Source organism: Brachycentrus maculatus, unplaced genomic scaffold, assembly GCF_059751285.1.
Source record: "Brachycentrus maculatus isolate JH-2025_06_01 unplaced genomic scaffold, ASM5975128v1 h1tg000229l, whole genome shotgun sequence".
Taxonomy (NCBI): domain Eukaryota; kingdom Metazoa; phylum Arthropoda; class Insecta; order Trichoptera; family Brachycentridae; genus Brachycentrus; species Brachycentrus maculatus.
Genome location: NW_028280980.1, coordinates 396,001 through 607,034, shown reverse-complemented (window position 1 = coordinate 607,034; position 211,034 = coordinate 396,001). Strand labels below are relative to the sequence as shown.

At 31.8% G+C, this 211,034-nt stretch overlaps 9 protein-coding genes across 13 annotated transcripts; 4 read left to right on the top strand and 5 right to left on the bottom strand.

Moving 5' to 3' along the window:
• Positions 1 to 3,530: 3,530 nt before the first annotated feature.
• Positions 3,531 to 25,804, bottom strand: LOC148306721 (uncharacterized). Its single transcript, XM_088264519.1, has 7 exons — positions 24,994 to 25,804; positions 19,596 to 19,832; positions 16,407 to 16,539; positions 14,606 to 14,786; positions 12,167 to 12,260; positions 10,733 to 10,987; positions 3,531 to 10,162 (listed from the first exon to the last, which is right to left on the bottom strand). The coding sequence occupies exons 1-7, from the start codon at positions 25,447 to 25,449 to the stop codon at positions 9,212 to 9,214; spliced, it is 2,307 nt and encodes a 768-aa protein (XP_088120645.1). The 5' UTR covers positions 25,450 to 25,804; the 3' UTR covers positions 3,531 to 9,211.
• A 758-nt stretch (positions 25,805 to 26,562) lies between these two features.
• NANS (N-acetylneuraminic acid synthase) lies at positions 26,563 to 30,376 on the top strand. Its single transcript, XM_088264503.1, has 5 exons — positions 26,563 to 26,773; positions 27,473 to 27,688; positions 28,270 to 28,620; positions 29,476 to 29,626; positions 30,168 to 30,376. The coding sequence occupies exons 1-5, from the start codon at positions 26,633 to 26,635 to the stop codon at positions 30,374 to 30,376; spliced, it is 1,068 nt and encodes a 355-aa protein (XP_088120629.1). The 5' UTR covers positions 26,563 to 26,632.
• Positions 30,351 to 34,828, bottom strand: Taf3 (TBP-associated factor 3). Its single transcript, XM_088264502.1, has 2 exons — positions 34,599 to 34,828; positions 30,351 to 34,464 (listed from the first exon to the last, which is right to left on the bottom strand). The coding sequence occupies exon 2, from the start codon at positions 34,425 to 34,427 to the stop codon at positions 31,002 to 31,004; it is 3,426 nt and encodes a 1,141-aa protein (XP_088120628.1). The 5' UTR covers positions 34,428 to 34,464; positions 34,599 to 34,828; the 3' UTR covers positions 30,351 to 31,001.
• Positions 34,829 to 35,307: 479 nt separating this feature from the next.
• Positions 35,308 to 37,924, top strand: LOC148306718 (uncharacterized). The gene is made up of 2 exons (XM_088264501.1): positions 35,308 to 35,503; positions 36,928 to 37,924. The coding sequence occupies exon 2, from the start codon at positions 36,951 to 36,953 to the stop codon at positions 37,503 to 37,505; it is 555 nt and encodes a 184-aa protein (XP_088120627.1). The 5' UTR covers positions 35,308 to 35,503; positions 36,928 to 36,950; the 3' UTR covers positions 37,506 to 37,924.
• Positions 35,541 to 42,662, bottom strand: LOC148306717 (non-canonical pre-mRNAs endonuclease FASTKD5, mitochondrial-like). 2 transcript variants are annotated; one of them, XM_088264499.1, is made up of 4 exons: positions 40,821 to 42,662; positions 39,737 to 39,963; positions 38,147 to 38,225; positions 35,541 to 35,765 (listed from the first exon to the last, which is right to left on the bottom strand). In XM_088264499.1, exons 1-4 carry the CDS (start codon positions 42,427 to 42,429, stop codon positions 35,728 to 35,730), a joined length of 1,953 nt encoding a protein of 650 aa, XP_088120625.1. In that variant the 5' UTR covers positions 42,430 to 42,662; the 3' UTR covers positions 35,541 to 35,727. The 2 variants fall into 2 exon arrangements, with proteins under 2 accessions (XP_088120625.1, XP_088120626.1); XM_088264500.1 differs by lacking the exon at positions 35,541 to 35,765 and having other exon boundaries at positions 38,036 to 38,225.
• Positions 42,663 to 43,649: 987 nt separating this feature from the next.
• On the top strand, positions 43,650 to 62,755 carry Tfb1 (transcription factor B1). Its single transcript, XM_088264526.1, has 10 exons — positions 43,650 to 43,953; positions 44,296 to 44,491; positions 45,381 to 45,582; positions 48,467 to 48,603; positions 49,457 to 49,658; positions 52,661 to 52,886; positions 53,288 to 53,497; positions 55,153 to 55,393; positions 56,471 to 56,658; positions 57,950 to 62,755. The coding sequence occupies exons 2-10, from the start codon at positions 44,338 to 44,340 to the stop codon at positions 58,070 to 58,072; spliced, it is 1,683 nt and encodes a 560-aa protein (XP_088120652.1). The 5' UTR covers positions 43,650 to 43,953; positions 44,296 to 44,337; the 3' UTR covers positions 58,073 to 62,755.
• Positions 62,756 to 63,805: 1,050 nt separating this feature from the next.
• Syx13 (syntaxin 13) lies at positions 63,806 to 79,506 on the bottom strand. Of its 2 annotated transcripts, none has more exons than XM_088264498.1 (6): positions 79,254 to 79,506; positions 78,820 to 79,052; positions 74,510 to 74,675; positions 69,700 to 69,816; positions 67,229 to 67,367; positions 63,806 to 66,298 (listed from the first exon to the last, which is right to left on the bottom strand). In XM_088264498.1, exons 2-6 carry the CDS (start codon positions 79,041 to 79,043, stop codon positions 66,120 to 66,122), a joined length of 825 nt encoding a protein of 274 aa, XP_088120624.1. In that variant the 5' UTR covers positions 79,044 to 79,052; positions 79,254 to 79,506; the 3' UTR covers positions 63,806 to 66,119. The 2 variants fall into 2 exon arrangements, with proteins under 2 accessions (XP_088120624.1, XP_088120623.1); XM_088264497.1 differs by having other exon boundaries at positions 79,441 to 79,506.
• Positions 79,507 to 81,842: 2,336 nt separating this feature from the next.
• Positions 81,843 to 86,422, top strand: LOC148306714 (transcription factor E2F7-like). Its single transcript, XM_088264528.1, has 4 exons — positions 81,843 to 81,964; positions 82,037 to 82,211; positions 82,355 to 82,691; positions 84,154 to 86,422. The coding sequence occupies exons 2-4, from the start codon at positions 82,045 to 82,047 to the stop codon at positions 84,625 to 84,627; spliced, it is 978 nt and encodes a 325-aa protein (XP_088120654.1). The 5' UTR covers positions 81,843 to 81,964; positions 82,037 to 82,044; the 3' UTR covers positions 84,628 to 86,422.
• A 5,895-nt stretch (positions 86,423 to 92,317) lies between these two features.
• LOC148306713 (uncharacterized) lies at positions 92,318 to 145,242 on the bottom strand. 3 transcript variants are annotated; one of them, XM_088264516.1, is made up of 7 exons: positions 145,175 to 145,242; positions 106,542 to 106,702; positions 104,717 to 104,821; positions 100,735 to 101,274; positions 100,156 to 100,370; positions 98,272 to 98,362; positions 92,318 to 92,712 (listed from the first exon to the last, which is right to left on the bottom strand). In XM_088264516.1, the coding sequence occupies exons 2-7, from the start codon at positions 106,692 to 106,694 to the stop codon at positions 92,473 to 92,475; spliced, it is 1,344 nt and encodes a 447-aa protein (XP_088120642.1). In that variant the 5' UTR covers positions 106,695 to 106,702; positions 145,175 to 145,242; the 3' UTR covers positions 92,318 to 92,472. The 3 variants fall into 3 exon arrangements, with proteins under 3 accessions (XP_088120642.1, XP_088120643.1, XP_088120644.1); XM_088264517.1 differs by having other exon boundaries at positions 100,960 to 101,274; XM_088264518.1 differs by lacking the exon at positions 145,175 to 145,242 and adding an exon at positions 144,535 to 144,667 and having other exon boundaries at positions 100,960 to 101,274.
• Positions 145,243 to 211,034: the final 65,792 nt, after the last annotated feature.

Genomic DNA, 211,034 nt, shown 5'->3' with positions numbered 1-211,034 from the left:
TAAGTTGCGGTATAGACTATCCCGCCTTGAGCCATTCAGGAAATTTTCTTTTGTAAAATGATATCTCCCTTTATGAAAAGTACTGTAAAATGCAAGATATTTGCGATGGCATTATTTTTTATGTGAATTATTATAAAAGTAATGAATATGGAATAATCTCAGCATGTCACCTACGGTGACACGGATTTATGGCGGTAATTAATGCACCGATGTGCCATTAGGCGCATAAACGACTGCACGTAGCTTACTGCACATCTACCTGCATACAAAATGCATGCGTGTTGTTGAATCAATTATAGGATTACTCTCTGCGTCCAATTAACACGCGGGGCTATGTACCTTCATGCCTATATGTTGTTTTATATATGTATTTAAATTCGTCACAGTAATTGCCATACATAAAAATATAAGTATATAAGGTATATGGATTAAAATATTTTATGTTTATCCCATATAAAATATTCCAATACAAAAAATGTCGTGTAAACATTTTGTCCGCCTCCGCGGTGTAATGGTTAGCGTGTTTAGCAACCAAGCTGGAGAGGTCCCGGGTTCGATTACCAGGGGAGGGGGGTGAATATAAATATAAGTGATTTTACACTATGTTATTTATTTCATATAACCCTGAACTGGTCACTGACGCGCAGGAGTGATTACCTTGCCTGCTTGTAACTAACGATCGAGATAACACTGCGTCAATACGATGTAGTGCCCTTTGCACCATTGGGTTCGGATAAGGGTTAGAAGAAGAAGAATAAACATTTTTTAGTGTGTTTGTGTGTTTGTGCGAGTGTGCGAGTGTGCGAGTATGATTGTGTGCGTGAATGAATATATGTGAGTGAGTGTGAGTTTGAGTGATTGTGTGTGAGTGTGTGTAAGGGCGTGTGAGTATGAGTGAAGATTAATTAATACTCGTATAAAAATAACATAAAATATGAGTTTTAATACACAGTACAATCATTCATATTTTACTGCAAGTTGATAATTTGTATTTTTTTGTTGTGAAAACCCCTGACATTTTTACACGTTTAAAAAATGAGCATACATATCTTGGAAAAATATAACTTAGACTAACAAAACATTTCCCTTTTCATGAATTGATTGTGTTTGTTTGTATAACAATATATTATACTAGACCCAAAAGACTTTTTTAATCACTATAAGTATTACTATTTTTAAAATGGTGATAAAAAAACGAATAATTTACTTTGTATTCAATTGCACCACTAGTTTGCAAAAAAAAATGCTTCTTTTAGGCTTCGACTAGGCCAAAGTCGCCATGTTTTTGCAAAAACGGTTTAGATCATACAAAAATTTACATAAATAATGGAAAAGAAGTACGTTAAATTTTAGGCACTTCCACATACCAATTTGTCGACCAACATGTTTCTGTCACTTGTTTATAAATTATTTATAAAGGCGCTCTTTTGTCGGTAATTGAAATTAAAATATTTTTAGCCAAGACAAGAACCACCTAAACAATTTATCCTGCCATCTATGAAAATATTATCAGACTAACTATTAAACGTGGGTAGACTGTCCCAGTCAGCTGGGATTGTCCCATATGACCCCGCGTCCCAAAATCCCGGCTTGCTGCTCATTTTCCTAGGTTCATATGATTGTAAAAAAAGGACAAATAAATTACTCAAGACATGACTCATTTTACATACTGCGTTACCTCTTTTGTAAAGATGGTTTATTCCCTGTCAACTGTTGGTTTTCATTTCAAATGAGGTTTTATCACTGTGCATATTTTTCCTTAAAGATTTTACCCACAGATGCCACTAGAAGGATATTGTTAAGAATAAATTAACATGTCGCTCACTCCTTTCAAGAACGTCATAAATAAAAAAACTTGATTTTTCAGCAGAACCTTTTTAAAGTTTAAAAATATAATACAATGTATTAAAAATAAATTCAAGCCACTTATTGAATTTCTACTGTGCAACAGATCTTTTTAGATAAAACCTGAAGGTTTTTTCTTCATTTGAATAATATTTAGTATATTTTAAAAAATTATTAAACAACACCTTTTCTTCAAAATGCAAAAACAACACTTTTTGCCCTGTAGCGGGTAAATATTAAGTTAAAAATATGCCGCTTTTGCTGGGAATTCCGAATACATGCACAACTGAAAATTGACAATTTTTGATTTATGACGTTCTTGAAAGGAGTGAGCGATATGGCGCTGAATATCGGTAGTGTAAAGGCAAAGGGTAGTGTAATCTGTTTCAGACCAAATTTTCAGGAGAGCAAAAACAATCTTGTGAAATTAAATAACTCATTCGTTTTATATATTTTTATATGTACATATCTTAATAAAACTAAATAAGTATTGCAACTACAGCCATATCCTTTTGCCAGATTATGGAATACACTACTTTAAACATTTTGTGGAAAAACTTAGAAAATGAAAAATTTGACAGATATACCCCTTTGCCATTACACTACTGATATATGGAATATAGATTGAGAACCTCCAAAAAAATCTTATAACAAAACATTTCAGGTTATCAAGAAAAGTGTCGGGTTGTGGTCCCATAGTTAGTGTCGCGGACTCTTAAGTAAGAGTTTCTCGGTTCGAACCCCTCTACCACAATTTGATACCTATTTCTAATAATGAGCTGCTTAGGCTCACAGAAATAGTATGAAATTGAAATATTTCTGTAAATAATAAAAACACAAATATTTATCTTTAAAAAAAAAAAATCATCATTGACCGCCTGGCAATTTTCAGAATCTATAAAGCCAATTTCATTTAGTCATTATATTATTAAAAACTCTAATTGTAATGCTAATTATATTTTCTGTTAATTTATTAATAAATTTTCTGTTCATTTAAGGCAGTATTGATTTTTTGTTTTCTTCTCAGAAGCTATCTATCCATATTAGCACTGATATACTAGGAATCTTATCATAGCTGCACGAATATGGCAAGTAAACACAGTATGAGACTACTCGTAGTCGGCATCCTAGCAAAGAACGCAATCTAAGAGTTATCTCATAGTTGGTAGTCAACGTGTTAATAAAACTATTATTATCTATAGCTGTCACTTTAAAAAATAAAATAAAACAAGGGGTCACCACTGTGTTTGTATTACATACATCGCTCACTCCTTTCAACAAAGTCATATATCGAAAATTGTCAATTTTCAGTTGTGCATGTTTTCGGAATGCCCAGAAAATGTACTATATCCCAGCGAAAGCAGCATATTTTTAACTTAATGTTTACCTGCTACAGGGCAGAAAGTGTTGGTTTTGCATTCTGAAGAAAAGGTATTGTTTAATTATTTTTTAAATATTTTTCAAATGGAGAAAAAACATTCAGGTTTTAGTTAAAAAGATCTGTTGCACAGTAAAAAGTTCAGTAAGTGGCTTGATATTTATTTTTAATACATTTTATTATATTTTTAAACTTTAAAAAGGATATCCTGAAAAATCAAGTTTTTTGACATATGACGTTGTTGAAAGGAGTGAGTGACATACCTGCTCATAATAGAAGATTACGTATAAAAAGTAAAAACACAATATTTTTCGTATACTTCTTTTAATTCGTTTCATACATAATACATTTTGACAGAATACATGTTACATTATACAAATCCTGCAAACTTTGCCAGGAACTCACATTTAATGACACATAAGGATCAAATATATTATGCAAAAAAAATCTAGCACATATACATAACAAAATATTTTTATATTCATAATTTTGAGCAAATTCTGTATATTTGTAAGTAAGTATGCAAATTTATTTTTCTTATAAGTATCATTTCATTTCACATGTTAAATTGGTGTTGTTTTATTGTGAATTTATCCTAAATATTTATTTATTGATGAAATAAAATTTTAATTGTAAGTGTTTATTCTTTATAAAAAAAACAAGGTCAATATAATCAATTTGGGTAGCTTTAAACAAAATGGAAATATTTAGTTTATAAATTTATATCTCTGGGTAGGTACTAGATATAAACCTTTCGAGTTATAGATAAACACACTACCATACAACATTAAAACAATACATATTTTTAAAAAGGGGGAAATTTTCACTAATATTTAAATAAATAATTTTAAAAAAAACAGATGTTGAATGATTTTTTTGCGGAATTAAATATTTTTATATTTGTTTGCATTGTCAATATTTATAAAAATTAATAATCAATTACCAACTCTAAATCAATTAATTTTAGGGAGAATTTAAAAATAATTTAAGAAATCTAAGGATTAAAAATCATCCTTGCGTCTTACAGTTTTAAAAGATAATTTTAGTAGGATTCATAGTAATGTTAAATATTATTTTGATTTTTTAGGATGAAAGGCTGACGACAGCCCCTGCAATGGTAGCTGAGACGTCAGCAATTAGAAATATCAACAATGTTATATCCTTCAAAAAAAAAAACAGTAAAAAATTAAAAATGTGTCCCTGATTGAATGAACTTTTAAAATTTGTTTATAAAGGGGAGAATGATTATCAATGTCATGACAAAATAAATATCCCGAAACCAGTATGTAGGTAATAATAACCATCATCGGTTGACAAAATAAAAATAAATTGATGTAAATGACTTGAATATTTTTTTGAAACAATATGAATCCAGTTTTCATTTGAGACTGCTTGACAACGCAAATTAAAAATTATTGCACGTATGTATATATAAATACATGTTTTACATAATTAAATCGTAGACATTTGATGCATAAATTTAACGTTTTAACATCTCTTTTATCGGTGTTAATAATTTTTGGAATGTTCCCAATTAAGAGTTAATTATATTTTGAAACCAGTATTAAAATTAGGTTACTAAATTTTACATCTAATTCTTGCAATAATTTCCAGAAGGTAATTTAGTTTTAATGATAATGTAGTCAGATTCTTACGAATTAATTTGTTTGGGAATATCCTGTATAAAAATACACATATTAATTTAATTAAATTGCATGTAGCAACATTTTTGGAATTTTGGCACCTTTTTAATACTTTTCTTACATTTTAACATTTAGTAAAGCTTAACAAGAAGTATCTATCATCCCTGAAAAAAATCTAAAAAAACTGCATTTTTAATGTTGACAAACCATGGACATTGTTATTTGTGTTATGATAATGCTATAGCATTCATTAGTCACTTGTCCAGATGGTAAAGAAAAGGCTTTTTTATTAAAAATTTCAGCGCTTTTCTATGATTTCAAATCTGGACTCTCACCGAGCTACCACAAAGATTGAAGCATTTAAAAATGTATTGCTATACGAGAATGCTCTAAACATTATGAGTCATTAGTTTCAAATGAATATGTTTTATGACGTATGGGAAAAGGGAAGGAAGTAACAGAAAAGAAAAAAAAGCTAGAGTACTTTGGCCATTTTACAAAGGCAGAGAAATACAAAATAATATCTATTATAGTGTAAGGAAAAGTTAAAGATAAATGCAAGGCAGGAAGGAAACATTTATCCTGACCTAAAAATTTAATAAAAATATAATACTTCCACTGCATTACTAAGTTGCTGTTTAGAGCTGCTGCAGACAATGTAAAAATAAGAATGTTTGCCAACTTTCAGTATGGAGTGGTGCAATGATTTTTATAAGCGTTTAAATTTAAATAAATGACATCTCTACAGATTTTATAATTTTATGTTTAACAGAAAACTGCACACTGTTTCTGACAGAAAAGGAAAAAAATGTCATAAACATTTTGAACAGTAAAACAATTTAAACTATTAGACTTTTCCAAATACATAAAAACCTAACAGGTAAAAACTTCAAATACATATATATTGTCCTAAAACATTTCCAAATCCAAAACAAGTTCACAAATGCCATTATAAAAATGTAAAAAAAATACATATAAAAAGTACTTTTAAACAGAATTAGTTTAGGGAAAAATTATTCACATGTATATTAATTGAGAAATGTTGAAATAAAACTCGAATTTAAAATAATTATGGTTATTGAGTCAATTTTTAAGAAAAGTTTATTAGACACAATACCTACTTATTATATGGATAATACTTTTTTTCTAATGTCATTGATTCAAATCCGAATGATAAATCAAAGGTAAACAGGGTTGCTGTTGCACTATTAGTGTCAATAACTGGGATCTTTACCATATTTAACCTTTCCCTTATGGTGCTAAAAAAATTCGCATGCACCAGTGATATGTATTTTGTACACCATATGAAAATGTGGTTTAAAAACGGGATAAATGTGAATATTCCTAAATGTTGCTTTTATAGACCATAGTTGAAGTTGAAATATTACAATTTGGTAATGTTAGCTCTGGTAAGTGTCTGAAAACGAGAAAAAATATATCGCAAGTAGTCGCAATAACTAACGTAGTGACATGACCGCTGCGTATGACGGTCTGCGGACTACTAAACTTGCAACGGCATGCGCGTATATGCAAAACAATGGCATTTGTGTATTGGTGATTTTATTCCGAATATTTTCACAAATTATTTATTTCTGTTGCTGCAAATGAAACCATTATATTACAATACTTTCATGTGATACATAATTATATTACGGAGGAATACAAAAATTCGGAGCCCGTATTATTATATTTTATATTGATATTCTCATTTTTAAAGTCGAGCTGTAGTAAATACATATCACCGGTAGAGGAAGGTTAAAAAAAATACAATTTTTTATATTATTATTACAATCTCAACATTTATTCATTGTCGTTAACATGATTAAATGTAAGATTATAAATTTTATGCCAAAAAAAATAGAAACAATTTTTCAAATCTTAAATTACTTTTCTAAAAATTTGTAAATAACCCAACAATCTAATATAATATTTGCAGTACAAATTTAAAAAAGTGCAACTAAAATTTAAAATGAAAAAATTACAACTTTTAATCGACTCTATGTACATATAAAAAAACATAGAAAATAAGTCAGTTGAAATATTTTTATAGGATTTCATAAATTGTGTAAAAAAATATATGAAATACCTTTTCCAGTCTATAAAGATTTTTTTCAAAGGGTCAAAAAAGACAAGTCAAATGCATCAATTTATTATGCCATTTTTTTTTTTAATTATGTGATGACAACAAAATCAATAAGCTGAATTAAGGATAGAATTTTTTTTTAATATGGATATACATACATATATTTATAAAAAAAAACATAGTTTAAACAATTCAAAAAAACATTATTTATTAAAAAAAAAATTTAAATATTGTGCATTTTTATTATTATTTTAAGCAGTGATGTTTTCGTGTAATTGTGCAAATAATTTAAGTAACAAGGAGATCAGATTCCCATAAAATAGAATTAATATTAAAAGTCTACCTTTATTCACGTTTTTCTATAAATATAAACCATTAATTTTTGTTTTTTTTTTTCGATTAAATCAATCAAATAAGGGTATTGACAAACAGAATGATTCTAATGCCATATTTTTCTTGTGATATACCTAACCGATAAGTAACGTAATCTATGGATAAAATCCATTAAAAAAAATCCTCCTAAATAAGAAAGTACTCTAGATGCATTACCAGGTCATCGGTCCACTGGCATTTTCATAAATGAGAAAATTATATTACTCTTAGATAGTGCGCTAATTTTATCATTGATAAGACCATTCTCGTTTTCATTTAAAAAATAATATAGGGTCCGCCAAATAACTTTTTTTTTTTGAAAAAAGGGCGCAAAACATCGAGTGTAGCTTCGGCTGTGTGGCACGTAGCGCCGTCCTGTTGAAACCAAATGTTGCCAATATCCTCCTCTTCAATTTTTGTGAACAAAAATCCGTTCAACATGGCCCGATAACGATCGCCATTGACTGTAACGGCCACTCCTTGCTCATTTTCAAAGAAAAATGGCCCAATTATGCCTCTGGACCAAAATCCGCACCAAACAGTGACTCGTTTTGGGTGTACCGGCTTTTCAATGTATGCGTGCGGGTTTTCTGTGCCCCAAATACGACAATTTTGCTTGTTTACATACCCGCCAAGATCAAAATGAGCTTCATCCGAAAAGATGATTTTTTTGGCAAAATCGGCATCTTCTGTAAGTCGATCGCAGGCCCACTCAGCGAAGCGAAAACGCATTGGATGGTCAGTTGGCTTCAACTCCTGAACCAATTGGACTTTGTATGGCGTCATACCAAGGTCTTTATGCAAAATTCGTCTCAATGATGTCTCCGAAATGTTCAATTGTTGAGAACGACGGTGAATTGATGTTGATGGCGCTTCACGCACACTTTCTGCCACAACATCGATATTCTCGGGTGTACGCACTGTTTTTGGCTTTTCACGCTTTGGTTTATCGATGAGGATGCCAGTTTCTTTCACTTTTTTCACAAGATAACGAACATACGGAGCTGACGGTGCTTCTCTTCTTCCAAAAACCGTACGCAATTTTCGCACACATTCTGCAACATTACCATGATTTTCAAAGTAATGTCGCAATATTTCCCAGCGTTGTTCAAGCGTATACACAACCATATTCGCTCAGCGGAAGGATAAAACTAATTATCTGTCAAATCAGACATGAGCTAAGTGTTACCATTCACGAAATAAGCACTAGTTGAAAAAAAAAACTTTAGATGGCGGACCCTTTACCAGTGAACCTATATTCTAGTTCTTTAACGTGGGTAGTACTTACCTAGGAAGAGTGATAGGAATTGACAATATTTTCTTAATTTTTTAATTTAAGTTTTATTTGGTAAATACCACTATTTTAAAATCTATTGTGACACATATTTCGATGCATTCCGCATCATTTTCAAACACTATACGTAAAGTTAAGTCAAAATTTTTAGAGGTGTGTACTTGGGACGTTTAACGATGAAGAGAGGGTAGGAGCTGTCATTTTTTTTTTTTTAATTTTTACCAGTAGGAACACAGACAATGTAATATTGTTAGTTATGGGTTTATTATTATTTATATATTAATAAATTTTAATTTTTATATTATAGTTTAATAATTTCAAAATGATGCAGTTTATGACTTTTCCTATGAATAATTTTGAGTAAATAGTGGTATTTACCAAGTAAAACTTAAATTTAAAATGGATAGATATTAATTAGAAAGTGACTGCCGAATCAATTAATGAAATTTTAAATATTATTCGAGGCGAGTGCTACAAAATGTGACATTTAGATATTGCTATCGGTTACCAAAATAAAAATGAAAAAAAATCCGGGCAAAATATGTAATTTTCTGTAAAGAATTAAAACTTACTAATTAAGAGTTTTGACACTTTTGTCAGTTGTTGTCAGGATTGCTCCTAATTTTCCCTAATTCCTGTTGAATTCTTCTGCTCAGCGCCGCCCTTTCTCTCATGATGGTTCCCACCCTCTCCATCCTCTGGGAATGACTCGCATCGGCATCCGCTCCGGAATCGCTCGCGGCACTGTTACTAGCCATCGGAACCCCCTCCCTTCGATTGCTCCTGCCAATGTCGGAGGTTTCGGACATCGACCGAGACAACGGGTTCAAAACTCTGATGGTGTTAGCGCGGATGTAATTCAAATTGCTTATCGGAAGGACGGCGGAAGTATCGGAGAAACTCGAAGCCGATACCGAGTAATTGGAACTACTAGAAGACGAAGCCGCACTCCTGTTCAAAGAAATGTTGTCTCTGCGATCGGCTGCCTGGGTTCTCGAAGGACTGATCTGTAAAGTGGAGTAAGAAGTTCTCTGTAGCACTGTAGAAGCGACAGTCGCATCCGCACTTCTATTTCCTGCATTTTCAACATTCCCGAATCTTTCCTGTTGTAATACGACTGCGGATCCAGGGAGCATCAATCGGTTAGGATTTCTCACAGTCGCTTGAATTTGTATCCTTCTCGTGTTGCTATCTATATTTCTAACGTCGCTAATCGAACGCAAGTAGCTGGGAACAGGCGGTGATGCGTGCGTGTTGCTCCTTCTGGATGATTCGCTTCTAGGTGGAATGGAGATTGCCGGCATGTTGGAAGCGAACATGTGCTGGTACCGCGACAGCTCCCCAGGGGTCAGGAGGCGGGCGTCCCGGCCGATCCTCTGCACGGGGATCTGGTTGCCCACTCCGCCGGGCGGGGCGTGCACCTCGCTGGGAAGTTCTCCGATGGTGGAGGAAAACGGCATGATGTTGGAACTGCCGGGGGAAGACACATTCTGCAAGTTGAGCGACATCAAGTCGGTGATGGGGACACATAACAAGCCAAATTCCTCCTGTAATCAGAAGAAAATGAAAATACATTATATCAATGCTGTGTAGAATCAATCTTTTGCAATTACACTAATTTTAAAAAAAAATCTGTTTTTAATACTGTTGATGTCTTATATCTCTGTATCAATAAGATTTTATATTGACTAACAATAACACCCTCCACCTCCGTGGTGTAATGGTTAGCTTGTTTAGCTATCGTGCTGGAGGTCCCAGATTCCATTTGCAGGGGGTGGTAGAAAATAAATTTAAGTGATTTTACACTACAATATTTATTTGATATTACCCTAAACTGGTACTTGAAGCGCAGGAGTGATCACATTGCCTTCATGTAAGTAACGATCAAGATAATAATGTGTCAATACAATGCAGTGCCCTATGCACTATTGGGTGCGGATAAGGGTTAGAAGAAGAATTTGTAAGATACTATATACATATAACTCCTAAGTGGACAAAACCTAGATTTGTGAACAAAGATTTAGGCACACTCAAAATAGCGGTGCTAATATTAAACATGGAACCCTCCCGTCACCGGAATCTCATAGCATTCAAAACAAATTAAGGCAATGTCTTACATTAATACCAATCAGTCTGTTGTCTCTCATCAGCAGGCGCGCCTCCTCGGGGCGGGACCTCTGCAGGTCGCTGGTCAGACCGCCGCGTGCCGTGTCGGGTCTGCCGGCGCCGGACTTGGCTCTCTTGTCGTCAGTCTTGGCGGCGTCTTCGCCGGAATTATCCTCGAGAGGAATGTCCGGAACTACCTGCAGGTCTTCCTGGGGCCCGCTGGCGAGGCTGTAGCCGCTGATGATCGTTGAAAGAGCATCTAATACCTGAAAAAAAATGAAAAATGACTCATACATTTCATGAAGGTAAATAAAAAAAATCCTTTCTTAACTCAAACACCTTTGAGGTAGTATTTATTTAGACAAATAAATAAGTACATTGGCGGGCTTATTGCTAAAAAGCAATATCTTCCAACCAACCAAAAACAGACTAGTGATATTGATCAAAACATTTGATCCCATATATGTTTGCAATCAGAGGGTAGATAGTACTTGAACATAAGAAATAACATAAATTACAAATTAACATTTAAAAAAAAAAAAACATTAATTTTTTTTATGTAATGTACGGTACAGTATTTTAAGTAAATGGAAATTACCCAAATATATTATTATTATAATTATAACATATTGTTGTCGGATGGTTTATTCATCAATCCGATAGTTTGCCGCCTGACCCTCAGTATACTAATCACAAGTAACTGCAAATCCAATTCCCATCTGTACGATGTTTTTTGGTGTCTCTCGCGCTCTACCAAAAGTAATGAAATAGAACGCTTATAAGTATCTCCCGCTTTCTACAAACAGTATGTAAAATATGCTTTTAAGCGTTTCCCACAAACATTGTGTTAAAGCAGGCATGTCAAGCTTGCGGCCCGCAGGCCGCATGCACGCGAGTATTTTTTTGCAGCCCGCGGATACCCGCAGTTATATTTTTAATTTATTTTAATTCTTCATTGAAATATTTTTTTTGTACGGGAACATATGATATTCTTTTACGAAAATCATTAAGTTGGATCGACTGTACCTCATGTGACTGTCTTTGATAATAAATTATTTACTTAAAGTTAGATAAAAATGAAAATGAGATTTTTGAGTTTTTTGATGTGGCCTGCCGGCGTACCCAAAATACCTTATGCGGCCCTTGGTGTATTTTGAATTTGACACCTCTGTGTTAAAGGAAAAATACAGCTTCCTAAATTTAAATAGTGTGTTTTTTTTAAAAGTTAAATTGAAAAAAAAACAAAATCAATTTAGAAAATTATAAAACCAATATTTATTCGAGAAACGGTGGATAATATTAACGATAGTATTTGTAAAATAATATTATTAAGATCATCTTTTATTGAAATAAATATCATACGTGGGTTTTTATATTTCACAGGTGATATCGATGATATGAAGGTAGCTTATAATAAATACATATTTTGAAATATATGTCAATACCTGATCAGCGAGGAGCCTGTGTTTCGGATCTTTAGCTAGAAGGCGTTGGATTAGGAAAACAGTGGCTGCAGAAACCATCACAGTATTACCATCTCTGAAAAAATAATTTTATAAATAAAAAAGAATTTTATGAATACATTTCTAATGTTGTTGAACGATATTAAGGCTGAAGAAGAAGAAAGGGGAAAAGGCAAGATATGAAGAAGTGTGAGACAAGGGTGTTCCCTGTTATGCCTTATATTCAATATTTCCATAGAAGGTGTCCATACACAAATGTTTTATTTATCTCGTCTCGCTCCCAAAAACTACTAGCGGAAGATTCAATACCACCGAATCCACAACAGCAAAAGCATGCTAGATATTTTTTTTTCCTCCATCAGATTATTTTCAAAGCATAAAAAAGCAATACATACGGCATCAAAAATGATATTCAGGAATTTAGTATTTATTTAGTATTTTTAATAACATCCCAAGAATTTAACTCTAAAATTTAGAATTAGCTTTACATACGGTGTTCGAAAATGATGCGGAATACATTGAAACAAGTGTCACAATAGATTTAAAGAAATACATAGTGGTATTTACTCAGTAAAACTAAAATTAAAAATGGATATATTTTACCACAAAGTGACTCCGAATCAATTAATGAAACTTTTTAAAAAGCTTTAATAAGAAAAATGTGTTTAAAGAGGAATTAAGTCATGTTTTATGTAATGTATGGAAATATAATGATATTTATGTAATAAAAATAATAATAAAACCCTTATCCGCACCCCAGTGGTGCATAGGGCACTGCGTCATATAAACGCAGTGTTATCTTGATCGTTTACACATAAAGGAAAGGTGATCAGCCCTCCGCTTCAGGTACCAGTCCAGGGTAATATTGAATAAATATTACAGTGAAAAAATCACTTATATTTATTTTACCCCCCCTGGGAATCGAACCCGGATCCTCCAGAACGGTAGCCGAGCGTGCTGACCATTACACTACGGAGGATATTTATGAGTTATGTAAAATACTTAATGTTTTAATTTAAAAAATAAAGGAAATATTGAACAGTAAGTTGTAAAATTCATGTCCACGCTTGTTTCAAATATTCAATGACATCAGAACCTGACCGTCATAAAAACTGTGTAAATTTATGAATATTTTAATACAAATATCCTACAAGCAAGCTGATAAATACAGAGTTTTTAATATCCACTAAGACAAATCATTTTATAACATGGCCATTAAAATCAATAAAGATCGCTTTGTAAAATCCTGTTGTCGCCGATTGGAGCAAACAACAAATCACAAAATGTATTTTAAAGCTGGTCAACACGTATCATATAAAACGTTAACAGATACAAATTTCAACAAAGTTAATACATAATTCTCTCCTTATCATTCATCGTTCACTTAGTGTATTACCACATTAAAAAATATTACTTAATGACAACCGGTTTCGGGATAATCATTCCATTCTTAGGTGAAATGTAGACTAATGATGGAACGATTATTTCGAAACCGATAGTCATGAAGTAGTGTTTTTTTTAAATGTTATTACATAAGTGAATGTATATAAAAGGAGTGTTATATTATCATATCACAAAGTTAACAATGCTTTAATATGCAAAATAAGTTGATAATTCTGTATGTGTGATTTCTGTAACCCCCTTTTACTTTTTTTTATTGCTTCTATGTATTTCGTTTTTTTTTAAACTGGACGGCATTTAAATTACGTAAACTCTTCAAAGAAAAAATAAAATGACCTGATATTTTTAGTTCTACTTTTTGTTGACAAAATGAATTCATATCAATATTAGTCTACTACTACCATCACGCCGTTTCGCCGCATACTCTTCTGTCCTGACATACACTCCTCGCCTCCGTCACATCCATACATCTAGTCATGCATGCCCTCCGATTACGGAGACTTTTGACACCACCAGATTTTAGGTTCTGATTGATCTGATCGTTCCAAGTCTTTTTCGGTCGTCCTCGTTCTGTTTTCCCGCTCACATTCGCCACATATATTTTCTTAGTCATTCTCTCGCTATCCATTCGCTCCACATGCCCATACCACCGTAAAGAACTCTTCCTAATGTTTTCAATTATTCCTTGTTTAACCTTACATTCCTTTCTTATATCTTCGTTTTTAATTCTGTCATACAATGATTTTCCACACATTCGTCTGAGGGAGCGCATTTTAACAGCGTTCACTCTGCTTTCGTCCTTCCTTTGCCATCAACATTTGTCACATAGCTCAATTATTCGTCTTATTCGTCTTGTCATATTTTCTAAATAAGACACCACTATATCTGATAGATCTTTACGTCCTTTTGTCAACTGCATACATTATTTTACACATTCAGGACATCTTGTAACCCGAGCATTAAATTGTTAAAATAAAAATAAAATTCATGATCCTTGATTGAATTTTTTTTTGTACTCACGGTGGAATGTCATAGTTGGCAGCCTGTATCCTGCTAAACAGCTGGTTGAGGGTGGTATCTGAGAAGGGGAATTGGCCATACAGCATGGTGTAGAGCACCACGCCCAGGGCCCACATGTCCGAGGGCTTGCCCAGGTAGGGCTTCCCCATCAATACATCGGGAGAGATGTATGCCGGAGACCCTTTGAAAGTACAATTAAAAAAATCTAAATTTATTTAATAACTCAATGTGCTATTATTTGTATTCCTCTGAAATGTGATGGTAAGCCTGTTATTTTATTGTGTATGCAGACCTGGGTTAAAATACTTATCCACAATCTTTTGAGGATATCTTTGTTAATAAATTTGGATTTAATACTTTCAATATTTTTAATATTTATTGCATTTACTTTGTGGTTAGTCATTTTAATTTTTTTTACTTTTTTTTTAAAATCTAGATTTGGGCACACAAAAATAGTGTAAAATGAATGGTCAAATTATAAGTTTAATACAAAATTTAAATCACATTTTCAGAAGTATCATTGTATTTTAAATAATTCTAGAAGAATCTTACAGACATTTGATAAGGGTCTCTGCTAAATAAAAAGCTTTCTCAACTCAACTGTAGATGGTGCCGAGAAAACACAATTGAAAGAACATGTCAATTAAAGGATATATGCAAGTTCCTAAATTTGAGTACTGTAACTGTGAATCATGGGTAGAATGGTTACATGTATACAAAATGATCACAAACCAGTACATATATGACAGGTCATAAGTCCATCATCCTGGACCCTTGTAAATTGTACAAACACAAAAGTTTGTTTTGTTTAACAAGATTTTAAACGACAACAAGTACAAATTTGGAAAATTCTATGAATTTCCCACTTTCTCTATTTTCATTCAATAAATAACAGATTGGCAATGGCTTCCACTATAAGTCTAAATAAATGCATAATTTATTGATTTGGCATTAGCACTTAACACTTGCATCAGGACCACTTTTTTAGTTTGTATTTTCACCTGTTGATGAGATCACCGTAGTTCTGTGTTTTATTTTTATTTTATTTATTGTAACTGCAGACAGTCGGTAGAATTCCATATTGAATTGTTGGGTAATATCCAAAATAAAAGAAGGTTTGTTGAATTCTACATTTATTTATGTATATGTTAATACGTGACGCGTTTCGTCTTCTTAGGACATTATCAAACACTCAAAGCTTGATTGTTTAATAATGTCCTATGAAGACGAAACACGTCGCGTATTAATGTTAATACGCGACGTGTTTGTATATACATATGTATACATAAATAAATGTAGAATTCAATCCAACAAACCTTGTTTTATTTTGGATATATTACCCAACAATTTTTTTTTTATATTAAACTAAATATGTAATTGTTATTTATTTATTCATTTTGGATTCCTGGCAATATAAGATTATTTTATTTGTTTGTTTATATTTACAATCCTGTGACCTCAATGGCAAAGCAAACAAGAACAAAAAACAACTTAAAATTAAAATCACTAATAAAAAAATAAACACATGAAATTTTGAGAAACGTTCACCTTTCATATTGAATGTTTTCCGAATAAATTAGTAATTTAAGTAATATATGAGAAGGAGGAAAATAAATCCAAATAACTAACAATAAACCAGGAAAATACATACCAATATTCACTGCGTCCGTATTTGACAAATACCTATAAACAAATAAATTAATAACATACACGCTTAAAATCCAGAATGGCCTGTCTTTTAAGTTATGTTAATGAAGCTGTTGTTATGAAAATGAGATACCGTTGCGTAAATAATTTTTACCTCTCTGATCCTTTAATAGATGGCGTTCACTTCCTAGATGTGTTCCTAAGCAAAAGTTGGTAATTGTAATTCTTCTTGTTCGTTGATTTAAAACTATATTTCCTAATTTAAGATCTCGATGGACAATATTCCGCTGCAACAATAAACAAAATGTTTAATTAATAACACACACATAGAAATGCAATACAGTGAAACCTCTATCTATCGTTCCTCGAATAATCGTTTTCCCGGATGTGTCGTTTATTTCTTCTCCCCCGAATTCATTTCATACAAAAATAGATCGCATCGATCGTTTCTATCCACCATTTTACCGCATTTATCGTTTGAATTATGCTACATAAGTATTTGATATAATTTGTCTGTTTTTTTACTTTTTTTTTAATTTTCTCAATTTTGTTACATTCGACGACAATATTTCAACGTGTAGGATACAGACTATCAAAAGCTTGTGTGATGGATACAGCAGAAGAGGTCTGAAGATCTTTGGGTCCTGTTCAACTTTGTATTTTTTTTTTAATAAATACATTTATTAAAACTTGTATTCTTGAAATTTCCACCTACTAATGGTTATGCAGATTGGGAGGACGGTATCTTTACTCGATCATATCTCCTTGTATATTGACTTCTTTATCCCGCATTCATAGTTTATTTCAACAGGTCCCTTTAAAAACGATAAATAGAGGTTTCACTGTACATGGTTAGCGTGTCCCTTATTTTTAAATCTGATTATTTTCTAATGCAAAGGGCATAATTTTTTTTCATTAATTGATTCGGCAGTGACTTTGTGGTAAAATCTATCCATTTTTAATTAATGTATTACTTAGTAAATACCACTTTTTCTTCAAATCTACTGTGACACGTGTTTCGATGCATTCCGCATCATTTTCAAACACCGTATGGGACCCACCTCTAAAATTTAGAATTAGATTCACATACGGTGTTTGAAAATTATGCGGAATGCAACGAAACACGTGTCACAGTAGATTTTAAGAAAAAGTGGTATTTACTAAGTAATATATTAATTAAAAATGCATATTTTTTTTTCTTCATATTGCTATAAAACACCTGCACAGCAAATTTCAGTTAATTTTAAATACAGTAACCCGTGCAAACATAAAACATTTTGAACTACCATTATATCTAGACGAGGAGAATTACTCTTATTTTAAAGAGCTTTTCTTCTTTGGGGTCTTTTTTGTCGGCAAGGGTTGAAATAATCGTATAGGGATGAAATTTCGTATCTAAATAAGCCATAGTAGCTTTAAAAAATTCAAGGGATATGCGTTTTAGAATTCACCAAAAAAAAATTACCCATAACTTATATACAAATTTTATTTTTTTCTTGGCCATATAAGGGACTTTTATGTTTGCATGTTTACTTTTTTGGCAAATCACCAGTACTCCGTTGAAACATAACATGATGTTGATTACGCGTTGCATTTTACATTCAATTAGCCGTGCGATAACAGATTTTGTCAAGCTTGTATGCCTATGACTGTTGATAATTCATTGACCATGCATTTGAACCCTCATGCAGTTTTCAGTAATACATAGTTGACAGATGCATTTGGAGTTTAGAGCGGGATTATTTTGAAAACGCGAGACTGAATGAACGCTAAAAACTATACAATTCTCTATTTTCAAAATCTAGGTTTGACATTTTTGACAGAATGACTTTTTAATGAAAAATGATATAAAAAAATTTTCAATTTTTATTTTTATTATTATAGTACTATGATAAATGTCCGCCTCCGTAGTGTAATGGTCAGCACGCTCGGCTACCGTACTGAAGGTCCCGGTTTCGATTCCCAGGGGGGGTCAAATAAATAAAAGTTATTTTTTCACTCTTATATTCAATATTACCTTGGACTGGTACCGGAAGCGGAGGGCTGATCACCTTTCATTTGTGTGTTAACGATCAAGATAACACTGCATTTATATGATGCAGTGTGCACCATTGGGGTGCGGATAAGGGTTTAAATGAATGAAAAAAATTAACTATGATAAAACAATTTTTAGTAAGTACTTTGAGACAATATAGTATTGAATATGCCACACATTTCTATGTCAATTAGCATGCAATATCTCGGAGAAACAATTTATTCACCGCAAATATATTTTTTATGTAAATTTTCCTCCATCAATAATAAATACAACTTAATTGAAACGGTTGTTGTAGCCATACTTGGCAAATACAATAAACAAAAAATACAAACTTTTATATATTTACTTTTTTAAATACAATGCATACAACACCTTCTAAAGAAAATTAATGACGTTATGTCAGTGAATTACGGACATAATGAATTATATATTATATACTTATAAATATAAAAGTAGACAATCTTTGGGATAAAAATCCTAATATAAAAGATTGTAATAATAATAAAATAAATATGAAAATAAAAACGTATATTCTTAAAAATCTATACATGTATACAAAATAAAATAAAAAATATATGCAACTAAAAACACGTGTCATTAAAATACAATATATAAATAGCTGCATAGACCACTATGGCTAGTAAATTATTTTAACCTGTTAGGACTGAGTAATGATTAATTTTTTTAAAATACAGTTTATTTATATAAATTCATAACAATTACTTTTTTTTAAATAAAGTTGCATGTTATCATCGGTGTCTTTTTTATGCTCAACACAACTGTACGAAATTATTTCTTCTTCTTCTTCAAACCTTTATCCGCATCCGATGCTGCATAGGGCACTGATAGATCACCTTGCCTTCATGTAAGTAACGATCAAAATAACACTGGGTCAATACTATGCAGTGCCCTATGCAACATCTTTAAACCCTTATCCGCACCGCAATGGTGCATAGGGCACTGCATCATATAAACGCAGTGTTATATTGATCATGACCACATGAAGAAAAGGTGATCAGCCCTCCGCTTCAGGTACTAGTCCAGGGTAACATTGAATAAATATTAGAGTGAAAAAATTACTTATATTTATTCCACCCCCCCCCTGGGAATCAAACCCGGGACCTCCAGTACGGTGGCCGAGCATGCTGACCATTACACTACGGAGGCTGACACTATGCACCATTGGGTGCAGATAAAGGTTAGAAGAAATAGAATTGATATTTTGCATACGAAAACAATAAATTATACAAAGTAGTCAGTAAGTGACAATAATAAATTATACTAATTGGTGGAAAGTGTGGTTACCTTATGTAAATTAGCCACCACCCGGACGACGTCGTAGAATATCATAATAGCCTCTTTTTCAGGCACTTTTTTGACTTTAGTAACGTAATGCTGCAGGTTCACGAGGTCGCTGGTCTTCTCGCTGAAGTGGTGGGCGGTGACGCAGTCCAGAACCAAGCACAGTCTTTTTTTTAATTTCCCCGTGTAAATGTTTCCCGTTGGCGAATTTGGATCCTCTACCTCTTCCAGCGCTTGGTCCTAAACATAAAAAAAAACACAATCAGTTAAGGTCTTAAATTTATAAATTATTTAAATTTAAAAATTTATTTACTAATGTTTGTAAAAAGTCAAGTCGATTCATACATTCAAGTCTCATTTACTTAAAATTATGGTAACTAATTTTTCATGGCTATTTTAAATTCCAAACATTTTTAATTTGTTGCCGACGGATGTTAGGGGTCAAAACAAAATATGGAACAAAGGCAAAATAAAGGAATGGGTAAATGATCAAGAGTTAATTTTATGAAAATTGTAAAATGTATATATTCTTATGTTATGGTTAAAATGGTTAAAAACAATAAAAAATGTATAAAAAAAAAAAATCCACTGACAAGACACACAAGGTGGGCTTGGTGGGTCTTTGCAAAATATTTTTTTTTAAATATGTTTAAAATTATGATTTAAATAGATGTATACAATTTATGTTAATATAAAAAATTTAAAAATAATAAAAATTTAATTTAATTTTACTTCGCAAATACCACTATTTCTTAAAATATATTGTGACACCTGTTTCGATGCATTCCGCACCATTTTCAAACACGGTATGTGAAGCAGATTTCAAGAAAACGATAAAAGCATGTTTTATCACGTGTGGGAAGTTGCAGTTCAGTCGACACATGACAAGTATGTCCCAAGAACACAACTTTAAAATTTAGACTTATCTTCGCATACGGTGCTTGAAAATGATGCCGAATCCATCTAAACATGTGGCACAATAGATTTTAAGAAATAGTGGTATGAACTAAGTAAAACTTAAATTCAAAGTTGATAAATTTTTACCACAAAGTAAATTCCCAATAAATAGCTTTGAAATTATTCATACCTATGTTTTTTACCATAAATTCTTTACTTATAAATAATACATTTATAAAATTAATATACTACTTAATCCAGGGGTTCCCAATCTTTTTCAGCCCGCGGCGCACTTACAAGCTTAGTAAGCTATTTAGAATAGATATAGTGACTATATATAGGGTCTTTCAATAAAGACTTTCAAACTTTCAGTTAATATAGAAAATAAACACTTAATGAAAGATCCTGTACATATTATAGTCGAAAGAAATATGTACCTACAATAATAGTATTTGGGTAGATAGAAACAAAAATTGAAACATCCACAATATGAAATGGAGTTTTATTATATTTATAAGAATTCAGAATTGAAACAGAGAACAAAAAAGAAAATATTTGTGGTTTCGGATAATGATAGAGGATCGACTCACGGCGCCCCTCTTTACTTTCTACCAGGGCGCCGCGGCGCACACTTTGGGAACCCCTGAATTAACCGATAAATAAATTTAAAAAAAACAGCAGTTCAAGAGGTTAACAGGTAAAAATGTATTTATTTTTGACACTGTCAAAAGTGTCTTTTTTTAAACACCTACGAGTACATGTAATGAAATGCCTTTTCAGAATTTTTTAGAGTTTTTCCTGTTTCATACAAGTGCCAAATTCAGCCAATTTCAGCGAATTCTAAACAGACAAAAATGGAAACGTTAACATCTAAAGTGATGCGTATGGATTTTTTCTGGGTTATGAAAGCATTGTTTGTTGAAACTCTTATTTGCTGACATTTAGTAACCCAGAAAAAAGTTAAAATAACATGAATGGCCGTGAATATCTAGGAAATGTTATATGAAGTGACGTCAAACAATTTTAAAAATTGAAGAGACAACAAACACTTCACGTTTGAGGAAATGTTCACCCGAAAATTAATGATAAAAAAAGTGACAACATAATACATAAGAATAAAGTCAATTCTTTTAATTTTTCACCTCTATAGTGCGGCGGTTAGCACGTTTAGCAATTTTAAAAAAACTCGGTTGTATGAGAGGAAAGTAATTGGAAATAATACACATTATGCTATAAGGCAAAACGCAGCATAAGACGTATATCACGATTCCACATTTCACTGAGTCGCTGCTTAGAGCGGCTGCAGACAAAGCGTAAATTGTCATGTTGGGGATGATGATAATCGCCAACATTCGACATGGAGCATGACAGTAAAAAGAAGAGAAATACTGCAATTTGTCAAAGTAGGGCTGATATCTCATTAACCCAAGATTAACCAAGGACATTCATGAAATTTACATCCAATCTATGACTCCTTTCAAGAATGTCATAATTCAAAAATCGTCAATTTTCAGTTGTGCAAATTTTCAGTTCAGCAAAAGAGGCATATTTTTAACTTAATATTTACCCGCTACAGGGCAGAAAGTGTTGTTTTTGCATTTTGAAGAAAAGGTATTGTTCAATTATTTTTTAAATATACTAAATATTTTTCAAATAGAGAAAAAACATTCAGGTTTTACCTCAAAAGATCTGTAGCACAGTAAAATGTTCAATAAGTGGCTTCAAATTCATTTTTAATACATTTCATTATATTTTTTAACTTTAAAAACGATCTCCTGAAAAATAAAATTTTTTGATTTATGACGTTGGGGAAAGGAATGAGCGATATGTATCTTAGTTTTTACCAATATTTTATGTTTGTATTTTATATAAAGTTCTCAAAAATTATGTTGTACTCATTTTTAAACGTTTTTACTAAACTTTTTTGGTAAATGAGTTTTTCTTATCGTCATACATTTTACATTAGTCCCATATTAAGGTACGTTGAATCCAATGGTCTAGGGTTAATTGATTTGGCAGTCACTTTGTTGTAATATCTATAATTTTTTATTTTAATTTCACTTGGTAAATACCACTATTTTTTAAAACATATTATGAAATGTGTTTCGATACTTTCCACATATCTTTCATTAAGGAAAATTATGCAGAATGCATCGAAACACATGTTACAATAGATTTTAAGAAATAGTCATATTTACCAAGTAAAACTTCAATTAAAAATCCAAGATATCTCAATAATTAATTACTAAATACCTATGGTAATTAAAACTGTTATGTGTAATTGTGAATCATTCAATAATTCTAGGTAGGAAATATTACACTCATGTTGTGCAATATCATTTATTTATTGAAATTATGTTTACATGTACAACCATAAACACTAAATATAAACATCAGCATAATTTTGAGAATTTAATGAATGTCTGTAGAAAGTTTTTTTTTAAATATCAATCAATAAGCTGTTTTTTCTACTGCATAACCCAGTTGAAAAACTCTGTGCACCTCAGTGATAATTCATTAATAGGGTATTTGTGTTCCGGAAGTATACTGGATTTAACATTCTTCCCTCTTCATAATAACGGATTTTTTTTAGTAACTTTAAAGATATTAAAAATCTACAATTAACGTTGGTGGAATGTGGCATCATCACTTGCACGTAACTCTATATTAACATATCGCTCACTCCTTTCAAAGTCATATATCAAAAAACTTGATTTTTCAGGAGATCGTTTTTAAGTTTAAAAATGTAATAAAATGTTTCAAAAATAAATATCAAACCATTTATTGAACTTTTTACTGTGCAACAGATCTTTTTAGGTAAAACCTGAATGTTTTTTCTCCATTTGAATTTTTTTATATTTAAAAAATAATTAAACAATACCTTTTCTTCAAAATGCAAAAACAACACTTTCTGCACTGTAGCGGGTAAATTTTAAGTTAAAAATATGCCGCTTTTGCTGGGATATAGTACATTTTCTGGGCGTTCCGAAAACATGCACTACTGAAAATTGCCAATTTTTTATATATGACGTTGTTGAAAGGAGTGAGCGATATGTGTAACGTTGTTTGCGTTAGTAATACAAATTGCAAAGTTCGCATGAGGGTACTGTGGAAATTATTATTTTCTGAACATGTAATGATGTCACGATTTGTTTGTATTTGCGCTATTCGAAATATCTTTTATATCACCACTATATCTTAACCGACTTCAATAAGAATAATACCAATTATCTTGTGATATTTTTGTATATTAATTTATTTTCTTATACTGACATAAAATAAAACAATGGTTTTTTTTTTCACCAATGTTCGTTGATTCCACCAATTGAAGCGAATACTATTTAAGACTTCTCATTGACGCCTGATGAGGATTTTAACCCTTTCCGGACCCCCAAAATTAAACAAAAAAAATCTAGGTAGACACATTCCAATTGGGGAAAAAAAATTGTCATCTGCTCCACATACTGTTGTAATATATACGAGTGACAAAAATGTAAGCTTGGAATTTAGATAAATAATACTAATGATGAAAAAAATGTTGAATAACATCCGACATGGGACCTAAGAGGAAAAAATCGATGTCGAATGACATTCGACATTGGACCAGTAAGGGTTAAAGCACATAACGATTACCAATTTTGCTGACCGTCTTCAGGTATATATAACCAATATGTCCCTTAAATTTCGGTTGTACTATTTTCAAACGTAGCCACATAAAAAAAAAAAGGCTAAGAACACTTTTATATGAAAAAATATTTCTATTCAACAATTTTTGGATTTTGCTCCACTTTGTAGTTATTTATATCAAGTTTTTTTATCGATATCTTAAGATAGATGTAGAAGAATATGTAAGTCCGGTTATTTACAGGGCTTACGGTCTGTCATTGGCTGGTTTAGATGATAACGAAACCGGTTTCGACGACCACCTTGTCATCTTCAGGGATGGATATGGACTAAACATAAAACTGGGAAATATTCATAGTTAGGTGAGTTGGCAGGATAAAGGAAATAATAGCAATAAAAACTTTACACGTCGATCGTTTCTCACTTCTAACTCCACTTAACTATCCGCTCCCTTATCCCGCCTACGCACTAACAAAGTTTGAGCTTTATTTTATAATATTATTTTTTGACATCTCATCAAAGATGAAGAAGAATATGGAAGTCTGGGCATTTACGGGGCTGACGACCGTCATAGGCTGGTTTAAGTAATCACTTTACACGTGTGTAACATTCACCAATTCTACCCATTATTGACAACCACACTACTCAAATTCTTGGAAGTTCTATACATATGAACCAATTTAGAAACCTTGTTCTTGAATCACTAGAACTTTACTAGAGACATCTATTGGTGAGATGTAAAGAAGCTTTATACTAAGCAGAAACTCTATGTGTATGTGAGGTCCGAATTCTGGATTATTTATCCATCATAGTACAGTTATAGTGATATAACAATTCATGTGAGATATTATTTTCAGGTTATAAGTGTTAAAATACAAACCTTGTAGAGCCCATGATGGTGAATGACGCCTTCTTGGTCTTGAAGCAACGACAGTAAAGAGTATTCCGTATGAAGCAACATCTTGCCTTGTCTGTCATCTTGCGTTTCAGTCTGGCCCTCATCTTTTAGGGTCAAAATTTTAATAAGGAAAAAGTCGTCGGTCCCTTCTTTCCTCGCCAAACATTGTACGATACTGTTCACAGGACTAATCCCTAATCTAGGACCTAGTAAGTAAGGCCCAGCACGTTTAATTATTTTCTCGGGTACTGGGGTTCCTTCTTTTGGAATAACGACAAAACGAGACGCGTTGGACGTGGAATTAGCGGAAGAATTAATCTTCGGCTTAGGAACTTCGTGAGAAGGGTCTACCTTCAATTTTTTCGAACTGGAACAACTTTGCAATGCAGGAGACCTAACCTTTTTGCCATATCCGTCAGGCACGGAATTCGATTCCATCTTTCAACAGAACACTGATTAACTATTTTAAAAGGTTAGACTTCTGCCGTCAACTCCACGTTATCATGTTTTTAGTTAAATAAAACTATGCTGTCGCAGTCACCCTGACCTTGTAGAAATTTCCAATCTGACAGATGTTATGAAGTTTTCATTGTACGAAACTCGTTTTTTTACACGTTATTGAGAATTTAACGCGCGACTATTTACATTTACGAACTCGACGACGTTCGAGCTCGGGCGGAGAGTTAAAACTAATTAACGAATCTTTGAGGAAAAACAAAATTAAATTGCTTAACCAGCACTGACCCACGAAACCACTCAATTCCATTCAATCCATTTCCACCTCCACCTGACTGTTTTACCGACTGTTATCACTGCCTCCTATACTTACTAAGGCAGCTAGTACACGCCTGTTTTCTGCCAACGTTTTTCACGTCAGCAAGCATTTTTCTTTTTCGGAATTCCGAATATATAAAAACCCCATTCAAAAATTATGTTTTGAAATATTTCACCGTCGAATAAATAAAGCGACTGTTTGGGATTCATGTATTCAAAATTTTGAAAAAGGATCCGAGAAAGCTGGTGAAAAACATGCATTTAAAGAGAAATTGACAATTCTCTAACTAACTAACCATCACGCCGCTTCTCCGCAGGGGTAGGCAGAGAGAATATAACGCCACACCACTCTGTCTTTGCAAACATTACTCTTCCACGTTCATGCTTCTCATACATTGACCACTTTCAAGTATTAAATTAAATTTCTTTATCCAACCTACTGAATGCTGCACGGTTTACTGCGTTGAATGAAACCAATGTTATATTAATTTTTAATAACATAAAAAATGATGATCAGTCCTGAAATTCAGGTACCTGTGATACTAAATAAGTATTAATGAAAAAAAATCCTCCCGGAATCGAACATAGAACATGCTAACCACTAGTCTACGGAACCGTAAGGAATATAAATGCAGCCAAATGAAAAATAAATGAACGCTAAGTGTATGAAAATAATCGGTTTTCTAATACTCCCCTAACAGCTGATGTGTTGCTGCCAAAACTAAGGTACATAATAGTTTTTATTTGTATAGAAGGCGTTGCATACCGACTGAGCTCAGTTTGAAAGGCGCGATTTGTATAATGTTCGTGTCAAAATTCATGGGAAGTAGTTAATTTAAATAACGTAATGGCCTTTGCATTGAAAGATTCGCATCTTAGAAGTGAAACCCCTATTGGCATTGGACAAAAATGTTTTGTAATAGCTGAAATCGGGCAAAACCACCAAGGAAATATCGACATTGCCAAGAATTTAATAAAAGAAGCTAAGGTATTTTTGTTCATTGTAAACAGGGCTGACCCTAAACATTGTGGCGCCCAATGGTGCCCTCGGGCAGATAAGAAACATCCCCTTATCAAAATACTTTATTAATTACAATTAATTTATGAGGCAGAAAAAACTTAAGGATTAATCAAATGATGCCCCAACAAAAACTTACACCAGTATTTTCAAAAAGAAACATCTCACCTTCGGCACAAATAAAGCAAACAGCTGGCACAACGTAAACAGTATTTGTTTGAGTACATCAATAACAGTTACCAGAAAGGTTTTTAGATATTCAGGTTGATTTATTTCGAGCCTTTTGAACAATCAGTTTAGTATACTGGTGGGTAAAAAAAGCAGGATTATTCTTCAACCAAAAAAAAAAATCTAGTGAAAATGGTCAAGTATTGTAGGTACATTTTCCAAGGGGTTTGAAGAGGTGAGCAAATGTAAATAACACAAATAATCATAATAAAGATAAGTTTAGGTCTTATTATTAATTTTTATATTGGCTTACATACTAAATCATAATTTTAAAAACTGTTTTTTGCTTAACTTTTCTACCCTTTGAAAGTGTCACACTAAATCTTTCCCTTGATAATTTTCTGCTTACAATGGAGGACTTATATAAAATAGGGTAAAAACTGTTATTTATAGTATTATACGTTGCTATTTTATTCGGTACTTAATCTAATAATTTTTCAGATCGCTGGGGCAGATTGTGTGAAATTCCAAAAAACTTGTATCCAAGAAAAATTTAATGAATCGGCTCTCAAGCGAATTTATGACGGCCCTAACTCCTGGGGCAATTCATATGGAGAGCATAAACGCTATCTGGAATTTAGTAATGAACAGTTTAAAGAATTGCAAAGCTATGCAACAGAAATTGGAATCTATTTTTCATCATCAGCAATGGATATGGTTTGCATTTTTCAAAATGTAACATTAACTCTTTTAGACATTAACTGAACAGATAATTTCAATAATTTATATTCATAAAACTTCTTGAGGCATTGAAATGTGGAAATTAAAAAGAATGCTTTGAGTTTCATGGATTCAATGATTTTGACCCCTGGGAATCAAACCCAGGACTTCTAGTACGGTAGCCAAACAAATTAACTACTAAACTGCAGTGGCGGATTCGTGACATCCAAACACCATAGTTGTAGTAAATACAGCTATTTTAAAAACATCAATCCTATAGTTAACAAAGTTAACAATTTTGCATGATATTCTGGGTTCCACATAAAAATTGTACATATTCTCTGTAATATTATTTCATAAGAATAAAAATGTAAGAAAAAAATCTACAAAAACATTTTTTTTTCAAATTAGCTTTATTTTTATTAACTTCTTCTATTTGTGCCCTGTCGAGTCCTCCAAATCTTGGCTATCACGCAAGCAAAAGGTTCGCGGTCCTGCGCCATCCGGAACAACTCTTCCACTCCTCTTTTATTAACTATTATTATCATTGTAAATTTATTTAATTTTCCTTTATTTAGATTTCCATCGACTTCTTGGTTGATATTGGAGTTCCCTTCATAAAAATTGGCTCCGGAGATTCAAACAATCTGCCCATGATTGAATACGCAGCTTCAAAACACATTCCGTTAATTATATCTACTGGTATGATTGACAAAACTGATGTTGTGAAAATTTACAATACGGTCAAGAAATATCATTCAAATTTATGTCTAATGCACTGTGTCTCTGCATACCCGACACCCTACGAAGACTGCAATCTGAACGTTATCAAGGATTACCAAACGTCATTCCCCGACATTGCAGTTGGATACTCTGGTCATGAATTAGGATTATCTGTTACCGTGGCAGCTGTGGCTTTGGGAGCAAAGGTAAATTTGATGTTAAAAATCAAGCGAAGGATTATATTAAATCGTTATCATGATACGGACATATTAAGCCTTCTTAGTAAACCATCATAAACACAATTTTTTTTTTTAAAATGATGAACACCTTTGAAGTAGCATATAATTGAATTTTCAAAATATTTTCTCATGCATGCTAAAAAAATTAACATTTCATTATATTTTGCAAAACAACAAAGAAAACATTAAGGGCGATTGTCCACTACCCGGAATTTGACCGTCCGGCAGTCCGGTTTTGAAAAATGAAAGCGACTACGACAGTTTAGCGTGATCGAATATACGCGCAACGTGTTCACGAACCGATCAAGAGCTCCAATCCGAAGAAAGATGGACAAAAGCACAAGCCAATCCAAGCCAATCGTCGTTTTAAAACGCTAACTGACGTGCCAGACGGTAACATTCCGTGTAGTGGACAAACGCCCTAAAAATGTACAAATTATTACTGAAAGCCGTACTACGTCACATGTCCTATTTTCGTCATGTGGATATATCTACTTACAAGACACCACAGCTCATCTGCGGATCATGTAAACTAGTCTTCCAAGACAGGGTTCCCTTTTGACTGACTTGTGTGTTATTTTTTGTCCTTTCATATTTCAATTTTGAAAAATCACAGCGGCATTACTAACTCTCACAACTTGTGTTGACTCTCTGTGGGTATCTCCTGATTTATTGGTGTTAAATTCACAACAATTTAACAGATCTGCCGGGAATAGATATTTATATATTTAATAACAATCTTGATTATTTACTATTGTATTTAATATTGATTACTTCTGTGTCCATTTTTGATTATTATAATAATTTAATGTTTATTTTTAGGTCATTGAGAGACATTTCACTTTAGACAAGTCTCAAAAAGGTTCTGACCATAGTTCGTCGCTTACACCAAGCGAACTGACTGAACTAATCAGGCAAATACGAATAATAGAAATGGCTTTGGGAAATCTTGTGAAAATTATTGCACCGTCTGGTAATTATACATTTTTTCTCATCCTTTTATATTCAACATTCCGCTCAGCATTTCAAAGCTGGAAACAAAAACATTTGAAAATCTACATGGTTTCTTTAACCAGTGATTTTTTTCTCTCAATAAATTTGATTTCTTCTCAATAAAATGTTGAAAATTCAATTATAGTTAATACCATGAATCTGTAAAATGATCCAGAGATCAGGCAACCAAAAGTGATTGACTAAATGTCACGAAAAGAAAGAGCCAGATTTTAGTAAGACAAACACGATAACGAACCGTGAATTACTCAATTTTGTACACAATTTTAAACAAGATCTGCTCAAACGACACTTAATGCCACTTATGGTCAAATTGTTTTGTATGTTATATTATTTTTAAATATTTCAATTTGTTATTTTCACTCATTAAATATTTTATAGAAGGATGACCCATCGGCAGGGATTAGTCGCAATATATTCAAACATTTGGAACGGAACCCCTTTCAATGCCGAGGGATTACTTTATTGCAATAAGGGTACAACTTTTTTCTTTCTCGTTTTAGAAAAAAACTGCATGGACAAATTACAAAAAAGTCTCACAACTGCTCGTACCCTGAAGAAAGGCCACACAATCAAAGAAGGAGATATCAAAATTAAAGTCGCCGAACCTAAAGGAATGAATGCAAAATATTACAAAGACATTTTAGGTAGAATATTGAAGAAGGAGAAATTATCGGACGAATCAATTTTTGAAACAGATTTTATTTTATGATAAATTAATTTTAATTTACAATTTATACATCAGTCACAAATGACTGCCAATCGAAGCTTGTGTTGCCCTTGTGATTTTTAAAACAAATTAACAAATTCAGTATTTACAGACATATCGAGACATTTTGGGCAAATTGTGGAATGTCTAAAAGGCATGCTCAAAATATTTATATAATGTGAAGAAGCAACATCTTACAATATAAACATAATTTTTAAAGAAGGGGTATATTTGTAAATAAACAAGTTTTTATCCTTAGTAAAGTAGAGCTAAATAATATTTAGCTATAAAAAAATATACACCACAGAGCAACAACAGCTCATCTCAGCGAACATTTGCAATATTTGTATTTCATTTATATGTATATAAATATAATTCTCAAAATAAGAAAATTAACATTGTGTTATATTGTTTGACCATTTAAAAGCATTCAACAAGTAAACAATAAGGTGCGGATTCATTCATCTCGATTCGTTTTAATCCAAATGATATATTTCACATGTCCTGCAATTCCACCGCATTTAACGGGAAAAAGTGCTATTTTCAATAAACTAAAAATAATTCATCTGTATAGTTCAAATTGTCTCCATCATATAAACTTATGTACACTATGCACTATGTAAAAAAGTTAGCCTAATTGGATTTCTTTTAATTTTTCTCCCTTGGGTTTTCGACCCCTTTTTTTCCCTGTCTGTCCGCCGGCCATCGCGCTCACCATGGCCGTTCTCTTAGCTATACAAGATGTGCAGTACCAGTCCTCCGAGTCATCGGGGGCCGTGTGGATGCCCACACATATCCAGTGGTACCAACCGTCGCACCCCCCGTCGCATCCTATCATGGGAGATCCGTTGTCCGGCATCCCGCAAGCGGGACATATCCACACTTTGTTTCCTTGAGGGTCCATGTAGAACGGCATGCCCAAGGGAACGTTGGGAAATTTGTCAGGAATCGGCACCTCTTTATGCGGTAACAATTCCTCTTGTTCCAGATCTATTATAGACTCATCCGTGTCCGTTCTTTTGGGTATGGGTTTGAAATAAATCCTTTTATATTTGGAGAATGTTGACGGAGGCCGGTTTTTCCTCGTCGGTGATGAATTGCTTGGCTGCGGTGGAGGTGATAAGGATTGGTTGAGATCAGCGTTGGGTTCTAGTTTGACCGCCGAAGTCCCGTGTTTGTGCGGTTTGGATTTGGGTGGCCTCGTTACCAGAGCCGATATCCGCGCCAGCTCCGGAGATTGACTTCTGTCGGCTGATAATCGATCGTCGTTCAAGGGTGGCGATTCGAGAGGGGATGAAATTTCGTCCTTCCTCACCACCGGCTTTATATTAAGTTTGCGGGTAGTGTCCGGAGAAGGCGGGAGAAGCGGAGAAGCCGGACCCAGCTTTAGAGTAAGTTTCGGTACTAAACCTTCCGCTATACTGGCTATTTTTTCCTTTTCACTCTTTTCTTTTTCTTTGCGTTTTTCTTTCTTTTCTTTTTTGGACTTCTCTTTTAAGTCGTGTTTTTCTTCTTTTTCTTTTTTCTTCTCGATTTTTATTTTTAATTTATCTTTCTTATCCTTTTTCTTTTTAATTTTAAGCTCTTTATATTTCTTTTCTTTTCTGTGAAGTTTATCCTTTTTCCGCTCGACCTTATCCTTCTCCTTTTCCTTAATGGGTAAACAGGGCGGCTCCTCGCAAGGAACTACATCGGGCTTGGGAGGCTCTATCACTTTCTGCTTTTCCGGAGGGTTCAGTTTAATTGTAATATCCGGTTTCACAGGGGGCATCTTGATAATAGGATTAGGTTTGGGCGGACTTTGCTTTATGGGGCTAGGTAACGCGGTATTTATACTATTTATAATCATACTACTGGGAGAAGATCTATTCCTTTCTTGTTTCTGTTTTACTAAAGGCGGGGAAATGTAGGACTGTTTACCTTTCTTTAACGATTGGTTATCTTCCTCTATGGGGATGACTTCTAAACTCGGTCTCCGCATAAAAGGAGGCAAACTAGGATGTTGAGGCATCTGCGGCGGCTTTCCAAAACTATGACTAAGGTGCGGTATCAAAGGATTAAGGGTCCGAGGAATGAGTCCCGGCACGCTCTGGAGGAAGTCGGGCCGGAAATGTCCCGATCCTCCGGCGCCTAACGAATACGGATTCGGCAACATACTGGGCGCATTAGACGGCATGAGCTCTCGGATGGCTTCGGAAATGCCCGTGAACCCGCCGCCGGGAATGAGCCCTGGTCTGGACATGATCCCAGACCCTGAGATAAGGCCTCGCTCCGGATATAACGCCGACAGTAAGTAGTCGGGATGCAGAATTGATCCCATTTTTTTACCTAAACACATTTGTTGCTTCTTCAGCATTTTTGTATATTCTTTCAACGCCTTGTCAGACTTGGGCTTCCTTTCTCTTCTTTTTCTTTCCTTCTTTTCTTTAACTATCGGACTAGAAGGTAAATTATGCAACGCGTTTAGTTTTGGTTTAGACAAATCCTTGGGCAAGTCGTAGTTTATTTCTTGTTTTACACGTTTTCTATTATCACTCGAGTCTTCGTCTATATTTATAACCTCACTGACTGCGACGGGCTTCTTCGACGAAAGGTCCACAGCCGAATTGGAAACCACAGGGTCTATAGTTTCTTTCACGCGAACCGTTTTCTGGATCGACGTTTGGGGTTCGTCTATAACTAGCGTAGGAGAACTACAACGAGACGTGGACTTTTCGAGTTTCACCGCCCCGTTGTCGTGGATGAACCGGTCGTGCGCATCACTCATCCTGTCCTCTTTGCTCTTTGTGGATATTTTCTTAAATATGTTCAACTTTGATCTGTCAGGTTGCGACGTTAACTTTTCGTTTTCTATCCTTTCTTCTTTGATGACGACGTCACGCGGCAGAGGAAACGGTTCGCGAGGCGGAGGATGAGACTTCTGTATTTGTACGAGGGGAGGAGGTTGCAGCGCGGGATCGAACGGCACCGCCGGAACTTTTGGCGGCCTTTCTATCACTTCCTGCTTTATAGGTTTCACGGAGTTCTCCAGCAGCGGGGGTATCTGTTTCAAAGGCGGCATTTCGCCCGGGTGATGTTTTACCGCACCCGAAGGTCTTACTTTTCCTCTGGCCAGGTGCATAGCGAGCTTGTTATTTCTATTTTCCGCATTTTTCTGTCTTCCCGCCGAAAGGTTCTTATGCGACTTATCCTTCTTTTTAATTTTTTCAATTTTCCCGTTGGGAGCTTTGTTCTTTTTAGATTTCTTATCGGGGCGATGAAGGTGAGGCGGCAACTGCGGGTTCGGGACGGAGGGGTTGTGGTGGATGGTGCTCTTGGGCTTGTCGTGCGAGGGATGTGCGTCGTGCGGCACGGCTGGCGTGCGCGCTTCGGGCAGCTTGCCCTCGCGCGCGGGCGAAAGGAAGCCAGACATGGTCATCATGACGCTGCTGATTTCGCGCGTGTGGCAGTCCTCGTCCTCCAGTTTAAGACGCGGGCGCTTGAGGCCGGGTGGCGTGGCCACGGGGTCCACGGGTCGCTTGAACACGTCCCTGCGCGCATCGGACGCCTCCGTGGCAGCCGCATCGGGGCTCCGCGCCGTGGCGGAGTGCTCCAGCCCATTTTGCGTGATCTCCACCGTGCCGGCCACGGGCGGCGTGGCTTCCTTCTCTCTCTCGGGGTGCATGGCCGGCAGGTACTCGTGCACGTGCACGGGCCGCGTCAGCACCTCCTGACTGCCCGGCTTTAAGAAGTTGAGGTGGTTCTCCTTGGGGAGGGGAAACTGCGGGACGGTCAACTGGCACGGAACGGGAGGCACGCATCTCGTGTATTCTCTCAATTCCTGCAGCGGAATATGAATGTCTCTAAACACTAGTCCCAGGTCGTGCAAATTGGCCTCCGTGCGGTTGAACTGCTCGGCATACCGATGAGTCTGGGTGCAGAGGGTCAGTATGTACTTCTCCAAGATGTCAACCAGAATGTCCAGAGGAGTGGAGTTGATGCCTTGCCACCCTATGATCTGGCAGACTTGCGCGACGACCCGCCGCAATACCTCTCTGGGGTAATCGTTCGACATGCTGACATTTAGTTGTCCTTCCGCGACTGGACTGCTGCTGCAAATAACAAAATAATTTTACAACACTGCGAAAGATGGAAGCGCCGTATTTTTTATAGCCAGGTATCTTATAAATCGCGACGCTCTTTCCACTTTTACGATCGTACAGTAGGCAAATAAATGAAATAATACCTATTTTGGCTTAAAAATACACTTGCTTAAACGGTCGTCGATAAGACGAGCGGGCCGTCAACGCTACGTCCACATTTCCACTTTTTTATGTTGTAGTACTTGCGAAGCCATCGAATAATTTTATTTACAATATATAATAGACGAAATAACTTTATGTTTACGTAAAAATATTAGGGCGATCCAACGGGAACCGTTCTCAAACCGCCATGATTGCATTGTGGATTGTCAACGACATAGTGCTGCCATTATAATAACTATGGCAACTATTATTTTTTTCGATAACTAATTAGCAATGAAATGCAAAAACGAAATAAGACGTAACTCTATTAAAAAAATAGTTTAAGATTTTTTCATTGCTCAGAAAAATATGAATATGCTCGAAACTGTACAAAACAAATTATTTGTCATTGTTGCCAGATGTTCGGCAGGCATTGGTACTTTCTTATCCGTTTGAAGGCTGACGCATAGATTTATACATATCTGATTTCCGAATACACAAAAACTCACATAAAAACAAATCCTGCGCAGATTCATTTTTACCGAATTCGAGATATTTCGGCTAGCATTTTCGGATTTCCGAATGCATAAATCCTTACATACAAGCGCACAGTCGTTTGTTTTAAAAAAGTAAAATATTTCGAAGCGAATGTTTTTGCATGGGCTTCGTGCATTTGAAAATCCGAAAGAGGAAAACGTTCGTATGCAAGCAGCCTTATGTTGAATGCTGACAAAAATTGAAATTGACGTCCGCGGAGAATTCCTAATGGAAATGGCGTAAAGCTGGTATATACAAAGTCTGGCGTGAAGGTTGAAGACTGAAAACAAAGTCAATAAACGGAAATAAAATAACTTATTTACATCCAGTGAACTAATTATAAAGAGACAAAATAAACTACATTTGTTTAGTGAGTATTTTTACAGTATATACGTAAAGGTTTATCATACACTTGACAGTTTCCATAAATGATGCACATACATAGTTTATTATAAATAGTTTATTTATTTATTTGTTATTATACTATCATTATGTTTATTGTTCAAATTGATCACTACCGTTCCCCTCCGATTTGTTGTACAAAATGCCAAAATATTTCAATTCCCGCAATTCGGCGTTTTGAGAGATATCTTGTCAAAAAATAAATCTCATCCGCTTTATCAAAGTTGAATCTGAAATAAATACGTGTAAAATAAGCACTTATTGCCGAATAAAAATTAAAACTTATCAGGAAAGTCAATAATGTATTATTTAGTCACTACAAAACGTTAAATTAAACAAATGCCGAGAACTTAGAATTACCAGTGTAGTTAATAAGACTGATAAACGAAACAGAAAACGTTTTTTCTCACCCTTCACGCATTTTTTCTATGAAAGGTTGATCATCATTTTAAGTGTTATTTATAAAATGTGTACAGTAGCTGTCTATTTTTTTTTAAATGATTTAACTTCTAACTGCTCTTCTTATTACATGAGTAAGCTCTTTATTGCAGGTAAGTTCCGCTATCACAGCATAATTCCCCAAATCGTTAGGATAACAAAATGTTAGATTTGGCGAAATATAGGCAGACATGCAATTAGAAGTTATGTGAATTTTAAACTCGGTTTTAGTTATTGTTATGCTAAAACATGTCGTCCAATACAAAATATCAACATTCTTAGGCCACTAAGAGCCCAAAGAGCTAGAAAAGTTGAGTTACACCAAGTTTTTATTTTGCCCAATTACCATCTAGAATTTTGTCACACAGAATTTTTTTTTTGCTCTCAAATTTGTCAAAGTGGACTTAATGGGGTTTGATACTAACCATAGCAAACCTCATACAGAATATCTGAAAACAACATTTCAGAAATGAAGTGTTTCCAAAAATATTTACTATTTTTGTAAAATCCTATTTATTGCGTTAGGTTAACAAGTTAGTAGAATTGCTCAAAATTATTTCCCTGGATAAAAAAAAAAACAAGTATTTGTGTTATTCATCATTTGGCCATATCGTATTGGATTGCACGTCATAAGCAATTTTCTTTCATATAGTTTTATAAATAAGTATTGTAAAATGTGCCCTCGTCATGGGAAAACTCAGTGTAGCCGCATTATTGTAATTTTGTGTATGATGAAATATAAATAAATATACACAAATATTCCAATTTCATACTATAATATTTTTGTAAGTCTAAGACCGTTATTAAAAATCTAAATTAAGTCATGTTAGAGTAGGCACGAACCCAGAAACTCTGACCGAGTGGCAACACTAATCATAGGACAACTGCCCTGTTAACTCTATTTTTTCTCGACACTTTCTTATTTAATTACGCTCCTCTGTTTTTATGTTTTAGATCAAAATTAACCCGGCTTCCAGATGAAGATGGACAATAATATTGATGCCAATGGTGGCGAGTCTCCGCCTCCTCACAATGGGACGGAAAACACGGCGAGGCAGAGTGTGGCCGATGCATTAAGCGATATACTCGACCAATTCACCAGTCGTCTCTCTAACGGGGCATCGAATGGACACTCGGAAAGTGAGCCACGAGTACCAGCGCCCGCGAGTTCCTCTCACCTAGCAGATATACTGCAGCAAGTCACCAGATCTATCGATGGCTCCGTGGAAGGCATCGACATAGCGTCCCCTCTCGGGCAAAGCCTTCAGAGAAAGTTCACAGAACTCGAAGAGATATCCCAGCGTTTAAAAAGTAGACTCAATCAAGTCGTCTGCGATACTGACATTTTGTTGAGCCCAGACAGTGAGCTAGATCAAAACATGACAGACTTAGACCTTGAAAGAGATTTGAACACTGATTCCCAAGCTGAGGACTTGACCCCGCAAGAGTTCTTCCAACTGGTGCAGTCGCATATACCCTCCTCTTCACAATGCAGCAGTGACAATTCTGAAAAATCTGATGTCTCTAAATAGTTTATAGGATATTTTAGCTAAAAAGAATCTTAGCTTTGTACTTAAGTCGACATGTCCAATGAATAATGTCAGATATGCAAAAAAAATAATAATGATACTGCTTTATTATCAATAGAACAAAAAAGATAAATAACCAATCTTTTTCCTGATAAAAATTTAAATTTTGCAGATATGACTTTATTCTTTAGATGTGTTCAAGTGGTCAATACTTTATTATTTATACTTTTTAATGAAATATTTAATAAGAATAGTACTTTACACAACTAATTTTGTATGTTAAGTATATAAAATAAATTAATTTAAGTAATTTCTTTTATGAAATGAGATATTTCAAGATCTGTAAATATTAGAGATTTGAATGTACGTAGGAATTAAATTTTTCCATAGTTCGTATCTTTAATAAAAATTATTAAAACATGGAGTTGTTTATTAATAAACACCAGTTAAGAGTTTTTTGACAACCAATATATGAAATTAAAAGAATAACAATAAAAATTGTATGTCATAGGTAAAAATCGTAACATAAAAAATATAATATAAATAGTTTATTCACACTTGTGTAAGTCGATCGATTTTCAACATATTACTACAAAATTATGACTATGATGAAGATAATTTATTTCTCAACTAAAAGACAACACCTGCTGATTTCACTTGATCTTCAATATATTTAATTTTTTCTTCTTCTGTATTTAACAGCAACCATTCTTCACATAGTATCTGGGGAAAAAAAATATTTTCATTAACTGATTCGGCAGTCATTTTGTGGTAAATTCTATCCATTTTTATTTAAAGTTTTACTAAGTAAATACCATTATTTCTTAAAATCTACTGCGACACGTGTTTCGATGCATTCTGCATCATTTTGCATAAGGTGTTTGAAGTAGTAGATTTTAAGAAATAGTGGTATTTACACGTAAAATTTTAATTCAAAAAAAAATTTACAGAAATGGTTTGTGCTTACTCTGGTAATATGATATATAAATAATTTTGTTTTAGCTTTTTTATTATATGCTAACTGTACCTGACCACGTATTTCTGTGGCTCAATCTGGTCAAAAAGAAAGAAAACAATGCAAAAACACGCTTATTCCAATGCAACGTTGTGACGAAATTTCAAAACAATTGGTGAATATAAGATTTTGAACAAACTATATTTAATTTTTTATTTAAATAGATAACTCAATATTTATTTAAATGAAAACGAAATTCTTAGATTATTCAGTGGCTTCTTACTCAAAAATGTACGGCAGAGCTCATATATTCAGTAAAGATGTAAGGGGAAAAACTAAATACGTAATTTAAACCCAGTTTAAAATAAAACAGTTTAAAATTTTATAAAAAAAAAAAAAGTCAGTTATAGCAAATATAAACCTATCAGCGGAAGCTAAACTGGCAGTGCACAACGGAGTCCTGGTTCCAACTCTAATGTATGGAAGTGAAACATGGAGTTGGCAAAAGAAGGATGAAAGTAGACTGAATGCAGTCGAAATGCGATCTCAGAAGAATGTGCGACAAAACGATGTATGATAGATGTGCGAATAGTGAAATAAGGAAGGAATGCAAAGCTGAGATAAGCATTATTGACAAAATTAAGAAAGGTGTGTTGAGATGGTTTGGACATGTAGAACGAATGAGTGAGGAAAGGAAACGGTAAAACAAATTTATGAGGCGAATGTTAGTGGGAAAAGAAGAAGAGGAAGACCGAGAAAAACATGGCACAATCAGGTATGCCAAATACTTGAAAGTGGTCAGGTTAGGAGTCATAACAATCGGCGGGTATGTATGAGGAGATGCATGAACGTGGAAGAGGCGAAGAATGTTTGCAAAGTCAGAGTGGTGTGGCATTCTATTCTCTCTGCCTACCCCTGCGGAGAAGTGGCGTGATGGTTAGTTAGTTAGTTAAAATTTTAGATGCTTGAAACACCACAAGCCATCAGAATCACACAAAATCAGGTGCTTTTGAAGCAGAATAATAATCCAAATTAAAACTTTACAAATAGTACGGCTGTCCAAACTTGAAATACAGTTAGGGACATTTTTTTTGTAGTATGTTTTTTTGCATTTTTGGACTAAGTAGAATCTCCTTAGTCCAAAAAAGCAAAAAAATGTACATACTACAAAATAAATGTTCCTTACTGTGTTTTGAGTTTGGACAGCCGAGTAGCATGTACTCAATATAAATCTGAATTTAATTCATCAAGGTGTTAAATATATTTAATTTTTACATACCAATACAGGAGTGTAACCAATTTTTCTCAATTGCCTTAAATTCATCTTAACAAATCCAACAAGCTCTCTGGTATTTGAAGTAAAACATTTTCGCCCCACAATACTCAGAGCTACCCAATTAGCACTATTATTCGGTGCTCTTAAAAGCCTACCAAACTTGTGTTTGGAAGGATATTCGTTTTGTATGTTGACCGGCACTCCATCAAAGGTATTACAGATGACGATATCTAAAAAATACATGTTCATTTTAATCGCAATTAATAGAGTGTTGAAAGTAAACAGTAACCAACCATATTATTTTTTGACATCTCATCAAAGATTAGGAAGAATATGGAAGTCTGGGCATTTACGGGGCTGACGACCGTCATAGGCTGGTTTAAGTGATCACTTTATACACGTGTAACATTCACCAATTCTACCCATTATTAACAACCACACTACTCAAATTTTTGAAAGTTCTATATATATGAACCAATTTTTGAAATGTTATTCTTGAATCACTAGAACTTCACTAGAGACATCTATTGATGAGATGAAAAGAAGCAGAAACTCTTTTATTAGTATGCGAGGTCTGAATCCTGGTTTATAATCACATACATGAGAAACGCCAGAAAATATCATTTTCATTCTTATTATTTTAGCTTATAATTTGACCAGTTAATTTATTTACAACATTTTGAGTGTGTCCAAATACTTGTTCACAAATCTGGATTATCTCCAATTATAGGAACTATTTTATATTTTATTTAAAAATGAGAAAAAAAATTGTGTGTAAAGTGATCACTTAAACCAGCCTATGACGGTCGTCAGCCCCGTAAATGCCCAGACTTTCATATTATTCTTCATCTTTGATGAGATGTCAAAAAATAATATGAAAAATAACTCCTATAATTGGAGATAATCCAGATTTGTCAACAAGTATTTGGACACACTACTCAAATGTTGTAAGTAACCTACAATTTTGTTTTTATCTACTTTGTGTGAAGATATTGGATGGTTACAGAATTATGTTAGTAAGTATGGACAGTCCCCAAACATGACGGCCATCAAATAAGGAGCTAAAATATCTCATTTTCATTATTACCTCCTCTCTTATAGCCTGGAAGCAAGAATCCAGTATAGACGTATTCTTTGCCTCTTATTTTCTCAAGAAGTAAAATTACATCTAACATAATTTTGTCAGCAATATTCAATTTGTATTTGCTATTGTCTTCAGGAATATACTCTGAAAGTGTAACACATAAACGGTGTCGCCGCTGACGTTCCATCCGGTTCCCGTTGTAATCTGGACAGTCAACTTCTACAGTACACTCCAAAGCAAGAGCTTCAAATCCGACGGTGAAATTATTTTTATAACATTTCATTAAGAATTCATGGTCCAGAGCCTTATGTATTAAATCATAAGGATATTTTTCTAACACTGTTAGAAAAGATAAGCAATCTATAAAGGTACTTTTAAATAAGTCAATAGATTCATTCATTCGGGGTGTTCTTAATTCATTTATAATCAAATCTGTTAACACATCAGTATATTCTTGACTAAAATTAAATGTGGAAAATGTTTGTAAAATCCTATGAAAATCTGTTATGGTGGCAGTAGATAGGTTATCAATGAATTTTTTTGTAATAATGGGGCCGAGTTCAGGTTTATGAATCTGATTCTTTATTCCTGCAGATGCAATGTGAGAAGCCGAATGAATGTTTAATCTTGGAATTTCTTTAATTAAAGTATCTATCAATACATTAACTAATTCTTTATATGGAAAATTCGCAGAACTTTTTATGAGAGGTAATATAAAATTGATGTCTAGATTATCCGCAGTACTTGCTTCTCTAATAAGTTTTTCAATAAAACTATTAATCAATTCCGGGTCTCTTAAGAGTTTTCTGCATTTTGTGAAACCATATGAAATTGTAGAAATTTCCTTTAAACTTAAAAGTTCTATAGAATCTTTCAATCTCACTTGAAGTGCATGAAAATTATCGGGAGGATTTTTACCAACTCCGAGGTAAAAAAGAGTTTCGACCAATTGTTCATCTGTTAAATTTTTTGCTTTTTTGGTCAAAATGTTGGTAGCTTTCCACGTGTAATCTGCATTCATTATAAGATTCAATTTATTCAAGTTCCTTAAGAATAACAGTAATGTGTTGATATCAAAATAAGCGGCCCTGCTTATCAAGACATCGTCCAATGCGCTCCACACTTCAATAAAATTTCTGCTAAATTTGTGGGCTCTTGGCCATCTTCCAAGATACATTAAAACGGTTTCTAACTGACTATCAGTCAGCTCTTTCATGTTATCAGCGAAAACATCAATAAACTCGTCGAATATATTGGATGACAAGTCTATGCTTTCGATTGTGGCATAATTTGTTAGCCATTTAAAAATGTCTAAAATTTTGTCACTAGTTTTGTTGCTCCACTTTGTATCCAATTTCTTAACAAATTCACTTGTAGTATAATCATGATCGGTTAAATGTATGTCTTCTGCACCTGTAGAGCGGAACTTCAGCAAAGTATCCGAGAAATCATTTTGCAAATGTCTTGTAAAATGTACACTTTTGTAGATGACATTACTGAAATGAAAACCCCTGACATACTTTGGAGTTGAACAGGTTTTTGTTATTATTTTTAAATACGCGAATGAATGTTTAAACATCGAGCGTTTTACGAAACAAGATCGTATAAACATTTTCCCTCGGTGGATACAATCGAAACAGCAGCAATACGCACAATACGATATTTTTATCACATGTATATTTATTTGTATAATATACAATAGATATTATAATGGAGATATAACCTATAAACATAAATCAATTATGTTTACAATTTGACTTGACAGTTAGGTATTTGACAGCTAGCATGTGGACTGCGGATATAAAATGAAAAATATACATAAATCTAGGAGGCACTGCAACATACAACAAAAAGTTCCAATGGCAACACAAAATAAATACACCTACGTCGTTTTGTGCCGTAGGCATTGGAATCGTAAGGAGTTGGCTTTGTGATAGTGATTATCGAGGAATAAAATTTCAATTCCTGATAAACATTTTAGTGCTCCCATAAAATTTACACAAGGGCCTTTTACAATTATATTCGACTCTTTTTTTACTGTACTGTAATTGGTTAATTTAATTTAATCTTTAAATTTAAATTAAAAATTGGAATGATAGTTTTCTATTGATAAAATTGTCTCTGTTTGCTGATAAATAATCCATTATTTTACAGTAACTTTGAGAAGTTTAAAAATACACTATTTAAATATCATTTTTAGATTGGCCATTAGCTAGTTCAATACATGTATATAGTTATTTGTAAATAATAAATACATTTAAGTTTATCATAAGGTTTAACGACACAATAACATACTTATTCGCTACACTACATTCGCCTCATAAATTTGTTTTTTCTTCACTCGTTAGATTCACATGCCGAGATCATCTCAGTATTAAAAGCAATTAATGAATTACCTTGATGGAAGTTCATTGTCATATTTTATCATTCTCATCGCTTTCGCGTCAACGCATAAATTTATTTGGTTGAATATTATATCATCTCATTGAATGTACATTAAAAAAAGTTATTATTAATTTTTCAGCTTATTCCTTCACCGTTTTAATTTATTTTATTGAAAAAGTAAACCTAGTCTTTAAAAAAAACAATGCAATTATATATTCATCAGAGTCATTGCTGTAAAACACGACAATATTATATTTTCACATTAATACTTCTTTTCATTTCCCCTGTAGTTATATATTTTTAAAATAATACAATGTTGATCATGACTTCCGTTTTCTTTAATGCGCAAGTCGAATTTGTAGTGGACCAACATACAGATATGAAAATATTGATGGCCATGTTGCCAAGTCGACTTTTGACATTTCTAAAGCAAATCGTTTTTTCCGTCTAAAATATTTTTGATACAATAAATTATAATTATTATTGCGATTCGCGTACTTTTAAATTGTGAAAATGATTGTTTGATTATTTAATGTCGATGTTTCTCTTTTGATTCTTGAACAAAATGTTGGCTGCAGTGGTGTAATAGAGATAGGAATGACGCGCGTCACGCCGCCTTGTAGTTGCTAGAGTCGCTATTTCAGTACGGACTTTTGGTCGATGGGGTCCTCCACGAATATGTGTGCCTCACATGGCAGATTCGAATGGCGGCTGCCATTTGGACTCGGCGTTAATCTCGCTCATATCAGTGGTAATTGCTCTTTTTTATGTCAATTTTAGTTTGTAATCATCGCGGAAAGTGCACCTTGTTCATTTAAGATATTATTTCTACGAAATAACCGGGTTATGTGGTTAAAATGTTAAAATAAATATTTTGCTTCAATTGCCATTTTTTATTTTACAATGTACGTACGTATATGTACTTCTGATGAATATGCGCCGTTGATAACATCGAGTTAGTACGAGCGAACAGAAGCATCGGCATTCTGTAGCCGTGCATTTCGTATTTTTTTTTGTGTTATCGTTAAATGTTTGATAATGCGTTTTTATCCTTTAATTTGTAAGGTCATTCACGTTTGCGTTATTTTCGCAGCTCTAAATGATCGTCCGCCCTGAATAGCTTTACGTCACGAAAATGACGACTTCCTCGGAGGATGTTTTGCTCAGCGTGAACCACGTCAGGTACAAGAAGGGAGATGGGACACTCTACGTGATGAACCAGAGGCTGGCTTGGATGGTGGAGCACCGGGACACGGTCGCGGTTTCTCATAAATATGCGGACATCAAGAGTAAGTCGTCACAAACCTTTTATTTTATTGCCTAGTGATAAAGTCCGAGCTCCATGCTTAATTTGTTGCTGTTTAGAAAACAATGTTTAGATTAATCAATAAAATATTATTGGAACCGATAAACACAAATATGTTTGGAGTAAAAGTATTTACAATATATTGCTTATACTTATGGCTTTTGGGAAGATAACAATAAATCAATGCTGGCTTATATAAACAGAAAATTTATCAATAAATGAACAGAAAATGTAATTATAAAAAATATTATAAATCAAGAACTAAAAGAATATTTTTACTGAATATGATTAAAATAAATTGATTTATTATTAGATTAAAACCAATATTTTTAGCTTTTCCACTTTTTTATTTGACCAGCGACCGGGTTTCGTCGTTACCGACATCATCAGACTGGTGATGACTGGTGATGTCATCAGACTGGTGATGGTGACATCACCAGTCTGATGATGTCGGTAACGACGAAACCCGGTCGCTGGTCAAATAAAAAAGTGGAAAAGCTAAAAATATTGGTTTTAAGTTTAAGTTTTAATGATGTCGGTAACGACGAAACCCGGTCGCTGGTCAAATAAAAAAGTGGAAAAGCTAAAAATATTGGTTTTAATCTAATAATAAATTAAAAATGCAATTCCATCACGAAGTGTCAGTGGATAATATAAATCTATTAAAATAAATGGCCTTTAAGACCGGAATTCTGAAAATTGCCATGGCAGTCAACGTGTTAAATTAACAATTTTCGGATGGGTATTTTTTCAACTGCGTATACATAAATACCCTTCCCGCTCTCAACCAACAGTATGTAGAAGTTTCCTACAAACAACGTGTTAAGACATAATAAATACATGTGGGTAATTTTGGTGTTTGGTGTTGGCAGCCCAGAAGATCTCCCCGCTGGGCAAGGCCAAGGTGCAGCTGCAGGTGGTGCTGCACGACGGGGGGTGTTCCACGTTTCACTTCGTGAACCCTGCGGGGGCCGACGCGCAGGCGGCCGACCGGGACCGCGTCAAGCTGCAGCTGCAGAACCTGCTGCCGCAGTTCCGGCGCCAGGTCAACAGGGAGCTGGAGGAGAAGTCCAGGTAATTGTGCCGATTGTTTAATCCATCTGGTTGCCAAAATCCGATATATCGGCTTTCGGCACTCTAGCGAGAATAACTCTTTATAAACATACATATCAGATACATTTTGGGATTACATACCGACGGCCCCTACGTAAAGTACTCTATCTGCAAATCTGTTACTTTACAGGAGAGAGCTTAGAAGATTTTTTCAACGCATTCTTTTTTATTAATTAACGGTTTTATGGGAAATTCTAAACTAGTTTTATTCATTAAAAAACACGATAAAATAATGTTTTGAATCGTTTTAAAACTTTATGCTTTGTCAAAATTAAGTAGTTAGCGTTTTAGGAGTTCAGTTCATTTTGAAAATTCGATGTAGATAGCGTCTTATACGCCTGAAAACTAGGCGTAATTAATTTTATTTATATTTTTTTTGTTTATTTATATTTGTAGATAACGGTCAGTTGATAACATTTTTTATTTTTTTTTTTAAACCCTTATCCGCACCCCAATGGTGCATAGGGCACTGCGTCATATAAACGCAGAGTTATCTTGATCGTTTACACATGAAGGAAAGGTGATCAGCCCTCCGCTTCAGGTACCAGTCCAGGGTAATATTGAATAAATATTACACTGAAAAAATCATTTATATTTATTTGACCCCCCCTGGGAATCGAACCCGGGACCTCCAGAACGGTAGCCGAGCGTGCAGACCATTACACTAAGGAGGCGGACAAAACATTACTCCAAACATATTGAATAAATATTACACTGAAAAAATCATTTATATTTATTTGACCCCCCCTGGGAATCGAACCCGGGACCTCTAGAACGGTAGCCGAGCGTGCAGACCATTACACTAAGGAGGCGGACAAAACATTACTCCAAACATATTTGTGTTGATAACATACACAATAAATAAAGATCTCAAAATTGACAAAAATGTAGTTAGAGCACTTTACGTAGGGCACGTCGATACATTATGTTAGGGATTCTTTCAGGGTTGTGCAATTTTTTTTAATTCATTTTATGTTTTTTTTGTTCAATAAGTTATATATCTAAATTTAGAATTATTGATAATTTACATTAGTTGTAAAATTAATTAAATACTTGAAGAAAAATGCGAAAAACAAAGACATTTAACCAATTTTGTTTCCGCAAAAAGTAAGTTCTGTAAAGCTGTGATATTCTTCATATCGATACATTTTTACCTGTCTGGGTTAATCTACAATATGCAATAAATTGATACAAATATATAATATATTGGGTAACTAAAAAAAATATTTTGTTAATTAATCACACCCCTACTCTATTCCTTTTAACTTCGGATGTCGGCAATTATGTTGGCGTCGTTTGTTCTTCAGTGTTATGCGTACGGCGTAAAAAGGAGGTGGTCATAAAGCGAGCAGCATTTACTTGTTATTTAGTTTGTGATATGTATAATGTTGCATACATTCGATCAAATAAAATCCTAGAGATATTTTCATCACATTTATATTTGAATTATTTATGTTTGAATCGTGGCATAGTAGCCCCAAAAGTCCTGGTAACCAAAGAGTTATTATTCTGCGGGGGGTCGAGGTCACCTTCTATTTTGAGAGGATATTGATAATGACAACAATAGGGGTCTTGCAGTCATTTTAAATGGATAGGGAATGCACCCATTCAGTTGAGAGTCAGTATTATCTGTAGATTTAAAAATAATGGAACTAATAGCGGCTTATAATAATGTTGGTAGCGCAGATTATACAAACATTTATAGATATAACCGCAAGATCGAAAACAAAAACAAAAAAACCAAATAAAATCAAGGATACTTAAATCAAATACTACATTTGGCCAAAATTATACAATAAAACTGTATTATTTAATGAGGAAAGCTGTTTGTGCACCACACGGAATTTTACCGTCCGGCACGTCAGTTAGCATATAAAACGGATGATTGGCTTGGATTGTCTTGTGCTTTTGTCCATCTTTTTTCGGATCAGTACGTGAACACGTTGCGCGTGAACTCGATCACGCTAAACTGTCGTAGTTGCTTTCATTTTTCAAAACCGGACTGCAGGACGGTGTAATTCCGTATAGTGCACAAACACAGTGCTCATTTTGATTTGACTATTTTTCTAAAGAATCCCATTAAGGTTGAATTGTCTCGTTGAATTCTCAATAAATTTTCTGCATTTACTAATTTGAAGACAAATATAGTATTGTGAATATCGATAGTATCTATTTTTCCATAGAATTGAATTCTCATGCCTTTGTTTTGTAAAACTGCTATTTTTTTCTTCATATTACATATACACATATCGCTCACTCCTTTCAAGAACGTCATAAATCAAAAAACGTCAATTTCAAGTTGTGCATGTTTTCGGAATGCCCAGAAAATGTACTATATCCCAGCAAAAAAGGCATATTTTTAACTTAATATTTACCCGCTACAGGGCAGAAAATGTGTGTCTTGCATTTTCAAGAAAAGGTATTGTTTAATTATTTTTTAAATACACCAAATATTTTCAAATGGAGAAAAAACCTTCAGGTTTTACCTAAAAAGATCTGTTACACAGTAAAAAGTACAATAAGTGGCTTGATATTTATTTTTAATACAATGTGTTATATTTTTAAACTTTAAAAATGTTCTCCTGAAAAATCAAGTTTTTTTTTATTTATGACGTTCTTGAAAGGAGTGAGCGATATATTAAATAACTTGTATCATTTCAATGAAGAATGTCTAATTTAATGTTGTAATGAAAACAAAAACCAAATAATATACCAGAAATTTAGGGGTAGTGTTAGCCCCCTTCTGCATTCTTCATGTAAATTTGTTGGGCTGTATCATTCATAGGTTGGTTTGTAAGAAATACATTTTTATAAATATTTTAGACCTTCCAATTGTATTTTACAGGTTGCTGTCACTTCACCCGACATTGAAACATCTGTATGAAGATCTTGTTATAACCAAGGTGTTGAGCAGTGAAGAGTACTGGAACACACCGACTATCAAACAGTATACAGAGAGTCAATCTGAGAAACAAGAAATAGGTAATAAAACGCATCGAAATGAGCTCATTGTATGTAGTTCCCTATTCCTAAAAAATATCTTGAAAACTATAAAAAAATAACTTACTGATTTACACGAAAATATCAGAATTTCTTTTTATGCGGTTTGAAAAATGCTCTCGCATATAAGGCGAAACACCTGAAATAAAAATCATCTTTCGGATCATTAAATGTTACAGGAAAAGGTATTTTTTTATGTGACTTGTATTCATGGGTAAAGGGGCATTATTATGTACCATAATCATCCAATGTAATTAAACGATATGATAATGTGACCATGAGAAAATTAGTAGCATGAGTGTATTAATACATTGTTATTGTCGGGCGGTTTTTTTTTATCAACCCCAACCCTAATTAGTATACTAATTAGGGTCGTATACTAATCACAAGTAACCGCACAAGCAGCTTAATCACAAGTAACCGCAAACCCAATTCCGATATGTACAATGTTTTTTTGGCATCTCTCGCGCTTTACCAACAGCGATGTTACGACGTTACGTTACGACGAAATGCTCTGGTCAGTCACCACCCTAATAATCTGTTGGTAGAGAACGAGAGATGCTTTTAAACGTTCTATTTGCTTACTTTTGGTAAAGCGCGAGAGACGTAAAAAAACATGGCAGACTGAGTATAATTATAGTCTGGGTTGAAAAAAAAAACCGCCCGACTAAAGTATGTTTTTACTGTCACAGGTTATATAATTATATGCGTGTATTTGAATGCAATATTGCGCTAAAATTTCTATTCACTTTCAACACAACGCTGGGAGAACAACTCTGGAAGATTTTGAACAAAGGAACATTTACATAGATATTTATGCATTCTATTTCCTCAGGTGTTTCCGGCGCTTTCCTTGCTGACATCAAACCTCAAACAGACGGATGTAACGGCCTGAAATATAACCTGACTCAGGATATAATCGAAGCTGTGTTCAAAACATATCCAGCAGTCAGGAAAAAGCACGCTGACTATGTGCCCGCAAAGATGACCGAAGCTGAATTCTGGACAAAGTTCTTCCAGTCACATTATTTTCATAGGTATGCATAAGAAAACCTTTTGCACACATAAAAGATGTAATGGGTAGTAAATTTGACGCAATGCCAAAAAGAAAATATAAACATGTATCTCTTAGCCTTAGATGCTAGTAGGAAATCAGGTTATTATTTACTTCAGCCCTTTTCTTGTGTCCAGTATTGAACAAATATCTCCCTTTTGGACTTCCACAGTTGTCTGTTGGACGCGACTCTCTTCCAGTGCAGGCCCGCCAATATTTTAATGTTATCGAACCATCTTGTCTGGGGCCTACCCACTCTTCTAGGTCCTGTGAAGCACCTTTTTCGTCCATCTATCCTCAGACATATTGCCACATGACCTGCCCAATTCCACTTTTGTTCCGCGATTCTTTGAGCCACATGTGTTACCTTGGTCTTTTCCGTTATCCAAATATTTGTTTTTTGGTCGCCAAGGGATATGTTTAGCATCCCTCTCTCTATTGCTCTTTGTGTTACCCGGAGTTTTATATATGATTCGTTTTATTTGGGTAATTGTCTGGAATCCATCGGTGAGCACTGGGAGTACACAGGCATTAAATGTTTTTCTCTTCAGATGGATGTGAATGTTTTGAGAAAGGATTTGGGGGAAAGGGGACAGGGATCAGGTTATCGCTCATTTATTATCTTGGTGATGGATTGTAATGTCCTTCACTTACATCATCTGTATATATCCCATAAAATGTAGTGGGTATATGTACTGGCAAAAAACGTTAACTCTAAAATACCTTTTTTTAATTAATGTTTTACTTAGTAAATACCACTATTTTTTAAAATCTACTGTGTCACCATGTGTCACATAATTTAAGAAATAGTGGTATTTACTAAGTAAAACATTAATTAAAAATGTATAGATTTTACCACAAAGTGACTGCCGAATCAATTAATGAAATCTAAAATACCTGTTTGAATAATTCCTGTTGCTTAAAGTTTTTAGCCTGAGTAAAATACCCGCTATTAAACCTAAAGTTGAATTTAATTTTAAAGCCATATATAGGACATTTTAAACTACTTAATGTATTTTGCCAGTTTATAAAACAAAACTTTATTATATGCATCATTAAGTCAAAATTGCATATTTTGGAGTTAAGATTTTTTTGCCAGTACACCCACGATATATTCTACTCCCAAATCCAAGCATTTGGGATGCAGGATTGATCACCTCCTTGACTTCATATAATTAACGATCTAATTGACACCATGTACAGTATCTACTCAATGAATTAGGGCCACGCAGAATTTCGCGCAATTTCTCAATTCAAACAGGAATAACTCAGAGAAAACCTTGAATAAAACAACATTGAATTTTATTTACACATGAACACTTTATTACGCCTAAATTATGCAAATATTTTCATATAAATATAGTTAGTATTTAGTATTTCCACCTTTGGCAGAAATAACTGTCTCAATTCTTTTTGGCATACTTAAAATGCGCTGTTTTATCATATTTTTTATTTCTTCGTCTTCTGACCAAATTTTTTGAATATTTTTTTTAGACAGTCTACTGTCGGATTTGGAAATGAGTATACCTTATTTTTTAACATGCTCCATACGTTTTCTATAGGATTAAGGTCCGGAGAATTTCCAGGCCAGGGGAGCAAAGGCAGATTTTTGTTAGACAAAAATTTTATTATTGATTTAGCCCGGTGGCAAGGTGCCCCATCCTGCATGAAGGTGTATGGACCTTCTGTTGGGTCGAGTGTATGGTAGAAGGGCAATAAAATTCGTTCGAGGACCTGCTTATAGGAATTTTGGTTCATTGTTCCTTCCACGAAAAACAACGGCCCAGGTAAATTGTTAATAATACATGACCATATCATTGTTGCAGGGGGGTGTTTGATAACTTTTACCACACAGGCCTCATTATAACGTTCCATTGGTGTTCTCCTGACGAATCGACGGCTCTCTGTCACGGCTTCTAACCGGCACTCATCACTAAAGATGACCTGAAAAATAATGAAAATTTAAGTTTAATTCAAATATATAAGTTTATTTACTAAAATGATATGTTGAAAATTCAATTTAAATAAATACCTTTTTCCAATCATCTACCGAGTAATTTCGATGTAGCCTGGCCCATTTTAATCGATCCGCTTTCATTCGTGGTGTCAATTTTGGTACTTTTACAGGGCGCCTGCATTTCAGATTTACTTCGTAAAGACGTCGCCTCAGTGTTGATACCGATATATTTATACCCTCTTCTTCCAATTTTATTTTTAATGTTTTTGCTGATGCACTACGGTTTTCTAAGGCACTTTGAACGAATTTTCGATCAGTCCTCGGTGTTGTTTTTCTAATCCTACGACAGTTCTTTCGCCGATTGCTGGTGGCGGGTGACTGATTTTTTATTGATTTTGAAATTCTGTCCACTGTATGACGAGAAACATTTTCTTTTTTTGAAATTTCTCTATCAGATAGTATTCCTAATTTCAGTAGCACTATAACACTAGACTTTTTTTCCTCAGAAATGTCTTTACTTTTTCCCATTTTGTCCTTTTCAAAAAAAACACTTGTGTTTACAAAAAAAAATTATACTTTATGAACTAAAATTAAAAATTAAGTTTTTTTCACAAGACACGATAACTATATAACCTCTCTGAACAAAACAACAACCAGAACTCAAGAAACTTCACTAATAAATGAGATAGGACTATTTTTTGAACTTTCAACTATCTGTCTACCTGTGCTAATTAGGGACCTTTCTCAGAAAAAGGGTTTGAAATTTTGTAAAGGCTTAAATAATCCAGGTATATTTTACGTATTATTGAAGGTAATATACATGATATTAGATGTCAATAGAAAACTTAAAGTATTTATGTAAAATAAATATAATAATCCAAAAGATTTCAGAGTATTCAAAAAAATAATGGGTGGCCCTAATTCATTGAGTAGATACTGTAGATCCTACACTATCTATGCACCATTAGGCGTGGATGGTGTTAAAAGCAATAATAAAATTTTACGTTATTTGCTTGTGTTTCCTCCAGAGATCGGATAGCCTCCTCCAGCAAGGACCTGTTCACGGAGTGCGGGAAGCTGGACGACCAGCAACTCACGGCGGCGGCGGGCGCTGCTGCGGCGGGGGACAGCGAGCTCAACCTGAAGCGCTGGACGGAGTCGGATCCCCTGCAGGAGGAGCCGGAGACCAGCTCCAAGCATGGCACCTCCGTGCACCACAGCATGATCAAGCGCTTCAACCAGCACTCCATTATGGTGAGGGAAATTTGTACAATTTTCAACTAATGAAAACATAGAACACACCAAGTTGCACACATTCACACACACACACAATGTAGAAGTATGACTCACCGCTCTAGCCTCTTCTACATTCAAACATCTCGTTATTTTTTTTATTTTTAAAAAACGGAAATATTTGTGTTTTTATTATTTACACACATATTTCAATTTCATACTATTTCTGTGAACCTAAGCGGCTCATTATTAGAAATAGGTATCAAATTGTGTTAGAGTGGATTTGAACCGAGAAACTCTGAATCAAGAGTACGCGACTCTAACCACGGGACCACAACCCGACACGTTATTGACACACTGAAGATTATCATTAGAAAAAACAGTCTGCCAGTTGTTGTAATGAGTATTATTTACTATTCTAGGTGCTCAAGGCTGGCGAGAACAGTTTAGCAGCTACGGCTAGCGCGGAGAAGGCCCCAGAAATGAACGGAGAAGGAACATCGCCGGAGAAGGAGGTCCAGTCGCCTCCCGAACCGCCGAGCAAGCGGAAGAGAATACAGGACAAGATTAGATTTGAAGATCTCCAGAATGATGAGACGGCCAAGACGCTGCCGCAGCTGGAGCTGTCTAAAGTGAGTGCTCTTTTCTTGGTGATACACAATACGGTAAAAACTCATTAATCCTTTCCGGTCACAGAGAAAATCCAGGTAGACAGTTGAATTCATTTGTCCTCTGCTCCACATACTGTTGTAATAGATATGAGTAAAAAAATGTGAGCTTGCATTTTAACTTTCACATTTTAGACGGGTATTTTTTACTCCTGGATCGCTAGCGACAGGATTTGATAATTATGTACAAATACAGTAAACCCTTCTACTTTGAGTACCGCGTTAGATGGGTACCGCGTTATCGCAGAGAACATTAAAGGGGGTTAATGTTTTAAATTGTATTTTTTTATTTTAACCAACGGAAATGACTGAAATGAGTCATCATTAAATTAAAATACAATTTAAAAACATTCAGCCCCTATAATGTTCCCTCCGATAATGCCGTACTTATCTCAACACTATAGGGGGGGTTAACTGTAGTTTAGACCTTAACAAAGAGATCGGTATATAATATTCATATAAAAACATTGGATAATTCCTTTTTTCTGCCTTTGAAATAAGGCCGGCGCAGAAGGTAAGAAATACCTTTTCCGTTATTAAGCATCAATCGACTGAATGGGTAGAAATACCTTCCCGTCCGAAGTGTGTTTACACATTGACTGCCATGGCAATTTTCAGAATTCCGATCTAAAAAGCCAGTTTCATTTCATCATGTTGCATTAAAAACTGAAATTATAGTACATAGTTATATTTTCTGTTGATTGCATTGATTTTTTGATTTTTTGTTCTCTTGCCATGCTCCATCTATCCATATTAGCACTGATATATTACGAATCTTATCGTAGCTGCACGAATATGGCAAGTAAACACAGTACGAGATAACTCGTAGTCGGTGTCCTAGCAAAGAACGCAATCTACAAGTTATTATAGTTAATAATAATAATAATCTTGGATGATTTATTTAGCGCCATTTTTGTAAAATACTACCTTAAGAGCGCTTATACAGATATGGATTATGATATGAAAATAATAATGAAAAATACTAAAAAATACTAAAAAAGAGTCTGAAGGGGGGAAGTGAAGACGCCGTATTATTGCGCCTTCGTCTCGGTATCAGATTTAACTTTATTTCCACTACATTCCATGTTTAGAGAAGACTGACTTGTTAACTTAGAATTGTGTCGACATTGGCCGTTTTGTTACTCCGACCGAGTTTCTCCAGGGTATGCTTGGCTACAATAGTTTAGAGACTAGAAGGAATGTGTATTTGATTACGCATTTTTTTCGATTGTTGCGCGGTATGATCGATAATCCTGAAATTATCCGGAGCATTGGTCTGTATGTTCCCGATGGTTACCTAAGACAGCGTCGGCATAGATTGTTTCACATTCCTATACACAGGACCAACCTGCCGATGGTTATGCCTGTAGGAAGAGCTACCGCTATGTTGAACAATATCACATTGGATATTGATCTGTTCCATGTGTCCGAAGGAGTTGTCCGAAGGAGTTTTCCGAAGCGGGATTCTTCTACACATTTAACAAGAGTCTTCTTGCTTACTTTTTTAATTTGTTTTTTTAATGTATACGCCTTAAATGTTAGTTTGTAATGTATATATTAATTATTGAATGAATTGAATTGAATTGAATTGAATACTCACGTGGTTGTCTCTTCTTTAGGTGGAGCGCTACCTGCACGGGCCGGCGGGCGCGGCGGAGGCGCCGGCGGCAGGCGGCGCGACGCGGCGGCAGCGGGCGCGCGGGGCCCGCTCGCTGCTGCTGGGCTGGGCCGCCTCGGGCGCCACGGGGCAGGGGGGCGCGCGCCCGTTGCACCCCGCGCCGCCCGCCGCCGTGGCCGCTCTAGGCGAGCTGTCCCCGGGCGGCGCGCTCATGCGCCACCACCACACCCACTCCCTGGCCCGTGAGTGACTTTTCAACTTTCATAATCATCAAAAGGCTGCTCGAGAGATGAAAATAATAACCAAATTTTGACAGCATCAAGGGATTAATTGAAACTATCGTGATTATCTTCTTCTTCATGAGCTGTCTGTCCTCCACTGCTGGTTATAGGTCTCTTCTCCTTCTTTCCATTTCCTCCGGTCGGTTGCTTCTTGCAGCCAGTTTCTACCCCCCACAGCGACTATGTCGTCGGACCATCTCTTTTGGGGTCTTCAGACACCTCTTTTGTTCTCCCAAGGTCTCCATCATAAAAATTTTAGGGTCTATCTTTTGGGGTCCTGTCTTGCAATATGTCCTGCCCATTGCCATTTGAGTGTTGCCTCACGATCCATGATATCCTCTACTGTGGTTCTTTTCCTGGTATCTTCATTTTTTATTTTATCCATCAGACTAAAACCAAGAACTTTCCATGGATCGCTGTGTGCACTTGAGTTTCTCTGCATTTCTCTTTTTCAGTCATAGTCTAGTGCATATGTGAGCACTGGCAGTATGCAGGATTTGTACACTTTTCTTTTTAGACAGGTCGGAATCTCCTTATTTTGCAGAATTTTTTCGAGTTTTCCAAAAACCGCCGGCATTCCCGTTTGGAGGGGGCAAAAGTTCAGAAAGAAAAAATATACATATATTATGAGTTATTATTTTGTCCGCCTCCGTAGTGTAATGGTCAGCACGCTCGGCTACCATACTGGAGGTCCCGGGTTCGATTCCCAGGGGGGGGTCAAATATTAGTGATTTTTTCACTGTAATATTTATTCAATATAACCCTGGACTGGTACCTGAAGCTGAGGGCTGATCACCTTTCCATCATGTGTTAATGATCAAGATAACACTGCGTTTATATGATGCAGTGCCCTATGCACCATAGGGTGCGGATAAGGGTTTGAATGAATATTATGAGTATAACGTTGCAAAAATTATTGAGAGAAGCCGGACTGTTGACGAACAAAAAAACGAAGAGCAAATCTTCTGCTCCGCTTGAAGAGTGTTGTGCCGACTGCTATCTAGTTTTCGATTACCGCAACGTCGAATGTTTGTCCAGAGCTGGTGCCCGCGGACGTGGAGGGGGAGGCGCGGCGCCTGTACCTGGGGGGCGGGGAGCTGCTGCGCACCTTCTGGCGCTGCTTCCCGCCCGCGCACCTGTCCGGCTGCCCGCCCGCGCCGCAGAAGGTGGCCGCCGCGCACGAGGCCCTGCTGCGCTTCCGCCACGCCAAGGTCAAGCCGTTCGAGGTTAGTTGGTTTGATAATTTACCACTATTTTACTCAAATTAAATATGTTTGATTTATAGGTTTGATAATTTACCACTATTTTACTCAAATTAAAGACTTGAATATACCACTTTAATGAGTTTTATTTATATTTACGACTAGTTTCGAAAACGACAGATGTTTTCATCTTCTGGTACAAATTAAAACTTTAATTTGTACCAGAAGATGAAAACATCTGTCGTTTTCGAAACTAGTCGTAAACATAAATAAAAGTTGTTAAAGTGGTATATTCAAGTGTTTAATTTTAATAAAATAATCATGTCATTCCACAAAAAGTGGTATGAAAAAAGGTATAATAACTAAAATAGGAATAGTTACTAAAAACAAAATGGTCTTTACCTAAGTGATGTTTACAATAGTGAATCACAAAAGGGTCGATTGGTCATCAATGTTTTCTTTTTTACCACTTCATAATATGTATACAGTATGTCCTCTACTTACGCGATTTCGACTTACGTAAATTCATACTTACACGATTTTCGTCATTTATTTACATATACTATTGTGTTGATAGGAAAGTGAGAGGGAAAAAGAGAGAAATGACACTGGCTTATGCCTTGCACCCTTTCCCTCCACAGGATGTGATTAACGACTAAGTCATAATTTAGATTTCTTCCTTGTTAGTTGCATGTGTTGCGATCGGGATTCTTTCCACATTTTCATTTTCATATGCATGTAGATCTATTCTGTTTTCACATATCGCCCACTCCTTTTAAGAACGTCATAAATAAAAAAACTTGATTTTTCAGAAGAACGTTTTTGAAGTTTAAAAATAAAATACAATGTATTAAAAATAAACATCAAGCCACTTATTGAAGTTTTTACTGTGCAATACATCTTTTTAGGTAAAACCTGAAGGTTTTTTCTCCATTTGAAATATATTTAGTATATTTAAGAAAAAAAATTAACACTATCTTTTCTTCAAAATGCAAAAACAACACTTTCTGCCCTGTAGCGGGTAAATATTAAGTTAAAAATATGCCTCTTTTGCTGGGATATAGCACATTTTCTGGACATTCCGAAAACATGCACAACTGAAAATTGTCGATTTTTGATTTATGACGCCCTTGAAAGGAGTGAGCGATATGTTCTATATCCATTTAAACTAGTGCGTATTATACACACTATATACGTATTAAAAAAACACAAATACCCTTTTTCGACTTACACTAAAACCAAATTAATAACGTAAGTAGAGGACTTACTGCATACCTTTTCTGTTTTTTTTACGATGTTTCTCGTAAATTTCCAGGATCGCATAATGCGCGAGCTGTCTCCGCTGGCGCACTCGCTCACGAAGCACCTCTCCCAGCTGTTCCAGGCGGCCACCACCAAGTACACCCTCTGGCAGTCCCGGCAGGCCAAGATCAGGTAGTGGAGTCCCGGAATCCCGTATTGTGATAGAAACTACGTGTACATAGGAAAAATGTATATATGCGTATGGCGGCCCTTTGGTGCATCCTTCCTAAGCCTCCAGCCAAAGTGTAGTCCGTATTCAACAAGACGGCAAATATTTAAACCTTCGCCGTATCGCGGTAATTGTTAGAACTTATGTTACTTGCAATACCATAACTAAACTATAACAACTTGTTAGAACTTATGTTACTTGCAATACCATAACTAAACTATAACAACTTGTGTTACTTGCAATGCCATAACTAAACTCCTAAACACCAACTTCCCTCGGTAATTCTTGTTCTAAAAATTGAAGTTATGGTTTTGCTGTTTATACTGAATCGCGCTCAACTATCCACTTGCCTGATCTCAAAACTAAACTTAGGACAGTATTTTTTTGTGTTTTTCAATTATTTGTAATAAACAAAGAAAAATAATAAAGTACGTGTAAATATTTGGCACATTTTGATGTTTAAAAAATGTTTCGATATTTGTTAGTATTTTTGATATTCGTAACGTATGTAACCCCGTCAGCTAGTCAACTTAAAAAAAAATAGCACTGACTCTTGTTAAATCATCAGCGGAAGATGTGCCGGGTTTTTGTCAGGTCATAGTTTAAAATAAGGGTCGCAAAGTATCGTAATCAATATTCCCTTGTTATTTTTATACTTCCCGCACGAGATAAATTAATATATTTTTTTGCATGAGTTTAATTGGTTCTTAGCAAGGCGCAATATCAAAACGCCTGCAATCTTATGTCAAAAAAAGTGTTTAGATTAGTAATCGACAGGATCCTTTAGTTTGAAGGAAAGTAATTTTATAATATTTTATAGAAATTATGTTACATAGTTAATAATTTGTGAGGGGTATTGTTGTAAAACCACTTTTGTCTACCGGTATAGAGAAATAACAATTTTATTTCAAATTTTATTTCCCTGAAAGCAATGCTGGAAAAATTACAGTAGCAAGGGGGTTTTACATGTACCAATGTTTATGGCTTGTAATTATGTTTTTTTTGTTTGTTTATGGATGAATTTAAATTCTTATCAGATAAGAGTAATTTGATGAATGTTCGCTTGCCTTTATTATGATCAAGGCTGGGAAACAGTTTAATTGGTTTGTAAGTTGTATGAGTACCATTTCATTATTTTTACGTTCTGTAACAGATTCTCTTTAAAAAAATATCTCTTTTTTTAAATTTGTTTTTTTTTCACAAATGTTCAGACACCGATAGCATTTTTTTTCGCTTGTTACGATCAAATGATAGACGCTGCTGTGCGGCAAAAAGTGGTAACGATACAAGGCATTACACCCCAGAAAATGCTTAATTTAAAAAAATATATATATCTGCTTGAAATTTTATTTCAACTCTTGAAACAATGATTTTTTGTAAATGTGTAAAGTTGCATTAAAAAAAATACAGTGATGTCTTTTTTAAATGTCTTGTAAAATTCAGCAATAATATATATTTTTTTAAATACATCATTTATAATAGTCAAGTTTTGTTTTCTAATTTTCTATAAATCAAATATAATTTTAATAATAACAATGATTGATCAGTTATGCCTAATATCGAGTTGATCAAATTATTCTCTCCAATAATGTGTTCATCTGGTCCAAATTGTTTTCAACAAGAATGCAAATTAGAAAGGAATTGTCAGTCGAAAGGAGGATTTATTAAAGAGGGTGATGTTAGATGTTGCAGTGATGATACAATAATAAAAAAAGAAGGCAAAAGGTAGTACTGGCTCTTTCTGCCTAATTTTTAGGTTAAGGAGAAATAATATTGTCATATTCAGTGAAACTTCGATTTAACATAATTCAATACAAATTTTGCAATGTAATATTCATTTGCCATAAAATGTATCCAATATTGTTTTTATGAAATATTTTAAGAGTCGTTTTCTGAAATCCATACTCTGTCTAAAGTGCCTCGTCTCATTTTATCGCTAAAATTTATCCGATGCATCCTTATTCCGGGTTTAGTGCTACGCAAGGCTCTTGACCCCGTGTAGACTTGTATAGATCTGTGGTGCAAGGAACGCGTGTAATTTTCACTCTTCAAATAGTTTGAGAATCATTCTGTTAACCCTCGATTGGTGTGAACAAGTGTTAGGCTTCTATTGTTGAAAATGTGTTATTCATTTATATCATAAATTAAGAGTTGATTAGTGAAAAGTTTTAGGAATATTGGTATTTTTGTATTATGGTTACCATCCTGAACATATTATTTTAAGCCAAATATTTCTTTTAATTATATCGTGTGGGGTGGATCAGATCTCGCTTTATCAAAAAAATCAAGGGCCGACACAACCTGGTATTTTGGTAGATATTTCTCTTAACATACTTTGGACGGGAAAGGTATTTCTACCCGTTGGGTCGATTGATGCTTAAGGACAGGAAGGGTATTTTTACCTACTGCGCTGGCCTCATTTCTAAGTCAGAAAAGAAGGAATTACATATTTAATGTGTTTTTATATGAATATTATGTACCAATCTCTTTGATAAGGTGTTAACTATATGTGCATAATTATCTAACCCCGTCGCCAGCGGTCCGCAGGCTTAAAAAAACACCCATCCGAAATGTGTTAATTAAGAAATTATTTATTTATAAAATTACATTTAAAAAAGTCAGAAAACATTAGATTATATTCTTCATACTGTTAATATCAAATTCATACTTGAAATTTGATTAAAAGTATAATTTTTTTCATAAATATATTTTTTTAAATATAATTTTTTAAATACATTTGTAACTAAAGAGTTTATGGTAAAAAAAAAAAATATATATATATAAATATACTATATTGCTCATCCCCCTTACTAAGTTTTTGCTAAATATGAATTTGAATTTTCGGTCAGTTATTTTTTGTTTTTTTTTTTTGGGTTAGATGGTGTATTCATATTTCCTTCAAATTATTTTCATTTATACAAAGGTCAGAAAAAAGCATTAAAAAAATAAAATTATTGTGCTTTATCATAAATATTTTGATTTAAAAAACAAATAAAACTAAAAAATATGTATATGAATGGCGTTTAAAAAAAAGTAGTAAAACGAGATCTGGTTCACCCTATACATAGTTTTGTGAGGGGAAGACAATAAGTGTAAAAATAAACACATGTTTCTTTTGTAATATTTGCACTAAATAATTATAAATATATATTTTTGTAATTCAGGGTTGTCTTATATATATATATTGTGTAGTCTCTCACTGACTGTGTAGGTATTTGCAATCGGTATGATAGGTAATTATTATCAGGCTGTGTGCACAATTAGTTGTAAAATAAATAACTAAAAGATACATTAAATGTTTTATCAACTATGTTTAGAATTTACTAATGATAAATTTGCTTCCATAACAGATTGTTTTTCGGCCACCAATATATTGTAATAGCACATAAGTATTAGAAACACCATTACTAAAAATTCATGAAATTCTCTCATCCCCAAATTCTACAAATCTGTTAATAATAAATTTTGAGCCCAACAAAACTTTGAAATCTTTATCAGCTATCCTTAAAATATCAAGGAAAAAGAAATACTGTACGGTGATGTTTTTTCTAACTGGTATTTGTCAGGATTGTGAAAAAAAGTAAATAAATAGTAGATTATGAAAGATCATATTATTTTCAAAACAAAATTGGGGATAATTTATTTCTATCGATGAATGTGTTTTTAATTATTTTTTTTACTTATGTAATATGCTGATATTTCTTAAAATCTATTGTGATGCATGTTTTTTGATGCATTTGTGTTTCAGAGTTTGCCAACCATTTGATAAATAAAAATCATGCATATACTAATAACGTAGAAATCCTAAAAAAATATTAATACGAAAAGTCATAAATTTCAACATTTTTAAACAATAAAAATTCAAAAAAATACTAATAATAATAAGCCCATCATCAACAATATGACAATGACTAAAGCCTTCTCCCTATAGTTGATGTTCCCACTGAAACAGTTCCTACCTCCTCTTCATCCTTCAATATCCCAAGTATGTTTGATAATAATACAGAATGCATCGAAACACAATAAATTAAGAAATAGCGATATGTACACCACAAAGTGACTGCCGAATCAATTAATGAGATAAATATGTGTCTTAACCTTATATTTTAGGATATGCATTGATAGTTGTCACTGTTGTCATTTTAATACAAAAATTATGGATTTTGTTGGGACTGACCAAATTTTTGATAGATTTGTAGAACTACGGGCATTAGACTGTTAAATTAACTATCACCGTGTAATAAACACTTAATTTAATAAATACATAATATAAGATTTGTCAATCTGTAACTGATGTGAAATACCTTTTATGATGTTAGAGCTTGAAAATTTACATTTGGAGTGCCTTTAAATTAAAATAATTATATCCATGTACAGTAAAGGTCACCATGTTTGTGTGCAGGTCTAAATAAAAAAAATGCACAGCAAATATAAATACTGTATAAACTATTTACTGCCAAAAAAATGGAGCCATGTTAACTGCTTCAATATCATAAATTATTGTAAAGGGAGCGTATTGTGGTTATTTTTTATTTAAAGTTGTTTTAGTTTCATACCTAATTTTGTTATACCTATTGAGAATCTCAATATTTTCCTGATAAAGATGATTCAATCAACTCCTTCTTTTATTTTTCCCCGCCTCATTATTTTCTTGTGCAAAAAAGATTGTCTGGTCCATAAATCAATCAGTAAGAAACACCATTCCTTCTTGCTGATGGATTTAGAAATGGTATAAATAAGGCAAAAATAGAGTGGTGTAAGGACGTTTGTGCACTACACGGGATTTCACCGTCCGTCAGTTCGGTTTTGAAAAATCAAAATGACTACGACAGTTAAGCGTGATCCAATTTACTCGCAACGTGTTCACGCACCGATCAAAATCACCGATCCGAAGAAAGATGGACAAAAGCACAAGCCAATCATCGTTTTAAAACGCTAACTGACAAGCCGGACGGTAAAATTACACGGAATCCCGGGTAGTGGACAAGCGCCCTAGTCATTCTTTTCCATGTTGAATTCAGCTTTTGGATGGAATATGGTACAAGCTTTTCAAAACTGTCAAGTAAGTTGACGGTAATTACTAAAGATATAAAACTTTATATGTTTAAGCATTTCAGGACTTTGTGACAAGAAAATATAAGAGAAAGGTAAGAATATTATGTAAATAAATATAATCTTATTTAGTTCAATAATTATTGAGAGAATTGTTCAAATCTTTTTTTTTATTCTAACCCTTAATCATATCCAATGGTAGTTGCACCATATCCATAGTGTTATCTTGATCGTCAATTATATGAAAGCAAAGGTGATCAGTCCTGCGCTTCAAAGTCCAGGGTAATAACAAAAACATTTTTTTTTTTAAATTTCAACAAAGATAAAGTTTGGATATTTACAGGGCTTATGACCTGTCATAGGCTGGTTGAGTGATCCCTTTACAGACATGCAACATTCACCATTCTACCCATGGATTGACAACGATACTATTCAAATTTTTGGAACTCCTAGATATATGATCAATCTCATGTCGCAGTACATATGAGTTCACAACAGCCATCTATGTTGAAATGAGAAAGCTTTTATGTAGTAGAGACCCTTTTATTTGTATTTAAGAAAATCCAGATTTGTAAACAAAATTTTGTGAACAAAAATCCATATCTGTTTAGGGCAATCGGAAACTACGTTTGTAGCAATAAAACAATGTTTAAATATTATCATTGGATAATTTATTATAAAAATGCCACTGCACAGTTGTTAACATATAATGCGCAAATTATTTCATAATAAATACAAATAACAAAACATGCCAGTACCGTTTTGCGACTCTCTAACTTTAAAAACACAGTACATAGTACAAAGGCTTAATAATAACAATACAATATGAATAAATTTGAGATAAATATTTGAATTAAAACTAGATACACCGGAAATTTGATAAACAAATGAGAATTTGTACATAACAGGTAACATCAATTTAAACGGCATTAGATGAAGTGACTCTTGACTCGCGATAAGCATAGGTGATCTCTAGAGACGATACATGTATGAAAGATGAAACCACATCTCTGCGTTAAATATATTTATACTAATTGTTCAGTTGGCTAGTTGCTGCAGAAGTCTATGTCCATTCTCTCAATATCAAAACTATCCAAATACGAAGAATTCATGGATGGTGCAGAGAGGAAACATGATACAAAGGCGTGGCCTAGGTGATGTTGCCCGAGGCAGAAGGACTTATAGTCTGAAGACGAAGAGAGCTGACCCCAATAGTCTACAAATACAATATGTTGGGATGGAGCCAGGAAGAAGATCAAAAGCGTCCAAATCCATATGTAACGCAAGCTTTGTACCAGCGTAAATATGCATCACAATGTACCCGGGATGCCCGAGAGAATAAGTCAATCTCTATCTTTCATAGATCAAGTTATGCAAACACTTGATCCAATGTCAGACAATCCCTGTTTAGTTTCTATGCTGAAGCTAACGAGAAACTAGATAAAATAAAACAAACGTGGAAAATAAAATGCACAAAACTGAAAAAATTAAAAGGATGGCGCCAGGATACCGTGGAAAGTTTTTACCAAATTTTGTTGATATGTCGAAGCTTCAACAAAAGACACCTTAGTAAAAATCAAGGGGTCCTCAAGATGGCGACACCAACACCACAGAAAAACTCACCATTACGGGAGGAATCTGTATTTCGAATAGATACATCATGCAGACGACTAGATGTAATGAGTCGATTACATTTTTTTTTGCAAAACTCAGGTATAACCAATGAAGTGTACACAGCAATGAATCCTAGTGACGACAAATTGAACAAAAACCTCGCAAAACGGATGCTGATGTATGAGTATTATACAACTGCGCTTCTGAGGGGAAGACTAATAGACATTAAAGAGTCGTTTTGACGAATGTTGAGCTGATCTTATTAAAAGCATTGATACATAAAGTTCACTTAAGGCATAAAGTCTACTTAATGCCTAAAGCGATCGGTAATGCAAAAGATAAAACAGGGGAGATCACCAACTTTGAAAATCATACATTACGTGTGAGTCAAGCACGAGGCATGGGAAGATATCATGCAAATATAATTAATGCACAATTACATACATTACTTGAAGAGATGTGTTTAGGTGTCGTTGTAAACACACTGATACCTAATTCAGGCAATTATCCTCAACTTAACATAAGAGTAGTACGAACAGAGCGAATATGACTCGCATGTGGATTCTACAGAGTGGACAATGAAAAGCGAAAATTGGAATCACACTGAATTTTATCGGAATTATAATGGAGAATTTTGACGAATCAATTTCGTCTACCCGTTTGAATTTACAATTAATTAATTCAAAGATGAGTGACTATTTTTTAACTGCAAGGGAGGTTAAATAAGTGCGCTGACATCCAATGAAGAACCTAAACAGCTTGTAGCTCTGTTGCCAACAGAAGAGAAGAAAAATGGACAAATACAATTTTATGTCCACACTCGTCAAACGCCGAAGCACTATCTATGTGCGGAGCCTCATATCTGGTTGGCTTCCAACTATTTTAAGACACAAATAAATAACAGCTGCACTCGAAACAAATATTAATCGGTTTTGTGTGATGGAGATGGGAGCAGTCCAAGGCCAAATCCAAAATAATGGAAAAGACGGAAAAGAAGAGTTTTATCTCCAGAATTACAGGTAAGAAGATTTCGCGGAACGCCAGACTCGCTTGAAAATGGCGCCAACTCATTAATCGCAAGACTAATTAAAACTGATTGTTAAGATTAGAAATTAAGGAAGAGTCACGACTTGGGAGTATCATTGATCACATTCAATTGCAAGATACCTGAGTGAAATATAAATAAAACAATAAACCTAACAACAATAACTAGTAATAACTAAAATTACTGAATTAGAAATTTATTTGATTTTACAAGCAAATGTAAACGTCACGTTTGCCGGAGGCCGTCAGTGGCCCAGACTAAAACAGGTGGATTGGGAAAGTTCACAGTGGTTCAGTCAGGTTGTTACCTTTTTATAGAGCTGACAATGATGATTGTCAGAATGATACCGACGATAATGGCTATTAGAAGCAATATATACATTTTCCTCCTGAATTTGGCTTGATACCGAGCGGCCTTCACCAGTTCATCAGTACCCAGTTCTATATTAGATGCTCCGGCTTCAATCGTACTCTCGATAGAGTCTGAAAATAAAAAAATTAAAATTGTTTTTAATCATGATTAAATTAGTGATACCATGACAAGTTGTGATCCTGTGGTAGTGATAAACGAGATAAAAAAAAACTTGATTCCTGTTTTTCCTTGATTATGTTGTACATTAAACACGATAAATAAAACACAAAATTAAAAAAAAATGTTAATAACAGTATATATTTTTGTTTAATGCTAGAACAAATTTTTCTAATTTTAATGGATTTTTCCGATTGAAATTGTTTTTATTTTATTTTTTCATATACGTAACAGTGATGGGCGATCAAATTAATAAACCTAATTAAATAATGCCTCCTTAAGATACGTCGCTGTTTAACCGAGTGCTAAGTCACTGAGTGCTCGATTCTAGAGTTCTGATTCATCAATAACATTCACAAAAGTCTTCAGTAATTTTAGCATACATACAAGAAAAAATCTCGCACTAAAACAGTTGATAAATCAAGCTGATCGGTGCTCAAATTTGGTGGCGTATTGCGTATTTCTAGCTTTTGACAATTTAATATCAAAAACATAAGCTGGAAGAAGATATAAAATTAGAAAAAGAAAAAAATACCACCCCAAACAATCAACAGTTACCAATTAGTTTAACGTCATAAATATTGTTAAAGTCTCAATAAATACAATATGGCCAAATAATACCCGGAATTAGACTGTCTGGCAGGCCGGTTTTGAAAAATGAAAGCGACTACTGTCGTAGTACTGTACTACTGTCGTACTTTAGCGTGATCGACTTTACGCGCAACGTGTTTACGCAAAATATGGACAAAAGCACATGCCAATCCAAGCCAATCGTCGTTTTAAAACACTAACTGACGTGCCGGACGGTAACATTCCGTGTAGTGGACAAACGCCCTATGAATGTATGTTTTAGTAGGACCTTTCTGAGAATGCCGTAGACTTACCAATGGTTGCACCTTGCTCGTGCACTAAGGCGCCGAGTTCTCTCATGATCTGGTTGACGTCCAGAACATCGGCTTCAATTTGCCTCACGTACGCCTCTCTCTCTTCCAATATTCCACTCTCGAACTCCAATATCCGGGCCTGCAACAAGTCAAATAATGCAAATTACAATAACAACACGAAATTAAGAATTTACATATTCAACTAATGGATTACATTGTCCCCATTTAGACAAAACTCACTTACAGACTGATATTAAGATATTGTATGCGGAAAAAGCTTCACACTGGCTTTTAAATACTGTTGGTAGAGAATGGGAACGCTTATAAGCGTTCTTATTTGCTTATTTTGGTAGAGCGCGAGAGACACCAAAAAACATTGTACAGATTATAATTGAGATTGCGGTTTCAAATCACCTCAAGGGCGTTTTACAATTTATTTATTCTTCTTCTTTTACCATATCCGCTCCCCATGTGGAGTATGGAGTCCACAAACTATCCACGCCTAAAATTCTTTGCAGACACCTATTCTCAAAGCTCAGTACACGGCTGCTCTGGGCCCTTGTAAGGTGCCATGTTTCACAGCAGTATAAGAGAACAGGAGCAATGCAGGCATTGTATATAGGCCGCATTTGGTCTTCACTGAGTATAAATCCGATCTCAAGACTGCCTTCATACTATTTAAATGCGGACCCTGTTGTTTACAATTTACAGAAATTTAATTTAATTATAAAGACTCCTTTCTCATTTAAATCATATCCAACTTTCTTTAAAATATAGGGATATAATTAAATATCTCTCAAATAAAAGACGTATTATTAAACAAACCATTTTTTGTTTGTTTAATGAACATGTTCACTGGACCAGATGCATGAAGCCTTTACAGAGATCAATTAAGATACTATCTATACACACATATTATGCCCACAATTTACAGGTATAAAATAAACTCAAACATGCGAACAATTGACCTTCAAATCGACACGGATGACTGAACAATTTGAACGCTTCAAGGAACACAAAAATAAACATGCATAGAAGGTAAAATAATGTTACAAATTAGGTTAAAACATAATTAAGTTAAAAACAATGTACAACATTTTGAGTGTATCCCAAATACTTATTCACAAATCTCGATTATCTCCAATTAGGAGTTTTTTATGTTTTATTTTTTGACATCTCAACATAGATGAAGAATAATATGGAAATCTAGATATTTACAGGGCTATGTTCTATGTTGAGATGTCAACAATGTATAAAAGAACTATTAACAAATGGAAAATGGAGGTGGGTAGATCTGAAATAGATTCCATATTTTCTATTCCATATACATTTTATCTATCTATATTTTCTATCTTATCTACCATATACAAGCATTGCGGCTGTCCAAACTTAAAACACAGCAAGGGAAATTTATTTTGTAGTACGTTTTTTTTGCATTTTTGGACTAAGTAGATTCTACTTAGTCCAAAAATGCAAAAAAAAACCTACTACAAAAAAATTGTCCCTTACTGTGTTTTGAGTTTGGACAGCCGATGTATGTATGTGTATGGATATATATGGAATGACTTATACTATACATATGTTGTTTATGTATTGTATGATGAGAATTGTAATGTTTTTTTTTTTTTTTAAACCCTTATCCGCACCCAATGGTGCATAGGGCACTGCGTCATATAAACGCAGTGTTATCTTGATCGTTTACACATGAAGGAAAGGTGATCAGCCCTCCGCTTCAGGTACCAGTCCAGGGTAATATTGAATAAATATTACAGTGAAAAGATCACTTATATTTATTTTACCCCCCTTGGGAATCGAACCCGGAACCTCTAGAACGGTAGCCGAGCGTGCTGACCATTACACTACGGAGGCGGAATTGTAATGTACACAAAAGAAAATAAATATGTAAAGGAGAATGATTTTCCATTTAGATCATTCGGCCATGTCGTATTTGATTGCATGTCATAAATAATTTTCTTTCATATAATTTTATTAATGACTATTGTAAAATGTGCCCTCGGCACAAAACTCAGTGAGAGCATATTATTGTAATTTGTCAATATGCGTCTCTGATACAGGGTTACTGACTACAGTTTTTTTAAATGACTATTTTTCGTGCAACATTAATACTTATTTTAATTAAGTTCACATAAATAAATAAATGAATAAACACAGTTATATTCCGCTATAGTTATAAGTAAATATGTTTTCTGTATCAAGTTGTGACAACCCTAACATATTGTGAATTTTTAAACTGTTTTTATGAGTAAAGCTCAAACGCCACACGGTATATATATTAAGTTTTCATAATATCCTTTACATATGTATACAAAAAATATACCTTTTTTAGGTTTTTTTTTGCTGTTGAAAAAATCACGACCTGCTGGATATGGCCATATTAATACCTTCCGGCATTGAAAGGGTTAGGCGAAATGGCCACCATATTCGGTGACAATAGTTGACAGTTTTCATACCTGCGCTTGTTTTTGGGCCACAAGACGGGCTGTGTCATCATCCTGGTCGCCAGATTCGGATGGAAACTCTGTCATCGCCATTTTAGGCATGTGCTTCTGCATCTTCTCGGAGAGTTGCTGAAATTAATAATAATCGCATTAAAATAAAACCAATTTTTATTATTTGTTCTAAGAGACACTGCGGAAATTCAATTCAATTAACTTATTTATATTTTTAATTAATGTTTTACTAAGTAAATACCACTCTTTCTTAAAATCTTCTGTGTTTCGATGCATTCAGCATCATTTTCAAACACCGTATAAACATGTGTCACAGTAGATTTTAAGAAATAGTGGTATTTACTAGGTAAAACATGAATTAAAAATGGATAGATTTTACCACAAAATGACTGCCGAATCAATTAATGAAATTATTTATTTATAATTAACATACACATTACAAACTAAAATTTAAAACGTATTTAACAAAAAATAAAAAATAAGCAAGAATACTCTTGTTAAAGATGTAGAAGAATCTCGCTTCGGAATACTCTCTCAGACACATGGAACAGATCAACATCCAACGTGATATTGTTAAGCATAACGGTAGCTCGGCTGTCCCAACTTAAAACACAGTAAGGGACATTTTTTTTGAATATGTTAAATGTTTTTTTCAAAAAAAATCAGGCATTTCCATCGGCAGGTTGGTCCTGTATATAGGAATGTGAACAATCTATGCCGACGCTGTCTTAGGTAACTATCGGGAACATACAGACCAATGCTCCAAATAATTTCAGGATTATTGATCATACTGCGGAACAATTGAAATGTGGAAAGAAAGATGGGCCACTGAACACGTGGACAAAATATTTCGAATAGTGGGTTTTGATCTGCCCCGAAGGTCATGGGTACAGCAGAACAGAGTAAGAATAGAACAGGGTTGCTGCAACTTTTTGCCCAGGAGGTGGGGGAAAAGGAACAACCCTGACTGTGAGTGTGGAGCTGAGCAGACCATAATACACATGGTGCTGGACTGCCGGCTCAAAGGGTTTGGTGGTGTGACCTGAGGGATATCCACGAGGCGAAACCGGAGGTGGTGGACTCGCTAACAAAACTGGAGCCAAGACTATAATTTTTAAAATGTCCACCGCCATAGTGTAATGGTCAGCACGCTGGGTTACCATTCTGGAGGTCCCGGGTTCGATTCTCAGGGGGGTTCAAATATATATTAGTGATTTTTTTTCACTCCAATATTTATTCAATACTACCCTGGACTGCTACCTGAAGCGGAGGGCTGATCACTTTTCCTTCATGTGTTAACGAGCAAGATAACACTACATTTATATGATGCAGTGCTCTATGCACCATTGGGGTGCGAATAAGGGTTTGAAGAAGAATATTATTATATTATAGATGTCTCAATTTGAGAAGCATCTATTGTTTTTATACGAAAGAACATAGAATAAGGTATATGATTTACAAATTCTCGACTGAGAGCGCAACCGTCAGCCAAAAATTCCACATCCATTCAAATTACAACTATTATATGAAGGGAATCTAAAAACAGTGTATATACACATCTTTAAAAAATGAATGCAATGTGGATGTTCAACAAAAAAGTGATCACTTAAGTCACCCAAATGCTAAGTTAAAAGCCCTGGGATGCTCAGAGTTCCATCTTCTTTCGTATAAAAACGATAAATGCTTTGTTTCAAGTTGAGAAACCTGTAATATATATTGAAATTAAACTAATAATATAGTAACTAGTTGAATATAAAATATTTAAGTCTTAAAAAAAAAAAAATTATAAACAAAAGAGATAGTTTTTTTTTCTTGTAAAAAATTATTATTGGCATTGCAACCAAACAAAGCCATCTCCAAACTAATTGTGAGTCACATAGCATATATGTACTATAAAAATCTTATATTAATATGACAAACTTGAAAAATGGTGTATTGTAACCAATTATCATAGTCATCACAGGAGAATAAAAATACCTTGTGTTTTAAAATAAAATACAACTTAAAATATTTAAAAAACATTAATGACGAGAAAAGGACCAAAGTGTAAAAGAGTTGATATATCTATGATTTTTTATAAAGATATAAAATTTATTTTGGAAAAAGGCATTCGACTTCCAAATAAACATTTTTGATAATTCTTTAGATGTATATAAAAAAATTTCACTTACATATGTTACAAAATCTGAAAACGCATTACAAACCTGTTTTTTATATTGCAAAAACAAACTTTGTGTGCAAATCGGCCCAGTTAAATGACCATTAAAACGCCATCAATGCATATTTTCCGAGTATGTATTTAATACAGGTTTCATTAGATAAACATATTTTTAAGGTCGGAAATCTATAATAATAATTATCGTAATATTGGCTAATATATTTAAAGCAATTTTTACAAAAATCTTCTGAATGGTACTCGAAATTTTTCTTATTTACTGTACTTCTTGTATGATACTACATCAGCTAGAGATATCAGCAACAACCAGCATAGTATAAAAATGATAAGAAAATGTTGAAATGACATTTATTATTAATCTTTTAAAAGTTTTATAAATGATTATTAATTACAGTTAGGAGAGAAACAAAATACTGTCATATCACAGACAAAATGTGAAAAACAAACATCATATCTGGTCAGATAAACTAAAAAAATGAATTGTGATAAAAATAAATACAGCCGGAAGAAATACAGTTAAATATCTGTTGGAAAAATATTACTTTTTATTATTAGCCAAAGGCTTGACTTATTTACAAAAGTGATTCATGAAGTGCTATGAGTGTATGTGCAAAATCTTTGAATCTCCGAAACTAAATATTTTAAGTGATTCATGCTTATTATTTTAATATCGCGTGATACAATGAAACTCAGTATGACAAATTTAAAATTGTTATTAAGTGATAAAAAAGTTTAAAATGAGATAAGCATAAATTTCGTATCAAATAAAAGTAGGTTAACTTATCAATCAAATAATGCACAATTTTTCGAGATGAACATACATAACATCTCTGGATACTTTGATAATGGTTTCTCAAACAAATTTATATTCATAACACATATTTATGATACAAAAACACGTAGGACTTTTCAGGTTAAAAATAAATAATAGATTTTTTAATTAAAATTAAAAATATATTCCATGGCTCAGTAATCTTACACAATAACCAAACAGTTGGCACATTTCACAAATGTATTAAAAAATAAATCACCATTTTCATATTAATGCACTAAAATAAACAAAATATCCAATTTGATAAGTCAAATTGACCACAATAATCGTTCAGGTGATAATAATATTTAAAAATTGTTTATATTTTTAGAGCACACAATGTTTATCTGAGGCTACAAGGTTAGGAGATATTTTAATCAATGGGTCGTTTATGTAATATAGGCCTTATAATAAAATACTGATTTTCACAATCTACCTGTATAATGTACAAAATATGATAGTAAAGTGTCGCCTCTTTTAATTTATTAATAATTAATTACATTAATATAAAAAAATATATCACAATAAATCAGTACTATTCTTGTTAAAATCTGTAAAAAAAGAAGATTTTTAAAGGATAATACTATTTATAAAAATGAGTCTCACTCATCAGCTTGTGACCTATGGTCTCTGTATTGAACTAATACCATGGTTTGTAGTATCTGTTCTTAGTATTTTATACCGGGAATTGGTAATTAAATGAACGGGAGTGGAATTGTTCGTATATAGTTTATTTTAACAGCGTTGGTACAAACATTTCAAAACCATGCCTACATTATGCAATACGTCAACAATATATTACTTTTGTTCAATAATTGTTTTTTTTTTAAATATAAGATGAGAATATTAAATGCTATTATATAATATTATATTCTGAAAGAAGGTGATTCCAACAGAACTTCAAATATTTGGGAATCAAATATTTCAATAACCTTCTCACAGATATAAAAAAATTGAATATATTAAAATTCTTAAACATAAATTAAATGTATTCATTTTTAAATCAAACACAGATTTTTTGAGTCTACTAAATTGTATTTTATTAACAAAAAACACATAAAAATTAATATTGTGACAATTGTTTCGCGTAGTTATGGCTTAAATACAACTTAGTAGACTCAAAAAATCTGTATTTTTTAAAAATTAATTTAAAAATTAATACATAAATTAAAAAGGAGTTCTACAAATTGAACACCAAATCAATAAATAAATTAATTAAATGCCCTTTGTACATTAATACGTTAATTGCCTTTTATACGTTAATTGAAAAAAAAATACAAAGAAAAAAACTATTATATCATTCATAGGTATAAACGATAAACAATGAGTGAAAGCCCTCTCCGAGGAGACAAGAGCGTAGTCTCTTTTTGGAGAGGAACAACGAAACTAGTATTAACACATTTTGGATGGGTGTTTTTTATGCCCGCAGACCGCTGGCGACGGAATTTGATAATTATATGCTATAATTAAGACCTTAACAAAGAGATTGGTACATAATATTCATATAAAAACGTTAAATATTTTATTCCTTCTTTTCGGAGTTTGAAATGAGGCAGGCGCAGAAGGTAAAAATACCCTTCCTGTCCTTAAGTATTAATCAATCTAATGGGTAGAAATACCTTTCCAGTCCATAGTGTATTAAGATATGTTATAAAGTAGAAATATCAAGCAAATTAATTCAATGATTATTTTTTGTCAACATATTAAATAAATAAATATGAATATAAATAATTACCACTGGCAAGAGGTAACAATAAAGAAGAATGTAGTTTAAGCACATGCAATGTTTGTTCTAAAGTTCATTGTACGGATTGTCATCTTACCTTCTGCACTGCGGAATATTTTGTGAGAGCATCCGTGAAAGTTTGGGTGAGTCTCTCAATTTGAAGTTTCTGGCGTTTGTCACCTCTCCTCACCACCACATTCAGTCGCTTGAGATCTCGAGTTGTGGACGCGACCGAGGCGTTCACACTCTGCTGGGTGTCATGCCTGGGGGCGTAATAATGTGCATATTATAACGCATATATAACAAATGTAAAAGATGATTAAACAGAACTAAAGTGCAGAATAGAGACCACTCGTACAGTTTTTAATAAGATGAGAAATATATTCTGCGACGACAGCTTCAATCTGAAGCTTCAGCAGAGGATGGTTAAATGTTTTGTCTGGTCAGTACTTCTATACGGAACCTCAAAGTCATGCACTATGAACCGATTAGAGGAATACGAAATGTGGATGCATCGAATGCTACACATTCCACAGGAATCCACGGACCAATATGGTCAGCAACAAAAATGATCATGGATAATCGTAGACCCTCAAAGTCAGGCCTATGAACTGACTAGAGGCATTCGAAATGTGGATGCATCGAATGCTACACATTCCACAAACTGATATGGTCAGCAACGAAAATGTGCTCCAAAGAGCAAGAGCAGGGAGATAGTTTCCGACTGATATCAAGGTCCGAAAGGTGTCCTATTTGGGGCATGTGCTGAGAGGAGAGAAGTACGAGCTATTGCACAGAGGGTCGATGAGGTGAGGGCAGAAGACAGATCTCCTGGCTCCGGAATATACAAGATTGGACGGGGACGTCGAGGTGCTGTTTAGATCTGCCCAAAACAATGATAATTAGGACGTTAATGGGATATGACACGAACAGAAGAAGAAGAAAAGATGATTCCAATCAAAATATTATTCAACTTTATATAAAATATAGGGAAAAACTATATTTAAAAAAAATAAGCGGTGGAGCTTTTATAATATAAAATATAATCCAATAGTTGTTCATTATACAGTAGCAGAGAAATAACCATTTAGAGCAGTGTAGAAGTATTATTGTTCAAAATTCTACAAGATGGAGAAGTAAAAATTTCAACAGTCCCTCCATATTCATTAATTTTTTTTGTAATATAGAAAGCGTTTTATACCAATGCGTTTCCATTTCGCTAATACACGCTAAACCAATTTAAAATTTATGATGTATCAAAAATGTCAACTATTTAATGTTACGGCACTTACCATTAACTCAGATCCTATTTTATAAGTTCATAAAGGATCCAAGAAGATTTTAATGATGGTCACTCTACCAAAATAAAGATGATCAAAAGATTATTATTGTTGCAATGTTTCTTTAGTTGATATAATCTATTTACCTATAAAATTTTTAACAGTGCATATTCATGTAAATATTGTTTATATTACGTTATTTTATGTTAAATTATTTGTGATTCACAGATATATTAAAAAAAAAAATAAAAAAAAAATATATATATATATATATATATATATATATATATATATATATATATATATATATATATATATATATATATATATATATATATATATATATATATATATATATATATATATATATATATATATATATATATATAAATATACATCTGATCACAGGTTCTGCTTAATGAGGCATTCTCCAAAGATAATAATGCATTGTAAAAATAATAAATAATCATTGAAAACTTTAATGTAACGCTATTTGTCCAAAAATAGTAAATATGTATCATATGTCCCAAGAAGTGCAGGACTGGTCACCTTGTATTTATGTAATTAACAAACAAGTTAACACTGCATAGATCTAATGCAGTATAAAGAAAAGGAAAAAAACAGCTTATAATTTGATGACTCTTAAAATAATATTTCACTAAATGTAATGTTTGAATGTCTGAAAAGTGTGAAACCTTGAAAAAAGCACTAGCATTTATATGGTTTCCCATGATTGAATGTCACGAGGAAAGCGATTCTGAATAACATAATTAAGTACTTGTATGGATATTTTGACGCAAAACATGTTTAGGATTTTTTTTAAATAAAATAATGCATCGTTTTTAGTAATAAACACACTGCACAGTAAATAGGTATGCGCATGAATTCTTCAAATAGGATTTTGAGCAACTGCAAACAGCTCTCAAGATTTATAATGAATAAAAGTATACTTCAATTTTACTTGTGATTTATACTAAATAAAGGTATTAAAACATTGAAATCAGACTCCTATACATGTGTCAAAGGTTCTTTCACTGTTTAAATCATATTTTGAGCAAAACCACTGACAGCTTGTAGAAAATGATATTTGTGGCATGTGTCAAGGGTGCAAGGTGAATTTAGAAGGAAAACACAAATAAGTTAAACTCTACCATACATAATAAACGTTTATAATATACTACAAACACTAATTAACAGGTTTGTGTCATAAATACGAGCACTTGAAGCTGTGAAGTTCAATGCCGTTTATTGGTATAAATCAGTGGTCCTTAACCGGTGTTCCGCGGAGCACTGGTGCTTCACGAGCTTGTTGCAAGTGCTCCACGAAATTATGAAAACTAAAATTTGATGTTGGCTCATTACTGTGCGATTTGCAAATATATTGGTTAGATGGCAGCACCCTTGCAAAGTGAAGTTGTTCACCTCACAACAGCGGTCAAAAAATATTTGATTCTATATCATTGTACTTAGAACAATAGAAAATATCATGGGAGTCATGTGTAGGAATTCTTACATATGGTGCTCCATTAATGGTATTGTGACCCTTGATTTGTGAATTTTTGATAAAGAAATGAGAGTAGCTACATCAAATATTAGACCTGATATGGCTGGAATTTGTAAAAGCCGACAAGCTCAGGTGTCACATGAAATAATTTTGCTGCAAAATGTTTCATTGGAGAATTTATATTTTTATTATTTATATTTTTATTATTTTGTCCGCCTCCGTAGTGTAATGGTCAGCACGCTCGGCTACCGTTCTGGAGGTCCCGGGTTCGATTCCCAAGGAGGGTAAAATAAATATAAGTGATTTTTTCACTGTAATATTTATTCAATATTACCATGGACTGGTACCTGAAGCGGAGGGCTGATCACCTTTCCTTCATGTGTAAAAACGATCAAGTTAATACTGCGTTTATATGACACAGTGCCCTATGCACCATTCGGGTGCGGATAAGGGTTTTATTATTATTATTATTATTATTATTTAAAAAAAATTAATGTCATTTTTAACTTGTCTGTAATAAAATAATCAGTTTTATTTTTCATGAAAGTTATCTTTGTTTTTGGATCTTTAGTTTTGGTGTTAAGTGAATTTTCCTTATGATTAAAAGTGCTCCCTGACTTCAAAAAGGTTTAGCCACTGTTAAAAAGAATGCAAACGTCTGTCGAGAGTTCTATATAGGAAGTGCTCACAATGGTATACTTGCTAGAGCATGAGGGTACAATGATCAGCCATTAGAGCTGCCATTTTATTATATTTTCTTAATGATTTTACATAAATTTGTTCTTATTTCGATACCAGTTTAGGCAGAGTGACTGGGGCTATTAGCTCCATTTAGAGTTTAAAGATAATGTTAAAACACCATTTTGCAGGAAAAACAAAGAAAACTTTGTTGTAGGGTAAATGTCAAGTCAAAAACCTCGCACAAAATAATCTTGCAGTGTTGCCTATGTGCCAAGTTTTACCGTCAGACAACTAAGGCATCTAACATGACATATTCATCTACTCATTTCTTCAATTCATTCTTTTATTTTTTTTAAGTTAGAATTGTATAATTATTTTCTTTACTATAACATATAATACTCAAAGAACTCATATATATAGCAGTGTGCAACTCACACAAGCCAGTACGGGTATACAACCCCGAGAGCCCCTAGTCATTGCTGCTGTTCTCCTATTCCCTCCTATAGTACCCACTATTACAACTCCATTTTTTCCCCATATGGCAGAAATGTCATTCGCCCTGAGCTCCTTCACTCACGCCATCTGCATCCCATCAAACATATTCCATTCCTATATCCAATAATCGGAGGAGCAGGACCGATCACCCCGCGTTTATGATATAATTAATGATCAAATTGACACCCATTAATGCAATGCCCTATGCACCGGTCGGGCGTATATAGAGAAGAAGTTACTTAAATTATTTTTGTTTCAAGAAATATCTACTAAAAAATAGCACCATTATGTTTTGATTGAAAGTTTGGAGAGTTTTCGTTTATTGTTAGAGAATAGACAAGAAAATTGGTGACTATTTTTTCTGTATATACCTACCTACCTTGATATTTTTACGTGCAATAAAATAGATAATAAATATTTATAGAGCATTAAATACAATATACTTACGCTTTATCCCTCAGCGATTTGCTGTCCCTATTAGTTCCGATGAGTTTGAGGGCTTTGTCGAGCGATCTCCACCCAGTATTAATGGCGGTGATATTAGCGGCGATATTTTCACTGAGATTGTACAATTCCGTGGGACTGAAGTCCGCAAAGCCAACATCGGGCACAGGAGGACCGTTGGTGCCGTAATCCCTATTCCCATTGCCGTTTCCAACACCCTGAGACATCTTGGATGTCTACATACAACAAAGGAAAAACTTTAAATAACGCTTTAAACGAATAATCCAATCAACCACGAGATATTTCCAACACACGATGGTAAACTGCGATTAAATTGACACACAGATACAATCAGCAAGCAACTACGTCGCGTTTGTGCGAAATTATTAGACGGCAAAAGCTGACATTTTGAATAATGTCATTAGTGTACACCCTACCTATAAAATTTCAAGTTTCTCCTACTTCATAAACAATGATATTATTATTTACGCGAACGCGCTTCCGGCTAATATTACACTAAACTGAACTAATTGTGTTTTTTGCACATTTTCATAAACGTTACTCGATAGAAGAACAGTTTTAACAACGAGAACAATGTAAAAAAAACGACACAAAATTACTGACAGATGACACTGGAAAAGTAGCACCAGCTGTATCAGCTGTTCCTTGGTTTTGGTTTGGTTGTTTTATGCCTTGAGTTGCATACCAAACCATAGATCGTATAAAACGTAGATCGCAAGCTTATCATATATGACTTTTAACATTGAAGAAAAAGATAGCTAATATACAAAATACTTTTGTCTCCCTCCAACCTTATTGTTGCAAATAAAATATTTCCATTATTTCTCTCTATTTTTGGCTGTGTACATTTAAGGAACAAAGAAAGAGATATACTGTTTGGAAATAAGGAAATAACGCGCACAGCGTCAGTTTTCCAAATTTGTAGGGTATTTTCACACGAAAGGAATAATGATTTCCATATGCAAAACTCTCTTATCGGAAAATAGTATTTTATCATGTTTATATATGATACCCTATTCCGAATGAACAAAACGAACAAAACGAGCAAAATAAACAAAATTCTTAATTCGAAATATTTTCCATTTAATAAAAAAACTAACGTTTTGTGCATTTGGGATTATCTGTATGGCATCCTACATCAATGTTTTTTTTTTTTTTTTATCTTAAGCTAGGTTTTTTATATCTCGTACGTCACGACGCCTATCTTTTCACATAGCTCCAATTATTTAAATATTTTTTCCTAATTTCTTAATCAAGAAAAACTTTTTTTGATACTAAAGCAGGAACTATAGAAATGCATCGTCTTTATTATCAAAGCAACCATTCGTTTTCGAATACAAAAACGTATGAAAAGCCTATTTGTTATTAATTTGATTTCGTGAATTCAGAAATTCGACGTTAGATTTAATGATTTTTTTAAGAGAACAAAAAACCCATTTATTCTTCCATAATATATTATTACCTAAGCTTATTAAATTTCAATTATGGTCTAACAATATTACAGCTCAAATAAATAATTTAAAACTTATAAAGAATTGTATTAGGTGGACCAGGAAATAAACCATTATTTTGAAGTGTCGCATTAAAACTTTTACTTCTTGTTGTTAAAATTGTAGAATGTAATTGTAATTATTTTAAATAAATCTCTTCCTAACAATTTTTGGAAATATTCAATACTCTTTTTATAAAAAATCTAATGGTTTTGAATAAAAACATGTATTCGAAAAAGTAATTTTAAACATCGATCACGTTTTGGAATTATTGTGTTTCAAAGTGTGTTCCAATGATCGAAATGTATGATAATCAGAGGGAGCAAGGTCAGGTGAATATGAGTAGAGAGATATAACCTACCACTTAAGGTCTTCGATTTTTTCACGAGTCATTTTTACCGAAAGAGGGCGACATTGTCTTAATGCAGTATTACTCCACTTTGGTTAACTAAATTTAGGCATTTAAAGTCTCTCCAATTGCTGACAATAAACTTCTGATGGGATTGTTTCACCTGGTTTTAATAACCGGAGTAAATAATGGCCCAAATGTCCCATTAGACGCTCGAAATGATATTTTTTGGGTTTTTATTTTGGTTTTGCTATCGAAATGGGTGATAAATTTTTCGAAACCATTGTTTTTCTCCATAAATTATCATAAAATACTTACTTTTCGCCTTCTGTTATAAGTAGTGCCAAAAAACGTTTGTCATGGCAATGAAAACTGCATATATTCACGCACGCTTCTTTGTTAATAGCACCCATCTTATCCACTTTCCCCATTCGGTTTAAATAAAACTGCACTATAGACCAGGAAAATCTGAGTTTCTGGCTGAATTCTGTAAAGGTGGGAACTGATCGGAGCATTTCGTCGTAATGTAAAGGCGGAGACTGACCGGAGCATTTCGTCGTAACGTAACACGTTGCGATGCGAGCATTCAGGCAGTCAGTACACCGAATCGAGCGCTCCATCTTTAGTTTTGGATGCTCGGTAATGCTCGCCGCGAGCGATGTTACGACGTTATGTTACAACGAAATGTTCCGGTCAGTCTCACCTTAACATTCGCGGCGAGCATCCGAACATCGGATGGATTACTCGGAACGAGCTCGGCTCGCTGTACTGACTATACAAATGCTCGCATCATAACGTGTTACGTTACGACGAAATGACTCCGGTCAGTCCCCACCAAAATGGTTTGAAGTGGGTCGGACGCAAACTAGCTCAAACCTGACCATTTCAAAAAATGGCGTATTTCCTGATCCACTCAATAAATGAATCAAAGCGTTTCTGATTATTGACTCTCCAGGTTGGATTCTAAGGATAGGGAAGGTAAATGTGAAAAATTAATTACAAACACCCAGATCAATTGAAAATAAATCTTTCATGAATTAATTTGGCAACTATAAATATTACATTTCCTACTTACCCCGTATTTAGCATAATAGTTATTATAGAAAGAGTAAAAACGTTGTTTATGGGAGTTTACAAAGCTGTCAAATGTCTATGTCAAATTTGGCGGACCCAGGTTATGTGCCAGTCGGTCGCTAAAGTGCGCTAAAAAGGAAGCCGTATGGGCGAAATATTTTCTTTTATTTTTGTGATTATCCTAAACTTATTTATTTGTTTTCACAATAGAAAGGTAATTACAAGACTTCAAACTAACGGTGGTATAATTTATTTCGAAATAATACTAACTTTCATTGTGTTTTAGACCGTACTATGTTGAGGTTCGAAACCATCGTTGAAACCCCCAAAAGAAATATTTTGAAGGAAGTAACAAATGAGTTGTACGTTTCTCCGACGGCAAATCTCAAATTATTGACTAACGTTGCGTTAAAAAATGCTTCCCACCGAAAAGACAAGTCTTTACAGATATTATGCGACAGGTAAGTCATTTCATTCACATACTGAAGTTCATTGTTTTGATACGGTTTGTGTCCGATTTCTCAGTGAACTTTTCGTGCATTTCATAATTCCATATTGTAATTTGGGAAAATTAGTATTTTTGTACACGGATGATTTATTTTAGGTTTTTGGAATTATATCCTTTGACCGGAACGACCAGTGGTATTGAAATCCATCTAGATGCCACTGCGCAAAGACTCGGCGTCGAGAAACGGAGAATTTACGATATTATCAACATACTGGAGGCGTTGCAATGCGCCACCCACTGCCGTAAAAATACGTACACATGGCACGGAGCCTCAAAACTGGATAGATTTCTCACCACACTCCGGACGGAAGGCGAAGCTCTTGGGATCAGTCATGTTCTCCACGGAAAGAAGGGTCCATTAGCGTCTCCAAAGCACAGATCTTTAGGCATCCTGGCCCAAAGGTTTTTGATGATGTTTCTCGTTGAGCCACCGGTAAGTTATAAATTAATGGCAATTTTTCTAAATAGCACAATGCCTTTATTTGTCCTTTCTCTACACTCCGGAGAGCATTGACCTTTTTGCGGTGTGTGGATTCCAGTTTCTAGTTAAATGAAGATATGTAATTGTTTAATACCACAGTTTAAGTATTTGTGTTCAATGAAAACTAAGTTTATTTATCCTGAAAATCCTATATGAAAACAACTAGATTCTAAGTGGTCTCCAACTGATTTTTTATAAGATTGTTTTAAAATTCAATTAAAATCCAATATAAAGGTATACAATGCTATACAAAGTGTATGTTTTCAATGAAAACTTTTAATATTGTACAATAAACAATTAAAATTATATTAGTATTCATACTAATTTTTAATTACTGAACAATACGTTTATGGATATTTATATTTAAAAAAAAATTGCAATAAATTTGTTCATTAATTGATTAGGCAGTCACTTTGTAGTAATCAATCCTTTATTAATTTAAATTTTACTTTGTAAATACTACTATTTCTTAAAATCTATTGTGACGCGTGTTTCGATGCATTCAACATCATTTTCAAACACCGTTTTTTGTTTGAAAATGATGCGGATGCATGCGTCATAATGATTTAAAGAAATATTGGTATTTACCAAGTGAAATAAGAATTAAATACGCAATATTTTTGTAGGATATTTTGATGCAAATCACAGTATTTCTGAAGTTGATCAAAATTTTTGTTTATCAAAACTGTTTCCTTTGACTCTTGTATACCTGGCACACTTTGGACTCGAGCCCTGATGCTCATAGTTATTGAGAAAAAAGTCTCACTGTCTAATTTAAAGTGGTTTTTACATGTTTCAATTACAGTATAATTCTTGTTATTTATGGTGTGGAGTTGTCTCTCATTAATTTATTTGGCTTTATGAAGTCCCAAGGGTACAACTCTCAAATTTAGCCTAAGTTTCACATAAAGTGTTTGATAATGATGTTAAAAGCATGATTTATTTTATAAAAGTATTTACCTAGTAAAAGTTAAATAGGAAATGAAATATTCTCGATAAAATGCATTTAAAAAGCGACGACTGCAATCAACAGTCAATCAGTCATTCTAATTTTTTTCTTTAATTGATTTGGCAGTCGCTTTGTGGTAATATCAGTCATTTTTAATTTACGTTTGACTTGATAAATACCACTATTTCCTAAATTCTATTGTGACACATGTTTCGATGCATTCCACATTTTCAAACGCCGTTTTGGTCATCGAAAAACGTGTCACAATAGATTTTAAGAAATAGTGGTATTTACCAAGTAAAACATAAATTAAAAATTTGCAGTTTTGTTGTTAATAAATCATTTACCAAAATTTGCCAATTAAGTATTGCGAAGGAAGTAAATAACTTCCAAAAGTCATCTTCAAATATGTAAATATATATGCAAATTTTATTTTCCTTCTATAAGTTTGATTTTTTTTTACAGAATATGCTGATTAACTTGGAAATGGCCGTATCAGTTCTCATCAGTCCCCCCAGATGCACTTTGAATGATGGTTCCTCGAAGCCAGACCGACAGCACAAGTCCAAAGTGAGACGTCTCTACGATATATCCAACGTACTTTCATCAATCGGTCTAATCGAGAAGGTTACAGGGTCGACAATATTAAAAAAACCCGTTTTCCGTTACACGGGTCCCAACTTTATTTCAAAAAAATATTGTACGCCTCCGATATCGTCGTTACCTTTGACTCCCATCTCGTTAATCGTGACGGACAAGTATGTTTCCAACACTTGTCCATCTCGATCAAAGAGAAAATTGGTGTTTTCATCACCGAGTATATCTAACTACTCTTCGTCCTGTGGTTCCACTCCGCCTGCTACTCCTTCTCACAAATGGAATGAGATATTGCAGGTAGCCGACATGGAATACACTCGCCTCAATGGTGCTTCTGCCTAAGTCTTTCCATATTGTATACTAATTATCATATAAACTTGTTATAACCCCAATATTTATTATCGTAATAATTTTGGCGCCGCATGAACGCCAAAATATTTCCACTTTTTAAAGAGTTTTTTTTAAAAATCGGACTTACTATCAATCTGGGTTAGTTTGAGATCTCGGATAATATTGCATCGTATCAATATATTGTATCTCAACACATACTAGTAAGTTTTCAAGAAAGTCTGGGTCCACAGAGATTACGACCCATCATCGATTGGTATAAGAGATGATAAATGATGATTCAATTCGGTATTTGTGTATAAAAATGAACACATTCAAATTGTAACATACATTTATATTTGGTAATTATGTTTTCCTACTAACCGGGTCAAAAACTATACTAATATATGTAGAAATATGTTTAGTTACGTCTTTAAACACACTATTTCAGTAAATTAAAAAAATAACGCATTTAAAAAAAATTCTTTATGAAAAGAAAGATATGTATCGGTATCTTTTTTTTCCAACTCTGGATTGTTTTCCTTTCGGTAGAAAATGAGAAAGAATTTATGAAATTTATCGATTCAAAGTATTCTGATGTCTTACAATTGTAAAACTATACAATTTTACTAGTTTTTATGATTGTGTTCAATGTAACTATTTACCGGACAACTAATATTCATTCACTAATTTAAAAAAAAAACACGCTTGACTTAGAATTTATAAAATGTACGACAAAGCCCTAGCATGTCCAAATTTTTTATTACCATCTTCATAGCACAAGCAAATGCAATTACAAAATATAATACTTATGTTAAAAGTTGTGCATTATGTCTATCCGGTTAGGCATTTGGTCTACCCAGCTAGGTATTTGGTCTACCCAGTTAGGCATTTGGTCTACCCAGTTAAGCATTTGGTCTACCCAGTTATGCATTTTGCCTACCCAGTTAGGCATTTGGTCTACCCAGTTATGCATTTGGTCTACCCAGTTTGGCATTTAGTCTACCCAGGTTGACTGTATCTTGTACGATTTTGTTTAAAAAATAATGATGTCATCAACATTTGCTACTGAACTCTTATCTTTCCAAGATCTCTCTGGTGAAATGAAATTTTATTTCACTTATTATTCATTATTTTATTTATGTCTGATGGATGTACTGATTGAATGGTTTGAGTAAAAATATTTAATATTATGTAAAAATAAGTAATGATACTTATTTCGCTAAAATGTGTTGAGTGTGATGAAATTTTATAGAATATTTAAAATGCTTTATTTAAAAAAAAAGTCATCATGCATTTGATTAATGTTCTTCCAAAGTTATAACTTCCTTTAAAAGGATTTATTTATATAGAAATATATATTGCAATATTTTTTTAATACCGAAATGGAGAATTGCACTAAAACAGAGCAAATTGAAACTATTCAAATCCATTTTTATTATAAATTTTTCCAATTCGGGTAAAACAAACGATTTTCTATTTGAGTCATTTGAATTCTATTTGTCGAGTGAAATACTGTTATAGGTATTTATTATATATGTACATACATGTATAAATTTTATAATCTGAAAGCCATAGGCAACCAATCAAAATGAATTATGACATATTTAATTTCGCATTTATTTATTAATAGATACTTAAACAATACTTATTGGTACCAGTTAAGTTATTTAAAAAAATAAGTCTGAGCAAAATATTATTTGTGTAATACTGTGTTGGTGAAATTCCAAGTCTCCAGTTAAACAACATTATATGGCATTGGTTCTGAACCTTTTTGAAGTTAGGAAGCACTTTTGATCATAGAGAAAATCACAAAGATAATTTTTATCTTCTTCCTCTTCATCTTGTTGTAGGCCTTGTGGCCTGTTTTTAAGATGGATTAGCCTCCTGCGATGTCGATTCCCAGCTATCGACCCATCTCTTTGGTTGTCTGCCCGGGAGTCGTCTACCATGGGGTTGGCCGTACAGTGCGATGTGGGGGAGTCTAGATGGTTACATTCTTCTCACATGCGCATTCCATTGTCTCCTTCGTCGCCTTCCCCACCTAACGACATCTTCGATCTCGTATATTTCCTTGATCCTGGCATTTCTTATTCTATCTCGAAGACACTTCTTAGAGTCTTCATTTCTGACACTCTAAGCGCGTTTTTTGTGGAAACGGTGTCCGCTCTACTATCGATTACATACGTCATGATGGGTCGGACACAAGTTTTGTAGATCTTGATTTTGCTGGCGATCTTCATCTCAGGGTTTTTCCATATAGCAATTTTCAGACATCCTGAGATGGCTGCAGCCTTGTTCACTTGCCCCATCACTTCGCATCGCAGATCCGTTTGACGATAATTTTTATGAAACTTACTAATTTTTATTACAGATATGTTAAAAATTAAATTAATTGAAAAATACATAAACACACAAAAAATCCAATGAAACTTTATGCGGCGAAAATGATTTAACTAAGCTTATCGGCTATTACGAATTGCAGCAATATTAGGTCTAATATTTGATAAAGCTACTCTCATTTCTTCATCCGAATTGCTTAACCAAGGTTCACAAATCAAGGGTCACAAATCCTTTCAATGAACCTACCGTTGATGGAGCACCGTCTGTATAAATTCTTACACAAAACTCCCATGATTTTTTCAATTGTTTTAAGTATGATAATATAGAATCATAGATATCTTGCCCGCTGTTGTGAGGTGAGCGCACACAACTTCACTTTGCAAGGATGCTGACATCTAGCCATTATATTTGTAACTTAAATCGCACAGTAAATGTGCCACCGTTACATTTTGGTTTTCATAATTTCCCACTTGCAACAAGCTTGCGAAGCACCGGTTAAGAACCACGGCTATATGGTGACAAGCATTGTATAACTCCAAGTAATTATATGGTGGACAAAGTAAATGTGTCCTTATAAAAAATATGTCTAGATCAAAAATCTCCCAGTGAGTGAGTTTTCTAAATAAAAATATTTCAAAATATAAAACGTGTTCATATGGGAAACTCCTGTAGGTAAAAATTGGCGAGTGTGTTGAATAAAATTTGATAGATGTACAGTGGTGCCTCGCATAACATACTTTATTTGTTCCAGGAGCAATTTCTTTATGTGAAAGGCGTTTTCGCATAACTATACATATTAAAAATATATTTTCCTCTGTAGCATAAAATATGGTACTGTAATATAAAAAGATGGTCACATTATTTAAAACTTTTAGTCAGATTCAGATTTAGAAATGTCTACCGAAGCTTGCAAGGTAAAGTTCTCTTGTTCCATCCTTTGCTTTTTGGCTGCTGGAGTCTTGAAAATTTTCTTCCCATTTGACTGGGCTGTCCTTCATGGCAGTAGATTGATTGATTTGATTACTCTTCTTCGATGTCAGATGAAGCTTCCATTTGAGCTTCATCATTATGCTGGACTAGAAGTGCTGGAGATCTTTAGTTGTCAGCTCTTCTCGGTGTTCTTCAACTCCTTCACATCCTCCTCTATATCCAATTCTAAGTTTCGGGTCACCGTGATGATGTGCTTCAGCACTTGGAACGTTCAACCGGCAAATACAGTCCGTTGTGTAAAGCAAAGTTCGTTGTGTGAGTCGCGTAATGGATCAATACAAAGTTGGTTGTGCGTTCATTATACGAGGCATCCTTAACAAAGTCTTCCTTATATTCGAAAAACATTAATTAATAAATGTCAGTAACAAAAACAATATTGTGAAAAAAAATATTGCAGCAGGACCTCTTTAATCCGAACGCCGAAAATTTACCCTTTGTTCAGACCAGTGAAGCGTTCGGATTACAGTACAGAGAATCTGTAGGGTATTTTTATCAAATAAAACAAATGTGTATTGTGAAAGTTTAAATGTATTTACTAAACTTTTTTAATGAAATCAAATATTTTAGTTAGTCGAGATTTATTTAATGACAAGTAAAAAGCTTTGTCTCTCAACTTATGTAAAAGTATCTTTTCTGGCACAGGAATATCCACTTGGTCAACCCATTCTAGGCATGAGTGGGCGTTCGGATTACAGAGGTGTTCAAGTAATAGAGGTGCTGTATATCGTGGTTGTACTGGCAAAAAATGTCAACTCGAAAATATGCAATTTTGACTAACGATGCAGTATTATAACGTTTTCAACGTTCTATAAACTGGCAAAATATACTAAGTAGTTTGAAAAGTCATATTTATGTGGTTTTACAAGTAAATTTAACTTTAAGTTTAATAGCGGGTATTTTATTCAGGCTAAAAGCTTTAAATAACAGGGATTCTTTAAACACGGATTTTAGAGTTGATGTCTTTTGCCAGTATATCCACGATATGTAATTTATTTTTTTCATTATTTTTCCTCATGTAATGAACTGATTTGGTTGCATCCAACTAATCGTAAAGCAAATTAGTAGGTAAATAACTTAGTTGGGCGGCTTCTAGAGATATATTGCGTGGCATTACTGCTAACAATGATGTTGAATGTTGTAGGTGTACGAAGGCGTCTTATGTGTGAGTGATTGTTAAGACTGCCAGTCCTTATACTACAAATATTAATATTGAAACGTCATTTTGTATTACATTACATATATTGACTGAATTTTTTCATTAAATTTATATATATATATATATATATATATATATATATATATATATATATATATATATATATATATATATATATAAAACACCAGTTCAATCAAACGATCTGAGGAAACATATCGCTCACTCCTTTCAATAACGTCAAATATCAAATTACTTGATTTTTCTGGAGATCGTTTTTAAAGTTTAAGAATATAATAAAATGTATTAATAATAAGTAATAAGCCACTTATTGAACTTTTTACTGTGCAACAGATCCTTTTAGGTAGAACCTGAAGGTTTTTTTTCCATTTGAAAAATATTTAGTATATTTGAAAAAATAATTAAATAATACCTTTTCTTCACAATGCAAAAACAACACTTTCTGCCCTGTAGCGGGTAAATATTAAGTTTAAAATATGCCGCTTTTGTTTGGATATAGTACATTTTCTGGGCATTCCGAAAACATGCACCACTGAAAATTGTCAACTTTTCATATATGACGTTGTTGAAAGGAGTGAGTGAAATTTATTAGTATCGCTTATTGTAAATGCATGTCTTCCCGCTCATTTTAACTTAAAAAGTAAAACAAAACATGATTTTTTATTCTTACGCTTTTCATAATTTTGCTTAGCTTTTATACCCACAGTGATTTTTTTTATTCAGAATTTTTCATATTGAGTTGCCGCATAATATCTAAATGCATTTAAAAAATAATTACATATTGTGCAATAATAAAGAGTTTATAAATACATTTTTATTATATGAAAAACAATAATTTATGGTTCTGAATTAATAATGCGCAAAAATTGAATATTGCAATATTACTCAGGTACGATTTTTAAAAGTTTATCTGTTTTTTATTATTATTTGAGCATAATTTTTACTTTATGACAAAAAATTTATACTGTTAATCGTTTAAGGCAAAACCTGTAGAAATCGCAGGTTTATTTCTGCTGTATATATAAAAAAATAATTATTTAATTGTTTTTTTAAAAGGTCATAGGTTTTTATGTCAGTTGGTACATATGCATAATTTTTTGGGCTGGACCCGTATAGTTTTTATATCAACACATTTCATATTTTGATCCTGCCCAAAAAATTATAAATCAATTGATTATGTTTAAACTGTTTTTATAAATGACATTAACAATGTTTTTTGGTCTATAAATTGTAAGTAATCGAGAGGCCTTATTTACGTAATAAAAATTTGACTGGATTATTGTATAAAAAATATAAATATATTGTTGACAAAATTAGTTCGTTTCACGTAAGCCGTTATTTTGATTTTAAATCAGACAATTTCCTCTTTCATTATATATGGATTGTAAGTCGTTTACTTGATATTAATTAATTATATCAAAATAATCTTAACAATGTTAAAATAATCAAATATTTATAATATAAGAATAAATATATATATTTTTTGGAATATCAAGTGCATGGTTTAAAATGGCTGCTAACAATATGTAATGTGAAAAAGTTGAAAACAAATAGATTTAAGGATGGTTTTAATGTGTAATCTGTTAGTTTTTGTCTTTGTGAATGTATATGTATTTTAGTTTACAATACTCGACCAATTTAAAATGAAATATTTTCTCCTGTAAAACCAATAGTAATAATAATATCATTGACCACATTACTGTAATGTTTAGTTGGATATGATGTACACTAAAAATATTATTTAATCTGTGCAATTCTTCATATTTTTATATTTATTAATTGTTACGAAAGCTGATATATATATATTTATGGAAATGTTCTTGTTTTATTTTAAATTTTAAGCTTCGAGTTACAGTCACTTGATTAAGTTTTAACACATTATTGTCGGGCAGATCTGCTCTATTCTTCTTCATCTTTGTTGAAAAATCTTTGTATAAATAACTCCTCAATTAGTGGCGCTTAACACACTAAGGACGGGTGTTTTATACGCCTGCGGAGCGCTGGTAACATGATTCGATAATTGTGTACATACATGTATAGTTAAGACCTCAACAAAGAGATTGGTACATAATATTCATATAAAGACTTCAAATAACTCCTTCTTTTCTTATTTTGAAATAAGGCCAGGAGGTAAAGATACCCTTCCCGTCCTTATGCATCAATCGACCGAACGGGTAGAAATACCTTTCCTGTCCTTAGTGTCATCATCATCTTCTAAAGGCAGCGCCTTGTTGTGTCAGCCACTTGTCTCTGTCAGTCGCCATCCTCTTGAGCTGCGAATAGGAGGAGACGTCCATGAGCCGCTTCAAATCCTGGAAGTATGAAGTTCTTGGGCGGCCTCTTGTTCGTTTTCCCAAGATTCTTCCTTCGAAGATGTTGCTAAGAAAGGTGCTATGTCTAATTGAGTGCCCTATTAGCTTGGCCTTCCTCTTCAAAATATGATTTATAAGCTCTCTTCTTTCTTTTACGTCCTGCAACACCTTTTCGTTGGACTTCCTTACGACCCATGATGTTTTGGTCATCTTCCTCCAAAGTGTGTTAACCTAGAATTTGTGAACATAGATTTGGACACACTTCAAATATTATGAATTCAACCAAGGATGAAATAACTCAACGCAAATAATTTTAATATTTTTTTATTTAGAAAAAAATAATTACATATTTACATAATTTATCTATAACAATTTTTTTAGTTGGTAGAAAATTTCATACAATATCAAATGGAAAAAATAAATAAGAAGACTTGTAGGAATTTTTATGCCACATTAGAAAGAAAGCCTTTTACTACAAAGCGAAGGATTTATTTTAAGACCTAGGATGGTTATGCAAGTTGTCGAAACAGAAATCGGTAGTATGATTGTCAAGTTTATGCGTTAAAGTACATTGAACTATTAAAATAATAAGTCACAGAATTATTCAATACTTTGATGCAAGAGTGACGCCTCGTTTCCAAATAACATAATTATTTAAAGTCTAATAATATTCTAGACTAGTCCTAGAAATATTTGAGCAATTCTTGTGAGTTTTCAAGCGGAGAGCTCTAGTAATATTACATACATATATATTCCACTGTGGCAAGATAAATAAATAAGTATTCGACTGTGCTCTTTCAATCGCACAATCTCTGAAGATATGAAAAACTTGTCATTTTCTAAAAATATATAACGATTATGAATGTCAGGTAAGTAACATTTTAAATATTTGTAATGTGTTTATTTACAAAATGTACAAAATATGTAATCTTCGATTATCAAAAAAATTATACCAATTTATTTTCGGAAATGTTTTTTTAACAAGCACTCGTTGTCCACTGGAAAAATACCTGACTAATGATATTGGTGATTTTAAATTATCTAAATGATGGATGTGATGAGGCGCGCCTTGAAGTTGACTATCCTCTCTGAAGTCTGGGCCAGTCTGAGGATGAGGTCTTGGATGAGGTTGGATATCCCGCGGTTGGCGATGATGAACAGACGCGTGACGGGTCCGGGAATTCCTTCCGTGAAGCCGTCGGCCTTCCCGGCTGTATCTCCGTCGGCGGGAGCGTTGGCTTGCTCGTCACTCTGTTCTGTGCCTCCGGATCCGGCTACCAACTGCAATGTATCATTCATTCAAAATCAATATCTTTATCTAATCTCCAGGCTTTTTATTCGACTCCAATAATATGTATTTATTTGATATAAAGTGCTCACTCGCTAATCTGTCATCAGAAATACAAAAACATATTTTTTTTAGATGACTTTCATAATTTAGAAATTAATATTGTATCTAATGATTTTAAATTTGTTTTATTATTCCAATTCCATCACCAATATCAACAAAAGTTGATAATTTGGTGTTGCCGTAAAATGTTGTCGGGTTGTGGTCCCGTGGTTAATGTCGCAGACTTTTAAGAGTCAGAGTTTCTGGGTTTGAACCCACTCTACCACAATTTGATATAATAATAAATTGGTTATAGTTCCAATCTTTTCCAAGTTGTACCCTTTTTTTAGCAATGGCTTTTAGATCAATATCTTTTAATGACATTCCTTTTAAGATGTCAACTCTTACTATTATTTGAATGCGATGCTCGGTACACTTCACTTGTAAATTTGGCTAATTAGCTAGTATGTAAAAACTGCCAATTAATAAAAATAAACAAATAAAAGCACAGAAAGAAGTTCATTCCAATTTATGTAGCAGTACAAGTCAATATCGATCCTATCAATCTTCACATATTATTGCAGTTGATATAAATTATGGCTTGCTGTCGTTTGGGCTGTTCAGTGACTATACATGCTCTTTTTTCTTCGACACCTATCTGAACCCAGGTGGTGCAAAGGGTACTGCATCGAATCGACATGGTGTTCACTTGATCATTAATTATATGAAAGCAATGTGATCACTTCTTCAAGTCAGATTCTAGAAGAAGATTATATTTGATGAGGACATTATTGCTATGTGGGTTTGGAAATGGAGTAGGAATAATAGGTAGGAAGAGTAGAATAGCAGTAATGGCTATAACACTCAGGTTTGCATACTCATATTCGTATTAACTCAAATGATATGAATATATTAATTCATTTTTTGTGGTCGTTATCAAAACGCGGCGGTGCATAGTGCACTACATCAAATTGACACAGTATTAACTCAATTATACAGACTCAAGGCAATTTGATTTATTTATTAAACTGCTATTATAGAATATGACCATATATGACCATTAGCGGACTTATTGCTGAGAAGCAGTATCTTGAACCAACCAAAAACACTTGTAAAACCGGTTAATGTTTGAACCTAATACAGCCAGTTAAAATTAGAGAGCAGATAGTGCTTGTTCATAAGTATAAAAAATTAATTAACTTGTTACATCTGGACTAAAGATTCTTCAGAATTCAATTCACTGTTGATTCTTGAGAAGGACCTCAGGGTTTAGGATATTACTGCTATATGCTAAAGGAAATACAGGAGAAACAGTTGGTACTATAGGAGAGAAAAAAGACATTCTTAATAATATTATATACACAATTATTGATCAATTGCAAGACCACATTACATCATGTTATAGCAGCCCAAAAGACAGCAAGAATAAATAAAATTAATTTCAGTCATCCTAAATCATGTTATGAAGACCCAAAACTACATACACGTTATGTCTGTCATGTTCAAATATTACAAAATACAGCAAATGTCCAAGAGTTAGAAGTCGAGAATGAAAATGATTTTTCTAAGTACTGTTTAAAGGTAGTCAATGTACAATGTCTGGAAGAAGGATGTAGGAACAGTTGGGCTATAAAGGTATTCATCACTCCAAATGATTTGAGTGCAAAAGGATTTCTACTAGTGCATACAAAATACTGGAAGATTAATAAAAAAAAATGGTGTGCGAAATACAAATAATATTTCTTTGTTAGGAATATGATTGAGATAAATGTATATTACTTTTTAAATGATGTTTCAAAGACATATTTTTATATTTTTACTTTTGATAAACCTATATTTCAAGGCGCAATTACATTGTTAATAAATATAACTTTTTTTTACACTAGAATACAACTAACCGCACTAATGATTTCTAATAAGAATTTGGAGTGCATTACTCAAACTATAATACTGACTATTTGTGAATGTGCAATCCCTACGTTGAAAACAAAATATAACTGATTTTTCAGACCCCTGGTATTTTCTGAAATCAGATATACTTATTTGAATAGCCTCATGCATGCGTCACTTGGTGTATAGTATTGTAAGTAGAATAGATATTAATTAAATGAAATAAAAATATCGCTCACTCCTTTTAAGAACAAATAATAATAACAAATAATTTAAAAAAAACTTGATTTTTCAGGAGAATGCTCTTAAAGTTTAAAAATAAAATACAATGTGTTAAAAATAAATATCAGGCCACTTATTGAACTATTTAATGTGCACCAGATCTTTTTAGGTAAAACCTGAAGGTTTTTTCTCCATTTGAAAAATATTATGTTTAAAATATGCCTCTTTTGCTGTACATTTTATAGGCATTCCGAAAACATGCACAAATGGAAATTGACGATTTTTGATATATGACATTTTTGAAAGGAGTGAGCGATATGGATAAACAAGACATTAAATTATCATTTTAGAGAAAATCTTTTGACCGAGCTTGGAAAAACGTGAAAATTGATTTATGTATACGGGTGTCATATTTTGTATATTAAGTAATATGTTCCAACTTATGTTATATGAAAAGTTGATATTTAACGGATATACTGCGAAGAAGTAATTATAAGAGTAGAAAGTAATCGGTAGACTTAAAAGAAGAGCGTAGAAAAATATTCAGTTTATGTGGTTTGCTTGTTTTAATTAATGATATAACTTTTTCAGTAATATGAGTTGTTCAGTAAAGTGAGTGTGAATCTGTTTCCATAGTGTAGCGGTTAGAGTATTTGGCTACCATGCTTATGGCCGCGGGTTTTTGGTAGGGGTTCAAGATAAATAAAACTTATTTTTCACTGTAATATTTTTTTGAGATTAATTTGGATTCGTACCCGAGGCAGATTTGATCACCGTGCGTTTACACATGTATTGTGTGCGGATAGGGGTAAAAAAAAGAAGTAAATTGATGCATGCGTGTAAAAAGTTATTTAGTGAAGTGATACAAGTCTGTGTGTAATTAAATTATTCTTCTTCTTCTAACCTTTATCTGCACTCAATATTGCGTAGGTCACTGCATCAGATCAACGCAATATTGACTTTATCGTTAATTATACACGGGTCCAGTCTTAATCTTTAGATCAGTCCTGTGTTACAGGTATCAGTCAAGGGTGATATAAAATAAATATGAAAGTAAAAAAAATAGTTACGTATATTAATTTTGACCTCCCTGAGAATCAAACCCGGGACCTTCATTACGGTAACTTAACGCGCTATCTATAACTCTATGGAGGTAGACATAATTGGTAAATAAATTTATTTTGTATATTAAAAGCATTGTTAACTTTTATAGTAATATAACACTCTCCTTATCATTCATCGTTCACTTTGTGTAATACCACTTAAAAGCACTACTTCACGACTATTGGTTAAGGAATAATTATTTCATCATCAGATCAAATGCATTTGATCTGATGATGGATGATAATCCGATACCAGTAGCCATGAAGTAGAGTTTTAAGTGGTGTTACACAAAGTGAATGATGAATGATAAAGAGAGGTAAAGAAATGAGTGTCGGGTTGTGGTCCCGTGGTGAGTGTTGCGGACTCTTGAGTAAGAGTTTCTGGGTTCGAACCCACTCAACCACAATTTGATATTTTTTTTATATAATGAGCCGGTTAGACTCACAGAAACAGTATGAAATTTAAGTATTTTGTGAGTAATAAAAATACAAATAAAATACTTCTAGTCAAGTGATGTATGTAAAGAGTGTACAGTCAAGTGACGCATAGCAGTCTGCTTGCTGCTCGGGATTTGGTGACAGATGAGATAAGGAGTGTTGCGTCAAAGTGTGTAGTACCACCTTGGTGGTGTTTTGAGGGTTTGGGAGGTCACGTACGGCCGTATGGGACGCTGTGATGCCAAGTCCTATGGAGTCGGTCCCGGTCAGTATCCGGAACGCTTGTCCCGCGGCTCGCGCCATACTCTCTGCTGGCCGCTGCCAAACAACCCACACGTCACCACACATTGTCCGCCAATAATATCAACTACCTCTTATTGTGACTCGTCCAAAGAGTCCTGTCAAAATAGCCCATATTCAAAATATCCCCGGTTAAAACAGCCCCGTTGAAACGGATTAATCCGCTCTATAGAAATGTTAGCTTAGGTTAGGTTGGGTTTTGGTTTTAACTGTATAGAATTTAAATTGTTATAACGGCATCAATATATTAGCGGACTTTATGAAAATGTCATGTTGATGGGCTATTTTAACGGAAGTATTTTATTTTGGGCCATATATAGACAGGTACAAATAAACAATATTAACATCGCCAAGTTTTTCAGTACGACTAAGCTTTGAAGGGATTTGATATTTTTATCAGTGCTAATTGAACATTGAATACTAATAATTTTTAATTTTTTTTTATATTTTTAAATTTCATATTTAAAAAACACAATTCAAATACTAATAAATACAATACTGACATCTTTTGGTGGAACTGCGTTTTATAAATATAATAAAAAAACTACAGTGTATTCCACTTATATTTTATTTGACTAGTGACTGGGTTTTGTCATTAGCAACTTCATCAGACTGGATACTATATATTATAAAATTCAAAATAAATATGAAATGTGGTTTTGAAAGCAAACATAGTTATCCCGATACAAAAGGTATATAGGGCATTGGATAGTATCGATGCAGTATTACCTTCATCAAGGTATTATCGATGCAGTATTACCTTAATCAAGAGTAACAATCGTTTATTACACAAAGTCAAGAAGACCAGTCCTGTGCTTCAGGTAACAGTCAAGGATGATATTAAATAAATAATAGAGTTGATAATCACCAATATTTGTTTTTACTCTCCCGGAAATCGAACCCGGAATCTCCAGCATTGCCATACTACTACGGGAGGCGGGTAAATATTTTTTAGGATATAAATTTAAAGTTGAATAAAACAAAAATAAAAGTTTTGTGTAATGGCAAACCACAGTTCAAAAAATTGTGTATATACGGGTATATCTAATGAATATTTTTTAATAATTAAAACTAAAAATATTGAAAAAAAAACTGGGATGTAGAGAATAAAGAAGTAGTGTAAAAATATAAGATTATTTAAAATACAAATTACTATTGATATTAAACAATATTCCATTTAGTTTTCTAACCACTTAGAAGTAAAGGAGTTATTTAACAAAAAAGTGTATGTAAAACAGTGAGATTAGAACAAAAGTAATTAGTTTCTTAGAAAAAATAATGTAATTTTTATTATATTATCGAGGTATTTTATGATTAGTAAAATTCTATAAGTAAACCTGTTTATACGAGTAAATTGGGACAAAATATAAATGAAATAGTATTGAAAAGGCAAGATAAATGAAGTACAGGTCAGTAAAATTGGTACAGTTGTATGTAGATTGTCAATAGAAAGTATTATTTGGTCGAAAGGAATGTTTGGAAAATTGAGTAGATTTGTGATTTTTAAAAAATATAAATGTTATTGATAATGATAAAAGATGTAAAAAATATATTTACCCTGATGATGTCAAACAAGAAGTTTCCTGATCCCCCGCCGGAGCCTCCGCTAGCTGCTCCCGAGCTGTCTCCTGATCCGAAACTTAAAAATCTAGGAATAAAAAATCATAGTTTATTAATTAAATGGACCGACTAAGTTTTGTTCATCGCTCACTCCTTTCGACAACGTCATATATCAAAAATCATAAATTTTCAGTTGTGCATGTTTTCAGAATGTCCAGAAAATGTACTATATCCCAGCAAATGCGGCATATTTTTAACTTAATATTTACCCGCTACAGGACAGAAAGTTTTGTTTTTGCATTTTGAAGAAAAGGTATTTTTTTTTAAATATACTAAATATTTTTCAAATGGAAAAGTTTTACTTAAGGTTTTACTTAAAAAGATCTGTTGCATAGTAAAAAGTTCAATTTTTAATACATTTCATTATATTTTTAAACTTTAAAAATGATCTCCTGAAAATCAAGTTTTTTGATTTATGTCGTTGTTGAAAGGAGTGAGCGATATGTCATTTTCTTCTTATTATTTTAGGTGTTTTGACCCCCAATAGTATTTAATATATGAATTGATATTAACAACATTTTGAGCGTGTCCAAATACTACTTCAAAAATCTGGATTATCTCCAATTCAAGGAGTTATTTTTCATATTATTTTTTGATATCTCAGCATAGATGAAGAATGTCACAAGGTACTTCTTTATCTATTGTATATTGAGATGTCAAAAAATAATATGAATTGATATTTATGATTTTGTCACCGGTATGGAGAACTATCTCATTTGCATATAAGGACATTTTATTAGGGAATCAGATCAATCAGAATCTAAAATCTGGCGGTGTCAAAAGTCTACGGAATTGGAGGGCATGTATGACTAGATTTATCAATATGAAAGATGCTGGTAGTGTATGTCAGGACAGAAGAGTATGGCACTCCATTCTCTCGGCCTACTCCTGCAGAAACGGCGTGATGGTAGTACATAGTAGTACACTACTACCATGTATTTTAAAAGTTTAATTGACTCCCTTATAACTCTACTACAGCAGTATAAGGGAGTTTAAGGGAGTCGATTAAATTTTTGAAAGTGAGTTTTTTAATAATTTAATAGTATCTTTTGGATATTTAAATTCATAATGTTTGAATATCTATTTACGTTAGTTGAGAACTTTCTGTGCGACAAAATCTCCTGCATAAAGAACACAAAACATAATGAAAACGAAATTGAATTGTATGCAACTTTGAATAATTCTGCATTTAGGTGACGATTTCGGATCAGATTGGACGTCAGAAGGACCTAGGTACGAGTATTTGGGACTCATTCACGGTCATATATGTAGTTTATAACACCCCACGTGATGTTTGTGATTAACTCCCTGATGTAGGCAATTATTTTATTCCGTCGATTATGTACATTTTTGTATATGTATTGAAATAATGAATTTTATATGAATTAAAAATGATAGCAATAAAGCTTTTTGAGTAAACGAAAAATTGGAATAAGTGTGTTATGATGAAGAGACCTTTTTTTAAAATTATTTATTTAGCAGTCACCCAGTGAAAGGATGTTTCTGCCAGTGTCAAGTATTATTTTTATTTACAAATAAAATAATAATAGAAAATAATGATAACAATTAATACAAAATTTTATAGTTTAAATCCGTTTAGCTTTATCATTTTAACATTATAAAAGACCTTTAATTTCTTTATAAAATAAAATTAGAATTTTGTTTTTAACCGCTTTTATTTTTGATACTTTTCTCCGAACGGTTTCGACAAAAACTTTGTCATCTTTAGGGATGAACATGTCCATGTTGTAAAAAAACTTCTAATTTTAAGTTTTTTTATATGTGCCACAAAGTATCTGGAAAAAATAGTCAAGAAAAAACCTTTTATTTCTGTTTTCGTCTGAGACGTCGACGTCGTCCAAAGAGAGTTCATCGATGGCCCCATTGTCCGACGCGGCTCCCTCCTGGTCCGGGTTGCCCTCCTTGGCCTCCGACTTGGCCTCGCCCTCGGGCTCCGTGAACTGCACCCTCACCTCGGACTGCTGCGACTCCGCCTCCGACAGTTGGTTCTCGTCGGCGTTCACGGCCGACGTAGCCTGCAAATCACCAAGTGCTGAAAGACCACGCGAGAGCAAGGCGGCCACTAGAAACCGGGTTAAATGATTGTTAGTAACGCAGATGGAGACATGCCGGCGGTCCAGTTCGCTGGAGTTTCGCTTCACGTCTATGAATGCCGTCGCAGATCCTCGTACGTGTCATGATGTACTTTCGGTCTGCCCGTTAGGTGGTCGTGAAGATGTAATGGCCGAAAGGTGTCGTCAGTCAGTCTGTAAGAAAGTAAATTTTTGAGTTGTTTTGTCGCGGTCCTCCTCCGGCTGTCGCGTTTGCCGAAGTGCGAGATTAGCGGTCTGTCGCGGGTCGTCATGCGTCAGTGCGGCAGCGGAAGAGTTGTGCAATTACCGGAGTGGTGCTCGGGAGCAGTTCCGGGGCGCTAGTGGACTCGCTAGCGGATCGGGTGATATCGGATTCTGTCGTGGTCGGTGAAGGAAAAGATTCAGTGGAAGAAAGATCAGATTCGGTCGAAGGAGAAACGATCTCCGCCGAGACCGGCGATGCGGATGAGGTTTCTGGTGAATTAGAGGAGTTCGATGTATCGGATGATGCTTCAAGGTTACTCGGTTGCACCTCATTGTCTTGCGGAGATGCCGTGCTTGCGTCGTCTAGGCCACTGCGGCTTCCAACTGCAGCGGAACTAGAATCCACTTCGTCGCTGTCGTCACTGGCCGTGCCTGGCGCGAAGGTTGGCAAGTCGACTGACACTCTGGTGCCCGCGTCATCGTCATCATCATCATCATCATCGTCATCGTCTGACGAGGAAGTACCGCTGGCTCCCCCGACGCCGGATGTTCCCCGGTTGCCACCGAGTGCTCCGCTCAGCAATGATCTGCCTACAGTTCGGAACAGGAAGCTGACAATCTGCTGTATTTTTTGATCTATTATCTAGAACATAATTATACATTTTTGACCACCTATTTCCGGGATTGGAACATTCTCGGTTCTTGTATGCAAAAGAACATTATCTAAAGCTGATGTTATTTATGCTTCTACATACGGGCTAATGTTTTCACAAATGCATATGGCACAGGATCCGTTTTGTCTCTATCTTTTGGGGGGATTCTCCATTTCGCGGGGATCTGTTCATTGTCACACATCAAAGAAGCTGAAACCATTCTGTCTTTCTTATATGTAAATCCGTCGCTTGTTTTCGTTATTTTTGTTAACAACTAATCATAGCGGCTCAAGGTGAAGCGACATTGATGCAATTTTAATTTTAATTTTTAATTTTATAATTGAATTTTAATTGGAAATTTTACGGAATAGTAACGTGGCGCGACTGCGTAAAGCGTCTACCCGACTGCGCCACGGCGCCTATGAGGCGAGGTTAGCAATTCTCACTACACCCATGGTTGCCAGGTTGCAATTCTGAAAATATCGGATTGTCTGCCATATGCATACGTGAAGTCATTTATGTGTATCTACTAGCTATTAGGAATATTGATATAAAAAACATATACATATGTTAAAATTAAGACATACGATTGATTTAGCCTATAACAAGGCTTTTACAAGATAATATAATATAAAATATGCATATAAAATAAACATATACATAGTACTCGTGCATAGAAAAAACTATAAATGGGTACAAAATAGCAAAAAATATTTAAGAAATTCAATCAATTATGAGGTCCCTATGTTTTCTCTTAAATACATGTACTCTAATGGAATAAACTTACTACAGTAGATATATTGATTACTTGCGAGACGAAGTCTTAGAATGGGTGAGTTAAAATGCGTGATTCGTGACACAAATTATCGAATGGTTCCTGATTCATGGATAACTAATTTCTGGATACAAGACACTCGAGGGGATATATTTTCGAGAATTTTAGTAGAATTCATTTAATACAGCTAATCATCAGTTAGCGACTAAGTTCTGTGCGATCAACTGAGTTAAGTTGAACAAACTTCTGACATCATCAGTATGGCTGTTCAATTTGTGTAAGAGAGGTAGCTCTTATAATATAGTCTGTTATCTCATGGGACCCTGATACTTAACCCTTTCCGGTTCCCCAAATAAAAATAAAAAATCTAGGTAGACAGTTACATTCCAATGGGAAAAAGAAAGTCCTGTGCTCCACATACTGTTGTAATAGATACGAGTGACAAAATTGTAAGCTTGGAATTTATATATATGTAATACTAATGATGAAAAAAATGTCGAATAACATCCGACATGGGACCCAAGAGGAAAAAATCGATGTCGAATCTCAATTCGACATCGATTTTTATTTATCGATTGTTGCGCGGTATGATCGATAATCCTGAAATTATCCAGAGCATTGGTCTGTATGTTCCCGATAGTTACCTAAGATAGCGTCGGCATAAATTGTTTCACATTCCTATACACAGGACCAACCTGCCGATGGTTATGCCTGTAGGAAGAGCTACCGCTATGTTGAACAATATCACATTGGATATTGATCTGTTCCATGTGTCCGAAGGAGTTTTCCGAAGCGGGATTATTCTACACCTTTAAGTCTTATTGCTTACTTTTAATATATAAGCCTTGAATATTGTTTGTTATGTATATATATTTTTTTTTATTGAATAAATTGAATTGAATTAAATTGAATTCGTCATTGGACCAGTAAGGGTTAATAGTTCTCACATGGCGTAGTATAGTCGTAAGTGTGAAGGGTCGTTAAACGGGATGACCTCCAAGCGAGGAGTCGGTTTAACATACATATAGGCACATTGAAATCACTAGACATAAATTATTTCTTAATCATTAAAAAAATAAGGCAATATTTCAAAAGCTATGAATACTACATGATTTGTCGTCAGTACATCATGTATTTTCATCTAATAGCTACGTGTGTTAGAATTTTCTAAGCATTATTATAAATGTTAATTCATAAAGCAGTACATGTTATAAAACTTCAAACGTATTGAAAATAATACACATAAAATAATATTGCATTAAGATCACTGTAAGAAGAAGAAATAAATTTAAATTATGCATACATAAACAAAATGGGAACAGCATTTACAACAAAGAATATTTTTTCACATCGAGGCGTTTTTCACGAGGAGAAATATTCTATTGGCATAACCAGTTATAGAGGACAAAGTACCAGGCGATAATAACTTCGCACAGGTACGTTTTCTTCGGTGTACATTGAGTTTCTGAAGGAAAACTACTTTTCACACTCCAATCGACGATCGCCGTTTATTGGCAAACATTCATCAATCATACCAATAATTTATCCCCTTTGGCCAAAAAACATTAAAAATAAAAATGATAGGTTAAAAATCTACAGTTCATATTTTTTACGAATAGTTTTTACTTGGCGAAATTATTATTATCTTTTCATTTATATTCAACAAATTCAAAATAAATTTTGTCAAATTAAACAGATGAAGGCAAATGTGGAAATCTTATTCATTCACAGGCCTTATGAACTGGCATCACTTTAAACATGTCGCTCACTCCTTTCAACAACGTCATATATCAAAAAACTAGATTTTTCAGGAAATCTTTTTTAATGTTTAAGAATAAAATGAAATGTATAAAAAATCAAGCCACTTATTGAACTTTTCGCTGTGCAACAGATCTTTTGAGATAAAACCTGAAGGTTTTTTCTCCATTTGAAAAACATTTAGTTTATTTAAAAAAATAATTAATTCAAAATGCAAAAACAACACTTTCTGCCCTGTAGCAGGTAAATATTAAGTTAAAAATATGCCTCTTTTGCTGGGATATAGTTAATTTTCTGGGCATTCCGAAAAAATGCACAACTAAAAATTGAATATTTTTGATATATGACGTTGTTGAAAAGAGTGAGCGATGTGTCATTCACCATGATTGATAACCACAGTACTCAAGTTTTTGGAACTCATAGATATATGACCAATCTCATGACATAGTACATATAAGTTCACAGCAGCCATCTATGTTGGATTGAGAAAGCTTTTATTTAGCAACGACCCTTTTATTTGGATGTATACAAGATACGAACCAAAGATCCAAAATGCCTGAAAACACGATTTTTAATTCGATCGGATATTTTACTCCTGAAATTATTAATTCATTTCGGAATTTAAATATGATTTAATTTAGAAAGACTAACTGAATTTTTTTATTTTATTTTAAAAACAAACTACGTTATTAAATCACTTTATATCTTATCGTAACTTAATTATAATGTCCCGTATGAAATAATTAATGTTGAGAATAACTGACTTCCTTGAATCGGGTCGATGCTATTATATAATTAATGTCATAGTAAGATATGCACTGATTTTATAACAAAGCTAATTTTTTAAAGTTACAATGTATAATTATTTATATGTTGAATGTGTCCTACTGTTGGTATACCTGGGATAGATTAGGGAATAGTTGTCGGAGGATGCCAATGGTCCTTTTATTTCTCTCACTCTGTTCGGCATTTGGCTCGCCCAGATTCAGCGAGTCCAACGTTTCCTGAAACAAGGCAATATGGTTTTATTAATCAAAAACTCATTTGAAAATTAAAACTTATATGAGACATCGAATTGAGTTTTATTTCGCACGACTAGTTTCAAAAACTTCTGTAGGTGTCGAAATAAGCGTTTAATTTTTAATAATAAACATGTCATTCCACAAAAATAATGCCAAATCAATAAATTATACAACTATGTGTTTTGACAATCCTTAAATATCAATTTTAGAATAATTATCACAAATACAAGAAAGCATTTCCCAGCACAGCAAAGCACAAAAAACACACTTTATGGTAACGTACATACAACTACAAAATCCATAACACAGAAACACATCAAAGAATAAAAAACACTTTATTATTATGCAATAAACTTGTACAGCCTGCTTTTATTATCCATAAAGTCATTAAATAACAAAACTAAGCATAACATAAATATAAAAAAATGGATAATGGAGGTAAATAGATCTGAAATATATCGTATCATTCGGCCATATATGTAGTATTTGATTGCATATCATTAAAAAATTCTTTTACTGTAGTTTTATTAATAAGTATTGTAAAATGTACCCTCGGCACAGGAAAACTGCGAGGGCACATTATTGTAAATTGTAAGTTGTAATTATTTATGAAGATGATGAATTTTTTTTGAATAAATCGTAAATGATCATGTAAATTTATCAGTAAAAATACCTTAATATTTGGGTTTAAATAAATTCGATTAGAAATTGGAGAGATAAATCACTTCATTAATTGATTCGTCAGTCATTAATATAATATCTCTATCCATTTTTAATTTAAAATTTATTCGGTGAATATTACTTTTTGTTTAAATCTATCGTGACACGTGTTTTGATGCATTCAGCATCATTTTCAAACACCATATGTAAAGCTTAATATAATTTTTAAGGTTGTGCCTTAGAAACGTTGAAAAATGATCTGTAAATTGCAATAGCCTTCATAAAAACAAATTCTTCTGTAATAGTAAGATTACGTGTATTACTTAAATTTAATCTTTATTATTTGATTCGATTATTCTACCAAAATACAATTGTCTGAAGAGAAAGTCTACAAGACACACAGATATTATTTATCAGCTAAATATTTAGCTATTTCGAGTTAAAACTCGCAAATTGCCTTCCTGAATCATAAAATGAATGGTGATTGCCAACGAATAAGTTAAAACTTACGATTATTACAACATACAGAACATTGTGTTACAGCGGTTATAGAAATATTAAATCATTAAAAAAAACGTTTCAATATCATAATTTAAATATATATATATATATATATATATATATATATATATATATATATATATATATATATATATATATATATATATATATATATATATATATATATACATATATATATATATATATATATATATATATATATATATATATATGTATGTATATGTATATATACATATATATATATATATTTATATATATATATATATATATATATATATATATATATATATATATATATATATATATATATATATATATATATATATATATATATATAGATGTACTCTTACTACCTACCTCTACTGCCTACCCTAATTAATTATCTTTGAACGGCACAGTGTACATAAAAACCAAGGTAAATAATAAATCCAACTCCCATCAAGAAAAAGAAACCTACAATGTTAATAATCGGATTCCTAGTAATCCGAGAGTAAAATATAAGTATAATATTTATGTTTACCTGTGCAGATTGTGCTGGTGCGATGATTTCTATAATTTCAGGCCTATCGTCCAAACTGGGGGAGGGGTTTGGTTCAGGAACTGGAATGGCGGCGCAGTAAGCTGCCAAGCTGACCAGTACGGCAAGCCTCAGCGTCATACTAAGATTCGCCATATTTGGATCTAAAAGAAAATAATCATACTTATTAAACAAGTTATAAGAATATTGGAATTTGTGTTCGTTATATGGGGCATAGTATCATTCAGTAGTCAAGAAATCTTATACTGATTCACAGGGGTTTTATTCCCCATGTAACGAGGTGGAACGGCGTTCCGGCACCTTTTTTCAAGGACATTTTTTTTAATCTTCAAAATCAATCAGACGAAACAATGTTTGCGTTTATGTAATTACAATCTACATTTATACAATTCAAAATCAAAATGACAAAATATGTTATTTTAATGAATATTTCATTTATATTAAAAATATTTTTTTTAGTAAAAAGCTTGATATGAAGTGAGTTCCGGGACCTTATTTGTTTAAAAAAAGCCCTGCTAATTTTGAAAAGATAATACTGATTTTATTTTTGAAAATTCATACTGGAATAAAGCGATAATTTTGTAAATTAATTTTATTTCATCTAACACATCATTCATTTATTGTAACTGCAGACAGTTGGTAGAATTCCAAATTGAATTGTTGCGTAATATATTCAAAATTTTGGATATATTAACCAAAAATTCAATATGAAACACATAATTACAAATTACAATAATGTGCTCAGATTGAGTTATCCCGTGCCGTTTATGACATGCAATGAAATGCGACTTGGCCGTGTGATACGTCTATATTTCAGACCTATCCACTTCCATTATCCTTTTATGAAAAGCTCTTTTTCTTTTAGTTTCAATTTTAAAAACTTTTTACAATTGTTTTACGAATTTCAGGTTATTTTTTCAAAGTGTGAATCATTGTTTAAAAGTGATCTAGGAGTGATATATAAAGGGGAAAATTAATGATTACTAGGTTTTAAAAGTGTAATTTTGCCCTTTTTAAACGAGTTTTGTACAAGTCTGCTAACGCCAATAGTTCATTGGCTTCTGGGATAAATATTATATTGTTATAGACGCAAATTTAATTACAATGAGAATACAATTCTTTACATCTCACCAATAGATGTCTCTAGTGAAGTTCTAGTGATTCATGAACAAGGTTTCTAAATTGGTTCATATATATAGAACTTCCAAGAATTTGAGTAGTGTGGTTGTCAATAATGGGTAGAATTGGTGAATGTTACACGTGTGTAAAGTGATCACTTAAACCAGCCTATGACGGTCGTAAGCCCCGTAAATGCCCAGACTTCCATATTCTTCTTCATCTTTGATGAGATGTCAAAAAATAATACAGTGAGAATAATTAAGATAACATAATTATGTTATTAATTAATTTACAATTTCTCTTACAAGACGAAATACCTATTTCAAACTTGTATTCGTGGATACTAAACCTTTTAAGACACATGCGAATACATATTTCATACACTAGAAGTGGGTCTCGTGTATTAGTTTTCTGACATAACACAGCATTTTCTGGGAAACCATTTAACGTTTTATAAAAGGGTTATGTCTCCGTTCCTAGACAAAAGAATCTAGTGCTGGACTGATCACCTCGCCTGCAATCAACTATCAGATCAACGCCAAACACCGTGTTAATCAATGCGGAAATTTTACTTGCAAGGTAGGTAGGTACCAGGCAATTAAATGTTTATAAAAAAATGTTAATTATTCAAAGAAAATTAATTTGCGTACATGAATCACAAATATGAATAAATTATTTCAACCCGCAAAAAGTGTCTGAGGTTATTGTCACTTGGGTATAAAAAAAGAGAATATTCAAATTTATGTAACATACAACATTTTGAGTGTGTCGAAATACTTGTTCACAAATCTGGATTATCTCCAATCACAGGAGTTATTTTCATATAAAAACATTAATAATTTTTTGTAATATACACTATATAGTGGAACCCCGGAATTCCGAACTTGTTGGCCTGTGGCCTGTTCGGATTTGGAAAAGTTCGGATAAGCTGAGAAATTGGTAATACAGTTCATACATAGTATGGATTACTTTACACTACATTAGTTACGTCACATTATGTATACTATATATCATTGTATATTTTAAAATAAAGTGGAATTGAAAGATTTTGTATTTTTTTGGATACATAGCCCAAAAAATAAAATAAAAACTTATTTTTAAAAAGATTTTCCGTAAATAAACAAAAACTTGTAAATCGTCGATCTCAAATTATTAATGATAATTTTATGTAAACACATATATCATCTAAATTTTACATACGCACGTAAAATAATTAATCACTTCCGTGCGTAAACAGATGTTATTGTAACTTATTACGGCATTTAATCGGATATCGATCTAAATTATTCAAGAAAGGATGTAGGTTATTCAATTATGTAGTTATACTAAATCGGAAATCGGTTGCAATTAACTACGGAGATGCGTGTTTTAGTAAATAAATATTATCGTATGCACTATTTCTGCATATGTAATGTAGTAACACACAAGGCAATGTAGTCTATGTTATGTTAAATTGTTCGGATTCACGTACCTTGGACCATTAATTATTACTAGCGGAAATTCTTGGCCAACAATCAGAGAATGATTTAGGGAAGCCATTTTAGAAGCGAAACATGATAATGAATAACTTTCGGAAGTTTTCATTTTATTTGTATTTTTTAGACAATCAGACCGTGAACGCGTGTTATCATACATATTAGACACGCAATGATACATGTCTAAAGTAGGTAATAGAATATCGAAATAATTAGAACAATAAACTATCGATAATTAACTTTATTTCAACAAATCATATTCTAATGGAAGTGGAAAGTTTGGCTACCATACTGGACGTCCCGAGCTCAATTCCCAGAGGGCTCAAAATAAAATAGAATTGTTTTTTTACTGACAACTTTTGGGTGTGTCAAAATCCTTGTTCACAAATCTGGGTTTCTCCGGTTATGACGTATCATAGGCTGGTTCAAACCAGCGTGATAGGTCATAAGCTCTGTAAATACTTAGATCTGCATATTCTTCTTCACCTATGTTGAGATTTTAGCGTGTGTTTATTTATTTATTGTAATATTTATTTAATATCACCACGGAGTGGTACCTGAAGCGCTGGGCTGTTCATATTTTATTCAAATATTTAATGATCAGAATAACACCGATTATATACGATGCAGTACCCTATGCACCATTGGCCGCAGATAAGGGTAAGAAGGATGTATGAGGAAATAGATGAATATGAATGGGGCGAATAATGTATGTATAAATAACTAAGCGGTGTTGCGTTCTATCCTCTCTGCCTACCTCAGCGTAGAACCGGCGTAAACTTGACTAAGTAACCAGTTAGTTACTTAGTCAAGTTTGAAAAAGACTAAATATATAAACTTGTTATTAGTTTTTTCGTAATTATGTTGAAAAAAAAGCAAAACAGACGCATGGTTGCAACAAACATAAACTTCAACCGAAGGTCCCAATAGTCCATAAAATTTAGAAAACCAAGAAATTAGTATTGTGCAAAAATAATCAATACCAGTTTTACAACCGAGAAATACGATGCGATTTACGACTTGATTCTTAATAAATGTTTAATAACGTAACATAATTTAACTTATTAACGTTTACAATGCATAAATGTGCTGTTTTATGAATCATTAAAATGCAGTGATGCCTCGCTTAACGAAATTTCTGTTCGTCCATTACGCGACTCACACAACGAAACTCGCTTCACACAATGGACTATAATTTTGCACGGAAGAATCAGGATGTGGAGGAGCTTATTGAAGAATACTTAGAATATTTGACAACTGAAGTGCTCTAGTCCAGCAACATGATGAAGTTCAAAGGGAAGCTTCATCTAACAACGAGGAAGAGCAAACAAATCAATCTCAACTGCTGACATCAAAAACATCCTGGTCAAATGGGGAGAGGTTGAGGAGTTTACCAACAGTCACTATCCAAACTCAGCTGAGGCCAACAGGATCAAACATTTTTAATTAATGTTTTACTTAGTAAATACCACTTTTAAAAACCTTTTATTAAAAATGGATAGATTATCACTTGTAAAACATTAATTAAAAATGGATAGATTTTACCACAAAGTGACTGCCGAATCAATTAATGAAAAAAAAGGATCAAACATCTCTATAATGACACCCTTGCCCGTTATTTCCGGCAGATGTTGAAGAAGAGGGAAAAACAAACAACATTGGAAAGTTTTTTTTTAATAAAAAGCCAGCAGACAAGAAGCAAAAGACGGAACAATAGGATTTGACCGCTCAAGTCTCCAAAATTAGATTCTAACTAAAAAAAAACTTGAGTATCTTTATTTATATATACCGCATGTTATGCTATGGGATGTTTTTTTTTAAAAACATGTATAGTTGTATGAATAATTTGGCGCAGAGAACCAGACTGTCCGGCTTATAGTAGGGGAGTACCTGACTAGAAGACACTCTCCCGGCGTTAAATACCTTCAAGCGGTCAAGTTGATGGAGAGTCTGGACCTATGCCCGTGACGCACCCCTAGGGTCCAGAGAACTCTTTAATTCTTGCCAAATGCCATACGCAAAGAAAGAGCTATGGGAAAACGCATTTCATAGAACGAATTTGCTCTTGGAACGAATTAAGTACGTTATCCGAGGCATCAGTGTAAAAATTTGACTTGAAATGCAGTTATAAAATTGCATTCAATCTACAGGATTGATTGCTTGGGTGATAGTTTAAGTTTGGATAATAAGCAATGGTTTATACTGCATTTGTTGCAATTACGAAATTTATATTAAATGTGAAACTGCAATACGAGTAGGTCTTATGAAAATTTTACCGAATAAACTTGAATCGATTTCTTACATACAATAAACAGTCAGAAGGCGGATTTTGCGCCAATGCTTGCAATACTCGGTATTACTGCAATCACTGTAACAGGTCTTATCATATGCGATTGATACAAACAGGATTATCTACTTTATTGGGGAGTCTAGGCGGGTGTAATTATTGTGTTAATTAAACTTGTTGATTATTAATACTCAATAAATAACCGAGAATTGATTATCTTAATAAAGTTACTAATTTATTAAAGCACTCCTCTTGTCAAACGCCAACGTTATTCAAGATTTTTGTTGATATCTCGACATAGATAAGGAACTCTATTTATTTTATTAATCGATTCGGCATTCACATTGTGGTAATATCTTTCAATTTATAATTTAAGTTTTACTTGGTAAATACCACTATTTCTTAAAATCTATTGTGACACGTGTTTCGATGTATTTCGCATTATTTTATACTATGTTTGAAAATGATGCGAAAATGCATGGAAACGCGTTTCAAAATAGACTTTAAGAAAAAGTGGTAAATATACAAAGTGGTAAATTTAAAAAATCTATTGATATTTCAATATGGAAATTTGTTAAATTACAAAGATTACGACCTATAATTATGATAATGTGATACAATATTTTACCCATGATTGACAACCACATCAATAAAAGTTGTGTATATGCTTCAATTGAAAAAATTAAGTGCATTTTTCTAGTAAAGCTCCGTCAGGGATGATTTTGTTAGCATAAACTTTCGTGAAAAATATGTAAATTTATTTCCTAATTTCCCAATAAAATCTACTATACATGAGGAATTATTAAAAAAAAAAACTGATTCTCTTTCTGCTTTAAGTAATTTTATAAAGCAGTAACGTATATATATATATATATATATATATATATATATATATATATATATATATATATATATATATATATATATACACCGCAGGACAAAAAAATTTACGAGTTTACTTGCTACCGCACGCCTTGACTTTACTGAACTCTTTTTCTAAGAAATCCTTTATCGATACCTCTTTCTTTTGTTCAATAAATTAAAGACACTTTGTGTCACCTTTCTACAATATTTACATTTTATTTTGTCTCAACAATTTTGTTTTACCCTCGTTTTAGGGAACATAACACAACAATCATGGAAAGTGCAAAGCAAATGTCGATTGCGATAAAATCCAAAATAATCACATTGTCGCAACAAGACATATCCAATTGTAAAATATCTCGTCGAGTTGGGTATTCAGAAGGTGCAGTGAGGTTTTTATTTAAAAAATTTCAAGAAACTGGATCCATAGAACGGAAAAAAGGAAGCGGATGGGGGCGCGCGACATCTGCCCGAGATGATCGCTTAATAAAAAAAATTGTTATGCGCGATCGATTTTTAACGGCACTTAAAATACACGCAGAGGTGCAGTCTACTAGCTAATCAATATTTTCAGTAAAAACAGTGTCCAGGCGGCTGTTGGAGCATGGTTTCCAAGCACGAAGTCCCGCAAAGAAACCATTACTGACGAACAAAATGCAGAAGGCTAGACTGGATTGGGCGAAGGAGCACCAGAATTGGACCTTGGAGGATTGGCAAAATGTTATTTTCTCCGATGAATCAAAATTCAACCTTTTTGGTCCAGATGGCAGAAAGATAGTTCGATGATAACTTGGGGAAAGAAACCATCCGTCGTGCGTCACTCGAACCGTTAAACATTCACCCTACGTCATGATTTGAGGGTGCATGACAGCGTACGGTTTGGGACATCTAAATTTTATACAGGGTACGATGAATGCCATCCAGTACAAAAAAGTGTTGAAAAACCATCTTATTCCAACAATCGAGGACATTACGCAGTATACCGCGGACCCGATTTTTCAGGACGATTTGGCGCCGTGCCATAGAGCCCGCACTGTGAGTACAAATATTTATTTTTTAATGCACTTTGAAGACCACTTGATAAATAATTTATTGTTTTTCTTACAGATCATTGAATACAAGGATAAAATCGGCTTAAAATCGTTGACGTGGCCCGGGAATAGTCCTGATTTGAACCCGATAGAAAATTTATGGGCGATTATGAAAAAAAAAGTTGGGAAAAAAAAATAAAAAAACATTGAGGAATTGAAAAAAACTTGATTCAAGTTTAGGAAGAAGAAATAACATCAGAAATTTAAGATTCGCTTTACGCTTCGTTAAATAATAGAATTTTACATGTTATAAAAAATAAAGGTGATTTCACTAAGTATTAAATATTTTTAAATGTTATAAATATGTTTAAATGTAAAATACCTTAATTTAAAATAAAGCGATTAGAACCTTCTTCTTAAATATGAATTAAAAAATTACATGTCTTTTATTACTCCATCACAAACACTCGACCATAAATGAACCGTTATGGGTCTCTAAGGTTCGGATAATCTGATACCTGGTATATAATGGCAATTTCTGAGTACAATTCATGAGTAAGATCTTTCATTTTAACCTTGAAGTAACGAGTAGTCATCACATATGTTAAACAATACAAAAAAAACTAATTAAATATCAAGAATAATTCATTATGTGTCAATTTTGTTTTTTTGAGGACTAGTAAATTTTTTTGTCCAGGGGTGTATATATATATATATATATATATATATATATATATATATATATATATATATATATATATATATATATATATATATATATATATATATATATATATATATATATATATATATATATATATATATATATATATATATATATATATATATATATATATATATATATATATATATATATATATATATATATATATAATATATATATATAGTCTCAGCTTAATTCTTTATGATGACTATGATTCGATATTGCTGATAAAATCAATATCCAAATCAGGTGTCCCCAACAAGTGAAGTGTCGTCATATTGACTATATCGGCGGCAAAGAGAATTCGAATATATATATATATATATATATATATATATATATATATATATATATATATATATATATATATATATATATATATATATATATATATATATATATATATATATATATATATATATATATATATATATATATATATATATATATATATATATATATATATATATATATATATATATATATATATATATATATATATATATATATATATATATATATATATATATATATATATATATATAATATATATATATATAGTCTCAGCTTAATTCTTTATGATGACTATGATTCGATATTGCTGATAAAATCAATATCCAAATCAGGTGTCCCCAACAAGTGAAGTGTCGTCATATTGACTATATCGGCGGCAAAGAGAATTCGAAGAATCTCGCAATAATTGCTTCAGTGTTTCAATTACTCCGGTGCTTCGAGTAATTCCATTGAACCTTCGTAAAATTTCCCGCAATCTCGGTTGAACGACCAACAAGTTCATAATGCCGCGAAAGAAATACGTTAAAATACAGTGATGCCTCGCACAACGAACGCTGCGCACAACGAACTTTCTGTTCGTCCATTACGCGACTCGCACAACGAACCAAGCACCCTTGAGGTAGTATTTTACGGAAATGGCGCTATATAAATAATCAACGTTTATTTTTAGTATTTTTATTTTCCTTTTTTTAATTATTTTGAAATGGTACATGGACCGCAAGGATCTTTCCTTTGTGTAGTTAATCAAAATAACACTGTTTATATAGAATACAGTGCCTTATACACCATTTAAGTAATAATAAGGGTCAGAGCGCGAGAAACTCACTCAAAAAAATTAAAAATTAAACTAAAAATAAAAGTGAGTATCTTTTTTATGTTAAAGTACCATATTTTAAGATTTTTTTTGACTAGAACGATTTTTTAAACATGTATTGCCATGGGTAAACGCATTACAATAATCAGGATTGACTTAATTTTGTGATAGCTATTTTACCTTGGAAGAGTATTGCTATAAAATGATCTTTTAGATTTCCTCCTCCTAGGCCTTGTCCACACTCCGAACAAAATGTACATAGTAATATTTAAATAAAAATAATGTAATTATATATTTTAAAGTCCACCTCCGTAGTTTAATAGTTAGCCTACTTGACTGCCAAGCTAAAGGGTTCGATTCCCAGGAGGGCTTAAATAAACATGAGTGTTTTTTTACTCCTATATTAATTCAAAATTACCCTTGACTAATATTTTTAGCGTAGGACTGGTCACCTTTCTTTCATAGGAATAAGGATCAACTAACATTTCATTAATTTGATGCAGTGCCCTATACACCTTTGCGTGCAGATAAGGGTCAGAGGAAGAAGATAAAGAAGATTTTTTTGTTAAAATGAGGAGAAGAAAAAACACATATCTAATTAGATTTACGTTGTAAGATTAGCGTAAAATGTGCATACAAGTGTTCGCGATAAGTGAATCCTACGCTTTACCCATTAAACTATTGCATAATACAATCTGATACAATGTGCAAATGGAGATCACGGATACACCATGTTTTTTGCATTATACGTAATAAATTGTACGTACATTTGTGCATATGAACAATGAAATAGGAAATTGCAATTATTTTACTTGTCCGCTGGATGTCACGCTTTCATATTGTTACTGAAATGCATTATTAGAATTGATGCATCTGGACCAAGAATATTATCTTTATATTGTTTTCCTTATTTCCTCAATGTAATAATCGCTTGTATACAGGAGTGGAATGGAGGAGCCCCGCTCGTGCGAGCCGCATGTTTATATTAAGTGTGATTTGTTGGTCTGTTGTGATTTTTTTTTTTAAACCCTTATCCGCACCCCAATGGTGCATAGGGCACTGCTTCATGTGAACACAGTGTTATCTTGATCGTTTACACACGAAGGAAAGGTGATCAGCCCTCCGCTTCAGGTACCAGTCCAGGGTAATATTCAATAAATATTACAGTGAAAAAATCACTTATATTTATTCGACAGAATCACTCCAGAATTACTCCAGAACGGTAGCCGAGCGTGCTGACCATTACACTATGGAGGCAGACATTAGCAGTTGTGAAATTAGGAAAATAAAAATATCGATGTAACTTTTTTCAAATGAAATTTTTAACAACATTTTGAGTTTGTCCAAATACTTGTTCACAGATCTGGATTATCTCCAATTAGGAGTTTTTTTCACTAGAGACCATAGAAATGAAACATTTCAGTGAAATTCTAGTGTATTCAAGGACTATGTTTTGAATTTGAACAATATATATAGAAGTTCCAAGGATTTGAGTAGTGTGGTTGTCAATCATGGGTAGAATTGGTGAATGTTACACGCGTGCAAAGCGATAATTTAAACCAGCCTATGGCAGTATGGTATTATTCTTCAACTATGCTGAGATGTCAAAAAATAATATGGATATTTCAAATCCAGGTGTGTATTAAAAATCACTTTCAACTCCATGGAATCGATTAAATACGGAAGTACGAGGTTTAACTAAGAATATAGCACCATAGGTGGATAACACTTGAGACGAAAAATATATCTTTTGTTTATATGAAAGAAGATGAAATTTTGAGCATCCCAGGGCTTACAATTTGTCATTTGGCTGGCTTAAGCGATCACTTTATACATGTGTACGTTCGTCACTCTACCCATTGTTGAACCTAACCGAATCTAACCTAACTTAACAATACCGGTTGGTTTTAAAGTCGTTAGAAATAAATATCCTGAAATGAAGATACAGTTATCTATTGTATATCACTTGGTTTATGTATTTATCATATTTCCAGTCCTGATCTGTAGATCAAAGTCGATAAGATCAAGTGGCGAGTAGTTTTAGCAGTAGATTAAATCAATAAATTCTTTAGTTGTAATGGGAGCAAGAATCGCTTAAATATTACTTTGCTTTATTATTAATATGATGTAATTTGGATTATACAATCACTGCTTCGTTGCAAAACGCACAAAATTCTTCAACATGAAATCGCAATATAAAAAAATATGTTAGATTGATTCTTATTATGCATAAAAATAAACATATGCGTATATACTATGGATTATAGAGGGCGAGAAATTTCGATAAATGACTGTAAATACTAAAAAAAAACTACCTAGGTTCGTGGAGGTAAATATAAATAAATGAGCGATTTTCACTCTTGTATTTGTTTAATATCACTCTGGAAATATACAATAAGCGTAGGACTGATCACCTTGCCTTCATGCAATTAACAATTAAGATAATGCTGCATCGATACGATGCCGTCCTTATGAACCATTGTATTAAACTACATAAAATGCATACATTTTACCATTGCACTAATGCACTACATTTTGGACAACATTTTGCACTACAAAACGCATATTACAGTTAAGTACAGTATGATTTTGTACTGATATTTCTTGGTGAAACTGCATTATAAAACATCAACTACGTACATAGTTTTTTTCCACTATTATTTCATTTGACCAACGATCGGGTTTCATTATTTTTGTCTTTATATACAGGCTTTAAATATTATTTGATTAAAAATAAATATGAAATGTGGTTTTTGATCGGGTCGAGCTGGAAGATTTTGTCGCAGCGTGCGCATTAAAATTCCAGTTTGTCAATCATATTTTCAAATAAATAAATTGAACTATTTTAAATGAAAAATTAAAACTCATTTTATGCAAAACCCTATTTTTTTGCACTTATTATGTCTACCAAACTTGTTTTATCCCATATTTGCACTAGAACGATTAATATTCTCCTTTTTATCATATAAAGTTGGCACCTGTACACATAATAAGAAAGTTTCTAATTGACTCACTTATGGTGTATTATATAAGTAATATGCTAATTTATAAATGAATGCGTAGACACGTAACAGCGATATTATAGTGTGTTATAAGGAATATGATCAGGTTGCGCGCTACAGGCTGTGCGCGTTGAAGTCTATTATATGAGATATTTAGATTCAGTGCATCATCCACTTACATATAAAAGTAAAATCATTATTTTTTACTTAGATATACAGGTACAAGTATGACGGTACTATATCATTATGTTAAAACATTACAAATAATAATATGTTTATATGAACAAACACCTTGAGGCAAAAGCAACAGTTAAAATTGATTGAAAATATTTCTAATATGTAATAAAGAAAACAGAATTTAATAGATGACCTCCGTAAATTTATTCAGAAATGCATTAACTGAAGGGAATATTAATATTTTATTATTATTTGTAATTTGTTATTATGAATGAAATATTATTATTTATTGCTTTTTAGTTATTATCATTTTAATATATTAATTAAACACTTGTTTTTTTACCACTTGAGTATTACATTGTTAGGACTAGGTTCAAAAACTACAGATGCTTCCTTTTACGAGTTTAAATATAAAATCACAAATAGAGTTTGGCATATTTATATTTAAACCCATAAATGAAAGCATCTGTAGCTTTTGAAACTAGTCGTAACAATATAATACTCAAGTCGTAAAATAAAACATGTGTTTTATTTATAATTTAATAATGTCTTACCACAAAGTGTATACTGAAACAATAAATAATATTTGTTACTAATTTATTCTACCAATAAGGAAATGCGATCCCTTAGACCAACATGCGGCAAAGCAAAACGGTGTATGATAGATATTCAAATGATGAAATGAGAAAAGATTGCAAGGCTAAGGTAAGCATTATCGTAAAAATTATGAAAGGTGTGTTGAGTACAAATAAAAAAATTGTATTACTTTACATTAGCAACATTAAAATGCGAATGTTTAAGTAATATTTGTTTCGTTTATAAATCATTCATTTACATGGTCACAACTTAGCGATGTGTTAATTTGTTGGTAACAATTATTTAAAAAGATACTTTCAAAGGAAATTTGAAAATTATATTATTTATCATTTACTATTTTTTTTTGACATTTACACAGCAATTAGATTCTATTACTTCGTGTCACATATGGCGAAAAATAATTTCGTATTTAGAAACATGATGAAATAGTTATTTGCATAATATATCGCTCACTCCTTTCAAGAACGTCATAAATCAAAAAACTTGATTTTTCAGGAGAACGTTTTTAAAGTTGAAAAATATAATAGTGTATTAAAAATAAATATCAAGCAACTTATTAAACTTTTTACTGTGCAACAGATCTTTTTAAGTAAAACCTGAAGGTTTTTTCTCCATTTGAAAAATATTTAGTTTATTAAAAAAAATTAAACAATAACTTTTTCAAAATGCAAAAACAACACTTTCTGCCCTGTAGCGGGTAAACATTAAGTTAAAAATATGCCTCTTTTGATGGGATATAGTACATTTTCTGAGCATTCCGAAAACATGCACAACTGAAAATTTACGATTTTTGATTTATGACGTTCTTGAAAGGAGTGAGCGATATAAGTAAATCAGGTAAACCTTTTAACAATGTTTAAATATTTCGCGGTTATAAGTTAGATAAAGTTTGAGAAATTATGTTGTTAGAACATCTAAGAAATTTCTAGGCAAGACATGTTTGATATTATTACCTTTGAAACATACAGGGTGGCGCAAAATTAATCACTCTATCGGAAGATGTTATAATTTTTGCAAAAAACGTTGTACGTTACTCATATTAAACAATTGTGAACAAGACACCTGCAGTATACAAAAAATGATAAAACGGGCATATATGTGTATCAACACTGGCAGCAGGCCCTTGAGGGATTTCATCTTTTCCACTTGACACAAAAAAATGTAAAAATTCAAGTAAAGATTCTATCAATTAATTTTTTTTAAGTAAATAGTTATTCAAAAACAAAATTGGATGATCGATTTTGCGCCACCTTTAATTTGATTATTTACTGCAGCTGTTAGTTCACAAATGTCCTATATGATTAACGTACGACGCCATTTGAAAAAAATATAAAGCATCTTCCGATAGGGTGATTAATTTTGCCCCACCCTGTATTACCAGCTGTTTTCAAAAGTAATTCCATATCTTCAAATATATGTTTTTTGTTAAATTCTAATTGGTAAATATATCTACGAGTCTATTGAAAAATGGCCATCAAACACTATTGATTGATACGAGGGTCAGTCATCAAAGAGGTAGTTAGTTGTAGCCAAGTGTTTAAATTAAGTTACGAAATTTGATTACGCACAGTATATACATAGATACAATTGAAGGCCGGCACTCTCCGTTCCACTTACCGAAAATTTTCAATCTTAGCGGTAATGATAAAACGAAAATAAATCATTGTACTTGACACCGAAATTTCAATCCTGTATTGTCTTTAAATTTTCAAGTTTTCCACGGTATTCGTCTGCTTCTATTATCAATCACATTCGCCTCATTTATTTGTTTAATTATTCCTCCTTCAATCTGTTCACATACCCAAACCATCACGACACTCCTTTCTTAATTTTATCGATAACGCTTATCTCAACCTAACATTCTTTCCTTATATCATCGTTTGATCACCTATTGTACATTGTTTTGCCGTATATTTATGTGAAAGATCACATTTCATTTTATTTTAAACATTACATTCGTTTTTATGCATAAAATAAAAAAAAAACACGTGTAAACATATATAATAACATACAAACATAGAATATACACATAAAACGTAAAAAATTGTAACTCGTGCCACGTTTTATCAAAAATTTTTTGATTAATAAAGCTGTATAAACAACTATGTACATTATCCGTAAAGTAATTAAATAACAAAATTATGTTTAACAAAATATAAATAGAATATTGATATTAATATTCATAATTCATTAATAGAAATGGGTAAATTTGAAATAGATCAAATCACTCAACCATACATGATTATATGACTTACGATAGGCAAATTCCTGCATAGAGAATGCATTTCGACTGCGTTAAGTCTACTTTCATCCTTCTTTTGCCAACTCCATACTTAACCCTCACACATAAGGATTAGAACCAGTACTCCATGCATTGCCAGTTTAGCCATAAAAATATAGTAAAAAATTGATTCGGAAATAAAAAAATTGATTCGGAAACCTAATATTTTATGAGATTTTTTTCACAGTAATCATCTATTAAATATTGGAGTTAGTCAAGGCATCTCTAATTCTGTCACACTCGGCCATTAGTCATTACTCATTACTATTGTGTAACGAAGTCTGGAACAAATGTTGACACACAGTTGCCAAAGACTTCAAATCACTGTCAATATTAGTTGAGTTGCATTCACAACTTTTTTGCAGCAAAAATATTTCAACAAAAGAGATAATTGGAAGAGTTGGTTGCGTGCATGATTTTTTGTGAAAATAATCTGAGATTTTTAAAGGATGATTGAACTTTCCCATATCTGTAAAATATAAGAATTCCAGTACTTAAAACAAACAAAAAAAAAATTAAACGTTTCCTGTGACTTCTTCTACTGAATCTAGCAGAAAAAATGCAGTACTTACTTCATCAACAACAACATAAAACTATTCATAAGCATTTTTTTGTATTGTAATTAAATGCCAAAGAAATAGATTTTTTTCAAGTAAGCACTATCCGAACAATATCATTCTCTTATTGATTAATTGATTCGGCAGTCATTTTGTGGTAATATCTATCCACTTATAAAAATATGTATTGTAAATATCTCCATATATTTAAATCTATTGTGATTCGTGTTTCAGTGTATTCAATACCATTATCGGTATTTTGATAATGATGTTGATGGATTGATACACCGAAACATGTGTCACAATAAATTTTAATGAATATCAGTATTTAAAAAAAAAACGATTATATATGTGGTTATATTATCAATACTATTACGTACGAACGAATATTCTATTTAAGCAAATATAATGTTTGTAAAATATTTTCAATAAATTTGTAGGCGCAATTTGTAGGCACTTATAAAAAAATATCTTGAATATATTGTAGTTTTAAATGATTAGATAATTTGAAATTCGAGCACTAGCCCATTAAAAACCATAGTATTTTATTATTTAAAATAAACATTCGATTGAAATAGAAAGAAAAGAAAAATCAGTAATTTAAAATAAAATATTTGAAACCTTTATTTTGAGAAGCTTTACTTTAAATTGCTGACAAGTAAATGTTACTTTTAACAGGTAATCATTAACTAGTAGTGTGCTACTCAGCATCAGCTTTTCTTAAATATTGTTAAATGATTAATGACTTATTTAAAAAAAATCATTAACGATATATATACTCACAGCCATTGGAAGTTATCTGCCAGCAATAACAATATTTCAATGTTGGAAAGAAAGTTGAGAAAAACAATTTATATCTGTTAACTCACGAGCCTTTGATTTGTCAATTGTCCAGGACAATGACAATTGTCAGAAAATTTCCCTGATTTATGCTAAAGAGAAAAATAATATTTATTCATTCAATATTGGCCTAGTAAGCCAACTATCAAGCTTTCGTTTCAGCAAAAGAAAGCATAACAAAAATCCAGAAATTGTGAGAAATTTAGGTTTTTTGAATTTTTTTAACGAAACTCAAATCGTGACCGAGCTTTCAAGAAATGTATTATTATAGCATGTTGACAGACGACTGTGACGGATGCCTAAAGAGTAGTATAGGACCATTTTAGATGGAAAAAGACGGCCCACAGGCGATCTATGACTGTGTAAATTTCTCCGAAACCAATTGCTAAGAAAGTTGGTAGACATATAAGAAACCTGGATATGGAAATTTGGCATAGACGACAACTGATCAGCTGACAAGAGTCATCAGTGGCGGATATACCTATCGAGCAATATAGGATTGTTGGAGATGAACTCGTAAGAAGATCACCATTGCTGTGTTGATTTCTTCAAAGCCAATTGGCGATGCCTTATTTTCGATATCTCAAAATGAAAATCAGCTCTCCATTAACAATGCCGTGGATCCACAAAGCTATACGTTTGCGAAATCGAGGATAAGGGGATTGAACGAACGTTAGCTCTTTGGAAATGTAATTTACATACATGAGCATCGTTTGAACATGTAACCTTGTACTGATTGCATGGGGTAACATAATAAAACATTTACAAACTCGTTTTACTTATTATTGTGTCATGAAAAGATGGTAAATAAAACAGGCGATAAAAAATATATCAACCTTTTTATGTGATAGGTAATTTAAGATTGCGTCGAAAATATTTTCATAAATTAGAATTTTAGACTGTTCGAGATTATTATTGAATTCTCAGCATGGATGAAGAAATGGGAATATGGAGGTCTGAGCATTTACAGACCTCAATACCCGTCATTGGGTAGTAAATGAGATCACTTTATGCCCTGTGCAATATTCACCGTGCTACCTGAAACTGTCAAATTTCATGACAACAAAAATTGTACGTATTTAATATGACACAAACACATTTTTTTAAGTATAAACTTCAGGGTTGTCATTTATGGTTGAAAATTTCAAGTATATAAAGCAAAAATCATTAGTATAATCAGGCACTAGTGAACAAAAAAGTAGACATAATCAAAATATTGTTAGTCATACATTCAAATGATTAAAGTTATAGAACTTCAAAAAAAGAGATCGCGTCAAAATAAGTAAAATAATTATTTGAAGGAATTCTCGTTAAATAAATAAACAAAAAAACTGGGATTCATTTTACAAAATAACGTTTGGTTATTACGTAAATAAATAAATGCATATCATAAATAAATGCGTTAAGAGAAAAAATAATATATGATTTATTTACAATCAATAAATATGATTGGGTTACGTGCTTAAAAATTCGCGCGTTGAGGTCTTTTAAATTAATAGTACGCATTTTCGCTCTTTTTGTTGCTGTTTTTGTTGACCAACAATGTACTATAAATAAAATTATTGAACAAAGACTATATCTTTTATTTAATGTATTGATTAGGCATCAATTTTGAGAAATATCATGATGATTAAAATAAAAAAAAATCAAACACTTGACAAATTATATAAATTATATAAAAAAGAAATATTAATATAAACACGACTTGTTTCGAAAACTATGGTACAAATATAACTTGTTTGTATTTTCATCTGATAATGACAACATCTTTAGTTCTCGAAACTTGTGTAGTTCACATTAATAAATACAAAAGTGATATTACTTTTTTTTATATTTCAAGTCTGTTTTCCACAATTACGGCAAATGTTATATTAAAAAAAATATTTACATGGTTAAAAATTTTAATACGAGTCAGGGTAATGGATTATTCAATATTTTTTTCACGTTGTTGAATTCCATAAAATGTCGAAGATATATGATAGTCGTTAATTGGAAAAAATAAATATATAGTTTTATAATGTTTTCGTATGTAGTAGAAATGAAGGTTAGTCAACCGATTCGCGTCATAATAATTGTTGTTAAACACATGTGCGTAAACATATTGAAAATAATATTACGATTACTTCCGTAGTTTTTTATTGTTATTTTTGCATAAAAATGATAAGCATAGCTGAATATTTATGACATATGTTACAAATATATTTCAATTTAAATTCAAATTAATATAATCGTATTTTAAGCATGTCAGCAGGTAGGAGAGAAGAAAAAAGTTAGAAATTGGAAAACTAGCGTTAAAAATGTCAATTTCTAACGCTAGAATCATGGTTATCTTTCAAGTATGAAAATGTTGACGATTTAAAAACCATTTTTGGAATAAGGAGATCTTTTTTGCGTTGTGGCCCTTTGGCATTTAACCAGTGATATATCATTTAAGCAAAAGATTTTTTAATGCGTTAACATTATGCAGGATTACCTTCTTCATTTCATACATACCTAGTAACATATATTTACATTACATTACCAGTATATTTACATTTAAACAGGAAAACAATCGGTTTCTAATAGGAATATTTATGTCTAAATATATTTGTTACACGCATTCTCTGAAATACATTGCGTAAAACAAAATGAATTCTCCGAACACAAAAAAGCAAAGTTCTTTCGGCAAGTTTTATGTTGACTTTTTAACATAAAAATACGACAGCTTAAATTACGTAAGTAACCAGTACGTGAGAATGTCAAATATTTGAATTTGGAAACGAGAAGACATCTGCATAACCTCTATGGCGATTTGTAGGCCAGTGACGTAACGTTTGACAGTTTAGACCATAGACAACGTTAACAGTACCTTCGTAAGGAGGGCTATACCTGCCGGTATGTCAATTACACTTCAATGTGTAATGCTTGGCAATGATATGCAATTATGCATGATTCGGAAAGGAATTAGAATGACATTAAAGAACTATTAGATGGCGCCATTGAAGTATTGACTTTTAAATTTAAATTGTTTTATTTTAAATTGAATCAAGGCTTGCTTTGAGGGTCATCAAAGTGGAGATTTTTTTTCTTCATATTTTGTCATAAACGAAGGAAGGATATATAAATAAGATATTCAATATTTGTGGCGTATTTTTAAAATGTCTACCTCCATAGTGTAATAGTCAGCACGCTCGGCTACCGTACTTAAGGTCCCGGGTTCGATTCCCAGGGGGGGTCAAATAAATATAATTGATTTTTCACTCTTTTATTTATTCAATATTACCCTGAACTGGTGGGTACTTGAAGCAAAGGGCTGATCACATTTCTTTCATGTGTTAATGATCAAGATAACACTGCGTTATATGATGCAGTGCCCTATGCACCATCGGGTGTGAATAAGAGTTTAAAAACATCAAAATAAATTGTATCAATACAAATTTATCTCCGTAAAAAGGTAGTGAAATAAGTTAAAAACAAAACATTATTATCATTAGTGCTAATTGCTTTAAGGATGTATTATTTATCCTATGTCAAAAATAACGCAATATTCATTGTTATGGCTCGTCCATATTTGGCACAAAATCGCAAATAAATTGTAGGGAATCGAATAAAGTAAAAAATTACCAACCTGACAACGGTATTTTACAATGAACGAAACAAATCGTAATCGATATATAATTAATTACGCGGTGACATCGCGCTATCGCCTACCGACAAAAATAATAACTAAATTTGTAGCCATAGAAATCCAAACAGAACGGATTTCGGCTGTCACTGTAAATCAATAGACAATAATGAGAGACATATTGCTTCAGAAACAGTTGGCACTTCTTTAGCTTCAATACAGTACAACTATGTAGGTACATTGGTTAAGTTATTTATAATCACAAGCCTGAACTAAGGAAGAGCGCAGTACTTAAACAAGTAATCAACTTTGTTTTTTCTTGGCGTTGGTCGTGATCAGGAATTGGAGACCATTTACGATATATTTTAGTGCCATTATTTGACGTTTGGTCTAATTTTACTAATCTTATTAATCTCCAAGTCTTCTTTATATTAATCTGCTTTATGCTTCATTGGGTTGGAATCAGAACTCCATTATGTACTGCCAGTTTAGCTTTCGCCGGTAGGATTTTATTTGTTGTCTACTATACATTCTAAATTGTTATTATTACAACTTTCAATTAATTATTTATCAAACACCGTTTTTAATTTTTTGGTAAGGTATCCAAAATAAAAAAAATTGGATGGAATTGCATTTTAATTTTAATATACGAGTATACAATGATATATAATGTGACACGTTTCATATTAAAATTAAAGTGGAATTCAATGTAATAATTTTCATTTATTTTGGAAACATAACCATAAAACTAAATATGGGATTCTACCAACTAACTGAATTAAAAATTAATGCATAAATTTGTTTTACCGTTTTTTCCTCACTCATTCGTTCCACATGTCCAAACCATCTCAACACACCTTTCTTAATTTTATCGATAGTGCTTATCTCAGCCTTGGATTCTTTCCTTATTTCACCATTCGTACATCTACCATACATCGTTTTACCACACATTCGTCTGCGAGATCACATTTTGACAGCAATCACTCTATTTTCATCCTTCATTTGCCAACTGCATGCTTCACTTCCATACATTGGGGTTGGAACCACGACTCCGCTGTGTACTGCCAGTTAAGCTTTCGGGGAAAGGTACAATGTACAATGTACGACTACATATTGTAGGAGCAGAGAGTAGTGACATTTTCTATATTAATTGTTTAAAAAATAATAATAATGAAAGTAGACCGCGAGTGACTTTTACATTAGGTAATCAAATGATCGTAATTAGTCTTAAGGCGTAATCGAATGATCCGTAGAATGTTTCTCTTGGTGTAGTGGGATTTTCCCCGAGCAAAAGTAAAACGTTAGTTGTTTATTTTTGTTGCGTCAAGTGTTTCTGAGAAGTGAAGTGACCAACTGTTTCATATATAATATAATATAACGGTATGTGTACCGAGAGCAGTGCTCATAATCAAGTTTTTCTAGAATAACTGGTTTGTATTGCAATTGGAGTATTCAGATTAGGGTTGCCAACATGCAAATACTGTTTGAAAAACACGGAAACGTTTATCGATATCTGTGTCAACCTTTTTTCGTTCTTTGTATCATGTCGAACAATTTTTTCGCGTGTGCCCAAATCTCAATAAAATATATATTTTTAATATTAACTTAAAAAAATAAATATTTGTGTTTTTTTTATTTATTATTTACAAAAATACTTCGAATTCATTTATATTACTTCTACTATTTCTTTGAGCCTAAGCGGCTCATTATTAGAAATAGATATCAAATTGTGGTAGGGTGGGTTCGAACCAAGAAACTCTGACTCAAGAGTCCACGTCAATAACCACGGAACCACAACGCGATACATTAATAAAAATTTATGATTTTTTCTTCATAATATTTCAATATTATAATACTATACATTTTTTTGCCAAGAAAAGTGTGTCCAAAATGTGTCCTAAATATTTTGATGTGTTCAAATATTTGTCCACACATTAAGGTTTGTCCACTCCGGAGTCATATATTGACGTCTCTGTATTTACAGGGCTAACGTAATAATAAAAACAATAATAAAGTGATCACTTCTATTAGGCTATGATTGGTCGTCAACCATGTATACACCCAGACTTTTAAATTATTCTTCCTCTTTGTTAAGATGTTAATAATTTATGGAAATTTGGCCCCCCCAAACGGCCAATCTTTCATCATTTGCCAGCTAACATTTATTTTACCCTTTCATCATTTCCCTGTCAAATTATACCTTTGGACTTGTTGACATTCATTAACTAATCAAACTTTCCTTGCACACATCATACTCATTCGTTACAAATCTTACAGGTTTTGCTAGGCTTACATACCAAAAAAGTATTTCATGTAATACAAATAAATTGTTAAGTTTAATTTAACAGTTTATTCGCCTCTATAGTGTAGTGATTAGCGGGCTTGGAATCGCTTCCAAAGAGGGTCAAAATAAATATTACTGATTTTTCAGTCTAATATTTATTTGATACGACCCTGGACTGGTACCTAAAGCTGAAGGCTGAACACCTTTCTTTCGTGCATTTAACGATGAAGATAACACTTCTTCTCACGATGCAGTGCCCTATGCACCATTGGTTGCGGATAAAGGTTTATAAATTTTACGATACTATAAATCGGCTCAAAATCTTAATACGTCAAATAATTTATTTCATAAAAATAGCTACGCGTTTTTTTGTGCTGAGTTATCATCATAAGAGTATATTTATTTTAGGAGTCATCACTTTCCTTACACACATCATACTCATTCGTTACAAACCCTGCAGGTTTTGCTAGGTTTACACATCAAATAAGTATTTAATGCTATAATAATAAATTATTAAGTTTAATTAACTAGATTATAAATCGGGTCAAAACTTAATGAATCAAATAATTTATTTTATGAAAATAGCTACGCTTTTTTTGTGCTGAGTTAACATCATCTGTATGCGTAGGTTAATTCTAGATTATATTTATTTTAAGAGTCGATAAGGGAAGGTTGCCAACCTTGCGCTGTAAAAACAAGATCAACTTTGGTAGCGAGGTTATTTAACCACTGGCACTGTATAGTAGGCGGGCACTTTCCATTTCGATGCTTCCAGAGATCAATAACATTTTGAAGTGAGTTTCAAATAATAAAAAAAACATTAACTTTAATGAACTAACTAACCATCACGCTGCTTCCCCGTAGGGGTATGCATAAAGTGACCATACGTCCCGTTTTGTACCGGACCGTCCCGTTTTTAGATAGCCTAAACAACATAAATTTTCACATTTATATTTTTAATTCCATGCTTAAATATTAATTATTAATCAGTCTTATGTATTAATCAGTATTGATAAAGAAGCGGTTAGCGTCGAAACCGGTAGACATTATAATTAAGTAATAATAAAATATTTATAGTGATTTTAAAACAAAGTTACATTTTAAGTATAAAATAGAAAATCACAAAGATAGTGCTTCAAATATAAATTATATTATTTATTCCTCTTATTTTCTTTATCAAAATTCCTTTATTTTTATTAATACATAAAAACTATGAAAAAATACGTGTTTTCTTGAATAAACATACTATTACGTGAAAATTGGTGGATGGCCCGTTTTGAGGACAAAAATAAATGGTCACGTTAGGTGTGCAAAGATAATAGAACACCCTACCACTCTGTCTTTACAACCATTCTTTGTTTCCGACTTTTTGAGTGTCTCCAAATACTTGTCGACAAATATGTATTATCTCCAATTAGGAGCTATTTTCTTAACATTATTTTTGACATCTCAACATAAATGAAGAAGAATATGGATGTCCGGACATTTACAGGGCTTACGACCTCATTCTAACAAAGATGTCTCTAGGAACTCTCGCACACTGCTGAATTGGTGAATGTTACAAGTGGATCTAAAAAAAACTCTACTAAGTAACTCAATAGTCGAAAACATAAAAAGTCAATAATATTCGTACGATGTCATCAGTAGAGTAAGCAAAAAAAATACAAAAAAGGATAGATATTACAATAAATGTTTTTTTTAGTTTTGCTTGGTACATAGTGGTATCTACCAAGTAAAACTAAAATTAAAAATGATAATATATTACCACAAAGTGATGCCGAATCAATTAATGATAACGTAGTCCCCTAGGCAATATATTGATATAAATTATTGAGAAATTCAGAATATCAAATTCGTTGTCTGAGAAAACAATAATTCCGACCATTACGCAAATTGAATGACCAAGTTATAGAGGTGGCTCTGGGCGTTGCCAATGTTGCCAACCTCCAAGAATGACAGACCTATAAATAACGAGCGGTTTATACACGATATTTCAGAAATATCTGAATCCGCGCGCAATCAGCCAGCGATAGCTTGATAAAATTAATGATTTACCAGTAAAAATATCAAAGAGCTGATGTTTTACGTAAGAAATTAAAATATTTTGAATATAAATTTGCGGGTTTATGTCAAAAGCAACGAATCGATAAAGTGGCAGATTAAATTTATTCTCGCTTTGATTGGTAGACTTGAATTGTCTGAGTATGAACACCAATTATTTCGACACATTTGCGGTCACCTTATACACGTGTCATAAGAGTGACAGGTGTTTTAATTATGCTATTTTTAAATCATAAAAACCTTTCGTTATTCCATGCGTACGAAGCATAGGGCATTGGAAGCTGCCCCACCGCATTCCCAGATCTAGGTTTCCAGACAGACCTTCTCTTGCAAAGCATTTTTTTTAAAACTAAGTTGTGAAATTTATTGAATATGTAAAACAAAATTATATCCATATTTTATTGTGAATTTAAATTTAAAAGCTTTCAATTTCTCTGTCACTGCCAATCTAAATAAATACAAGTTTGTAAATCCGCCACCAAATTTTCTAGAAGTACCCCGGTGTAGGCAGTGGAAGGGATTAGTGTAGTTAGTTTACTTAGTCATAGAAGCATAGGGCACTCATTGAACTGAATGAATGGCATCTTGATTCCTTATTGCGAAAAAGATCCTAATTATAGGAAAAATCCTTATTATTTGACGGGTGCCGCGGCGTAGTTGGGTAGACGCCCGACTGCGAAACTGGCATCGCGGGTTAGATTCCCGCCAATTGCAAAATAAATTTAAGAAATATTTATTTTTAATTGCTCTAGGTATTTGTGGTGTATTTTTCACATTTACCTTCCCTATCCTTATTATCCTACCTGCAGACACGCTTCTAAAAGAGGCTTTGCTGGTAATAAACAAAAAAATGAAAGCAATATGAGTGTTACACTATTAACAAGTATTACGACGATATTTTATAATTAAAATATTACGACGGTTGTGAACACTTAATATTGATATTATCCAATCAAGAATCTAGTCTGAAACTTTATTTTTACGAAGATAAGAAAAAAAAATTTCGACGATTCCAAATACCACAATTTACAAATTATAAATCATTCTTATAAAGAATATTTGTTTAAAAAAATGTATTGTTTAGTACAAAAGTTCAATATCAACTAGTTTTTTTTCATACTATTTATTTCAAATCAATAATACTTAAATTGGGTCAAGTTACACACTCGAAGTCCAAAACGCATTGTTATATATTACAACGAATAGGATTTATGATACCATACTTCATTGAAATAATTAATTTTGTATATTAAAAGCATTGTTAACTTTGTAGTATAATATCATATTAAATATTTAAAGTGGCACTACACAAAGTGAACGATGAATGATAAGGAGAGTGATATTGAAATAATTACATAAGATTTTATATCTAGTCAAATGTGTTGTTTAGCTATTTATATATTTTATTATTAATTGTCCTTTGACTCTCGGTCACATGTACAGTGTCAATAACATTTTAATTTGCCAGTTATAAAATAACCTTCAAGATAAATTACTTTGATAAGTTAATAGCGACGCTCAAAGTACGATTATAATATACACAAATACAATTTGGTGCCATATGTATAAAATATGTCGGAATATATAGGTATTAAATAATTATTATGCAGCATTAAATCAATTATTTACAGGATTTGTATAAAAATTTTTTCAACCGTATTTATCTCTTTTTTTTTAAATAAAATTTTGAGAAAAGTTGAAAACTTTTTACATTGAATATATTTCTAACTAAACTTGGTAACAACATGCCGCTTCTTCGCTGTGGTAGGCAAAGAGGATATAACGCAACACCAATCTGGCTTTGAAAACATTATTCGCTTCTTCCATATCCATGGATCTCTTCATACATTCTTTTAACCCTTATTATCCGCATCATATGGTGCATAGGGCACTGCATCAAATTGACAAAATATTAATTTAATCGTTTGTAATATGAAGGCAAGGCGATCAGTCCTGCTCTTTAGGTACCAGTCTTAGGTTATTAAGTGTGTATTAGAGTCAAAAATCACTTTTATTTTTTTTCACCGCCTTGGGAATCAAACCCGCAGCATAACAGCCGAATTCGTTGACCACTATACAACGGAGGCAAACAATCAAATCAGGCCTGTTTTACCGCAAAACTAATGAATATCAAAAATGATTTTAATTTTCTCATACGTAAATGTAATTAAATATTATGGAACTACACGAGGATATTTTAAAACGTTTTCTAACGTTGTTGAGGTAAAAATTTCTATTAAATGTAAATATTGTCAGAACATAAACCTGTGTTACGAGAATTTTGTCAACTATACCTATTACAAAGGTCATTTATATTATTTATAAAAGAACTGATTTGCTGAAATTGTTAGCGTATTTTCCTTATAAAAAAATCAATAAACATTCTAATAGATCGTGATATAATGCTACAAAGATATTTTTACTGACAAAAATAAAATTGTTTAAAAATAAATTTATGTCTTTTGTATTTATAGCAATCAAAAGTTCTTGCTTTAAAATCATTGTCCAATACAGCGGTACTCAATTTTTTTCGGCGAATAATATTAATTATTAATAAAACGGGCACAAATGTATTATCAACACTGGCGGCTGACAATTGACAGTTATCATCTTGTCAACGTACGAAAAAAATAGTCCAAATAAAGATTTTCATCACTAGAAATATTTTTATTTTATTTAGTAAAAACGTTTTTCAAAAACAAAATTGATGGATTTTGCGCCACTCTTAATCGTTTTGTATACTGCAGCCGCCTAGTTCACAAAGTCAAATATGACTGATGTACGATGCCATGTGCAAAAATTATAATATCTTCTGAAAGGGTGGTTTATTTTGTGCCACCGTGCATTGATGGTATACGATTAGCGTAAAAATGTGCATATAATTGTTCGCAATGAGTGAATGCCTTTTCCATGCACATATATTGCATTATAAATCCTGACATGTGCTAATGTAGATCACGGTAACATCATCTTTTCATTGGTTAATTTTTAATATCATACACCATATATTATACATACATCGTATACACTACTGGCATATACAATAGTATGTACAACAATACAATTTACAAAACGAACTATTGATTTCACTGTGAATTGATGAAATAGTTTTATTTTTATTTTTTTCTACTTGTCTGAGAAGAACCCAAGCAGGTCTGCTGACCATACTTTGAGAATCGCCACGTTAGTGGTTTTAAATACAATAATCACAATGAAACCACAGCCGCGTTGCTTCAAACAAAGATTATTGACATGACATTAATGAGATGAAAAGGTCAGATAATTCCTAAACTTTGATAGCCATAGAATGTAATACTGTATACTAGGTACCTATATTTCCTATGCTGTACGTACTATGTTATATAACAATTGAGGAAACACATTTTTTAGAAGTTCAATCAGGCAGTAGTGTTTGAACTATGAACTGTTGACTGACTGGTATTTATCTTCGTGGTAAAGCAATAACGTTTAGCTACCAAGCCATTTGTTGTTTTTCTCCGATAACATGTTCTGTCATCATAGATTGGAATTTCAAACGGAAGATTTATCACCCTGTTATCGCGTAAATTTTGACCAAATAACTAATAAATTGAGATAATAGAAGACCACATCAATCTGTATTTGTTTTATGTTATCCTTGTACACACTCGTTGAATATTCCAACTCCTGACATGACTACTTTCAAGAATTTGACATACTTGGTCATAACAAGTTTTCCTCGATCATCCTCTGCTGCTATTTCTAATAATACAAATATGGGTCAAAACCCATAAATTTGTTTTACGGTCTCTCCTCACTCAATCGTTCCAGATGCCCAAACCATCTCAACAGATCTTTTCTATTGACCAATTGACACGATATATTTCGTGTCTACCCATCTCTATTATCCAAGCGTTAATAGCTCTTTTACACATGCTTTGAAGGTCGTTACTTAATTGTTTTATGGATATAGTGAGAGATTTATTGCGATATACTCAAAGTTCCTTTGATCAAACGCGGCATATGTCTGATTTTGTCTGACGTATTTTTGCGTTTTTAATCGTACGTTTCTATGCATGTATTAAATTTATTTGAAGTAATGTATTGAAGTAATGAAGTAATATCAACCTGTTAGGTACTGGTTAAACTGTCAAAATTTATTGAATGTTTTCTGCTGATGCTTTGTGGCACATTTTATAGCTTTTAAAATAAATATATTGTTTTTAACTACTTTTATTTTTGGTATTATTTTTTCAACCGGTTTAACAAGTATCTCGTATTTTTAAAATATTATTTAGTACGTATGGATAACTGAAGAAGAGATTCAATCCTGTTGTATTCAAGGATACAATGAAAGTGGTTAAAAACTAAATATTTTTTTTTTTTGTTTTTCGCACTCTAAAATTATGGTACGTTAAATAAATTGATAGTAAATTAAATAATTATAGGATGATTTGGTTCAGATTGGTTTTTTTGTTAATATTATGAAATGAAATAACAAATTAATTGAATTGATTCAAGAATCTGCTTTTTATATACTTCATGATCGTTAATAACAACTCAACCATAACTAATCACCTGAATTCCAATAACAGATTAAAAAGTGTCCCGGAGGTGTATTGTTTATTACATACAACAAATTCGTTTTGGGGTACAAAGAATGAGTCTGCATTTCCATTATTCACGGATTTCACAAAAGCCTGAAAAACCCAACTTTTTGTAGATCGTTTCCGGTCTAAATCTCTCCAAGAAGTAAGATTGGGATTCTATTTGAACTAACATATTTATCTAACTAACCATCGCGCCGCTTCCCGAAGGGGTAGGGAAAGATACAATGCTACATTGAGATTGGTGTGGTGTTCTACGTTTAAAAAAAACTATAAAAATATATTTATAAATTTTCAACTCCTTACCTTTCAATAACTCTTCTTTTTAAAACCATATATTTATTTCGAAGAAAAACGTATTTTTTCAATACAAAAACGGTGTTTAAACCAAAAAATTCAATAATGTTAAATGCTACCTGATATAACTCATATGAGATTTTCATTTTAAAACGCCGTTTTGTTTTTGAAATATATTAGGTTTTACTTAAAATAAATATATTGTTCTGAAAAGAAAAGAGTTGAAGAAAGGTAAGGATTTAAATATTTTTTCATTATACTTGTATATTATAAAAAATAAAAAAAATCAATACACATACACTTTAAAAAAAAGGGGTCTGCAGCGACGTCCGGTTCTCAGTGCAGCCGGACGCTTACTGAATTCGATTATATCGAGTAAGGCTTTAGTAATTGGTTAAGAAGATGGATGATCTGAATCAAGTGAACAAAAATTAAAATTTAAAAGTATAATGCTACCAAAATTTTCTCTCGTTCGTTTCAGAAATAAATAAAAATACATAATTACGAAACCAAAGATCATCTAAGACGTCTTGACACAATGCAAACACGACTTTAAGTGTAATAATTACTCGGTGGAAAGTTGTGTCACAATATAGGGAGAAAGTTGGCCGGCAGGAGGCATTGTGGTGCCGAATTCATCAGCATTCGTGTTGCGTGGAGTGGCGTCACAAGTGGGCAACGTTATCACCATGTCCGGATAATCGGTAGCTTCTAGGATAATTATTACGTCACTATGACGTCACAACATCCGTTGTTATGCAAATAATCGGTACGAATAGTATTAGCCATAAGAGAGCTTTTTTATTTTATATATATCAATAACTCCGCTACTTAATTCAGGAGACTGTTTTAATTTGAAGATATAAAAAGAGCGTCATTAAGAATATTAATAACATTTTCAGAAATACTTGTTCACAAATCTGGAATATCTCCAATTATAGGAGTAATTTTTGAAATTATTTTTGGACATCTCAACAAAGATTAAAAATAATGGGCATATACAGGGCTTGCGACCGTCATATGCTAGTTTAAGTGATCACTTTACACACGTGTGAAATTCACCAATTCTACCCATGATTGATAACCACTGTACTCAAATTCTTGGATCTTTTATATATAGTTCAAATTAGAAATAAGTGCTTGTATCACTAGAATTTCACTAGAGACTATCTTTGGTGAGATGAATGAAGCTTTTTTCATGATGCGAATTTGGTATACTAAATCGTTTTCTTTTAAAATGAAAATATTACATTTCTGCCAATTGAAATTTTTTTCCAATTAACACGATTTTGGCACTAATTTTACTCGAATCAAAATAAAACCTCTCTCCATTACATTGCATTAAATAATTGCCCGCATGTCTCATTGGCAATAAATCCAAGCCAAATGTATGCTTATTTTGTAATAACAAGAACTTGTTTTTTCATTCAGAGTTATAGGAATTATCATTTCTCAATATTTGAAATGATTTTTACGTGGAAAAATGTTTTGAACAGATTTTAAGGAAATGTTGTTGTAAACGTCTTCTTTTTCTTCTTCTTCTTGGTGTAGGCCTTGTGGCCTGTATTAAAGAGGGATTAGCCTCCTGCGATGTTGATTCCCAGCTATTGATCCATCTCTTTGGTGGTCTGCCCGGGAGTTGTATACCATGGGGTTGGCCGTACAGTATGTGGGGAGGTCTGGATGGTTTCATTCTCCTTATATGCGCATACCATTGTCTCCTTCGTTGCCTTACCCACCTAACGACATCTTCGATCTCGCATATTTCCCTGATCCTGGCGTTTCTTATTCTATCTCGAAGACTCTTGCCTGATACGCTTATGGAGTCTTTATTTCTGATACTTTAAGCGTGTTATAATGTATTATTATTAAATATTAATTTAAATTGATATTTTCAGTTCAGATGATATATAAGCACATACTAGAGTGAGTAGAGAAGAATCATTAGCCCGTTGCATTGCCTGCCAACATAATATACTATAAATATATATGTAAGTATATCGTCATTGTATTAACCACATTATTTATTACCACCGCTGCATATAGTATTTGAAAATGATGCGAAATGCATCAAAACACATGTCATATATTTATTTATGATATATACATAAACCCAGAATTCCATATTCTTTACCATCGATATTGGGATGTCGAAATGTAGATGCGAGTACACATATTTCTAATCGAATTAAATATAGATTTTTGATTTTTATATTAATAAATATAAAATGGTTTCTATAAAGTAAGTGCCACTATGATTAATAAGTTCAGTACATCCGACGTGTCATATTGTTTTTATAGCCATTTCGTAATACGGGGAAAGTCATTCCGGTAATAGCTATAACATCTGACTCGGCGGTATAGCCATTGAGTGCCAACAGCTAACCGAACACATAGGAAGGAGAGATGACCACGAGATGTTCATTTAAAAGCAGGTCGTGTGCATTATAATGCCGATAGACTACGAGCGACTGTTACACAATCGTCTTTACATAATCACGTACATAATTTGGAAGCCTCCAAATATAATCGCGTAATATGAATATTTATATTTCAATTGTTACAAACCATTTTTAAAAACTCATCTTCAGTAATATTTTTGACAATAATAATTGTTATTTACGTACCCAGCATATCCAAAGATGGTATGTTAATACATTTTCAACAATAGTTTATGATGATTCAAGGATTTTTAAATCCTTAGGCTTATTAAAATTAATTATTTTTTTAAAGAAACAATTTTCCGAGTGGGAAATTTGACAATTATTACAACACATTGTCTTATTTTATATAAGATATGCCTGGTCATATCAAGGTTGCGTTGCGGTTGTTCAATCGGATTAAATTGAAAAGAAATAAGTTTGAAAGCACACATTCCTATTATGTTCATTTTCACAAAGCTGTGACGCAATAAAAATATTTTCAAATCTATGAAACAAGAATCCAAACGTTAACATTAAAAAAAATTATAAAATAAGTTCACGCATTCGCGGAAGCCTGTGTGTAACAAACATCAATAGTAAGATAGAGAAAAGGCAGTTGAGATGGTATTGGCACATAGGACGCAGAGAACTTGATCATATTGTGAATCAGGCAATCATCAAGGATCTTCCTCGAAATACATCTAGAGGAAGACCATATAATTCATGGATGCTGCAGAAAGAAAACACGATTCGAAGGCAGGACTTAGGTGCCGTTGTCCATGGCTGAAAGACCTACAACCTGAGGACGAAGAGAGCTGATGCAAACAGTTCACAAAGGCGATAAGATGGGATGAAGCCAGACAGAATATGAAATAATGAAATCCATTAAAAACTAGTTAAACGGTTTTTCTCCATGTGTGTATTTCTTATAAAAGTTATTATGGTTGAACTTGTATTAAGTACGTACACTTTACTAAAACTGGTGTCGATATTTCAGCTGTCAAATAAAGCCATCCATGAGGAATGCAATAATGACGCCAGCGAGCGTTGCACTAATCGCTAAATGCACTTTGGTCATAAATCAAGAGGAAAGTTGCAAGATCCCGAGACACAAATTGCTTTCAAAGCTTTTGAATGTGTTTATCTGAAGCAATAAAAGTGGTAGTTTTTTACGTTCATCGATGAAATATTGTAATTTAAAGGAAACATATTTATATGAGGACAAGGCTGGCGGATATGGACCAGTTAGTTTATTGCTTAAAAAATAATGCTTTATGTAGATTACTACGCCTCCGTAGTAAAATGGTCAGTACCATATTAGAGGTCCCGGGTTCGATTCCCAAGTTCATACATAAATATAAGTGTTTTTTTTTAACTGTAATATTTAAACAATATTACCCCGGACTGGTACCTGAAGCAGAGGGATTATCACCTTTCCTTCACGTGTTAACAATCAAGATAATACTGTGTTTATATTATGCAGTGCCCTATGCACCATTGGGTGCGGATGACGATTTATTGAAAAAAAAAATTTTATTTTTTATTTCATAATACCTATTATTATCGATTCTCTGTGCTATTTTATAGTACCCTTAAGATCAAAATAAATCCATATTTTAAGAATCGCTACTTTACGATATAATTTTTTATAGTATCTCTTGGCGTATACGAATGTATGCGTATCGTGTATATTTTAAAAGTACACTACATATTATGAGATTTTTGTATTACATAAATTTCACGGTGCCGTGTGTATTTCTATGATGTTAATTATTTTTGACTGACTTTTTAATTAATAACCACATATGAATTTGATTATATATATATATTATATATTATGTGCGAGATTGGCATTTGATTATTTTAATTTCGATTTTGTTATGAAATATGGTCCCATGTCGATATTAATTGGAACACAAAGTGAGGAAAATGATCAAAATCTCGCTCTTTTGTTTTTTTATCTTATTTTTATACTTACAGCTAGCAATGCTAATAAGGCAATAAATTGAAAATTTTAAAATTATGTATTCTTATTTATACACCAGAACGTATAGTAATATAACTCATAAATATATTATGGTATGTATGTAAATAGAAGTATTGTATATATATTTGTTTTTGAATATGAACGAAATAAATACGTATGTTTATAATATATGTATGTTAAATATATATGTATGTGATTTGAAATGGTTTGGACGTGTGGAACGAATGAGTGAAAGAACGGTAAAACAAACTTATGAAGTGAGTGTAGTTGGAAAAAGGAGCAGAGGAGAGCGGTCAGGTAAGGAGTCAAAAAATCGGCAGGTATGAATAAGGAGATGCATGAATGTGGAAGAGGCGAAGAATGTTTAGAAAGACAGGTGGTGTGGCGTTCCAAGCCTACCCCTAAAGGGAAGCGGCGTGATGTTTAATTAGTTAAATATGTGTGGTATGTACATATGTATATATTTACTATATGAGATCCAAAGAAATGAGTCGATAATTTTTTTGGTACAGCTTTATTGAATTATTGAATTAAATTATTTTTAAAACAATCTGAGTTTTTTCGTAATTCAACAAATGTATTCAATCGAGAAATATAAGTCTGGTGTTAAAAATTAGTTGTAATCGATATGAAATTGGTCGGAAACTGGTTGCGTTTTGCAATGGTTTGTCTACTGACTGGAAAGGTCATATGGTTTGGTTTCTTTTTCCAAAACTTTATTAAGAAACAACGCGTTCAATTACAGTTAATTATTATTACGGATAATATAGAATAGATTCGCATAAAACATATCGCTCACTCCTTTCAACAACGTCATATATCAAAAATCGTCAAATTTCAGTTGTGCATGTTTTCGGAATGCCCAGAAAATGTACAATATCCCAGCAAAAGCGGCATATTTACTAGCTACAGGGCAGAAAGTGTTGTTTTTGCATTTTGAAGAAAAGGTATTGTTTAATATTTTTTTTAATAGTACTAAATATTTTTGAAATGGAAAAAAAACATTCAGGTTTTACGTAAAAAGACCTGTTGCACAGTAAAAAGTTCAATAAGTGGCTTGATATTTATTGTTAATACATTTTATTATATTTTTCAACATCAAAAAGGATCTCCTGAGAAATCAAGTTTTTTTATATATGACGTTGAAAGGAGTGAGCGATATGTAGACAGATTTTGATTACAGATTACACATACATACACACAAACATATATATATATATGCATATATATATATATATATATATATATATATATATATATATATATATATATATATATATATATATATATATATATACATATTTAAACATAGTATAATCTCTAACCTTTGGTGTACAATTTTAAGCACAAAAAGACTATTAGGTAATAAGAAAATATGAAGTAGCGTGAATCATACATAAAATATTAAATGTACGTAAATGGTATATTTTTATGACTAATGATTCTGGATCGTTTTTATAAGCATTAACATAGCGACGCAGGTATATTTACGCTAAACTACATCAGTTAGAACTGGAATGTGTGTTCGTGCGTAGCTGAGTGTTATGTAAACAGTTAATATGTACCTAAGCGAGTAGGGTTAGCCTATTTAGACAGAAGGAGGAATTCATAAATGTATATGAAATTGTAAATTGTTTGTGTATAACATAGGCGTAGTTAGGTAGACGCTCGACTGCGAAACTGGCGTCGCGGGCTCGATTCCCGCGAATTGTAAAATAAATTCAGGAAAGATTTATTTTTAAATAGTCTGGGTGTTTGTGATATATACTTCACATTTATCTTACAACATTTTAAGTGTGTCTTAATACTTGTTCACAAAATCTGGATTATCTCCAATTACAAGAGTTATTTTCATATTATTTTTTGATATCTCATCAAATATGAAGAAGAATATGGAAGTCTGGGCATTTACGGGGCTGACGATTCATAGGCTGGTTTAAGTAATACACACGTGTAACATTCATCAATTCTACCCATTATTGACAACCACGCTACTCAAATTCTTGGAAGTTTTATATATATGAACCAATTTAGAAACCTTGTTCTTGAATCACTAGAGACATCTATTAGTGAAAAAAAAACACATACATTTATCTTCCCTCTTCTTACTATCCTACCTGCAGACAAGCTGTAAAAAAGGCTTTGCAGGTTATTTCTTAATATAAGATACCCAGGCCTGCTTCTTACGATTGCGGAGGGCATGTGTAAAGGTAAAAACTACAGACAACGACCTGCTTGAACTATATGGACTAAATTATCTCAGAGTTGCGCTGTAGTGTAGTGTACGCCTAGTTGAAGAGGCGAGCGGAGGGTAGAAACGGGTGGAGACTGATCATAAAAGAACCAAACCAATCATCATATAGATTTTACTCACAAATAATACTCTCGAGTGAAAATTATCTTTTCCGAATTAGAAAATTAAAAATTGGGAATTCGAAAAAGCGATCAGAAATTTTCTATTCATGATAATAAAATGTGAGTCGTTCTTGAATTATTTCTGCATAAATTTATTGTTATTGAATTAATTCAATATATTCGTTGCATTATTGGTTACATTACTATCATCTTCTATTGTATTGTAGTGGTAAAACCAATTATAGGTACATCGCGACCTCTTTCCTTAGTGATATCTTGTGCTATACAGAATATGAATTGTAAATTAAAAGACAAGACAGCGGGTTTACTGAGCGTCATTCAACTGTCATCAAATGGACATGATATGAAGGACAATCAAACCTGTTTGGGTATGCTTTGCATATATCTTCGCGTTTATGAGATATTTTCTTAAAAGCATATTTCTGTACCATCAAAAGAAGACGTCTGAAAACGATGTTTCTCTAAATATTGATAAAAAACATTTTTAAATACTGAATATGAATCCGTTCTAAGACTATTTTATTTCAATTTTAAATGTAATCCCCGAGTCCCGGGTTCAATTCCCAAGGGGTCAAACAAATATGAATGTATTTTTAATTCTAATATTTATTCAATATTACCCTGAACTGGTACCCGAAGCGGAGGGGTGATCACCTTTCCGTCGTGTTTTAATGATCAAGATAACACTGTGGTTATATGATGCAGTGCCTTATGTGCCATTGGGTGCGGACAAGGGTTCATGATACATGTAATGCTTTGTGATTTCTACGTATCTGACCACTGACAGCACTGAATCAATGTAACGGCGATCTGGCAGGATCTGGCAGGATCGCCGTTACAGCACACAAAGTCTACAAGAATACCTGCAAACGATTTCTTCAATTTCTTATACTCGTGTAAAGGTAAAAAAAAAATTTACAAGGGAAATTAATTGATCATAATGGATTGCATCAAATACTTTGAAAAATATAAAATACATTTAAAAATTTGTAAATTGGATTAAAATCGAGTAGTATAACTATGGTTAAAAAAGGTGATTTAAAATCAAACATACTTATGTCTTATACTTTATCTTTTAAGAGTTGTTTACATTTGGTCATACATACATATAAAAATGCTTTTCTTTATACTCTTTAGATATATTTTATAGCTTTAATATATCAACACGATAATAAAGTACTTCATGATATCTTTTCCCCCCTCCAATTAATGACAATGCACAAATAATTATGCAAAGGGCACAATATTGCACATACGAAATAGTCAAAGTTAGAATAATCTATTTTATGCTTCAGCGTTTTTAATATATTAAATATCAAATGAATATAAAGATTTATGTATTCATAAATCCTGTTAATAATTAACCTTGTAACAAGTCTTCATACAAAAAAATACTAGGCCTGCCCTCATATCAGGTATCCTACTCTCATCTAGTTCAAATCTGCTTTCGGTATTGGTTTTTGACTCATGGGTCAGTGACGATATCATATGATGAGCTACTAAATATTGCATATAATTAAAATTTAAACTGTTCTACTGTAACTGGATGCTGTGATTTTAAACAAAACATTAAAAAATGTTATTAATAAAGTAAAAATAAGACACATAGCCTTGACGCACAGAAATAATGTTCTTAGACCTGAAAAAAGTATGTTGATTTTCTGTTCTTTGACAATTTAAATCGTATTTCAATCAATCCGCAAAGACATGGCAACATCACCTAAACGAAAAACGAATTCATGGGTCGACAAAATCAATTTCTTTTTATTAGCAATACGATTTGTCAACAATGTTTTGAAATGGTCTCAGACAAGTTGAACTGGACGTAAGTAGCTGAACCTGCCAGTAGACTGCTACGACAGATATTGTTACAATAGATAAATCATTTTCAAAATGGCTTCCTATTATAATTATCACAAAGGCTGAATAATAAATGTAACATATTGATGAATGTAACATAATGACCCGACAAAAAAATTCTGAGTTTTTTTTTTTATTACATATTGAGTTTTGTTTCAAATACAAGTATTCCCCACTAAAATCCAATGCTTTGAATTAAAACTCTTCTCAAAAAGGTATGTTTACCTATATAACATGAAAAATCATTTAAATTATTTTACCAGAAATATCCTTATGGAAATACGTGCCGTTTAAAATGTACGTGACTTACATATGGAAGAACGAAATCATCAGAGGGGCCGATATGTTAAGCCTTTTAATAAGTCGGAAAACAATTTTTTTTGTCGAAAGTCAAAATCAGTCAAAAAATAAGCATATAAAATAATAAGTACTTACCGAATCCCCACAGAAAAGAATACAATCACAATGATATTACAAATTCCAATAAAAAACCCGCGAAATTCGAAATCTCTAAACGTCAAAATTTCGAACGCGGCTAGTGATTAATCTATGGATTAGGGATGTTCCGCGCGTTCAGGAAGCGAACGAAATCGAAAGGTACCTGTCTCGCGTGAAGCGGGCGCGGGAAGTGATCGGTTAGACGCGTTATTACGTGTTGGGCGCGACGCGAGAAATCTTAATAAGAAATAAGAATGTATTGAGAGCGCGCACGGTGAGGTATGAAAGTAAAAGTGCCACGGTCCAGTGGAGTGGCGGCAACTTTCAACTCGGACTGCGCCGGGTGTCAACATAAAATATATTTGGCCATAGATCACTTGTAAACACTCACTTTTGTCCAGATAAGTAGCTACTTGTCACTTTTCACAACAATATTAAAAAATAATTTTTCAAACGACCTTAATATTTTACATATAAAAAAAACGTTAGGAAGCTTTTTAGTAATTTTAGATTATTTATTTTTAAAGCGATTTTTTTCGTGTTGTTTATATTTGAGAGCACTCATAATTAATTTATTATTATTTTTGCGTAATATTTAAGTCATAAAAACAGTTTTTTTATTTGCTGGGTGACTTACATCGATCGATTGCGGTTGTAGGTGTAATGATAGCGTCCGCTCTTCGATTGGTGAGGACTGGGAGTGAGTCTGTGCTAGGAAAATACAGCTTACGAGGCTTCGCCCCCCCCTTTCGGGCTGCTTGAGCCGAAAAAATGAGCCCCCACCCCGAGAGCACGATATCATTACTCTTTTGCTCTTTTCAGACTGCGTCGGTCGGGATTTTTCGGCAGTCGTCGGGTGTTTTCGGCAGAGGGGCGCATTATCGAATGTGACGTCACTTCACACCAGTAATTTGTCTTTAATCGGTTGATTAGCAAATTGACATTGCATCATTTTTGTTCCAAGGCGGCTTGAAACAACTCATAGAGAAATCTTGGAAAAGTTTGAAATTAATTTTACCATTAACTTTATATATTTGACGTCGAGTGTTAATTAACATTTTTAACACCCATTAAGTGGGTCAGTAACTGTTTAAAAATATTGTACATGTTTTAAAATACATAAAATGTGTATAATTAACTCAACAAAGATAAAGGAGAATAAGGAAGTCTGGGTATTAAAAGGGCTTACTACCTGTCATAGGCATTTATCTCAAATTTTGAATGTTGTATTTTATTCTTAAATTGAAATGTTCTTTCACATGCGAGTTCTCGACACCGAAGTGTTTTTTTTTAAATCACTTTTTTCATTTTTTAATATTTTTTCACAAAATTACAGTACAAATTATTTTAAAAAATCAACCCAAAGTTTTTATAAAAGGAAACTTATCATATTCATCTTCATCTAGGTTGAGTTATCAATATAAAAAAAAACAAGTTTTTCAAATACTTGAATGAGGACATAACAAAGACAGAGTGGGTTGTGTTCAATTCTCTCTGCCTATCCCTGCGGGGAAGTGGCGTGGTGGTCAGTTAATTAATTCGTATGGTAGTTAGAATTTTCCGTGTGTAAGTTCATAATAAAAATATGTCTTGAAAAAAATAATTATATTTAAAACCAGATAATTATTTTCGATTTACCATATAAATGATTTCAACGCACAGTAAGACACAAAACGTCTGATGAAGAAAAACTAATATTAATAAATATGAAATTCATATAGTATTAAGTATTGGATTTATTATTTTAAAGCCTTATCTCATATTTAAAATAGAGTCAGTAAATGCCTTTTAAATTAAAATTAAATTCTGTGAATAAATCATTAATGTTTATTTGTAAAAGCTATAATAATATTTTAAGCGTAAAAAATACTCCAATATAAATGTAAGATATCTCGTTGTTATACGATTATATGGTAAATATAATACATGAGAAGTTTAGTTATCTGTATTTGAGGTAGTATGGATTACAGAATCGTTTTGAATATATTTTGAAGTTTCAAAAACGAATGCAATATGGATGTACAATAATGGGCAGAATGGTGAAAGTTACACGAGTGTGTTAAGTGATCACTCACACCAGACAAATATTAGGTCGTAAACCCTTGGATGCTCAGACTTCCGTCTTCTTTCATATAAGATACGAAAAAAAAAATAATAATTTAGAGAATTTGTATAGCGCCATTTTCGTAAAATACTACCTCAAGGGCGCTTATAAAGACTTGGATAATATAAACATAATAAACATAATAACATATGATAATGACAAACACACAAATACAAAAAAAACATTGTCAATCGGTCTCAGGACCTCGAGTTATATAATATTTCTATATCCGTAGGGTGAATAATCTAGTGACTGATAAATTCCAATAATTCATTAGTCTTCTTGATTCTTCTGAAGTTTGATTCTTCTTCTTCTGTGCGTGTCATAACAGGACTCCCTGAAGTCACTTAAGAGTAATTGTCCTTGTCTTCATTCGAACCCTTATCCGCACCCCAATGGTGTATAGGGCACTGCATCATATAAACGATCGTTAACACACGAAGGAAAGGTGATCCTCCGCTTCAGGTACCAGTCCAGGGTAATATTGAAAAAATATGGGAGTGAAAAAAATCACAAATATTTATTAGACCTCCCTCTGGAAATCGAACCCGGGACCCCCAGAACGGTAGCCGAGCGTGCTGACCATTACACTACGGAGGCGGAGGAGTCCTTGTCTTAGGTAGCTCTTAACATTTGATCCTAACCAATAATAAGTATAACGTTTAGTTTTAAATACAGTTTCATTTTATCAATACCGATATATTATATCGCAGATTTTACGTGTAGCGTGTTTATTTTACAATAGTTAGAATTACGCAACAACACTAGCGCATTCAAGGTGGTTCGGACAAAATTGCAATTAATTGTTGAATAATTTTACATTAATAAATAAATGTCTTTAGCACGACACCATTATAACCTCAAAATGATACATTAGACACAGCTAAGTGGGAAATTATATGATTTTAATCGTTTCTAAAACATGTCATAAGAACTCGAATCATGGCGACAGTAATTACTGTTCAAATTGAAAAAATACATATTTTACACAATTCAACAGATGTAAGACTAAAAATGAAAAGATGATTAATAATAATGACTTAATCTCACGGGAAAAATAATTAACATATTTATAATTTAATATTTTAATTTTTAATGTGCTTATTTGATTAGCAGCATTAGGTTTTTTCATTTATTGCATTTTTCAAATTTTGTTATGAAGATAACATCGAATATATATGGGTAAATTCTTGTATTATTTAATTATATAATATATATATACATATATATATATATATATATATATATATATTATATATATATATATATATATATATATATATATATATATAAATATATAAATATATATAAACATATATATATATATATATATATATATATATATGTATATATATATATATATTTATATATATATATATATATATATATATATATATATATATATATATATATATATATATATATATATATATATATATATATATATATATATATATATATATATATATATATATATATATATATATATATATATATATATATATATATATATATATATATATATATATATATATATATATATATATATATATATATATATATATATATATATATATATATATATATATATATATATATACTATGACCTCCTCCTGCAAACCGTTAATAAAACGTGATAAATCGATAAAAATAAAATAATTGAATAATCCATTTTACATTTCATTAAATCATTTAACAGATTTTTGTAAAAAAATATCAAAAGTCTATGTGTTGTTTCCCATACGTAATCGTAAAGAAATGTTATATTCCATGACTGGCGAAAAAAATGCACAAAAATTAGAGTCGAATGATAACGATGATAGTTACTCAATGGTGGTTAATAGCGATCATTATTGATTGAACATGATGAAGCAAATAAGTGTTCTTAAAAAATCATTTGCATAACAGTGCGACTGACACATCGCAGAGATACCGCATATATGCTGGTACCCTATGCTTGAACTATTCGCCTTTATGTCGTAATCGGATATTACTCTTCACCCACGCCTAAACTACCGGTTCTGTTGTTAAATGGACAAGCTTAATAAAGATGTGGAATTAAGATAACGCTAATTGCCCAAGTCTCGACATTGTCAAATTAATTCGTGGACATCTGTATAATATTGTATATTTAATTTACTTTAATTGAATTTAAAATACTATTGTTGCACAATTTTTGCGGATGACGATAGTTAAAAAAGTAATAAATTATGTTTTTACTAATATTTTTTATGAAATTCATAATTTGTATTTATGAGGAAATATTTAACAATTTAGACAATCCAACATGCAAAATTCAAAACAATCCAAAGATGTGCATTCAAAAATTACTCGCACACATCCCTGGAAAACACTTATTTTTCTTCTTCTTCCTTACGTGTCATGTCCCCCCCCTAGCCGACATCATCATCATCTTCTAAAGGCAGCGCCTTGTTGTGTCAGCCACTTGTCTCTGTCAGTCGCCATCCTCTTGAGCTGCGAATAGGAGGAGACGTCCATGAGCCGCTTCAAATCCTGGAAGTATGAAGTTCTTGGGCGGCCTCTTGTTCGTTTTCCCAAGATTCTTCCTTCGAAGATGTTGCTAAGAAAGGTGCTATGTCTAATTGAGTGCCCTATTAGCTTGGCCTTCCTCTTCAAAATATGATTTATAAGCTCTCTTCTTTCTTTTACGTCCTGCAACACCTTTTCGTTGGACTTCTTTACGACCCATGATGTTTTGGTCATCTTCCTCCAAACCCACATCTCAAATGCTTCAAGCCGGTCTTTTTCATACTTTTGGATGGTCCAGGTTTCACACCCATACAACAAAACACTCCAAACAAAAGCCTTTATGAATCCTTTTCTTACTTCAATTTTTAAATGTTTGTTTGATAGGAGGCTGTACTTTTTCATAAAAGTTTGCTTGGCTAGCGTTATCCTCTTTTTTATGTCTAGGGTACATTTATTGTTATATGTTAGCGTGCTACCCAGATAACAGAATTGATCCAACTGTTGAATTACTCTATTTCCGAGAAGTATTGTTGGATGGAGGTCAGATTGCTCTTTTTCAACGATCATTGATTTTGTTTTGGCGGCATTAATTTTCAAATGGAACTTATCCAGAGCATTAGAGAGAGTGTTTAACATGTGGTTCATGTCACTCTCGTCCTCTGCTATCAGGGCGATGTCATCAGCGAATCTTATACAATGTATTTGTTGACCGTTTATTTTTACTCCATTTGTTTTTTCCTTCAACTCTTCAATGGCCTCCTCTATGAACAAATTGAATAGATAGGGTGACAGCGGACAACCCTGTCTCACACCTTTTCTTATCTTGGCTTCTTTTGAGGAACCATTAATATCTATGAGAGTGGATTGGTCCTTGTACAATTTGAGAATGGTTCCTCTGTCCTTCCAATCAATTCCTCTTTTCTTCATGACTTTAAACAAGAGGTACCAATCCACTCTATCAAAAGCCTTCTCTAAGTCTATAAAGGTCGTGTATGTTATAAGATTCACATCCAGTCGTCTTTCCAGTATCTGTCTCAGTGCCAAAATTGCCTCTCGTGTTCCCACTCCACTTCTAAAACCAAACTGATCCTCTCCAAGCTGTTCCTCCACTTTCTTTTTCAACCTGCCCTTTATAGTGTTCAGGAGCACTTTGGATGCGTGGGATAGAAGTGTTATGGTTCTATAGTTTTTTAGGTATTGTTATAGACTTACTCTTTACGAAGTCGTTGGGCAATTTTCCCTTTTCATAGCACTCACTTATGATGTTATATAGTGCTGTCTTCGTCCGTTCGTCTACATTCTTTAACATGAGATAGTATTTGTCCCTTTCTTGGGCAGCTCTAAACAGCGCCTCAAGCGTAAAATGTGTCATTGGCACGTTAAACCAATACCAACACGTAAAACCAACACTAACACGTTAAAGTTAATTTTTAAAATATATCATGTTAAACAAAATAATGCAAAATGACATGAAACGATTTCATGGTATGCATTTAGATGACATCCCAACCAAGTTGTTTGAGGTAAAAATCGAAAGTCTGATAATTTATAGGGTTTACGATCGATGGTTAAGTGATAACATTATTTAATATGAATCTTACAAAACTCTTCGCGTAATTATAAAACCATAATGTGTCGATTAAAAAAAAACATAAATTAGAATGTGAGAGCTGAAACCTTTATAATGTATGCGAAATTTTATTTTAAGTAGTAAAAAAGGCCATAAAAAACTTCTCAATTTATTTTTCCCATTAAAATAAGACTCGATTACCATTGCAGAGTTACCAATGAAAAAATATTCAAAGCAATTATGAAGGAGTCTAAAGTAAGATGAAGAAGAGTATGGATGTCTAGGTATTTACAGGGCTTACGACACACTTTAGGTAAATAACCAGACTTCTTTATTCTTCATCTATGTTTATGCGTCTATTTTAGATGCTTGTCCATAATGAATAATGAATAACCCGCAAAGCCTCTATTTTTAGAGGCTTGTCTGCAGGTAGGATAGTAAGGATAGGGAAGGTAAATATGAAAAATACATCACAAACATCCAGACCAATTGAAAATAAATCTTTCTTGAATTAATTTTGCATTTGGTGGGAATCGAAACCGCGACGCCAGTTTCGCAGTCGAGCGTCTACTTAACTGAGCCACAGCGCCAGGCCTGAGATGTCAAAATATAAAAAATCGATTGAAATAAACTATTATTAATTGGTATAGCATACAATTATTAGGATTAGAAAATTTTCGAAGAATTTTGTTTCATTAATGACAATAATTATTTCGAGATCATTCGAGATAAGAGAAGCTATAAAAAAACTGACTTGATTCACATATACATCACCTGGTTATTTGTGAGAAAGTATACTCATAACGGTAATTATATCAGTATTCAAACATATGATTAGTTTTAACGACATGAGAGACACTTCTCACAATAACTGTAATTGATGTTATGGTAAAACTAGGAAAACAGTGTTGATTACCTAACGCCCTATGAGATAATTGAAATTGTGTTCGTGTGGGGATCAGAAGTTCAGATAGGACAATTTGTCATCCATGTTATTACGATTTGTTACATAAAAAAGTATGTGTAAATAAATACGGGAAATGTAACAAATGAAAATGAAAGATTTTAATCAAATACGATTACAGAATAGGTTTTGTTTTTTCAGATGTCAATTAAAAAAAAGAAAATTTCTACTCACGCTAATGCTAATAATAATAATCTTAAATAATAAGCGAATAAAAAACTTCAATCCAAACATGTCACGGTAAAAGTAGCATACGAAAGATCTTTTCATTTCAAACATAAATATAACTTCCAGAAATTTATCTATTGTAGTATGGTTGTCAATCAATGGTGGATGTTATACACATATAAAGTTTGTAAATCAAACCAACCTATGACAGATTGTTAGCCCTGTAAACGCTCAGACTCCCATATTCTTTTTTATCCATGTTAAGATGTCAAAATGTAATACTACATTTAATCTTTTAAAAATAATTATAATTGTATTTTTTCCTAAGGTAATTTGACTCTTAACCACTTGTATTGTAAAGTGACTTTTTTTAAGTGCAATTAGGTGATTTGTTTTCAAACAAACAGTTCATTGTTTGAGCTAATTTATAGCGCAGCGTATTTAATGCAATAAATCTAAGTTACGTAATACATGAATAAGATTTTGCCAGCGCAAAACTTAATCCGTATCGTATTCAATCTAAACAAACGAATCTGATCATTTTTTTTACTGAAAACAACTTGACACATCAAATATTACGATATACTTTGCGAAATAAGAAAAAATTATGATTTTTAAAAATTTATTCATAACCTTGTTTTCATTTGATACTATGCATTCAGTTTTTTTTTCATATAACAATAATTATTAAACTTATCTTTTTGTAGATCCCAAGGATCTGTTTGTGCCTCCGTCTGTCGCTCTTAGGATGTTGACTCTCTGCTATCTTTCCACCTTTTTGGAAGTCTGCCTTGGGGTCTGTGTCCTTCAGGGTTTCCTTGAAGGGCGTGGAACGTGGAAGTCTGTCTTCTGACATTCATAACGAGGGATTTTAAATGAGTATATATATATATGTATATATATGTATATATATATATATATATATATATATATATATATATATATATATATATATATATATATATATATATATATATATATATATATATATATGGATATATGCATATATATTTATTTTATTTTTTAAGTTAACCATAATTGTGGACTCATGTTGATTATATTATATTTCAAATACATAAAAATGGATTTAAAATGAACGTATTAAGTATTGAATACCTTAATATATTTTTGTACTTTTCTTTAAAACATGTTGTATTTCATCACTATCATTTATATATTACCTTTCTCAGATTGGCATTGATCTGATTATCATAAAGAACCGTGAATGTGACTAAATATTGTTTCTTAAAAATTCAGTGAAACTTTTCACAATCTTGTACAATATTTCTTAAGGAACAAATGCTTCAGTACAAACCATGACTTGTTATTGAAAATTATCCAATTTTTTTATGAATTACGTTTGCTACATGTGTTGGTCTATGTAAATTGTTAATATTGATAAAAACATAGAGAAAGAAAGCACAAAAAATAACAATGTTTATTGGTGAGAAACACACTAAAACTCTTTTTCACACACTAAAATTGATATTCCTAAAATATTTTTATACGAATTTTTTTTTTTTTTAAATTATAATTTAATTATTTTATTTATTTATCATTGTACCAAACATTGACGTTCAAAGTGACAGCCTCTAAGATGCAAATAGCATGTGCATTTTATAAAACACAACAATTTTTTTTTTCATTTACACGTCTTCTTCTTCTTCTGCTTGGTGCTTGGCTTAGCCTCCTGCAATTTTGATTTCCAGCTGTCAATCCATCTCTTTGGTGGTCTGACCGGGAATCTTTTACCTTGTGGTTGGTCGTGGGGGAGTCTGGATGGTTCCATTCTCCTCACATGCGCATACCATTGTCTCCATCGCAGCCTTCCCAACTAACTACATCTTCGATCTCGCATACTTCCCTTACATTTCAATTTGACTAAAAATTTGAAAGTAAAAATTGTAATAATAAAATTGTATATCGGAGATAGTTGCTTTTTAATGGGTTAGTTTTCATTGTAAAATTATAATTAATAAGAGTAAAAATTGTTATTTCAAAATAATTGTTTCGGTAGTATTAATACTAACCTAGTTAAATGTAAATGACTGTTATTTTTGTATCTTCGTAACTAAAATTATTTCACGGTAATTACATCTTTGAATTATTTTTACGGCAAAAAATGTGCCATTTCAAAAATTGTTTCAATTTTATTTTGAACGTGTTAGATTTGTATTTTCTAAATCGGATGACGACATGCATGTAGAAGAAGTGTTTTCAATTAGTAACAATATTATTTTAAGATAATTAAAGTATTTTACAACAAGTCTCAAGTAGTCTATCCTCAGCGCGATAATTTTCCACAAGTTATTGTTATATTATATCAATTCTCCGCAAACACCTATTCTCAAAGGTTAGTACACGGCTGCTCTGGGCCCTTGGTACACGCAGCAAATCTTGGTCACAACTTTCGTCAAGAAAAGGCGATTCAGTTGGCTCGGCCATGTACTCCGCATGCTTCCTGAGAGCCTTAATCAAGCTAGCCTCTTTTACAAGGCATCAGGTTCGCGCCACCCAGGACGACCACTGCTGACAATTCGTCGGCAGTTCTCGTCAGAACTTCGGGACGCGGATCTGACTTGGGAGGATGCATGGGAGCTGGCAGCCGACAGAAAAGCCTGGAGACAGTTTGTGGACTCCATATGCTCCACCTAGGGAGCGGATATGGTTTATTAATTATTATAAATATAATCTAAAATAATATAATATAATACATCTTCAATAATCTGCTTGTTTTCTACAATAAAGTTCTCTTTTCTCTCAAACAATTATTCTTTTCCCATATTTCCTGTCCAAATAAATAATTATTTTGTATAAATGTATTATATATTTTTTATTTTATGGAATAACCATTCTTTAAAAACTCTGTGTTAAGTGAATTAATGAAAAAATAAATAAGTGATATTTCGTAAATAAATTTCAGAATCATTATCGCTTCAGAAACCAATGTCATTTACGTTTTATCTTTTAATTTTCTAAAATTTACAAATCGGATAAATAAAATGTGGTTTTATTGAAATGCATAAAACCATCACGGATAAAAAAAATCTGTATAAATTATAGGGCAAATGCACCAAGGTGATTAGATTTTATGTTGCCATTTTTTTACGTCGAAAGTTTGATGAATTATATTTTAATATATCGTTTGAAATGAAATCCCTATGACGAATGCGTGGAAAAATCTGTGCATGACATGATATAAATAAACATAAAGATATAAGAATACTCACTTATCATTTCCCCTAAGAAAATATTATTTCCAGTTTAAGTAGAAATATATCGAATGTTTAATTTAAGTTCTAAATAAAGAGAAAATAAAGTAAAATAAAGTTAAAATAAAGCTAATTGTAAATAAAGGTAAGATGTAAAGTTATACATATGGTAAGCTGTAAAGTTATACACATACTTTGTTCAGTACTTTCATGTTGAAAATATACATAATTAGTTGAAGATGAATATACCATAGTATCAACATCGATCGGCTACAACAACTGCTATGGGCAAAATGATGTACCAGCTTATAACCAGAGCACTAAATTTGTCGAGTATGCCTTTGCTCTTGCGAGACTGATGGCATGGAGTCCTCTTCCACCAAGAGTTAGAAATAGTAACAGTGAGATAATATTTAGAAAAAAAACAAAAACGCATTTGCTGGCTTAATCATTTCTTCTATCGCATTTTTCCCAATTCAAGCACATTGAAGCGTCCTTGAGGTAGTATTTTACAAAAATGGCGCAATATTTATTACATAAATTTATTTTGATTATTATTTGGAAAATTCTAACTTATTTTGCCAGTATAGCGAATTAATATACCCCTATAGCGGTCAAAAAATACAAATTGTTGTTTTCAAATAATAAGATTTCATCGATTTTACGACGCGCAGCGACTGTGCATAATATTTTCTATTTTGTCACAGGCAAAACCTATACGCATTTTATTCACGACGAGGTAACATATATGCACTTAAGCTGAAGATGTCTTTAACAATAATTTACGACAGGACAACAATGCAGATTGTGTCTGGTTTAAATTGTGCATTGCTCTAAAAGACAATTTGAAATAAATCTGCGTTACACAATACACGAATACAATCGAATAGGAAATGCATTTGTTGGAAAATATTGCATTAAGTATTTTGAAAGACATACCAGCATGTTCAGAGTGATAAACCGATTTAGCAGACTTTATGGAGAATTATACAACCGCTGAATTAAAATCAACATGATGTACAGGTTGTAGTAATCATTGATTAAGTTACATAGTTTATCCATTATTTTTATATAAATACCACTATGTCTTTAAATCTATTGTGACATGTATTTTGATGCATTTCGCATAATTTTCAAACACCGTACATGAAGTTAAGTCTAAATAAAGAGTTGTGTCCTTGGGACGTTGAAGGTAGGAGTTGTTTCCGATTTTTTTTATCAGTGGTAACATCAACAATAGGGGGGATGATTTAGTCATTGCCATATTGTTTTACTATTTATTAATTCGGCATTAACTTTGTGGAATGATATATTGATTATTGAAATTTTTTTTAACACTTTGTATATTGCCTCTTGTCACATGTAATGAAATAAAACTCTGTAGGTGGTATAATACAACTGTATATTTTTTTTTTAAAATTGGTATAGTTAACTATGGGTTTATTATTTTTAAAATTTTCGTGAATTTCTGTGGTTTAAAATTTTTTAGTTTGTTACTTTTCGTATAAATCATTTTTAGGATTTATACATTTTTGTTTTAATATTTAATGAAATTATTATTTCTAAATTACACGTTTTAAATCATGGGTAGAATGGTGAATGTTTCACGTACACAAAGTGATCATTTAAACTAGCTTATGACAGGCTGCAAACTGTAAATACTCAGACTTCTTTATTCTTCTTCATCTTTGTTGAGCTATCAATACAAATTTACTATTTTTAATTTAGGTTTAACTTTGTTAATACCACTATTTGGTAAATTATTTAAACATTTACTTGGTAATTACTACTGAGGAATGGGATTGACTGGATAACAGAGCTCAAAAAATTGCTAGTAACATACGGTATCTCTTAAGAAGAAATATATACTAAATAAAAGGAAATATCGATATTTATCAAGTAAAACTTAAATTGAAAATGGATAAAGAGTATATTAACATAAAGTGATTGCCGACTTAATTCATGACATAATTTTTAAGAACAGTAAAACGTAAATTATGAATCGAAAGTGGTAGTTTTAAAAGCAGAGGAATACCGAGGAGAACTTGAATATATCAAATATAAAAATACCTGAAAACGGTCAAGTCAGGAGTCGGAATCATCGGAGGGTGTGTACGAGAAGATGCATGAATGCCGAAGAGGCAAAGGTTGTTTTCAAAGACAGATTGATGTGATGTTATTTTATCTTTGCCTACCCCTGCGGGGAAGCGGCGTGATGGTAAATTAGTTAGTTAAATACACTTAATAATAATTAGCAACGACACCCATTTTCAAACTTACTTCAAACCTGAATCATTACTTCATTCAAATGACCCACAATGACAGTTGCTTGCAATTACTTGTGATTGCATTTGGTTACTCAATTAATTAGTGATAGCTCTTTGTTAATTATTATGATAAATCTTTTAACCTTTTTTAGTGCAACGAGTATCGGATTTCACTCGCAGTTGCATACAAATTTTACAGAAATTAGTCGCATGTCTCTTGCTACTCAAATCCAAGGTTAGGCATGAAGCCAACATGGTTTGTGCAACCGTTTTAAAATGGGCAAAACTGCCAGTATCTATCGAAAATCGACAGTTCCGATAGGAAATGATTGTGTAATTGCATTTATAGAGCATTGCACTGCACTCATTATGAATCATTTGGACAATTTATCAACGATATATACGTATCAAAAAATTCTGTTAAAGTTTTACCTTATTTTTAAAGATTTGGTACTTATTTTGTGGATTTATATGATGATTTAAATATAAAAAAAAAATCACCTGTAAAAGACCACTTTTTTTAAGTTTATGCAAACACGACTAGTTTTGGTACACTAGAAATGTTTACAACAGGCGAAAATACAAATTTCACCTGTTGATGAGAGCATCTGTAGTTTTAAAATCGTATTTACATCAATAAACTCATTGTCTTATTCCCTTTTATTTCCGTTTATTTTTTAAAATTGTTATTAATTGTCCTATAATTCCCCAAGTTTATTTTTAAATCAATAAACAAAATACATAATTAAGAATATTTTATTACAGGAAATATGCATTTAACCTTAGATTACGGGACATTTGTATAATTTATATATATATATAATTTAATATGAGGAGCACCGAGGCAACTCATGTAAAGAATGTAGTGATAACTAGCATGTACATATCTTAATGAACCGATATTTCATGTTCGTATTTTATATAAAGTTCTAGAAAAACATCTTGAACTTATTTTTAAATGTTTTTAGTAAACGTTTTTGGTAAAATGTGAGTTGTTCTTATCGCCGTACATTTAACATATTGAAGCAAGTCCCGTGATCTAGCGTTAAATATCTTTATTTTATTTTATTAATCGTTCGAGAGTCTTTTGTAACAAAATCAGTTCATTTAACATTGATATTGTAGTAAAACAGTTTGATAGGTTTATTATTTATATATCATTTTCAAACACCGTAATTGAAAATGGATAGATTTTACTACAAATTAACTACCGAATCAATTAATGAAACCATAGTAATTTACCAGAGAATAAAATTATTTAAACTACATGAAGATAGAATATAAGGGAAAGAATGAAAGGCCTTACAGTTTTACGAGTAGTATAAAAGTAATTTTTTTGAATTAGTGTTTATCAAGGTATACACAAAGTGAACTTATTGAAAGCTGTCCCACCGCATGCCCAGATCTAATATAGAAGCAACTAGGCTTCCTGACAGATCTGCTCTTGCAAAGCAATTTTTGTTGTTGAACTAAGTTGTGAAATTTAATGAAAATGTGAAACAACGTAAAATTGTATCCCGATTTTACTATGAATTTACATTTAAAAGCTTTCAGCATCCCTGTCACTGCCAATCTAAATAAATATTTTTTGTGAATCCGTCACCAAATTTTCTAGAAATACCCCGGTGTAGGCAGTGAAAGGGATTAGTATTTAGTGCAGTTAGTTAGCTAGATCCGATTCCGACCCGACGTTGGTCGGTACACAGACGCCCACAACCCCAGACCACAAAGTGAACTATGAATAATAAGGAGAGTGTTAAAATTTTGAAGTCAAATATGAATTCGCGCAATCAGAGAACTTATGGGTGTTAATTTTACGAAGCTTACATAAAAATGTGCACATACATACTGTACAAACAAAACCTGGGGATATTTTAATACGAAATACATTTTTACAAAAAATATATAAAATCGTTTCCTTTAGTTTTTTGTTTCCATTTTTGTTACCATTTTTATTTTTAAGATATTTAAATGAAAACGGAGAATCAAGGATTCCCCGTCTTCAATAAAATATCATTCTGGAAATGTCAAGTTATTTACAGTCGCAAAATTTAACATAATAAGTTAGTTTATTTTCCTGTTACAATAACAAAATAAACGAAAACTCACAATAAGCTTTATTATATATATATATATATATATATATATATATATATATATATATATATATATATATATATATATATATATATATATATATATATATATATATATATATATATATATATATATATATATATATAAATATATATATATATATATATAATTATTTATATATATATATATATATATATATATATATATATATATATATATATATATATATATATATATATATATATATATATATATATATATATATATATATATATATATATATATATATATATATATATATATATATATTTAATATTCAATCGAGTCGAGTGGACAATATTGTAGAATGAAGAAAAAGGTTATCGTGTTAAATTGTCGCTCGAGTTTATATCATCGACTGCTAAAACCTGAATTGTAACAATTTTTATGTCTGCTACTGAATCTACCTAGTAATTTTATCTTAATATATGTATTTATTATTTAAATGTAAAATCATTTGTATATTACTCCGATTAATTATATGATTGCGCCATGTTGAGTAACACCAGAAACATACCGCAATATTCAACAATATTATTCATAAATATTTTGCAAAAGTACTGTAAAACCTCGATATAACGGACCTCTATGTAACGATCTTCGTACATAACTGACAAAAAATCCTGTCAAAGTATTGACAATTCATCAAAAAACAAAGTTCAACTAGATCAGTGCTTTCCAAACATAATAAAGATGTGAGCTACTTATAGAAATTGAACTTGTCTGGTGAGCTACCTGTACAAATTCCTTCTTTATAGTTTTTTTTTACCATCGGCCCTTATCGTACCATACAACATATTTTTATATTAGATTAAATAAATTAGAAAACCAGATTAACAATAAAACATGAAATACGTTCTTTATATATTTATTTAAAAAAAAAATATATATATATATATATATGTACAGTATCTACTCAATGAATTAGGGCCACGCAGAATTTCGCGCAATTTCTCAATTCAAACAGGAATAACTCAGAGAAAACCTTGAATAAAACAACATTGAATTTTATTTACACATGAACACTTTATTACGCTTAAATTATGCATATATTTTCATATAAATATAGTTAGTATTTAGTATTTCCACCTTTGGCAGAAATAACTGCCTCAATTCTTTTTGGCATACTTAAAATGCACTGTTTTATGATGTTTTTATTTCTTCGTCTTCTGAACAAATTTTTTGAATATTTTTTTTTAGACAGTCTACTGTCGGATTTGGAAATGAGTATACCTTATTTTTTAACATGCTCCATACGTTTTCTATAGGATTAAGGTCCGGAGAATTTCCAGGCCAGGGGAGCAAAGGCAGATTTTTGTTAGACAAAAATTTTATTATTGATTTAGCCCGGTGGCAAGGTGCCCCATCCTGCATGAAGGTGTATGGACCTTCTGTTGGGTCGAGTGTATGGTAGAAGGGCAATAAAATTCGTTCGAGGACCTGCTTATAGGAATTTTAGTTCATTGTTGTTTCCACGAAAAACAACGACCCAGGTAAATTGTTAATAATACATGACCATATCATTGTTGCAGGGGGGTGTTTGATAACTTTTACCACACAGGCCTCATTGTAACGTTCCATTGGTGTTCTCCTGACGAATCAACGGCTCTCTGTCACGGCTTCTAACCGGCACTCATCACTAAAGATGACCTGAAAAATAATGAAAATTTAAGTTTAATTCAAATATATAAGTTTATTTACTAAAATGATATGTTGAAAATTCAATTTAAATAAATACCTTTTTCCAATCATCTACCGAGTAATTTCGATGTAGCCTGGCCCATTTTAATCGATCCGCTTTCATTCGTGGTGTCAATTTTGGTACTTTTACAGGGCGCCTGCATTTCAGATTTACTTCGTAAAGACGTCGCCTCAGTGTTGATACCGATATATTTATACCCTCTTCTTCCAATTTTATTTTTAATGTTTTTGCTGATGCACTACGGTTTTCTAAGGCACTTTGAACGATTTTTCGATCAGTCCTCGGTGTTGTTTTTCTAATCCTACGACAGTTCTTTCACCGATTGCTGGTGACGGGTGACTGATTTTTTATTGATTTTGAAATTCTGTCCACTGTTTGACGAGAAACGTTTTCTTTTTTTGAAATTTCTCTATTGGATAGTATTTCTAATTTCAATAGCACTATAACACTAGACTTTTTTTCCTCAGAAATGTCTTTACTTTTTCCCATTTTGTCTTTTTTTAAAAAAACACTTGTGTTTACAAAAAAAAGTTATACTTTATGAACTAAAATTAAAAATTAAGTTTTTTTCACAAGACACGATAACTATATAACCTCTCTGAACAAAACAACAACCAGAACTCAAGAAACTTCACTAATAAATGAGATAGGACTATTTTTTGAACTTTCAACTATCTGTCTACCTGTGCTAATTAGGGACCTTTCTCAGAAAAAGGGTTTAAATTTTTTAAAGGCTTAAATAATCCAGGTATATTTTACATATTATTGAAGGTAATATACATGATATTAGATGTCAATAGAAAACTTAAAGTATTTATGTAAAATAAATATAATAATCCAAAAGATTTCAGAGTATTCAAAAAAATAATGGGTGGCCCTAATTCATTGAGTAGATACTGTATATATATATATATATATATATATATATATATATATATATATATATATATATATATATATATATATATATATATATATATATATATATATATATATATATATATATATATATATATATATATATAAATAAATAAAAATATATATATATATATATATATACATATATATATATATATATATATATATATATATATATATATATATATATATATATATATATATATATATATATATATATATATATTTATTTGAAAATACAGTGATTCAAAATAAACATGATAATAAAATTTACTAGGCAAATTTAATATCCTTCGCGAGCCACCGAAAAGGCTCGGCGAGCTACCGAGTGGCGATCACTGAACCAAATTTTACGCATTTTCATAATTTTAGAGAGTTTATTATTTACAAAATAGCTAACTTTATAAGTGGAAATAAAACTTGTTTCCTTTTTGAAAGCAGGATTACCGAAAGCAAGCGCGTCGATATCCAACAGCAACGTCACTTCACGACGAGTGTTCAAAGACAATAGAATTTTGTTTGTGTTTTGTTGTGTTTATTTATATCTAAATATAGTGTTCATATTTTCAACAGCGAAAAAAATATTTCTTTTAAATCTTTTATATGACGGACTTTCGGGTTTAAAAGATACCCCCTCCCCACAATTAGTCCGTTATATCTAGGTGTTACTGTACTGTAAAATAATCCATCTTTGTAATGTAACAGTTAGTTCGTTATTTTTTTAACATATATACCACGATACATATATAAATTTCATTAATTGATTCGACAGTCACTTTTTGGTAAAATCTATCCATTTTTAATTAATGTTTTGCTATTACTTTTTATTATTATTATTATTATTTAAAAAAGGTACAATTTACTTAGTAAAAAATTAATTAAAAATGGATTGCAGAAATCTACAACTTCTAAATTTTATAAAATAAGACTCAAACTTGGTTTTAACCACTTTTATTTTTGGTACTTTTTAACCGGTCTAAACCTTGTCATCTGCAGGGCTGAATATGTACTGAACATCAAACAGAGAAATATTTACAGTTAAGTGTGTAGGCGGGGTAAAAGAGTGGGTAAGTGAGGTTTGAAGTGACAGAGGATGTAGGCGTAGAGTTTTTATTATAATTATTTCTAGGAAAAGGGGGAAAAAAATATATTATTAGATGGAGAAATCTATTAACCTCACAAAGTTCTTTAATATGGTAGCACCATCTGTCAATTTAAACGGTTATTACAATACCGCATATACTAGTGTATAGGCTATTACCTAAATTGACTTAGTTATTAAAAGAATTTAGAAATTCTTATGAGTAAAGTGGATACGCTCATGAAATTATTTGATCCTGAGCATTCAATATATCACCGGTCCATTTGGTAATGGGAATTATAGAATAATTCTCTAATCGTGCGCAGATCTATAGTAAAGACCAACCAGGAAAAGATAATATTGTAAAGAATTTCACATCCGCATTCCTTTACTTCTACATTTCAATCATCATCTGGGTTCTTTCAAGTTTAGCGAACCAGTTTGATATTGCTCTATCTGATGTTACGTTTAAAGAGTTATAAAAACTCTTATGAAATTTATTAATCGTCTCTAAATAAGGTCAAACGTTGCACGTGGCAATGAGGAATGCCTGGAACGACTAGTTATGATTGGTAGCCTGAAGAGTTAGAGAGGAAGAGGAAAATCCCCCACTGGATGAACCGATCAAGTTAAGGCAGCAGCAGGCACCTCGGTGGTTGGAGCGCTACGTGCAGCGCAGTCAAGGCATAACTGGAGATAAATCATTGCTTCTACAAGGGTTACAACCCTCAGTAGTGAGGACTAAGATGGAGAAAAAGAAAAAGAATTAGATCAAAACTATAAAATGAAACGAAAAAAATGTCCATATTATAGGTGTCTCAACTTCACACAAAACATCTATCGTTCCTCTTTATATGAAAGTAGATGGAATGTTTTAATTTGTACCAGAAGATGAAAGCATCTGTCGTTTTCGAAACTAGTTGTAAATAAAAATAAAACTTCTTAAAGTGGTATATTCAAGTGTTTAATTTTAATAAAAGTAGATGGAAGTTTGAACATCCTAGGGCTTACGACCTGGCATTAGTCCAGCTTAAGCGATGGCTTTGTATACTTGTAAAACAATTGCCATTTTGCCCATTATGTAACTATCAGCCATACTTGCAACCGTATCAAAAATCGTACCCGCCTGTGGAAGGTTCCGAGATCATTGCAAATATATATATACAGGTTTTAAAAATTAATTGTGTCGGGTTGCGGTCCCGTGGTTAGTGTCGCGGACTCTTAAGTCAGAGTTTCTCGGTTCGAACCCACTCTACCACAATTCCGCATAGGCTCACAGAAATAGTATGAAAATGAAATATTCCTGTTAATAGTAAAAACACAAATATAAAAAAAAGCAATATAATTGTTCAATAATGGGCACAATGGTGAACGTTACACAAATTTATAAAGTAATTGCTTAAACCAGCTAAATGCCAGGTAAGCATTGGGATGGTAAGACCATTTTCATTCATATAAAGAGAAACGCTAGAAGTCAATTTGAGACACCTGTAATATTGACATATTTTGCATAAAATGAATAATACAGTGTTTGATATAATAAATAATATTAGAATGAAAAAAAGTGTTGTGGAAGTGTTTAATTTACAATCCAATCCTTTATAGTTGTGCCAGCCTAAATCGAGCCGGTATTAAAATAATTAGCTTACTTAATGTTTTAGTCATTTGTGAATTAAAATATATTAACTAAGTTTAGTTTACTATAAGCGGAATGCAAACATAATTATCATGTTTAATTTCAGGAATTACAGTGCAATACTTGATCGTTAAATTGATGATTTATGACTACGATATTCTACATTGACATTTTTAGACCACAGTACAGATCCAGATTGGAGTACCGATTTAAATAAATTCCCAGATAGATAATCACTTTGGCCTTAAGTGCATGTTGATTTTACATTCTTTGTACATTTTGGTCCTAGGTTCGACCAAAAACGCATGTGATTAATATTTTTTTTATAATATATAAGATACATCAAAAGTATCTCAACGTAAATGAAGCATATATTTTTATAGGGAATATGAACATCTCGGTGGAAAAATCTATTTTCTTCACAAAGTTCTTTAATATGGCAGCACCATCTGTCAATTTCAAAGTTATGAATTTGGTTATTACAATACCACATTTACAAGTATACGAGTATATAGATTACGAAGATGATTTGATTGATACATATAATATTCCCGATGAGTAATTTCTATTTCTCATTTTGGAACATGGGATTTAGGTTAACAAGACTGGAACACAAATAATAAAGTAAGATTTTTTTTTTAAATAACCAAAACTAATACATGACAAAATATAAAAACAACAAACATGTATAATAAATAGGCATAAGAAGCATATTTAAAAGAAATAGATGAGAAAAACAACGTTCTGACGTTTCAGCTACAATTGCCCGATTGATTAACCAGAATAACGCAGTTAGCGTTTTTTAATGAACCCAACAAGTTGTTCAAATTAAGTACCTACTTAAATAAATCTGTAAATAAATTACTGTCCTCACCTCCTCGTCTTCTCGTCAGCTGATAAACCATGCGCGGGTCATAGACGGCCCGAAGATGAAGTCATTAGTCATCCGGTATTTTGGGTACCACTTCCTAAGATGAAGACGTCTAGATATTGAAGTGTTGAATTAGTCGAACCCAACAGAAATTTCATTTTTGTTCACCGAAAGAAAAATTCACAAATCACGCTAGGAATATTTCATATAATAATAATAATAATAAAACCCTTATCCGCACCCCAATGGTGCATAGGGCACTGCTTCGTATAAACGCAGTGTTATCTCGATCGCTTACACATGAAGGAAAGGTGATCAGCCCTCCACTTCAGGTACCAGTCCAGGGTAATATTGAATAAATATTACAGTGAAAAAATCACTTATATTTATTTCATATACCATAACATATACAATACTTAAGATGTGATTTCTTTATATAAATAAAATTATGATGCGTATTTTGCTTCGGGCTGTGGTCCCGTGGATTCTTGATCAATCTACCACAATGTGAAACCTATTTCTAATAATGAGCCGTTTAGGCTCCAAAAATAGTATGAGTATTTTTGGACATAATAAAAACACAAATATTTCTCTTTAAAAAAATTATAAATTAATGTTTAAAATATTGTCCATGTGCATATTAATAACTTATTGTTGAAAGTGCCACTAAAAGGCAAACAAAAAAATATCAGGAATGTTACGAAAACTTTTTTTAGGATTTTTATTGATATTTATTATAAACACAGAAGAAGAAACCAATCGAGTTGGGAATATTGAAGTTTAGGTATTATCAGGACTTACAACTTATGATTGGCTGGAATAAATAATCACTTTATAAACTGTATAACACAATCTTTTCTAATAACAACAAAATACTCGCATTTAAAAAATACTGTAATCATGGATGATGATTAATTGGGGGTTAATTGATTCAGCAAAACTTAAAAGCAATACATAATAATAAAACATAAAATATCACGTTTAAAAAAATACAAGTGTGGTTATGAGTGTGTCCAAATGTTTGTTCACCAAATCAGTTATTGAGATGTCAATATAAATAATAATAATTTTAATACATTAAGTGACATTTTCATAATTAATTATTCGTAGATACGCAGGTACACGTAAAAATAAGCAGTGTTCGAGTTTTATATTTGATTTGATTTTTTGAAAAGAGAAATATATGTGTTTTTATTATTAACACAAATATTTCAATTTCATACTACATATTTCTGTGAGCCTAAGTAGCTCATTATTAGAAATAAGTATCAAATTGTGGTAGAGTGGGTTCGAAACGAGGAACTCTGACTTAAGTAAAATCATTTTAAAAAAACCAAAACGTTTTTTTAATCTTTAAGTCATTTGAAATATCCGCCTCCGTAGTGTAATGATCAGCACACTCGGCTACCGTTCTGGAGGTCCCGGGTTCGATTCCCAAGGAGGGTAAAATAAATATAAGTGATTTTATACTGTAATATTTATTAAATACTACCCTGGATTGGTACCTGAAGCGGAGGGCTGATTACCTTTCCTTCATGTGTAAACGATCATGATAACACTGCGTTTATATGACGCAGTGTCCTATGCCCCATTGGGTGCGGATAAGGGTTTAAATAAATAATAAATGTTTGAAATATTCCATATAGACCTTTTATAAATTTTAGTAAAATAATACGGTGCTAATATTGACAGAAAATATAATTGCCTCAATCTGACTCTGCAATACCATAACTATTATAACATTTGAATATGGATATTGCATAAGAGACGTGACGTAAATATAAATTTCTCTTAATGGTTCATAGTGCATTTTGCAGATGAAAGTTTTTCATTTGGTGGTTTTGTATAATTATCTATGTATATATTTGCAGAAAGATTATTGCATCAATTTCACCTCAAAGTGGAATTTAATGTCAGAATCTACAAAGACGACACACCACTATAATTTTTTAACAAAACTTTTAATAAGAGGTGTTGAGGTTGTTTATTATTAAAAGTATACTTTTAAATTGTTATATTATTAAGATATATATATATATCTTAATAATATAACAATTTAAACATTTTGTGGCACGAGTTTCAATGCATTTTGAGTCATTATGAAATACATACTGTTTTGAAGCTAAGTCAAAATTTTATAATTGTTACCTTGGAACGTTAAAGAATGAAGATGGGGTAGAAGCTGTTTTTTTTATTAGTGAGAATATAGACAATAGAAGGGAGCTTTTATTCATTAAATTGAGTTTATATTTTTATGAATTTCTCTCGCTTAATTTTTTTTAGTTTTAGTTTATTTCGATATTTCTATGTAAGTGTTTTCGACTATTGAATTATCTAATAGTAGATACGTTATTTGTATCTTATTAGTAAAATAAATCTATCCGAATATAACACAATGTGGAACTGTTATCAAATTGTAATGTAAATTGTAATTTTTAAAACATGGAGGTAAAATAAATTGTAAAAGTAGAATTACGCAATAAACAATTCAAGTATTTTAAATATCTTATTAAATACGAACGTCGATTATTAGATTATATGATTATAGTTACTCTATTCAGTGAAATTTGTTTAATATCATATAGATAATGTAAATGAAGAAGCTAAGGATTGAAGATATTAGTAATATATGGATAGGATAGAATGAATGAAAAATAGTCACGAAAAAGAGAATATCAGCGAAAAATATGGTTTTCAGGATACTGCTAGAACTTTAAAGTTACTAGCTTTTAAGCTAGTAACTTTAGAAATACGGAATATTGCTATAGTTTCATCTATTTATTTCTAAATTAAACTTTTGATTTTAATGCACATAAAACTTAAATTAAAATTTACGAAAATTGAAAAAAAAGTGATTTTCTTAATAACGCATTTTCGAAACCCCACTTCTTAAAATTAAATTGCAACGTTGTTCGCGTAAACGAGTAATATGCACTGCGGAAGAAATTAAAAGATCAAGTTGTTTTAACCTTCGGACATCCTCAATTGGACAGGAATGAAGACTGAAAATATTTTAAGGTCAGCAAGTCTTCAGCAGACCTTGAGGAATAAATAGGTCACCAACCTCTGTTTGGAGAACAAAACGAAGAGAGCATCAGGACAAACCCAGGGTGAAAACACTACTGTCTAAAAACAACTATTTTTGCTTGCAAAAGCTAAATTCAAGCTCATTATTAAGTGCTTTGTGACATTAATTTTCTGCATTAAAAACTATAAAATATCAAGTTAATATTTAAAGCACTAAATTTGTAATTTTTCATTTTGATGGATTACACAAAAACTTAAACTTAAAATCACTATAAATCTTATTTTAAATGAGTTATAATGGTATGTATAACCGGTTGGTTTAAGTTATAAAAAACTGAGTTATGTAGAATAATCATTGAATTATATTATTGCCGATGTTCATATATATACCAAGTTTTTAATTAATAAAATATGTATTTTTTAAGAAGTCGAAAATTTTCTTGTGTGGAAATACATATCTCAATTCGAACCAATACTCGAATAATCAATGTATCAATTACTAAATATCTTTTAAAATGTAATCAGTTATGCAACAAAGAAAATGCTGTTCTATTGTGTTATGACTATTAGTTATATGACAAGAGAAGAGAAATTGTTTTTAACCCATGACTTTTAACTTTATTTGAACTCGACGTCTGTCATAAGAATGAGTCTATTATTCGTTACCTATATTCAACAATTAAGGCATAAGGTGTCGGAAGACCCCAAAAGAGATGGTCTGACGATATTGTCGCTTTGGGGGATAAAAACTGGCAAGTCCGTTATATAAAAATAGGTTTAAAATAAATCAAAAAACTTTTTTCCGAAAAAAACAGTACGAGTACAAAACACAAACAATATTCTATTTTTAGTCTATGGACACTCGTTGTTAGTGAAATTGCTGTTTGATATCGATACGCTTGCTTTCGGTAATCCTTTTTTGAAAAACGAAAAACGTTTTGTTTGCACTTTTGAAGTTTTAAAACGTAATTTGTGATTATCATGGCCTATTAAAAATTGTTTACATGCGGCAACACTTGAATTTAAGCATGTTTAATATTAAGAGGACATTTTTATTTTTTTTTTTACATTTGACCGGATTTTTGTGCGTTATTTCCAAAGTTCATTAAATAGAGGGCCGTTCTAATCAGGTTCTAGTGTAGTTTCATCTTTGAAAAATAATAACTTAGTTCAAAAAATATTGTCTATGAAATAACAGTAAAATTGATCATTATGAAGAGACAAAATACATTTAATTGTGAAAGTAAACATTTCATTGTTATATGGCTCATACGACTTTTAATGCAGTTGAAATTTATGTTAATTTATCTAAAAAAAAAAATACGACATCATTTTACGTTTTTTTTTATTTTATCAAAAAGTTACAAACGGTCATTAATCTTGATTAAATAAAATACAGGAATAACTTATTGACTCAATAACAATTAACATACCAGCTTTATCACATTTACAGAACTTTTTATGTTTATTAAAATTAAATTAAAAGAAAAACGTATTAAAAAAGATCATAAAAAGCACGATTTTATGTTATTAAATAAATGGGATTGGTAGAAGTGACGTTAAAAAATATTGCTTTTTGTAAATTTATTTACATACTCGTATTTAAAAAAATGAGATATTTACGAGAATCTTGATTCGGTACATTTAAAATTTTTAGGGCGTTTGTTTAAAGGTATAAAAAATAAAAATTCCCGCAATAAATTGATAGTAGCACCCGCCGTGTGGCATGTTGCGCTATGTTGTTGAAACCACAGCTCTGTCACATCAATGCCATTCAACTGAGGTACGAAGGAGTCAGTAATCATGGTTCTGAAGCGCTCTCTGTTGACCGTTACATTCTAGCCGGCATCGTCTTTAAAAAAAAATGGGCCAATGATTCCACCTGCCCATAAAGACAACTGATCAGTGACTTTAAATGGATGTAAGGGCGTCTCGACAAAGGCTTTTGGGTTTTCTCCACTCCGAATTCAGCAATTCTGCTTATTGATATAGCCATTTCACCAAAATGTGCCTCATCGGTGAACAAAATTTTGCTTTGAAAATGAGGATCAAGCTGAATATTGCTTCGGCCCATTCACTGAATCTACGATACGCATAATGGTCATTCAGTCTATTCACGGTGAAATGGCAAAACGTTCTGGCTATACATAAACTCTCAACTGTCAAATTGACAGTTTGTAGAAACAATGTTAGCAGTTTAAAAATTAAATCCCTGAAAAAAACACCTGTATTGAAAATAATTGACTCATAGTTACTCTATAAAATTAACCAACTTTGTTTTAATCACTTTTTATTATAAGTACACTTTGACCTACCGGTTTTGACAAGAACCTTGTCATCATCAAGGTTTATTAAATTCTAAAACATTAAAATACTCATAATTAATTACATTCCCTACTAAAAAAAATTGACTCATAGTTACTTTATAAAATGAAACAACTTTATTTTAACTACTTTTTTATTATAAGTAGGTATACTTTAACCTACCGGTTTCGACAAGAACCTTGTCATCATCACGGTTTATTAAATTATAAAACATTAAAATACTCATAATTCATTTCATTTCCTTACCAAAAGTTAAATCCCAAATGTTATTGTTATTGTTAGTCTCATAGTAAAATGGAATAGTTGAAAAAAAAATCATGAAATAACAATAACAAAAAGGCATAAAAAACACACAAAAGTTATATAAATATAAATGGTAGTCGAGAAATTGTGTAATATTCCAGTTGATATATTTATAATGATTTATTAATAAAATTGTTGAATAATTCGTAATACATTGTGAAAATCATTCTTATAAGTATAATTACACGAGGAAAGATGACATAAAAGGTTGTAGGTATGTTGGAAATATTTGACATAGTTTCCAACATCAAAGTCCATATTAAAGCTTGACCTAAGGAAAATAAGAATAGTTATGATTGTGAAAAATTGAATAACGTGAAACTTCCACGTTACATAATTCAAATAAAATCAACACAAGATAAGAATTTCATCGTGTTCAGATATTTACACACGAAAGAGAAAAAGCGCCGGTATTCGGACTTGCTTATTGCGAAAGATAAAAGATTTCTTCTAGAATATAACGTAGGAATATAGGAGAATAATATAGGATTCTTTCAAGGAATATAATGTATTTGTACAATTGAAAATTTATTTTAACCCTTATTCGCACCCAATGGTGCATAGGGCACTTCATCGTATTGACGCAGTGTTATGCTATTTAATAATTTTTAGATAATATTGTCCAAAATCACTTATATTTATTTTAACCCCCCCCCTAGGAATCGAACCAGGGACCTCTAAACAGTAGCTAAACACGCTAACCATTATACCACGAGGTGGATAACAGTTTACAATTTAATCATTATTAATTATTTAATTTTCCCCTAGATTAAATCTACTTCAATAATATATAGGATGGTCATGATTTACACAAATTTTAATTTTGTAATATAAGTATAAATCCAGACTTCCATATTCTTCTTCATCTATGCTGAGATCTAAAAAAATAATAGTGTATACCTAGCGAAAAATTACAAATTTGTGTATAAAAAACTAACCGACTAACCGCCACCCCGCTTCCCCACTTCCCGGCAGGGGTAGGTAGAGAGAATAGAACGCAATACCAATCTGTAATTGCAAACTCTCGCGGACTCTTAAGTTGATGATGTCGGTAACGACGAAACCCGGTCGCTGGTCAAATAAAAAAGTGGAAAAGCTAAAAATATTGGTTTTAATCTAATAATAAATTAAAAATGCAATTCCATCACGAAGTGTCAGTGGATAATATAAATCTATTCTTAAGTTAGAGTTTTTCGGTTCCTACACATTTTACCACAATTTGATACCTATTTCTAATAATGAGCCGCTTAGACTCACAGAAATAGTATGAAATTGAAATATATGTGTAAATAATAAAAGCATAAATATTTCTCGTTAAAAAATAAATAAATAAATATTGTCTGCCGTGGTGTAGTGATTGGCGCATTCGTCTAGCATACTGGAGGTCTCAAATTTGATTTCTAGGAGGGGCAAAATAAATATGACTGAATTATAATCTAGTTAGTTAGTAATAGCTTGAAATGATTATCCTGCCTTCATATAAAACATATAAATAAACATTCTAATAAACATTGTAACAATTGGATGCAGTACCTTATGCACTATTGGGTGTGAATAAGGATCAGTAGTAGTAGTATTTTCTGATGGATAACAGAAAATAGTTAAAAGTAAAAGTAAAACACTCAGCAAGTGTAATATTTACGTTTTTATTTCAAGTTTAACTTGGTTAATTCCATTATTTCTTAAAATCTATTGCGACACGTGCTTCGATGCATTCTGCATCATTTTTAAACATTTGAAAATGATGCGGAATGCATCGAAACACATGTTACAATAGGATTACAAAAATTGGTATTTACCGAGTAAAATTAATTAATAAATAGGTATTACCACAAAGTGACTGCTGTATCAAATAATGTTATATTTACGCTTTACTGTGATTTGTTAATATAGTATGTGTTTGTACATTATATCATACGTCTAGAAATATAATATTACTTTTTACCTTTTGTTTTAAGGAATTTCACACGAATATTAATAAAAGTTACCAAAAATGTAACAAATAGGTAAAAGTAAAAAAAAAACAATTCTCATAAATCATAAACATAATTAAATAATCTATTAGATCGTTGTTTGGATTTTATGAGACCAAACAATAGCCAATCTTTTACTTTTTAGTATACACCGTCAAAGAGAAGGTGTATACTATACTTAAATGTTAAAGATTGGCTATTGTTTTGACTTAAATCTGATTAGTACTACATAGTTTCATCTGTTGAATAAATATGTTCTTTTTGGCCCCGTTTGTGCCCAATGAAGCAAAGGGCACTGCATCGAATTGATGAAATGTTAAAAGTACACGAGTATTCAAATAGGACGTTGTGTCAATTTTTTAAAGCAATCCTTTGATAACTTGAGATTTAAGATATTCAGCAAATTTGTATTTTTTTACAATATTTCGAGTGTGTTCAAATACTTGTTCACAAATCTGGATTATCTCCAATTAGAAGTTATTCATATAACTATTAATTGGAGATAATCCAGATTTGTGAACAAGTATTTGGACACACTCAGAATGTTGTAAATAAATTACCTGGTCAAATTATAAGCTTAAATAAAAATGAATAAAATGAAATTATCTAGCGTTTCTCAAGCTTCGGACCTCACATATAAATGAGAAGAGTTTTTGCTTAATAAAAAGCTTACCTCATCCCACCATACATGACTCTCGTGAAGTCTATTGAATTGAAGAGCTGCGTTTCGAGTTTCATCAATAAACATATCTAGATGTTTCAAGAGTATGAAAAGTGTGGTTGTCAATCTTGGGTAGAATTGGTGAATGTAACACGTGTATAAAGTGATCACTAAAACCAGCCCATGATGGTCGTAAGCCCTGTAAATGTCCAGATTTCCATATTCTTCTTCATCTATGTTGAGATGTCAAAAAATAGTATTAAAAGTAGAATCAGTTTCACAAAAGTAAACAATAATACAGAAAACTAATCGCGTACCTTATAACAGTCATGTTGAATTTTTATACAATAGGCAGCTTTCGTATTTTTCTAGTACAATATATTTGCCAACGAGGTACCTATTTAAAATATTGACGTTTTTCTGTATCTGAACACTCAGAGTGGAACATACTATTTATAAATGCATACATTTTAAGAAACTGATGATGTTTTTCTCTCGATCTTGCAAAATTCAGTAGTACTTAGTATATTTTACAAATATAATTCAATTAAATGGTTTTTAAATACTAGATATAGAAAGTCTGATAGAAATAACATTCCCTATTGATGTTTCTATTCAATTACATAACAATATGGTTGTTTTATGTATTTATTTATCAAAAAATAATGCAAATCACAGAACAAGTAGATTATTTTGCGTATTTGGAAAGTACTCGTATGTTTTTTAGGGATGAAAAGATTGATAAAGATATAAAAAGGAGAGTGAATGCTGGGAGTAGAGTGATTGGTGCTCTGAAATAAGTTAATGCAAATGAAAACCTATTACCGAAAGCTATACATGCAGTACACAATGAAGTACTTGTACCAAACCTAATCTATAGAAATGAACCATGGAGTTAGAAAAATAATGATGAAAACAGACTGAAAGTCAAAGAGCGATCCCTCAGACGAATTGGCAGTAAAACGACATTTGAAAAAAATGTTAGGATGGTAAAATAAGAGATGAATGCAAGGTTGAGATAAGCATTATAGATAGACTTTCTCTCTTAAATATACACGTTAAAAATTGTTATTTTTCTATTGTCTTTCTGTTCCATTTAACGAAAATGAGCCACTTCAACGCGCGGGCAAGTCCAGCTAGTTTGAATATTCTTCTTCTTCTTATTATAGGCCTTGCGGCCTGTTTTTAGGGATTAGTTTTTTTGATAGGGATTAGTTAGTTTTGAGGGATTAGCCTCCTGCGACGTCGATTCCTAGCTATTGGCCCATCTCTTTGGTGGTCTGCCCGGGAGTTTGAATATAAGATATGCAAAACAGAAGAGAGTAGAATTGAAAGTAGAACAAAAAAATCATCAAAGTATACCGCTTAACATAATAGCAATTTCCGACTTTGGCTACTAAAGTACAGTTACAACTTTTACGATTATGTTAAACGTGTTGTGCTATACATAATATTATTATGTGTGTTATACAAGGTATGTGGATGGCGAGATGTCTGGCTGGGAGAAAGGAGAAAGCGAAGAAAGATCATGCTGTGTATTCATTTATACAGATATGTAAAACACATTCATTGAAAGTCGGGAGATGCTGCGACTTACAGTTAAAGTTTGGGGGTTTAAAACATATTTACAAATGTATATAAATATATTAACATATACGTGTATATTATTAAAACAAAACATTATTGTCTATATAATTTGTGATACAGCATCGAACAGATTAATTGAAACAAAACTTTTTTGTTGTATTTTAATAAAAAGTTTTGTAAAATATTTTGTTTATTAGTTACATCACAAATAAATATTTAATGTGATCTCACTTTGGGCTCAATCAAAAATTTTACTCTTTTTGGCATCTATAATATACGGTTTGGATCCTATTTTTTCGTCTCGAAACCATACCTTGATTATGGACAAAATGAGTTTTTCCACCGTAGTACAATCAATTTTGGAGAGCCGATTCTGACAGATTGCCGATAGATTTTCAATAAGGTTTATGTTTGGAAAAAAAATGATCAGTCCAACATAGTTCATTGTTTTTGTGTGAAAATTTTCATCATTTATTTTTGATTTGTGGTAAATCCTTCTGAAATGTTCCATTACAATTTGACCTTCGTTTTTGTATCTCTGGTAGTATCTTTTCCAGAGAAATTGGGTGATACTTCTCATTATTCATCATCTCAGTCACTAAAACTGGTCCATAATACGAGGAACACCCCAAACATATTTTAAGAGGGTGTTGAAAATACAAAAGAAGTTTTGTTTCAATTAATCTGCTCGATACTGTATATACTTTCATATATTTTACACTAATTTTCAATATCTCTCGTACTGCTCATATTTAGGAAGGGAAGTCGTTTTACAAAATTTTTAATATTCAATAAAATTTATTAAGTGGAGTAAAAAGAAGATTTAAAATTAATGCTATGGTATATTACAACAACAATAAAAGAGAATGGTAAGTCTAAGAAAAAAAACCCATTTAAAATAGCAATTATTATATGTTAAAAATTAAGTAATAGTTAACAAGTAACATTATTCTAGTGATATAAATTCCTATAAATTCATCATAACGATATGAAAATGGATCTCCTCGCTCTATAATATACACGAGTGGACAGGAGTACGGAGCGTCGAGGAACTGTTTTGGGCTGTCCAAAATAGGAACACATTCTCACAAGTGATAGTCAACGTCATATATTATATGTCATAAACCTAAGAGGCTTTTAAGCTTAAGAATAAAGGTGAAAAAAAATTCAGCTAAATTCTTTGATTTTGTGGTCATTAATTAGCTGATATAATAATAATAATAAATTTGGATAACTTATATAGCGCCATTTTCGTAAAAAAATACTTGGGGAAATGAATTGGGGAAAATATTATGGTGGAAATGGAAATATCTATTATCTCGTTAAATAAATAAGATCGAAAGGAGCGTATGCGATTCTGATAAAAAAAACTAAATTATTTTGTCATATAATATAAATTTAAAATGTAACTTGTTTTAAAATCACTTAAAGTGATTTTAAAATAAAGTTACATTTTAAACATAAAATGGAAAATCACAAAGTTAGTGCTTCAAATATAAATGATATTATTACATTTTATGTAGTAAATATCGAATACAATTTTTATTTTAATAAATCTTTTGTCTGTAGTCAAACTAATAAAAATGTGGGATATTTGGGATTTTATGGTTTTTGAGTATATCATAAAAAGGGGCCGCAAGTAAAACAAACGTGTGGGTAGTAGCTCCATTTCTACATAATAACAATGGACGAAATAATAAGCCTCTCTATTTTTGGCAACAAACAAGTGCCATAAAAATTTTTTTAAATACGAAATAACAGATTCGAGATATTTTATTAAATTACAAGTATTAACGCGCATAGCAAATAATTATTTGAATTAATTGTTAAGAGGTGAGCTCCATATTAGATTTATGATGCGTTTTTTATAAACTAAACCACTATTTTTTGGTATTTGAAATACTTGATGATGCCAAAATTTCAACAGAATTTGGCTTCATCTATTTCCAATCACATTTTTTAATTTAAAAAAAAAAGTTTTTTTAATTATTCACAAAAATACCTAAATTTCGTACTTTTTGTGTGAGCCTATTATTAAAAATAAATATGAATTCAACCCAGAAACTCTGACTCAAAAGTCCGCGACACTATCCACGGAACTACAGCCCGATACTTCATTCATCTCATATAATTGTTTACCTATTCTTACTTCACTCATTCGATTCTTATGCCAAAACCATCTCAACACACCTTTCTTAATTTTTATCGATAATTCTAATAGCCTCGCATCCTTTCCTTATATTTTCATTTAAACATCTATCATACATCATTTTGCCGCACATTCATCTGAGAGGTCGCATTTCGACTGCATTCAGTGTACTTTTATGGCTATTTTGTCAAGTCTTCCATGCATTAGGGTTCGAACCAGGACTAGCGGCCCGACAACATAGCCGCTGTGGAGGGTAAAAACTGTCTGCAAGCAGTAAAAGACCGAATGGATTCGGCCTATATCCATCAGTGGAGGACAGAAGGCTAAAAAAGAGGAAGAAGATGAACCGATTTAAATCGTCGACTCCCACCTTAATTATTTAAATTTTATCTTCAATTAAATATAAACATTTTATTATATAATATTAATACTGGCGTTAAATGTAGCCAATCAATATATTATTACATTATGAGATTTTCTAGGCGTTACGCAAAAATAATTACGTCACAATACTATTTCGTGTTCTTCGCCAAAATAGTCAGTCGATAAATATTATTAGTTAGAAATAGTAGCAGCTGCCTTTTCAGGTTTAGTCACTACACTAGCACAACGAGGACAGTCAATTCATTATAGCTATAAACTTTAATTTCTTTTTAAACATTAACTTGTTTCGTCACAAAACACGCGTGAATATTAAAACAAACACGTGTTCCAACTGTATAAGATACTGGTTTGAATGAGAAATAGAACAAAATGAGAAATATAAACTACTCATCGGGAATATATATATATATATATATATATATATATATATATATATATATATATATATATATATTGTATATATATATATAAATATATATATATATATATATATATATATATATATATATATATATATATATATATATATATATATATATATATATATATATATATATATATATATATATATATATATATATATATATATATATATATATATATATATATATATATATATATATATATATATATATATATATAACTAACTAACTAACTAACCATCACGCCGCTTCCCCGCAGGGGTAGGCAGAGAGAATCGAACGCCACACCACTCTGTCTTTGCAAACATTCTTTGCCTCTTCTACATTCATGCATCTCCTCATACATACCCGACGATTATTACGACTCCTGACCCGGCCGCTTTCAAGTATTTGACATACCTGATTGTGCCAAGTTTAATTTAATTTTAGTTTTATATATATATATATATATATATATATATATATATATATATATATATATATATATATATATATATATATATATATATATATATATATATATATATATATATATATATATATATATATATATATATATATATATATATATATGACTTATGTATGTATTATGTTTTGAAAAAAAAATAGAAATTGGAATAATATTATCATTTTATACTGCTACATAATTAGGTGTATCTATGGTCTCATATATGTTTTTCTTGATTATTATAACACAAAGATCCTATGTTTTTTTCAAACATTTATTCCTACCCGATGGAGCACATTTCATCATATAAACGAAGTTTCATCTTGATCGTTAACCCATGAAGGAAAGGTGATCAACCCTCCGCTTCAGATACCAGTCCGGGGATATATTACATAAATATTAGAGTGAAAAATCACTTGTGTCTATCATAAGAATACAAATGTTTTGTTTTTATATAACAAATATTTATTTTTCCTATGTATCATAAGTACCTTCATTTTAATTGAAATGTATTCCTTTAACGTTCAGTGTTTTAAATTATTATTGGAAATGGAAACCATAACATATTTGAATGTAGGTACTTAAAAATGTTTCCATGAATAAAGTGTTTTGAACATATCAATAATGAACTCGATTTTTTATTTGTTTCTTTGAAGTAATATAATATAAAATGAATAAATGAAATAACAATATATTCACATGTTTTAATGAAAGAATTAAATAAATAATGTATGTATTTACACAATAATCCTTACGTACAGAAAAACGCCTGATTTTAGGCAACAATCGTAGCACGTATTTCGTAATGTTTAAATTACAATACTTTTTTGTCCCAAATATTCGATAACAAAAACTACTGAATCTATGATTAAAAGACGTTATCTTATAGCAACGAAATCGCTTTAAAATCTACTAGGAAAGGAATCGAACCTAATTTATCGGATGTAAAATGACACATTAAAAGAGTATTAAACGTAAAAATTCCGATGTTTTGTGAGTAAAATATGCAGAGGAAAATTATTGATAAAAAATAATGAAAAAAAGTTCAAGATTGACCACGAATTTTAATTAAGACTTAATGTCATAAAATTATATAGTAATCTAGCGATTGGTGCCATATTTAGTCAGATATGGCATTATTCTTTTACAAAATCGATGTATGAAAACACAATAAATATTTAGCGCTTATAACAACAACCAAAAATTATCCATCATAGTGAGGTTTCTTGGATGAACAAGAGCATAAAAAAGTTTAAATATTATCTATATTTCTACTTATTTATCGTTGAACAAACGCAACAGGTTGCGTATATATTAATTTTAAGCAGATGAGGTATAGAGCGACGATTGTTTATTCCAAATTAATGGTTTTAACTTAATGACGATACGAGAAGGTAAAAACTGAACGATTCTTAATTTTGTAAATGGAAAAAACTAAATAGTTATTTTATTATGTAAAATACAGTTCTACCAAGAAATGCCAGTACAAAACTTATTTTTTTAAACTCTAATATTAACTAATTATCACTCTCGACCTTAGACTGACCAATTTGAATTCATGTAATAAATTCAATCTTATACTGCGTCAATGTGATGAAATGACCTATGCACCATTCGGAGCATAAAAGAGATAGAAACATTATTTTTAATGAAAAAAGCAATCGGGTTTTCAGAATTATACGGTTTTGCAACATTTTTAGTGTGTCCAAATACTTGTTCACAAAATCTAGATTATCTCCAATTACAAGAGTTATGTATGTTATGTATTGTAAATGCCCAGACTAACATATTCTTTTTCATCTTTGATGAGATGTCAAAAAATATATGCTTTTGAATGGTGTAAAATAAAAGACGATTTGACACTTTCTTTTTTGCTTCTTGTGAACAAACTTCTTAACTTTAAAATATTCAAGTAACGTTTGTGTTGCACTTGACAATAATTGACCGTGCAATTTTTCAATTATGCACAAGTGGGTTTCGGTAAAGCACGACCGATGGCTCTCGAACCGAGGTTATACAATTAAAATGTGCGATTATTTCACAACTTTTGCATTTCCGTTGACGACGAGATGCTGCAATACTTTCACTCAATCTATAGATGAATCTTCTTTCTATATTTCTTTCATTTTAAACGAGCAACTAAGGAAAGGTTATTATATTAATCCAATAAAAGAACTTGCTATTTTTTTTCAAAATATGAGAAGGATGTATCGCTCACTCCTTTCAACAACGTCATATAACAAAAACTTGATTTTTCAGGAGATCGTTTTTATTGTTTGAAAATATAATGCAACATATTAAAAATAAATATAAAGCCACTTTTTGAACTTTTTACTATGCAACAGATCTTTTTAGGTAAAACCTGAATGTTTTTTTCCATTTGAAAATATTAAATATATTTTATAAAAATAATTAAACAATACTATTTCTTCAAAATGCAAAAACAACACTTTCAGCCCTGTAGCGGGTAAATATTAAGTTTAAAATATGCCGCTTTTGCTGGGATATAGTACATTTTCTAGACATTCCAAAACATGCACAACTAAAAATTGACTATTTTAGATATATAATGTTATTGAAAGGAGTGAATTTAATGTAACTTTAATGAAAAATATTCAAGTATTTTTTCATATAATTTTATCTCACATTCGTTATTTTTACGAGTATGCAAAGTTTACTATTTTGCCCATTATTGAACATTTGTATTTATACAACAACTTGTATTTATACAATGGTCTTACATCCTTTTCACATGTGGGATCAATCCATCAGTTATACTTATATATTTATAAGTTTACTCATATTTATTTTGACCAAACTAAAAATCGAAGTAAGAATCTCCAGTGTGGTAACAATCCATTATAAATTTAACTACAGAGGGAAAATATTTTTAGATTCAAAATCTGAATATGTGTTTTCTTAAATAATTTTTATTTGTCACAATGCTCTATCATTATGAACGAGGTATAAGTATACAGTATATAAAACTAAAATTATATTACGTCGTATTCGGATTTGGCGTCTACTTTCCAAAAAGGAAGAAAAATAATGCATTCATTGACTTCACAGTCTTAAATAATGCATTCTAAATGTCACGATTCGATGAGGTGTCTTTTTATGTTTATTTGGATAGGTTTTCCAAATACTTTGTTCCCAAACTAAGGAGACCATTTAAATGCAAATTTACTCAGAGTCGGTTGCCATATCGCTCACTCTTTTCAACAACGTCATATATCAAAAATTGTCAATTTTCAGTTGTGCATGTTTTCGGAATACCTAGAAAACTATATCCCAGCAAAAGTGGCATATTTTTAACTTAATATTTACCCGCTTCAGGGCAAAAAAGATTGTTTTTGCAATTTGAGGAAAAGGTATTGCTTTATTATTATTATTTTAAATAAACTAAATATTTTCAACTGGAGAATAAACATTCAGGTTTTACCTAAAAAGATCAGTTGCACAGTAAAAAGTTCAATAAGTGGCTTGATATTTATTTTTTAAACATTTTATTATATTTTTAAACTTAAAAAGCGATCTCCTGAAAAATCAAGTTTTTTGAAATATGACGTTGTTGAAAGGAGTGAGCGATATGTACCATCGAGGTTTTGTTCTCTGACAAGTTGAAAATTCACCAATAAATAATATGTTGTAACCGATATTAAATGTTAGAAAGCAAAAAAGGTCAAAAGGATAATGCAAATTTAAAGTTCAAATCACTGCCTATATTAACAAAAACAATTTATTGAACTGAATATAAGTAAGTATGCACGTATTTTTTTAATCATATTGGTGAAAAATAATTACGGTCGAAAGAATTTCAATGATTGATTCGGCTGTCACTTTGTGGGAATATCTATCCACTTTTTATTTTAGTTTTACTTGGTAAATACCACTTTTTCTTAAAACCTATTGTGACACGTGTTTCGATGCATTCCGCATAATTTTATACATCGAAACACGTGTTTGAAAATACATCGAAACACGTGTCATAATAGATTTTAAGAATGGAAATTAAAAATGGAAAGTCAAAAGAAGTATGCTATTATCCCCGAACAAATATATGGTTTATTAAAAGATTACAAAAATTCATTGACTACGTAACCATTTTGCCATTTCTCCGGAGAGGTAGGCAGAGAGAATATAGCTCCACGCCACATTAATCTGTCTTTGCAGACAATCATCGCCACTTCCACATTCATGCATCTTCCTGTGCATACTCGCCGATTATTCTGACATTTTATAAAACTTTTTAGAATAAAACTAAAACTTTATTTTTAACCACTTTTTACATACGTACATACATAGTTTATATTCATCACTGAAGATTACACGGTTCTCATTAAAACCGGTTGGAGAAAAGTATCAAAAATAAATGTGGTCAAATACAATGTTTTAGTTGTTTTTTTTAAAGTTTTATAACAAAAAAACTCAAGTCGAAACGTAGTCAATGGATAACCAGAAAAGAGTCACTGCTTCCACAAGGGCCACAACCCTCAGTAATGAGGAATAAGATGGAGAAAAAGAAGTAAAACTACTTTGTCAAAAATTTATAATTATTGCAAGATGATAATTTTAAAAATAATACATTTTTTTATATGTCGTGTATCGTGTTTCCGTTACGAAGTACATAACCAGAAATTTCCGAGTTAATTAATAAGTAATTATATATTATATGGAGCGCCGTTAATATTAAGTGCACGCAACCGATTTCAGTATACGGAAACGTGGCTTGTGCTAATGCCGTATTTTCCATTTTCAAGCTGCATACGGCCGGAAGTTAAGGCTGCATTATTCTTATATATCGCGAGCTTGCAACGAAACGGAAATGGATAATCCGACAACGGAAAAAGGAATATCGGCTTATCTGAGGCTTGTAATAAAGTCTGTTCGGACTTTCAAAAGCGATCTGATCGGGAACTTGCATATTATATTGTGTGCATTGTAAATACATGGTTTCTATCATGGATGTAAATATAGGGTAAACCACTAATTAGTTCGTAGGCCATTAATTATGCTTTGTATTTTATTTATTTATTTATATTTATTTCTATAATGTTTTTCTCAGATACTTTGTGGCATATTTTGTAAACTTTATAAAATACAACAACTTTGCTAGAAATAAAACAACAATGTTTTAGAATTTAGAACATAAACCCTCATTATGACAAGGTTCTTGTCGAAACCGGTTGGATAAAGTGTACCAATAAAAAAGTGATTAAAACAAAGTTGCTTTATTTTATAAAGTTTATTTATATTTAATTTATCAAATACTTTTATCATGTATATATTAATGTTACGAATTGCTATATGTGATTTGTGCCCTCACTGGGTTTTCCCGTATCGAGGGTACATTTTTTCACGTGTTTTGATTCATTTAGCTAAATCCTAAACAAATATTATACAATTGTATAAATTTAAAAAACAATCGAAATTCAATGTAAGCAAATATTTAGTTTAAAATATATCGATGATCTAAGCCAACCCCCTATGGTCCATGTTCCTGATAAAAATAAGAAACATATTCCATCTCTTCCTCATCCTTCAAAGTCTCAATAAACTCAAATTCGAAACACATATCGTAATAGATTTAAATAAATAGTGGTATTTATGAAGTGAAATTTAAATTAAAAATATACTTTTCATCAATGTTGAAACGTTTACTTCCGTATGTAATCGATGCCCTGGGCATTTGGCCCAAATAAGCGCTTGTCCCCAATCAACAGAATATTTATCGATCGAATGATACTGTTCAAAAAATAATTATGCTTTGATAGATATCACCTGGTGAAAATATTGCGTTCAAAAAATATATTAATTCTCTGATGAATCATTTCTCGTTAGCTGAGTTATCGTAACTTGCATGTTTATTCAAAGCAGTCTTATAAAGCACAATTGTTAAGTGCGTTTTGTGTAGGTATTGATATAATGTAACATAATGGACCTAGGAAAGCATTCATTTATATCCGTCTTCTTAGTTTGGTTGATGACTATGTAGTTAATTTCTCAGATATGGTAAGGAAATGCAGTGTTCCTCAAAGTATGTGCCACGTCACAGTGGTGTACCGTGGCGATTAGTTGGTGTGCCACGGAAAAAAGTCACTTACGAGTAAGAAGAATTCACGGAAGAAAAACTGATCGCACATTAAAATTAAAATTTTCCGAAACATTGCTAGCACATTTGGCTGCATCAAAATGAATATACACTGCTTTTAAAGCGTTGAAATTTTGATTTTTTTTTACCATTTGCCACGATTGTTTCAGACTGCTATTAAGGCCCATCATTCGTTAAGTTGCAACTTAATTTTCTCTAAATTAAGGTAATATTTTTCGTAATTGTTATTTTTTTTTCGTAAAACACTGATTTTGTAATTGAGTTTGTAAGTTATTCTTTGAATTATGATATGGTTTTGACAAAAAAGAGTTATTGCATGGTAAAAAGTTAACAAACAATTATAAAAATATTTTATTTTATGTGTAATATAATCTTAAAAAACAAAAAAATATCGAATATTTGCAAATTCTTTAAAAAAAATCGGGTGTGAGCAGACAAGTGAACTCTTCGGTAATCTCCGGTGGAATAAATACGACTTAACAAATGCTGGGCCTTATGTAAGCAAGTGTTTTTGCCTAGATTTTCCCTCATGAATTACAGGAAATTATAGTAACTTTATACATAAAGAGTAAATCCACTCACGAGTAGGCATAGGCTATGAAACTTAAAAAGTTGAAGCCTGAATAGGGTCATGATAAGTGGTGTTGCAGAAGCCGTAGCTAGATTTCAGAGTCACTTGGACGTTAGGTAATTCGAAAAAAAATATCGGCTTTATATCAACAACAAAAAAAATACACCATATGTTTTTGCATTATATTAATTTTAATAATAAATCAATATTAAATAAAATTTGTTTTTATCTTTGGTGTATTTGGTAACCTGAAGCGGAGGGCTGATTACCTTTCCTTCATGTGTTAATGATCAAGATAACACTGTGTTTATATGATGCAGTGTCCTATGCACCATTGGGAGCGGGCAAGGGTACGAAGAAGAAGTATCTCTAAAATTTCTTGATTTGGCAGGTGCGTGAACAGAAAAAGTTTGCGGAACGCTGAGGTAGTGTAACATGTATTTCCGTAATACTGAAGAAAGTGTAACGTTGTGAAATATAGGTGAATTAAATTACAGTGAGCCGACTAAACATACATATAATTTATTATAATAACAAGTCATATTTTAGAATAATCATGAAAATTGTTATTTAATATTATTGCGTGGCACGCGTTGTTATTGTGTCAAATTAATGTTATGCAGTTCTCCTAGTAAATAATGATGTCAGGTTTCAATAATATATAATTATTTTGCGACACCACCCTTGTGATTATCCTTCTGAGTAATTCCATCTAGGAAGGTGTTTGCTGCGAAGTTGGATGGCTAGTGAAATTAGTTTTAATTTAATTGAGTTTACATAATATATCGAAGTGTATTATTATGAATTTTAATCGTTTTTGAAAATAACTGTATCGTATGGAAAAGCAACCTTTATTTCAACAAATTGAAATGAAAAGTTTTTCAATTATCTTTTTCTTCTTGGTCTTGTAGCCTGTTTTAAAGTGGGATTAGCCTCTCGATTCCCAGCTGTCGATCCGACGCTTCAAAGCAATGTAGGGGAATCTGGATGGTTCCATTGTCCTTACATGCGTATACCATTGTCTTCTTCGTTGCCTTTTTCTTTTTTCTTCGATCTCGTACATTTCTCTTATTCATTATTCTGTCTGGAAGACTCTAGCTAGATACGAGCAAATATTACATATTTTTATTTTAAGTTTAAAATCTTCAGTCAGTTTTGAATATTTTCGTTTTATCAAAAAGGTTAAGTTAATAAAATAATATAATAATAAAATCCTTATCCGCACCCCAATGGTACATAGGGCACTGCTTCATATGAACACAGTGTTATCTTGATCGTTTACACACGAAGGAAAGGTGATCAGCCCTCCGCTTCAGGTACCAGTCCAGGGTAATATTGAATAAATATTACAGTGAAAAAATCACTTATATTTATTTGACCCCCCTGAGAATCGAACCCGGGACCTCCAAAACGGTAGCCGAGCGTGCTGACCATTACATTACAGAGGTGGACAGGATAAGGTTAAGTTACGTTAGATTATTATAAAGACGAAAGAGCCATAAAAAGGGTGATTTTTCATTTCTATATTTATTTCATATCACTCTGGACTGATACAAGAAGCGCAAGATTGATCACCTTGCTTTGATGCAATAAATGATCTGGCACAGTTTATAAACTGAATAAAAGCACTTTTGTATTAGCACTTTATCTCCAACCGGTTTCGAAAAGAACATTGTCATCATCAGTACATGTTTAAAGAGTAAAACATATACATCATCAGGGGATGATGAAAAGGTTCTTATCAAAACCAGTTGGAGAAAAAGTACAAAAAAATGGTTAAAAACAAAGTATATAGTTTTATTTACAAAGTTAGAAAAATAAGGGGTTTCGATTACTGCATAACTTGAAAAAACATAAATTTACGACACTATATCAAATAATAATTGTGATATTGAAGGAATTGGCTGTACAAAAATTAACAAAATGTGAGAAATTTGCAACCTTAAACAATTATCGATTTCGAGTGTTTGGCAAGATAAAATACTTGACGAATTCAAGGTCCAAATTAAAAGTAAATTAAAGAGTGTTGGACTTACGTCGCTGTGTCAAAAGTCGCCGAGTGTTTGGTAATTGTTTTACCTTACAATCACGCCGCAATGTCAAAAGCTACAAGTGATGTTATTATTAGTTCCGCTCCAATAAGAGTGGAATTTTCAATGTTAGAACACGGCGTAATGTCGGCAATGTGAAGTAGGAACACAGTGTCTGGTCACTTTGAATGTGTTACAAAACATTGAATTTATGGTATGATTAAATTAGAAAAGGAATGTAAAACAAGAATACATTTATGTTTCAGTATTGTAATACTGATAATATGATTAAAATTTTTACTGAATATATAATATCAAGTTTTTTTTGGTTTAAATAAAGCTTACTCAAAACAACCATAGATTTTGCCCGTAAACTTGCACATGATGTGACGTATGAATCGTTTCATCCGGTATCAGGTAGGTGCCACAATATTAATCTTTTTTAAAACTATCTACAACTTATAAATAAAAAAAAAGAAACTAGCAATCACGCCGCTTCTTTGCAAGGGTAGGCAGAGAAAATAGAACGCCACACCAATCGTTTTTGCAAACAATCTTCGCGTCTTCCATAGTCATTCATCTCCTCATATATGTGCACACATATAAAATTTTAATTTTTAATTTTAAATTCTTTTGCATTACATAGCGTGAATTCAAATACAAAAAAATATTAATAAAACATAATGTAAAATATAGTATGCAAATCGATCGATATTGGTTAATCAATTAAAAGACGCATTCCGACAATATCTGCAGTTCGTGTTAAATAGAGCGGTTCTTTGACTGGACACATTATCGTCACCACCAGTGACCATAATGTATCCCACTACCCACAACCTCTTAAGCTTCGTTTACATCGGTAGATTAACTTGTAGAAGTTCGGAGGGTAATGAGTTCAAAAACACGTTACAAATACATATGTGGAACAATATTTTTACTATTAATACAAATTTTAGTACTCCACGTTCTTAGTACAATGTAAAATGTGGGGAAACAGCGCGATAGTTTAGTTGGTTTATTGAAATATTGTATTTTTAAATAATTAAATGGACTGATTTGAATATTTACGAATGACATTCGTTTGAAAATGCCATAACTAGGTGAAACAATTGTCGCAATAATATTTTTTATGTGTTTTTTTAACAATAAAATACAACTCAGTAGACTCAAAAATCTGTGTTTGATTTAACAATGAATACCTATATTAAAATGGAGTTCTACAAATTAAACGCCAAATCAATAAATAACGATTATTGTAATTCATGAAAGGTTTCTCAAATTTTTTCTAATGTTTATGTACTTAATATTTCGACCCCCTTGAACTGTTTCATAGCATCAAAGAATAGTTTTATGCTTAACTATTATTTGTGGCGTACATAGAGTTGAGTTGGGTAATGATAAGGCATAGTAGGCGCTGGTCGTGTTTCTATAAGGAACGCGAGTAATCCAGGGTAGGCACTGCTTTTCTGCCTATATAGAATGCACACTTCTGACTGCTAGGTTAAAAGAGTATTTGAACAGTTTTTTTTCTTCTCTTTCTTCTTCGAAATAAGATATTTTGTCGGTAAGAGGGCCTACTAATGTAAACAATGCCTTATAATTCTAAACGTGTCTAATACATACTATTACAGAAAGTACCAATACAACGATTTGTGATACACAGGTTATGTTCGGCAATCGATATCAATTGTGAGGTAGTACGAAAGTGAAAACGGATTTCGGGTATATCCGATCAGTTTTGCAACGAGCGGTGGATGCATATTGTGTCCGTCAGTGAGTTACCGGACACTGGCACTAATAAATAAGGCAGGGATAGCGAACCTTTAGCACGCGTGCCATAGGTGGCACGTGAGCCGATTTTGCATGGCATGCGAATGAAAGAAAAAATTTTGATTCTACAAAAATATAAATAAAGTTTTGGAAGTTGTTTAAAAAATTCAAAACACTTAAAAAGCCATGTGTATTTTCTTTATTCATAAATAGTTTTTCAAACGTCGGAAACGAAGGATATGACGATATTTATGCATAAATAGGTCGCATTAAAAAAAGTATTTGTACTTTTCACTGTTTACAAAAATACTTTAATTTCATACTATTTCTGTGAGCCTAAGCTTCTCATTGTTAGAAATAGGTATCAAATTGTGGTAGAGTGGGTTCGAATCAAGAAACTCTTACTCCAGAGTCCGGGACACTAATCGCGGGACCACAGCCCAACTTATTTAATTATTTTCTATTTTTTATTTATTTCTTTTGTTTTGCCATTAAAAAGTACTAAATATTTCTTTTTTGCTTTTTCAATGCTTTGTTTAAATTAAAAATCTGAAGTAACATAAAAAATTGATGAATTTATATTTCCATGGCATGTGGCACGCGATATATTATAATATTGAAAAAAAATCTTGGCACCCAGGCGCAAAAAGGTTCGCCATCCCTGAACTAGGACCTTCAGAAACTAAGGGACTTTCTCAAGTTCCGCGAATAGCTGGGAATTATCCGATTTTAACGTTACTTCAGGTATATTAGAAATTTCTGGAGATTATTCAGCGGTAATACAATTAACCTAGATATTATCCAAATCATCGTAGGTTGAGATTTATTTAGATGACGCATAATATGCTGATTCCGCGTCTAGTATATTATTCATAGTTAAACAATGTTGCAACTTCAGTTAAATACCCGATTTATTTATTGAATATTATTATGCGCAAAAATTACTTGGCAAAAAAAAGATTATATCAATCAATCATCAAGCATTATTTTTTTTAAATTATGTATGTATATATATATATATATATATATATATATATATATATATATATATATATATATATATATATATATATATATATATATATATATATATATATATATATATATATATATATATATATATATACATATATATATATATAAATATATATATATATATATATATATATATATATATATTTATATGTATATATATATATATATATATATATATATATATATATATATATATATATATATATATATATATGTACATCTTTTAACAGTAAACATTTATTTTAAAATTCTTGCAGACTCTTTTCATTCTTCATACATTCAGGCATCTCATCATACATTTTCAAACCTTTATACATTAAACAATTTAATCGGTTTATTCACACATTTGTCCGAGTAATAAACATTCACTCGGACAAATGAGTGAATAAACCGATTAAACGATTTATCAATAATTGAGCAAGAGATATTAATTTATTTATAAATTTAGCGTTTTGTAGAACTTTGATGATAGACCGGAATGGCGGAGGAGGTGTCATTAGTATTGAGACCACAGAAGAAAATGTATGAGGAAATGCATGAATGTACGAGAAGCAAATATATAAATATATATATATATTATATATATATATATATATATATATATATATATATATATATATATATATATATATATATATATATTTATATAAATATATATATATATATATATATATATATATATAGATGGTAATTGCATTTATTATTTACCTTGCTTATTATGTACAAGATTTATAGATCATTTAGTGGATTTTTGTTTCTTATAGTCAATTCAATATGTTTTTATGTGAATCTGTGTTGGGAACAGGAAGGATAATCTAGTGTGGGCGAATCAGGAACTTGTCAGCATTTGCTCATTGCTGGGAGGAAACCACGTTGCATCCCTCAGGAAAAGGCGGACTGTTGACTGTCATCAGCAGACCTTCCGCTCCACTAGAAGAGGATTCGGCATTTTGTGTCCTACTTTGGTTTATGTTACCAATGTCCTTCACTATTTTTATCAAGTGTGATACCACCTCTCGTGACAGTTCCTTATGAACTATCACGGATCCGATGTCGGATAGGTCCTCACCCAGGCTCCTGCAACGCACCTCCAGCTGTTGACTTTGAAAGCTGAAAAGGGGGCAAAGCATCAACAAGTGAGGGACATCTTGAGGTGTCTCATCATCACACGTACAGCTGTCGATCTCGGAGATCTTGAAACGATGTAGGTAGCTCATGAACCCACCGTGACCCGTAAGGATTTGTGTGAGCTCAAAGCTAGGTTTCTGCAAATGATGTTAAGGAGAGGTAAATTAATGTTTGCAAAGACAGAGAAAAATTGAACAAAACTAACACAGGACAAAATTTGACAACTAACGGGTATAGTAAAAAGGCATTTAAAAGAGGATAAGTTGAGAAGCATGTTTAATGAAAACAAATGAGAAAATACAATATTCTCTGTTTATTCCTACGGGGAAGTGACGTGATGGTTAGTTAGTTGATACGAATTGTTCAGGAATTGATAAAATCTAAATAATACCCATTTAATAACTAAGCCAACTGACATTTCTTGAGTGAAACGAAGTAAAGAGGAAGTCCAGTAATCCTACATATTCTTGTTATTACAAATACATCAAGTTTTCAAAAGTACGATACCTAAATATTGCATAGATGACGTATCTAAGAAACAGCACTACCTATCGACGCATTTGCTAATTAACTAGTGACTTTTTCCGCCAACAGGTGGCTTGGAATGAAAATAAAAAGTTTTTTTTCTATGGATTTGGCCTTTTTGTCAATTCGAGTTATAAGGGTTTCATAATGTTTTTATTTTTATTTATTAGGCAGTCACCCGGAGAGAGGATGTTTCTCTCAGTGAATATTCTTATTTTTATGTACAAACAAAATATAAATGATTAAAAATTTATAAATATTATGGAATGCTTTAAATTTAAATTTGTTTATAAAGAAATGGACATTTCTTACGCTATAGTCATGGCTGTCTTTTTAGAATATGAAAACGTTGACGATTTAGGTACCATCTTTGGAATAAAGAGTTTTTTGGCATTAAACCAGCGATATGTATATGTTTATTTTTGTGTTCTCCTCGTCCTTAGGTTGTAGGTCCTTCTATCTTGGGTACAGTATTTATTTTTCTTTCTGCAGCATTCAAGATTTCTTAAATCATCATCTACAGGATGCTAGACACCCCATATGAAGGCAGCTTTAAACGACTTTAACCCCTCCGTAGCCATGTACAGCCTTTAAGTAAGATGAGTATTTTTAATATGGTATATTATATAACATTCTAACATTATGTACCATCATGCTCTCACGAGGAGCAAAGAAGATAAACAAATTAGATATATATATATTTTTTTGACATCCACTTACATAATCATCAGAAAAGTTTAAAATTTTAAATCCTTATATATCAAAGATCACCTTAATTTACATACGTAATAATTTATTTACGTGATATTTAAATTTTAAATTAATCGATTATCTTTTTAAGAAATTTCTTTGCGCCATAGTTTTGTTAGTATCAAAATAAACCATAGTAATCAAATTAGCATGACAGAAGTCACGCAACGTTCCCCATCATTAAAAAAATATTTTATTGTGCTGCCTGTAAATATGATAAAACAATAATCTCTAATGAAATTATTTTATACAGCTCTATCAAAATTCTATTAAACGCTTAATATAAATAACGGCTTTATATCTGCAAATTGAAATATTTCAAATATTTCCTCGTGACGTCAGACACTGGCTTGGTCAATCTTTATTGACATTTTCCAAATCAGTTGTTTGTGTAAGAAGTTTAAATATTTCTTAATATGTAGGTATATTATATTACTAAATACGATTGTACATATCGCTCACTCCTTTCAACAACGTCATATATAAAAAAACATGATTTTTCAGGAGAACGTTTTTAATGTTATAAATATAACAAAATGTATTAAAAATAAATATCAAGCCACTTATTGAACTTTTTACTGTGCAATAGATCTTTTTAGGTAAAACCTGAAGGTTTTTTCTCCATTTGAAAAATATTAAGTGTGTTTAAATTTTTTTTTAAACAATACCTTTTCTTCAAAATGCAAAAATAACGCTTTCTGCCCTGTAGCGGGTAAATATTAAGTTAAAAATATGCCGCTTTTGCTGGGATATAGTACATTTTCTGGAAATTTCGAAAACATGCACAACTGAATGTTGACGATTTTTGATATCTGACGCCGTTGAAAGGAGTGAGCGATGTGTTATGTATATATTTTTACTTTGCTTTCAATAATTAAGAGTTTATTTTTTCCGATTGTTTTTCTTAGGCAACCTATTTGTTTTATTTTATTATTTATCATTTAGTTTTTCTCGGCCTTCTCCTACTTTTATCACCAAACATATTTGCCTTATAAATTTGTTTGCTGTTCTTTCTTCACTCATTCAATTCACATACCCAAACTATCTCAACACACGTCCGCCTCCGTAGTGTAATGGTCAGCACGCTCGGCTACCGTTCTGGAGGTCCCGGGTTCGATTCCCAAGGGGGGGGTCAAATAAATATAAGTGATTTTTTCACTGTAATATTTATTCAATATTACCCTGGACTGGTACCTGAAGCGGAGGGCTGATCACCTTTCCTTCATGTGTAAACGATCAAGATAACACTGCGTTTATATGAAGCAGTGCCCTATGGACCATTGGGGTGCGAATAAGGGTTTAATTTTTTTTTTTTACTATCTTAACACACATTTCTTAATTTTGTCGATAATGCTTATACCAACCTTGCATTCTTTCCTTATATCATCATTCGAACATCTTCAATATCTGAGATATATACGTATATATTTCGCCTGCATTAAGTCTACGGTCATCCTTTTTTGCCAACTCCACGCTTCACTTCAATATATAAGGGTATTCTGGTTACGATTGACTACTCATAATAATTAAATTTAAATCAAATCGCAAGAATTCGCAAGATATAAACCATCCACTCAGCCACCCGAAGGGAAATTATTTTAGTATGATAAATGGTAACACATTATTATTATGTTTCAATGAAATTCGGATCGCGTGCAGTGCACTGAAGAGGATGCAATGGTGCAAACTCTAACCTGATCGGTCCACCACATATGGTTACTTGGGCTTGATGCTATACAGAGTGCTGTATTTAACGTTTGTTTTATTGGTTGCAATAAAATAAATAAGATAAAATATGAGAAAATAAAATTTTTAAGAAAATAAAGTGTCGGGTTGTGGTCCCGTGGTTAGTGTCGCGGACTCTTGAGTCAGAGTTTCTCGGTTCGAACCCACTCTTCCGCAATTCAAAAACAGTATGAAATGGAAGTATTTTTGTAAATATTGAAAACAAAAATATTTCCCTTTAAAAAAAAACTAAAAGAAAATATTTATAAATAGAGTTTCCTATTATTTATACCTGTACCTGGCCACGTGTTGCTTGGCTCAGTCTGGTTAAATGGAAACAAAATGCGACACTAGGCAATTCAACGAAATTTTAATTAACAATTCATTTAAAAAAAGTAAAGTATTAAAATACTTTAAAAAAATCATGCCTATTATATGAAAATACGAATAATGTATTACATCCTTAATGAGTACAATAAACACATATTGAATGTAAGTCGTTCTCCAAGCATAAGAGCTTAGTTTCTTTTTTGTAGAGGAACAGCGTAACTAAAAACATTTAAATTGAATATACATTGAATTTTGACTAGCCTCTCACTAGTCTAATGATGCCGGTAACGACGAAACCCAGTCACTGGTAAATTAAATTAAAAGTTTTAAAAACTTTAAAGTTGTTGTTTTTATTTCGTATCAGCCTTTTAGTAGATTGTAAAAATAAAACAATAAAACATACCCCCTGTATTTACACAAGTATAGCTCAGTATGTAATACAAGACAGGATATTACTTCAAATTACTTAATAATGCACGCCTATACGAGGCTATAAAGCTATTGTAAAAATGTAACTATTGTTAGTATTTCACATTACATTGTGTTGTATGTTAAGTTTATTGCTATTTATATGATTTTCGGACATCTGGTGACAAGGTGAGATAACCATTGTCACAGTATATTTTAATATTAATATGATCTCCATAAATATTTGGACGGTGAATATTTGCGGCACCCTTAATATTTAAATATCTAATTGAATATTTAATGAAGCATACATTTCGAGACAATTTATTTTATTTCAAATTCAAACTCAAATTTGTCACATCTATTAAAGATTTGTGATTGAATTTGAAATAAAATAAATAGTCCAGAAATATCTGCGTCAGTGAATATTAAATTATTTCAATATTTTAATGAAAATACTTGTATTTTCATACTGTAATTTGCGAGTAACATCTTTTAAGGTAGCCAATCTTTCAAACTCTCTTTCCAATGAGCTGCAAAAAAAAATTCAAACAGTTGATGACCTAATTTTTACAAAATCAAAAGTAGAGTAGCGAATATTTTCATTTTTATCACAGTGTTTGATATATATATATATATATATACTTAATTATTTTTTTACAAAATGTTTATAAAATTAGTATATAACCACTCACCGATGAGTGGTTTCGGTGAGTGTTATATACTAATTTTATATAACACTCACCTATAATTTTAAATAAGTAAAAATGACTAACCACAAAGTAAATGCTTTAAATATGAACAATATTGAGAATATATATATATATATATATATATATATATATATATATATATATATATATATATATATATATATATATATATATATATATATATATATATATATATATATATATATATATATATATATATATATATATATATATATATATATATATATATATATATATATTTATATATATATATATATATATTTATATATATATATATATATATATATATATATATATATATATATATATATATTTATATATATATATATATATATATATATATATATATATTTATATATATATATATATATATATATATATATATATATATATATATATATATATATTTATATGTATATGTAAACCTAAGAAATGCAAATTAAGTAGGCGATGTATATCAATACATCTTTAAACATTTCGCTGTGTTTTTGACCCACCATTTACAATTTTTAGTTTCAATAATCGTATTTAATTTTTTTCTTTCTAGATTTTACTACGATGAAGGCTGTTATTGTGGGATCGATTTTATATGTCCTAATAGTATCTAATCAAGTTCTAAGTAAACCAGCGCAGGACGAACAATTTAGAAATCAAGTCCTTTCATCAAACACCGTAAGTTTACCCATAACCCTTTTCTCAACCACATATACTGATATTAATAAAGCAAATTTTACCATCTAAGTTAATATATTAAAGTTTTAGTGGTTAGATGTTTTGTATATTTAAAAAAAATACTCGGCGCTAAATTGTTCACTGTAATACTTATTCAATATTACCCTGGACTGGTACCTGAAGTGGAGGGCTGATCACCTTTCCTTCATGTGTAAACGATCAAGATAACACTGCGTTTATATGGCGCAGTGCCCTATGCATCATTGGGTGTGGATAAGGGTTTTAAAAAATCTTCACCCTACGGATCATATATCAATATAATAGGTGTTTCAATTCGATATGAATCATCTATCGTTTTTAGTGTAGTTTTAGAGTAGTGTTATAGCAAAAATTGCTTCCGCAGTGTAGTGGTCATCGCGTTCTTCTATCGTCTTGGTAGTCCTGGGCTCGATGTCCAGGATGGTAAAAATAAGTAAAAGTGATTTTTGACTTTATTATTTATTTAATATCAAGATCAATATAAAACTGATTATAAATAATTCAGTACTCTATGCACCACTGAGTGCGGATAAGTGTTAAAAGAAGAAGAAAACTATTGTTATTAGCGTTCCCTGGAGCCTCTAGGGCTTCCCTTGACCCCTCCAGCGCCCCCTTTCTTCATCCAACTCTCATACACACCCAATGGTGAATAAGGCACCGCATCAGATAATGCAGAAATATCATAAATAACAAGAACGTAACATGACAGTCTAACATTCCCAATTAGTTCCCAGGTAGTTCAGAGTAATGTATATTAAATTAATAAAATATGGAAAACACCATTCAATGACATTTATTTTGATCGCCCAGGACCTAAACCATTGATTTTGTTAGTTCATAAGGAACTCTCACGAAAGGTGGTATCATATATGATAAAAATAGTAAAGGACATTGGTACCATAAACCAAGCTAGGACACAAAATGCCGAACCCTCTTCTAGTGGAACGGAAGGCCAGTTGACGACAATCAGTAATCTATATATATATATATATATATATATATATATATATATATATATATATATATATATATATAGATTACTGATTGTCTATATATATATATATATATATATATATATATATATATATATATATATATATACCATATCACCAATTCTACCTATTATTAACAACCACACTACTCAAATTCTTAGAAGTTATATATATATATATATATATATATATATATATATATATATATATATAAATATATATATATATAAATATATATATTTGTATATTTATATATATATATATATATATATATATATATATATATATATATATATATATATATATATATATATATATATATATATGTAATAAAATAACTAGGTACCTACCTATACATTTTATTAAGTACTTACAAATAGTACCTACATAAAACAGTTCTACCACCAGATGCCGCATGCGTCGCTCAGAATAAAACAAAAGACTTCCGATAATATTATTAACTGGCAGAATCAGATAGATAGATAGATATAAAAATTATTATAAAGATAAATTAAGAATAAACTTTAATTACAAAGCAACACATTGTTTATTTTATTATTATACACCCACTTTACATATTATTTACACGCAATTTACAAAAGAAAAATATTACCACGTTATAAAACGACAATTTTGTTAATTGGAAATGGATTATGAAACATTAGATGTATTAAAACAATTACTACAATATGTTCGGAGTGAGAGAGAAAAATTAGAAGATGATCAAAGAAAACGATTAGAAGATAATAAAAGAAGACGTGGAAATTTAAGAACTAGTGATAAAATTAAAAATAAAAATCATGTGAAAAAAATTTCTACAAAATATAAAATAAAATATACTCCAGAAAAGAAGAATTTCGAAGCAGATTGTGTGAGCAGGAATCCAGTATTAGAATCGAAGGAAAATGCAAATGAACAATTAAAAGTTGTAAATTTGGTTAAATTAGAAGATATTTTAAAAGATCAGAATAAAAATGAAGACATACAAATAACACAGAAACAGTGCTTGAAAAATGAAAATAAAAATAAAGTAGAAAAAACTTCTACGAAAGATAAAATAAAATATACTCCAGGAAAGAAGAATTTAGAAGTAGATTGTCTAAGCAGGAATCCAGTATTCAAATCGAATGAAAATGCAGATGAACAATTAAAAGTTGTTAATTTGGTTAAATTAGAAGATATTTTAAAAGATCAGAATAAAAATGAAGACATGCAAATAACACAGAAACAGTGCTTGAAGAATGAAAATAAAAATAAAGTAGAAAAAAATACTACAAAATATAAAACAAAATATACTCCAGGAAAGAAGAATTTAGAAGTAGATTGTCTAAGCAGGAATCCAGTTTTAGAATCGAATGAAAATGCAGATGAACAATTAAAAGTTGTACATTTGGTTATATTAGAAGATACTTTAAGAGATCTGAATAAAAATGAAGGAATTCAAAAGAAAAAAACAAATGGATTGAAAAAAACTGTGTCTACTTTAAAAGGGTCAAGAAAAAAAAATACAAAAAAAAGAAAGAAAGAAAAAAAAACAAGAAAGAAAAAAAAAAGAAAAAAAAGAAGGAAAAAAAAGAAAGAAAGAAAAAAAAAAAAAAAACTTTATCATATCACTAAACTTATACCAGTCCCTTCACTACAAGAAGATGATCCGGAGGACGAGTGAAAATTTTACTATGAATTTTCATCCCCAAGGGGGGAGATGTAATAAAATAACTAGGTACCTACCTATACATTTTATTAAGTACTTACAAATAGTACCTACATAAAACAGTTCTACCACCAGATGCCGCATGCGTCGCTCAGAATAAAACAAAAGACTTCCGATAATATTATTAACTGGCAGAATCAGATAGATAGATAGATATAAAAATTATTATAAAGATAAATTAAGAATAAACTTTAATTACAAAGCAACACATTGTTTATTTTATTATTATACACCCACTTTACATATTATTTACACGCAATTTACAAAAGAAAAATATTACCACGTTATATATATATATATAAATATACAAATATATATATATTTATATATATATATATATATATATATATATATATATATATATATATATATATATATATATATATATAACTTCTAAGAATTTGAGTAGTGTGGTTGTTAATAATTGGTAGAATTGGTGAACGTTACACGTGTGTAAAGTGATCCCTTAAACCAGCCTATGACGGTCGTGTTCCCCGTAAACGCCCAGACTTTCATATTGTTTTTCATCTTTGATGAGATGTCAAAAAATAATATGAATTTATATTTATTTTGACCCTCTGGGACCTAAACTATTCATATTAATTCGACTCCCTAAGTGGGGTAATATCGCCTACTTTAGAAATCACTGCACAACGTAATTCGCGGGGCACAAATCCTTGAGTCGCAGTCACAGTACAATGACTTCATGTTGGAAATGTGGGTCTAGTGGTACTAATTACATACGTTTTAATTGGACGCTATTAAAGTTGCAAAGAAACACTATAAAGATAACATAACTGCACTTTATCGAAGATTGAAATCTACGGGGACAACTAATTACGTTACTTTTAATAAAATAATTTGTCTTGTTTGAACTTTGGAACTCTTAGGTCTATAATATGATTATCTGAGTATTTAATATGGTTGTTGAATTAACATTGTTTGGTGAATATGTCAAGGTTTAAAATAAATCACAATATTAACAATTTGTTTTATAAGCTTTTGATATTTATTACTGCTGTAGTTGTGGGTGGATCAGAGCTTTTTTATTGTATTTTTAAATCACTTTTTTAAACAAAATTTTAGATCAATTTTCAACAAGCTTTTAAATATACCTATTCCACATTTTTCTTATCATTTAATCAAACAAATAGAGATGATAAGATGGAACCATTGATTTAGGTTTTAAATTATTATTTTTATCAAAGATTTGTGATTTGCCGACAAAAATAGTATAAAATGAAATTACTTGTGAATTTTTATACCTTATTTTCATATTTATTATTATTTTTATATTTATGATTAAAAAATACAATTATATGTCCACACTGGGTTTTTCCATACCAAGGGCATATTTTATAATTATTTTTTGTTCAGTTATTTGATCAGTAATTAGTCTATCATGAGTCATACAATCATGGGTAATATGCCAATTAATACTTCTATTTTAAATCTACCCACCTCTAATATTAAATTATTATCAACTCTTTATGCATAGTTTATTTGTTTCATGACTTTATGGATAATGGAAGCAGGTTATACAGCTTTATTGTTCGATCATATGCAAACGCAGTATATGTTTGTTTGTTTGTATGTTGTTTTGGTGGTAGGTGTTTTTTGTGTAATCTGTGTTAGTTATTCTTAAATGTTTATTTTAGCGTATAGTCGTTTGATTGTCATGGGTTGTTATATGTTGGATAATGAATGTAGGTAATATTAAAAGAAACTTTAAAAATTAAATTAAATTTATTGGTTTCGTTATCTAATAAATTAACTCTAATAATTAGATAACTAAATATCTATCCATTTTTAATTTAAGATTTACTTGGTAAATACCACTTTTTATTATTATTATATTATTTATTAATATTTCTTATAATTTATTGTGACACGGGTTTAAATGCATTCCACGTCATGTTCAAACACAATTATTTAGTTGTCGTTTACTTCATACATTTCCATTTTATATGTTTAAATAACATTATAAAAATCTGCAAACAAGCAAAGTAGTAAGATTATCATTGTGTAATATAAGTAATTAGAAACATGAAAAATTAATTTACTTTATTGATTAAGTTATCATTTGCTTCATATATTTCCATTTAATAACAACATAACATAATATAAATAACATTTTAAAAATCTACAAACAAGCGGAGTACTAGGATTATCATTTCATAATATAAGTAATTAGAAACATGAAAAATTAATTTACTTTATTTATTTAGTTATCGTTTACTTCATATATTTCCATTTTATAACAACATAACATAATATAAATAACATTTTAAAAATCTACAAACAAGCGGAGTACTAGGATTATCATTTCATAATATAAGTAATTAGAAACATGAAAAATTAATTTACTTTATTTATTTAGTTATCGTTTACTTCATATATTTCCATTTTATAACAACATAACATAATATAAATAACATTTAAAAAATCTACAAACGAAGTACCTATTACAATTATCGATATGACGTTAAAGTACGTTTACATTGCTTCTACGTTTAATGACCCAAATTATTTATTACTTTATAACTACCATAATTTATTATACTTGTTGAGGTTAAAGGGTCAATAGTGTCGTTAAATAGTCTAAGTATTTATGCAACATTACAATTATTATCTATAAATGCGACTCAAGACTGATGCAAATAAAAGGTATTATAAAGTTAAACTTTCACTGTGGCCGTGAACTGGATTGGAACATAAATACTGTTCGATTGATCAGAACCTAACTAACGCATTTATATTTTGAATCGATATTTCACGAGGGATCATTTTTGCTATAATATTGACACGCATGTTCATTCAAATTTGAGTAAATTTCGTTCTCGAAAATGGTATGAATTTAAATATATTTGTGTATTTTATAAGAACACAAATATCTCCCTTAAAAATATGTTAACAGTTGATATTTCAACGAAACGTCCGTAAAATATAAATCAGACCGATCTTCACCGCCTGTATCCTACCATCAAGTTCAAATCATCATATCCTCTCGTTAATAATCGGCCTAGAAGACCCAGGTATATTTATGGATATGAGTATATAAATGGATGACGATAGATGGCTCCCTTGAACTTAAATATAAAGCGTCAAGAGATTTATGATATATGTATGAGTTCCAAACATTTGGGTAGTGTGGTTGTCAATCATGAATATAATGGTACATGTTACACGTGTGTAAAGTGATCTTTTTACCAGCCTATGATAGGTCATAACCCAGATTTTCATATTCTTTTTAATCTATATTGAGATGTCTAAATATAAATGGACATTAGGTGTTAATTTTCGTGTTGAATCCTGTGTTTTACAATGGCCTTTTTCCATCTGGTTCTCCTTTTCATCCTCCGCCTTTACTGGCGTTAGCTTGTTGACGGTTTCCACATCATTTAGGATATAAATATGATGTAATCAATATGATGCTAATATTACGAATTAGAAAATTTTAGCCTGAAACGAATTTTTTGTTCAACTTTAAATTTTGTAGTTTAGAATCCTTTAAATCTATCACTTGAGATAGCTAATTGAAAATAGTAACATAATTTTTTTTTATTTCTTTCACATTGTTGATTAAAACTTAAAAATTCAGATTTATGAATATGGTATTGACACGACTATGTAATATTTATAACCAAAGTATCTTTTTATTTTAAAACATATACTTTTATAGATTACAAAAAACATTTTTCTTGTTTATTATGCAAACAAACATAAACGTTTATTATTACCCATAGAATTACCCACAAAACAGCATAACTTCGTTAGAATAAGTAATGAATCATAAGTCAATATAAAATTGACAATAAAACGACTAAAACTAGTGAACACGAAAGTTTGAGTGTACATTTATTTATATACTTACTCGTATATACTTAAACATTTATTATTTTTGCTTTTTATTAAGGATTAAGTCACGTAAATTGAACGATATAAGACTTAAAGATGCCTTAATTTTTTTAATATATAACAGTTCGGTAGATTATTTGTTGTTTTAAGAAAAATGGGTGTTTCTATTAATTTTAAAGCGTTGGTTATGAACCTCAAGTTTTAGGCTATTTATACTAAAATAGTTTAAAGTCAAAGACTACAGTGTGGCTTCATTCTGACTTAATAATGTCAGTGAACTTAGTCATATATCAAACAAGAAACCTTAAACAAATTCCATAATTAATTGTTCATTTCTTCATTCTTTAATTTTAGAAAACCAGAGCATCTAGACAGAACAGACAACAAGTGAGGGTTTTAGATCCTTCTGAATATGATGACGTAATTATGATCGGAGGGGGAGGACGAAAGGACGTAGAGTTACTGGACCCTCAGGAGATGAATCCTGGAAGAGGTGCTCACAAGGAACCTGATCTTCCTCACACCTACCCACCAATTGGCAGCGGCTCTCCGGGGTTCATAGGCTCAGTTCTAGCCAGTGCGAGTGGCAACGTGGTGAGCTGTTTTATGATATCCTGGTATTTTTTATAATGAATCTAAGAGTTTTTGTATTGTAATTTGTGTAGGCTTGTATTTGTCGCATCTATCTTCTGTATCTTTACTATCCTGCCTGAAGATGAGCTTCTAAAAATTAAGGGCTTTACGGGTTATTCCTTTAAAAACAATATACAATATCTTGATAATACCAACTCCTTAATTTCATTATAATAAAACCTTTTTTTTTATTTATATAAATTATAAACAGTTTTACTCAATAGCAATAGAAATACCAATTTTTTGTCGATTCATGTTTGAATTTCTTGATTCGCTACATTTATTTAACTAAACATTTTTTTATATAGCCCTACTTAATTACTTTAATTACTTGGACTACACCTGTTTCTTTCTTCATCAATCTCTACCACGAATGAAGAAGTAAAATATGTAGAATGGCTTTAAGATTTTCTAATAATGAATAAGGTGTTACGCAGAAAAAAAACAAACCCAGTTAATCTATTTAATGACAAGTATCCGTACAATGAAAAAAAAACTTATTTTGGTCATAAGTTTAGTATAAATTGTTAACGAACCGAAAACGTTACACTTGAAAAGAAATGACGTTTTTCCTTTCAGTAAAAATTATTATCTTTTATTCAGTAGGCATTTTCTATGTGTGCATTTTAAAATTTAAAATTTGCTTACCAATATACCACTAATAATCAAATTATTTTGTGACACGTATTTCGATGCATTTAACATCATTTTCAAATATTGTACGGGAAACTTAGCTAAAAAATTAAGAGTTGTGCCTTTGGGACGTTGAAGGATTTCTTGTCTTTAAAAAAGTCAAAATACAAGTTGTAATAAAGTCATCATTTTTTTATCGCACGTTATTGTCGAATTACATTTTTTTCATTCATATTGACTAAGTTTTATTACTTCGACACCTCCATGCCCAAGGAAAAATGATAGATACGATTCCAAAAGTATTTTTTGAAAAGAAAAACAGTATTTTAAAATAAATTCTGTGAATGTTTATTAACCCGTAGGTCACATCAGTCGAAACCGTATTAATTTGAACGTGTTTTTTTTGTTGTTGATAAGTTCAATCCTAAGTTATTTTATGGGTCACTAGCATGACTTTTCATGTGAAAACATCATACACGGTACCAAAAATCACGAAAAGTGATGAAAAAGGTTAATTTTAAGATTTTTCAACCTGTTTCTCAGGACTAATAAATAATTATTAAAAAAAATCTTTTTTATCTTGCAGATAAAGGGAGCAAAAGGTGGTATCGGCGGGTTCCTTTCTAAAATGCTAGGAGCGTCAAGCAAACCTGTAAGTTCTTTCATTTTATATAATATCGTTTATTCATTAAACAACGTTTTTTATGACATTTTGTTGGTTTGCTGAAGATAACCAAATTGTGTGTATTTTGAAGAAAATTTTGCGCATTTTAAATCATCAATTATGTGAGTCCGACGCATGTTTCAATTTGTATGTAAAAGGTATAAAACAAGGAATTGTTGATTTTTTTAAATATATTTTATTTTTATGTAATTTTCAACAAGATGCTGACAGAAAGAAAGATAAGAAAACGAAGACAAGCAGAACAGGTAAATAAGTAAAAACGCACGCAAGGAAATGGTTACAAAACCTGTGTTAACACAACCGCAGTATCTATTAATGTTACTACATTACTATGCTAAGAAGGGAGTTCAGTTTGAATGCATCCATAAACGAAGCTATTTTTTTCGAAATCGATGTATCTAAGTACTTTATTTAAATTAACAATGTTTTAAATTCTACTGACACTTATGTATATTTTTTAATTAATCGTGATAAAAAATATAGATTTTTGTTTAATAGTCGTTTTAATACATGAATTCTACCATAATTAATTGGACACATCATAGAAATATACGTCTCTCGGTAAAAAAATATAGAAATGAGTATTTTCGTCAAATAAATGAGTGTTATTTAATAAAAATTTACTTTACATTAAATGTATTAGGGTTTGGATCAAAAATTAATTGAATTTGTTAAAATGTTTACCCTTGTTTACATTTTGTTAATATTAACAGCTGAATATTTCGTTTTTATTGAAGTTAACAGTTACCGGTGAAATAATATCACTAGAAAATAATAAAAAATATTCTACGATTTACTAGTTGATAAAACAATAGGAATGCTTTCTTAAAACTACGAGTAACTTCAGATTAATATTTAAGTATCTTAAAATACTCCTAATTAATATTCAAGTAACTTAAGATATTCGAAATATATCAATATCTTAAGATTTAAGTATTAAAACAATAATACTGAAAACATTAGTCAAAATATTCATTGCCATAAGAATTTTTTTGTTTTCGAAAAATTCCATTTTTCACGGTCGAGTAAAAACGCGTCAAGTGTATTAATGTGATTTTGCGTATTAGAAGACTCCCCTCTTAACATTACCTAACTCTAACCACTAAACCGTAACCTACACACACGAATAATGACTAATAACCAATGGTTACTTGGGTTTCCGACTGATTGCATTTGGAAAATTTTGTGCAGCAATATTGATGTACTAATCGACTAATTTTATATGTACCTAACTTCGTAATGCCTAATCATATATTTTATTATGCATGTTCTATTTGCATATAAATCTAACCACATTCTGTAATCTCCCTTATACATCCTTTTACACATAACCTCATTACAAAGGAAACGTTTGTTTATAAATTATTAGAAAATTATTACTACTTTAAAAATGTATTATTTTCGTCCATTTTCATACATTTTTCTTTAAACATACTTTCATACTTTAAACATACATAAACTACTCGCTATTTTTGCGCTGTCCCATATATTTATGTTAATAACCAATAAATTTTAATATTCGTCAAACATTTAGTTACAGTTTTTTATTATAATTTTTGATTTATAGAACTATTTTTTTGAAATCTTACTCGGAACATAAGAGTGAAAAATCACTCATATTTATCTGACCCTGATTATAATTAAAATTCAATTTCAATTAAAATCGACTGAAAATATTTAAATATAATTGTGTACTTTGAATCACACATATAATACATTATTTACAATACATTACTACCAGCAGTTATATTCTAGTTTCCATTCCATTTCGAAAAACTTTAAAATTAAAATGTAATATAATATAATATAATATAATGTAAAATAGAGATAAGGATAAAATTTATAATGAGTTCACATTTACATTAGATTCAAATAATTTTTATTCGCACCATATCTGACGTCGAGCAGTTTAGAAGTTTGAATTTACAAATCGAAATTAGTAAAAATGAAACTAGATCAATAGTGCGTAAGACAGAGAGCGGTGAAACACTGAAACCAGGGGTGTGGAACCTGTAGCCTCTTGGATATTTTAATATGGCCTTTTTGCTAGTAAAATTTCAACAACAAAAAATCTTAATATATTTACAAACGAAAATTCAACTTACGTATGTTTGTGCCTCAAAAACTCGAAAAGTATTCAATGGATTGATCTAAAATTTTTACAAACGCAGTTTTAAGTTGAAACGGATAAATGAATGTGCATTTTTAGAAATAACAAGGTTCCCTATATCTGACTTAAACCCTTTACGCTGTGAGTACGTATCTCCGTGAGAAATCGCATGTTAATTGTAGATTTTTTATTGATTTATTAATGGACTTTATGGAAATTTTATCAGAGGAAAAGAACAATACGTGAATTCTTTTTCTTGTTTAATGTTGACTACGAAACGTTGGAGACTTGTTTCGGATGTTCTAACAATAATTGTGAAGGTAAGTGACACTGTTTTATTATAAATTTATTAAGAAATTAAAATAACGTTACATATTCAATGATGACAGTTAGTGGAATTAATTAATATATCCACATAAAACAGGCCTAAAAAGAAGAAATTTTGATTAAATGTATTCATTATTTATTTTTTTATAAATTAACACATACTTAGTTTTTTTGTAATCTAAAATCAGTTTTAAAAAAATAAATACCATAAATGCCAAATTCATTTTGAGGTTCGTAATTTCATCTGTTAATGAGAACATTTGTTGTTCTCGAAACTACGACTAGTCGTTGTATTACATTAACAAACTTAAAAGTAGTCTTTTATAATTGTATTTATTAAATATTTATTATTTTTAAATTTATATAGTACTTAATAGGGTAATAATTTTCTTCTTCTTATTTTTCCTGCCGTCATCTGTACCCAATGGTACATAAGAGATGCAATATTCAGTTGGTCTTTAATTACATTACATTAGAATGTTAATAGTCTCGCGCTTCAGATCAATCCAGTGTAATTTAAAAAAATAAAATAAAATTTGTTTTGACCCCTTGGAAATCGAACCTGGAACATTCAGCATAGTATCCTAATGCGTTAAATATTACATTTCCATACATTTTTTTAAACAATCTATATTTTTATGTAATTTACAAATAAATAAGATGAATTTTATTATGTTATAAACATTAACGAATCTTTATTACGTGGTTAGTTAATTCAAGACATTCAGAAAGGCTTAAACGCATCACTAATTGCACAATCGAGGAGACAAAAGCAGTTGAGTTCCAGTGAAGAGATCAAAAGCCAGGAGATCAAGTCCAGTGAGGAGAAGAATAGTCAGGAGTTGAACGAGTTTTCAGATGAAGATGAACCTCCGGGAGGCGGAGACGGTGCAGGAGGAGGAATCCTGGGACTCTTTGCTGGACTTAGCGGGGTAAGAAGTAACAGTACTATTAAAGAAGACCTGCAGGAGCTAGTGTAAAAGGTGTATAATGTGTGCAAGTAAAATGACTTGCTGATGCCAAATCCAAAGTAATGGTTTTTGAAAGAGATGAATGTAGATCTGGGTGTAGAGTTATAGTAAATGGGGAAATTTAAGAACAGGTAGATGATTTCGTATTGTCTGTTGTCTGTTTTGTCCGTGTCCGTTTTGTCTGTTGTCCGTGTTGTCTGTTTTCCACGCAAAGGACAATGAATGCTGGGAACAGAAAGCATTTTTAAAAAATGAAAACGTTTTCATTTAAAATTTATGTTTTATTTGGTTAATTTACCCCTTTTTCTTTAAATCGATTGTGATACGTGTTTTGATGCATTTCGCATCATTTTCAAACACATGATGGGGAATGCATTTATCAGTGGAAACATATCAGTAGACAATAGGGGGGAGGCTTTAGCCATTGTCATATTATTAATTATAGGTTTATTATTATCATTTTTTTTTTAATTTTTACGTTACTGTTGTTAAATGTGTGATCATTCAATATAATAGTCGTATTTACCAAGTAAAACTAAAATTCAAAATGGATAGATCCACGAAGTAACTTCCGAATCAATTAATGAAATTAAAAACATATTGTTAACTATTGTTTGACTGTCATAAGTTATTATTGTAATTATTTTTGTTATTATGTAATTTGTTGAATAATTCCATAATGGGAGTCCTTCTCTGAACTTTAAGTATTATTTTCATTATTGATTTTGGACAACAATAACCGTATTAAATAATGCATTACTTAAACCACCCATACTAGTAATCCCATACTATAGAATAGACTGACTTAAATTGTAGCAAAATATTCATATTTCATTGTTTTTTCTTCCCATTATTTTTGCAGGAAGGCGGACAGTCAGATTTGGGATCTCTCTTAACTGCTGTGGGGTCCATCGTTGGAAGTCTTAGTGGAGTAAGAAATTCATGTGGTATTTTTCTTATATTTTAATACAAACATCAAAAACGATGAAATGAAGTTTATAAAACGATGTTTAAAGACAGGTTTACGACTTATACTAAGTATCATACGAGTATTGATTAATTATTATATAATACTATGATTTCACATATGGTTTGATCATTTGAAATATTTTTAGGGTGAAGGGTTTGACCTGAATGCAGTAGTCGAGGCGGTTGTATCTTTATTAGGTGGTATTTTAGCGGTAAGTGCATTTTTATATACCATATTACATTTGTTATTTTAGATTGCAAACGTAGTAAAATTTATATGGTTAAATAAACCATTTAAAAAAAAACAACTTTTCAACAATTTAGGGGAAAAATACTTGTATCTAAAGAAAAGTTTATCTTCGAGATACCAAAATGACTTTATAATACCAAAATGCAATGAATTCAATAACCTTCCTATAGATATTTAAAAATTTGAAATTAGTTAAATGCTAAAAAATAAATTTAATGCCTCATAAACAAACATGTTAGTCGAAAAAATAAATAAATAATAATAATAATGTCCCTCACAAACACAAACAATAAATAAAAAGTGCAAGTCCCTCTCCAAGCACAAGAGCTTAGTCTCTTTATTGGAGAAAACCGCGTAACTAATTGATTGTCAAAAGTAGAAATGTCTAGAAAATGAATGAAATTGTAAACAAAATCTTGCAAATACTATATGTTAAATAAAGTAAATAAAATAAACTCTAATTTATATTTGAAGCACTAACTTTGTGATTTTCATTTTATACTTAAAATGTAACTTTGTTTTAAAATCACTATAAATATTTTATTATAGCTCAATAATAATGTCTACCGGTTTCGAAGCCAACCGCTTCTTTATTAGGACTGATTAATGAGTATTAATCAGTCTTGATAAAGAAGCGGTTAGCTTCGAAACCGGCAGACATTATAATTAAGTTATAAAAAATATTTATATTGATTTTAAAACAAAGTAACATTTTAATTATAAAATATACTCAATAAGGATTTTATTTTAAGGGTGATGGAATGCAGAATATTGGAACAAAGATTGGTACATACGTCAGCACGGCTCTTGGAGCTCTCACGGGAGGCGGAGCGGTAACAATTTAAAAAATATTATTATTTTCAAAATGAAAATTTTAAACAGACCTTTATAATTAAGCTTACCGGACCTTTGGGCTATATTATGGTATTTGTGAATGAACAAAGAAAAGGATATAAACAGATTATATTGGTCAGAATCCAGAATGTGAAATTACAGAAAACAACCCCGCTTGACCTAAATGGACCAAATTATATCCGACATGCGTTGTAGCGGGTAGGTACGCTGATTTGAGGAGACGAGCGGATGACAGAGACAGGTGGAGACTGACCATGAAAGATACAAACCAATTAT

Coding starts and splice junctions, on each gene's coding strand:
- LOC148306717 (XM_088264499.1), bottom strand. CDS start 42,429: ATGTTTATACGATCTTGTTTCGTAAAACGCTCGATGTTTAAACATTCA. Junction 39,964..40,820: donor TCCAGGCTATAAGAGAGGAG/GTAATAATGAAA, acceptor TGTATTTTTTAG/ATATCGTCATCTGTAATACC. Junction 38,226..39,736: donor TTGGTTACACTCCTGTATTG/GTATGTAAAAAT, acceptor TTTTTTCCCCAG/ATACTATGTGAAGAATGGTT.
- Tfb1 (XM_088264526.1), top strand. CDS start 44,338: ATGACGACTTCCTCGGAGGATGTTTTGCTCAGCGTGAACCACGTCAGG. Junction 44,492..45,380: donor TAAATATGCGGACATCAAGA/GTAAGTCGTCAC, acceptor TGGTGTTGGCAG/CCCAGAAGATCTCCCCGCTG. Junction 45,583..48,466: donor GAGCTGGAGGAGAAGTCCAG/GTAATTGTGCCG, acceptor TGTATTTTACAG/GTTGCTGTCACTTCACCCGA.
- LOC148306713 (XM_088264516.1), bottom strand. CDS start 106,694: ATGGCGAATCTTAGTATGACGCTGAGGCTTGCCGTACTGGTCAGCTTG. Junction 104,822..106,541: donor CACCAGCACAATCTGCACAG/GTAAACATAAAT, acceptor GCCTTGTTTCAG/GAAACGTTGGACTCGCTGAA. Junction 92,713..98,271: donor TCTTGTTTGACATCATCAGG/GTAAATATATTT, acceptor GATACATTGCAG/TTGGTAGCCGGATCCGGAGG.
- NANS (XM_088264503.1), top strand. CDS start 26,633: ATGGCCTTTGCATTGAAAGATTCGCATCTTAGAAGTGAAACCCCTATT. Junction 27,689..28,269: donor CATCATCAGCAATGGATATG/GTTTGCATTTTT, acceptor TCCTTTATTTAG/ATTTCCATCGACTTCTTGGT. Junction 29,627..30,167: donor GAAAATTATTGCACCGTCTG/GTAATTATACAT, acceptor TTCTCGTTTTAG/AAAAAAACTGCATGGACAAA.
- Taf3 (XM_088264502.1), bottom strand. CDS start 34,427: ATGTCGAACGATTACCCCAGAGAGGTATTGCGGCGGGTCGTCGCGCAA.
- LOC148306721 (XM_088264519.1), bottom strand. CDS start 25,449: ATGGAATCGAATTCCGTGCCTGACGGATATGGCAAAAAGGTTAGGTCT. Junction 16,540..19,595: donor TGGTGGCTAATTTACATAAG/GTAACCACACTT, acceptor TTATTGTTGCAG/CGGAATATTGTCCATCGAGA. Junction 10,988..12,166: donor ACAGGCTCCTCGCTGATCAG/GTATTGACATAT, acceptor ATTTTTTTTCAG/GTATTAGATGCTCTTTCAAC.
- LOC148306718 (XM_088264501.1), top strand. CDS start 36,951: ATGAAGATGGACAATAATATTGATGCCAATGGTGGCGAGTCTCCGCCT.
- LOC148306714 (XM_088264528.1), top strand. CDS start 82,045: ATGTTGAGGTTCGAAACCATCGTTGAAACCCCCAAAAGAAATATTTTG. Junction 82,212..82,354: donor TTACAGATATTATGCGACAG/GTAAGTCATTTC, acceptor GATTTATTTTAG/GTTTTTGGAATTATATCCTT. Junction 82,692..84,153: donor TGTTTCTCGTTGAGCCACCG/GTAAGTTATAAA, acceptor TTTTTTTTACAG/AATATGCTGATTAACTTGGA.
- Syx13 (XM_088264498.1), bottom strand. CDS start 79,043: ATGTCTCAGGGTGTTGGAAACGGCAATGGGAATAGGGATTACGGCACC. Junction 74,676..78,819: donor AAATCGCTGAGGGATAAAGC/GTAAGTATATTG, acceptor TTACGCCCCCAG/GCATGACACCCAGCAGAGTG. Junction 67,368..69,699: donor TGGCCCAAAAACAAGCGCAG/GTATGAAAACTG, acceptor GACTTGTTGCAG/GCCCGGATATTGGAGTTCGA.